Consider the following 248,171-nt stretch of genomic DNA (forward strand, 5'->3'; position numbering starts at 1 on the left):
ACTCGGTTATCTCATAAATGGATGTTTTGTGACATATACTATACGTATATATGCTGTAATAAACATGTATGACTGCATTATTATGGTTATTGTGCACCTCCACCTCACGTGTTATTAAGATAGCTGGTTGAACTTTATTTTGGACATTCTAAACATAGCATGACTTCATAACATATTATAATAGTCTCAGAAATGTTTTGTCGATTAAAAAAATGTAGACAGTTAAATATTTCAAGAATGAAAAATTAACATCATCAATACAACGCATTCAACGTAAAAAAATAAAATAATAAACACACTAGTATAAAAAGCAGCACATGGACACCCCAGCCCTTTGACAAAGATTTGATGTCCCAAATACCAAATTCTACTGTGAGCTTATTCTGGGACCTCCCGGTGCAGGAGTCTGAGACAGTTGACACAGAACAGAACAGATGTCTAAGGGGCAGCTCCCTCTGCTGTGTGCATCTTAATCACCTGTAAGTGAGAGACGGTTCTTGCTCTGTGTCTGGTGGACCAACAGCTGGATCAGGGAGGGCCGAAGCTGTGTGGTCCAGTCTGTGGGGCCAGGACTGTAGATGCCCCGGGGTGACTCAGAGGTACTGCTAGGGTTAGGAAAAGTGCAGAGTTTTCTCTCTTCACTTACAACTGACTTCTTTAAGGGGCCACACAAAAGACAATCATGCAAAACAGAATTTTGTGGCTAAAACGCAGCATGGATTCCGGCAAATGAATCCCAGTAGGACACCTGAAGGAAACTCCCCGGGATTCCTTTCAATGTTTTTTTTTTAAGACCTGCTGGATAGGGGAGTTGTAACTACATGATTTGTGTCCGTCTATTGCAGGATGTTTGAGACTCCTTTTATATTAAAGAAGATTCTTCATTCTTAAACTTCACTATGCATACAGTAGAGTCCTGATTATCTGACCTAAAAGGCAACAATAAGTGGTCGAATTACAGAAAATGTTGGATAATGCAGAAACGAGGGGGGATCGTGAACAAAACGTAAATTAACTGGAAGTGCAGTAGAAGTATGATCTCAGGTTTATTAGTAATTATTCTACCCTACAACTAACAGAATAGAGTACAGAACTATTATGGAAGAAATACATATCAATCAACTTAACCGAACAACAGATTCATTTTCCTCTCCTAGTCGCCAACTGCAACTCGCCCCAAACTGAATTCAGATGCATTTTTTTACATGGACTCACCATGGTCTAGTCTCTTTAAGGCCTAACTGTCCTTAAACAATAAAATTATATTAAAGGGGTGATAGCAATTGGAAAAATAAAACACAATCACAGTACTGTATGTACAGTACAAACGTAAATCACTAGTGCAGACGAACAATGAAGCCACATCCATGTATGCATGCACAGTCAGCACAACACTATAATAGCACGTCATATGCAATGCCAGATAAAGCAGAATGTCGGATAACCGAATGTCGGATAATCAGGACTCTTCTGTACAAATAATGAATTCCTCCTTCTCACCAGAAACAAACAAACAAACAAACAATAGACTGATGTATTATGATGCACATTGACCCTTTTGAGACATGGTAAGTCTCCATTCCAGACTGACATGTCTTTTGGCTTCACCATAGCACAGAGATGAGGTCACAAAGGAGAGAAATGTGAAAGCAGGGTGATGCAGAGGAGGTGGTCAGACTGGACTGCAGAGTGTGAATTCCCAGAGTCACATGTCATCCCCCCCAGGAGAGGGCTATGGCCCAGCTGTGCGGCTGGCAGAGTTTTAATCCGTGCACCAGCAGTGGGAATAGAGAGACCTTCATTGTAATGGCTCGGGGCTCAACTCACAGCTCTAGGAAATGAAGACGGCTTCTCAACAATGCAGACACTGCTTCCTTTGTCTGCTGCTTCCCCAGGCTGATCCTGAGTGGGCTCCTTATTCTAATCCTGGCACACAAAGTCCAGTGCTTGCTGTGCTCCCCCCGCCCCAAACCCCCCAAAATCCCCAACTCCCCCTCCTCCATGCCTTTTAAGTTTTCTAGAGATGATGCAATGTTCTCACACAGCTATCTCTATATTTCTCCGGCCTTTCATGTCTCCTTTCCTTCTGGCCTAATTTGGTCCTTGAGAGAGAGGTTTCCACAGCTGCAGAAATAGGAGCAACTTTAGGTTTTGGATAGCTCCCACAGTTTGTGTGTGTGTCGGAGTATGGGAGTTTGGGAGTGTAGGAGAGGTGTCTATATTGTAATACTCCTGCTATTACGTCTGCGGCTTTTTCAATGGGAATTGTATGTATCATGGCATAAAACACAGCAGTACTGGGTGTTTCAGCGGACAGAGCAGGCAAAGGCTGTGAGAGTAACAGCAAACTATAGGACAAATTGCCACCTTGGTGCATATGCAGCCTGATACATTTATTAATACATGTGAAAAGATAATATGCTCATTGTACCCACTTGAAGAAAAACAAATCTGCTCCATTCATCCTGCTATTGTAATGAATGAAAGACAAGGTTGAAACAAAAGCCCAGATACAATGAGCTGACGGAGTGCTATGGTTCCTCACCTTTATAAGTCTGCCTTTTTATAAGGCACTCTGTCTCTTGTCTGTTTACTAACAGTTTCCTTTTCTCTAAACACAGGTCTTAACGAAAATAAACCGCCAGAACTCTCAGTATACATTTGTGCAGTCTTTCTAAGAAGCGCGTGCACGCACACACATGCACACACACACACACACAGTACCATGTGTGAGAAACCTTGTAACACACATTTTAGACAATGAATTCATTCAATCAAAAAGCTTCAAATCATGAAAGGAATGCATGCAAGTGCAGACTGTACAGGGTTCTCTCACGAGGAAAGAAAGCCCTTTTCTCTAATGACTCCAACCACTTACAATTGTGGGCAAGTGATAATCCTGCCAGCTGAATTACAGAAATGAAATTATAACTGAAAGAGAGCAGTCATGTGATGACAGCAACACGCTTACAGGAGGGAAGCAGGCCGCCCTGGCAGGCCTGTTTTTTCATGGAGACGGTAAGCAGAGAAAAGCTTTTCAGATGGTAAAACTGTCTTTTTCCCCTCCAATGGATTAATGGGACTGGTGGGTAAATCCAGGCTGTCGAAAAAATGTTTTCCACGCACCGATTTATCTACCTTATAGAGGATATACCTGTGGCCCCTGCAGGACTGGCGTCATGGTTGGGGTTACGGTGGAGAGTTTTTAAACAAACTGAGAGCATGCACTCCACAAAACTACTTAAACACAATAAATGATAACACAGCAAATATCATATCATATCAACCCAGCAGGGAGCCTACAGTTAAATATGGGTCCACTTCATTTTCTGTGGCAGAATGACATACTATGGAGTGTAAATCACTGAACAACACACAGCCCATGGCTCTGCAGAGACTAGAAAAGACTAACTTTAGGCTTACAGTACATAACTAGAGTTGACCATTACTTCTCAGCTGTCCTCTGAGAATATATTCCATTTGCTCGTTAAATGAATTAGACAAGGCCAAATCAAATGACTGTTGCTGCTGCACCTTCTCATCGGCGCTCAGCGGAAAACCTGACTGCTCTGTTTTTTCTTGCCTTCCTTATTTTGCAAATAGTGTTCTATCAGCCTGTATGCACTACAGCTGTTGCTATTCCCCAGGTGTTGATCTGAGTTTGACAGGCAGCTGTTTGCTCCCTAGACATCATCAACAGGGAATGTCTGTCTAATTGACTTTAAAGGCCTCTAACACATGTGCTGACTGGACTCAATATTTGCACTGCACACACACACACAGGCACACACTTCTGGACAACAATAAGGATGTCCATATGCTAACAATTCAGTTTGTGGGTAAGTAATCTCAGTTTAAATCTCAAGTGTTTGTTTCTATCACTCTGAATTATCGGATTTCGGAAAACACACAGATGCCAACATTTTTAGGAAAAGCGTTTATATATACAGTTGTTTTATGTTTTGTTTTTTACTGGCTTCACTGTATGGTCAGCTATTTATTGTTTTCACAGTCCAGACACATAATATTTAATATTAGGAAGATAACCATTTAAATGGCACTGTTAAGGTCTGTTCTTCTTGTATAGAGGAATTGGGAGGGTAGTTCTAAAAATTCTGGAAATGTCCGAAGTATATCTTACCTGCAGTGCAGTGCTCTTTGTCTTGCTCTTCTTGCTTACTAAAGTAAGAAGACATATTGTGTTCATTGTCATTGGCCACATGAAGAAGCAAAAAATTATCAAACTCTGAGCTTGTTATTGACCACATAGTGCATCTCAATGTCGCTTTCTGTTTGCTTTTTCTCTTGGGCATAGGTCTCATTCGTGTAGCGCAAATCTGCGCAGATGTGCGCAGCTCCACCAATGGGATCTGCAGAAACTGCGAAATCTGCGCCACAAGAACGCAACCTTACTTTTCTTAAGAGTGTTTGGATGGTTCCTTAAGTCTACTGCCAGTCCTTAAGACAAGGTATTGGTTGGCTGGCATTATACGTCCTACTTTCTTTGTTTATATAAGTCGCAAATCAGATAAATAAGATTATTGATTGGTAGTTTTCTCAACAAATGCCATTAAGCCATTGGAGATCCGTCCCAGCCCCCCGCGTTCAACCCGTTCTGACTTAATAAATAATAATGTATGTCAATTTGAATATAAATAATTTTTGCTTATATGCCACAGTCTGAGTTTTAATACAGTCCAGACTGTGTACAATTCCAGTGTATTTCTTTCGATTTAGACGTAGCTTCGGGAAGTAATTATTTATTAAAATAAATAAATACATTAAATCAAGAGAGTCACTAGGGGCTTGTTCAATCATACCGTGGCACTTTACATTACCAACAAAGATTGCAAATCCTTGTGTTTTTAATGGAGTTTGCAGGGCACCTGTGTTGTTAATATGGCACTAAGCAATAGAACCCCCTTAGTCCTGTATTATTAATAGACCCCCTAAGCAATTCATAGAACCCAGTGAACCTTGTTTTATTGATAGGAACGCTGCAGCCCTGTGCTAGGCAGATGTATCAGGGCCTCATTGCAATTAAGTTAACTAGTCCATAGAGTGCATGGAGTATGGAGCTCACACCTAAGGACGCGGGTTAGGTCATGCTTTCATGCACAACTTTTTGATTAATGGAGATGCACTGAAAATCTGAAGCTTTCCAAATGAGCTGAGTGTGTTGTGTTTGGTGTGAGATACGAACATTTTAAAAGTTCTGCTTGTGTTTATGATTCGGTTTTGTTTTGACACAGCAAATGAAAATCCGTCTTCGCAGAGGTGTACTGATGTGGCATGGAGGGGGTGGGGGTTCAGGGCTGGGGAGGTGGAGCTTAATGAGTCCTCTGAGAGAGAGCTTGACCAAGCCTTCCTCTTCCTGTTAGGGAGCGTGGAAAACAACATTTTAGCTAAGGTTTTTAGCATCTGCATCTGCAAAACCAGAGCATGTGGGCTAACATGAAAGTAACAGATTCAGGGTATTAAGAACTAGGCTGTTTAAGCCACTATCATAATATATGCTGTATTTTCAAATCTGGGCATGATTGCCAGGAACTGGTATGACTGCTTATCGGATATGAAACTGCTGTCGGATGTTTTAGATGCATGGTCTGGGACAAGCCACTGTCACACGCTGCTGATGACGGGGCCCCTATACTCCAGGGCCTGCAGCCCTGTGTGTGAGATGCAGGAAAGGTTGTGGGAACCAAAGCAGGCTGCGCAGCCCACTGAGGCCTGTCGCGCTGTGGTGAGCTGGTTCTCTCAGGAAAATGCACGACTTGGGTCACTTCACCTCCTCCGACCTTCTCCAGGCAATGCTTTCACACTGGACAGCTGTTTACTGACTGGTTTCTCATGTTCTGGATGCACTTGAGCTGCTGACATCAGCCCTCTGAGCTTCCTCAGGGCAACAGGAAAGTCAACACTTGACTTTTAACTGCCCTGAGAGGGTTCAGCTTACTTATACTAACAGCTGCTTTTCTCTATGGTCTTTGCTAAAGTCATACGTATTGTTATTAAACGTGGACAATCATACCTCTCCAAAACACTATCATTCCACTAATTTAAACTGAATGCATTCTGGACTTTTTGCAGCCCCTAGCCCTACTCTTTGTAGTCGTTCAGGTATTCAAGGTGGGGGTCAAACTGAGTGGTGCTCTGAGCAGGTATACATGTACATATATATATATATATATATATATATATATATATATATATATATATATGGCTCGCACTTCTGTAGAAAGAAGCTGGTGCACTCGACAAGAGAGAGTGCAATACAAGAGCATTATCAATTGTCCTTCAGCTTATTGCTTTTCCAAACATGGGCAGTTCTCTCAAGAGTTGAAGTTATGGCAGAAATTGGGAGAACAAAATATGGCTGGAACAGCAAGTCATAAACAGGTGGGGTTTAATTGGGATTAGTAATGCAAACCAACTTCATGGTTCCTGGGGGAAAGGTAAGACACCTTGTTTATTTAACAGCACACAGATGCAAGAGCTCAGCAGTTGCAGTGCTGGAAAGTCAGGTTTGGAAGAAGCGTGCCAAATGTGACAAGGTTGAAGAAATACAGCCAAGAGAATGAAAAATGTACAAGTCCTAGACAACTTCTATTGGGTATTAAACTGCACAGCATAATTCTGTGCTGATTTCAATTCAAGGTATTTGTATTCTTGCAAGACTGTGAAGTTTCTTAGATCTTCCTTAAGAAGAATGTGGATGTGGATTTTCACATTGCACACACAATCTACAATCTGCACAACCTGTTGAAACAATCTGGAAAAAACAGGAGTACTTACTTGTCTTAATTGACATAATCTAAAAAAAAAGTTCTATGTAACATGACTCCCTCTGTCTTTGATGCGAATCTGTTATTAAGTTAACAGAGATGCAGAGATGTCTGCCTGGCTTCTCTATCATGTAAATTGGCAGCAATATATATCATATGTCAATAAACTTTTTCTCTACGTGTGGTGCAGGCGGACAGAGCGGAGTGATGGACGTCACACTGTCTGTTGTTCTGTTGTGTGAATGCAAAGAAAAGACCTTAAGCAAAATGAATACATTATTAAATGAAAGCCAATGGTAACGATATCAGATGGAAATATGGATGTTGTTGGAAATGGACCTGTTGTCTCTTGGTAAAATATTTGTTGCAGTTAAGATGAAAAAACATAACAGGAGGGGTTGAGCTGGCAGGTAGGCACCCGCTGTAATACCCAGTGCCCCCTCACTCAGCATTACGTTTCCAGGACTTTACACCTTTCACACATGCTAAATCCATCATCAAGACCGAGTAACCTAATTTGGAACCTCAGGTAATAAACAGGTGGGTTTTAATTGAAGATTTGTAATACACACCAATTTCATGGCCCTCAGGGGGGGAGAAACAACTGTTAAGTAAGTGAAGTAACCCAGTTTATTTAACAAAGTGCAGGTGCTGAGCTTTCAGTCAGAATCAGGAAGCAATTAGTTTTCTAGTGAGATCAGTTAATGTGACAGATCTAAAATAAAACAGGGTTTTCCATGTGGCAGGGCCCAAAAGGACCATGCAAGGGAAGCAAGAGACGCAAACTGGGCATGTTGATTTGCTAACCTAAAAAAGCTGGTACTCTACAGCCAAACAGATTTTCCTGGGCTGATGTGTAATACATACAGAAGATGGTGATACCTCCAGCTGTCCAGTTGTCTACTGCTCCCCTTTCACCTTTAGGCACACTGAACCTTATTTGTTAATATTTTGTAGTAACCTTACAGCAGACTTGCAGTGCTGATATCTCCCAGCAGTGTAGGTGAAATTTAAAATCAGATATCATAGAATATTAGAATGAACAAGTCCAGCTTTCCGAACTTAAGTTTCCTTTGTTCCTTTAAGCAGTTCTGTGCGAGACACCTGCAATGTTTAACAATGTGGTTTCCTCCTCTCTTTTTTTTTCTTTCTTATGGAGGCTGACTATAAATAAACTCCAGGCTCAATGTACACACATATCCCATTTCCTGTGGAAGGGGAGGTGCAGTCAAGGTCTCAAGGGCTCATGGCGGGGAGAGATGAGGGCCCACTGGAGGCTTGTTTGTTTACTGAAGGAAGTAATGTATGGTACTGTACACTTCTAAGATTAATTTAGGCCACATATAAGAGACCTGTGTTAGAACTAGTGTTTCAGCAGTCAATGGGCATCAGCTTAACTAGTGTCAGGTTTAAAAACAATGTGCTGGTCTATACCAACACAAAATCAAAATGGTATCTAATTAGTTATTGTGTAATTAAAAATGTTGTAAATGTTGTAAACCCAAGACCACCAGAAAGACCGTTTTATTTTTGTAGCATTTTTATTGTGTAAGAGCTACACATGTCCAGCATGGATCATTAAAAACTCAACAGGAAGTGAACACACAAAACAATGTATAAAATCTTCTGTGTCTGGAACTAAGGCAGAAACGGAATGTTATTCACAAAGAAAAATACAAATTAACAAGGCATACCTAATAACATTTTTTTCCTCCTTTAACAAAGTCCATATTTACATTTAAACATTAACAATAAAGTAAATCATATACAATTAAAAAATAAAAGGAAAATAAAAGGGGTGGGGGGAAATCAACCACAAACCTTCATTGTTAACGATCACATTGTGGTTATAATACTGACAAGGAAAATCTCCCAACCCGGGAATTGATCCAGTCCTGGTACTGAGAGACGTGCTATGAAATCTGCTGTTACTTGCATTTAAAAGCATTTGGTAATGATAAAGCAAGAGTTGCTACAAGATACCCTTTTATGCACTACAGACATTGTCAGAATTAATTGCTTGTCTTCTATGAGTTCAATAAATCACACAATATTGTCATCTGCTGGCTGGAGTAAGAGCTTGAGTTTATGTCTTAAGAGCATTTAAACTCTTCCTTGTCCCAAGGGCTAACCTGACCCCAACACTACATTGTTCTAGACAAGAACTGTCGACAAAAGGCAAATAAAAAGGATATGACTTGCAATGGCTGTGCGGGTTTCAAAGCACCTTTCAAATGTTACCCACAAGGTCAACTAATGGTCAGGTAGAAAATAGTTCAATAGTGGCTGATTAGAAGCAGGCCCTTCAAAGGGCAAAACTGGACTACAGTTGGTGTTTATGTAAACAATTTGAAAGCCACTGCTGACTATCAAAATAAAACTAGATTCCATTGCAGATAGCAGGCATGCAAAGCAAAGGCCAATGTGCAATGTGACACATGGAAACTGTGGGGTTTGGCAGAGTGACTTGGCACAGTTACACTCCCTTTAAAAAAAAAAAAAAGAAAAAAAACCTACAAGCAAAAGCAATCAACCTCAATTCCCACTGCAAAACAAACAATAACCGGCAGTGAATGACTGAAGAGAACAAGCAAAATCTTTTCAGAGCAGAACACAACGTGGGTTGATTTCAAAAACCTGTTATTTACCTAACTTGCCTCAATTCCTCTTTAACTTTTTCTCCTTCTTCTCTATTTTCCACTTTCATTTGTTTCACCGATTCAGAGGAAAATGGGAAAGCTCAGAGTGGAGGAAGTGTGATATTCTGTGGGTGGAATCCCCAATGTGACGAGCCTTTTCTTTGAGAGGTTTCTGCTGTAACAGGCTGGCCAACCTCCATGCTTCCCTTCCGGCTCTGCAGCAGGGAAAGGAACAATAGACATTGTGAATGGGGGCAGAGGCCGTGTTGTGACTATTGGAGCAGGGCAGGGACTGAGGAAGGAATGCCATGAAACCCACTCGCTGAGAGGAGGCTACACCTCATCTTCATCCCTAAACATATCCATCAAACACACGCACGCCCGCACACACATACATACAAACACACACATGCACGCACACAGATTTCCTAGCACACTTAAGTTGGGGTCAGTCATAAGCAGGATTTTCTTCTCTTTTTCTTTTAGCAATTTTCCATGACAGTATTAAAAAAAAAAAAGGTATTGGAATCATTCCCAGAGCAATAAAATAAGAAAGCCCATGTTTTATTTAAAGCAGACATTTCTTTTATGTAGTTGTTGTTGTTGTTATTGATGATGTTGCTGGGGGATTTGCCTCAACACACAGACAAGCACAACCATACTTATAAAAGGATACATTCTATTTTTACAGCCACTCAAACAACACAGCGCTGGGTTCCTAATATTTTTAAAGTATAAATATACTAGCTGAAGACCTAACAAAAGACTCTGCAGCCCCATCCTTAAGTGCTCCAGTCATTAAGCTCACCAGGCAGACCGTGGAAGAGCTTTTATCTCTAATTAGCTCTGCTCCAAACCTCTCTTGGAATGAGAGAGGGAGGATAGGGGAGGCCGTTGCCTGGCAACTGGATCGAACAAAATCCATCATTGGCAAAGTGAAGTACTGGCCTTTAATTCTTCTTCTGGGTCAATATTTATAAAGCCTTTGTTACTTTATACTGGAACCTTTACATTTTATCTTAAAAGTAAGTGGATCAGAGTATAAATCAAAAGGATGTATGAAAAAGCACATTTTAAAACCATTTCCATTGCATTCCTCTGGTCTTTCCTCCCATGTGCAGCTGTGGCTACTGTTGCTTTTCAGACAGTTAAAAGTGGCTTTTTGTTACTCAGTGACTTTTGATGCATCACAGATTTAAATGTCTGCACAACACTATACAATTTAATTCTCCAATGTGCATAAGTGTTTTTTCCATAGAAATATTTTAGGAGAGTGGCAGTTTCATTGGGATTGTTCTCATCTCTGAACATTATCTGGTACACTGTTTGAATAATTCATTCAGTTTCGTTACCCTTACGTCTACATGAATGTCCAGACAATTCAAGACATCACCACTGCCAACTCAGAACTGCTGCATGCAAGTTAATCTCATGCCACTGTTCCTTTGAGTGAGCGAGGCCTGGGTTGGGTCAATCGTTGAGAGCTGACATGAATTAAGAGTACACAGCTGATTTCAGATGACAATATGTGATTAAATACCCTTCAGACAGAGACCTCAGCCCAAAAGTACATGACACAAACAGAGACATTGCAGTGGAATAACATGCTTGTAAGCAGTATGCATCTCACAGGCAACCTTTCTAATCCCAGTCTCACAGAAACTGAGATCCTGCAGGCTCTGAATTCAAAAACAAATCCAGAGTTTAGCAAAGTTAGTTCACATGGCTCAAAACCAGGACCCCATTGAATAAAGGCATCTCAATCCCCAACCCCCACTAAGTTATGCTCTCCTCAGCAAATACACTTTAATTCAGCCTAAGGAATTGCTGGCGGTCTGAAGCAGCCTTGACTGCAGACAAATCATCCACATCTGTGTAATGCAACCCAGGCATGGTCTATAATAACAGACAGTAAGCCTTCCCAAATACTTATCAGATAAGGTTTCTTTTCTTCCTTTTGAACTCATACAGATGGCTTTTTTGTGTGTGCCCCCCTTCCAAATCAAATTAAAACTGAGCTTTCACAAGAAGCAGGCAGCAGGGAGATGATCCATGGGCTGAATGATGTTTTTACACACCTGCTGTTTTTAAATGGAGATTAACTCCCATTTCTTAAAAGGCAGGGGACTGAGGTTCCATAAAATAGTTCTGGACTAAGAATTAGTTCTACTTTGGAGGCATCTGAGGCAATATGTAGGACCAAGGCTTAAAGAGCAAAACTGGCTTGGATAAGTATTTTGTTTAGATTAGGGCTTTTCCCCAACACTGCAAAATACAGAACCAGCCTTACAAGGTACCTCATGTAGTCACCTTTCCCAATCAGCACCCTCTCCACAGTGAAATGTCTTTGTCCTCAAGCCAAAACAGTCATCTATAGAGGAAGCTTAACACCTCGTCAGCTGGCAGAAGTGTCCCTCTCAAAACACTCCAGACCTCCTACCATCTTTTATAGGTCTCTTAAAAGGCATTGGGTGAATCTTACAAACACGAACTGTCCCATACAAAGATATTATGATGATCCAAGTGCTCAACCTATGATGCTTAGCACTTGAACACAAAACAGTTCTTCAGTTTTCACAATTCAGGGGAAGGGCTCTATCGCTTCATTCTCTGCTCCAGTCTTTTCTTTCTTTCCTGTTTTGTTTATAACCCGTGATTGGCAGACCCTGATGGCACCCCCTGAATCTAAGAGAACACCTTGTATGAAGCAGAAAGAGAAACTGAAGACACTGAATGATAGGAGAAGTCCAAAAAACCTCCTTAAAAAAAAAAAAAAAAAAACAATCACAAAAAAAAAAAAAAATGTGCAAACTTTCTGATATAAATAGACTACAGTCAACTAATTGGTAGCACCATGGGAAGGGACATGTCGGGTAATGTGTGTGTTTGTGAGGTGAGAGGGGGAAGGGGTCAAAGGTGAAAAGTCAAACCCAGTCCTGCAGGGAACGTTTGCAGTGGACCAGCACCTTAGGCGCCCCTTTCCTCTGCATCTTGATGATGGCGTAAATCAGTCCCAGAATGCACAGCACCAGGATCAGAGGCACGGTTACCATGATGATGTTCATGGTACGAGTGTATTCGTCAATTTTAAGCACAACGTCCACGTCCTCATCCTTGTAATCCACGTCGTTGGTGCCGTCTCGCCCTGCATCAGGGTCGAACGGTGGACGGTCCACCTCTGGCCACTTGCGGCCCACGTCCTTGTCGGTGTCTTGGTCTGGGTCAAGGTTGACTTGGCAGCCCATGAAGTCCCGCAAGATAGATTTGGGATATCCAGGCTCAATCTTCATCCTCTGATTGTCAAATTTCCAGTACTTGGTTCCTTTGTAGAAATAGGTATAAGCTGCGAATGAGGAAAAAAACAAAAGCATTTTTAACAATATTATTCAAATTTCACATTTAAATTTCAGTTTAAGCATGAGTGTTGGTCATTAATCACTCACATGTCTTGCACCCGGAGAACAGAAAATAAGGTAAAGTAAACATCTAAGCAGCATGGTCGTTTTACATGTTATTTGATATTGCTGACACTGTGAGAGAGTTTACTGCTCTACATTAACACAAGTACCAAACCAACAGCAGATGGAGAAGGACTATACAATATCCAGTAATACACTCAGATAAATCTTTTGAATATTCAGGATACAAAAAGGAAAGTGAGGGAAAATAAATTAAAAGGGAGCCTGGGTAGTTTCAGCCAAGTGGGCTGAACATGAGGCATGGGAGTCCACTGTCAAGCCATACACACCTGCCTCAGGGAAAATGTATATAATCAAATTTGGCAAATGGAAGAAGCTATATGATTTCCTGCCAAAAAGGTACGACTTGATCATGCACACCAGTGGAAGCCAAATTAGTCCCTGCACGTTACGCAAAATATAACAATTGTAATGTTTGAGAGACCAGCTTGGAAAAATAGAGACGAAACTCCTATCCAAATCAAAAGCTGTTTCTCCATACTGTCAAAGATGAAGTCATTTTTTCCTTTCGGCTCAAATTCCCTGCCCTCTCACATTCTCTTTTCCCCCCCTTTGTTACGTTACGGGCATTTTCCTGGCCCTGCTCCCCTCATCTCACCTCCATCATCACTCAGGAAAGCCCCCTTGGGAGAGGGAGGGATCCCGCCCCACACGCTGTTTGGCTTGGGATAGTCCTTGTCCACAGCACGAGATTGCTCATTAAAACGCCAGTACCTGTGTAAAGCAGGGAAAGGAGAAGGTTGATGCAGCTGAGGTACTGATGATGCATGCTCCCTAATTGCCCTGTGTTTGACTGTGCTTGTTATTCTTAACATCTCAAATGGAAATAAATGATGTGATATATTTTTTTAATTCTTAAATACTCTGGGACATGCAAATCTTTTTTTTTTTTTAAAAGCAAGCACTTTGGTAAACAACCTATGTCTGATAGCCTTTGAAGAGCTGATGGAATCTAATTTATTCTGCTGAATTTGACCTTGCAGGGAAGTCTTGCTGAAAATAACACTGATGACAAAGCAGAAATACAGCAGGGCATCCAATAAGATAAAATAAGAAAAAATAAAAAACTGCAAAGAAACTCTAAAGTGGCTTCACTGTAAACACAAATGCAAATAGTCTCCATCTGGTGAATATTTTATTACTGGCTCCAAAAATAACAATATACACATTTTTACCTGTCTCCATTAAAGAAATACGTGTATCCTGTAGGTTCCCACCAAATAGCTGTCTCTATCTTGTCATATGGGATGCCCTGACCATACTCTGTCAGCTCCTGTGGGTAGCCTGGTTCCAGATTAGCCTCCCGATACAGCCAGAACTTGCTTCCTAAGAACAAAGCAAAATCAAATTCAATTAAACAGCCATCCATCATCCAATGCATGATTCAACTGCTTCCTGGTGCACACCACACCACTTTGATCTTTTCAGATATCAATCTTGTGCATTTTGGAAGTTGCAGAGATTGGAGCAAGATGCAAGAGGCGTGTGAAGAGTGCAGCTTCAAAGCAAGGTGTCTCCAACCTACATATGTAAAAGTCTCCCAGCTGATGGTTCGCTCCAGCTTGCTGCACTGAGACAGAATGGCACCGCTAAGAGACCCACATTATCCCCTATAATTCCTCTGACCCAGATTCTTGTTAAGAACTGAAACCTTTGCAGTCAGCATCTGCAAACCACTGGCTGATGCAATCCATAATTTTACATATGCCAGATGTTTCTTTCCAGGATTTTTCTTTTTTTTCCTTTTTGTCTCCCCCCCTTTTTTTTTTCCATGGCCGATATCCAAATTTCAGAATGTTTTGCAAGTGACATAATTTGTCCTAAAGAAGTTTTCTGCCAGGGGAGCCAGCTGTCTTAAAGAGATATGACCCTTTCACAAATGCTGTTCAGATCTTCTTAACCCAAGTCAACTTCACAGAAGACTGCGATGCCAGACAAACTCAACAATGAAGTACGATCACGCTGGTTCACCTCAAAAACTGTATTTCTAATTAAGGACTGGGGATGCTCAGGGAGAATGTAAATCTAACACAACTGAGTGGATACAAAAATGAACCAGTAGATAGGGCTTTTTTCATTCACTCATTTGATTAAAATACACAGATAATGTAAGCTAAGCACTACTTTAGGTATCAGTTCTTTTCAGGACTACAAAGGAAAAGAACAACAAATCCAGATCCAAGTGCATCTACACCCCATGAAAGATTACTCTTACACTGCATTTAACATCACTGCTATGTGACAAAAATATATCCATCTGACGCTACTGTTTGTTTGACTTTATATTAAAGCAAAGCTGCCCAGCCTCAATGCTGGAGGGTCTCGGGTCCCCTGGTGTTTCAACTTGAGCTCTTTATTTATCAGATCATATTCAATTATTTCCTCAGTTGGACTAATTGAAACCTTTTATCAAGTCTTAAGCTTGTTGATGAGACCTAGAAAGCTGCTGGGTATGGCCCCTTCAGGCCTGGAGTTGTGCAGCACTGCATTGAAGTAACGGAAGAAAAGCAAACACAGATTTATTTAATTTACCCAGACAAAGAAGAAACACCCAAGACAACCCCCCCCAAAACAAAACAAAAACATAAACAAATGCTACCCCAAAAGGCCCATTATTGAATTACCTTTGAAAAAGACAAATTTCCCATCATGCCTTTCATAGGCAGCATCAATGTCTCCAGGAAGCCCTCTCCAGAAGTGTCCAATAGGCATGGGGTAGTTGTCCAGAACTCGGTTACGACGGACCCTCCAAAACCAGCGCCCCTAAACAGGACACAGCAGACACACATTATCCTATAGCTGACCTCTCCTTCCTCTTCCTCCCAGCTTTAGCACTACCGATTTCTATTCAGGACAACATAGGAAATGAACAATTCAAAATAAGTGCATCTACATCTACACCCCATGAAAGATTACTCTTACACAGCACATGTACCACAGTGTTTTACAAACCACAACCTCCCACCCCTCATCCCCACTCCCAAGCACTGAATTACAACTGTTTTAGTTTTATTCTCAATAGTTATACATGAGAGGGAAAACAAAATCAATCAAATGTTCAGCTCAACACATTTAGTGTTTTCATGATTGTGCTCAATCTTCCTCACTGTTAAACAGTTCCCCTTGTGCAGGGCCCTAACTGTCAGTGCTCCGCATGTACACTTTCATTACCCTTTACTGTGCATTATATTCTTTTAATAGATGATGTGTGAGGCTGAACATTTACAAGGGCCAGTTTAAGCTTTCAAATATCAAATGGCTTAATTTTATTTTTATTGATCGATTTCACTAATTAAATCACGCATTTATTTTCTGTTTAACAAAGAGTCCGTATCTGTGTCAGGTGTCTTTCTTTTGCAGCTGAATACTGAAAACCATCATGAATCATGATACAGAAGTATATATTCCTCGAAAGCCGGAGTCGGAACGACCCTCCGGTCTGTAGAAGTGCTGACACAGTCCGCTAGGCAGCAGTACCGCTCAGCTTCCCACCACACACAGACGGCCTGGCCTCCATCCACACTGTGATATTACTTAAGCCCCATCCAATATTGAAACCAGAACCAGGAACTCAGCCAATACCTCTAAATTTAAATGGTCCACTTGTAGCCCCCCCACACCCTACCCCTTTATTTATCAACGTGGCACACTTCAAAAATGACTTTCAGAGAGACGTCCCCGGGATTGCATAGCACTGAAACACACTGCTTTTTCTTAGGATTGAGGAAAACAAAGAGAGGACAAAGACGCAGAACATCTTGGTGCTCTGATGGCTACCGACTCATTTGTAGTGGTAATTTTTGAACTGGGCCGAAACTAAAATGTACAGTTTATGACATTACCACAGGCTTGGGAGCTAAACAGTTTGCAACACACTGTAAATACATTTGGCACTGGGAAGCTATTTAGCTGACATGGATCTGAGTGGCAGCACGTACAGTGCACAAGACTGGAATGCAAACCACAAATTACTTAAACACATTGGAAAGCTATAAAATGACTGTTAGGGTGTCATTTTGAACACATATCTATTCCTTTTACTGCCTTGCTTGTATTGTCCTCTCTTTGCCTAGATACTCACCTGAGAGACTCAAATGAAACAGACAAATCAAAATACTCATTCGCATTTACAGAACTGCCTATTAACTGAGGTAAAAAGATTAAATCAGAAATGCAGACTGTAATGGATAAGACTAAACACCATAAATACTGAGATTCCATGAGCTTTAAATAATCTAAGGGACATTTGATGTGTATTTTCTTCATTGGGCTTGCAGCAACAGGAGAAGTGGAAGCATACAGTGCTCCAGCATAAACACAATTACATTTGTAACACGTCCATTCCTGTGACCCTGAGAGGAGAACTGTCCACATCCATACTTAGCAAAATAATCTTAACAGCTGTTTCTAAAACATCTAACTTAGAGGATTAGAAGCTTGAATTAATGAAAACCGTTCGGCAGGTCATTATATTTAGATAAACGGAAAACACTTGCTAAACATAATATGCAGGATATGTTTGTGCAACGACTTATGACATGTGCTAGCAAGCCTGCTGGAAATTAAGACCAGATGCTGATGATTGTATTATTGCATTAAAAAGAAGAAGACTTTTGAAGTGATCAGAAACCATCCTTGGCTCATCTCAGAAGGGGCCAACGAGGTGAGATTTTAAGAGGCAAAAAATATAAAAATGTCCGCTTGCAATGTAGCTGAAAAAAAGCAGACAATTTCCTATGACATCTGCCTGAAAGCTCAAAGCAGCTGCTCTTCCATTACTCCCTTGCAGAATGAAGCAGAACACATCTACAGGATGTGGAGGGATTGATTGCACCTCCCTACCTTTCTTACCATTTTCCATGGAAATTAAGATAAAAAAAAAAACAATCAAAGAGACTGTTTTAAAAATCCTTTTACCTTAAAGACAAACATCTCTCCTCTCAGAACGGTGACAGTGTCGAAATTGCCATCGCAGATGTTGGGGCCATAGTGGTCGGGGCGATCAGTGGTGCGGGGTTTGCCTGGATCTGGGTTACGTGGAGGAGTTTTGGGTGGGTTTGGCGGTTTGGGGTTGGGCTGCGCAGGACGGCGAGGCGTGACGGTCGGCAGAGATTTGGTGGGACGTGGACTGGTGTCTGGGGGACCTGTGAAAACCAATTACATCATAATTATTTCTACACACAGTGCCTGGGAAATGCTCACACCGTAAAAAGACATTATACCCTATGTGTAGCTGAGAAGACAGCTGTTGAAGCACTTTTTTGCAGATTTGTCTGCAATAATGAGGGCAATTAACCACAGGGCTATTATTTTTACCACCATTTCCTCTGTGACCACAATTGTCATTTGCAGTGAGTGGATATCAGTGTCCAAGTTCTCAGACAGTCCGTTTATTAATCCACTATGCAGAATCTGCAGTTCAGAGTGTTAATTAACACATTCATCAGATCTTTCTAACTTGGAGAGCTTAAAAAGAAAATGAGGTTTCAAGTATGGACCCACTCACTAAATGCTTCATGAGGTGACATGAAAGAAATGAACATAGGCAGTGCTTGTTCTAAACCACCCAATATGCACTCTGGCACTCTGTTGGAACATGAGCATACCATAGATCTGCTGGACCCCTCTGAGGTCATCCTCTGGCAGCTGGAAGTTCTCTGTGTCCATCCACTGGTAGAATGGGGCCATGATAGCCATGGGGTTGTTGGAGTGCTCCAGCCCCAGTGCGTGGCCCAGCTCATGAACAGCCACCAGAAACAGGTCATTTCCTGGAACAAACCAGCAAAGAGAACAAGAGAGAGAGAAATAGAGAGAGAAATACATTAGTATAAATCACAGACAGAGCAAGTAACACTTTCCACAACACAATGTAGGTACAACATCTCAGGGAGCCCACACACACGGTTTCAGTATCTCAACCTTAGGATACTCAAAAAGGGCAAAATCATTCCATGATCCTAAGCACAGTCATATAATTTTGACAGGCCCTTCTGTGCTATGTTATCATGGCAGGACACCCACAGGAAGCTCAAGCCAGAGGGGGCTTGGCTTGGCTGCAGTACCATGCTCCATGATCATAAACTCCTCCTATTGGGACTTGAGGTGGGGAACCTATTCATTGCCACTTACTATTCTTCTGTCTTGATTTAGTGTAGAAGAAAATCATAGATTATCCACCCCCAACCCCCTTTTTAAAAATAATGCAATACAATACATAACTTTTCTCCTAAGTCCTGTTGCCATACAGGTAGGTACACAATGAAAGCTCCTCTTTGTTTGGCTCTCTCTTAAATGAACAGCCCTAGGTCATTTCCTCCTCTGAGGTAGACAGGCAGGCCGGTACACAGGAAGAAACAGTACAGTAGGTTTTGTGTAAGTGCACTGGTCCCCTGTGATGCCTTTTCCTCCTCTGAGGCCTGTGTTTTTGCCTGCACTACAGAGACATGAATGAACCAGGATTACAGAAAAGGAAGAAAGCCATTCATTTTCCAAACTGGAACGCGGTACAGTAAAATGGTTCAGCACTGCTCACAGACACAGCAAGAGGAAACGAGCTATCAATCTATCTACATTACAGATTGAGACAGACAGCGGAAGATATGCTGACTGTCTTTTAGAGCATTTGTTTCAAGAATTGTCTAATGGGGCCCTGAAATGAGAAGCTCAAATGTTGCTAGTTCAATTCATCTGTTTCAGAAATGTATACCTGTACTTTGCAAATTCTAAAGCTATGCACATTCCTAAATGCTCTTTACCCATCTCATATTTCATTCTAAAACTCAAAGATTTTATGACTGTACAGCAGAAACTGCTTATTCCTTCCTGTTCTTTTTGTCCACTCAGGACATGAAATTGTGATAAAAAAAATCTAATCAGTCTTTAGCTAACTTGTCTTTTTCTCACAAATCAAAAAGCACAGTCAGTAGCTTTTAAGATGAAACAGCATCATTTGTAGTGCCTATTTGTTAAAAGGCATTAAAGGGGAAAAAACCTGTTTAATTCTAACAAAAAATTCAGTAATGATTTTTCCATATTCTGCAAAAGGCAAGAAATCCTTCAAAGCAACTTGTTTGGGCAGCTGCTCCCAAACCTTTGCAATAGTCCTCTGTGCTCTCTTTGTTGTGTACAGCAGAACATACTGAATATTAATATGTGTCAGGCACTTGCATTTTCAGCGACTCTAACACATGCTCTGTGCAGACTGCAGAAATACATTTAAACTTCAGGGGCAGTTACTGCTTTTCTGAATAAACAATTAACACACAGATTATCCAACAGGAACAACTGCACAGTTTAGTTTAGTAAGTCTGAGTCCAGTCTGTTGCACTGGAGTTTTGAATACTTGCTTCAAAATTGTCTCTTAAGACTTAGTTATTTTATCAGTTTTGTTAAAAAACTGTTTTGTAAAAAAATGAATTATCATACTTTTTTTGTTTTTGCTGTATTTATTTATTTAGCTTGAAAAACAGCTTTAAAAAAGGGAAATAATATGAAGTCACTAATGTCCTTGGGGCGAACGAAGGAAATGTAGATGCAGAAGATCTGAGCTCTTTGTTTTCACTGTATATGCTTAGAGTTCTGTCTCTAAAAATAAGCCTCAGGAAGAAGAAAGAAAGCATTGTGACGTAATCTGATAAACATATGGCTCGCAGACTTCAAACATCTTCGGTCGCAGGAAAATGTTCAGTTTCAAATCAGAGTTTTCATACACAAGAAAGCGGGGCGTGATTTGCTTATGTTCAGGCATTTGGGCAGTACTTGTTGGTTGCTCTCTGGGTTAAATGGTATTGTCCAGGACATATCAGAATTCAAAGTCAGTTTACTACGTTTTGTTTCTATTTCCAAGTCATTTTATGTTGTCAGTTAACTGGAGGGAGATTTATTACTGCAGAAGGGAAGCATTTACTGTGGCTTCTGATTTGCTTGGTTGGTTCATTTAGGTCACAGCTTGCATGAATACACAACCAACAACTGGGTGAGCTTAATGAGCCAAGAGAACTGGTTATGTTTGTAATTTCCTGGTGTACAAGCCTTTCATGTGTGTTTCCTTGTGAATGGGAATCTATGGCTTCCAAATGTCCAACTGACAATAATTCTGAAACTGTCTCCCTCCAATCCAAGAGGGATTGACTGTTTCACTTGGAGCCTTGCTTAACAAGCCTACCCCCATGCTGAGATATCCTTCGACTTTTCCAAAGTCTAGGCCTGCATTTAAACTCGTTCTGCAGTCCAGTAGCTCTGCAGCAACATGACTCTTTATACAAACCAACGAATCAGTAAAAAATAAGAAGGGAATGAAAATAAATAAATAACCCCAACCCCACCCCCAAATAACACATCCAGGTCAATAAAATTCAACTCTGTGTCATTACCTCAACACCTTCTTTATGCCATAAAACTGTACCAAGAAGTCCAGGATATCACCCCCACTCTCTGCACGCCCCCTACCCCCCCACCACACACACACACACAGCACCAAACCGTTCCATATTCAACAATGTGCAAAACTGGCTAACCATCTGTGTCTGCTTTAACTCAGGAAATGACAGGACTGGTTCCCAATTCCAGGAAAAGGTTCAGTCATTTATTTCCTTGGAGCTGCACAAGAGACTGTTAATGAGTGCATAAAAAAAAAAAAAAAAAAATCGAATAAAATAATTTAGTCTCCCAGCCAGGTATTTAAGAACAACTTGTTTTCACAACCAGAGTCCTCACCGCGATGAAAACCTTCCTATTTTGTCACCTATCCCTTGAAACTTTGAAGGTAAATGCTCAGTAAACACCCAAACAATTGATGTAAGTGGGACAGAATAACATTTTAAAATACGCAAAAACATAACTTGCTCCTGGAGAACTAGCGAGGACAGGAGCTTAGCAATTGCAGAATCTAGTGTGTTATTTCTTGGCTATACCAACATCATTCTATTCAGGTTGAAGGTAAGTCTGTCTGCAAATGTTCCAGCACTCAACTGGCCTTGAAAAAGATGCACGCCCAGCAATGTAACAGCAGAATAGGTTTCTACTGTACAAGGTAAACTACAACTTCAAACACAGGTAAGTACAATCTTCAGAAACCCCATGTAAACTAGTGATTATCTCACAAAAACTGACTGCCGTTGTGTTGCAGGATTATCACAATCCATTACCGATTCCTCAGTACAACTCGTACAAGAGCCTGAGATCTGTAAAGAGCTGAATGCTTTAAACTATCATGCAATGGTAAATGCAAGTATATTTTACTCCCGTGTAATAGATGATGGTGAATAGTCTTTCTGCTGGCCATTCTGTTGTATACTGGATGCCCTGCGGTACCCATGGCAAATGAAAATTAAGACCCATGCACATAACATTTTCTACTCGTCATCTCACCGCTAAGGTCACCATTGCCGATGGTCCAGGGCTCGTCTGAGTCGAAGTGCGTGTCCCCCCCCATGCCAGGTCCTGGGAAGTAGGCGTGGGCCAGGAATCCCCCCTCGCCATCAAAAGGGGAGCTGTCGCCATGGAAACCGGAGGCAAAAAAGATCATGATGTCGGGCTCCTTGCGACGGCCGTACTTGACCTCGTGGTACGGGATCTCCTCGAATTGCAGCGGTGTCACGCTCTGCCACACCTGGAAGGCTTTCCGGATTGCCTTGTATGAATCGTATTCGCCAATCTTCGGGGTGTAGTTCTGGATGCTGAGGGGCAAAGGGGCAAGTTAAATTAAATTAAATATGGTGGAATGGTCCGTCTTGTGGAACACCTCCTCCTTGTCCTGGCCCTTTTTTGTGGTGTTAATGTCAGCCTTCTGTATGACCTGTCTACTCCAGGACCTCATGATGCACAAGCTCCCAGAAAAGGGAACGTTTGTGTCTGGTCAGATTTTTGCTTGGGGTTCTATCCCAGTTGTGTTATTTCTGCATCAAGGATGCTTATTTTTAATCTGACTTTAATCATTTCTATAAAGATTAGGAAAGAAATAACATGTATGCAAATTACTAAACAAAACCAGTAAAACCAGTAAGAGAAAAACCCAAAAGACTACATCTATGTACACATGACAGACTTCAGAGCATGTCGTGTGTTCACCTAAGGGTACAGAAAGATGGGCTGTGTTATTGGTTTCTCAAGGTTCTTGTTGTTACCTGAAGGTCAGTTGACTTTTATTCCATCTGTGTCCTGTCAGGGCAAAGCGCTTTCTACGGACATTCGTTTTGATTTGGCCTCCGAATTTGTCAGGGACACCACACCGGGGCTTTTTCATCGCACTGGAGGGGAAGAGAAGAGATCTGGTGTTAGGGCTAGGGATTTCATGATGCAGAATTCAGACTTTACTAGACCTGGAGACAATGCCTACAGACAATGATCACATACCCAAGACAGCCACAACTGTACTGCTTGGCTCTGCTGTGTAAATACATGCAATATGTAGTCCTCCCACATCCCCTAAACAAATTTCTCAGTTGATCGAGCTTGTTTCAGTCCTTGTTTCAAAGCATCTCTTTGACTCACACAGAGCAATCCAAGAGTCAGTTATTTTTTGCCCCTTTTGAATTTAAATTGAAAAGCATATAAACACACACACACATATACACACACATATGTACTCACACAGACACACACTGCATTGACTGTATTAACAAAAACAATAGGTATACATAACCAACACCAAAAAAACGAGGAAACAACTGTCAAAGCTGAACGTACATTTGTGTATTATGGTCCAGCACTCCAGTGACAGTCAGGCCGTAGAATCGCTGCATGTCTGCAATTGCACCGGACAGGATCTGCGCTGACCTCATCGTGGACATCAATTTGCTGGCTGGAGGGAGGTAGCCATACATCCGTAGCCATGACTGCAAAGCCAGAGGGAAAGTGATTGAGAGATTAAGTAGTAATGCAGGACTGGGAATGAGAGTCACACAGCTATTAGGTCAAACCCAAAGGCGAGACTGAGGCTGAGAGCAACCAGGAAATTAATACAAATAACAGACTGGGAGAGACTGAGCGTTTAGTATGAATTAAAGAGCGTGAGACAGCGGAACAAGATTGGGTATTAGGCTTGGGGAAGGGAAATTACGGTTCTTCCGCCCCACCACTTAGAAGTAGATCATTCCCACAGTCATTAATGGCTTAATTGTTTTTATCAGCTCCCCAATTAAATTATTAAGCCCACACTAATAAATGAGTCCAGTGGTGGCATAGATTGGAAGAAATACATTGGACCACCCATCGGTTAGATCTGTTGAATTAAAAAATATATATTCAACAATGCCTTACAGTATACCTTAGGGAATACATAAGTGTTTTTTAAAGTTGTGTTTTTCTTTTACAGTTTTAGCACATGTGGTTTTAAAGACCCCCCCCCTTACAAATTAAAAGGCTGTAAAAAAAAAAAAAAAAAAACTTTAATAAAGCACTAAGAATCTAAAGCATTGAGAAAAACAACCTATTTATCAATTTTGTTCCAAGATAGATCTGTAGCCATTCTAATATTTAATACGCCTTCTTGGTTTTTAATAGCTCATGCTGTAACAAATCCTTCTGTGTCATTTCAATCTGGTTTTCTAAAGTAGCCTGCAGTAGATATTTAGCAGAGCTCCATTATGAGATGAATGTAAAAATGGGTGTGGATGACAGAGTAAAAAGGAAACTGCCCTTGTGACCCCTGAACCCTGACCTTCAATTAGCCCCTTGGCCATGCTCCCTTAAGGAAAGTTCAATTCCATTAGCAACAGTGCAATTCAGGAGGCTGTATGAAAATAACAGAGATCTCCCTCTCTTACACACACACACACACACACACACACACACACACACAATCTTGCTCCAACTGCTGTGCTGCCGGGGCAGCCTATTCATCAAACAGGGATTTCTTCCAATGTCCTGCATGCTTTTCATACACACAGTAGAAGCCCTTTATAATCCAGCTGCTCAAGAGACTTAATATAGTTTGTATTTCTGGGCATTCGAATGGAGGTCAGTTTATTCGGAAAATTCAGAAGCCTCCTGTAACTTATTTTTTCTAAAAACACTGAAAACAGTGAAACACTTAAGGCAATCTGTAGTTTCTCTCCACTGTTTCAGTCACCGTGTAAGGAGTGAAAGTGTGTGTTGTAATGGGGGGAGGGGGGGGTACATAAGAGACACACCTCTCCTGAAGATAAGACGCCATTTCTTTCAGTAAATGGCCCTAGGTGTGCTCACTTCAAGATGGAAATCTTGTTTAAGATCATACCCCTTAAAATGTAATTGGCAACTGCAATTGGTACTGGCTTTTAATCAAGCCAGACAACTGAAATTCAACAGGATTAAAATGCCGTTCAGGTCAGTCATTAAAAGGCATTATTTGAAAAAAGAGAATGGGGCTACAGTCCTTAGCTTGCAAGCTCTCAGTGTAAAAAACTATTTCTCATGGGAACACAGCAAGTTGTGTTTTCAAGTACAAATGTAGATGAGGGAGAATGGCCTGTCATTGTATTTTTTTGTTTTACTCAACTGGGAATGCCAGGAGATTCTGCAAAAGGTCTTATACCTCAGTGCCAACAGTAAGGCTGAACAACTGAAGCAACTGTAAAATGAGTCTCCAGCTCCTGTCTGAGTCCAGCACTGTGTCAGCCAAGACGGTAATAGCTGGGCAATGATTGTATTGCCTGAGTTTGAGAATCTGCTATTTATGAACAAGAGGGTTTACTAAACCCTCAGGGGGGAAACTAGAAGAAATAAACTTTAATTTTGACATTCCAATCAGCAACCCTGGGGCTGCAGGCACTTGTATCAGTTACAGGCCTCTGTTGCTTTGGTTTGGGACAAGATTAGTCCTGTTACTGTACTTCAACCAAGGCTGCTCTCTGCCAAATATCATCTCAAGATCCACAAAGTGCTTCACATTCACCATTGTGTCATATTGAGAGTGGAAAATAAGTACTGTACTTTCAATATTTGACAGGCCCTTTTCTGAATTTAAGAAATGTGGCAAAAGTAGTGAAACTTTTTCCAGTGGGAATGTGGCAACAGCAGAAAGAATGATTACAGAAAAAATATCTCAGGGCATCACGTCTATACTATCTTTTTCGGTCTGAGTTTTGGCAGATTCATGTATAGCTGCAAACAAAGCAATTATGCACACAAGACATGTAAACTTATGAAGAGATACAGAGTGAGAAAGATACTCTTGACATTTCCCTTAAGGATCACATGGCACTGCATAATCACAGTAGAGAGGTGTGGAATGGAATGCTTGCAGTGTTCTCTCAGACTGGAATTCTGAGGATGAACAATTAGACTTTGGAACAGAAGGGGTAACAACTTGCATAGATAATGCTTCAGGAAATGTTTTAGTATATAATGTGTTTTTCAGACTATTCGACACCCTCTCACCCTGCCCTACACCACCCCCTCTTTCCCTCTCTTTCTCAGTGATGCAGTAAATTCAAAACAAGAGTGTTCACTGTTGCTCCTCCCCTGCCTGGGAGCCCTGTAGCCCTCAATGTCTTCTCTCTTGTTTATCTCTTATTCAAAAAAAGAAAAAAAACAGGATACAAAACAGCTGTCACATTCACCAATCACATGCACACAGCTGAGCCAGCTTTTCTCCAGCTCTGTATGCCTTTGTTGCTGTGCCACCACAGTGAAGAGACAGCTAGCTCCTGTGGCCTTTGTGGCTCAGGGGAATGAGCAGGGCGCAGTAGAGGTGCAGTGATGGAACTATGGGAACATGTTATGTGTAAATCCAAAAATATCAGGGAAGATGAGTTGGATGTGCTGCTCTCAATATCTGAATCTGGTGTGACACCCACAACCCTGCCAACCTTTTGCATTGCCATTGCAAAGCTGTCCTGTGATTTTGAAATGTACAACCCCTCTCTCACATAGATTTGCGCTGTTGTCTTGCCTACATTTAACTTCCTTTTCGTTGCCCACTACCATGTAAAGTACTGCAGGCATCACCACACTTGTCTGTGCTTTGGCCCACTCACCATGCATTTATACACATATTTAATTCATGGAATCAGAAACCATGACCCTGTAGAGGGGTGATGGGACTTCCTGAAAATTACATCAGTACAGTGCCAGTGCATTTGTGGTACAGTTGAACAGGATGTAAACTAGTGTTCATTGTCAATTTATAGTAATTGGCGGTTTGGTCGGATATGAAGAAACTGTGCTACTGACTAATGAAGTGCCAAGGGGTTTGTAATGCGTGGACCTACTTGAAGAGGAAATCCGCATATGACCAAATATCCATTATTTTAGTTTCTCTGTCCCAGTCAGTGAACTGACATCCTCTGACACCATCTCTCACATCATGTCAGCAGGAAGCCAGAGTGAATCCATTTAGTCTAACCTCAAAACATGTAGGTTGTAGCAGCAAGGAAGGTGTATGTGGGGGATTTTATATTGTCCTATCAAGAAGGAAATGTGTCCATAATAGGACAATCTTCCATCATATATTAAGATCTAAATAAAATGGTCATTCGGGGTTTTGGTGCCTGCCCACACAAAAACAGAAGGTACTCTGATTTTATATATATACTTATGTACTGACCAAATGGACCAGGCAACTCAGTCCTGGAATTAAGAGCAGAGTGTGTCACAGGAAAAGTATTGCTCCAACTGCTGTTGAGAAATAAATATTTTAGAAAATATCTGTATCCGTTTGCTTGGCCCTCATAAAGAGTAAGTGCAGATCCAGCTGTGTCTGAAACTGGGATGGAAGAAAGGCAAAGGTGGAGAGACACAAGCTGCTTTCTGCTGAGAATTACATTTCAAAGGGCTCCTGTTTCCAACGGGGATTTAAGTCTCTGAAGGCCCCAGCGGCTCTTTCAAAGACAGTTATGTTTGAGCAGCCCTGTTTAAGAGCTGGTGTTCACAACTACAGACACTCTGTGGGCTGTGCTACCCTGACAGGAAAGAGCATTTCACTGCAGTCTGGGCCAATGTACTCCTCAGTGGGACTGTGTAGCTCCGGTGACACACTCTATTTATTCCCTCCGCCTCCTTCAGACTGACAATTTTGCTATTTCTCATTACACCCAAGGCACAGCCACAGACCTGTAATTTCTGTTTTATATTCTGCTAGCATAAGTAGGACTCACAACAAGTCAAATGAGGATAGTCTTAAAGAGAAAAAAAAAGCCGAAAAGAGGAATACACATGAAAAGAACATGTCTGATACCTATTATGAAATTAGTTTGCACTTCAGGATTACATTTGCATTATACTCTTGTTGAGTGCTTTGTGCTGCATGTGGGCTGGCATATTGTCCTCGGCACAGGTGAGCAGACCACAATGGTTTTTGTTCTTCCCCCTACCACACCAGACCGCAGGCCAGCCTCTTCAGTCTTCTGAAATATCACAGGGACGGAAAATAAAAATACCCACATGGAGGGATTGTTTCCTGTGTCTAACCTTGCTAATCCACTGTTTTTAGAAATCTGAAGAAGGGCAGAATTAATCTCTCCAAAAACATGTTGTCAGGAGATTTAAAAGTTTGCATTTATTCTGTTTTTGTCCATTACACAGCATTCACTTAAGTGACAATGAAACAAGGACACTTCTTGCCTGGCCACAATCTCAAATTTTCCATTAGGAATTTTGAATGATAAAACTTAAAACTATTAGTCTGTTTTACTAAAATTACACCAGAGCAGGGATTTATCACTATCATTTATACTGAAAAAATATTCAACCAAAAACTACACTAAACAAACAAGCAGTGAAGGAAATACATTCTGGTCTATCTATAACCTTAAAGTGGCCCTGGTAACTTAAGCATTACAAACCATAACACTTCTACAGCTAGGAGTAGCTGGCATAAAAATCTCAGTCTTGCTGCAACAGAGGTGGGGAGAGATAGACAGTTCTAGCCCCCTGCCCCAGCTCCCCCAGCTGGATCATCTATTTTCAGCCAATGCATGACCACCTGATTTGATGACATGCAGCCAGCACCCAGCAGCTAGGGTCAGGTTTCTCCTCCCAAAATCCCCCCTGTGCTCTGCATACGCTTCATCTCTGGGAGGTCTGAGTCCAGCCCAATAATATCTGATTAAAAACAAGTTGTGGAGGGTAGACTTGGCTTGAATTCTTACCCTAAGTTTACGAAATCTTTTTGGCCAGGCCATTAATTCCCACTTCAAGGTTGCAATAGGCAACCCACCACCTCCTTTACACTATCACATCAAAATAAGTAATTTGTAATTATGATGATGCAAACCAAGAGGCACAGGGGATTTGGTTAAGGGATGTTGCTTTTTCTTTCTTGGGTCCCCTTGGATAACCCCTGAATACCCCCAGGGGTCCCTGCAAGATCACCTACAAACTACAGTACGTGATGCTCAATGACTAAGCGGTGGGCTACAAAGCAGCTCTTTATTAAACGTGTGGAGCCTACTGTAGGATTAATTCAATAAAGAAACATACAAACAACCGAAAACGTTGTCTTGCAAATGCAGACAGAATGCAGGCATTTTCTTCCTGGAATTAGTTTAAACAACGAGGTTATACAAAGTATACAGATTTCGTCCATCTCTGTCTTACACAGCAAAAGAAAGAGCCCGCAGAGTCGTGTGCCTAGAGCAGTAGCAAGGAGCTCCTTGCAAAACATGCACAAGCAGACGGCTACACACAGCATATCCACATATGGTGCTGTGCGAGTGTGTCAGTGTGTCAGTGAATGAGCGGGGTCTGTGTATCTTGGCTGCGCCGTCTCACTGGGGAGGGCAGGTCAGCCCGGGAGGCCGCTGGCAGCGCGGCAGCCTATTGTTGCAATCCAGCGCCACAGCTGCCCTGAAGAACTGCAGCAGCGGGACGAGATCGCGGTCGAGTAGCGGGGATTTGCTCGGTTCTGCGCGGATCTGCGTTGCTCCACCAATGGGCTCGGTGGGATCGTGCAAATCTGTGCAGAACTGCGGACAACTGCGCTACTAGACCGCGACCAGAGAGCTGCACGGCATTCAGGTCAACTAAATCAAATAGCACCAGCAGCTCCCGATTGAAGTTGTACAACAAGGGAAGAGGGAACAATCAAAATGGTATAATAATAATGATGATAATAATAGTCATCATCATCATCATCATCATATGAAATAGATTTAAAAGCCCTTCAGTTGCCCCCTGCAGTCCAGTATGGCCGTATATTAGAAAGAAAAAACTTACTGCAACTTTCCTGTTGCAGCCCATGCATTTGCATGAAGTGAAGTCGCGCCGCTCCCAGTGCGGTCCAAGTCATGAAACAGTTCCCCCACAATCTACAAGAAACCCACTGCCTGCAGCGGTCCAGCAGCATGCACACCGACTTGCGTCTTCAATCACACATCTGCGCGAATGTGAACATAATCATAATCACCTCAGAGTTGAACGCGTGGTCCCCAGCCCCGCACGCCCCGCCGCTGCAGACCAGGACCACCAGCAACGGCACGAGATTCAGTTTCCAGGGCGACGCGGTCCCGCACGTCCTCGAGGGTCCCATCCCGTCGCGCGCTGGCTGTGCGGGTCTGCGGCGCTGTGCGGGTCCGGCTGCGTGCGTGCCTGCGTGCGTGCGTGCTCCGTGCGTGTCGCTAAGGATGGACTTGTTTTTGCATTCACGAAATCACGGTTTAAGTTCCCTTTCCCGAAATACACACTGGAGGAAAGCGCGCTGTACTGGGGCTGAATCAAAAGCGCCTACAACTGCAGGTCATTCCCCTAATCAGTCTTCATAGTATTTCTGGCGAGCGCAGAGACTGGGATTTCTTGTTTGTTTGTTTGTTTGTTTGTTTTGCTTTGTCAAATTGTAAACATGCACTTTTCCTTTTTGGGAGCTCCTGGTATAGGCATCTCTGTTTTTGTTCCCTTGCTTTTTTGTTCCTGACCTCCCTCTTGTTTCTGTATTCAGGTCCAGTCCTACATGAGTCCCAGGAGAGAGCTCCAAAATAGCCCAGTGAGCCGCTGTACCCTAGCCCAGCTTTTCTAGGAGAAGGGCTGAAAAGCCAGCGCGTTGTGCCAGATCTTTATTGGCAATTTCCCTGCCAGTGCTGATCTGAAAACCAATGAAGCACCAGGTTGATTGCACCCTTCCCAATGACCCACGTTACAATTATAGAAGCCCCCAACAAACAAAAGAAATATATAATAATCTAATTTAGCAACTGTTTTAGGCAATCAACACTCTTGCCCCGAGACAAATGAGTTGCTTCGTTTTATTATACTCATTTGCAGAAATGTCACGCCGCAAATAAAGAAATTAGCCTAGCAATTACTGTACCTACGGTATAATAAAGGTGGCCAACGGGAAACAACACAACACGACGGCTGAAATGACAGTAACTAGAGAACTGGTGGAAGCGTTGAGCAGATACGGTCGTGTGTCCATTCAAAGAAGAGTCCACAACATTAACAGAAAGCTCTCACAACGTCCCCGGTTGCCAGAATAATGACGCCTGCCTTTGTATTGCAGCCTCGCTTATAAAGATTTAATGTGATGGTGTGTGTTTTTTTTTTCTTGCCCGTTAAAATCCAGGTTTTCTTTCAATTTTCCAGGACTGTATTCACTTGTGTGCGCTGCTTTTTGGAGCTCCCCCGGGCTGATGTTAATACTCTTTCAGGCAGACAGACGCGCTGTTGGCTTGCCGACTCCAAGTGAGCTCTTGGGTTGTGCTAGTAAATGCATGCTTTCCACCGCCCCCTATCCAGATATATGTGAGGAGGAGGAAGGGGTGGGGGCAGTACAGTACAGTAGAGAGCATGCCTTGAACGAACCTCCTCGTTTAATACAGTGTAGTGGCTTATTGCTACTTCAATTTCTGACGACTTCCTGCCGCACCGAAAATGAAGCAATGTCATGTTTAATAAACAACCAACCATAAAAACTCTTGGATTTGAATACGTTTTCTGTTTATCTTTTGTGCAGCTTTACTGATCTTCGTCATTGAAAGCTTTGCTGTTTTTATTCAGTTCTGTATTAACATAATAAACTGTATTATGCATTATATGCAGTAATATATAATATATATGTACTAATCATATGTAGAGTAATAGTAGATAGTAGGAAAACAAAACATAAAAAACAAGCAAACAAACGGAATTCCCAACAATACTTTTGTTATTTTGTATTTGAGTGGGGTTACAGAAATAAATATCAATACTGGCGTGTCTGGTGTATTTGTAGAGTTTCTTTGGTAGAATTACCCAAAATTCACATTTCTCCCCCAACACAGAAATAATTAAAAGCAGTCAATTAGCATGACACACATAAACAAGATTTGATGCCAATGTTCTCAACATTTGTTTTGCTGATGAATAATCTCAAATAAACACTATATTGAAATGACCTGCTTCTTAAGCCCTTTCACACTCCCCTCCGGGCTGTATTGTGCTGTGTGTTTGTTTAAAGTGTCTGCCTCCAGGTTTCTGTTACCCTGTCATCAGCAGTGTCACCCTGGCATCCACCTGCCTGTTATTTTCGAGGTCCATTCCGGATGACCTCCAATCAAGTGAGGAAGCCTGGCCATCAACAGCCCACCAATCGCTGTGGCAGACAGTTTAACCCATTCATGCATGAGTTACATCTGATTCTTAACATTGCTGATGTTACTAATCCATCCCAAAATAAGATGAAATCACATGGAATGGTTATACACCACAGCAGGAGCAAAAACATCACAATCAAATACACACCCTTGAACACACACACACACACAAGTATATATATAGATGAATAGCGTACCTTATCATGCCAAGACATCTTCACAGTGTTTTCACAATCAACTTCAAAGAACTGGGCAAATGTTAAAAGCAGGAGGGAAGAGATATGCCCTAACGCGGGAGAAGGTGTGATTCGACTAACTCCAGGGGAGCAGTTCCTTCAGGAAGGAGTGCCACAGCTGAGTGGGCACCCTCCCGAGTATCATCCACTGAGACACACACCAGGCAAGGAAGCTTACTCGAGTACAGCCCTGCAGGCTTTCTGTGGATTAAGCCCATGAAACACATAACATGGTTGAGGGATTCCAGCCAATATCTTAAACCAGATTAAAACAAACACAACTTTCTATCACCCATCAGATCTCAATAGCCAATGGAGACTCCCATTGCTGACTAGAAAAAAAAGATCTCTAGCATATAGACAACTGCCATCTAGTCAAGTGCTTTGAAATTTGTATTTGACTAAAGTTTTGATTTAATCTTTTTATTGCTCTTATATTCTGTAAATTGCCCTGGGAGTCTGCTAATAAATAAATAAATAAATACATACATACATAAAAATAATAATAATAATAATCGGGTTCCTAATCTGAGTTTACCCTTTCACCTGAGTAAAATGTGTTATGGGTGGCTGTTTCCTTTGACAAATATTTAAGAAACGATTACCTTTTATTTTTACAGCATATGCTTGAAACCTTACACAAAGGACATAGGTAAAACCTTATAGAAGATCTTGTGGATTTTTAACTCTGCTTTCCACATTGTGCATTCTTTATTTTTCTGTCTAAATGATATCCCCAGCATTAGAAAAAAAAAAAGATTGGACACAGTGAGGTGGAATTTTTCTCCCTCAGCTGTAACGGAGTATCTATAAATCGTCTGCAGTCTCCCGTCGCACAGATTATTATCAGTGCCTCGGAGGATCAGCGAGTAACAGGTTTCAGCAGGGTGAGTGTTTTGTGGCCTCTGATCTCTGAATTTGATTGAGCACCCCCTAGAGTAGTGGCTGATGGACAAAGACTGTACAGGGGATTCAAATGTCTTCCTCCATAATCATCATGCAGCTATCCATTTTAAGTGCTCTGATGTGCAGAATACTGGGAGTGTCAGTTTCACTGGTATAAAAGACATCACAAAAGTGAAATCACATATGAGCCCAGATAGCCAGTCTTTGTTTGGACAGTTAATCGAAGAGCACATGTGCAGAGTCATCCGTTCTTCTGCTCCTGGAGAGTCACATATGTTTTCATTCCACTGGAGTTATTAATGGCTTGTGAACCATTGCCCAAATGAAACTAAATTGCCACCATTTCCAAACTTTGCCTATTGAGTATTTGAAGTTATTTATTATATCTGCAGGGACCATGAGAGGATGCCAGAGATCCAGTCACTCTACACTAAGAACAACACGAACAGAGCATGGTCAGTCCTGACTTTGTGTTCTGTTTGTGAATGGAAGTGGATGTTGTTGTTTCTTTTGCAAAATACAGTTTTTCATTACTAGAGCCAATGAGACCCCTTCACTTTCCACTGTTTGTTGGTCAAGCTTGCACCCCCCTCCACTCCCCTCGTGCGGGGAAAGGTTTTAATGGACATGTATGTAACAGTCGGCAGCACAGCAGCCAAATAACTCTGTCACTCCCAACACGTGCCAAAAAAAAAAAAAAAAGTCAAGTTACAAAAACATTTCATTGTCAGCAACATTTGCTGTTAAGTGTTTCATAAAAAGAAAGGAAGAAAACTTTGGGAATTTTCCAGGAAAATGCATTAATGTCTCCCTGAAGGTTTGCCTAAGTCTCTTTTAATTAAAACTCGATGTAGAGTCTGATTCTAATAATGCTCTTTCTCTTGGACTGGATGGAGGTTGTTATGACAGAATGAAGCGTTCCAACATCTGGTATTGCTTTCCTTTGTTAGGGATTGTTTGGCGAGTGTACCTGACCTGCAGCTTTGCGCTGTCTTTGTTTTAGATTTGACATTGCTACACTAGGTACACCTCATTTGCATGTTATCCCAGTTAAGGAGTCTGAAAAAATAACTTGAAACTGAAAAGAAACCAAACTAAAATAACAAACCAAAACAAGACAAGGTCTCAGATTATCTGATTCAATGCACTATGAAGTGATGAATTAAGGGCTGTCTGGAAGCTATTTACAAAAAGATCAACTCATAAAATGCCAAGAGAAAAATGTTGCAGAGCACCATAGTCTAGCCTTTGTCAGTATCAGAAGACAAAGCCACCATGCTGAACCCTCAAAACAGTTTGCCTGCAACTAGGAATTCTGAGGAGCCCTGTGTAGATCAATCACAATAAAAAAATCAATATAGAAGTTCACTAAACACCTTAGAAGTTATTATTATTTGTTACTCACAATGTTGACATAACCCCCCAAAAAAACTACAGATTCCAATTCTGAACACCACAGATATGGTAATCAATACGTAGATAAATAATATTTCCACCCTCAAACAAATATACAATAACATGTGGAAATGGCCATACAAGTTATATTAGAAACTATAGTGAGCACTTACATTTCCTACACCTTAAGGTTCTTGTAATACAGCCCAAGCTGAGTTGTAATAAAAGCAAGACCATCGGCACACACAGTAATGTAGATAAGCAGCGCCATCTTCTGTTTCCTTCTTAACACTAGCTTGATAATTTTCAGGTCAATAGCTTCCTGCTGGCTTCCCTCTAGAGGCAGCTGACACAGTGCATCACCTGAAAAAGACAACAATTAATTTAGTGCAAACAGAAAACTAGTCCTACTCTGGGAAAGTTGATAGATTAGGGCTTTCACAACCTTTTCTTCTGTGCAACCCTGGTTAAATACTGACATTTATTTTGATCAGTGTGATACAAAATACATGTTGTAGTATATGCAAAGGCCTATGTGAAAATTGTTTGTATTGATCAGAACTTTTATTGAACTTAACCACATAATTCAAATTGGCTTATACAGGTGCCCATCTCTTTCCTTTCCTCCATTTGAGAAGACGATAGCAGCCATAGACACTCATTTCTCAAAACCCCTCATGTTCCTTGTCTAGACATTTTCAAGGGGTGAGGTAAACACACAAATTTCAAATTATTATAACTTGATTTCTGATTTATATGTCCCCATATCAATGTTTTATTGCACATATACAGCTTGCAGCATTTAGCTACTCACCTACTTCTGAAGCTACTAGGGTGTAACTTTGAGAGAAACCACAACGCCCCCAAATAAATAAATAGCGCCAATGCAAATGAAGTAGATGTTTTTTGTATTCATTTGAATATGAATGTTTCAACTTCCGGAAAATGTAGCAGTAGAGTGCAGTGCAGTACTGGCCTGCATTTCCTTTCTGTGACTGACTGCTTCCTCCAGGCTGCTTTTGTCACAGTTTACACGAGGGCATTCAGTGACAGTGCTAGTGTCACAGAATTTTTTTCTTCAGATCCCATGCTGCTTTCTGCCTCCATTTGAAGGTAAGAGTTTTAGCTGTTCACTTTGTTTAGTTTCTGAAAGCAAATAGAATGGAAAATAAAGTTTACCACAATAAAAATCTAAAGTTTAGGCATCTTGTGGTCCACTTATTGTGGGAGTCTTATATAGACTGAAATGCTGCGGGTAGGTGTATGTGCACATGTTTGTTACTCTAATGACAGACATTTTGTTTTAATTTCATGACAACTATAAAAATGCTTATTTCAGCCATGTAATTGATGCATTATGTCTCTGTTGTTGTCCCCCACCCTGCCCCCCACATACCTGTTTGTGTGTTTCTGTTGTACAGAATTCTGGAATAAGCTTATGAAATGTGTTGTATAAAATTAAGATTATTCATATTATTTTATTTTAATTTAATTTATTTATGTAAGAACATAAGATTACATTTTTATAATTAATATTTACAGCTACACTTACTTATATAGCAATATTTTATAGAAAGGTAATTACAGGTACAATAGCAGGGGTATAAGATATACATATCTACATACTGTTCTCTTAAACAGTTTATTTTAAGTTGACATAAGGTTTACACCAATAGTTAATGCAAAACAAGCACAAAGCTATTACACACAGAAATATGTTGCCATTTTGTTTGTAAGCCGTAGCTAAATACATCAGTGATTGAAAGTCTGGAAATAGCAACTGATGTATAGAAAGACAGAGGGTGAGGAAGAAAAACAAAAGCATACTAAGGACACTCAGGAGAAAGTTGTTCCACATGGCTTTAGGGCAGTTTGCCATGAAAATTGTCAAGGAAAGTGGTAAGTCTGCTTGCAAATGTAATACAGTTTATTGGAAATGTACATGTTTTCTCTTCAGAATGGTTTATGTATCTGAATCAAAGTAGTCAATTATTATATATGATACATTGACTATGATTCAAAGCAGTTACGGCATTAACTATAGTCTTATCTTACATATATACTTGGGGCAATTTGCAGAGATGGTGGGGTTTTCCCATTACTGCTTTTTTAATTTAGTTCCTTAATCTTACCTAACACTAGTACAGTAAAATATTGTAGCACTTTCAATCATTAGTGAGTTCAGAGTAGGTGCAGACTGCAGTTTAAGGGCAAGACAGCTCTTTTATTTAAAGTGTCTGCTTGTGTGTTCTTAAAAGAACAGCAGTGAACTGACACTTAGAGAGAGACACAGATGGGGAGGAAAACCAGAGGGGCGGTATAAGACTCCTTCCTATATAACCCAGGTGGACGGACAAGGATGGATGGACAATTACAATGTAGTGGTCAAACTATTTACAGTCTCCCACTCTCCCCCCAGCCCTGTCCATCTCCTATGAGGGGGTTGCTCCAGCTTGCCTCAGTCCCTTTTGCAAATGCTGGAGCAGCCCTCCCCCTCCTCGACACAGCGCCCTCACCCGGCAGAAGCAGCAGTGCGAGCTTTAAGCAACACATTACTCAATGACTTAACCATGTCATCTGAGCAAGACATTACGGATTAAGAATTAATGTGTGTTTAGTCCCTGTGATATTTGTGTACTGCAGTAATACAACTATTTGTTGTTGGACCCGCAATGATTAATTGGGTCGACTGCTTGGAAGACCCCCTAAGCCTTTATTACTAATCCACACGTCATAGCTAAATTAAAACATTTGATGTGCATAATGCCCATTACTTAAATAATAGTTGTTGGATATAAACAAGTTCGAAACAGTTATAAAAAAAACTCTCAATTGCCACTGTTGTATCAGCAGGCGGACCGTTATGTATTTTGAAAATATACGATTACATTGATATTTGTTTTATCCTAAAAGAGCGCTATCCCCCTATTTGCCAATAAGCCTGTGGACCACTCAGTTATTTCTTTATCCACCTTCTTTACATCAAAGTGTTGTGCTATATAAATGAAACGTAAAACATGTTTCAAAAACATCTGTTTGGAAAAGTTTGCTAAATACACAGAAGACCCCCAGAAAGCTTACTTTAAGCTGTGCAACTGAAATTGGTATATCATGGAGGAACAAGCAATCTCCGCGATCATTTAATCAACTTATTATGATGCATTATTTATTAGGCTTAATGCGTCGATTGAATAGACCTGAAGCAGCGCACTGGAGATGATCCGTGTTGAGTATGCAGCTCCGTATTAACTCTGCTGATTAATTGCAATCGACCCATTGTGTTATTATAACGAAAAAACAGTAAGAAGAGACATGCAAGTACGGGGCGCCAAATGTAAAACAGCGCACACTTTTTTTCGAGTGTCTTTTTTCATACATTTAACTTAAACCTTGTGGGGTTTTTTTTTTCCACATTTAGTAAATACTTAAGCAATTTTTTCAACATTGATAATGATTTCGTTTTTTAAATAAATAAATAAATAAATGCTTAATCTTCGTTATTTGATTAAATATTTAGCTAAATCCTAAATAAAATAAATATATAGTTTTAAAATAAAAATTTAGTCTAAAAATAAATTTTAAATATAAATGTAAATTTTAAATATAAATATAAATGTTAAATACAAATATAAATGTTAAATGTAAAAGTTAAATATAAATGTTAAATCAATCAATCAAGCAATCATTTTTTATTTGTATAGCGCCCTTCGCAGGGTAGCCACAGAGCGCTTTACAGACTGGTAAACATACAACAAACGTACAGCAAAATAAAATAATACATAAATACAAATAAAGTAATATATATAAAATATAAATAAAGTAAAATAAATATAGACCTGTAAACATTTTACATGATCTAGAATAAAGTAAGGGAACATTTAAGTAAATTTCCATTTAGGAGAAAAACTAAAAACTACTATGGATGGCATGTAGGAGAAAATGAATCTCTCGGGGTCCACGGCTTAGGGTCTAGGCCTAATGGTTGCCTCCCCTCCAGGCAGTATAGTTATTACAGCAGCAAGGAGATCAGAAAGTTCTTTATCGGTGCTGCTGGCTGTGCTCTTCCCTCTGGAGGAGGCCTCTCGCTGGCCATCGGGGGTGGAGGGGTTGGACCATCAACAGCCTTTGTAAAATATTGTTTTTAATGGAGAATTGTAATACTTACTGTATGATTAAATTTTTTAAAAACAATTCTAAAATCACTTAAAACTTGTAAAATCTTAATGTGATTTAAATTAAACCAAAAATACAAGAACTCAAATAAACATGTGCAATAAATCAATCAAACAATGAACTTGTGATAAAAGGGCAATACTGACAAATGAAACACAATTAAACAAAATGGTCAAATGCATTGTAATTAACTGAAAATGCACCAGATAAATCAAAAAACAAATAAAACAATAAAATAAAGACAAAACCAAAACAATCTGATGCATTTAAAATAAAAATCCAAACGGTCAATGCATTTGACAAAAGAACAGAACAAAAACAACCAAAAAAACAAACCAAAACAAGTGCATTTAAAATCAAGACATCCTTTAAAAGCAATTAAATTCAATTCGCGATGACAACTGGGTCCAGCTCCTGTTTATTGAACAGACAGATGTTCCGTCCCTCCCACAGGGCCTGTTTCACTGCGCAGACGACACACCACCAGCACCTTAGGGTTGGAGATGTGATTCCCCTGGCTGGTCCATAAAGGATCTGCTGGGCAGTCGCCCACACAGGAACAGCAAACCTGTGGAGGAACGGGAAAAACAGGAGCCAGACCCTGCGAGCAGAGGGGCAATCCCTAAAGATATGAGCCTCTGTCTCGCTTCCCAGGCAACCCTTGTAGGGGCAGGTATCAAAAAGGGCTAGGCCCCTTCTGTGCATGAACACTTGGGTGGGGAGACACCGACTCACAGCCATCCAGGACACATCTTTTTGCGTGTTTGTGAGGCAAACATGCGTAGCGTTAGCCCAGATAAACCAGCAGGTTTCGGGAGGGTTTGGGTGGTGATGGCTTGTCAGACGTGGATACCCCGTTGGCCCGTGGTGGGGTGCCCTGGAGGAGGGTTGTGCCAAGTTAGACTTCCATGGTGGGGGGACGAGGTGACTCATCGCACCCTCAGAGGGGGGTGTTGCTGGAAGACAAGAAGGCAGTTCAGCTCAGATATTGGTCATGCAGTGCAGAATGTTAAATCTAAATGCTAAATCTAAATGTTAAATATTAATATAAATGTTAAATGTGGAGTTTGAAAAATAGATATATAGCTAACATGCAAATATAGCCCATCCCCTCTGGTCAGTCAGCCTCTCTTATAAGAAAAATAACTGCACAAATACGTTCTGAAAACAACCACTGATATTAAAGTGAAATAAATAAATAAATAAATCAGGAGAATATAAAAAAACAAGCCAGTCACTTCTCCACTGGCTACGTATCGTCCCTCCCCCTCCTGAGGACATACATCCACAATGAACAACAACAACAAAATTACATCAAAGAAAACACATTGACAACAGCAGCTGACACTCTCCATTGGAAAGTTTTTTTTTTATGTCACCGTAGTGACCAGAATGATACCTCTGGGAGTTCACCCTTACTGTAGCACTGTGTAACATTTAATCTGGGATGCGGCTTACCCTACCCTACCCCACACCCACATACTAATTATATACATACATACATTCATAATACATATATATACATATATATATATATATATATATATATATATATATATATATATATATATATATATATATATATGGTGAGATATTTTGCGGCATTCACTTAGATTGTGCTCAGATAAATTCAACTGCTGTTAATATATTTGGAAAACATATTCTGACAACAACTAAATGATCTTGGAACTACAGCTCATAATATATAATTACTGCACAACGTAATGTCTGTACTGTCCTCAAGATAAAAACATTTGATTTTATATAAAATTACTGATTTCTTAACTGACACACTTATCCAGGGTGACTTACAGTTGTTATTGTACACATTATTTTACCATTTTAAACAGCTGGGCATTTACTTCAATCAAGGTAAAGTACCTTGCTTAATGGTACAACAGCAATTCCCCCACCTGGGATTGAACCAACAACCCTCCATTTCAGCCTCCAGAGCCCTAACCACAACTCCACTGATTCCAATCCTAAAATCCACTTACAAAAGTTATTTTACACAAAATACATATGACTGCTTTAATTACTTTTTATTTTTGTTTGAACATTATTATTATCATTATTATTATTATTAATAATAATAATAATAATAATACATTATTACTATTATTTGTGTGTTGCTGACAGACTGATTTCACCTAAAGTGACTAATTTTGTTATCTTATGGCATGTGATATTTTTACAAAATGTACAGACTATGAAGCCAGATGCAAAAAGCTTAGTCTAACAAAATGATGTGTATTCTAGAACAATCTAACAAACACGAACACAACAGAAGCTTTAACAACTGAAACATTTCACAGCAGGTTAAAATAATGTTGACCTAAAAGTGTCACAACAAATCTTTCAGCTTGATTATTCTCACCACCGGATGGGAAAAGGGAAAAGGGCAGAGCAAAAAAACAAGATTGTGCAAGAAGAGACATGAAAGGGGTTGACAAATTAACTATATGTTTCATGAAAGTGAATGAAAATTTGTTTTGAAGATGTGAACCAGTAAAAACTGAAGATTTATTTGATTGAAGCATTTCATTAGGACTTGGAATTAACTTGAAGTTAGAAAATGTGGAATCTTGATTCTGTACTTTTAACATTTAATGCATAGAAGATGAGGTATCAGTAGAAGACACCTGGCAAACTTCTTGCATGGCTCTAGAGTGGGAACACCTGTAGTGAAGAGGTAACTGCAGCACAGGACCCCCAGACTTTTAAACATAATGAAAGTTATTTTACTCTTTGACTTGTTAGTCATGCTGACACTAGAAGATGAGTGCCTTCTTGTTTAAAACGTGTAGATCAAACTCCTTCGCTAAATAGAAAGTGATCTCTGTAGAAGCTTCCTGCTGAGATAGAGTAGAAAACTAGCAATTTAACCTAATTAAAGTTAAGAGAGCATCAGTACATTCAGCTCTGTATGTATCCACAGGGCTGCAATGTGGTGTACAGTATGTTACTACAGGAAATGTGCATTTAGCTTCGGTTTCTCTTCTGTTAGGAGACAACTTAATAATCGCAGTAAATTGAGAGGCATCTGTTGCTCAGACACACGTTGCATCCTCATGACGGCAGTTCTGATGAGATTGACTGCAGCGTGTGTAACTCCTGTCTTGTTCACGTTGTCTACCCAGGATGAATCCCTTCCTCCTCACTACCAGGCTCATTAGTACTTCACTCCTTCTGGTGGTCAAGATGAGTGACTGTGATCGATACGTTTGCCAAGGTAACCATATCCAAACAAGGTATTCTAACTGGTGTGCCCACTCGAGACACAGTCACAGGGGATGGGTGTATGGATACAGAGGACAAATCCAGACCCTGGCAGGCACCCTGTCAACTGCTCTTTGCAAGGGCATAGAGAACAAAACATCTTCCCTTCTCCCTTTCTATCAGTACAAATCAAACCCTAAACACAACCTAAATAACTCTATTTGTGCAAGTGTTTATGGATGTCAAGAAAGCAAGATGCCAGCTTTCCTTAAAAATGATTGATTTTTAAGGGTTTTTCTTTATGATTGTATATGTGACATGTGAGATCTGCAAACAGTAACTGTGCAGGAGCAGATTGTGTCCATTCTACTTTGATATAATTTGCCTAGAGCAATAAGTAACCCCTTCTTTCCAATTTAATTTGCAGATACAAATGAGACTTCTGCATGTCAAATAAATGGTAAGTGCATTGGTATTTAATCTGTACCTCTTTGCTTTGAATTTATATCAGTTTAATCAGCATATATGCCCGATAAGGTTTGTATAATGGTTTTAACAGGATGTGACCCTCACCCTGCTACTAGGTTTTGCTTTGCTAGGATTCAATAACAACTCTTCTTCAAAAGCGAAAATGTCACAGGCTGAAAGTTGAACGCTCCAGATTAGCCAGTTCACACAAGCACCTGCTATACAGTAGTTTTCCCCTTTAATTCAGGTTCTTTTAAATTGGAGGATCACAAGCCAGGAGCACACAAGACAATAGTACCATTAAGTAGTTTATTATAATAATCACAAATAAAATGTATTTCAGTCATTTTTGGTATTTAAAAGACAAAGTTAAAAGGTTAAAAAAAATTTAAATCTTGCGAGGACTGTTGGCCGCCTCGGACAGCATCAGGAACTACAATGGTCCACATTAGTAAACAAAGTCCAAGAGGATTTATAAAATGGCCAGAAAAATGCATGAGAACGTCAGAGTATAAAGGCAACAAAATCCACGGGTTCTCACAGTTCATATTTCATAAAACAGTGCTACTGTAGTTTGATGAGATAATTGGTGATGGTCAGCATTCTTCAGGCAGCAGATTTTAACCAAATACCTGTGCCCCAAAACACACTTTTTCTGTTTCTGCTAATTGAATATTCTAGAAGGCAGTGGCTGAATTAACTGAAAAGCAATAGCTGATTGAATAATTCTAAAGACAGTAGTTGATTGAAATAATGAAAAGACAATGCTTGACTGAAGTAACCTCTCAGACAGAAATGCATTAAAACTATAATTAAAGTAGCCACCAGAACAGAGTAAATGCAAACTAATGATTGGTTTATAGACAAAACTGATGTTTGTCATTAGGCTTGGGGGTGCATATGAGTGGTGAAAGGGGAACAAGATCATGGGGGGGTTCTCTTTCATTAAAGTCCGACGTTATTTGATGGGGGGGTCCCCCCAAATGCCAAACACCATTCACCTATAGAGGTACAGTGCTTTTTCTTCAAGAACTGTTGACCATACATTACATTGACTTTTATTAATTTACACTAGCATGGTCAATGAATGATGTGACCAAACACATAACAGCATTGGTGTACACATACAGTAGAGGCCCCTATTTGTAAAAGTTTAACATCCATGTTAAGTTTAACAGACCATTTTTAAAAGACAAAAATGAACCGCATAAACTATAGTGAACTGAGGCTTTTCATTAACTTTGTGTCGACTTTCCCTTCTGAATGTCTGAGTGACACTTTTATTTTTTTCTTTGAGTTTTTATTCCTGTTTAGGGAAACAACTGTGTTAAAATGTATTTTTGTACTTGCACAGCATGTCAGAAGAATGTAAAGAAAAGTCTTGATGTCGTCTGTAAGTGGATGAAAACATATGACATGATGATTGAGAACAGAATAATTAAATCCTGCCCTGTGTAAGTATGGGGATGATTTTTTACTTATTAGGAACTTACTGAGAATGATCATCAGAGACATACTATTTTACAATAAGATAACAAACATAATGAAAAATCAAACAACAAAATCAAAACATACTTTATATATATATTTTCGATTAAAATATAGTTTAGTCAAATCCCCTAGGGCAGCTTATCACCTACCCTTTGACCTCTCTGTAACCGTGAGGCTGTATTTACCTATACAAATAACTATTTATATTTTGTATTATAATTTAATATCCATGATATTTTAATTAATTGTTTCATAAATAAATATTAACAAAACATAAACATTATGTTTATGTTAAAGGAACAGTGCAAATTAAAACTGTAGATCTGCTGATAAATGAGCAATCCTCACCCTTCCAATCATCAGGGTAATTTTGACACTTCTGACAATACTGGCACAAAGAAATTAGACAAGAACTTATCATCTACTTAGATTTTTCTACTCACCTATGAAGATGTTTAATTTTGTCTTTGTTTTTACAGTTGGCTAAAGATGTTAGAAAAAACTCTGGAGTGCTCGGATTTCAACGGGTTGCACAAGACTTTGGTTGGAGCGAAACATTTTGTGGCACATCTTCACAAAGCTTATGGGGAAAATTTCACCGGCCTAAAATTATATGGCAATGTAACAGATGTAAGAAATATGTATATGTCACATGACAACATTAATACTTTTCAGACTCAGAGGCCAGACTCTAACACAGAGCACAGAAAGAGCAAGATTCAGTTAATTGCTTGATCTATTTGATAATAACAAGTAATCTGAGCAGATAATACACCCTTTGGCTAGGTACCACAACTCTGATATACCCTCATATTTTGGTGAGCAGTATATGCTGTTGAGCATCCATAGCACAACACCTTTTTGAGGATGGCAAAGGTGCAGCTCCACTGTGTCCCACAACTAAATTAGCCTTCTGAACCTTTGTTATCCTCAAGCAATTAATTCACTGACTCTGCACTGCAGGTTTCAACAGAACAAGTCCAGGGACAGATAAGCACAATCAAGGTGAACCTGCCGAAAGAAATTGTATCAAAGAATGATGAGAACAAGATGATTGCTTACTGCGCCTACAGGGACCCTGATTTTTTTAATGTAAGTCACTGAGATAAACAAGCTTAACTTCCTGAACTGAGAATTTGCAACAGAATGTAAACTTCAAATGCAACAACCAATCATCTGCCAGATTGTGCCTTCCTGAGGTTTTAACTGTTTTAAAAAGCAAAATACACAAATGTGAAACACAGCAGAAGCTTCATCTGTTTCGTCTTGAAGGATTGCATATGATGAGTAATTGTAATGAAATAGCGGGTACAGTTTTCATTGTGATTATTTTTCCAGCCTTTAGAAGCTCTTAACAACGAAACGGTTGGTTTGAGTGTCAGCAACACAACTGTCTCTGGGCTGAGAAATCCTGTCAATATCACATTCAGATTTGAGGAGGCCCTTAAGGTGAGAGCTGTTTTTCTGACAAATATAAATACGCATTGTTTGTAACAACCATTGTGAGGCATCAACAAGAGCTGGCTAATCTGTCCCTCGAGAACGTGATCAATGTATGTATACACTCACCTAAAGGATTATTAGGAACACCATACTAATACTGTGTTTGACCCCCTTTCGCCTTCAGAACTGCCTTAATTCTACGTGGCATTGATTCAACAAGGTGCTGAAAGCATTCTTTAGAAATGTTGGCCCATATTGATAGGATAGCATCTTGCAGTTGATGGAGATATGTGGGATGCACATCCAGGGCACGAAGCTCCCGTTCCACCACATCCCAAAGATGCTCTATTGGGTTGAGATCTGGTGACTGTGGGGGCCAGTTTAGTACAGTGAACTCATTGTCATGTTCAAGAAACCAATTTGAAATGATTCGACCTTTGTGACATGGTGCATTATCCTGCTGAAAGTAGCCATCAGAGGATGGGTACATGGTGGTCATAAAGGGATGGACATGGTCAGAAACAATGCTCAGGTAGGCCGTGGCATTTAAACGATGCCCAATTGGCACTAAGGGGCCTAAAGTGTGCCAAGAAAACATCCCCCACACCATTACACCACCACCACCAGCCTGCACAGTGGTAACAAGGCATGATGGATCCATGTTCTCATTCTGTTTACGCCAAATTCTGACTCTACCATCTGAATGTCTCAACAGAAATCGAGACTCATCAGACCAGGCAACATTTTTCCAGTCTTCAACTGTCCAATTTTGGTGAGCTTGTGCAATTGTAGCCTCTTTTTCCTATTTGTAGTGGAGATGAGTGGTACCCGGTGGGGTCTTCTGCTGTTGTAGCCCATCCGCCTCAAGGTTGTACGTGTTGTGGCTTCACAAATGCTTTGCTGCATACCTCGGTTGTAACGAGTGGTTATTTCAGTCAAAGTTGCTCTTCTATCAGCTTGAATCAGTCGGCCCATTCTCCTCTGACCTCTAGCATCAACAAGGCATTTTCGCCCACAGGACTGCCGCATACTGGATGTTTTTCCCTTTTCACACCATTCTTTGTAAACCCTAGAAATGGTTGTGCGTGAAAATCCCAGTAACTGAGCAGATTGTGAAATACTCAGACCGGCCCGTCTGGCACCAACAACCATGCCACGCTCAAAATTGCTTAAATCACCTTTCTTTCCCATTCAGACATTCAGTTTGGAGTTCAGGAGATTGTCTTGACCAGGACCACACCCCTAAATGCATTAAAGCAACTGCCATGTGATTGGTTGGTTAGATAATTGCATTAATGAGAAATTGAACAGGTGTTCCTAATAATCCTTTAGGTGAGTGTATATCCATGCATTCATATTTGTATTTATGTTTGTATGTATTTATATATTTATTAATTTATTTTCAGTTAATCATTTATTTTTTCATTTATTTTCCCTTAGGCAAATGTAACTCCCAAATGCAGTTTCTGGGATTTCACTGAGAAAAGTAAGTTCAGTTTACATACTGAGCCCAGACACTGACACTTAAATAAGGCATTAATGAGAGCCTTACAAGCACCATACATTCCTGTTGTGACCAGGTGAAGTAGTGTTGAGTTAATGCCTTACGTTTTCTTCCCAAACAAAGGCTGGAAAGACACTGGCTGTAGAACTGTGCAACAAGAAAATGAGATCATTTGCAGTTGTAATCATTTGACCTATTTTGCTGTGTTACTGGTATGTATTAATATAGTTACAGTTAACACCCCTCTCCCCTCCTCTGCCTCTCTCTCATTTGTCAAAGTCTGCCCTCTGTGCAGCATTCAATCTTAAATAAACAAAGGATTTTTCAGGTGTAAGGGCAGTAAATGATAGCTGCTGACCATTTTTATTTGTCCATTCCACACTTCTTGGAACAAACTTCTTCTTTACTGTCAATATATACTCTATATTTCTTTTTGCAGGTCCCTAAATCTAATATCCGTCTGCCAGATGTTGTGTCCTTGACTTACATCACACAGGTGGGCTGCTCCCTGTCCTTGGTGTTCCTGACCATTACCTTCATCCTGTACTTCATCAACAGGTTGGTATCCCTAAGCTGTATCCTTACCCACAGAGTCCTGCCGAATTGGATGGTTAGCCTTCTTATTTTATTTTGATTTTTTTTTTGTGCGTGATGAAATAACCTACTATCTTAAGAAAACTCTTCAGTACAAAGTGTGGTCACAAGAGTAGGAAGCTGGAATATACTCCAAAGACTCATGTTTGATTGTTTGTTTGGCCTCCTTCTCCCTGTTCCCTCCTCCCCAGGAGAAAAGCAAATGATGACTCCCTCAAGATTCACATGAACCTGACCCTGGCTCTCTTCTTCCTTAACGTGTTCTTCCTGTGCTCCGGGGCATCAGAAATGCTGAAAGTGGACACACTGTGCATCAGTTTTGCTGTCCTCCTCCACTACTTCCTGCTCTGCTCCTTCTTCTGGATGGCTGTGGAGGGCTTCCACCTGTACATGCTGCTGTGCAAAGTGTTTAACATGTACATAAGGAAGTACATCCTCAAGCTCTGCCTTGTGGCCTGGGGTAAGCTCTCCAATTCAATAAGTGCTCGATTGCGCAGGTCTGACTAGAGGAAAGACATTAGTACAAGAAAGCCAATATGAGGAAATAGCAGGCTGACCAATATGCTCACCACCCCATTGCACTTTCTGGACTAGCTGCAAGGTTCCCATGCCCTTGACTTGAGAGTGAGTTTCAGAGTCTAAACACATTCACACTCATGAAAAACCCCAAAAACAACAACTAAAATAGAAGACCTTAACATATCAATTAAACCACTTGTCAATACAATCGTCTTGTCTTTCTCTATTAATAAATATATTTTGTGTTAATCCCAGCAAATAGAAAAAAATCGACATAGAAAGTAAATAATCATAAAATTGATTATTTTATGTGTTACAATGCAGCAAAGGTCAAAGACTGCAGACAAGTTATCTAAAAAAGTAACATGCCTGAACAGAGCAGTGGAGATTGAATACAACGTCTGCCCTCTACTGTAGAGATGAGGAAATGCAGGCCAAATGTTCTTAAAATGTTTAGCAAGGTCAGCTTTCTACCCCGTTAATGAAGCTCCCAGTACTTTTATGACATATATTATTTGTTTAAAAAAAAAAAATCAGTAATGCCATATATATATATTAAATAATTAATTAAACGATTGGTCTGCATCTTTCTATGATTGTATGTACTTATTAATGTATTTATTTAGTCTTTGTAAGCCTAGCTTCATTTTAAACATTGATAAGCAAAGTTCTTACTAGATGGCATTTTTTCTTTCAAAGGCTCATTTCATGGCTTCATTTTCTAAATTTGCTTTAAACTACCTTGCTGTTTGCTGCACTTCAGTCCTAAAGCAGTCAGGGGGTCTTGTGTAGGATCTGAGAAAGATGCCTTGGGTTTCTCAGACAAATCACTTGTCATCCTAGGTGTCCCTGCTGTGGTGACAATCCTGACTGCCTGTATAAACATGGAGGTTTATGGGAGAGTATCTATCCACTACATACAATCAAATGCCAGCAACATTGCCTTGTGAGACCTCTGCTCAGATATTCTCTTTTCTTAACTCTGCAAGTTAATATTTATATAAATGTAACAGAGCTTCTTGTATAACTAAAACATCCCCCTAATAAATGGGTTCAGATGTATTGTTTCATTAAATTATTATTTTCTTTCTATGTACAGACAGGTGACAAATTAATGGAAAAACTAACATAAAGTGTCTCAGTAAGGTGTTGGGAACCACGAGCCGCCAGAACAGCTTCAATGCTCTTGGCACAGATTCTACGAGTCTCTGGACTCTACTGTAGGGATGAACACCATTCTTCCAAAAGATATTCCCTCATTTGGTGTTTTGATGATGGTGGTGGAGAGCGCTGTCTAACACGTCAGTCCAAAATCTCCCATAGGTGTTCAACTGGGTTGAGATCTGGTGACTGATGCCATAGCATCATATCAGGATAGAAATGTTTCACCATAGGATAAAGGTGATCACTCAGAATAACTTTGTAATGATTTGCAGTGACCCTTCCTTCTAAGGGGACAAATGGACCCAAACCATTCCAGGGAAATGCCTCCCACTGCATAACAGAGCCTCCGGACCCCCTCACTGTGCATTTGTCTTTGTAATGAGGGGTTTATGCACTGTAACCCTACTATAATATCCCTCTCTGTGTAGTTCTGCATTCGTTATGTTCCTCCACTTATTTATTCAGGTTTTTCCTTTAATTTGTCACCTGTCTGTATATAGAAGGCCGAACCCACAGGAAACCACTGTAAAACCATGGAAAAAGTTCAAAAAAGTTTAACTGCATCAGCGTGTCACTTCACTCCTCCTCCACTATGGGGCAGCACAGTATTGAAAGAGTCCAGGGAAACCATGAGACCACCTTGGTACTTTTTCTGCATTCTTCCAACTGGGTGCCTTTTGGACCTTGTGAACATTTTTAAAATCAGTATGTATTTTGGGAAATAAACCTTTTGTATCAGAAACACAACATTTTAAGTTACTGAAAATGATAGTTTGCGAATGCAACCCTGGTTATCTGAAAAACGAAGCCGAAGGGGGAGGGGTTTAAGTGCACTCCCGTTGGAACCCAATCGAAACATCTCTATATCAAAGCTACCATTGGCCCCTGTGCATGTCACACAAAACAGGTCCCTTCTTATTTCCTGTCTGTGACGTCTGCAGAGGAACTTCCTCTTTTGCCAGGGGACTTGGGCTGCGTCCCAAATCGCACACTGGTTCTCGAAACCTTTTGACAAGTGACGTCACAGAGTGTGCACTTGAGTGAGCGAGGGTGTAGGGTGAAGCTATAAGCGTTCAATGGGACACACTTCAGCGTCATTGTCCTTTGCCTTTGCCTTTGCAAAAAGTACCTACGCAATCTTTTAAAGTCATCTGTCTCTGTATTTAATTACAGTAATAATAATCATAATAATAATAATAATAATAATACTTAGGAGGTGATAATAACAAACAATGTATTTCCAAGTTTTATAGGCTACTGCTTCAGTAATTAATTAATTGATAGGTGCCAAAAAGTTTTTTGGCTGAACTCTCTAATCATATATTTAAATCACGATTATATAATCATTTTATTATTATCTATGTATTATAATTGCCTTGATACATAATTTAACAATTCCTACAACTGTCTAGCTAGCATTATATTACATTTCTATGCACCCACCGCTGCCATATTTTCCCAATTGACTTGTCTCCGCCTTTAATGCAAAAAGTCCTGGGACTTCAGCACTAAAACACTTCCGCATAAGTGTGCTCTTTTGTACACTCTGCCAAAGGGAGTACTGAAGGGCACAAAACAGCTCGATTAGGCTCCTTCACTCGTTCCCTAAGGGATTGGGACACCTTTTAAGATGGCCACCCTAGTACTTCCGCCTCGAAGGGGAAGGAAACAAGGGAGCAAGTGTGCGATTTGGGATGCAGTCTTGAACTGCTGCGTGACCTTGCAACCCTTGGGCAGTGCTTCCTTTTTTAGATAACCGGGGTTGCATTCGCAACCTATCGGAAGCAGGAGTCACTGCCCAAGGGGGAGGGGTTACTGTATAACAAAACCATCACAAGGGAGGAGACAGTGAGCTGATAAGGGAGCCTGCCCTGAGATGTACCTCTAGGGGGCCTCGGCAACACAACTCCAGACAGGAGCCACAGAGGCCCCTTGGGGCCGCACCTGGGCTGCCCAGGAGCAAGGACTGCAGTCACGCTCTACCTGGAACTGTCCACAATCAGCATATACAAAGTGGGGCTACGGAGGTCAATTCTTATGCCCTCCGCTTACAATAGCAAGGCCGGCTGCTCTACTAGTGCAGCTAGGAGCAAGGTTGTATATCTACTTGCACAATATATGGCGCGGGTAATCAAGTGACCTGTACACCCTTCGCGCATTAACGTGGCAGTGGACCCCTGCTCCTGCAGGAGTGGGGCCACAGACGCACTGTAATTCAACATAATATACAGCTGGCTAGTCAGACACTGAAGTAGCCACAGCTGAGCACAACAGTAAATACAATGCGGGCAGCAGGAACATTCATGTCGCCTCTGCGCAGCACAGGAGCAACTAAACAGTACAGAGCGGCCAGCTCCACTGTGCTGTCATAATACATATATCGCGGGGTGCAGGAAGCAAGATGCAGGACAGCAGCAGGCTTTTCCATTACAAAAATATATATACACGGTGGGTTGCAGGAGCCAGCTCAACATGGAGCCGCGCAACATGGGAGTGGTGGTCACTTGCTCCCCTAACACAGCTAGGAGCGAGGCCACATCAGCTCTACACTGTCGGCCAGTGGTAGGGATACTACTGACAGACCCCAGGCTATCAAGCGATCCCGCTCAGGGGCCAGGCCCAGAGCTGGAGCAGGCCTTGGTTGGGTTGGTCTATAGAGGAAATCTCGCCCAGGTAAAAATGGCCACGGGGGCTCCTTGGAACCATATTCTGATCACCCAGGAGTAAGGACATCAGTCACACTCTACTGGGAACAGTAATGCAGAAAGGGGAGGACAAATAGCATCTCTACCCTCACCTTCATACAATACTAAGACCAAATACGGAGCAGAGTTGACAGGAGTTGACAGGGTCTGCTCGTTTACCCTCCGCTGAACACAGGAGCACTCACCTTCTGTCAACTAGCAGTTAGGAATGGGGTGATAGCAGCTCTACTGTGCAATAGTATACAAAGTGAAGCAACAAGAGAAGCTCTTGCGACTCACACTTAAACAGGAGCAGTCACCTCATGCTCACCTAGCACAGCTAGGAGTGAGCGACAGCAAGCTTTACTGAGATATAACACACAAGCAGGGCAAGAAGAGACAGGGCAGATGACCTCTCCACTCCAGGGGGGAGAACAAGGTTCGGTGGCCGCAAGCAGCGCAACTGCAGGGTCGAGCGGGGGAGGAGCAGAGTCTCTCCATGCTCTGATTTGAGTGCCAGCAGTACAGTACAAATTAGCTTTAAAACAAATATATGAAAAACTCCTTAGACACTTAAGTGAAGTTGCTTCTGATGTCTTCCTCCTTTAATATTATGTCACATGTTATGATCATGTCACTTGTGGACAAATTAATAATTCTGCAGAGGGATTTAGGGCTGACAGTGTATTCAGGGACAGTACTAAATAGTTCAATTTATTTTAATAAATATAAATTTATTCTACAGATGTATCATTGAAAAATAATGCACTAAGTTGTATTTTGTAGTAATGTTGTGATTTTAAAAATGTATTAGGATTTAGTGAGTTATATTCTTACAGGACTTTGTAAAAAGATTAATAGGGACAATACAAAATGCTGATTTTTTCTTTAATTTGTTTCAGATGTTTTACTTTCAATGCTATTTAATTTGTTTTTACAAGTTATAGTGATTAGGTATTACTTAAACCTTTATGATGAATTAATTACTTAATACAATTAGTTATTTTATACAAAATATTTCACAGGGTCACAAAAGGCACTCTATTGGAAGAATACATGTTGTTTTCAAAGGGCAATTTAGTAGGTATCTATTAATCTGACACCTCACGACTCGTACACATCTATTTTAATTTTCAGAAGAAAAGAAAGCCCAGTCCATTGTTAATATTAATTACAGAAGGGTCTAATTCAGAGACACAGATTTCTAATCAGAGTCTTTTGGTGCCACATTATCAGAATAATATGCCTTCGACCTCAAACCGTAACTTTGAAGATATTCCCTCCATAGAACTTATTACTGTTTTTTGTTTTGTCTGTTTGTTTGTTTGTTTTGTATAAAGACCTAGTTTATTTAATGCCAAGAGCTTTGTCTCTAAATGTACTGAACGTACACTTTCATTAAAGGCTGTTTCATTATTGTGACTGACCAAATTGTGGATATTATCCATAGAGTTAAAACAATATAGTCATTACAAAATACAAACCACTCATACACAAAATTAAATGGTAATAAACCTAAGCCACGTGTTATTTTGCACCCAAACAACTATATTTAATACTGGTCCCAATGAAGTGTGCTAAAATCACTCTTCCCATATAGGGCTAGATCAGAGAATAAACATTATCCCCCACTTTAAGATCTTACTGGAGACCTTACTGGTTAAGTTGTAATTTGTCCACAATAACAAAAAATCATAATTTGAAGAGGACACGGTTATGCCAGCATTATTTCCACTGTATGTTTCTTGGTGCAGATAAGGTCAGATTATTACTGTGGCAAATTGAAACAAATCAGGTGTACTGTATCAGGGGCTGAAGTGTCTCTTCCATCCGAAGCACTGTAATTCAGCCTCATGCTGTTTACTGCCACTGCATGTATGTAGATTGCGTTGGTGCAGTATCACAATTCCACACACACAGGGCGTAGTCATGACACTTAACAGCCAGGCTGTTTACCACCCTTTTTAAAAGGTTAACAGAACAACAACAACAACAAAAAACCGATGTGGCCATGTTTCTGCCTGCACTGTACTGATGGTGTGAATAAGACATTTCAGGCTTTTTTTATCTGCCCCCTTGGGAGTGATGTGCCCAGATGCTGGTTATTTATAGTTTATAAGTTTTTGTTTGCTTTGTTTGTTTGTTTGTATTTTGCTTTTTAAAACCTCCACTAAGCCAATTTATTTTATGTCTTCCAGTTGCTTTGTAAATAATGTCGTTGTGAGGAATGTGACAATCCTGAGTTTGGTGTTCCTGGTGTGTCTGTTTAACCTGGTCATGCTGAGCATCACGGTGAAGAAGATAATGTCCATGAGGTCCAACAAGGTCTCCGGGGAGAATCGCAGTGCCTGTCAGGATGTAGGCACTGTGCTGGGCATCACCTTCCTACTGGGCACAACCTGGGGCCTGGCCTTCTTCTCATTTGGGCCCCTGGAGCTAACAGGCATCTATCTCTTCACCATCCTCAATTCACTACAAGGTATATTGGACAGAGGAAACACTTTTTTGTCCTCTGTTTGTTTGTGTTTTGTTGTAAATGCTCCCCCTTAATCAAGCCAAAAATGGCTGCTAGTTTGACACAGCACACGCAACATCCACCCATGTCAATGTCAATGCTGCAAACATCAAGTGTAGTACCAGTGTTTTTCCTTACCCAGTCTGCCCCACATTCAGAAAATGCTGAATCTTAATTTACAACCCCTTCCCCCTCTGCCTTCACAGGTTTTTTTATTTTTCTGAGGTACTTCCTTTCGAAGCAGAGAGCCAGTCGAGGTTCCGCCACCATGGCCACCCAAAGCTCGGGGACCTGACAGGATCTTATGGCTTGGCAACCTGGCTCAGCGATTCTTCCCCGGCTTCTTCTAGGCTGTGGGTCAGGCTTGTCCCCCTGCCCCATGACAATGTTTCTTACTGCAATTGAAAATGAAAATGAAAATTTGAATTGCAAGGGTTTGATGTACAGTTACAATTTAAGTTTAGTACTATTATTTTAGTAGTAGCAGTAGTAGTAGTAGCAATATTGTTTATACATTGAGCATTTCAGTATTATTGTATTAAAATAAGACATCTTATTGGTGGGCTGGGGCAGATACCTTCTATTTGTTGTTTTTAGATTTAATAAACTAAAATTTAACTATTTCTATTCACAACTATTGTGACAGATGTACTTTTGTGGTCTACACACCTGTAAACAAACAAACAAGCAAGCAGATACATAATTGCATTGTTCAATAAATAAACATTGTTCAGTACATGAGCTGTACAGAGTGCTCAATGTTTTTTTTAAATATAGTGTGATACAGAAGCCTGAGCATCTGCTGCAACACTGCTGTCAAACAGACATTTCTTAAAAAAACTTCCCTTTAAAACAGGAAAAGGAAGAGATTATTTTGATTATGTTCACAGGAAATACATTACATTTCCAAACAGATATTATGATATTGTGACTTTTCTAATTCAGCCAACTCAGCAGGCCAAATATATAAACACTATGTGCTCTTGCATATGTATTCTGAAATGCACTCTAACTATAAACCTGTCTAATCTTCAACTATCATGCACCACCCTTCCAGAAATGCTTGATGTACAGTGAGGGAAAAAAGTATTTGATGGTACATGGCCCCCTCCATCGTCCCTTTGATGCGGTGCAGTTGTCCTGTCCCCTTAGCAGAAAAACACCCCCAAAGCATAATGTTTCCACCTCCATGTTTGACGGTGGGGATGGTGTTCTTGGGGTCATTCCTCCTCCTCCAAACACGGCGAGTTGAGTTGATGCCAAAGAGCTCGATTTTGGTCTCATCTGACCACAACACTTTCACCCAGTTCTCCTCTGAATCATTCAGATGTTCAGTGGCAAACTTCAGACGGGCCTGTACATGTGCTTTCTTGAGCAGGGGGACCTTGCGGCACGCAGGATTTCAGTCCTTCACGGCGTAGTGTGTTACCAATTGTTTTCTTGGTGACGATGGTCCCAGCTGCCTTGAGATCATTAACAAGATCCTCCCGTGTAGTTTTGGGCTGATTCCTCACCGTTCTCATGATCATTGAAACTCCACGAGGTGAGATCTTGCATGGAACCCCAGACCGAGGGAGACTGACAGTTATTTTGTGTTTCTTCCATTTGCGAATAATCACACCAAATGTTGTCACCTTCTCACCAAGCTGCAAGGCGATGGTCTTGTAGCCATTTCCAGCCTTGTGTAGGTCTACAATCTTGTCCCTGACATCCTTGGACAGCTCTTTGGTCTTGGCCATGTTGGAGAGTTTGGAATCTGATTGATTGATTGCTTCTGTGGACAGGTGTCTTTTATACAGGTAACGAGCTGAGATTAGGAGCGCTTCCTTTAAGAGAGTGCTCCTAATCTCAGCTCTTTACCTGTATAAAAGACACCTGGGAGCCAGAAATCTTGCAGATTGATAGGGGATCAAATACTTATTTCCCTCATTAACATGCAAATCAATTTAAAACTTTTTTGAAATGCGTTTTTCTGGATTTTTTTGTTGTTATTCTGTCTCTCACTGTTAAAATACACCTACCATTAAATTTATAGACTGATCATTTCTTTGTCAGTGGGCAAATGTACAAAATCAGCAGGGGATCAAATACTTTTTTCCCTCACTGTAAGCTAGTGGGTCAGACCGTTAAACCATTATGTCATACAATACCTCATAGAATTCACAACACAATTGTCCACCCAGCCATGAACAGCATAAGAGAAGCTTATTGTAAATTAATTAATTTAAAAAAGTTATGTGCAAAACAAAGTGATTAAGTGGTTGCTTAGGATCTGTTGTTGTTTGGCTAAAGGGGATTATGGATTTTGACAGAGAATTCACAGGTTACCTGACTCAGAGAAGGCAACTTTACAATCTTTATGAGGATGACAGATAATAAGAATGATTAATGTTTGTAAAAAGAAGGTAACACTGACGGATGCATGAGGAAAATGGTTATCTAGAATCCTAAAAACTGACTATTCTGTCATAACCAAACGAGGATCATAAACATATTAGATGGAATAATTACACTAATTTCCTGAATTTCACAAATTTCCTGTCACTACAAATATTTAGCAAATAAAGCTTATTATTTTGTGTCATATACAGTATACTAAATGTATATATTTATATTACATATATAAATAATAATTATACAAACTGAATATAAATATAAATACAACTTGAATTCAATAAAAAATGAGAAGGGTGTCTGCAAATTCACAATGTTGGGAAAGCAGATTTGCAAATGAGAATGAGAGATGCAAAAGAGAATGCAAAAAATAGACTAAAATATATAACATTTCTTTGCAAATATTTTGTGTGTGTATGTGTGCAGAACAAGTTGTAACTGAACTATTGTTTTTGTTTGTTTGTGATTTGAATGAAAACTAAATACAATGTAAAACATATCCTGCATAAATACAGTCACTTACTGTTGCACCATATTAGAAATGATACAGCCAAGATAAAAAAGTTAATTAATTAAAGTTTTAAAACATGACTTAGGCAAATATACCCTAATCATGTTGAAATTACTACAGCACCAATCAACAAGATAGTAATTATTTCAGTACAGTATTTTGCTGTACCCACCAGCTACTGTACATATGCGTGGAAAAAAACATCTGAATTATTTTCCTACTAAATGTTGCTTCCTTACCCGACAATGAAGTATCCTAGAAATTGGGATAATTAACAGTAACATATTGTAACATCATGAAGCAATATTTACAGTAAAAACATAAGTAACATACAGGCATTTTACAACATGTGTTTACAGTGTAAGGTACAAATGTTCAAACACAAAAATGACAAACATTTAGATACAAAAGGTATTGTGTCTCTAAAATTCCACCACAGGAAAATATTAGTACTTGATCTCAAGTTTCTTAAATTTGGGTCCCACTAAGAAATTTAAACCATTCATAGTACTTATCTTGCTCATTGATGAATTACCAAATTACCAGATACTCATGAATTTAAGGTACTTGGAAATGAGGGTGAAAAAAATAAATATAGTCGTAAGACTGAAAGCCTCATTTAACATTTAGTAACAAGGGTTTATTTTGCCTCCATGTGAAAGCCAAGCGGCTATTCTTAAAGGTCAATATCCATTTTCACAATTTACAAGAACCCTATGAACCCTGCAAATTTGCATTAAACATACAGTTATGTCAAAAGTTATCTTATGTCATAGCTTATGTGAGATGTGCTATTGTCTCTTCCAGGCTTACGTTCATTAAAATTTCCTTTTACAGACAGGTCTCACATTTGCATAGAATTATTTGGGTATTTTATCAATAGAAAACCGTCCATAATACAGTGTGATCTAATAAACAATAGGCCACTGTGGATTGTGGCAGACCTTCTCCTATATATAAATTCATCAATGCAAATTGGCATGTATCGCTGTATCGAAACTACACTCCTACTTATTAATGAAAGCAAACAAGAACACTGGGAGTTAACATCCAGCTGGACTTTTAGTGATCCCTTTGCCTTTAAATTATAGCAGTGTAAAAAGGTAGGATTTGGGTTTCTTGGTTCAAGCTGATGGATATTTATGATAATTATTATGATTGTTATTACTTTCAGACCCTTTATACATTACAGGAATGAATACCAGCGCAATTAAGTCAATGTGACAGAGCCAGGCAGATGAATTTTTAAAACAGCAGATGCTTCCCTTGCCAGAGAGATTATAGTCTTAGATTTCTTAGTAAGGGTGGAAATTGCATAAGTTTATAATTACAGATAATCTCTAGCAAAGATAGTCAGTGCTAAGCTGCAAACTTTTATTTCCACCAAGTGTTTTTTTCCCTCTTTCTGATGCCTCTGTCCATTCTTTCCCATGTAAGTGTCAAGAGATAAAGGCTGGCAGTACAATTGAAAATCAGCAAATCCAATCTCTAAAAGCCTAGTGTTCCAAATGCTGATCACACTGAGGGTGGTTCTCTGCTTTGTTGTTTTTTTCATTTTGTATCAGGTGATCCTGTTCTAATAATTTGTTAAGGAACAATACATATATTTGCAGAGTTTTTCTAAGTTGAATTGCTGATTTGATAGTTTATGAGCGGGGGGGTGGGGGGGGGCAGGAGAGAAATGTGCTTTTTCACTATGATTCAGGGTGAATGGACATCTTAGGTATGAAAAGATAATGAATCTACCTTGCAGCTATCCAGTGGGAACTGATAAATGTACATTTAAACATGTCTGGATTCAACATAAAGCAAGTAAATCTTAACCAGTGTGGCTTCTCTCGCAACATGCCTGATTCTAAAACAAAAAAGTTAAGTAGCCTAGTAGTGTTCCAGTGGATTCATTTCTTGGGAAAGATTTATCTCAGGATGGGGGGGTGTTTTTTTCTTGCATTATAAAGAAATCTGCCAGAAGTGATGTTAATCTGAAATGCTGAGATAACCACACTGTAAAACACAGATTGAACAAATTAACTAAATTATATTAAAATAACAAGAGGCTGGGGTATAGACCTATAAGCTTAATCTGTATAGATATCTCATATTTATGTGCCTGAACAAATATATATTTTTAAAAGCAACTTGTTGTGTTTAAAATAATTAATTTACTAGTAAAGGAGTTTTCAATATTGTAGAACTACACATGTAAGATGTAAAAGCTGTGGTCAAGCGCATGCACACTCTTTATTTGCAATGTGGTTATTGGATGATTCAGTCAGCTTGAAATATATATATATATATATATATATATATATTGTGTATCCAACTCTTATTGAACACCAGACCTAGAAAGGTAATTCCCACAGACTGAACTGAGGTGTGTAAATCTCTTAGTGCCCCTCCAACAAATCAATTTTGGCCTATAACTTATTTGAAAGCCTGAGCTTGTGTATACAAATAATGGGACCGATTTGTGGACAGAGTATAAATCAAAACTGGACTAGCTCTTCTGTTGAAATGGCCAATTCAAGCAGTATGGTACCAAAGAACATGTTTCAGGTGGTAATCCTGGTGGTGTTCAATGACACAAGAATGCCCTAGAAACATTTGGCGAATTGAATGTGTTATTTTCCTTTTCATCTTCTACCTCTTTCTGTCCGCTTCAGAGCTCCACATTTACAAGCACTGCAGGCACAGAAACCATCTGCAAAATGCTGTTTCTCAATATGGTGGTCATTGCAGCTGTAGTGCTGGACATTCAGTTGATCAGAGGAGGTATGTAAGCAATCTGAAGCTGTCTATGTCGTAGACTCATAAGATCTCCTATAGTAATAGAGTCCGAGCAGCAGTGAAGACTGGGTCCTATTGTCAAACCTATTGTTTGGATTGGGTGAGTTGTAACCTGTTCAGAGTTTAGTTAGCTTGTCGAGAACACTATGAACAATTAATGATGCCTAAGGCTTACTGGCTGCCTAGTCCTCCTGGCACTGCTGTGGATGTAAAACTGTGAATGGGACATATTAAGTTGTGGGTTTACCATTCTTTGGAAATGTGGTCCAAATAAATAGTTACAGGTTTTTAGATGATAAATGATAATCTCAAAGCTAAAGATACTAAGCTTACCACTGCTAAAGGAGATTTACAATAACAGTGAGAATAACAGGGTAAGAGACAGAGAACGGCAGCTGTTTTGCTGTAGACCTATGCTTCCCTCCATAAACAAATATACAATTTTAATATACAAATTCAAACCCACACTTAACTTTATAAAATAATAACCTTATGCTTGTTGTCCATGTTCTCTTCAATGTCTTTTGTGACGATACTCTTACTGTGATTATTTATTCACACTGGTTAATATCAGCACAATCGCATAGGGAATCATATATAGCCAGGATTTGCAGCAAGGGAAGAAAACACATGATAAAGCAAAACATCTAATATTCTCACTTCCTTATAACTTTCCCAATGCTAGCAAGTATTTTAATAACATGAGAACATAAGAAAGTTTACAAACAACAGGAGGCCATTCGACCCATCATGCTCGTCTGGTGTCCATTTTCTTGTTGTTTATGTTCATATGAAACGTTTTATATTGTCTTCAGCGATTGAACTGCTTAACTATATTTATTTTTCTTTTTTCTTTCAGAGGCAGAAATTATAACGTTTTGTTACAACAAAGTAGGCAGAAATATCACCTTGAAGTACAAAACAACAACAGTCATAGACAATTTCAATTCCAGAAAACTAAATTGTAGCTCTGTAGGAAATGATTGTTTTATACAATGCACACCCATAAAAATATGCAACAACATTAGTTTGTCTGGATTTGAAACACCTAGTATATCCACAGATAAATCAAACAGTTTCTCCTTCGTTTTTCCAAATAGTAAGTATTCTTTAAAGGTTACATAATGTCATGGCTACATTTTGTTATGTAGAAGCCTGCTGGTATGCAATACATTTATACCCACGTCTATTTGTTATAACACATATTACCAAAAGTAATGGGACACACCTCCTGTGGGGGAGTACATCAATTCATCACCAACAATTTGTCCCCGTGATAATTGGTCCCCGTAATAATTGGTCCCTGTGACAATTTGTTCCCGTTGACAATTCGTCCCCATCATTATACTTTCTCCACTTCAACATTTGTAACTCTGAGTGTATACTGAGTGTAACTTATTGTAGAGCTATAGATCACAAATATATATATATATATATATATATATATATATATATATATATATATATATATATATATATATATACAGCTCTGTAAAAAATCAAGAGACCACTCCAAGTTCAGAAATCAATGTTAAGTGGTCTCTTAATTTTTTCCAGAGTTGTATATACAAATTTATACTTTATATAAATTTATACTTATATTTTTTTGTTGTTATTCTGTCTCTCACTGTTAAAATACACCTACCATTAAAATTATAGACTGATCATTTCTTTGTCAGTAGGCAAACGTACAAAATCAGCAGGGGATCAAATACTTTTTTCCCTCACTGTACACCTGTGTATTGCCTCTTTGGCAATCATCTCCTTTTATATAGATAAAATCGTTTCATGTTTGTGCAATCTGAAAAAAAGTGTATCTTTTGGCTCAACTTACTCTAGGTGCAGGGTAAGTTGAGCTGATGAGTATGGTAAGTTGATCCGCTTGTGGTAAAATGAACTAAATTGTCAAAACATTATCCAACAGTGTGCTTATTGAAAGCTGTGGCCCTTCCCAGTGATGTGGCCTGTGGTGTACGGCATGATAGGTGGGGACATCCCATGAAAGAGAGCAACTAATCACTTCCTGTCAATAGCAGTGGACAGTGGTTAGTATCAAGGCAATATCTATCTTTCCTCAATATAGAAATGTTACCTTTTTATCCAGACTTTTTTTTCTCTTTCAAACAGACCTGCTCTTTCCTCCCTGGACCAACTTTCTGGCATTGTAACATTATTTCACTTTGCTAATTCATATTAGTAGTTAGCTCATGGAATATGGCAGGCCAACACCAGCTCCATACTGCCACTAAACACCATGTGCAACTGTGATAATCTTGCATAACCTGTGACCAATGTCTGACTCCCTACTTCTTCCACTGCTCTTTCTAAATCTTCAAGAGAAGTTGATCCCCTGCCCATTTTCCTTTCATAAAATCACAGCATCATGAAATCTGCTCTGTAATATCAGAAATAAATCATGTCTGTACATTAATTTTGGAGTTGTATGTCATGTTGACAGTAAACATAATGCACTGCACATGACACAAGTATGGGGTAAGATGAGCCAACAGCCCAACTTGCTCCAGGCCTGGTGGCTCATTTTACCCCACCACCACCATTTTGAAAAAGCTGCTTCACACAACAGCTCAGGATAATTTTTATGACTTTCTTCAGCTCACAGATCATAGGTTATGGGAGCACCAACTACACTGTAATTTATCTGAAAATTCTCCTACTTCTGTTTTCTTGAAATCATCATAATACTGGATCCCAATGGAATTCACTTTAAAAGGCAAAAATCACATTTTTTGACATAAATCACTTCCCACATTCTCAATGATCTCTCTTCTACCATAGATTGAATGACATGGTTGCCTCTTCCTGAAAATGCTGTCACATGATTTATTTTGTTTATGGTTGCTTAGATACTTGGGGTGGCTCATCTTACCCTCTTCTCCCATACATACATACACACAGACACACAATTATATTTTTATTATTTATTATAATGTATGTTCTTAATTGATACATTCATTTGAGGCTATAAGTCCAATAATTCAGTTTTATACAATTAATTAAACCAGCTGGCAGTTGCAGCTGGAGGCTACTTAAAACAGGTTTCATGTATATCAGTGTATATAATTATGTAATCAGTTGGCGCAGTGGTGCAAACCTGGTGATCCGGGTTCATTCAATTCCCAATCAGTATTTGTTGTTTTCTTATGTGTAATAAGAATAAATAATAATTATTTTTTTAATATATTATTTCCTGGAGTTAAATGTTTTCAGAGTAGAACGAAAAATTAGAAGGCTTTTAAAAAGTGTTTCAATTACAGGGTCATTACAGGGTGAGTCCTTTAATTACAGGGACAAATCTAATTTATGTATTTGTTATTTTTTCACTTAATCATTAAATTCATTGCATATGTGGATGCCTTCATATTATTTATCTATTTATTTATTTATTTATTTATTTATTTATTTATTTATTAGATTGAGTTTGGCTGAATTTGAATAATGATCCACTCTAGCTGAATATCAATGACTGAATTTGCCTTGCTTTGTTTGATCTGCTACTAGTTCATGTTCCCTGAATCGTGTTATTGAAACGTAATTATAATTAGGAGAATATCAAATCCTTATTAATCACCTTCAAATTATTCATTCTACTCTGATACCATTTAACTACAGGAAATTATAAGAAAACAACAACTATTGACTGGGAATTGAACCCAAAACATCAAGTTCAGAGTGCTATTCCTTAACCACCACTCCAAGTGATATTCCAAATTAATCTGAAAGCTGTTTTAAGTAGCCTGCAGCCGCCAGTGCCAGCTGTCATAATTATTTGTATAAAATTGAATTATTGGCATTAACATTATTGTGTTCTATGGCTCTACAATAAATTAATGCACTCATGGTTACAAATGCTCAGGTGGAGACCGTATAATGATGGGGGCGAATTGTCACGGGGACAAATTATCTCAGAGATGAATTGTCGCAAAACTAATTGTTATGGACCCAAAGCAGGGTCACCAGGTTGTGGTACTGTCGTTTTCATTATTACTACACAACTTTCATCTTGTTATCAGGTTTTTCACTAATCAGTAACATCCCTCTTCTCAATATTGTTCATTTTTCCAGCCACGAATGGGACGAATTGTAGCATAATTTCTTCTTCACCTGAAGACATCACAAATGCACTAAAGGACATACTAAATAAACCACCAGACAAGGCAATGAAGACATTATCAGACATGAAAAATGCATTAAGTAACATGTTTGATAATAAAACCTTAAAGTCAGAATTTATCAAGTAAGTTCACTATATAAGAGAGCAAACAAAATGGCTACAACTTGCAGTTACCATTTTCTCAGTGAGAAAAACAGTGTTACTGATTGAGCTCTTTTAATTATTTTTTCTACAGAACTGAAGAAAAAGTAATAAATGCATTTATTAATATGAGCTTTACCGGATTATCAAATGTTCTCAATCTATCAGACTTGGTAATTGCTGTGTACAAGATCAACACATCAGAAGACATAATTGCATTATCTGTGCCACAGGTAAAAACAACCGAATCTGCAAAAATAAACCTTTTTGCATCCTCTATTTTCCATGCAATGCTGTGAGAAAATTTCTGTAATTTATCTGGATTCTATCTGGTTTATGAGTGAAGGAACATGTGTGTTATCCATATTGGAAAGTGGAAACATCTTGGGGAGGCAGCAGTGGATCAATAAAGGCTGCTGCTGCTGATGATGATGATGATGAGATATATATATATATATATATATGTATATATATATATATACACCGATCAGCCATAACATTATGACCACTGACAGGTGAAGTGAATAACACTGATAATCTTATTATCATGGCATCTGTCAGTGGGTGGGATATATTAGGCAGCAAGTGAAAATTTTGTCCTCAAAGTTGATGTGTTAGAAGCAGGAAAAATGGGATCTGAGCGACTTTGACAAGGGCCAAATTGTGATGGCTAGACGACTGGGTCAGAGCATCTCCAAAACTGCAGCTCTTGTGGGGTGTTCCCGGTCTGCAGTGGTCAGTACCTATCAAAAGTGGTCCAAGGAAGGAAAAGCGGTGAACCGGCGACAGGGTCATGGGCAGCCAAGGCTCATTGATGCACGTGGGGAGCGAAGGCTGGCCCGTGTGGTCTGATCCAACAGACGAGCTACTGCAGCTCAAATTGCTGAAAAAGTTAATGCTGGTTCTGATAGAAAGGTGTCAGAACACACAGTGTATCGCAGTTTGTTGCGTATGGGGCTGCGTAGCCGCAGACCAGTCAGGGTGCCCATGTTGACCCCTGTCCACTGCCGAAAGCGCCTACAATGGGCACGTGAGCATCAGAACTGGACCACAGAGCAATGGAAGAAGGTGGCCTGGTCTGATGAATCACGAGTTCAAGGTGTTGACTTGGCCTCCAAATTCCCCAGATCTCAATCCAATCGAGCATCTGTGGGATGTGCTGGACAAACAAGTCCGATCCATGGAGGTCCCACCTCGCAACTTACAGGACTTAAAGGATCTGCTGCTAACGTCTTGGTGCCAGATACCACAGCACACCTTCAGAGGTCTAGTGGAGTCCATGCCTCGACGGGTCAGGGCTGTTTTGGCAGCAAACGGGGACCTACACAATATTAGGCAGGTGGTCATTATGTTATGGCTGATTGGTGTATATATAAACTGATTATTGGAGAGACACCTATAATCATGTATGAAAAAATATGCAAAGTCAAAGTACATAGGGAAGCAAAATCCTTTGAGATAAAAAAAAAAATACTGTATATATATTTCTAAAGCAAAATTAGTTTATAGCTCTTGTGTTTTGTACAGTTGCTAATGTCTTAGGGGAATCCACAAATGGCACCTTTGGACAGAGCAGCTCCCCTAATTTGATGACTAGTCTGTGAGGAAATGACAATACTCTAACGTGATGGGCACTTTAGAGTGGCTGAAGGCATTTTAAATACAATGCTTTATTAAATAATTTAGTGCCTAACAGTACTGATTCGGGAATACATCTGCTGTTTGTCTCTATAGATATCCAGTAATGAGTCACTTTACACACCAGAGGTATGGCTACCAAGGGAAGCACTTAATGATCAAATTAAAGTGGGTATTACACTGTATAAACCATCAACACAGTTTGAGGTATAGTACTTTATTTGTTTCCCTGTTTGTATCTTGTTGTTTGTGTGTTCTGTGATGTCTTCTAGAATTCTCTAAATATTGTCAGTCAAATTAAAATATTTGTGTTTCTATACTTGCTGGCTGTAAATTATGTCGGACAGGGCTATCATTCTCAGTACTGAGGTAAACACATTTCTGTTGGGTTCTGACCCAACTCAGTTATTCATTTAATGGACTGAAATCTTATCCAGACTCATCCATTGTATACTTTTCCCTTTTCATCTCCTAAACTTTTGCACCTATGCATCAACTTTAATTTGGCACATTCCTCATGTACATCAAAATCTTCAACTGCTCAGGCAACAGGGTCTAATTTAAAAAATCTGACACTCAATTTGGGATTTTGTTAAGTAAGTGAGGTATAATGGCATGACAAAACCTAGTAGAAGCAGGGCTTATAAGACCGACAGGGCAAGTCCTCTCTTTTCCCCTAATTCACATTTCCATGCTGTCATGTTGCCCTGTGCTGCTCTTTAAATGTGATACCAAATTAAATATAGTCCCTCTGCTGCAATGCAAGTGATGGCTATACAAGTCCTCTACTGATTTGCTACTCTGGCTGTAGTACTGGTTGCATAGTATAATTAGTGTACTTTTTAGCCAATAAACTCTGTATTGGATTTGCAAAAAACAAGAATAATTATTTCACACCACCCTCCACCCGCTTCCTCTCCCACAACATACAGGATGGCGTACATGATATAAACAGTTTGGTGATACGAGTCATGGTGCCGGATAAGAACGTTACCCATTTGACAGTGCCTCTGAAATTAAGCTTCAAGCTCCTCAGTCCTAATAATGTAAGCATTTCCATAAGCAGATACATTTGTCCTCAGTTACAAGACTTAATCAATCTTTTGGATGATTGTAATTGTTATAAATGTATCCCCTCTCCCCCTTTTCTTTTCTTTGACAGAGCTCTTTGGAACCCATTTGTCAATTTTTCGATTCAGGTACAATGTTTTTTTATGTAATTTGAAGCATTTTATAAAAAAAAGCTGCAGGAGAGGGAAGGGAGTGTTGTTCTCTGGCCAATTGAACTCCTGCTGTAAAACCTCTGTTAAAAACCATGACCGAATGTATGAAATGTTACGGCTAGAATTGGGGTTATCACATTTGACATAAAATGATGATGGTCCCTGTGGGCAAAACATTGATTCAATAACCTGCTTCCACAAGCTTGCAGTAAGTTCAAGTAACGCGGCTTGTGAGATTTTTCTTCAGTTCTGCCCAAACGTTCAACCAATCTCTCCAAAGTCACAGTGTAGTAGTTTAAAGTTCAGCTCCAAAATATGTGTTTGCTGGGCTAGAATATAACAGTGGGATGAGTCCGTAGCCACAGAGTGCAGTTTACTCTGGGAACAGCACTGTATTTAAATTGTAAAACATACAGGGATTTTGTCAGTAAGCTCAAATCACAGAGTTCTTCAGGTTTTTCCAGTTAAACCCTTTCTTGTTGCAGATCAGCAATGGAGCACCGAGGGGTGCCAGACTGAGAAAAGCGTAAACAACACTTTGATTTGTAAATGTGACCACATGACACCCTTCGCCATCCTCATGGTACACCCACTAACTTGCACTGTCTCTGTTATTACTATATACTGGATGTAGTTTAAATACATCATATAGCAATAATAGTACTGGCTAATTAATCTGAGCCTTTACTTTTAGATGTATACAGTCAGGGCCTGATACCATGAGTTGGTAAGGGATTTATTAGTGAGTTAAGAAGCATATGACATACTTACAACTGACTCAGTCACTTAAACTAATAGCAAAAAGACCCTAAAATCAGGCCCTATGTGTACAGACTGTGTGTATGTTTGAGTCTGTGGGTGGGTGGGTCTATGGGTGGGTGTGTCTGTGAGTGGACGGATGGGTGTGTCTCTGGGAGGGTGGGTGGGTGTCTGTATGGGTGGGTGTGTCTGTGATAGGTAGGCATGTCTCTGGGTTGGTGGGTGTGTGTGTATGGAGGAAAACAACCTTGAAGCTCCACCAGAGCCTTATAAGAATACATGACCATTTAAGTATAATTTTAAAATTATGCAATTTCAAATAGATAGATACTTCTCTCCACAGCATCCAACACACATTGATGAGAAGGACTGGCAGATCCTGTCGGTTCTCACCTACATTGGCTGTGGGCTCTCTGCAGCATTCACTGCTATCTCAGTATTGACATACTTCATATTAGGGTAGGCATTCTTTTTTTCTTCTTTGTTTTTATATAGATAAGTAATCGCCAGCCTATATTGATCCACTGCTGGAGGAAGGCCTCCCCAAGATGTTTTCACTTCTAATCTGTAGCTTCCCTTTTCTGTGACAGAGTTTATTATTTCCTCTTCCCATCTTTTATTTGGCCATCTTCTATGTCTTTTTTCATCTCTTTGAATGCATTCAATAGCCTCCTTTGTCCATCTTTGCTCTGTTCTTCTTGCAATGTGTCCAGCCCACTGCCATTTTAACTTTTTCACTCTCTCAATGATGTCACATAGTTTTGTTTATTCTTGGATCCATTCATCTATTTTTCTAGCTCTTTTTGTTATTCCAAGTGTACATCTTTCCATGCTGCTTTGTGTTGTCTGTGGTTTCTGTAACATTTTTGTATTGAGTGATTAGGCTTCAGAGCCATAGGTGAGTACTGATAGCATGCATCGATCAAATACTTTTCTCTTCAGACAAATGGGTAGATCTACTTTCAAAAGCATACTGTTTCTTCTAAATGTATACATACAAGGCAAGAGCTTACATGTCACAGTAACCCTACAAAGGCTGATGTTTCCTCTCCAGGAGTGCAAAACACGATCACTCCAACACCATCCATGTGTGTCTGAGCACCGCTCTGTATCTGCTCAACATGGCCTTCCTGTTGAATGAGTGGTTGGCCAGTAAGGAGGATGATGCCCTGTGTCTGTTCATCGCTACCTTCATGCACTACTGCCTTCTGAGTTGCTTCACCTGGATGGCCATTGAGGCAATCCACCTGTACCTCCTCATGGTCAAGGTCTTCAACACCTACATCCGACATTACATCGCCAAGCTCTCCTTAGTTGGCTGGGGTGAGTGAATGGGAGGGGCCGCAGTGCAGTGGCCGGTTACTGTAGCTCTGCCCCAGCTGCTATGTTCTCAGAGGACAGAGTACGGTCTCGGAAACCATGTGTTTTATCTCACAGGCTGCTCTGTACAGAGTAGCTGTGCCACAGTGTATCCGCACCCAGCCATCGCTGCAAATCATCAAAGTGTTCCACAAATTCAGACAAATAAGTGTGGCTGAATGAACGATATTGATTAAGTTTAATAAATCACTGAATAATACATACAAATTGTTTTGGCACATTATCAAGACTTTCCTGTTCTACGACCATCTTTAATATTTCCAAATTTGTTGCTGTATATTTTAACAGGGCTTCCTGCAGCAGTGGTTGGCTTATCTCTGGCAGTGGGTGGGAATATAAGCCATGGAACTAGCAGTAACACAAGCATATATGGATACCTTAGGACAAATGTACAGAATAAAACAGATTCAAGTACTGTGTAAGTAACCATGTGTTTACACATGTGACTTCTGCACAATCTCTCTTTGATCATATTCACTGAAACTCTGATGTTTTCACTGACACTAGTAAAGGTAATGGGACAGCTAAATCAACAGACTTTAAAAAGCAGTATTAAGTGTGGTTTCACTTCCTTTTAGATATTTCCTGTAAAATGCTGATCTTTACTTTATCTTACACCAAAACATTTGCTTTTCCTGGGCAACATCGTCAAAAAAAGAAAAAAAGCTTCTGAGCATTGCAGTAGGCCAGGTCACTGACAGGTTGGGAATGGAAGAATAATTTTTTATTATTTTTCTATTTTCACACAGTTGCTGGATCACAAATGAAACATACTTTTATGCATTAAATGTCACCTACTTTGGAATTATATTTACCTTCAACACTGGGATCCTGATCACTGTGGCTACTAAGATTGGCCAGCTGCGTAGGTTTGGTAAAATGCCCAACAGACGTTCTGTGTGGAAAGACATGTGCACTGTGGCAGGACTGACATGTCTGCTGGGCACTACCTGGGCACTGGTTTTCATGGGCCACGGTGTTTTCACCATTCCCATATTGTATATATTCACCATCTTAAACTCCTTGCAAGGTAAGTCCTTTAAGACAGGAAAAAGCACAGTAACTTTATACTGATCTGCCGTGAATTGAGTTTCCAATCATTGCCTTGCCCCATGTATTGTTTCCCAATCTTTCACTCTCCCAGCACACCGATTTTCCCTCTCCCTTCTCATTGCCCTGCAATCTATTCAAGAGCAAAAGGGACAGCAAATGAGTCATTATTCAATTCCACAAATGAGTCGAATCACCTTTCTTTCATGGGAGCAGATTCAGTAGGTGGAAATTACAAACCCAGGGGCCTACAACTTTATTGAGTGACATTCAATTGGTTGCATCATTATGGTGCTCACTGTAGCTCGTTAAGGAAGTTAACATTCTTTCTTTCCATCAAACACTTTCAATCTTCCCACACAAGGCTACCCTGCAGATGTAATTTTATTTCACACCTGCTTGTATTCTGGGAAATGCCCCTAAATTAGGGGTGTCAGAGTCCAGTCCTGGGGGACCGCAGTATCTGCTAGTTTTTGTTACAACAGGGGCACTCAATATTTCATTTCCTGTTGGCTGGTGTAAGTCATTTCCACTTTGTTGCTGCAATCTGTTAGACACATCCCATTAAGATGAAAATGGAGAGAATGGGGTGCAGTGGTGGTTTTAGGGTTATATGTAATAGCAGGGGTTAAATTGGGCAAGGGCCGTCCAGGGCCCCGGCACATAGGTTTACGATTTTCCTCGTACATTTTAAACAATATAGGCTATATTATATATAATTACACCTTTCTCATTCTTACTAATTCAAGCAATGATTCAAAAGCGTTGCCTCTGTAGCACATAATCAATGAGGTCCGCCCCTAAAGTTTACAAGATTACGTCAGAGCTTCAAACAGTCTCCGACAGCGTCATTCGCTGGCAATCGGAGTGATGGTTTATGCTCCCGCCACTTTGGCGTGAAGTCTACGTAAGGTTTCGTTTATGTTTTTGTTTTTTTGCACTCGTATTATACAAGACTGTAAGTCGCAAGTTCGTTTCCTAAGATTGATCCGATCTCAAAGTTTCAGAGGTAAAAGATGTGTGAGGCAAAGAGGAGGAAGCTTACGGACTACTGTAGGCTCGGTCTGCGTCAGTCACTGCTGAGTCACTACTTTACATGTACAGTCGGCTCCCTGTTTGTTGCCACAGGGTGGGATTTGTGAAGCAAAAGCTTATGTTTTTGAAAAGCTTTTATTCGTGAAAATAAATCACGAAATTTGGAACTTGACCCCTAGGTCTTCTGGGGCCGTTTGTACTAACAGGATCAGAAAACAGGATCGGATCCGGATCATAAAAATGTGTTGTACGAAGCAGATCAAGATCCGGCTCCGCTGATCCAATTATTTGATCCGATTATTAAGCAGCGCTGCGGTGACTCAGCAGTTTCCAACCGCGCAGTAGCAACTCAAGAGTATTTAAAAAACTTGCAACTAAGAATAAGAGAGATCCTTCATTAAAAAGGTGAGTTTTAAGAAATGTCTTAAACAGTGGAGTGTAGGTGCTTCTCAAAGCGTTGTATGGAGCGCCGTTTGTGCCAAAAGTGTTCGTCCGTCAATTTGGTAGTTCGTTCAGAAATTCATCAATTTGGCCATACAGTAGTAATAGACAAACAGACCAACTTCCATGCAAACTTCCAGACGAACAGACCAGCTGTCAATCATGCTCTGTGCCAAACCCACTTCAGTCCTTCTAGCCAATCGGAGCAGACGCGCCTATTTTAACCAATAAAACTGCAGGCTCAGATAAAACGGCTTCAGCCAATAAAATTTCAGTTTATTAGAAAGGGCGTTAATGGCGTCTCTGTGTAACCGTGTGGAAATTAAAATCACAATTAACATAGGCTCGTTTATGAGAAGATAAGTTGTTAGAATATTTTTTATATATGTTTTTTTATTAATTGTTCATTCGTTTGGTTAAGAGACGATGCTTTTGGCATTTTAACAGACTGTCAGATTGTATGTATTTTAATTATGTTTAATTGTATTTAAATGGATATGGATCGAGTGGCTAGGGCAAGGTGTTTATTGTTAGTGTGTTTATTTGGCTTTAGTATGTATTGTTTAATGTATTTTCGTGTGCACATATTTTAAAAAATACAGTACATTACCCGACTTAAAGTAATTAGCTCATATTGCAATGATTTGCAATGGGTAAAGTTTAAAACCAAAATCTTTCTGTATGAACACGTGTAAAATACTGTTTTATTGGTGTGAGTATTTTACATGTCAATAATAAAAACATTCTAACAAATTTTAATACTTGTGTTAAATTTTTTTTAATCAATTCTTAAAATCACCTAAATTTTTTAAAATCTTAGTGATTCACATGTAGTGCGTAGTTAAATAAACAAATACATATGTGTGCCAAAAAGGTGTAAAGAGAAGCCCCCCAATATAATGTCAAGCCCACCTCAGCCCCCACTGAGAAGAGGCTGCACAGCCCTGCGATCAAGGATCCTCTATTTTGAAATAAATATAATCCATTGATGCTCGTCACGGAGTAAAGACTAAGTGCGATTTTACAGCCGGGCGGGTTTGTGATGGACGATTTGGATTCATAGCGCAGATTTTATAATCAAGTATAAAAAACAAAAAACAATGCGAGAGATAGGGCGTTTCTATCTAATAAACTGCAATATTATTGGCTGAAGCCGTTTTATCTGAGCCTGAGCCTAGAAGGACTGAAGTGGGTTTGGCACAGAGCATGATTGACAGCTGGTCTGTTCGTCTGGAAGTTTGCATGGAAGTTGGTCTGTTTGTCTATTACTACTGTATGGCCAAATTGATGAATTTCTGAACGAACTACCAAATTGACGGACGAACACTTTTGGCACAAACGGCGCTCCATGGCGTTGCGCAGCCGTGGAACTGCTACAGTAGTTTACAACGGGGGTGATGGAGAAATAAGAGCTTTTCATATTTTATTACAATAATGCAAATAAATACAACCCTAATCGCGCACACACTTCACCTCACCATAAAAGACACAAAAGCAGAATGCACGGTTCAAATCAAATCCGTTCAATTGAAAGTGCAAATCTTTGTAAATAATTTAAGTCAAATTTTTGTTGTTTATCTGTGTTTATTCAGACTTGTCTACATCAATAATATTACTCATGTGCTGAAACCTGCCGGTTGCAAAACATTATATATATATATATATATATATATATATATATATATATATATATATATATATATATATATATATACACTCACCTAAAGGGTTATTAGGAACACCTGTTCAATTTCTCATTAATGCAATTATCTAACCAACCAATCACATGGCAGTTGCTTCAATGCATTTAGGGGTGTGGTCCTGGTCAAGACAATCTCCTGAACTCCAAACTGAATGGCTGAATGGGAAAGAAAGGTGATTTAAGCAATTTTGAGAGTGGCATGGTTGTTGGTGCCAGACGGGCCGGTCTGAGTATTTCACAATCTGCTCAGTTACTGGGATTTTCACGCACAACCATTTCTAGGGTTTACAAAGAATGGTGTGAAAAGGGAAAAACATCCAGTATGCGGCAGTCCTGTGGGCGAAAATGCCTTGTTGATGCTAGAGGTCAGAGGAGAATGGGCCGACTGATTCACGCTGATAGAAGAGCAACTTTGACTGAAATAACCACTCGTTACAACCGAGGTATGCAGCAAAGCATTTGTGAAGCCACAACACGTACAACCTTGAGGCGGATGGGCTACAACAGCAGAAGACCCCACCGGGTACCACTCATCTCCACTACAAATAGGAAAAAGAGGCTACAATTTGCACAAGCTCACCAAAATTGGACAGTTGAAGACTGGAAAAATGTTGCCTGGTCTGATGAGTCTCGATTTCTGTTGAGACATTCAGATGGTAGAGTCAGAATTTGGCGTAAACAGAATGAGAACATGGATCCATCATGCCTTGTTACCACTGTGCAGGCTGGTGGTGGTGGTGTAATGGTGTGGGGGATGTTTTCTTGGCACACTTTAGGCCCCTTAGTGCCAATTGGGCATCGTTTAAATGCCACAGCCTACCTGAGCATTGTTTCTGACCATGTCCATCCCTTTATGACCACCATGTACCCATCCTCTGATGGCTACTTCCAGCAGGATAATGCACCATGTCACAAAGGTCGAATCATTTCAAATTGGTTTCTTGAACATGACAATGAGTTCACTGTACTAAACTGGCCCCCACAGTCACCAGATCTCAACCCAATAGAGCATCTTTGGGATGTGGTGGAACGGGAGCTTCGTGCCCTGGATGTGCATCCCACAAATCTCCATCAACTGCAAGATGCTATCCTATCAATATGGGCCAACATTTCTAAAGAATGCTTTCAGCACCTTGTTGAATCAATGCCACGTAGAATTAAGGCAGTTCTGAAGGCGAAAGGGGGTCAAACACAGTATTAGTATGGTGTTCCTAATAATCCTTTAGGTGAGTGTATAATGTTTTGCAACCGGCAGGTTTCAGCACATGAGTAATATATATATATATATATATATATATATATATCACGTAATTACGTGATAACTATCACGTTTTTATGTGATAGTGAATTATCACGTTTTTACGTGTTAGGGAATTATCTCGTTATTACGTGATAGGGAATTGTCAAATAATAACAGACTGAACTAGGATACCGGAGACAAAACAATGATGTCAGACGTTAGGGATTTTGTACGAACTTACTTTAGGTTGGGATTTAGCCTCAGGGAAATGTTACAGTATTTGGCTCATGTACACCATGTCATAATAAACATTAGGACACTCAGGTGTATCCGAAACAACGATTCTTTTGCAACATGTTTATCTTAAATTAAGCAACACGTACATTTATTGTGCAAAGGTTGACATTTTAATTTAAGTTTTTCAACAAAGCTGTTTTATAAACTAAATCCCATAATACTGCAATTTCACTATAGTAAAATACTGATTATACTAGACATTTCAAGGAATGGAGGTCATATATTCAAAAAATACACATATTAAATCCAGCATGTGCATAGGCATGTTTTGTGCGTGTGTCTATGTATGTTTGTTTTACTCAAGATAATAATAATGTGTGAATGTTACAAATTAGCTTGGGGAGTCATATATACTGCGTGTATGTGTGTTTCCACCCAGGCTAAAACGATAGTCTGACGATATAAATACTGTGCATTTGTTCAGGATAATTCATATCGAGTAGTTTCTATTTTTAAGTTATTAATTACTGTTGTCTCGATAGAATGTGAGATGTCCCAGATTCAATTTGATCGACGTGCTCTGTTTGTCCATGATCACATACATATTCCTGATCTTCAAATAGTAATGTTTGTAGGAGCCAATGTATGTATTAATAAACATTTATAATAATATGTTTTGTTTAACTTGTATTTCTGTATGTTGCATTGAGTATACATAATTCAATTATTTTTCATTTGATAACTTGATCATTAATGTAATTGATAATTGGGTGAGAAAGGGGAAGGAGTGAAATAAGATGATGTAAATAATCATGGATTTTGATTAAGATCGGATCCCGTTAGTGCAACACTTTTCATTGTTTCTCAGGTCCGCTCGCTTACCACCATGTCCTACATCGCCTGCTGTCCAATCCGTTTCATGTCAGGTGGTGTCGGGCGGACTGTGCTAGAAAGTCCAGGACCACTTTTTAGTCCCAGTCCGACCCAGTATGGTGTATGCAAACGATTTAATGCCAACCTTTCTTATCCGATAACATTGTATTTATTGATATAAAAGTGCCAAGCTGAATAGACGAGCTAATTCTGGTTTGTTGTTTCGATACGATTTTGATAAGATTTTGTAGGCTTTGCATACACATGTGCCCCCATCGAAAGCCTGAAACCACAGAGCCCCCCAACATAAGAAATCCCAATTTAAACCCTGCATAATAGGATAGGCTCTAAATGCATCACTGTGTTTATTTTCCCCCACAGGATTTTTTATTTTCCTCTGGATCTGCGCTTCATCATCAAAGGGGGCAAAAGAAAGGAGACGTAGTTCAAGGAACACCTATGCAGGCTTTGAACACAGCTCCATGAGTAAAGCCAGAGAGGACATGTTCCCTGGGCTGAATGTCAACCCTTACAAATAGCCCATGACTCATGCGGGGTTTTCTGTAGATGAGACATGTTGGAATCCGAGCAATTGATGTGTCATGATAATTGATGTATCTTAGTTCCTTTAATTATTTATAAACTGTTGTTTTTTCTCTTAAATATTAAGGTATGTGTTTACTGTATATACAATACCTAATGGGAGTTGAAAATATTCATACCTACCATGTGACAACTATCACAAACATGTTTAATCTGTGATAGTATGTCAGCTAAATATTTCAAGCTAAAAAAAAACATTAATGCCTCTTACATTGAATATGTAATCTTTTTCTGTACATAATTGCTATTATTATGTGGTCAAATGTTCAAATGTGTTTAAAGATAAGTAGATAGATAGATACATATATTATTGTCTGGAACCTCTTGTTTTGGCAGCAATCAACAAAATAGAAGCAAAAACATGTTAAAAACAATTCTGTGATTGATTAACCACCACAATATTGTTTTTTGATCATTATTTTTGGGGTGCAATATTTCTGTTTATATAAACAATATATTATACGCCTAGTCCTGCCTTCCCTTGTGAAAAGGTACTGTTAGAGTGGTAAAAACACAGGGACACAAGATTGTCCTGTAGAAACATGACTGAGAAAATTCAATGCAACGTTAAAGCAGCTTAAAACCATGAGATAAATAAAAAAGTCACTATGCACAATAACTGGGGATACTTTTCATTAGTGTTAGGCTTGTTATCAGATAATAGTTTTTAATGTTTTAATAGATGATGATTAAAAAATGTGTATTGTATTTTCATAATTTATGTTATAGCTTCATTTTAAAATAAAGCTTTTATGTTACTACAAGTGTAGACTTTTAAAATGAAACATTAAAAAAGCCAAAGCCCATCGCCACGCACATTATTACTGAACGGGAAAAAGCTGAAAAAAGTTTAGTGGTAAATGCTTAAGAATGTATCAACGTCAGGTGAACAAGTTCGCCAATACTAAAATTGCCTGCAAGTGTCTTGCATGAAACCGCACCAGAATAGGTAACTATTCTGCTAAACCACAACCACCCCCACAAACAGAGATGTCTCGGTGCTCTGATATACAATCTGATAACATAACCCCCCAACTGGAAAAATGCTTCCCCCCATACAACCCCCCATGAAACCTTTCCCCATGGCTTTCATTTTCCTCCCAGTCTGGCGACCCTGGTTGTGGTGCATGTTTGTTGGGACAGATGGATGACAATGCAGCCTCAAAAACACAGCGTCAGACTAAATGTTAAACACGGATACAATAGCATCAATGCGGTTAAATGTAAATTAGTGAGAACTCCTGTCGGAGATTTGAACTCAGCCCAGTTCGTTTGAAATGGTTGTCTGTGGCGTGTCCAGTATGAGTTTTAAGAACAGAAAAATACGCGTTTACACATCTATTTTAAACTGTCAAATCACCCCCACACTGGATGAAGCAATATCCTGCTACACCAGTATATAAAAAGGGGAACTTTTTTATTATGCTATCTCAATCTCCGGTTGTCTGTCTTCCTAGCATGCACACATTTTTCTTTTAAAATTGGACGTGTTTCTGTAGGTTGTCTACAAATAGCATTGTGGACTAGCCTGTAATAAGACTTGGACATACACACACAGATGCACATACAACTTTGGAGGCAGACATGCAGAACTTTAAAACCATTATTTGTATGATTACACTGGCTTCTGTCATTCCGACAAACAATTCTGAAGGTAAGAGTATTTTTATTTGACAAAGGGCATTTCCTGGCCATATAGGCCGAGATAGATTAATTTAAAACGGTTGTACGAGAAAGTCTTGAGTATTCATGGGAAATGAACAACTGATGAAATTGTGTATTGTTTTTCTTGTTCAGGGAATTGCTTTTCCTAGACAGAATACCATTTTGTAGACCAAATCAAAACTTGGACCCACGAATTACAAAAGTGTGCCTATTTCGCCTTGTTTTATCAATAATATAGTGATAGAAGGGTCTCAAGGGTCTCATCACTACAGTATAAACCGATAGAGTTTACATGTGTCCTGTGTGTCCTAGAATGTATTAATTTATTTGTTTGTTTGTTTGTTTATCTAAATTTAATGTATTTTAGATCAGTTGCACGGGGATACTCCGGATAAGGAAAAAATGTATTTATAATTATTGATGGTTTAAATTCCTGATCTATAGGCTAATTAAACAATACACATTTTTTATGTCTAGATTTGCTTTTTCAGCATCTAATTACTGAATAGATTTCGAAACGAGACAGTATTCAGTTATTTCAATTACTTAGGGTAGCTAGCCTAATGCTTTTTCTACAACTGAAATAGTACGGAAGATGAGCGCCGACACAAATCTCGTTGATATGAACTAAAATGCAATTAATATGCTTTTTATTAAATGGCTATCATTATTTCAGTTTAATAAACTATAATATGTTTGAACATATAGTCTCTAAAGGACAGCGATTGATTCAAGGTCAGATTTATGTGCATTATCTGGCAGATCATATTGCACATAAGTGTCTATAGGCATGTGTAACAAACCAAACTGTTTAGATTAGTTAATTGGAAAAGGGTAATTAAGTCTGGTCATCTATTGACACAACCCTAATGCATGGGGCGCCAAATGTAAAACAGCACAGTGTTTTTTTTTACATATTTAACTTAAACCTTGTGTTTTTTTCCACATTTATAAAGATTTCGTTTTTATTTTTCAATACATAAATCCGTAATCTCCGTTTTTGAATAATAAATAATTATCGTTTGATTAAATATTTAAATCCTAAATCTCTGAGTCACAAAATAAATATATAGTTTTATAATAATTATTTAGTGTAAACTTAAATGTTAAATATTGTAGCGATCTGGGACTGGGGGGTCATGTGCGCTATGTGTATGTGTTTATGTAACTGTGTTTAGTTACTTCCGGGATCAGGGGTTGGCCCCGGGCGGGAACACGGGGCGCGCCGTGATTGGTGGAGCCAGTCACGGGGTCCGAACTAATAAATAGGGGTGCCCGGTGCCTGCGTGGCAGTTGAGAGAGTAGTTGTTTTCCGAGGATTTTACTTGCTGTTCAGAGAAGAGTTGTTAGAGCTGTAGTCAGCAGCGAAGTCGCTTCAGCATGAAAAGCCAGTTCAAATGAAGCTCTTGAAATAACCTCCGTTATTTCTGCACCGCGTGGTGGAACCGCAACGAGAGCCGTGAACAGCGGTGCTCGTTGCCATATAAATGTAAAAGTTAAATCTAAATGTTAAATGTGGAGTTTGCATAATGGTCAGTTGGCCTCTCACAGCAGTGGGACGGGTCTTCAGTAACCCGCGTAATGAGAGCTGTGTTTCGGGGCATCAAATTTTATGGAGCGCCGTTTGTGCCAAAAGTGTTCGTCCGTCAATTTGGTAGTTCATTGGGAAATTCATTCGGAAATTCATCAATTTTGCCATTCAGTAGTACATTCATCCACTTGATCAACTTTGTAATTAAATGTGGCGTTTCATTAATATAAATAGACAAACTTCCAGACCAACAGACTAACTGTCAATCATGCTCTGTGCCAAACGCACTTCAGTCCATTTAGCCAATCGGAGCAGACGCGCCTATTTTAACCAATAAAACTGCAGGCTCAGATAAAACAGCTTAAGCCAATAATATTGCAGTTTATTAGAAAGGGCGTTACTATACCATCGTTTTTTGTTTTTTATACTTGATTATAAAATCTGCGCTATGAATCCAAATCGTCCATCACAAACCCGGCTGTAAAATCGCACTTAGTCTTTACTCCGTGACGAGCATCAATGGATTATATTTATTTCAAAATAGAGGATCCTTGATCGCAGGGCTGTGCAGCCTCTTCTCCGTGGGGGCTGAGGTGGGCTTGACATTATATTGGGGGGCTTCTCTTTACACCTTTTTGGCACACATATGTATTTATTTATTTAACTACGCACTACATGTTAATCACTAAGATTTTAAAAAATTTAGGTGATTTTAAGAATTGATTAAAAAAAATTTAACACAAGTATTAAAATTTGTTAGAATGTTTTTATTATTGACATGTAAAATATATATACATATATATGTATATATATATGAGTGGACACTGGCTCCCAGTAAAAACTGATCCACTGAGTGGACACTGGCTCCCAGTAAAAACTGAATTCAAAAAAATCACCGAACTGCAGATGTGGCGGGAGGGTCAGGGCAGGACTTTACATCGAGTGAGCGGCCAGCGGAGCAGCAGCCCAGGGTTTGAGTATAAACTCGCAGGGAATCGTTTCCCCCTTTGAGACACTGGCCCACAATCACACCAGCATATTGGATTCATAACTTACACACAGTCCTGGTCATCAGTGGTCACTGATATTGGTTTTATAATGAATAGTACACAGTCCGGGTCATCAGTGGTCACTCATATTGGATTGATAATAAATAACACACAGTCCTGCTCATCAGTGGTCACTCATATTGGATTTATAATGAATAACCCACAGTCCTGCTCATCAGTAGTCCAGTAACTGAACCAGTGCACTGTGAGAGAGGCCGGTCAGGCCTGTAACCAGAAGCATTGTGGGATACTCATGTATAAAACACTCAATATAGGAGAGATCGTGAGATTTAGAATGGCTAGTAAGATATGCATTTATGAAGTTTCAACATGTTTTTAATTTCCCCAAAGTTAATTTCATAACAGAAACACTGAGCTTTGTGAGCTGCGCTTTCTAAGCACTGATGAAGCTGAAACGTTTGCTGTATATAATAAAATTACAATACTAATAATACTACTACTACTACTAATAATAATAATAATAATTATTATTATTATTATTATTATTGTTTTCTCTTTTTTTTTTTGTTAGACGAAGTACTGGAAGGGAATAAGAAAAAATCCATTAACCAGCATGAACAATGTAAAATTGGAACTTCAGGAACTTCTACAGTCAAGGAGCCGGACTGTGTGTATGCTGTGTTTAATGTGACAAGAGAGAAAGAAATGTCCTTCTCATATAGCTCATCTCAGCGTAATGTAAGAAACTACACCTGACCTCTAAAATGCAACAGAGAAAACTAATGTAGGATCTAAAATCACCTTAGTGTTTATGACAGCATACCATACACAATACATATGTAATATCTGACTGGAGCATTTAGTAAATAAGAGTCTCTTCTTCACCCTTTCAGTGACTTACTTTTCTTTACTTTTTTGATTTCTACATTTGTTTTGCAGTTCAAAAATATTTCACAACATGAGCTTGATATTCATATACCAAAGGAAGTTTTCCAAAAAGCCAAGCCTACGGAGCCGATTGTGACTCGAGTAATCCTCACTGCTTTCAGAAATACAACGTTGTTCACGGTATGTTTTCAGAGCTGCGTCTCCACACACTGTGAGGGAAGCTTCGTGCTTTGGGGACACGCACTGAAAGTCAGGGGAAAGTATGCAGTGAAGGGAGGAGAGACAGATGTATGATATGCACAACCAGACGATGTACAGTTACAATACATAGGGTTTGGGATTTAAGTTATTTTGTATTGACGCGTAAATATCACACAAGTTTCTTGAATCTGAGGAAATGAGGAACGGACCTTATTAAAGGTCACAGGCTTCTTAGTGCAGTGTTTCACCAGTGACTATCAGAGAACTGGACTAGACAAGACCAAATTAAAACATTTTGTGTAGAAATATTTAGTCCTGAAACAGTTATACTTTCCAATCCAAACTGCAAATAACATTAGATTTACACATCATGGAAAAACAAGAAAATGCATTTCTTAACTGTATGGAACTTTACCAATTCTTATAGAATAACTTATGTGTGATATTAAAAATAGATTGATTATTTTCTGCATGGGTTTCCTTTAATTAACAATGTACATGGTTAATAGCAATGTGGTGGCTGACAGACTTGAAGCAGTCTTGAATTTTTCTTGACTTTTGGTTTAGACGAGTATGAAATACCACTTGCTCAACAACATGGTGATAGGAGTGAATGTCGGGAATGGGAACATCTTAAACCTCACAGACCCAGTGAAGATAATATTCAAGCACAACAATGAGGTGACTATCTGCTGTGGTTCAATCTTGGCAGTCAGTGTCTTTAGAGAGTGAGAGTATTAATTCTGTGTCTGTGTCCTTAAGCTAATACTGAAATTTGTAAGACTTGTACTATTTAACTTAAAATATATATTTTAAATACACATTATATGTACTTTTGTATTTCAGAGCAATAATGGAAACTGTTCATACTGGAGTAGTTCAAAGATTGTTACAAAGAATGGTATATTTATTTCTCTCTTCTTTTTGAATGGGATTTTTTTTTGCACAATTGTATGCACTATTGAACAGGATAATCAAAATTAAATTGATTCTGTTACAGGGTCCTGGCTGCAAAATGGATGTAATACCAACAAAACAAGAGAATATTTTATCTGCAGCTGCAATCATTTAAGTTTCTTTGCCATATTAATGGTTTGTACATACACGTGTAAGATTGGAATAGTACCCACACAATATTTGCAATTCAACTCAGTTTGCTTTATTAGCATGACAACAGTGTATTGGTATTTCCAAAATTTATATTCACATACATACAGCTCTGTTTTTAAGAGACCGTTTAACATTGATTTCTGAACTTGGAGTGGTCTCAATTGTTTCCAGAGCTGTATATGCTCCCTGCAAGTTGTATTTAATTCAGACAGATCAATGTTTCAGTCTATTAAAGATCTTCATCAGAATCCTGATAAAAGATTGAAATTAAATAAATAAAACTTGTTTGGTGCATATATGTGTTGTGTTATGGTACTGCTCTACCTTGATATTTTAAAGATTCTGGATGTTTTTATGTAATATAGACATGCACACAAACAGACAGGATTTCATAAATATGTGCAACATAATCTTTCCTATTTTTAATCAAAAATAAATAAAGGAGTTGAGCAGATGAGTATATAAGCATTACCCTTCATACAATAACAAAACAATGCAACTACAAAAAACTAAAAACTTTGCAATAAACTAAATTTGACTCCCTAATAATTTACAAACCTAGTGCTATGTGGTGGGTTTAAACTCTGTAAAATGAAACCCTATCCAGTAGTTGATCAAAGAGTACTTACTGGAAAAGCTAAAAAAGATCTCCTTTTCTTCCCTACATGAACAAGTGTGTAACTGATCTTCTGTTCTCATAAAACACAAAGGTTGATGTTGTTGGTACACCCCCCAAGTCTCTTGTTTACATCACCTACGCTGGCAGTGGGATATCTGTACTGTTCACAGCTGTCACCATGATCTTGTTTTTATGTTTTCGGTAAGTGGAAAAATACATGAACATAAACCTTTTCTTTCTCTTTTCATAACACAATAATACTGTACCAACATGTCACTCTACTGTGTGAACTAAAATTGGATTCTGTTTACAATATGTGATAATTTATTGTAACTGACTTTGTTTGGCTAAACTCCAAGATGCAATTTTAGCAGGAACTATTTACGTTGAAACCTCAACAAATGAAGAAGCTATTTAAGCTTAATTAGTGATTGGTCACAACTCATGAGCAAAAATCACACAAAGTCACAATCAACTTGAATTATAATATAATCATATATTGAATGCATCCAGTACTACATGTACCAAATCCAGATAAGCTCCACCTCCTCTTTAAAAACAATGTTAAAGAAATAAAAAAGTACTTTCATAACTTTGTATTTTGCTGCATTTAGTTTCAGGTGATATAAAATGCAGAGCACACTGTGCTCTGGAGCAAATAACCATATAGACAGACTGACCTGCTTGGATGACTGACCAATTGCTTTGTTCCTCATCCTGCAGAAAAAGGAGGTCTGAGCACAGTCTGTTGATTCACATCCACCTGAACTGCAGCCTCTTCCTCCTTCACCTCTTCTTCCTCCTCAACGTGGGGCTGGCAAACAGTAGTGGCCAGATGCTGTGCTGGTTGCTGGGTGTGCTGCTGCACTGGGCCCTGCTGTGCTGTTTCACCTGGAAAGCCATCGAGGGCTTCCACCTCTACATGCTGCTGGTCAAGGTTTACAACATCTACGTCCACAGATACATGCTGAAGCTGTGCTGTGTGGGCTGGGGTGAGGACAGCACTATACACAGCCAACTTTCCTCAGTTATTGTTTCTAAGGTTTGGTACAACACATGGCCAGCTACCTACCCCACACACACACAAACACACATACGGCAGTAAACAAAATGATTTGAATGTTTTTAACAGCTGGTTTGTACCAAGATTCCATGTGTGAGTGACTTCTCAGTGCCTGCCTTCTGTTTATTAGTTCAATAGTCCCTTCTTGTCTCTAACTCCCATCACTTCGACCACATTTAAAAAATCCCTCTCACAGGAGGAAAGATTGTGTTCTCCAGTGACCTGTCCTGTTTTCTAGGTGTCCCTACTGTGATCGTGGTTACCTGTGCCAGTGTGAACAAGTATGGACAATACAACCTAGGGAGCGATCAGAACCACACCTCAGCGGACATGTAGGCCCTGCTTTTATGTTCCACACTAGAACAGCGGACTGTGAAAATATGCATGTGTATCCACTTTTATCAGTATTCAACAATTAACCTTGTATTGGCAGAAGAGCTTACATTGAAAACATTAAAAATAAATGCAGTACAGAATGGTGGGTGGCAAGGCAAGGCAAGTTATGGTTGTGATCATAAGGCAACTTAGTTGAGGTGACAGTGTCTGGCTTTAGTGGAGGCATTGCCAACAAAAATCTTTAACCATCTATCTGTGCAGAGTGTAGTTTACAATGCAACATTTATTTTTATCACTGGGCAGGTGCTGGATTAGTGACAAAACCGTGCACTACATCACAATCATTGGCTACTTCAGCGTGATCGCACTCTTTAACACTGTGATGCTGAGCATTGTTGCAGCAAAGCTGTGCAGGCGGCGACAGAGCAGCCTGCCGCACGAGAGGCGGCAGCAGCTGTGGAAGGACTGTCCGACGGTGCTGGGGCTGAGCTGTGTGCTGGGGTTGCCCTGGGCTTTGGGCTTCTTTGGGTATGGGCCCATGCAGCTCATTATTTTGTACCTCTTCACCATCTTCAATTCCTTTCAGGGTGAGTAAGCTCTTGGTCTCTCGGCAAGAATATTATTCTGAATAGAGCATGGTACCATAGGAAAATTCAAATAGGTAATGGCCACAGGCCTTGATACTGCAGTTTGTCAAGTTATGAGTAGTTGGAGAGGAGAACAGAGGACCCTCTGGTTTCACAGAACTGTATGCAAATCCTTTGCAGAGGCCTTAACAGGAGATTGAGTGCTGCTTATACCAACACACAGCCAAAGCCAATTAAGAGTCAGAGATCAACTGCTTGTTTTGCCCATCTATCACCAGGTCTGTTTCTCTTCCTGTGGGTCCTTGCACTCCTACATCACCTTCCGACGAAGGAAGACTCCTCAAAAAAAAGTAAGACTGAGGGGAGCACCACAACTTAACACCCATCACTCCCATTACAAAATCAGCTTTGAAAATAAGGCTGACAGATTTTCATATTGCTGGTATGGCTTGCATTTGTGATCTTCTCACTGCACAAGAATGTTCTGTAAATAAAGTCCTGTACATGCTGACCCTCCCATTGTCTTTGCATTATTTGTAGGGAGAATAAGATTTGTAGTCAAAAGGAGGCATGCCTTGCTACAAGGCATATTAAAAGTAGTCAAGTTGGCAAAATGGATGTTGCAAACAAGCATGAAATTCAAGCATAAGACTTCCCCAGCCCTAGCAAGAACAAGCAGACATCATCTTAATGAGCTTTATTTCTGCAAAATCCCCAGGAAGAGGGATGCTGCTCACATGCATTTAGAAAATCATTGCAAAAGTGACAAATGTGGATCTTTCAAACAAGGCGTGTTGGGGCACACAAGAAATTTCAGACAAAGGTGGTGCATTTAAATGTATGGTGCTGCAGTGGAAATTGCATTAAACTTCCCCATTTAGAATGAAAAATTATGAGCACTTACAACATTAAAAAAAAAAAAAAAAAAAAAAAACACAAGCCATAGTATCTACATGAATTACATTTAATTGCCTTTAACTGAAAACAGATTACCATTTATATGTTCAGTGTGAATTTCAGGTTTGGGTTTAGATCTTCTTCATGATCAGGTCTAGGTTGCAAACTAGCCGACCAAATCCCTTTAAAAGGCACATTTAGATTTTGCAAATCCATGTGAAACTAGAAATTCAAATTACGGTCAGAAATTTACTTCACTACATTTCTTAAACAAGACCAGTCTTCAAAGAGACCCTGACAGATTTAACCTGGGAAATGATCAGGTCCATGGAAGAATACCACAAGTTTTAAATTGATCCAGAAAACCAGTTTCTGATTTAAAACTAGAGGCAGTGTAATCCAAATTAGTGCCCCCCTGCCCCCAAAGAACCCAATTAGATTTCCTTCTACACACTTGATCCACAACCACCTCCCTTACTGGTTTGCATGACATGTAAAGTCAATTACGGTGCAATTTCCTTAACAGGTTACAGACAATGTGCAAAGTATTTTAAATGGGAGTTTAAAATACATAAGTCATACCCACTACAACAGGTTTCGGACCAAGTACAATTAGGCAGCGTCTTCAAGTCCACTGCAGCATTCTGCATTTTATAAAAAAAAAAAAAAAAAAAAAAAAAAAAAAAAAAAAAAAAAGCTCGAGGATAAAACGTTGGCATTCACCCTCAGAGAGTCCTGTTCCTAAGCGAATTGTGTGCCGTCCGAGGTGCAGATGTCCGCTTGTTGGCCGCCTTAGCAATGGCTATGAGAATGAAGAGGAATGCCATCAACATCAAGGTGGCACAGACTGGGAGGGCAACCAGCAGGAGCAGATCTGAAGGAGGTTAACAGCAGCATGTGACTAGAGCAACATCTCCAGCTAGCTGCACACCTGACTGAGCAGAGACCTTAAACCCCACAACACACACTCAATAAGAGACCCTGATGCTCACACATGGTAGAAACCTCCATCAAGCTGTGGTGGAACAACCATACAAGTAGACTTGACAGGAGGACTCTCCCCTGGAGCTTTATGGACTGCATGGTGAACAGGGGCAGCACTTACTGGATCTCTGCTCCACCGGCCCCTCAACTCGGATTGGTCCGTATGACAGCAGCCCTTGCTGGATGTCCTCCTTCACCAGATCCCTCTTGGTTTTTCTTTTGCAATCCTGCAGGACGGGAGGCAGGCAACAAGGGTACAGTCATTGCACAGTCCATTTAGAATATACCAGACGTTAACCCCCCCCACTCGACATAGCCCTTTATAGCCTTATAGCCTTATAGGAGCAGGTTTAAGGGCAAACAAATGTACCAAGCCACTGAATTGAATGTCAAGTTTAAGCCACCCCAACAACCTCCCTACAACAGACAATTCCACATGGTTTAAAAAACAAAAATGACATTCATGCAAGATGTATACTGTACAATCAATTGCAAGTATTTGCATGCATCATAGTACCATTGAACTAGGGCTGGGCGATATTGCCTAATAAAACTGAAAAGTTTGTGCGCAATTCACTAAAAAACTAAAAATGACTAAGACATATTCAAACCTTTATTATATATAAACTTGTTCTGTAGCAACTTACATGTGCAATAACATTCATGCAAGAAGAACAAAACCACACCACTTCCATAGCCGTCATTGCATGGTGCATCAATTTAAAAACACATTTTTAAGCTGCACACGTGTTTTTTTCCCCCCCAGTTTATTTTCTGCCTGTCCTGGAGAATGATAGTGGAGATTGCAGATTTGCCCTTTGAACACATGGCACAAACAAGATGCTTGAGCACGTTATAACAAATCTCAATTTTGCAATTCAGGCATTTTACACATTGTGCAAATAAAATTGGAATTAAATCTAATTAATTCGATTAAGCGCCCAGCCCTACCTTGAACCTATAACAAGGACACCCCCTCACCCCCCTATGTAGTTACAAACAGGACTCACAGGGATGCAGGTTTCCTCATAGTCTGGTGTGCACAGCCGCACCTTGCAGTGCAGGTACAGGTTAAAGGGCTCGACCACAAACCGGAACATGTCAAACGCATAGTACACTGCAGAGCCTACTCCATTTGCGCCATTTTCACCATTCGGCCCATTCACAAACACCACAGTACCATCCTCTATACACCTGCATCAAATCAGACCGCAGAGTAAGGGTGAGGCAAGTTACAGCATCCCCCCCCCCGCCATTGTCCCATCCACAGTTCAATCACCGGGCAACACAGACGTACCCGTTGAGGATGAGCAGGTGAGAGACATTGTTGGGAGGCTGGGGATCCGGGCTCTGTGTGGCCCAGCACTCCAGCAGCTTCAAGGCGAACAATTCCTCTGGGCTGGCGATCTTTACTTCCACAAACACTTTATCTCGGAGGCGCAGGACCGGGCTGCTGCCATAGGCCTCAGTGAAGTTGCCGTTCTTGTACAGCCGCATTACAACGGTGACTTCCAGCTGACTCACCCGCAACACGGTTTCGCTGAGGAAGCAGCCATTGCATTTGTTTACAATGGGAAAGACTCCTACCAATTTATGACTAATCATTCAGTTCTATAATATGCAAGTGTGAAAATGCATTGAAGTCCGTACCCAATAGTTTCTGACGCTATGGCCTAACCACCCACCCTCAATGGCAGTTCTGAGGGAGGGCCAGGAAGCTTGCCCCACCTAACTAGCACCGCGGACAAAACACCGTCAGCACCCAACACCCCCAGAGAGAAATTGATGCCCACCTTCACCCTTAATATTACACCTGGCCCCAGCCATGCCGCCCTGGTTGAGAGGGTCTAGAACCACCACTGCCCACCCTGACTTCATTCAATGTCACCCGACTCACCGCTTTAAAAAAATGCACGAGAAAATGCCCTCACCTTGAAAAAGGAGAGACCGGGAATGGAAGGCTGACCCTCCGGATGTAAGGGTAGACACACTTGAAGGTAATTTCTACTTTGGGGTCTCTTGCAATTAATCCTTGTGCCTTTTTGCCCGAAATCAGTGCATTACTAAATGTGATGTGGGTGATGTTTTTCTAAAACAAAATAAAACAAAAAGCAATAAAGATGTCCATCAAACCCTGATCAATACATATAGAATAATTAAATGAATAACATTGGAGATGGAGGTCTGATGGAGGGAATCCAAAAGTCTCCATTCCAAACTGGATGAGGGCAGTTTTATAGAAAACCTTAAAGTGATGGTTAAAGTTTCAAAACCAAAACGCTCAAGACTTAAAGCTCTTTCCGTTCCAGATAGCACTGCAGTGCACAAGGGTACCTCTGGGGGTAGCCCACCACACAGGGTGTAGTTATCACTTCTCATGGCTGCAGAGAAGTAAGTGATCCCAGACACCACCTCTTGGAAGGCATGGCAGGCCTGGTTACGAAGATGCACAGTTTCCAACTTCACATGATGATAGTCAAAGAAGTCCTTGATCACCATTACTTTAGTGTAATTGTTCTGACAGATGACATTCATCTCCACTTCTGGAAAGGGAGAGGAGATGGGAAAAGGGTCCCAGATGACCAAGTAATATGCAATTCATGTTTAAATCAAAATTGAACTTTTAGAGGTATACTTATCCAGAAGTATGCAAGCTGTATTCACACGGATGAGATTGTTCTATGCGTTAAAAGATTTAAAAACTAGAGGAGGCAGAATGGGGGGAAAAAAATGCAAAGAGAGCAAAAATCTGAAATACTTGAAAACCTAAAAAAGGCTTAATGACGGACTCGTTTTTATTTATAAATGATTAACAGCAAATTTAAACCATCTCACCTTTACAAGTCTGCCCATAGTGTCCAGATGCACACCTGCACGATACACCGTCACTGGCCAACACGCAATGGTTGGGGTCTGTGCAAAGGACAGGATTACAACCTGCAGGATTGAGGAGCAGAGTTCAACGCCTGGCTGCCATTCATGGACGTGATGTATAACAGAGCAAGGCTGAAAAACAACTTTAAAGACCATTCACATCAACTGGATTTTTTTTTTACCGCATCGAAACTATACATTGAGAAAAATGCAGCAGTAACATTAACCTCAAACACATTCAAAAACTTAAACCGTTAAGAGTGCTCACCACGTCCGTTTTGAAAATTGCCACTAGAAATTAGAGCTACGAAAAAAAGTACCTGAAGAAAAGAAAGTATAGGATTAGTTTTGTATTCATATACCAGGCGGTTAAGTCAAGAAATAAAGCAAATTTGCGGAATAAATCCTGATTATACAGCCTTTGTTGCCTTCTACACATAGTGGCGTGTTTGTTAATATCAACCTTGGTGTTTGATACCGCATTCATCTTCAACTTTTCTTCTCTCCTCCTACAGTTTCTTTAAGAATTGATTATATACAAATGTATATTTTCCTTTGTTCCCTTTTCTTTCTGCTTGAAAACACAAAATTTACCAAGACTGAAAAAAGAACAAGTAGAGGAAAGTGTGTCAATGGGATTTAAAGCTTCTTTTTTCCAGTATCAGTTGACGCAGACAAGGTGCTAATTGCGCTAATTATTGCCAACACTAATTGGCCGCGCAGCTGGAGACTCGGAGGACATTGTGAATAAAATGTTATTAAATAATTACATAATTGAACTGCATTGTAAAATATCAAAACCACGCCTCGCACTTGTGATCATAGAATTGGCGTTTTATAAATGTATAATAAGTTGTAGGTGATTAATATAGCGAAGGGGGATGTGCGGTGTTTATAGTAATCTTATATGATTAAGAGTAATCTTACTATTAATCGTAACCATATGTTTCAACAAATTCATTATTCTTAAGGAAAGGAGTACTTCGTATATTGTTTTACAGTAAAAGTAAAGTAGGGCTGGGCGATTAATCGAATTCAGTTTTTGTTTCAGGATCCCCACAATCTTTTAAAATGTTTCGATATTGGAAATATAGTCTATATTTTCTAACCGCTACTGTTCTCTCATTCTTGACATTGATTGTTTTTTGTTCATTAGATTTGTATTCAGATTCTTACATAATAAATAAATAAAGTAACCCGCACCATGGATTTAAATCGCCTCACTCCGCCGCTTCCTGTGGAGCTGCCTGAACCCAATCGAAAAGGATTTGTTCATTTTTGCACCTGAGGGCCACCGTACAAGCGTCTGCATGATGGATCCGAGCTCCACGGTGTTGCGGGTGAAGCGGAAGCGCGGTACAGATCCTGCAGATGCCCTTTTGCTGGCTTGTAAACGGCTGAGACCTGAATCCACGTCCACCCAGGTCGCGCAGGATTGCGTCTCCGAGTCCGCTGATGGCGAGATTCACAACTCCGTCTTCAAACTCGCAGCTACTGTCCCATCTAAGGTAAGGGCCGCGGTGAAGCCTCGGTGTTGCGTGAGCAGAGATGCAGGACGTTGGGTGCTGAAATTCCGTAGAGGCAAGGGGGCGGCGGGGGGAGAGAAACTGCAGTGTTGTGGCATGGACTCCTGTCATGAATTACATTTTCGAAGTTTTCAGTTAAATATAGCAAGCAAGTAATGCCAAAAACGATATTGAAGGGACCAGATTAAAGACCAATGTAAATGTATAATAACTCCAGATCTGTAGTATTATTTGACAGGCTTTCTGCGTGGTATATGCACAGATGCTTAGAATAATATAACTGCACAATAATATGTATTTTGTAGTCGCCAATGCCAAAATAAGGGTAAAACCAACCATTATTTAAATCCATTAAGTTATAGAATGAAAAGGTGGTGATTTATAAGCATGCTAAGTGATCCTAAAGACCAGAGGGGGACAGCACTTTATCGGCCTGTGTTTCTGTACATAATCTAAAGATCATTTTGATGTGGATTTGCTTCACCTTATGAAGTTCAGAATGGATTCAATTGTATTGTTACACTGAGAGCAAGTGGTGAATAAAGGAGGTATGGTATTGGGAGTTTGTCCTCTTGCTGAAGCCCTGTGAGAGAGCCAGTGACACAGAAAGACTCGTACTGCTTCATCAGCAGCTTTAGATGAATGGGCTCACTCTCCTCTTCCACCTCTCTCCCTGTCTGTGTTCAGGATGCTCCAGTGCAGACGCACCTCCGGGAGGCGTTGTCCCGCCAGCGTGCCGTGCAGGCCCTGCGGCCAACTGCCGGCAGTGCCCAGAGGATTGTGGGAGACCTGCGCAGCGCCAAATGGAGGAGCAGGCGGGAGGAGCGGTACCGTGTGCTGTCCAGCCACCGGCCCAGCATTGCCAGGGACACTGTGGCCTCCACGGGCACAGTGGCTACAGATGCCGACCCTACAGACCCTGCTGCTCTGACGGTGCTCCCTGACATCCAGGTGTTTGATATCGTGCAGGAAGAAGGGGAGATGGAACCGATCACTGTGAGTTGGCTAAATGGAAAGCAGCCCTAACCAGTCCTTACATTCACTTGAAATCTAATCCTAGCCTGGACCCAAACGTAACCCTAATTTCATCACTATACTTAATTGTAGTGAAAAATATAACTACAAATGTATGTTTTTTTCATAAGCATCCAGTACTTCACTTTATACAAGTTTAACTATTAATTAGCCTAACATCTCAATATTCAATATTCCTAATCCTAATTGTGAACTGTATTATAGAGTAGCATTGAGCCCATGGAAGATCCCTTTTTGACTAATGGCTGCTCTCCCGATTTCTCAGTCTGTGGCCTCTGATCCGGAGACGATCCTCTGTAACTCGGTGAAGCTGATCCGGGAGAAGCTGAGTGTGTCAGAGGGGGGTGTGGGCTCGGGGCACCGCGAGAGAGAGGAAGAATACGTCTACGATCTTTACTTCCAAGAGACGGCCGCGCCTGGCTGGATCCAGGACATTCTGTCTGTAAAACCTTACATGCAGGAGAGCGAGCTGGTAGGCACAACATTTCTTTATTTTAGCCTTTTGATTTGGTCATGGAAGGTCAGGAACTTTCTAGGATGGGCATAGTTGGTTGGATGTGCTGAGAAGAGGGTGGGAGAGGGAGCTGCGGGTCAGTCTGTCTGTCTGTCTGTGGAGCCGAACAGTACTGTGTTACAGGTGGCAGAAGAGAATCCCAGGGAGGAAGAGGTGTACGAGGATGAAGATGATGAAAACGAGGAAGGCAACTGGAGGAATGATTATCCTGATGAAGAGGACAGCGAGGAGGACTATGAGAGGGAGCAGCGATGCACAGGTGATGCTCTGGTTTCAGAAGTTCTTCTCTTTTCACCATGAGCTAGAAGGCACGATTTCTGTAGTCTTAGCCAACATGCAAGAATTGCTAGAATGTGGATTAAAAAAAAAAAAACATTGGATGACATTGTAGAGCGAGCAGACCAAGCCTTTAAAGATTAATGCTCTAATGATCCCGGCAGAGGTGGCCTGCAGGGTTTAGAGGCCTGTGTCTGAGAGTGACTAGAATGGCAAGCAGTGCAAGCTGATGGTATGAAGTTTATTTACTAATGCCTCTTTGCCATGCAGGGTTTGGTAATGGCAGTGAGGAGGAAGATGAGGAGGACACTGGCATGGGGAGGAGATCCTGGGAGCGATACCGACGGGACCTGCTGAAGGAGATAGAGAACAAGGATGAGATGAAGGAATTGGATTCTGACTAAAAGATCGACTGGACGTGGAGATTACCTAGGATGTTACTGTATTGTGAGTTGGGGGGGGAACCAGGCTCTGATTTCCCCCAAAGTATAAAGAGCAATGACCTGTACTTCTCGAGGGATGCAAGTTTAGTGACGATATTTCACCTGCCAAGTCTATGGGATTAAAGATTGTGCAGGCCTCAACAGACCACAATTGCAACACCATCCTTGTGTAAAAACATGAGTGGTGCAGTTGAGTAGCGCGGACAAGAAAGCATTTTGTGGTGAGGCTAGAACGGACTAATTAAGTGTATATATGTAGATTTGTATTTATGAATAAAGCTATTCTTTGGTAATAAACCCAGTGATAAGATGTGGTTTCTGACTTCAAAGACCTGTTCTAATCCACAACAAAAATAAATGCGTGACCGGAGTAACCAAGAAACGAAGAGGAAGTCATGCTTGGTTTTTAAGTATAACGAATCTTTTAATCCAGTGTTTTTAAAACCGTAGAATAAATACAGTAGATCTGACCCATACATTGAATCGCAAGAAGTCTGTTGCATCACCCTGACTAAACTATCCCTCTGCTCTCTGCTGGAGTCTTGCTCGGGGATGCCCTGATATCACAGGCTGGAGTCAAGTACGGTGAATGAACCGTGTCCTTGGCAGCGGAGGCCAGGATGTCCACACACTGAACACTTGCCGTTAGAAAGAATAGGGCCACTATTTATTTCATAATTTCTTTGCGTAGCCCATCACCACATGTATTGCAAACTTTTGTCCCAATGTAAAACAAATGTTTAACTGGGGTTTAAAATGTGTTGATAAATTAGTAAGTGTTGGGAAGATAAAAACGGCACCTGAGAGTACAAATCCAGCTGCAGAGGGGCGTTGGAGGGTTAAGTTTGTAGGAGTGTAATATGCAACAGATGTGTAAAAGTACCCCAAATTAATAATAATAATCTAATGTTCACCTCAAGGAAGCCATTACCTGTCAAACACAGGTACTCTAATGTGTAGAGGACATGGTGCAGGGGTGACCGTGTGTCAGAGAGGAATACAATTTCTAAATAAGGCAATACAATGTGAACATAGAACCTGTAATACAGTGTCTTTACTTAAGAAGGCACTTCCAGCCTCCTTTTAAACCCATGATATATGGTAATGCACTGGCCCAAATTCATTATAATAAGCTTTCAACAGCCATACAAAACAAGTGATGTTCATTGTTTCAGCTAGGAAGACAAAAGGAAATGAGCCATCTTCCTGGGGGATCGCTGCCCCCCCACATACTCGCAAAGTTCCAGTTGTTTTCCACACCACTTTTCTAAGGATCCTTTGAATAGAAGAGAAAAACAAGGTGCAACTAAGCCACTCCCTTATGCAGAGTGTCTTGTTTAGGCAATCCTGATTAAATGGAAAAGGGAGGGGGAAAAATTAAATTCCTTAAGTATGGAAAAAGTGCATAGAAAATATTCCCTTTATATACATTCCCTTGATTTTACAAGGGGAAAAAAAATGTCAGCTAATTCTTACAAATCAGTTGTAAAAACTCAGTGAAAATCACTAAGTGGTGGCTGATTAATAATATATATGAAAATAAAATTAAAAAGTTGAATTGTCTTATAGTTCAGCATTTTAAAAGGCACTAGTTACATGCAGGACACAATCTCCTTTTTGCTGTGTACAGTTTAAGCCAACCTGGTGAAACAGTGCGTTGAGATGGGCAGGGCAGTCTGCAGGATTGGTATGGGCTGAGTCCACAGGTTTTGTGTATGTGCCAAGATTATACCACATGTATGACAATACATGTGAAAAATGCTTTAACGAATGACCGTTGGTAAGGAGGAGTGTCACTGACATGTCTTCTGTAGAATAGAAACCGGAAGAAACACTTTTCTGTTGGAAAGAGCTGCAGTGGTGTTTGCCTTCCCAGCACCCAGTATTGCTTGTCATTATTTTCCCAAATTACATTTCTTAACAGATGCCTAGATGTAGGGTGCCTTGCACAATCACATTATTTTTACATATATTTTACTCTTTGTACGGCTTGCTTTTTACTGGAGCAATCTCGGTAAAGTCCAGAGCCCTGACCACTACTGACACAATTGGTCATTTAGAATGCAGAGCTGCTGAGCTCCAGGGCAAACAGTTCCCAACACTGAACTGTTTCCACAGCTCTCTGGGTGAGCAATACTGGGAAATTGCTTGCAAAGTCCAAACTTAGACTGAAATAAATTTTTCAACAGTTGGCACTGCATTGTGGACCACGGGCGGGGGATCCTTTGTGCATGTAGTGTATCCTAGAAATGAAGATATCAAGATAAACCCTCTCAGTAGTTCAAGTCGACAGCTCTCTTCAATAGCAGTGCAGTCCATGGATGGACAACAGGTTATAAGCCTGTGTGGGAGCTGTAGGAGTCCGAGGTGCTGCTCAGTGCGGTGTTTGTCCAGGAGGGTGGGTGGGCGGTTGTGCTGTCCTACACGTCTGCTGACAGGCTTGGGGGGTTACTCACTGAGGTCCATCTCTGTTAGCACACAGAAACAGGTGCGCTGAGTGATGTGGGTCAGGGCTCCTGTGCACAGAGGACAAACAGGAAGGACAAAATGTGGTCAAGTCACACTGTCACTGATAAAGATGAACACATCTACATTGCTGAAGCAGAAGTTGAAGCTACATTGCATCAATGCACCCAGACATTCAGCATTGTAGTTTTCCCCATATATGGTTATTTTTTTTAACAAAATCTGGTGTTTCAAAACAGTTCTCATCATTATGGTATATGTGCAGAGAGAGTATACAGAGCTGACATTATGCAGTCATGGTTTCACTGCTGGGTTGCCATGTTGGGGATTTGTTCGGTGTTACACTCACGCAGCAGTTTGGTGATGCAGGGCGGCCGCTTGGACTCGGGCAGGTGGATGCCCAGGAAGTAGACGGGAACCCCGGAGAGGGCGATGGCAATGCCGATGAGGGAGTTGATGGTGTCGCTGTACAGGGGCACTACCACCAGGAACACAGTGCACAGGCAGAACACAATCGGGAACAGCAGGCTCAGCTGCACAGACGGGGGGAGAGTTTTTATGATTATTAAAGCAGAAGCATTTGTTCTCCCCTGTTTCCCCACATCGTAAAGACAGGCTGCTTAGGTTGAATGGCTACTCTGAATCTGTGTGTGTGCTGTGATGAACTGGCAGGCTGTACCCTGTCTTGCACCCTGTGTTTGCCAGGTTAGGCTCCGGCTCAGCCTGACCCTGCACTGGATGAATTCGCGTTATTGGAATCGGATGGATGGACTTTACTGCAGCGAAGTGTGCGCTTTATTCCCACATTCACCTTGAGCGGCCTGGGCCTGTCAGGCTCCTTCCAGCGCAGGTAGATCTGCCCAACAATTGACAACCCCATGAAGAACCAGTAGCTGAAGCTGTAGTAGTTGATGAGCTGGAAGACGTCCTCTACGGCCAGGTATATCAGCGCCATGGCACACTGTGAAACCAGCACATTGTCAGAGAGAGGCACTGTCTCCTCTGCGCCACAAGGGGGAGACATGCTGCCAGCAAGGGAGGAAGATCTTTGTGTGGCTTTGAGATTTGTTTTAATTCACAGCAAGTGAGAGGTAACTCATTCACTTGTTGACAAATTCCATGACAACACTGCTGGCCTTTTTATCATTCTCTTCCCTGTCCAGAGCTTAATTTATGTTATAGACAATTTTAAATATCAACAAGATCTGCAACCCAGTATTAAAATCCTTAAATAAATCCTTATTGGGCGACAGTGCCTTACATTGAAGAGCAGTGCAGGGACAGGTGTAAATCGCTCAACGTGAATCATAGACAGCGCGTCAGGCAGGTGTCCCTCTCGAGAGCCCACGAAGAACAGTCTGCCAACACAGAGAAGAGAGAGCAGATTTTAATCAAGTTAGGAAATCAGGAAATACAGAAACCCCAGGACAGAGATTAAATCTGCAGCCTGAAACCCTCTCTGTGTTACTTTTGTGGAACGTCATTGTGCAATTAAGGAGATATCTGGGAGGGATGGGGGGGGGACAAAAACACTTTAGGATATAAAAGTGACCTCTTCCTTAACCTAAAAACGAGACTCTTGAGAGCAGGCAAAGGTACAAACGTGAAAACCTTGAACTACAGTAGTATAGTTGGAGCAGATACAGTGATGGTGTTCATACATCAAATCTAAGGGGTTGTAAAGTACAATGCTGGAGAGCAGTCAGTCACCACACGTTTGACGGGGGTTGGAAAGGTGACAGGAAGGACAGCAAGCCAGCGTCAGAGCCGCTCACCTGGAGGCTGCGATGATGGAGGCATTGAGGCCGCCGTAGCAGGACAGAGCCACCGCAATAGGGATGGTCCAGCTCATCACCCCCAGAGTGTGATCAGCGAAAGTCTGCATGGAAAAGACAACATTCAGGCTAGCTCTCCTTACCCAGGGCTGCCACTTCGCCCACCCACTGTCAGAAAGCATTCCTTAAGAAATTGGGATGAGTCATCAGATGTGTAAGTCATCCGCTGCGCAACACAGGCACTGTATACTGTTAACAATGACGACAACAAGAACAGCAACAAAAGAGAAAAAGAAAACCCCCCAGCAGGCCCCCCCCCGCCAACTCACCACAGCAACAGCATCACTGGCCAAGATGGCGCCCATGTCCAGCACAGCGTAGTAAGCCACATTGGTCAGGATGTAGATGACGGTCACAATTGGCATGGAGATAGCGATGGACAGTGGGAGATTCCTGCAGAGAGATAGAGCGAGACACAAGCTCAGCCTCATTCTGTGTCCAGCAAAAGGGGTGGTGGGGGCTGTGTAACACTGTTGCCCTCTTTTCTGTCTTTTCAGACAGTACTTGTAATATTAGTCCTTTTAATCCCCGTTAGATAGCACTTCACAGCATTTTATCATGCTTCTTGTGTTGATTGATTTCCCCTTTGCTCCCTTTCCCGTAGCCCTTGACCCCGTAGCCCTGGATAAGGGCGTCTGCCAAGAAATAAAAAATAATAATAATAATAATAATAAAAATAATATTCGCTCTGTCCTTGTCTCCTACACCACAACACATTCAGAACTAGCTGAGAATGAGATCCCATTATGAATGCACTGGGATTTAAAGTCTAAAATACTTACTGAGTAAACAACTCTGAAAACCCTCTCAATAAGTTCAGCTACAAATCAAGAAAGTACCTTACGTGCCAGAGAGCATGAGTGAACCATTTCCTCTCAATGCTGAGCATGGGAAATGTAAGCACTGACGCAGTACTGCGAGCAGCAGAGGTTAATGTGGCAGCCTGAGCGCCTTCCCACATTCAGTCTACAAGCAAGTGCAAACATCAAAGCATCAACTGCCTCTGCGTCACGAGTGCAACCCCTCGGGCATCTGATCCGCCAAAATAAGACAGAGGTGTAAAGCTTTTATTTTGTCAGCCTAGTTTTGCAGACCTTATAAATGAAAAGCATTAATTCCAGACCCACTTTGGGAGCAAGACAGCTAGTGCAGATAGACACCTATGTGTGTGTTTAGTGAGTGTGTGTCTGTGTATGAGTGTGTATTGATTGTGTGTGTGCGTGTGTGTGTGAGAGTGAGTTTTGTAAGTCGCCCTGGATAAGGGCGTCTGCTAATAAATAAATATTATTATTATTATTATTATTATTAATGTTCAACAGTAACAAAAGTGAACACTGACTCCGGCCCTGACCTGCCTGACATCTATTTGAATATCGGAGTTGTTACAAAGATGCTAATAATCCACCAAGGCAAGGCTGTAGATAAACAAAAACCAAATAACACCAAAATGTCACAATGTATAAAGTTTATCTCCTTTGAAAAACACCATATTTTGCAATTAATGTTATAGTTTTCATGAGCTTTGGATGTGTCAGGGGTTTCAGCATTGTTAACTGAACAACATTTGTTCAACTGAATAAAAAAAAAAAAATCAGAGCCCAAAGAAGAACCAAATGCTGGTCATGTGCAAATTAAGTTTGCAATGAGACTCTGTAGAAAAATTAAATAAATACATAAATAAAAACAACCACAGACTAAAAAAAGAAAGTTAGCCAGTAAAAAAGGTCCAATTGGACCTCCTGGAAGGCATTGCAACACAGTTAAAACCCAGGAGCAGCTCTTAAAAAAGATCAAGATACAGAAAACATTTGGTTTAAAAATATAATAAGAGTTCAGAAACCTGGAGAGAGAAGTCTAGTGAGCCCCTGATAACCTCCTTCTGTCAGGCCTGCTCACTGCACTTCCCCTGTTCACCACTTGAGGTCACCCTCATCACCTGAATACTAGCCAGTCTCCCTCTCCAAATTACCAATAATGCAATTAACATTCCTCATCACCATGTGCACTTGTCCCAACATCCCTCTGCACTCATTGTTTCTAACTCTCCCCACCAGCTCCACTGACTTCCCTCTGCCCTGCACTTAAACCCCTGTTTGCCCTTCAGTCACTGCTAAGTCTTGTCTTCTTCCCAGAGTCATTACTAAGCATTCCTACATTGCCTGTCTTTTAGTGTTTCTGACCTCTTGCTTGCTCCTTACGACCTCCCTTTTGGATCTCCATGTTTTTGCCTGTCTGCCCAATCGATTTACCTCTGGACTGTCTTTTATTACGATTATTGGATCTCCCCTTTGTACCTTTGCCAGCCTTCTGGTTGAGTTTGCACCTGAATCCACCCCTATTAGTCTCTGATACATTACACCTTCCTCTGGTACCTGGCACAGACAAGACCAAGCCTGGGAAGTCTAAACACACCGTCAGCTGAGTAGGTCTCTGAAATGACAAATCACTAAGGATGGAAACAACCTTAATAAAACTAGTGCCAAAAAGCACAAACACCTGCTTCATGTTTTGTACTACAGAGCAAAAATAAAACAAAAATAGTATATGAATGATGTCTCACCAGACCGACTTACACTGTACTAAGTGTTGACGTTCAGATGGGATGTGGACTCTGCTACAGGCTAATTCACCTGTTTACTCCCCTAGCTTTAGGGATTAATTAACCGGGCGTTAATTGCTGCGAACGCCAGCACGGCACCTTTCCTGCACGGCCCAGCCTACCTCTGGGGATTCTTGATCTCCTCGGTGAGGTAGTTCAGCGTATCCCAGCCGGAATAGGAGAAGAGGGCCGAGTACAGCGCCAGAGCGATGTCTCCAGGGTTCCAAGATGAGCCCTGGAAAGACGCCTCGAAGTGCGCCGTGTGACCTGAGCAGATGGATACATTTCAATTCAATTCTAACATACATTCTTAGCAGTGAAGAGATGCTGAAACAGGAGTGATATGAGCAGAAAGTGGGGTTCTGGTTAATGAGCAGTGCAGGGGACACCTACCCTGACACAGCTTGACAATCCCAGTGATGATGATGACGATCAGAGCCAGCACCTTGGCGTAGGTGAAAATGTCCTGCACTTTGGTACCCCACTTCACATAGGCTGAATTAATGAAGGTCAGGAGACCTGTGCAAAGACAAGGAGGTCGGTCATTAGCACAGTCAGACAGTCAACACACATGGTTACTATGCAATGTATACAAACTATTTAAAGTGGAAAAAGTCACAGAAAATGTTAGGACTGGATAGGAGTATTACATTTCCCTTTAACAGAATTTCAAAACAGTAGTTCACTGGCAAAATAGATACATAGGAACATAAATAAATAAGCAAATATCCTAGTGATTGTAATTCCTTCTAACATATGCGTCTCACTGTGAAGGTGTAACAATACCACTATCCTCTGCCCCCCAAGTGAAACAGTTTGTCTGGCACAAAGATGAAAGACTCTAATTGCAATGCCAGTGATTGTGTTATGACTACTGCACTAAGTGATTACTGTTAACAGGTTATCTAGAGGGACACTGAAATGATGCTCCATGTGTCCCAGGCAGTCAGAAAGTGAGAGAAAATGACTTCTATTTCCCAGGATATGGACAGCAAAACCAAAATCTGAGCAGAGTTAAAAACAGCATGAGCAATTTCAAAATAGCTGCTGGGAGAATAGGAGTGTGGGAGTGTTTGGGCTCTGTAGAGGAATGCGAGGCTGCAGTGCAGAAGCTGTCTCTGGGCAGCGCAGGACACGCAGTCAGTCCTAGGTCAAGGTAAGCCAGAAAAACAAGTCCTGTAAAGACTGCTCTGTGTGTATCCAGTGACATTGAGGAATGACAACCAGAAGCATAGAAGATCAATCCTAATTGCTAATGCCTCAGAACTATAGAAAATGGCTATTATTCCCCACAAACTTTGCTTTTGTGACCAGGACTGTGATATTTTGAAATTTAACTATTTCCACTGAGAAAACTGGTGAATTTTCTATACTTTTGAGGCATAAGCAATTAAGAAATAATGCTTGACACAGGACAGACTCACAGATGCATGCAGCGGCAATGAGGCGTAAGGCAGAGTAGGGCGGCTCGCAGGAGGGGAAGAGCGGCTGCACCAGGTAGTTGGCGAAGGTGATGGCGATGACAGCTTGGCTGGTGGGCTCAATGATGAGCAGGGAGGTCCACAGGCGGATGAAGGCGCTGAAGCCCCCAAAGGACTCCAGGATATAGGCGTAGCTGGCGCCCGACTTAGGGATGGTGGTGCCCAGCTCGGCGTAGCACAGCGCACCCACAACGGAGATCATGCCCCCGATGACCCAGATCACGAGAGACAGGCCATAGGAGGCACTGTAGAACAGCACGCCCTTGGGGGATATGAAGATCCCTGAGCCGATCATGTTGCCCACGATCAGGCACACCCCGTTCAGCAGGGAGATTTCCTTCTTCAGCTGCATTGTCTCCTGGCCCCCCTGGCTGCCCTGTTTGTCCTCCCCAGATGCTGCCATGCTGCCATTCGCCAGCCTGTTCTCTCCTGGACCCCTCTTCATACCTGTCCCTCCTGCTGTCCCCTCCAGGAAGCTGGGTCTGTGACCAGGAAGGAGAGCAGAGAAAGAACAAAAGCAGGTCAACCTCAGACCAAGGCCCAAATCTTTAATTTGCTATTATTACTTATTTGGCCGACGTCTCCTTTCGAAGGCAACTCGCCTAGAAAGCAAAAAGCATCTAGGATATCAACTGAAATGGAGGAGTAAAGCATTCCACACTGCATGATACATAATCAGGTCTGTCACTTTGCCCCTTCCAGCCTCTGCTTTCAAACCTTGTGTACTGACCCCCCAGTGCTGTTTTGCCTAATACTTCAGGCAATTCCCATTCCCTTTACTCCCAAATAATTAGTTACCTTCCTGCTAATGGGTAACTCATCTATTGAATTGGTAAATTATTTTAAGTTATTCAAATTGGACCTTAATGGGCTATAGTCTACAGATGAAACACAGATTGTGCATTTTCCATCCATCCATCCATTATCCATGTGGGTCACGGGGGACACTGGAGCTGATCCTAGCAAGCATAGGGCACAAGGCAAGAATACACCCAGGATGGGACACCAGTCCATCGCTGGGCATACACAGACACAGGACAATTTAGTGTGGCCAATCAACCTAACCAGCATGTCTTTGGATGGTGGGAGGAAACCAGAGTACCCAGAGGAAACCCACACAGACACCGAGAGAACATGCAAACTCCACACAGACAGACACCCTGAGCCGAGACTCAAACCCAGGACCCCTGAAGCTGTGAGGCAGCAGTGCTAACCACTGCGCCATGCCACCCACGATTGTGTGTTTTAATCTCTAAAATTACTTTATTTGTGCATTCTTGTTGATTTGTTGGCTTGCAGTGAACTGTAGTAAAAAAAACTGATTATGTTAATTCTTTCACCAATTATCCACAAAACAGCCTGAATGAAGTGAATTGACACCAGGGCACTTTAACTCTGAGTGGTTGAATAGCAGATTGTAAACTGATTTTTTTGTTTAGATCTGTAATCCTGGCTGACGCGTACATAACATTTGCTACCTGCTATGCATTTTGTCATATTTTTTTTACCAAGATGATGTTCCCACGCAGTCAGTGAATTTAATCCTTAAATTATATTTCCATATTTCCCTGGTGGCCTTCTGGAGCTGCAGATGTTTTCCATGTTGTCTCATGTACTTTTGAACCACTCCTCTACTTGGCCCTGTCGAAAAGTAATGCTTGTTGTTCTGATTTTCATCATTGACTCAATGATTTCTAATACTGAATCTTATTGTGTTTGGTGTGAAAGTAACAGATAACAGCTTCCGAAACATCTGTGTATATAATTATAATTATAATTATTATTATTATTTATTTCTTTGCAGACACCCTTCTCCATGACAAAAGTACAGTAGTATAATCAATACAAAATTCAATAAGCATACATCCTAGTTCAATGAAGTAACGAATGCAGACATAATACTGTTAAGTCCTAGGTATGTGCTAAAGGGAGGCAGGGCATGGGAGAAGTCATAGTAAAACAATAGAGGTTCCAACAATACATAAGTAAGCAGGAGTATAAGGAAGCATAGTTACATAAAGTGCAGGACCCTTCCCCTCAGTGGGAAGGTTGTTCCACCACTTGGGGTAAGGGTAGAGAAGGAGCTGGCTCTGGAGGAAGGTGAGCAGAGAGGAGGTAAGTAGTCATAGTTGGTCATCATTTAAAAGTGACAGGTGTCCTGAAGTCCCTCCTTACCCTCCATTTGCCCTTTGAACCGTAACTCCCACCTTCCCTCCCTCCTCCGGTTGCCCTTTGACCCTCCCCAGTCTGCCATGTTGGTTGTCAGGATGTTTGGCCATTCTGGTAGAGAACACATCTTGACAACAGGCCCTCTAACCACCATGTTGGTGTTGGTTGTAATGTTTTGACTAACTAACTGTGTTAGTGTTTGTAGTTTAGTAAGGGGTACTGTTTAGTTTAGTAAAGTCATGTTTCATTTTTTGTCATGATTGGGATTATTATCATTATCATTATTATTATTAGGGGAGTGGGCATGTTTGTAGTTTTATGTATGTATTTATGGGGCTTGTTATTAATTACATTGTTACACTTGCTTGTTACATTTGTGAATGTTCAAATGTTGACTTAAAATATATCATATTTAAGAATAGGGACTACATTGCATTGATATGAAAACCAAAAATTGTACTTTACTGCAAATTTGAAGTTTCTTAAAATTATTTATATGACTTCTTGTTTAGATCTAGGAGTTATCTGCACACTACATAGACAAATACACACATCAGACATACATACAACATGCCTATTTCTATGACCAAAAACTGCATTTTACTAAACCCTTAAACTGTAATTCACAGTTTTGTAAAATGGTTTACTTAAAATATGATGTAAACTTTAAGGGTTACCAGTAGCACAAGTGTATTTTTAATCTATTCATGCAACTTTTAGACACTTGTTTAATACAGAGCCAGCAACTGCATTGACAGCTGGTAGGAGGGCTTAGACAATGTTGTGCACTGGGATTTAAAATGACTGTAGGCCAGGGCTTCTAAACTTCACCCCATTTAAACATTGTCAAATTTGCCTCCAACCTCAAAAATGTCATGTTTTTGTATCATAACTATTGTATTACTATGTATGTTAATGTGGTTAATACTAAAATAGTTTTAGTTGTATATTTACAAAAACAGCAATAATCATAAATAATATATAAAAATAATATATAATAATAATTCAAAAACATATTAAACAATACACACCCTGACTTTGTCACGACCCCAGGGTGGGGAACCTCTGTGGTAGACCCTCATCCACTCTTTCAACTTTCAGTTTTGTAGGTTACTTGTAACGCAAGAGCAGAAACATGAAAACTCAGTCTGGGTGGGTGTTTCTGTCCAATGCTCTGATCTTACACAACTGTCCATTACTTTTTTTTATTTTATTAAAAAAGATAAAAGGAGTAGTTCATGAAGTGTTAAATCTGTTACTCTTACGTCTTTCAATCTACCTGTCCTTCCAGTTGAGTGTCTCTACAGCCCCTCATTCCCTTGAATAACAGTGCGTGACACGGGCTCTTCACATTGACATTCACATTGATTTTGATGTAGAACTCATCAACACAAAATTGTACAAAAATACATTAAGTAAACCAGACAAACATTAAGAACAGCAACACTTTCAGTTTGACATTTCACATAAAATAAGTTTTAATTAACCTCATGGTTTTCTTCAGGCTCTGAGTCATGCCCTGTTTTACCAACAGTGTCAGAAGCCGAGCGCTCTTCATGGGATGCAGAATATAGGTCAGCTGTGCGCAGTGAAGAGGGGAAATGGAGATGCAGATAGGCAGAATGTCTGTGAGACTGGTCTGTCCTAGAATATGTCCTGTTTGCCCTACAGACCCTCTCTTATCTGAAATGGCACTGGACACACCCAAAGCAGCAACGCCCCCCAAGGCGTTGTTTATTTGTTTAGCACACTCACAGAAAACCATTTATTAGGCCTTCTTCTTAGTTATTTGTAATAGCAAGAATGGTTAAAATTATTCATTCAGTTATATATCTTTTCTTTACTGCTCTCATAAAATAACACTTTGTTAATGCAATAACAGGGTAGCGTAAACATACACCATATCTTACAGTTGTGTACAGTTTCAATGCACTTAATGCTGAGGATTAATACAACTGAAATTTGACTTTTTATTGAATGTTAAATTTGACAGTGTCCTCTCTTAAGGAACTGTTGCCTGGGGGGGCGTTGCTGCTTTGGGTGTGTCCAGTGCCATTTCAGATAAGAGAGGGTCTGTAGGGCAAACAGGACAGATTCTAGGACAGACCAGTCTCACAGACACTCTGCCTGCTCTGCATCTCCATTTCCCCTCCACCACGCACAGCTGACCTACAGCTCTGGAAAAAATTAAGAGACCACTCCAAGTTCAGAAATCAATGTTAAGTGGTCTCTTAATTTTTTTCCAGAGCTGTATATCCTAAATCCCACAAAGAGCGCTCGGCTTCTGACACTGTTGGTAAAACAGGGCATGGCTCAGAGCCTGAAGAAAACCATGAGGTTAATTAAAACTTAGTTCATTTCTATAATGTGAAATGTCAAACTGAAAGTGTTGCTGTTCTTAATGTTTGTCTGGTTTACTTAATGTATTTTTGTACAATTTTGTGTTGACGAGTTCTACATCAAAATCAATGTGAATGTCAATGTGAAGAGCCCGTGTCACGCACTGTTATTCAAGGGAATGAGGGGCTGTAGAGACACTCAACTGGAAGGACAGGTAGATTGAAAGACGTAAGAGTAACAGATTTAACACTTCATGAACTACTCCTTTTATCTTTTTTAATAGATAAAAATTTTTAATAGACAGTTGTGTAAGATCAGAGCACTAGCCAGAAACACCCACCAAAACTGAGTTTTCATGTTTCTGCTCTTGCGTTACAAGTAACCTACAAAACTGAAAGTTGAAAGAGTGGATGAGGGTCTACCACAGAGGTTCCCCACCCTGGGGTCATGACAAAGTCAGGGTGAGTATTGTTCAATATGTTTTTGAATTATTATTATATATTATTTGTATATATTATTTATTATTATTATTTTTGTAAATATACAATTAAAACTATTTTAGAAGGGGAGTGGATCAGGAGCAATCTCCTGTTGGAGGCAAGTGAGGAGGGGGTCAAGGATGCACGTGAAGCAGAGAGGAGAGCTCAGAGAGAGGTGAGAAAGAAGAGAAAGTAGGTAGATCAGCAGGAGGATTTTAGAGAAGAGGGGGGGTGTTGAAGAGTCTGCAGATATCAGTGATGTTAGGGCAGAAGAAGGTGGCACAATCATCCACAGATTGAGGATTTGGTTCTTTTGTTTTGTGACTGACCTAATGAGGAATGTATAGACTATGAAGATTGTCATTCATGGCTTATCTCTCCCATGTGAAAGGGCCACTAGAGCAGGTCCCCCAGGAAGTCTCAGAGTTTGTGCTCTGATCAAGTAAATAAACATGTTTGTGTGTGAAAATGTTTGCTCCATGCAGTAGATTTCCAATCTGATGGTGTAAACTTCTTTCACAGGGTCTGTGTCAGTGTTTGTGGAGGGCATGTCTGCTCTGCACACCTGCCTCTTAGCTGCATTCAATCAGTAGTGAGCCTGGTGTTCAATAATCATTGCTGACCAGAGAATCATGTTTACTTTAAAAAATAAATAAGTAGGAGTATTATTTAATTATGCTATTGTGTGATATTATAATTAAATGTGTGCATCTATGGACACATTACATGAATGGTACCCTGGTAGTCTCTAGTTGTAAATGCAAACTGTTTGCTTCATGAAAGGATGCTTAAAAACAAATAATATTTTCATGGTCCTGTCTATCCTTCGTCAGCCACTGTATCTGACTCACACATTCCTGCAGGACTGTACTCGTTAATCCTGTTGTCTCTCAACTGTCAGTAAAGTCCAGTCCCGCTTGGTAACACCTCCAACTACTACAATATGAAACCACGGTTCTCATAGTAACTTGTCTTTTCCTTGCAACAGTACTCATACTCTGGAGAGGTGATTGACACACAGCTAACACAATTATATCATTATTTATCTCACAAAGGTGAGAAGCAGTGGTTGGAAAGGAGAGAAAAAATGCTGCCTCTTTGTAATCTAAAACCTGTATCCCCCACTCCCACCCCCACCACCACCCATGGGGTCTTCTAATCAGGTGACGTATTACAGAGTATTCGTGGTAAATGAACAGCTGTCCCCCACACACACTACATATGCATACACACACACTTCAACAGACATTCTACATCCTGGATGAAACTGGCAAACATGTTTAAAGGGCCTAAGGAAGAGTCATGCTGCCTGGAAGTGCACTCATGACTGGCCAATTAAAGCTGCCATACAGCTGCTTGTACCTGGCTGTGTCGTCAAGATCACCTCAATATCTGTTCACAGAGGACTCAGCTGTCACAATAAAACATCTTCACAAAGCCTTCAATCAAGTAGTCAACACATGTCGTAAACCTCCCTAAGGGCCCCCATGATTGTGGTGTGAGTTTGTTTTGAGGCGAACACATGTAGCTGCAATGAAGAGGACGCATCTCTCTGGCAGCCAAAAAGAAAGATAAAAACAGGACGAAAAGGAAATAAAACATGACAGTGTACACCGTACAAAAAGTAAATTAGCAGTGGGTGTATTTTTTTTTTTTTATGGATGTAGCTAGCTAATGTAGACCAATGTCAGCTGCTAGCTAAGTAATGTGACACAATCATTGGCACTGTACTAGCAGCGTTAAAGTTAATAGTATAGTTTGCTAACTTAGCTTAACTAGATTGCATCACTATTTTTCTACAAGCAGTTACCCAAATTGACATTGTTTTTGGTTGTTCGAGCAAAAGTTATTGTGCTTGAAATGGTGTCTATTGTAAAGTCTCATTTGCATTTAAAAATCTAAAAATGTTATATAGGCCTATGTGAAATGTAGGTCTAAATTGAGATTAATACAAATATAGGCCTAATGGAGACTATACTGGTTTGTGAAACCAGCATGTGAAAACTATTTTGTAAATGAAATTGTATGATGATAGATATCTCTCTATCCCTCATCCAGATTTATTTAAAAACAAATGTTTTCAACTGCTTCAATTTCTGTTAATATTCTGGTAATATAATATAAAAAAATCTGTTCATATTCTGCAACAATCATTAGCTATACTCAATTGTTTGATTCATAAGTGGTAAATTGACTATACAAACATGCTATTTTACAGTCAACGCTTTCTCATCTTTCCACAGGAGCATTATTAAATTTCCTTTCGGGAGGAGAACAAAAAGCAGTCCATCCTCCTGTTCATGATGAAGAATGCAAACTTTTTGAAAAAAGACCAAGAGCACTAAAGGTGTATATAGATTGTATAGTTATTCTCCTATTTGTATAATCTCAGGTCATCTTAGTGTTATTACATTTGCTTTAATTTTTTTCAGATAGTTATTTACAATTATTTTATTGTCCTGTTTTTGTCTGCTATGTTAATATGTTTTTTTTTTTTTAATTTGTTACTGTTAACCAATGTGGAAATAAAACTCTGATTCTGTAAATGATTCTGTAATTTGATTATTTAATGGGGATTTTGGGTATATAATGGTAATGAACATTAGTTAAAAGGGTTATGGAAAAAAAATGGAATTTTCTGCCTAGGACTCTAGAATCACCTCTGTGTGCCATACTCACACACACATATAATATACATATTATTTATGTGTGTGTGTGTAGTACATACACATATAATATACATATTATTTATGTGTGTGTGTGTATTACATAATTTGCAATGCCACAGTTTCTCTTTTTTCAGGTGGATGTGTATAATAGTATATAAAGTTGATCGATTGAATCTTATAGCCAAGGTAGGATTAAACATTGCATGACAAATACTCATGTTTCGGAATAAGCAAGTTTGGACGGTTGACACCAACAGCCAGCAAAATCCGTCCTCCCTTCCCCCCACTCGTATGGCCAAGCCAACTACAAAAACATCACCCTTGTTTTGTGAGCAGTGCTATTGTCTCTGAGATGGTTCACTTTGTATTTACTCCAGGTCTGGCTCAACTATACATTCATATTACACAACTCTCCTAATATTAGTTTAGGATATTATTTTTCACACACACCTGACAGCAAATGTTGAACCATGCAATGGAATGCATAGTAGCCTATTGAAAAGTCATGACATAAAAAAAAAAAAAAAAAATCAATAGGAAATCTGCAACAAACAAAATTAAAAAGGCTTATTTTAAAGTCACCATATGCATATTCAAGACAGCCTGTACCTTTTCTGTGTCTGTCCTGTGAATATATCAAAATAGTCCCTAAAGGTAAGATGTGAAAGTTACATTATTCAAGACTGATGCAGTATTTCACAGTTCATATATTTTGATATTTTTAAGATCTTTAAGTATGTCCCAGTAGCTGCTTTACCAACACACACACAATCCCAAAAGGAAAACTACCCCCAGAAAATAGTCAATGTCTGACAAAGCAAAATACATTTTTTCTGGCTCTCAAAAGCATTCTTACATCCTGTTTCTAGGACGATGCCAGTTTTGGGACATAGTGACTGACAGAAACGGGGAAAAACACAATACCGTAAAACATCGACAATACAAGCCAGCCTAATCCTATCTGCATTGTACCTCTCAAAGTACCAGTACAATAGTTTCCGCTCTTCCAGTCGCCAGAACGAAATGGTTATTTTGGTCACTACTTTGGTATGTAATCTGTCATTGTCACTTGGCGAAATCTCTTACCTGTCTGTGTCTGTTCTTGTGCAGAAAGCCGAAGCTACAGCCCGTCGGTGCTGCTCATCACCCTGTGTCTCGGTGAGCCGGGATGCGCGCTGAGGTTAGAGAGGCGAGCTGCCAGACAGACCACGTGATGCCGGCAACACAGCGGCTTCAAAATCGGTCACGTGTTCTGGGCAGAAAATCAAACCTCGTCGTGTCGTCACTCGGGCGCTCAGGAACCTCACATTCCAAATCAGCTGTTTAGGAATTTAAAGAGCTATGTCACGTCATGTTAAGCTGGGGTGGTGGATAAATGCTCCGCACATTTTAGACATGTTTCAGAGGCATTAGGGTTGGGCAGTAATGTAGGCACTGCATTATCAGAACTCTTGACAGTGCAGTGTGCACAAAAAATAAGGAGTACAAACAAAATACAGGGATATACATATAAAATCCCTAGTTTATTGGATCCAACGTTGTCTCAGATGTTACTAGATAAAAGGACAACAGTTTTGGAAAACAATACACCGATCAGCCATAACATTATGACCACTGACAGGTGAAGTGAATAACACTGATAATCTCATTATCATGGCACCTGTCAGTGGGTGGGATATATTAGGCAGCAAGTGAACATTTTGTCCTCAAAGGTGATGTATTAGAAGCAGGAAAAATGGGCAAGCGTAAGGATCTGAGTGACTTTGACAAGGGCCAAATTATGATGGCTAGATGACTGGGTCAGAGCATCTCCAAAACTGCAGCTCTTGTGGGGTGTTCCCGGTCTGCAGTGGTCAGTACTTATCAAAAGTGGTCCAAGGAAGGAAAAGCGGTGAACCGGCGACAGGGTCATGGGCGGCCAAGGCTCATTGATGCACGTGGGGAGCGAAGGCTGGCCCGTGTGGTCCGATCCAACAGACGAGCTACTGTAGCTCAAAATGCTGAACAAGTTAATGCTGGTGCTGATAGAAAGGTGTCAGAACACACAGTGCATCGCAGTTTGTTGCGTATGGGGCTGCGTAGCCGCAGACCAGTCAGGGTGCCCATGCTGAGCCCTGTCCACTGCCGAAAGCGCCTACAATGGGCACGTGAGCATCAGAACTTGACCACGGAGCAATGGAAGAAGGTGGCCTGGTCTGATGAATCACAAGTTCAAGGTGTTGACTTGGCCTCCAAATTCCCCAGATCTCAATCCAATAGAGCATCTGTGGGATGTGCTGGACAAACAAGTCCAATCCATGGAGGCCCCACCTCACAACTTACAGGATTTAAAGGATCTGCTGCTAACGTCTTGGTGCCAGATACCACAGCACACCTTCAGAGGTCTAGTGGAGTCCATGCCTCGACGGGTCAGGGCTGTTTTGGTGGCAAAAGGGGGACCTACACAATATTAGGCAGGTGGTCATAATGTTATGGCTGATCGGTGTATATATTGATGGATTGCATTGAGCATTTCTCTTGATTTCCAAAATACCAACATACCCCCCCAAGGCCATATTTGTGATTCTGAAAAACATCCACATTCTTTTGATTTTGAACTTCTTATGCTCCATTGCGGTTGTTCAACTAGGATGTCCAGGTGGATGTGTGACATGCATGACAACACCTCCCACACTAAAGAGAAATGTTAAAAATCAAACACTCACTTCATGGTTTGTCTCACTGCCAGGAATAACCCTGGAATACTAAAGTATTTTTCCAGCAAGCTGACAGCTGAAAAAAAACAAAAAAACAATCACACTTTCTTAGCAATATTTCATGTGGTGGGCACTGCCCAGTAAAAGGTGGTTATTGTAGGGAAAATTGAGTTACATTTTCTACACATATTTAAGGTATTATGTTATATAAAAAGGTATATGAAAATAAGCTAAAATATTGTTAATTTAAGTTGGCAATGTTCTGGTACTAACAGAAATAGAATATGAATGATCTTCATTCTAAGGAGATGAGTATGAACCTCATTTGTCTGAGGCAGTCACTTAGGTGCGTGGAGCAGACAGTAAGATCGATGGTAAACCCAGTGCCAAGTAAATGTAAGTACTGTAATTTGCATATTCTTCTGAGAATGTGGCCCTTGTTGCAAAATTTCACAGGGTACCTTCATATGCTGCCTGCCACTGCACAGGGCAATGTTCTCCTTGAGAGGCACAGAATTCAGGGATGAATGTGCTGATCACGGGTTATTCACACTGGCATTAGACCTCTGTCTTATTAAAACAGGGTGTCCACAATACTTTGGAGTCAACCAACTCATACTGCATAAGGACTATACATCAGCTGATCCATAGTGTACAAGTGCATCAAATACAGAGGTGCAGAACTTGCCCTCTCCCTCCATGTCACCAATTTAGAAAACATAACAACATCTTATATTTTGCAACTAATACTATCACTTTATATCCCACATCCCTAACTGCAAGATGAACGCATCTGAATAATTAAATACTTTAAAAGATGCAATAAAGGGGCAAGCCAAATTATCAAAAAAAAATGTCAGGAATGTCTGTACAGCGCATAACAATCTTATATCATCGGATCTGAACTTTTCTGAGTTTTATAGAACAAAAAACATTATACATAATATATACTGGATTTAAGGATGTTCTGAACAAAACAAGCCTATTTGGAAAGAAATCCGACCAAATGTGAGGGATCTGTGTGTGTCTGAGTGCCACCCCCTGTCTACTATATAGGCTACTATATATAGAGGTGCCTTTTTTAGGTGATGTGAAACATCAATCAATTTTTATTTGTATAGCGCCCTTCACAGGGTAGCCACAGAGCGCTTTACAGACTGGTAAACATACAACAAACGTACAGCAAAATTAAATAATACATAACTACAATAAAATAAAAAAATACATAAATACAATAAAATAAACTATAGACCTGTAAACATTTACAGGTAAACATGATTTTGCATATTAAAACAATAATAAAAAAAAGGTTTTTCTGCACGTTGTATTGTTGTATCTGTTGTATCTGTTGTATTATGTTTATTTTGTTATTCCAAGCTATGTTCTAAGCATATATAAAAATTAAACAAGTGATTTACTTTCAGATGATACCATTCTAATGCATGTGATGCAAATATTTACAGAGTTATGGGCTTTTGAAATAGGGCCGGTCCTATTTAGTTTAAGAGGTTAACAGGAAGTGATAATCTTGGGCTGCATACAGGAAGTCATTTGAAGATATCTCAAAATGATTTGCATATATCTAGAAATGATTAAAATATATCTTTAAATCATTTAAATATATCTGCAAATCATGTAGAGATATCTCTAAATGTACTTTTAAATTAGGTATTTTAAATTATTTGCAGAAATCTCAAATTGATTTGCAGATATCTTTAAATTATTTTGAGATATCTTCAAATATCTGAAGATATCTGGAATTATTTGAAGATATCTTGAAATATTTGCAGATATCTTTAAATGATTTAGAGACATCTCTAAATGATAATTTGGCTTGCCATAGGATACAAGATTTCAACCTTTAGATGTTTATCTGTCTTAAACTTTTAGAGGGAACCCTGTCAGTGGTGAGGGAGGATTTGATCCTGGCTATTTGTTACATTGAAAACACTAGACAACACATATTTTTCAGTATATACTTTTATAATAGATTTTCTTACAACAAAGTTTTTTAAATGTAAAACACTATGTTATCACACTAATAAAGAAAGATTTCTATATTAATTTCAATATAAAAAATAGCAGCAGTACTTTAGTTCTTGATGCAAGATACCAACATTCAGCACTAAAAAAAAGATTTTCAAAACTCATGCAAAGCTAATATACTTACTGATCTGCTATGTTGATCCCATTGAACTGCCTCTGTACAAAGGGTGCAGAATATAAAAACCACATGCCTTATGTATTACAACTTGAATAATGAAATATCAATCCTGCTACACTGCAGTTTTAGAGATTACATACGATTTCAATTTTGTGAAAATGCAAATCAAAATGAATAACTTACATTCCTTCAAAAAACAGATGATAATAGGTCATAACCATTTCCTCTAACAAGGAAAACACCACGCTCTTTAACTACAGCAAAAAAGCAAATCAGAGCACTGCTACAGTATACATACATCACTCTGTGCCCTGCTGCATTGAATCTGAGAACTTCCATATCATTGTGATGGAGACAAACACATGCACACCTGTCAGGAGTATAATAAACAATACAGTGCAAATAGTTTTATGAAAACTACAAAATCTGAGTTGATAATACAGTATTTAATTTATAACCATAAAATACTCATTTGAAAGGCAGGGGTCCACATGACCCATACATATGGTAGCTAAATGGCTGCATCCACACCCACTGGATACAACAACTCCCACATCTGCTATAACGGTCCAACTGGCATCCACCTTAACACAGCTATTCCTCTCAATCACTCTTCTTCAGATTGGGTGATCCGTTTGAAAAGCTGCCCTGTGACGAAAACGTTGAAGACCAATATGAATTTACTGGCGGTCGGCAGCCACCGTCTTCATGTTTTCAGCTCCACCAGCCACCGTGCACAGAAAGTAGCAAGCTCTGCCGTCTCGGTGACGTGACTCTCCACTGGTAGTTCCCCTCGGAGGCTCACTGGGAATGGTACCCTCAATAGGAGAGCTGGGAGGGGCTGCGGCGGGCGCTCGTGGACACCAGACCGAGGGCCATGGCAACTAACCCGGCCGCCCCCTCCCCCAGACACACGCAGGTGTCCAGCAGGCAGCGTGTGCGAGCCACCAGCGTCTGGGCGGCGGTGATGAGCTCGTAGGCCTCCCGTGTCAGGGCCTGTCGGGAGCGCAGCACATCCAGGATGTAGTTCAGCCGGCCCTCTGTCATCCCTCGCAAGATGGACTCCCGGTAGTCCTGCAGGATCTGGCAGCAGCTCTTCCCTGGGAGGGAGTCTGAGGGAGGCAGAGGGAGAGCCAAGAAGGGGTTAAAAGTGGTCACAGCAGTCAGATCTCTCTTCCTTGTTGTTGATTGTGCAGAGCCAAGGAGATCAATTTATTAATTCCTGGAGATGGTGATCGATTTTCATTATGCGTTCGTCTGGTTAATCATTTTGTATAATACATAAACAATTATTCACCTCAGAGGACTCCCATCTAACTACCAGGGATATCAGACAACGCAGAGCCAGTTTAGTAAGTGTTTATAATCCTAACTTCCTGGCTATTTATTATGGACAGTATATGTCTTCCAGGAAGAGCCTGATCATAAAACAGTAACAAACAGCAAAACGAAGGGTGCCCCACCTTTCACTGAGATCATATTTATGTTTGGGACACAACCTTTTTCTCTTTCTTGACTGTATCCAAATATTTAAATTATATATAATTGCATTTAGTATTCCAATAATAAAATGTTATTATTGGTTTGAGAATAAATTTTGATGACTCAATTTCCTAAAAAAAGATATACAAACAAAACCACAAAACATTTAAAAAAAATTCTCTGCAAGGGAGGAAATGTTTCTTGAAAGCAAAGATAAACAGAGGCTGTAGACATGAGAGATGCGGGAGACAGAGAGACAGGGACCGTCTTACAGGAAACCACACAGATGGAAACCAGAGACATGCTTACTTTGCGTAACACTTAAAAAAATGGACAAATGTAAATATAGTTAGTATACCTTTTTGTGGCTTAAATAAACCAGTTTTATTAATATTACTATTGTTGTTTAAAACTTAATTGATATATTAACTACCAGTTGTAATTATACTGAACACTATTATGCTGAATGTAAAAAAATTATATATGAGTGCACGTTTTATATCTACTGCACATAATTATTATATCTGTGATTAACTTTAAAAACATGTGAAACAAAGCATATTGTATTGGGATTACAACTTGTTTATATTCAAAATTCATGTCCATGACTCAATACATATGAAGAAACACAGTTTAAAATAGTTTAAATGGGAGAATAGGTTCTCTGAATGTAGACTAAATTATATTTCCAAAACAAATCCAGACAGACACTTTTCTTACAGGAAGAGGGACGACACGCAAAAAAACGCTGAAATTATGCCTAAAGCAAAATGAAGCAGAACTGACAGAGCATCTTACCCAAGGAGCAGTGCTGGGGTTGGTCACAGGAGACACTTCGGTGCAGTCGGGCAGTGCCAGTGGGTGGAGAGGGTGGAGGAGGAGGTGGGCTATACCGCAAATTACCCCTGTTCAAACTACTTGGCCTGCTTGGTGATACCCGAGCGACTCGACATGCTGGCTGCAGGGGAGAAGCGCAGGGTGGGCTCCAGGAGTCTAAAAAGACAAAGGATTACGGGGGGCGGATTAGATCAGACCAATCAAAAAAACCTGCCACAATATGGTTACAAAGACAAGGCCATGCTGGCCTAAATCTCAGTCTTTATTAAATGTGGATATTAGAAAACAGATGCTAGAATTGTAGTGGACACTTAAAGCACTGTAGATCCATTTAAATGTTTGCAAATTAATAAAAAAACACTATATCTATCAAACTATCTATGGATCTTTCTATATACACCTATACATACATACATACATACATACATACAAACATTACCTATTCTACAAGCAGTCTGGAGGGCACCGGGAACTGGCAGGGGGGGTGAAGGGCCGTTGGGTTTTCGGGAAGAGGTCCGGGCAGGATTGGGTCTTTCTGGTACGGAGGTCAACATCTGCACCGTCTCCAAGCGAACAGACTTGGTGCCAGCACTTTTGGACTCACAGCAGCAGCCAGACAGCTGGGAAAGAAAACACCATTCTGTTCACATCCAGGAGAGGGAAAAGGTAATAACACAGGATCTGACAGCAACCTCCTGAATGGGCAAGAGGAAGTCAGCTGGCTGTACTGTTTGACGTAGGATCACTGCAGTTCAGTTTAACATGCCACGTCTTCACCACAAATCATAAAATGTGTGTCTCTTTCTGAGAAGGTAGTTTCAGGGTTGGGTTCACTCTCACAGACAACACGCACAGAGGTCAGAATCCTTTGTGCACACAGTTCCTCTGGGATTACCCAGTCTTGTGTTAATAACTGCATTCAAACAGTACACCAAGGTCAAGCTGCAGCCATAGTTACAGATACTTTAACATGGCTGTTCTGTAATCCAATTCCAGCACAATGGCTGCTGTGATTCTAACCGCAGACGGGAACAATTTCCTGGTACAGCGATGATGTGTGAACTTAAGCAACACAAATAGGATTGTGTGGGTGAGTTTTGTGCACTCCCAGCTCTTTCCTATAAGAGAAGCCCCCCCCTTTGTTCACATTATAATGCACATATTCTGTGTTTTGTTGCTCTGCTGTTGTTAGAGAACCTATTTTCTGAAACCTTATCCTTAATCTGTAAAAGAGGCGTACAATGACTCCCTCACCTCCAGGTTGTTCACCTCCACATGCAGGTCCTGAATCAACTGCTCTTTACTGTACAAGAGCACCCTCTCCTGGAGGAGAGACAGAACACAGATTCATTAGCACACAGTTTACGCACCACTGCTCAGGTTACTTAAACTGGAACAATAGCCTGAACCCTAAACTAGCCACCACCAAAATGTCATGTTAGGCCCACACAAATCTACAATCAATTAAGGTAAATCAGTGCAAAATCTACCCTAAATTTAACAAAAGCCTAAATCTACTTGGGACTCTAACCCTAACCCAGAACACAAGTTTATCCTAAAATGATCACAATAGATGTACAACATGTAGAACAAGATTAAGATCAAGATTCTTTATTGCCACTAACCATGGTTGGAGGTATTTGGGTTTGGTACAGCTATGAATACAAAGACATTAAACAAAAAACTTCCCTTCATACATACCCATCATAAATCACCATCATTAACCCTGTAGGCCTAGTACCAAGCTAGAATGTACTGGGTTAATTACTGTCTTGGAATCCATCCCCAGGGCAGTGTGGGTAACTAAATTAATCTTAACTTGACCAAACATAAAATGTATTCAGAAAGGTGTGCTGGGCTACCTTATTCTCCTTCAGCTGGACAGCAGCCCTGGCCACTGCGTCTGGGTCAACTGTCTCCAAGACTCTCCGTAACGCCAGCACACAGTCTGGGGGGAGAGAAGTGAGGCTTAATTTAATTCATTTGACCCTTGATCAAGTCACCATCACACTTGGATTCTTCTTTACCATTGTGTTTGGCTACTGCAGTGGATTTACAGCCTAGCTCTCTCATCCGTATTGGTTTAATGTAGCTCAGAGTCTGTAACAATGATATATAATGGTCTGTAGGAAGGCCGTAGGCTGACAGTATAAAGTACAGTATGATTTTCAGAGATAACCTTATCTGAGTAACCACAATACAAACATGTATATCATCGTCTGTGTTGATATCAGAAAGAATGCCGTACTGTGATAAATCCTCAGGGGCCGGTTGCATAAACATAGACTAAGTCTTTGTCTTAGTATGATAATAAGTCCTACTAACGATAGACACTCTGTTGCATAAAAGTCTTTCACTGGTCTTAGACTGGTCTTAGACTGGTCTTAGACTGGTTTTACTTAGTCAATTACGCATTGCATCCTGGGAATTTTAAGACACCTGAAGAAAAAAAAAACATTTATCTATGCACATTTATCTAAAACAGCGATCACAGTTAACTGATAATCTATGCTAGTTATTGAAATATAATGTAGAGAAATGTATCAATTGTTCGCTATTTTCGGAAACTTTCATTAACGCATTCAAACACAAGGCATGGGATAAAATGAAGAAAAAGTTAACACCGTCAAACTGTTGTGTGGGTGCTATGAGGTCTGTAAAGATGGGAGAAAGGATTAAATAATATGCTAATTTAAGAGGAAACATCCGCGTACTAAACGCAAAGCAGCGCAGTTTATTATTATTATTATTATTATTATTATTATTATTATTATTATTATGTATTCCTTTGCCATGCGCCCTTATCCAGGGCGAATTAGGATAGCAAATAGCAAAACAAAAGTGCTAAATACAGCACACAATTACTAATCGGTCATAATACAAATTAAAGTTTAGAAATTACAGAAGTGCAGGTAAAATATACAGTTGGTTATTGAAGTATATCGGGAGGGGTCTCGATGTTTGTGGGGATTGCAGGGGGCGGGACAGGGGGTGTGAGAGCTGGCGGGAGGCTCCGACCGGTCAGCGTCAGTGTCGCAATAGACTCAGGCAGCACTTTCAATGGAAAGATAGACTTAAGTTCCAAGTTAACCTGGGGGTGAGGAGGCTGACTTTTCAGTCTAAGTCTTAGTCAGTCTTAATTTTTATACAACTGACTAACTTGCATAGACTAGTCTAACTGTCAAATTAAGACCAGTCTAATGGTTTAGACCAGTCTTATATAGTTTTATGCAACCGGCCAAAGAATAGAAAAGAATTGGGAGAATTGAAGGAACTGAACTCGGTCTAAAGCAGACAGAGATCGGGTTGCTTTGGCGCAGGGAAACATAGCTCTGGCAATTTCACTTCCACTGAAATAGCTTTTGGCTTAATGAATCTTAGAAGTCCTGGGTATGCAATGCCCAGCCCTGGTGTAGAGAACAGCTGACTTTTGCAGTGTGCGAATCCCAGGGAGACAGTTTACCTGATGCCTGAGGGCGCGTGTGAGGCTCATAGCTCCAGCAGTGGACGATGAGCTGGGAGAGGACGGGAGCCTGGGTTACGGCACGTGGCACCAGCTCCTCCCCGATGCCCGGTCCCACACCACTCTGCACCGACAGCAGCAGAACCTGAGGCTGAGAGATATCTGCACCAAAAAATCACAGAAACACAGGGTTCACATTGTTTCTCCCCGACCACTGCATTCAGGCTCGTAAAAAAATTAAAAATAGAAATGTCCCTGGCTCACCTCAACACTGTGCTGAGTGCACTAAAAAATCTGCTTCTCGTTTCAATTCTCGCTCTTACACTGCACAGAGGCTGTCCCGTAAACTGAAGCAATGCACTGGCATGTAACTCAAACCCAAAGCCTTATGAACACATTAGGATGTGACACTGTGTAGGATGTGAAACTGGTCCTCTCTGGACCATAGTCATAAAACTCATGACGGTGATCTACCACTCCTTTTTTAAATGCTGTGGAACAAACACCCAACGGTATTTTTACATATACATTTATATTTGTTATGCAACAAAAGGATATTAATGACCTTTCTAAAATTAAATAAGCACCCTGAAAGTTTTATGGGACTCTTCCACACTTCTTTGTGCTTTATTTCCTCATAAAAAAGCTGGAGTCAAGTTGAGGATGGTAAAGGTTTAATGAATATGGCCCTCTAGGACTCACTGCATATTTTAAAGCTTGAGACAGCCTTTTACAGGTTAAATGGAGTCCCAGAACTGAATCAAGCAATGAAATGCACTGCCACTGAGAAGAGACCTTGCCACCTCGGAAAGACAGGTGTCTTAGCGAGGGAAGAGAGCTCTAACAAGGAGGGGAGATGCAGAGCGCTGATCTCTGTGCGCACTGGCTTCTTCCCCTTCCCACAAGGCTGCTCAGCAGAGCAAGGTTAAGCAATCTGATGTCCTTAGCATCATGCACTGTGCTAAAGGGTAAAGGTGCTCCGATACTGACTCATAGTTCACAATAAGGTCACTCATAGTCATCGTGTTATAACAAGACATTATAACAAAGTTGGGCAATAATTCACAATGACTCCTTCAACTGTGCTAAAGGTTACTTGTTCATAAAAGCAAAAATATATATATATTATCCTGATGCACAGAAAAAAAAAAAAAGCAAAATGTCCTACCTTCATATGGTGGTCTTCTGTTGAGGGTCTCCCACAAGAGCATGGCAAAACTGCAGGAGAAAGAGACAGTATTTTCTCTCAACATGTTAGTTGTTTTTTTGTTCCTATTGAACATTCAGGGTCTGTGGCTTTGCGAATTCCCCGCAGTGTGCATCTGCTTGGGTATCCCTGTTGCTGCAACTCGACATCCTTGCGGGCCTTACGAGGGGCACCACAGAACCTACACCTTCTGCTTTCACAGTGAAGCAAGCTCCTTAAAAGTCAGCTCCATTTGAGGAACTGTGAATCTTGGGAAATCTTACACCATTGCGCTTGACAAGATAAGAGTAGTCTGATATTATCTGTGAAGTGTTAAAATGCTTCTTCAGGCACGTAACTGTTGCATTTTCCCTTCTTTTTTCTGCAAAAAAGCAGAACTCCTTCAAATCTACCCTTATACCGCTTTTGAAATTACACTAGATGTACTGAAATAACCCTCAACATTATTTCTTGGTCTTATTTGTTTCAATTTTAAATGACAATGAAACAGATTTTAATTTACTTTGGACAAACATCCCCATTGCATTACCATGTAATGCATGCTTGCACAGAAACACTCACCTGTATATATCTCCCTCTGTCGAAGGTTTCTCCCCACAAAGGGTCTCTGGGGACAAATACACTAGGTCCCTAATGCAAAGCCCATTACAATCAGCAGGGACAGACTTTAGGTTCCATTTCTTCCACTGAGACAGGCCAAAGTCACACACCTGAAAGCCACACACAAGAAATGTGTGAAATTCTAGTTATTTTCACAGACTCACTTAAATTAGAGTTTCTTATCTTTAAAAATGTCTCACTGAACAGGCAAGTCAGACTACCTGGATGCACGCTGTCTTGTCATCTCACTAGCAGGAAATCAATAAATCATTAATTAAATAAATACAATGAATAATCATGTTTTCATTATTGCTGTATATAACATCACATCCCATGGCTTTCAATAAACATTGCAATTACACTAAAATAAACCCAAATTGCCTCAGGGGTGTTGAATGAAACGGAGGAAACGATCTCCTCCAGCCGAGTATCTGCAACAATCCTCTCCCTTACAAAAAAGGCCTCAGCACAGGGAGGCAAAGGGAGCCCTCGTGTTTCCCCTCCAGGCACGGTTACCTTGGCACGGTACTGGGCATCGAGCAGCACATTGGCAGGCTTTAGGGCCTGATGGGCAAGGAGCAGGCTGTGCAGGTGGGACAGTCCTTCCGCCACATCTTGCATGATACGGAGGAGCAGGGTACAGGGCACCTCTTGGTGCTGTTGCCGCTGAAAACACAATGGGAAAGGCACCTTGAGCTGTCTTCAGCACACAATATAATTTAAGTTTTAAAGGTTCAAGTAAAAGAAAGAAAAGCACACACACCCCAAAACTCCCATGCTTTTAGCCAGACGAGGATGTCCTAGACTCCACAGAGAAAACTGAGCCTTTTCTTACCTTTATAAGAACACATACAAGGTGTGCATTGTGATATGATGTACATTGTTTGTCCATTGGAAAATAGGCCTACATATGTTAAAATAAAGATCCATTGACTTTCAGAGGTGATTTTAACCCCCCAACAAAAATGCAACAAAATGATTTACTTCTGTACAATAAAGGGGTTTACTTTAAATTTTAAATGTCACCTGGGAGTATTTCCCTATTGTGAGGAGAGATTTCGTGATTTTACCCCCTTTCCTGTGGCTTTCCTTTGTTACAGCATCTTCTCCATCAAAACATAGAAAAGGGATCAGCTTTTCCAATACGTGTAGAGGATGTTGGGATTTCCAAAACCTTTATATCTATACATTTAATTCTAATGTCAGGTACACTACCAGAATATTTTTCTTTATATTCCCAGTAAATGTCCCTGTTTATTTTAAACTTAAACATGACTAATAATAATAATAACTATTATTATAAATCATTATTATTATTATTATTATTATAATACGTTTTAGAACACCCCCCTTTTTCTAGTTTTTATTGAAATCTTCGCAGTTTAAAGTCTCAATGTACTATGAACAAATAGAACTATTGGAGAAAAAAAGAAATGATCGAATCATTTTGTTTAACAAAATTGAACCCCTTAAGCTGACAAACCCCTTTGGTACCCTTAAAAGGGCACCAAATCCGTGTGCTTCTCTTTAATCCCATGTGTACTCTTCACTGTTGTCTTGTTTGCCAAGTGTTTGGTATCCCATGAAAGCTGAGACTCTCAAATGATTTCACAACTTTGGTATATAGATAAAGATGGCACTGTCCCTCTGATAATACCCTACCTCATACAGAAGAGAGTGAAGAGAGCCCTCGTCCATCCAGTCTGACACCAGGCCTAGGAGCAGATGAGACCTGTACACACCCAGGGGAACCAGGACCCTCTCTGACTGAATCCGTCTGACCTTCGCAATCTCCTTCAGGCTCTCACTCCACTGGCTGAGGACAGAGAGGAACCCAACACAAATTAAGCATTCTGCCAAGCGAGCTCCAACGCATTGTCTTATCACCCCCAAAGTGAAAGCAAGACACAGGATTTCCCGCTGTCTGACTTGCCACTTTCCCCATAGAAGAGGTTACACCATGTGGGAGACTGTTGCCACTACACACAGGTAATTATTAATCAGTGAAAGTGTAAACACAGCTCATACTGGCGAGCTGAATGATAACAATTCACAGCTGAATGGGGGGGGTGGTTATGAGGTGTTCTATTTTGTATGCATTTATTCATCCATTAATAGATTAATCTAAAGTGAATCAATATTGAACTTGGGTAGATTCCATATCTGATTTCTGGCATCAGTCCTGGGTTGGGGACACTGCTGTTGTACCCTTGGGCATGCTACTATATCTAGGGTGGTCCAGTAAAACCCCAAATAAATTTGTAATTGTATGTACAAAAATTATGTGTTATATTGTAAGTTGCCAAGGATAGGAATGTTGGGTAAGAAATATTATAACAAAACCTGACCTCTTTGAATGTAATAGGGCAAAGCAACTGTAAATGATTACAGGTTGAAATCTAGCATAATTATGGAAATACAAATAATCTATTGTTGTTTTTCTTTTTAAAATGTTGGAATTCTGGAGCAAAAAAATACAATAAAAATGGATACCCCAGGACAAGACTTGACTTGGCTTACACACTTCACAACATAGCAAACAGCAGCTCTGATCACTATGCTAACTCTTGGCAGCGGGGCCAAGCCAGTTTAGAGATCAAGAGCAGGTTGTTTCAAAATAAAGAATGTAAGAAACAGGTAACTCTCTGTTGTGGGTGCAACATACCCACACAGTTTGCTACATGTGTGCCAAGGTAACGCCCTTGAGCTACAAAATGAGACAGAAAAGAGTAACAAAGCTTGTCATGGTTCACGCAGTGGATGGAAATGACAGCTTCCTTTCTTCCGCAGGCATACCAAAGCAGAAAGACTGAAAGGCAACGCAGAAGGTCCCTCCTTAGGCCTATCTCACCTCTCCGCAGTTCTTTGGATGGACAGCACTTTCACAGCCACCTGGCACCCCCCTGCTCTGCTATAGCTGCCTCTGAGACAGGAGCCTGCACTGGTGCGAGTCAGAACCATCTTCATTACATCATGCTCAGGGATTGTAGGCAGGGGGCTAGGCTGGGCCATTCTCATATCTAGGGCACTTGACGGGTGGAGAAAAGCAGGTTTCCCTCGATTACAAAAACAGATAGATGGTTTTAATTTGTGCTAATCACTTAACATCTTACACTGCAGAAAGCACAAAAGTTAATCTTGCCTGGTCTTACCAGCCTGGACTCTGAGCTGCTAAGGAGCCAAATTAGCAGATTTTAGACATGGTTCTATTAAAAGTGTGATTCAGTGTTTATCAACAAAACAAAATAGATACAATAAAATCGTAAAAGATGCAAAAGTATTGGAAGAATAGTATTGGAAAAGTTTAGTTAGGTAGTTTATGTGCATTATTTCCTCAAAAGAAAAGCTCCACTAATTCTAATGGTACCCAGCACACTCCCTCAGATCTGCAAATGCCCCCTGAATGTCTTATACTGAACATTTAGCTCTTCTACTACCACATAATTTATTTCACACCCTACCAATCCTGAAAAAATATTTTTTTAAACCATAAAAGTTGACTATTCCTTCATAAACACTCACACATTCTTTATCAACTATATATAAAATTAGATATTGGTAAATTCTTCATAAATGCACCAACATCTGAAATAGTCTGGTGTTTCTGCATTCAAAAGGGTAAAACTGCAAGACGAAAAACACCCCAAATAAATAAATAATCGCCTACAAATGACTAAAGCCATGTGTCTTAGGCTGGCATTTCCCGGCTGTGTGCTGCAGCGCTGCGATGGGTGGACGCGGAAAGTCCCTGCTACTAGAAACGATCACGAGTATGTGGCACACACCACCATCCACAGCACAGCCGCAAAACATGATCTTCTTCTTATTATTATTACTACTACTTCCGACAAAGCTTTAAACACCACAGAAATAGATCGCATATTGTAATGCAACTGCCTAAAGACTTCTATCAAGACATTAAACCCTCTTCAATATGTTCAAGTTAAGGAGTGTGCACGATAAACGATGTTACGTAATAAATCATTTTATATATCGCATTAAATAAAATAACATCAATGCAAACCTTCCTTTCCCTATTCAAATACGGCTATTTATTGCATTAACTGAAGGCCACCGAGCTCCTGTCTTACCGAGGTCAGCCTGCCAGTCTCCGCGCTGCTGGGCTCTGCGGCTCTGCGCGGCTCCGCGGCTAGGACGTGCGTGCGTGACGCGCTGTGTTTACCTGCTCTCTGATTGGCTGCTGCCGCCACAGAATTCCCCTGCTCAACCCCGGGGCAGGCGCAGGCGCAGTGAAGTCATGCTGTCATGTTGATAGATTGCATGGGGTTGCGTCCTGGTTTCGTTTGTCAATTCTAGTTCTAATTCTGTTGTTTTATTATATTATATTATATTATATTATATTATATTATTGTTAATGTTTTTCGGTTACGTTATTGTGCATTCATAAAGACAACTGCAGTATCACTGAAAGGTGGTTATGAGTTCAGTTACCTTGGCATAACTGTACAAGACCTTTTTATACACAATTACATGTAACAGACCATTCCTACCTGAAAAGCTGAGTTCAACTTGGTCACATTCTCTGATTTCACATTTTATATTTGATTTGGTTGTGACTTTTTTCTTTAACATCCAAAGCTTTCATCTCATACCAGTGTGAGGGTAGTCTAGCGCCTAGATAATATTTACAATCTTTATGCTAGCCTTTGATATTACATTGCTGTGCAGAAAAGAGAGAGTAACTCATTGTATTACATCAGAAGATGAACTGCCACTATTTTAAGGCCAAAAAACAGCCTGAACCCCAACCCAAGCCAACAGCATCATTTCAAGATTGGCCCATGCAAATAAACACATGATTCAGTTATGTGAGTAGAAACACAACCCTTGTCATAACGAAACCCGGAGTTTACTGGGGACTCGAAGGCAATCCCTAGACCACAACAAAATGGAAGTAATTTAATCATTTAACTTAATTGTAGTGCAAAAAATGTATAGCATTTCTCATTCTAAACAACCTAAATATAACCATTTAGCAATTTCTGCCTTCATCTGTATCCCCAAATTAAACATATCTTAGTCAGGTTTTCTAATTTCATATTTTCCATGTAATTGTATTTAGATATTTTTTTCTTTATTTAATACAAATATGACAATTAAATATCATAAGAAAATACTTTATTCTGAACTGTGAATCTGCATGGCAATGTTGAAATGAGAAACCTTTGATTGTATCTGATTTCAAAAAGACACACATGAGACAATAATACATAAAATAAATAAGCCATTTCTACCACACCTCTATACACCAGGACAAGCTCAGGTTTCTCACCGAAAGTATTATTTTCAAAATGGTGTTGCAGGTGGTAGGCATCGGTGTGCTGCAAATAATGTTGTGTGAAGTAGGTGTGACTTGATTTTCTTCTAAAGCTTTCTCTCAAAGATAATGTGGGTAAAAAGATTTTGTATTGATCCAACATAGCATAGGTCCCTGCAGATGTTGAGTGTTTGATTATTTATTTACTTATTTTACCTTTAACATATCTTAACATGGGGTATGAGTTGTACTGATTATCATTCACATAGGATGATATTCTATATGCATTTTAGGATTTCCTAGAGTAAGCCCTGTCTTTCAATTATTTTCGGTCAATGTGTGTTTGCTCATCTCTTTCACTATGATGTCTTCTTCTCCCACTTCCCTCCATTATTTTATGATGTGAGCCCATAACTTCTTCATGTGTCACTATAGCCTAACAAATTGTACAGGTTTCATACTGTCAGCTGTCTTCATTATACTGTTCCCAAAACCTTTTCTGGTAACTGGTATTATTCTATATTATGTAGTAGTCCATGGGGGACAAAGTCTAAATGTTGTGCCATAAGCAAAGCTGGAACTTTATGTGGAGGTGCATGACTGTCCATTTATAGTGAAAGCCCAATAGGTATGTATAAGTTTTACAGGTTCTCACACAGTAAGAATAAGAAAGTTGTGATTAACAGTCCACACTTCCTTGCAACCTCTTCAATGACATTTTCGCCATGCCTACACAGAGAAAAAACATTGCCTAATTACGTGCACTTTCTACCTGCATAGCTTAAATGCTTAGAAGAAGTTAAAAAGATACTGGTTTAAATATTTCCACCTGATTGTATAGGTTGTAACGAACAGTTTCAATTTCTCCTGCCAACTCTGACGCAAGCGGCACGTGCACTCCCTTGCTTACCTCCCACTCTCCCACACCTGCCCATCACACCCTTTTGTGCTTCTAGTGCAGACTGCCTCTCTCTGCCATTGTGGTTGTGACAGCATGTTTACCTATTCTCCCCTACACTAATTGTTCCAGTTTCATTCTCACATGCAAGGGAAACCATTTTTTTGTTTTTATTTTATCTTTTCAAAACATGTATTTTTAGATGTTCTTGAGGGATTGGTATCAGGAAATTCCACAGAAGTTAAAAAAAGAATGTCTCTATATAGTACCCATGTAGTACTCTTTATTAAATCTATTATGTTTTAAATAAATTAATTGCAGATGGGGGTGGTATTCAAAGCAACACACTGATCAGATGCACAGCTTCCTTCGTAGGGCTGGGGGTTTCCCCACCGTGATTACCCCTATGGACTGAACTTTAACATAACACTTTTTTTAATCTGTGATTACACAACAATGGTAACTGCACTAGCCTTGAAATACAATGGTTATATCGCTATCTCACAGTGAGCATGTGGTCTGCTTTGGTTTGTGACCCTTTATCATGGCAGGCATCACCCTAAAAGGCTGACACAACAGCCTCCAAACTTCCCCTTTCAGCTTGAAATCTTTTTTCCCACAGGATGTGGATGCAATGATGTAACCACAACAGCCTCTGGCACTCTTTTCAGGTCTGCAGCTCAAAGTCCCAGCTTCCCTGTTGACTGGCACACTGCACTGACCATGAACTCAAACAGCTCTATATTCCTCCTCCAGAGCTGTACACTGAAAGCAGAATACCAAATCCATTTGTTCCTAACAGCCCAGCGATATAATTTTGTATTGTTAACCTTCTTCCAGTGAGGTGAACAAGGGCAGCATTTTTGAAGTGAAGTGAAACGTGAAGTGAAATGCTCTGGAATGTGATTGGATGGTGGGTATAATGATGATAGCATCTGAATGCCATTCTAAGAGATCCTTAGTGTGTTTTGCCCTCAGGTGAAGCGTTTGTGTTTTTTGTTTTATTACTGTTTTACTATATTATTATTATTGTTATTGTTCTAGTTGAATTGGATAGTCACCCATCCAGTGTTCTATATATTACTACAAATAATAATACTAGTAATCATAATAACAATAATAATCATCATCATCATAATCATCATAATAATCCTATTTTCAAGACTAGCTTCAGAACATTTGCTGTCTTGTGTATAAATACATAAAAGCAGTTTAACAGAAGTCAAATATGGTAATTTATCCCTGTATCCTCTATGACTTTTTTTTCCTTTTGGAAAACTTTTTTTGGAAATGCCTAGAGCTACAGTGCGAGTTCCTCTCATTGTTTCTTCAGCTCTTTCAACTCTGTGCTGAACAGTGGATTTAAAGCAACACAGCTGAATGTGGGGCCAACACATGGGGCTGGAATTTCCCTTTCTCTTTTGGCAGGGAGGGTGAGAAGGTCACTGAATCAGGCCTGCCGTATTGCGGGGGTGGCAGCACACACTGCAAAACACACTGCAATTCTTTATGCATCTCATCATCTGTCAAGCAGAGGTAGTGAAATTTCACGAGGGTGGGGATATATTTCAGGGAATCCTTAAGAGGGGACCAAAAGAAAGTTACAGATAGTTTCAGCATCTGTCACTGCAGCCCAGTCAGAACAGGTGTAAGAGGTCTATTTGATTTTACAACTGTACTGCCATATTGTATGTTGGACCGTACGCACATTGTGTGTTGGGTTTGCACCACTGTCTGCCATGCAAATCCCGACAGCCTCAGGATTGTACTAATGAGAGACTGCTTCAGCTCCAGTGCCATCAGCACTGCAGAGTATTTATCCCCTACCACTCTCAATACCACTAGGATGAACACAACACTGTGTGAAACAAACAGTAAAACCACACAGCTGTAGCACCACCTACAGATGAACACTACCATTCCCTCCTGACCAAGTGACCCCCCCCCAAGTAATCACTTCATCAGCACCACCCCTGCCCTAATTGTCCTCTGCACGCTACTGCTGTTTTCAAAGAAATGTGTTTTGAAGATGTCCTGCATACAATATTTGAAAGACAACATTTTATTTAAAACATACTTATAGCACCATCACTAGCAGCAATGGCAGTAGTAGTAAATGTCTTCTGCTTCTCCAGGTGAAGTTTGTACAGTGAGGGAAAAAAGTATTTGATCCCCTGCTGATTTTGTACGTTTGCCCACTGACAAAGAAATGATCAGTCTATAATTTTAATGGTAGGTGTATTTTAACAGTGAGAGACAGAATAACAACAAAAAAATCCAGAAAAACGCATTTCAATAAAGTTAAAAATTGATTTGCATGTTAATGAGGGAAATAAGTATTTGACCCCTTCGACTTAGTACTTGGTGGCAAAACCCTTGTTGGCAATCACAGAGGTCAGACGTTTCTTGTAGTTGGCCACCAGGTTTGCACACATCTCAGGAGGGATTTTGTCCCACTCCTCTTTGCAGATCCTCTCCAAGTCATTTAGGTTTCGAGGCTGACGTTTGGCAACTTGAACCTTCAGCTCCCTCCACAGATTTTCTATGGGATTAAGGTGTGGAGACTGGCAAGGCCACTCCAGGACCTTAATGTGCTTCTTCTTGAGCCACTCCTTTGTTGCCTTGGCTGTGTGTTTTGGGTCATTGTCATGCTGGAATACCCATCCACGACCCATTTTCAATGCCCTGGCTGAGGGAAGAAGGTTCTCACCCAAGATTTGACGGCACATGACCCCGTCCATCGTCCCTTTGATGCGGTGCAGTTGTCCTGTCCCCCCAAAAGCATAATGTTTCCACCTCCATGTTTGACGGTGGGGATGGTGTTCTTGGGGTCATTCCTCCTCCTCCAAACATGGCGAGTTGAATTGATGCCAAAGAGCTCGATTTTGGTCTCATCTGACCACAACACTTTCACTCAGTTCTCCTCTGAATCATTCAGATGTTGGCAAACTTCAGACGGGCCTGTACATGTGCTTTCTTGAGCAGGGGAGCCTTGCGGGCGCTGCAGGATTTCAGTCCTTCACGGCGTAGTGTGTTACCAATTGTTTTCTTGGTGACTATGGTCCCAGCTGCCTTGAGATCATTAACAAGATCCTCCCGTGTAGTTCTGGGCTGATTCCTCACCTACCATTAAAATGATAGACTGATCATTTCTTTGTCAGTGGGCAAACGTACAAAATCAGCAGGGGATCAAATACTTTTTTCCCTCACTGTAAGTCTTCTGTGACATGTGGGTTACCAGAAGCAAGGTCTGTCTCCCTCTTACTGATGGGGATATGTGTCCTATGGGAATTGCTTCCAACTTCAGACTGGGCTTGGTGTTGAACAAACAGGTCTCTGTGTGCTCCTGACAACATGCGCCTGAGTCACACTCCAGAGAATGACTCCTTTTCCCGAAAATGAAATTAAGAACGTCTGGAATTGATTCCTGTCTAAAAAGTGAATCAGATACCTAAATCAAAATCTTAGGAGCCATATATATAAGAACAAATATAAGAGCAAGTCTGAAACCAAAAACAGCCTTCCTTTTCTCCTGAAAAATGATTTGTCAATGATCTGAGCCACCCCCTCTCCCCACTTACACATCATAAAGGGGCTTTTAATTTACTCAGATTGCTTCTTCCACAGGAAGAAGGTGAAATTAGCTTGGTTTGGGTTCCGTTTTCAATTTAGTTTGACATTAACATCCTACAGTGGCTCAGCATTTCCTGATTTAGTTTTTTGCTCCAAGTCTAGCCTTTACAGCGCTGTAGATGCTGAGAAGAGAGCCAAAATGACTGAAAAGAGGGTAAAGTCATCTGATAGGTGACATCACAGGGGCCAACCAATACAGCTTAGGCAAGGTGAGGTAATGTTTAATTCATTTTAATTCCATTGAGATTGAAATGAGGAAACGATTACTGCCGTTAGAAATTATTTGAATTAGTCTAAAGCCCTTTATCTCTCCCCTCTGGTATCTTGTGCCAGATTACATATATATTTTTAAACAAACACAATGGCATCTACATGCCTATACAGTTCATACACAAATACTCACCTACAGTGGGGGGGGGGTGGGGGGGGTAGCATGCTAATAATAGCAATGTTACAGCTGCAGGATACTTCATAAGTAATACAAATTGGCAACAGACTTGGGTAAACTGGGACAGATTTGCTTTTTTATATATACATATTATTTTCCACTTGCTATGGGTATTTGATGAAATTGAGTGATCCCCCTCCTTGTGGAAAGTAGAACTTGTTAGGAAGTTGTGCAATTTCCCTCTTAGTCCCTGTAACAGCCTCATGACTAGGCTGTGGAAATACATCCCTATCACATCACATCATCTGCACTGCTGCACACACCCTCACTGCCTTTCAATAAAGAACACACAGAAAAGACAGCGGTGCGAGCAATGACAAAGGCTTTATTAAAAAATAAACTATCTAGATTAAATAAATACATTTAGAGACAACAATAGAGAAGTTAAATTTTACAACATAGCTTCCCAAAAAAAGGGGAAAGCCATAGAGGGTAATGCTTGATGATTATACACATTAGTATAACAAACTATACATTTTTTAACAGAGAAACAATTTTGAATCTCAAATCTATAGAAAACAGCATGGGCTTTTAAAAGTATTTATATACATTATTTTCAGTGTTTGGCTTTAACAGTTGTGCTCTGTATGTACAGGATTAACGAGAATAATGGCCAAATTGTGCCAGTGGTGTGACATTGCCCAAGTCCATGTCCTCTTTAGTTTGGAACAAGAGGGAGTTTTCCTCACTGCTGAAGAGATTCCTGCCACCTACTGGTGACACTTGTACTTTTTATGTTTTTTTTGATTTTTTTTAATGGGCTGTCTGGCAAAATACAGAGACTATTCAAACAGATAAATAAATAAAATTCACAGATTTAAACTCTCATGTGCAGGGATATTCTTATTTACCATACAAATTCTGAAAGATCGATGGAATGCTTAATGCATAACTTATTGTGGCAGTGTTGCCACAAATTTTCAAATAAAGTCCAATTTCCAAACACAGGCAGGTAAAAGCACAATACAGCGCAGTTTGATTTGCGGCAGCACATCACTTTCATGTCTTTCTTTGCACATGTGAGGGGATCCATAATTCACTGCAACAGACTTCTTGCGCTTGCTTCTAGTTCAGATTAGATCCACAAAACAGGGTCACAAATACCATGTCTCTAAATAGCAATTCGGTTATTGATAACCCTTGTTTTTTTCGGATGCACAGCATGTGAGTGGCCTGTGTTTTATAGTTTGCTGCCTTTCCCTGAGATTCAGTCGTGAGACAGGACAGGAGTGTCCGCCCCTGCCACAGACAAAGAGCGACATGACCCAGTCTCTGAAGTCCTTCCCTCCGGTGTCCCTCTATTGTGTCTGCGACACTAAGTGTGCGTTGGCCCCAGTCTGATTCCCACGCAAAGAGTATCGCTCTGATCCAGACCCGGAGAACCCACTCTGGTTGGAGGAGGAGCGGCGCTGGAAAAGGTAGAACCGCAGGCAAAGGAAAAACCCTGCAAGAAAAAGAGGAGTTTGACCTTCTCCAAAAACTGCACATCTTTTCATTCTTCATTAAAGTCAAAGGCACATACATAGTCTTTCAAGTTTTTCAGACTTTCTCAAAAGCTACATTTGCTCCAAACGTTTTGTGTTAAGCTACAATATTAATTACGTTAAGCTGAATGGCACACTGGGACACTTTTCTATTCATTCCTCAGTAATGTGAATTTTGTTTAGTCATGTAGAAATGTACAGTACATTACAAGATTGACATGCTTGTCTTCAGCAGGAGAGTCCTGCTCTACAGTGTACAGGGTGTGATGTAATGTATGCTGACAGTCCAGAGCTGCACGTACCCTGGAGGGAGTTAACGATGCAGAACAAGAACTGAACAGGCACGGTCAAGGGTCCGAAGTTAAAGAAGGCCAGGCCCCATGTGATCCCGAACAAGCAGTTCATTCCCCAGATGCTGATGAGCATAATGTGCTTATCCTTCCAGGGCCCTCTGTCCTGAATATTGATGACCAAGCACACCAGCATGGCCAAATTGAAAAAGAAGATTACTGAGAAGACGCCGATGTTTGTAATGTAGTGCACCAGGTCTTCTGTAATCCAGCACCTGATCAACAGCGAGAACAAACCATGAGTGCATTACACTGACAGACAGACAGCCTGCACCAACACATTCCAGAGACCACTGACAGGGAAACTGCCTCCCCCAGTGCAGACTGAGAAACCTTTCTATTCCTTTCTACTGGGTTTCCACATCCTGCAGAGAGCAAAGCTCAGTTGCACTCCCATGGCGAGATTGTCACAAGCCAATTTTCATCGGGCAGGACACACCCTGTTCTTTGGTCACATGAACTTCACCACAAGCCTGTAATAGCTCCCCACTGTTACTACACAAACCAGAGTGAACTCCAGCACACAAATGAAGACTTGCTCTAACAGATGCTTTTTTCTGTGCAGTGCAGATACAGTCTTTCAAGATAGTTTTCATTCACGTGCTGCTTTACTTACATTGAGGCCTCCGTGTTTTCCTCCGATATGATGCGGAGCTCTCCGTAGAAATTACCACTCAATAAAACCACGGCCACCACAATTAGCGGTAAGCCTAGGAAACACAATCCAAATGTATTTATGTGCAACACACCACCACAATGCATACTACCAACAAATTAGAAATTATGCTTTTTTGGACCCAAAAAACCTAAACAGATATCCCTGACCACTTCTAGAATTACTAGAATATATGGGAAGGCCCATTCAATATTTATTGTCAACACACACCCCCTTTCAAAACCACCACTGCTACACTTACCATAGCCCAAAAGGCAGAGTTTTGCAATGTAGTGTGGTATATAGGATGCCATCGGTTTGTACACCAGCCTGAAGGCATTGAAGGCCTCATTCCCCATCCACATGAAGGAGCAGAGCAATGAGTAATGCAGTAGGACAGCCAAAAACCTGCACAGGTGTGGCTCCTTCAGAGAGGCCAGAATCCCATTGAAGAAGAAGGAGAGGCTGAGCAGAAGCAGGGCCACGGTGAGGTTACAATGCACAGGGGTGCACTCCGAGCTGGAATTTCTTCTGCTGTAAGGAAAGCACTTTGGATTAGACTGATGGAAACTGCTCCACCCACGACTCTGAGGGAGATGGGCGTTTGAGTTCTGCAGTCTCAATCAATAAGCACCTTCACTAGATAGAACTACTTAGTAATATTATTATTAACACTGACAAAGGCAGAACTGGAAATATACAGTATATACTAGAAGCAACCAAACAAAAGGCCTAGGCCAAACCTTAGCTAGGTTGCGAAGGGGCTGCATTTGCCATTTTCTGGGAACAGTAGAAAATGAAAAGGTACCGTTGTCGTGTGAAGAGCACCAGGAGGCAGATGCAGCTGATGGCAGAGAGCATACAGCCCAGAGACGTGATGAAAGTCAAGGCTGTCAGGTATCGAACAGGTTTCTGCTCCAGTTGCTGTAAATAAGCAAATGAAACGTAATGAAACTAAATGTCCGTCCGGCTTTCTGACGCTTTTTAAAGAAGAATAAACAAATCAGTTACTTTCAAACAAGGTTTTCGATATGTAATGTTTAGTGTAATGTTTATTAACATTAAGGTTTCGATGTTGGTTAGTTAATGAGTTATTGTTCCACAAAATTATCTAAGACCATACAGACCAGCAGAACTGCGAAGTAGGTGAGGTGATTGCAAAGACATTCAGTTTCCTCTTCTGATACATCATTCGTTTTACATCCAGAATTATTCCAAGACATTCCTGTTATCACAGCAATACATATTTGTGTCACATTACTATTTTTATTATTAATATGAATTACATCTTTATCAAATACAGTGAGGGAAAAAAGTATTTGATCCCCTGTTGATTTTGTACGTTTGCCCACTGACAAAGAAATGATCAGTCTATAAATTTAATGGTAGGTGTATTTTAACAGTGAGGGACAGAATAACAACAAAAAAATCCAGAAAAACACATTTCAAAAAAAGTTATAAATTGATTTGCATGTTAATGAGGAAAATAAGTATTTGACCCCTTCGACTTAGTACTTGGTGGCAAAACCCTTGTTGGCAATCACAGAGGTCAGACGTTTCTTGTAGTTGGCCACCAGGTTTGCACACATCTCAGGAGGGATTTTGTCCCACTCCTCTTTGGAGATCCTCTCCAAGTCATTAAGGTTTCGAGGTTGACGTTTGGCAACTCGAACCTTCAGCTCCCTCCACAGATTTTCTATGGGATTAAGGTCTGGAGACTGGCTAGGCCACTCCAGGACCTTAATGTGCTTCTTCTTGAGCCACTCCTTTGTTGCCTTGGCTGTGCGTTTTGGGTCATTGTCATGCTGGAATACCCATCCACGACCCATTTTCAATGCCCTGGCTGAGGGAAGGAGGTTCTCACCCAAGATTTGACGGTACATGGCCCCATCCATCATCCCTTTGATGCGGTGCAGTTGTCCTGTCCCCTTAGCAGAAAAACACCCCCAAAGCATAATGTTTCCACCTCCATGTTTGACGGTGGGGATGGTGTTCTTGGGGTCATTCCTCCTCCTCCAAACACGGCGAGTTGAGTTGATGCCAAAGAGCTCCATTTTGGTCTCATCTGACCACAACATTTTCACCCAGTTCTCCTCTGAATCATTCAGATGTTCATTGGCAAACCTTGCGGGCGCTGCAGGATTTCAGTCCTTCACGGCGTAGTGTGTTACCAATTGTTTTCTTGGTGACTATGGTCCCAGCTGCCTTGAGATCATTGACAAGATCCTCCCGTGTAGTTCAGGGCTGATTCCTCACCGTTCTCATGATCATTGAAACTCCACGAGGTGAGATCTTGCATGGAGCCCCAGACCGAGGGAGACTGACAGTTATTTTGTGTTTCTTCCATTTGCGAATAATCGCACCAACTGTTGTCACCTTCTCACCAAGCTGCTGGCGATGGTCTTGTAGCCCATTCCAGCCTTCTATAGGTCTACAATCTTGTCCCTGACATCCTTGGACAGCTCTTGGGTCTTGGCCAAGGTGGAGGGATTGGAATCTGATTGATGGATTGCTTCTGTGGACAGGTGTCTTTTATACAGGTAACGAGCTGAGATTAGGAGCTCTCCCTTTAAGAGAGTGCTCCTAATCTCAGCTTGTTACCTGTATAAAAGACACCTGGGAGCCAGAAATCTTGCTGATTGATAGGGGATCAAATACTTATTTCCCTCATTAACATGCAAATCAATGTATAACTTTTTTGAAATGCGTTTTTCTGGATTTTTTGTTGTTATTCTGTCTCTCACTGTTAAAATACACCTACCATTAAAATTATAGACTGATCATTTCTTTGTCAGTGGGCAAACATACAAAATCAGCAGGGGATCACATACTTTTTTCTCTCACTGTATGTTAATGTATAATACATTCCATTACATTACTTTACATTCTAAAATACATTTGATCAAATGGTATCTTCAATTACACAAAATTAAAACTTTTATTTTAAATACCTTTTGTTGTATCCCAGAAAACGCACTGTCTTGTCATGGTTTTCTAAAAACATACAAAAAATACAATTTAAATAAACCAGTAGAGGGCTCTGTGGTGCCATGTGCAGCTGTGAATATTGAAAAGTGGCTTCTGATGAGAACACAAGATCACACAGAAACCTTTATTGCTCATAAAGGCCTTTGATATATAGAGCATTACAAGATCAAAACATGTAACCACTTTATGACCACATTGAGAAGCAGAGCATCCTGCAATCAAAACTGTTTTTAAATGGCTTTGCAAGGATACGCACAGTAGCCCGTGAGCGGCACAGTCAATCCAAGAATGTCACCTATGGGAGCTGTAAATGACAGGATTAATGTCTATAGTAAAATTAGGAGAGAGGTGGAAAACACTCTACTGTGTGTATTGTTGTTATTCATTTTGTTCAGTAGTATTAGTTGTAACAGCAGTAGCAACAATATTACTACTACTACTTGTAATAATAATTTAAATGTAATTTGATTGTGGAGGGTGAGACAGTGACAAGTCCTAAGATCACAGTTCCTCCGTGCAATCTGACTCCATGCCTTCAATGACTCCAGCGTTTGTCTTCGGAGGAGACCTCATCACATCGTGGCTGCGGCATGTTGGTGGCGGCGGTCTGAACACTCACGAGCAAGGGCTCCTGGTGGTGAAAGGTGATGGCAACAGGGTCTGGCAGCTCAGTGATGACCTCATTCTGCACAGTGATACCCATGACCTCACGGTTGAGAATCACACTATGGTCCATGGCCTGTATACAATACACAACGCATGCAAATATATTGAATGTGCAGGATCCTTATGCAAACGTATTTAAAACCAACTGGAACTGTTGCTTTCTCTTTCATACTTTACTGACTTACATCCTTACTTACTATGTGTCACCCTTCAATATGTGAATCAACAACGTTAAGAAAACTACTACAAGAAAAGGGCGTAATGGATGTTTTGTTTCTTAATTCGGTTTATAAATACAGAATCTGCAACAATTCTATTCCCTGAATTCAGGTGTTGCTACACTACAGGGAACAGAGTTGTGCCCAGCTGCTGTTCCCTCACCCTCCCTCCATCCCTCAGAAGGAAACTGTATGCCAGCCTTTGGGAACTCTAAGCCAAAGCTAGCAATAGCAGATCTAGCAATCTAGCAATCAAGATCAGATGGCTCTCACCCTTGCTAGGCACCTGCACTCAGAGGTACCATTCATTTATTAGGAAAAAATACAAAATATAACAGACTGTTTTACCTGGAACAGACTGAAGTTTCTGTAGTAGGTGATGATCACTTTGGCAGAGCTTCTAGCTTTTGAAGCTAGCAGAGTGGGGGGGATTCGGACTGAAGGGGACTTTGCGGAGGGCACATCTCGCGGAGCCTTGATCATGGAACAGGTCAGACAGAGAGAGAGAGGGAAGGGAGAGAGACAAGGAAGGGAGAGAACCCAGATAGGAAAGACAATTAAATTACTTAAATATAAGTGCTGTGTGCTCAAACATTTACTGATGCAATCTAAACTCATTGTTACCTCATAGTTTCATCACAATAAGTAGAAATTACTTTTAAGCCCAAAAGTTTTTTCCACTGATGTAACACCGGGGTGTCTTTTATGCACTAAAGGGCATTGCAATACTTTCATATTATGGAAATTATTTGCATGCTAACGCAAAAGATCAACAACTCCCTCAGGTTCTAAAAGGTGTTGACCACAAGCTCAAACAGCAAATGAGCATGCAATACATTCAAAAACAGCAAAGGGATCTTGTGCAAAAGTTATGTACAGTTGCATTACCCAGGTTTGGTGGAGCTGATATTTATCAGCATCGATACCTACAGCATTCAAGCATTTCCTGCTTTAAGCTCCCACCCCAGTGATGAATACGGTTATCCCTCCTTGCTGATTATTAAAATAATAATATTCACAAATCATGCTAAGCTGATCATACTCAGAGTGTGGGATTACACTAACTAAACAGAGTAGTAGTCAGTTATTAAAAATGAGATGTTTATTATTCACTCTTTTGTCAGCAGTGTGACAGAAAAGAGAATGAAAAGACCTGTTCTTACAAACATGGAGGTGCTGTAGCCTTTAAATCCTGCCTCTATGTTCAGGACTGTAGCTTTTGCACACTGCAAGTCCACGCTGCCATTGACATTTGCCCTCATCAGCGTCTCCTCTATTCTGCAGTGCGGACACACACACAAACATGAGAGATTCAGTTCCGTTTAGCAGCTGCACTCATCCCCAATGCACAGTTACTGGAGTTTTAAATGCGTTTAGATCTACAAGACATGGAGAAGGACGTGGTCTTCATCCCTATTGAGCTGTCAATAACTTTTCCAGCTCAATTAGCAATGCAATCGGTGTGGATGTGTCTTAACTGCCCTGCAGATATCAGCTGTACATCCTGATCACTTCCTTACTGTTTTAATCTGCTATGCACTGCTTACAAGGACATTAAAATAAGTGGTTCGAACATAAAAAAAGCAATCAGAAACTGACAATAATCTCACGCTGGTATACAGTTTTGAAAATATTATTAGAATTTCTAAAAACTGCCCCTACTTCAGCTTCCTCTTTCCACAAACCTCAGCATCTCACTTGGGCTGCCTCATATCAAAACTTTGCATATAGCCACACCTTCCTATGTATCTATTCACACCCCAAACATTTACTTCCTTTGATAAATGTGCAAAATATGATACCACTTAGTTATCTGTAGGAGCTTATGTTAGACTGCACTGAACCGACACCAACAGGGCTAGAGCAGCAGGAGAAATATTGGTGTTTTCCATGCTGTTTGTGTGGGTATCTAAATATCTATGAAGAAGTTTGCAAAGTAAAAACATATATAAAAGTCTAAATACGAAAGCAGAATCAATAATTAATTAATACATTGAAAATGTCATCACTTACACATCAACACGGTTTGATCTCTCCGCGGTTACTTTACGTGCCTCTTCACATAAGTCCTTCACTACAGTAAACCAAAAAAACACACATTCAGTCCAAACTCATGCAAATGCAGTCGATGGGGTGGGTGTATTTTACTCAATGTAAAGGTAAAAATAAAAAATCCCTTACCACAACTAGAAGATTCTCCAAGAAACGTATAAGAATCCACAAGTTTCTCTGTTATAAGGTCTCCACGAATTCTTCCATTAAAAATGCCAAAACCTGTACTAGGATTTGGGCCTCCTTTATCCGTCAGGCCAGTGTAGCAGGTGGGTTGTAAACCAGGGGATGCACACAGTGTATATGTCCAATTGTCGTACTTAACCTGTAACAAGTCCAGAAACCCATCCCAGGTGACACTGAAAGACGTCTGTGTAGACTGGTTTGGGTGAAGTTCAATGTTTGACTCATTTTTGCAGACCATCGAGATTGTGGCAATGACAGTCAGAGTTGTCTCGTTGGTGCTGATGTAGAGAGTGTCGCCGCCGGTGCTCACATTGAACTGAAGAGTCAGAGGGTTGCTGCCGTGCTTCCAGTTTCCGGTAAAGTTGAAGTCCCTCTCGCTGAAACCTGTTAGAACAAACCATGGGAGAGCGTGTGTGTAGGTGTGTGTTGCTTATGGAGAGCATGTGTGAAGATGTATGTTGCTCGTATGGAAAGCATGTGTGTTGCTTGTATGGCAACATTCGTGAAGGTATGTGCTATTTTTTGGGAGAAGTGTTTAGGTGTGTTTGCTTGGTTGAATAGTCATAGGTCCCCTCTATGTTGAGAGAATGTTAAATTGTCCCCCCTAATAATGTATGCCAGAGGTGTACCCCCTTGCTCGATAAGAATATTGATGCTCCCCCTCACCCACCCACCCAAAACCAAACGTATGCCACTGCTTGTATATGAGTAAAGTATGTTACTGGTTAACAATTATAGATTATTATTATAGATGTACACTGTTGTATGTTTTTGGTGTTTAATTGTGTCACAATGTAAGCTGAAAACTAATTTCCATTATTTAATGGACAATAACGTATTATTATTGTTATTATTTACTTACCGTGCACAATGCATGCTGAGAGTACTATGATAAGACTTTGCAGGTCTGCCGTCTTCACACCACGCATAATTGGTTCTCTAACTGCTGTGGAGGAAAAACATCAGGAGATGAAGAGCTGTATGATGCCCTTCCTCGGATTTCGTTCGTGTTACGCAGATGACTGCAATTCTGCGCGGATCTGCGCTGCTCCACCAATGACATCGCTCGGATTCTGCAAATCTGCGCAGAACTGCGGGAAATGTGCGCTACAAAGAATGCGACATCAGTTCTAAGAGCGAACAAGCGTCATGCGTTCTTATCTTCAACAATACACCATTCTCCCAGCTCAGAGATGTAAGGAGTGCTTCAGTCTACACACGAAACCTCTCGGTTTTATTTCAATTATTCACTTTTTTATGGGACTGACTTGTGACAGTAACCTGTTAATTACTGACACCTGATCCCCCCCCCTCCCGTTTTTTTCTTCTAAAATCAACAAATCAAGTGAGACTGGGTCGATTGGACATGTAGTAACTGCAAATATCTACACAAAAATATATTTCATACTCGTTTTCATAATGATTTAAAAAAGAAAACACTCACCTGCTTTGTCTAGAGTGCAATCAATGGACGTCGTGTCGGTTTACCTGGGGAAGGACAGTGGCCTTTGTTATGCTTTGTAGGTGCATTTGAGCGCAATTAATAGGTATTCTCACACAAAGTCAACACACCGCAGCACAATGTGCGCCTGCGTCAATGTGCGCGGCTGTGCGGGTGTGACTGCGCTCAGCTGCTGCTCGGCTGGAGTCCCGGGCGGAGCTGTGTCCGTGTGAGTACTCTTACAGTCCAGCTCGTAACATGTCCGTCTGTGTGTGCGACCCGACCGCACCGAGCCTGCTTCGTGTACAGTGTGTGTGTGTCAATGTAACGTGTAGCTATCACCTCCACTTCGTATAGTGTGCCTGCGGATAAAGGCAAAACTCTGACCAGCTCCTAAAAGATGATCTGTTCAGATAGTTCTTATTTTTCTAAGATTACATTTGTTCCCAATCCTGAATGTATCGGCTACATTGCGCAAATGTGCCTTTAAAGGATTATGTGTTTTATTGATTTAATCCACCCAATGTGCAGTGCACACAGCTCATGCACCGTGCTGGCTTTGCAAGCTACGCAACCATATATGCCTGTACACATGCCATAAATATCATCCAGACGTCTCCATGCTTTACCTATTCGTGTAAATATGAATAACTGCAATTATACTGTATGTTTAGGCTACAGCCGCTTTGACAGCAGCGTCACTCGATGCAGAGATGCATCAGTTATTGAAAACCTGATATGTCCGCATGTCGATTACAAATTGCAATCATTAGATACAGGTTAGATACACATTAAATACACATTCAATCTGCAGTGAGTGCGTTACTGGACGGGCTTCTAGGGTACAGATGCACTAAGAAAGGAGACTTACGGGTTTCTAGGCTGTATCTGGATGTGAGTGACAGTGAAGCTCAACTCGTGAACTGCTGTAATGCTGATATATTTGAACAACAATGTCTGCTAACCTAATATACACGGATACTGGCCGGCATTACCTTTGCCCTTATGTTGGATATACCCGTCTGCAATAAGCCACTGGTGAGGGCATTTTCTCATTTTAAAATGGAAAGGAACACAGCCCACCTTTCTGTTACGTGTAAAACTGTACACCTTTTACGAATAAATACGTAAAAAAGCAAAACCCAAAGGAACACTGACACAGTACTGAACAAAACATAGTGTAAAACAGGGGCGGTTGGAGACTTCAGGGTTTAGGGGGCTAGGAAACACTGTCTAGGATCGATGGAGCTGACGGTGTTTTGCGGAGCTGCTTCTTCATTCTTGGATTATTTTGTCGTGGGTCCAGCGCCGCCACTGATATAAAATGACATTCAATAACAACATATTTTCTAACTGTGCACGAACAATAGGCAACATGTGTTTCGTTCCCGCCCTGCACACAGAGCCGCGACCTGCCAACCCGAGCTGCGCCTGTGCGAGAGCGAGCCGCGAGACGGCGGTTCTGCGGCGCAAATGCTCAGATTGAATACCGCGATATTCAGCGGCGCGATTTCCATTCTCAGACATGCGCAGATGCGTCTGCTTCTAGTTCTTAGTTTTAAATTAATTTAATCCCGACCCTAGATGAAACATCATGATACGGAACACCGGTTGCACTCTTCCGTTTTCAAAACGTCAAACGTCAAAACGCTCAGTTTTGAGCAGCAAGGCGTGAGACCCGTGCAGCCCCAGTGCGCCGGACCAGAGAGCCGAGCGGTTAGGACGTGCGACCTACCTGTGCCCTGCTTGTCAGCGCCTCATCGAGGAAATCATATGATGGTTTTGAACTGGTATCAAGGATATTCCATACACAATTGCAAAAATAATTGTATTGTAATAAACAAAAGTGGAAATGCATGAAAAAAACATCATAGGACATTTATTTATTAATGTATTTGTTTTTTCAACGTGCATAATGTAGCGATCTGGGACTTTATGGACTATTGTTATTAATAAAGTACGTAGTCTAAAGAGAAGCACAGATTAGTAGAATTAGCAGGATTATAGCAGGGCAACAACCTGAAGGTATTCTATGTGTATATGAGTTTATATGGCTGAAAATCTGAAAAAAGTGCATACACTATTCCAATTAAAAAGTATCTAGTTTGGTGATTTGGTTCATTTTTACATTATTCCATCATCTTCAAGTTTTTCCTAAAATGTCTGCAAGGTTTCCCCTTGAAGTGAAATTAGATGTGAATTTATAATTTGTCAAATGAAATGGATACATTTTCAGTTTGTATTGTGCAATATTTTGTGTCTGGTGTTTTTAAAAAAAAGTATATTGCATTCGCACTTTGTCAATCACTATTATCGTAAGAACTGATGATGTCATTAGGTTATTAGTTCCTGAAAATGTAAACCTCGTCGCAGACACTGGTTTCCACTGAATACATATAGCCAGTATTATAGTGGTTTGACATTGGTTTGCATATTTCTAATGCTATGAGTTATAGGTTGAATTCTTAGTTTCGCCATTTAAGTGAAACGTGAATGCCTGTGTCTGCAGCCCACACACCAACAAATGATTCAGCAAAACAGTACATGGTTAGGGTAAAAGGTTACCCCAATACTCCGTCAAATCCCATGTAGTACAATTTTTTTGGTTCCTCAGTCTCTCTCTTGCGTATTGTAATATGCTTTATTCATGCTGATGCTGAAGCAGACACACCACAGCAGGAAGAAGGAACCACATACATACATGAGGCCCGTCTACATTCAGAGCCCTACATCTCACGACATTTCAGTGTTGAAAGAGAGAAGGGATGCATATGATAGTGTTGATGTTGGTGGTTACTATTAACAATATAAATATCTGTGGGGTTTACAATTAATAGCATTTTAAATGTCTTACATATTTGATATATAGTTACCACTAATGCAATACATGTCCATTCTGTATTTTTACTACATTATAGCCCTTTTTCCCATAAGGATGACATTATTTTGCAGTCATTTTCTTTTTGAATGAAGGAATATCTGAGTATACAGAAGCAAAATAATTTATCTGAAATAGAATTCTCTCAACACAAATTATGATCTGTATTTTACAATTCCATTTCATGTGTTCTGTTAACCCATACCACTATTCAGGAAGATATTAACAACCTTCCTCTTTATTTCTTAAGCAACATTTAAATGCGTAATTGTAGTGTAATAGTATCCACAATTAATCTTAACATTAATGTATATGTGTCTGACATTACATTAATCTAAGGATAAAGCTAAACGAATAAAAGATAATGCTTTCATAGATACAATTGGCCTACCATAACCAAATGATCAAAATGGTCATCCTCATCCCTTTATGCTGGACATAATATCCCCTTCGGATCAGATGTTGTTATTGCAGATCAATGTAAGCCAGGTACCAGAACTCAGAGACACAAAATGTCACTCCTACTGTAATTTCCTCAGGTTGCGACACTGACTCCCTTGGTGAATTCCTCTAACAAAAAAAAAAACCTCACATATTCAGACCTTCCCCATTATACTGGCAAGTCTAGACAGGCATTCAAATAGGCAGCTAGGGGGTTTGGTATCATAGAGACTGACAGAGAAAGACAAAACTATACAATGGTGCAAAACTGTTCAAGAGCGAAAGAAAATAAAATCAGGTTTGTATTTCTTTCTACCATTTTTTTTAAAGAGCAATGGCAAATTTGTACCGCCTTTTCTCATACGATAGACAAAAGGGTCATCTAAATTGAACAGATGTCTAGTTCACTGTATGGTAGATTTTGTGTTTGGGGTGAATAATAATATTCAATGAGAATAAAAATGAGTCAATATTTTCTTTGTTTACTTCCAGTAGCTGTAAATTGGGTGCGGTTCATTGTTGACTGTGAATGATGTACAACCATATAACTCAGTCTTGCTTCAGTCATTTTTTTACAACCCTATAAACTTGTCTGGAGCTTCAGTCACAGACCATTAGTACGTTCCAGATCAGCAACAGTACAGTACTTCCATTAACACGATGCTTTTCCAGTTTTTACTCTATTAAAATGTTCTAGAATTAGCCATTTATATCCAATGAATGTGGTACAGTAATGATTAGTTCCCAATTACCAGTCACAAATTGGCAATTTACACTTCCATATCAGCAAGTCTGATATATTTAATAGTTTATGTAGCTGAAAATCTGCACAACAGCACAAATACTAGTTAACTGCTAACTATTTTAAAAAGACATTTCAGCAAAGGCTCTTAATACCAAAATATTTTGAATTTGCATATCTAGAACCTTAAAAAGGAAAGACAGTTATCTCTTGCTGTAACTTTGCCTGCATCACCACTGCTTTGTGAAAGTCTATGTTTGCAGCCTGTGGCCAAGCCAACAGACACTAGCCCTAACGCATCGTGACCTGCCACATCTCTTCAGATCAAGGTTTACTCTGCTAAAACTTATGGGCAATGAGAAATAACTCTGCGTAAACCCCTGAGTATGTGCTGGACTATTATATGAGTCTTAAGGAATGCTTTAACCTTGGGCCGGATTAAATCAAGCCATTGACCCACCCGCTAATAGAAAACTACAGAACTATATTCAGTTGCGGCTGCATTTTTAGTAAGATGTCACTTTCTTCTAATCATAAATGTAACCATTATGATGTACAGGTTTGTAGTTTGCTATTAGCGGGTGGGTCAAAGTTTTGATTTAATCTGACCCCTTGTCTCTTTCATTCCTGGTTCTGTCAGATACTCTAGCACAATGTTTTTGTGGAAGAAGACTGAATGAGAGGCTTCATTTAAAACCAGTAAGAGGATCAGTGAAGATAATGGGATGTTATCTCCAGTCCCCAATGTGAATCTGACTGAATTTTGTTTACTTTTAATCCTTGTCTCTATCAAGGGGGCAAAAACATTGGGGTTGATTGGACAAGTAATGAAGTTCAGTATCCCTAAGTGGTATTAATTATTGTTGAGTACCAGGACTAGTCATATATGAGTCAGGACACACATGAGAATGCAAATCTACCCCCTGGAGCCTTCATGAACACATGCAAAATTACTTTATCACCCCCACACACATGTTCTAGCTGTCTAAACATCAAGGTCAGACGGGGCACACCTAAAATAGACATTATTGTGGACTCATTCAAATCTAAATGTATAAGAAAAAACAACAATTAATCACTGAACTGAAGTATTCAGTGAATTGGTCAATAGCCTACATTAAAGGGTAAAAACGATAAAAACAATATTTCCAGTCATCTACTTCCACTGTACATGATTGTTATTCTGCTCCAATTTTTGTTTTTTTACATGTCACAGTCCACATAAAAAAAGAAAACAGTAATATCAGTTTTTATAATAGACTTTTGTAGCATTACAAAAATAAACACTGAAACAAGCTCTACCTCTTTTCTAGCAAGCACAGAGGCATGTTAATTATGCAATGAGGCTGCCTAACACAAACGAATTTTACACTGCATTCCCTGTGTATGTGCTCATTTATTTCAACACCGCCTCTTAAATAAGAGCAGACTCTATGTGCAGAGCAAAGGACAAAATTAATTTCACTCATATATATTGATGTCTTGTACAGGGTAATGCTGCGATGTCATGAAAGCAATTGTGCTGATATTTCCAAAGGTTGAAATGTGTAGGGCTCAGCACTAGCCTCAGGTACTGACTGTAGGAGTTTATGTTTTATAAACTGGACCATGGTGCCATGAACGTCGTAGAAAAACAACTTTAAAAGGACATAACTTTCCACGAAGTTCCCAGATTCTCGACTTGTACTTGTGTAGTTCATGCCTTTTTAATCTTAAAATGCACACAGCCATACTATAGCCAAAACAAAGCCCAATTTTTCGTTCTGTATTTTCCATGCATGGTACTAATAGCAGCAGACTTTTGCATGTGTGTCTGTGCCAAGCCCTGCACACTGCCAAGGCCAAGCTACCTGATAACAGATGGTGTTTGTATCTGCAGTGTTCTTGTGTTGCATGGAACATTATCTCTGTCGATCAAGTTTGCTAATTTTGCTACAGCAGGACTTCCCCCATTATTTAATGAAGTATAACTGCATTGGATTGATTAGCATGTTGGTTAAACTGGGGGAGCAGATGTATACAAGGACTGAGAAATAAGTGACAAAGTGACTAATATTGAGATGTCCGTGCTTACACATCAATTTCCAGTTCTCCTTCAGCTGAGGTTAACCTGCTGTAGCAGTGTTGACACTCAGGCTGCTTCTCATTCCTGAGCTCCCTATGTTAGCCAGAAATTAAAGTTCATGCCCTCTGGTTTTTATAATACGGAGGTTGACTCATTTACCTTTCTCTCAGTGTTGACAATACAGTGTTAGTAAAGATGTAGAATCATGGATTTGGTTACTTATTTATTTTTAATTACACAATCTCAAAGTATCACTTTCAGTTATATCTACTGCTTTTAGACCTATGAGTCACAAAATAGCCCCAAATGAGGTATACATGTTGGAGACACAAATTGATAAAGATAACCTGCAGCCCTTGTTATAAACCATGTGGGTTGTCTTATTGTTAATATCTGAAATGTTAGAGCATTGCCATTGCATGGTGTATAAAACAGAGCTACCAGCTATAGACTGATGCAGACACAGATGTGGACATTTGTCAGACTTTGAAGAGGCCGCTTTATTTTGGCAGGCATGTACAGATCTGTCTGCCTTCTTAGCACCTGTCAGTGTGCAGGGACAGCAGCCAGATGTGGCCACTTCTCTTATTTTGCCTATATGCAGTGGGGGAAAAAGTATTTGATCCCCTGCTGATTTTGTACGTTTTCCCACTGACAAAGAAATGATCAGTCTTTAATTTTAATGGTAGTTGTATTTTAGCAGTGAGAGACAGAATAACAACAACAACAACAACAACAACAACAACAACAACAATCAAGAAAAATGCATTTAAAAATAAGTTATAAATTGATTTGCATGTTAATGAGAGAAATAAGTATTTGACCCCTTCGACTTAGTACTTGGTGGCAAAACCCTTGTTGGCAATCACAGAGGTCAGACGTTTCTTGTAGTTGGCCACCAGGTTTGCATTCATCTCAGGAGGGATTTTGTCCCACTCCTCTTTGCAGATCCTCTCCAAGTCATTAAGGTTTCGAGGCTGATGTTTGGGAACTCGAACCTTCAGCTCCCTCCACAGATGTTCTATGGGATTAAGGTGTGGAGACTGGCTAGGCCACTCCAGGACCTTAATGTGCTTCTTATTGAGCCACTCCTTTGTTGCCTTGGCTGTGGGTTTTGGGTCATTGTCATGCTGGAATACCCATCCACGACCCATTTTCAATGCCCTGGCTGAGGGAAGGAGGTTCTCACCCAAGATTTGACGGTACATGGCCCCGTTCATCAACCCTTTGATGCAATGCAGTTGTCCTGTCCCCTTAGCAGACAAACACCCCCAAAGCATAACGTTCCACCTCCATGTTTGACGGTGGGGATGGTCTTCTTGGGGTCATTCCTCCTCCTCCAAACACGGCGAGTTGAGTTGATGCCAAAGAGCTTGATTTTGGTCTCATCTGAGACCACTTTCACCCAGTTCTCCTCTGAATCATTCAGATGTTAATTGGCGAACTTCAGACGGGCATGTACATGTGCTTTCTTGAGCAGGGGGACCTTGCGGGCGCTGCAGGATTTCAGTCCTTCACGGCATAGTGTGTTACCAGTTGTTTTCTTGGTGACTATGGTCCCAGCTGCCTTGAGATCATTAACAAGATCCTCCCATGTAGTTCTGGGCTGATTCCTCACCGTTCTCATGATCATTGAAACTCCACAAGGTGAGATCTTGCATGGAGCCCCAGACCGAGGGAGACTGACAGTTATTTTGTGTTTCTTCCATTTGCGAATAATCGCACCAACTGTTGTCACCTTCTCACCAAGCTGATTGACAATGGTCTTGTAGCCCATTCCAGCCTTGTGTAGGTCTACAATCTTGTCCCTGACATCCTTGGACAGCTCTTTGGTCTTGGTCATGGTGGAGAGTTTGGAATCTGATTGATTGATTGCTTCTGTGGACAGGTGTCTTTTATACAGGTAACGAGCTGAGATTAGGAGCATTCCCTTTAAGAGAGTGCTCCTAATCTCAGCTCGTTACCTGTATAAAAGACACCTGGGAGCCAGAAATCTTGCTGATTGATAGGGGATCAAATACTTATTCCCCTCATTAACATGCAAATCAATTTATAACTTTTTTGAAATGCGTTTTTCTGGATTTTTTTGCTGTTATTCTGTCTCTCACTGTTAAAATAAACCTACCATTAAAATTATAGACTGATAATTTCTTTGTCAGTGGGCAAACGTACAAAATCAGCAGGGGATCAAATACTTTTTTCCCTCACTGTGTGTATATATATATATATATATATATATATATATATATGTGTATCTTCCTCAGAAGCCCATCCTTGACATACTGAACACTTTTAACCTGGAACATTTTTATAGAGCATATTAGCAACTGAGCGAAGGATCTATTACAATTTAGCTCATGCAATTCATGTTTGTGTTTGTGTTCCTTCTTTAAGGCATATAAGTGAGTAAGGGTGAGAGACTTAACCAAATCATTCTTGAAACAGGAAAACCATGAAAAGCAGAAAATGTCTCAGATCCTGAAAGTGTTTGCTCTGCAAGTAGAAGGCACTGAGACCTTGCACAGAAAAGTATTTATCTCCTAGTTAAAGATCCATTGACATGTCCTTGAGTATGTTTCTATTACTATAACCAATCAGTACCGCAATAGTGACATAATCAGGATCAAGGAAACAAAACCATTTTTAACATTTATGTTGAACTTCAGTTATCAGAATAATGTTACAAGAAACACACGCAGCTACACGTTGTTTTAAAACTGCGTTAATATTGGTTCAATTATTGTGCAGGGTCTTGGTTGATTGCAATCTGAAATAATTTGTATCTGCTAAGTTCTGTATACTGTATATTCCAATAACTTGCTTACATTAATAAATTCCTCTTTGAAAAGTGTAACATGGTGACAGCATAGTTCAAGTCAGTTGACATGACTTAAAGCAGTCTCAAGAACTACCAAAAAAGCTGCTGTATCAAAGTATTTAGCCGGTCTTTGATAACCACATACCACATACTGTGCATATGTTCCCAGGCCTATGGATAACAGTAATTTTCTAATTTGCATGCATTTCAAAACCACTGGCACACCACAAAGTAAATATGAAATAAAATAAAACAGAAACAAAAACTCACCATCTTATATATATTTTTCTCATTGCAGTTAATTAATTAATTAATTAATTAATTCTCTTTATATTAAAACACGGGAACACAAGATAAATCATCACTAAAGGCAGAAATAGCTGTGTTGAAATGATTAAATGTATCTGCCTCTTCTTCTGTCTTCTGGTATTTTAATACAAGACATATTATAATAAAGCTTATTGTTTAATATCAAACTTGGTGCTAACTGGTAGATTTTTTTTTTTGAGTAACTGTTATACTTTATATAAAAAAACTTTATATAAAAAGTATTTATATTGTTGATATAGCACACATAAATAAATTAACCACTTATAATTTGTAATTTACAGCATGATTAATTCTTAAGGGACCATTAAACTAATTATTACCAATATGTGGAACTGTATACATCTTCTACTAAGCTGACGGATCTTCAGACACTTAAGAAAAGTACTTGAAACAAAACAAAACGGCAGAGACAGAAGAAATCCTGTACGGGACTACAGTTAAAATATGTGACAGGATTACATTGTCACCCCTCTGTGTTATACATTTTTTTCTTAGGAAATAATTAACCAAATGAAAGACAAAGTGAAGCTTGTCCTACCTTTAGTTAAGTTCCTTATCACTACTTTGTGTGCTGCTCAGTGCTCAGAGCTGATTGCCACTCAGGAAGTGGCAGGGAACCTTAAAAGACTTGATCGACGCTGGCAGCTGCTTTGCTTAGAGGCTGACATTCAGATAGTCAGGTTTACTGGCTGTCTGAAACATATTCAGAGAAAGAGAGAGAGAGTTTGTGTATGTCAGCGTGTGTGTGTGTGTGTGTGTGTGAGAGAGAGAGAGAGAGACAAAGAGAGAGAAATAGAGAGGAGAGTCGTTTTATGTGAAAGAAACATTATTTTGTGATTCCCACTAACCCCAGCAAGTTTAAGAGTTACTCACATGAAAAGTCCTGTCCAAAACCACCTCTTTTCAAGCATTTCTAAAAAATCTTCCTAGACAAAAAAAATCTATCCTGTGGCTGGTGTGGCACAATCACATGACAGCATTTTCTTTTCCTCTAGAATGACTACTCCAATACCAGGGTATTCATGCGTTTGAATATTTGCATGAGAGAGAATGAGTCTGTGTGTGTGTGTGTGTGTGCCCCCGCGCGCACGCATAAATGAAAAGAGGAGAAATGAACAAGGAACAAAGCAAGGGTGTGAGAGAATAATAGGTAACCATAGCGCTGCTCTCAGATAGCTCAGTGTTTGCATTTCAGAGCTTTCATTGCTGGGTCAGCACTGGCAATAGCTGAGTGTATGTTCAGAAACTTGAAGTGCTGAGCTGCAGGGTGTTCAACAACTTCATGTTGGAATTCTGGGCTACAGTTTGTCCAGTATCTCCAATTTTAGAGTTCTGGGCTGCAGCATGTCCACTAACTCTAACTCTAACACTAACTAGTGTGGCCGTGCTCTGCAGGAAGTGTCTTCAGTAGCTAAGTGGTTCACAGGCTGGGCAGTGCTGTGTTTCAGTAACTTAATGGTTCCCCTGGGTCAAGTAATTTCCAGCAGTTAATGTTCAGTGGTATGTTGTATATTGGTGTTAATAAAATCAAATAAAAAATTCTACTCTGATGTATAGGAACCCTTTTCTTTGGCAATATGTAATATAAACTCCCTTTCTTGATAATAAAAAATTAAAAAATTGGCTACACGCGTTATCTTCCTTGTCAAGCTTTCAACAGAACAATAGCTGTACTTGTTCTATTCAAAGTTATCACTGTTTCCGCATTTCCACTATCGTGTTGGACTGTATAGTTGTTTACAGTCTGAAATATATCTCCTCCCAATGTTCTTGCTAAAGCCCCCCCACCCTTTTCCATTGAGGAACTTAACAATGTGTAATATTAAAAAAAATATGTAATTTATTTCACTTACACTATACAACATTGTTAGTTATGGAAAGGAATGTTTGCATTTCAGTAAGGCTGCTTATAAATGCACAGTGCACAAATATGTAAAACACTTGACTGTGGTTTTTGGTGACATTGCATAGTATGTGGGTCTGGTAGACCTTGTTTGCTGAATCTCCCCACACTTCAGTATGTGCTTGTTATCTGAGTGAGTCTGCACATTTATTGTAAAATAGAGAAAATAATTTTGATTGTGGGTTACTGGATCGACAATCTTGTTAATGTTTAGCTGTGTCTGTCACAGAAGTGTGTATGTCCCTCTACTCTGACTATTACTGAAGATCAAATGTATGTAAGTGCAGGTCCTTATATTTTACTACCCAGTAATTTAACAGAAGTGCTGCTCTTTATTATGGCAAAGAAGCAAAGGCCAGTCATGTCCCTCATATACAACGATGTGGGCGTTGGGGGAGGACCCAGTTTAATATTATGACTTATTTTATTTCAAAGGCTTGGAAAGGTGTCTGAAGCATAGCTACACCACATTAGGACGTTTTTTTTTTAATCTTGTCTGTGAAAAGGAAGCCAGACTGCTTAGGCAATTATAGTGAGACAGAGAAGCACAGAACATGCCAGGGGTTGAAAAGTAGTCTAATGTCCACACACACACACACACACACACACACATACACAACAACAACAACAACAACAACAAGGAGGGCAGGGACTCTGCTGTTTCTGAAGTCAAAACAGCAGAGTCCCTGACCTCCTTCCGGTGCTTACTCAAGACACATCTTCTCAGACAGTGCTTGTAATTTAATCATTTACTCTCCAGTACGATTGCACTTTTACAACGTTTTTCCATACTACTTGCCTTGCATTACTAGTACTCGTATTGTTTATTTTTATATCCTCTACGCTCCCTTTCCCCTGGCCCTTGACTGTGACCTAACATCTTGTCTGCACTTATCAGCTTTTACAATCTAGGATTTATTATGCCATGAATTGCACTGTATTATTGCACTTTGTATTGCTCTTATATTTTGTCACTTATTTTTATATATGTCGCCCTGTACTAGGGCATCTGCTAAGAAATACAAAATAATAATAATAACAACTGGAACAGCAAGCAAACAAAGAAAACCTTACCAGAATAAAAAGAAAAGATGATTAATGCTGTTTGGGATGATGACCTCCCCACCCCCAAGGTATGTGATGACTGTAAGATAGTCTTTTCAAAGCTCTTATCACATGGTGACGAGATTTACCTGATAGCAGATGTGCCTTGATAAAGCTTTGTTGAATTTGCTTCTAGAGCAGTGTTTTGTTCCACCGAAAAGAAGCATTCTTTATTTACGTAAAGACTTTTTATCTTCCACCACTCTGCTAATGCTGTGTGAACCCAGAGACACAGATCCTGGCAATGCACTGTCATTGCCCAGTAGGATGCTGCATGTAAAACCACCATACTTGGAGTACACTGTTTTTTGTTTGTTTTTTGGCCTGCCAGTGCTGTCTGCCTCCTGGCTGCAGTTTCAACCTGCTCATCCCCTGTCCCTCATGGTCAACGGAGCATGACAGAGCAAAGGAGATTGATATCAGGTACTTAACAGCCAGCCAAAAAAGGAAGTCTGGAGCTACAACATTGTGCTTAACCTCTGGAAATACTTCGTATCCCTGTATTTGAGTTTTTTGTGTAATGGGGGCAAAAAGGAGTATGTTTTATTCATGGTTGCAAAACTCAGTGGGTACTAACCAGCACTGTCAAATATAAATAGGGTTTTTATCACTTGTCACACTGTGCTGCTGACACTATGAGTCTCCACATTCAGAAATGGTGTAAAATTAAAGTATAGCACTCAAAGCCCAAATTCTGTTTGGTTTCCTGTTTCTTTTCCAATTAATTTAAAAAATGTTACAACTGACTATGTCTAAATACCTCTCTGTCTCACACACACAGACGCACACACACACACACACACACACACACACACATTCCTTTTGTTTCTTCCCTACATATCTTTGGCTCTACATGCCCTCTTCTCTCTGTCTTTCTCTTTCATAAAGTCTGTAATTTGCTACCAATGGTGCCCCAGGTGCAACTGAAAGGAAATGAATAAAAGTATAGACAAAGAAAAGAGAACAGAGGGATAGCTGGCACTGTTTCATTGAAAAGCCTGGCAGCTGTGTTTTTCAGAAGCTAGATGAGAGAGTTTGGTTTACACACTCTTGTTATAAGCAAGCTAAACTATTCTGCTTGGCCATTCAGCTACATTTCATGTCAAACACAATAATGGATCACTTACAAAGTTCCTACTATATAGGTGACAATTCACAGACTTCAGAAGAAAGACAGAACTGGTTAGACTGATAGTGCCTAGGAGAGATCATTTGCTCAGATAGACAGATCAACATACTTACAAGAGCAAGACAAGAGCACAATGATCAGGAGGGAAGGACCGCAGCAGCAGCTCAAATAGATGCTATATGTGGGGACTAGTGTTTTGAATGGTCAGAGTCTTGGGAAACAGAACAGGCAGAGATGATCATACTTGTCATTGTCTGAGCTTCCGTGCAGGAAACTCATCTGCTCCATTTTATATGCCTGTATTATCAGTTATCATTATCAAGAAATTCTGCCTCTAACAAATTTGTAAACATTCATCTCCAGATTCAGATTTTACTGTAAATTGACTGCATAGTGAAAATCCACCAATTGTGAGTCTAAGATCTAGATGGAAAAAATAATGTTATAGTAATTAAAACAAAGGCTGAGCTCTAAAGCAGAGAGCACCAGTGGAGGAGATGTGGGCAGTGAAGGAGGGCCCAGTTGAATATTATGACTTATTTTGTATATCATACAGTACTGTAATACAGTGAAGCAATATATGGTCACTTACCTATTCTCATTTCGGAATACTCTAATTAGTGATGCCACAGTTGATTACATTGCTACAACGTTGTGGCAACATTGTGTGTTAGCAGGGCTGTTGGGTTTAATTTTGTTCCTCAACACTTGCAATTTGACTGAATCGGGTACCATAACAGTGACCAAGCCAATGTCTGTGACGGCTAGTATTTGCTGTGCTCATTATGTTGTACTTGTTGTACCCTCTCCTGGCTCTTCATCCTCCTCTAGTCTAATGCATCACTCTGTCTGCCTTTACACGGGGTGCATTCACGACGTGCAGACTCTTCCTCATTCTGCACAGAATATGACCATATATTTATCACAATGGTTCCTGCTCAGTTATTACTAAGCACATTATTTATGGATTGAGCACTTTAATACATTATATACTTTATTTTGCTACTGAAGCCCTAGCCAGTAGTGGGTGTTTTGTTTTTACAGTTTTTCCTCGATTGCTTGAGCACATTTCTCTGAACAGAATTAACTTCAAAACAATTATCACACGCTCCAAACTGAAAGACGTTTGGCCAAAAAGACACAAATCCTTTGCAAAATGCACTCAGACTCTCAAAAAAAATCTAATCAATCCAACAAAACAGTATAATTTGTCATCTAATGAAAAGTTATTTCCATCAGTCATTTCACAATGGCACAATAAACACTAATTATGAGAATTGATATGACATGGTCAACCCTGTACATGGTCTATTTGTCTTCTTCTGCTTGTTTGTAAGTGTAAATGGTCAGTAAACATTTCACCCCAGAGTGAGCTGTACTCATGTTCTCTGACTCATATCAAGAAGACCAGAGTAGAAACAATTTACTCAACAGCAAAAGATTTTACAGTTTTTTACAATTGGTTACACGCATGTCTCAATACTGAGTTCACTTTTTCAAAACTCTTTACACAGTTCTCTTTACCAACATTCAGTTTGAAACAACAGCTAATCTCACATCCAAACTGCACTAAAACTACCAAAACACTTTGTACATCTCTCAAAATCATCTAATTCTATCATAACACTAGAGCAAAAGTTCTAGCCCAACAAGAACACTTTGTCACTCATAACACAATGGCTTAAAAAACACTAACAAGTAGCATTACAAGATGTATCATTTTGTCTTTGAAGTATATTTGATATTTTACATAAACCCACATTCCTTTACTACAGTTTTCTTTAATCGCTTTGGTACTATTATCGGTAGTATGTGGTGATTTTTCAAAACTTTCATTACATCTAGGAGAGACATCTGCTCATGTGGACAGAAATCATGAACGTTCCACCTCCAAGCAGAGAATTCCTCGACTGCATTGAGAAAAGGAGAGTATGGTGGGAGACATTGCATCACCATTCAATACCCAGATGGGAGTGGTGGAGAGCAACATTGTCCCATATGATGAAGAAGCAGAACATGTCAGGTCTCACCAGCCCTCTCTCGTCTGGTGGAACCACTCTCTGGTGCATCAAGAACTGTAAGGAGACGTTCTGTATTGTATGTGCTAGTTGTAGGGATGTGGTAAAGAACCCCACCACTGGAGAGAGCGGCACACATTGCACAGTCACTTCTGCCCTCTTACCAGTGGGGTTCCTCCCTCAACTCCTTACATTTGAAAGGTTGAAGGCAGCTCCACTCACATACATTGCAGTAATGTATGGGGAGTTACTTTGCCCAGCCTCTCATGGAAAGGCCATGATTGACAAAATGGTTGAAATTTGTGGCAAAATGTAATCTGAAACAGTAGCTCTTTGTATTCCCCTTTGAGCTACTCCACCACCACACATCTGGTCCCCTCTTCCTTTATGTGCAGCTCTACCTCTCCTTTGTCCTTGCCCTTGTGTATGTACTTGTCCTTGCCCTCAGCCTCTTACTTGGTCCATCTTTGCAATCAGCTCAAAGGTGTCCTTGTTTATGAATGAATAAGGACTGCTTGCTGAATGAACAATTGTGCAAAGAAGTTTTGCACATGTGCTAAAGATGTTCACATTCTTGGGAGTAATTTGTTGTTGATGTGACCAAATGTTTTAATTTTGTTTCACATGATTTACTCAACTGAGTTTTGCATTTTCTGTAGAGAGTTGTGTTTACTGTTCTGCAAAATTGTGCTAGCATTTGCATTGTGAGTGAAAGCAATGAGAAATTACTTTGTGTTTTGCAAAAGAAGAATGCTGTTGTGATCATTAGGTTTTAATGGATATCAAGTGGACCCCAGTTTCATTAAAAGTTTCTTAGCAATCAAGAAAAACTGTAATCAAATGTAACAGATACTGTAAGAAAAATGTAATAAATGTCATGAAATCAATGTTGAGCCCACACTACACTACTGTAGTGTGTCAATTCTGTCTTCTGCATTTGTCCTCATCATCAGTTCTTATCCACATCACAATAAATATCTTCATTACTCATACAGTGCGTGAAGAATCTTCTGGAATGGCAAATCCAAGCCTGATATTGGTCAGCAGTGATGTCATCACATGCCTCTTCCATGACCTGAAGGAGGGTGACATAGACCTTCCACCACTATGCTGAAAATAATTCCTCAATAGGGTTGAGGAAAGGAGAGTATGGGGGCAGGTATAGGGTCAGGAATTGGGGATTTGGCACAAAACCATTCCTGAACCACCTCTGCATGGTGGAACCTAACATTGTCCCACACAATGACATAGGTGACCTCTTCACCTTGCCACACCGGCTCAATGTTATTGAGGAACTCAATGAGGTGTGCAGCATTGTAGGACCCAAGAAAGGTCCCATGTCCTACCACCCCATCTTCCGATATAGCTGCACACATCGAGATGTTTCCCCAATGTCGTCCAGGCACTTGGACTGTTGCCTGTGTGCCGATGATATTGCGCTCACAGCTCAAGATTACAGCCTGCTTCATCAACAAAGGCTCCATCATCCTCTAAAAAAGATTGTTGTTACAGTACATATTTTCAATTACAAGAGGCTACTGTCATAGCAAATAGCATGTGCATCAAACAGTAATGGTAGTCTTACAGTATATAGTACCTCAACATACTCAGCCCGTAGCTGTTTCACCAGGTCGTTGTTTCTCTCAAAAGGTACCAGGTAAATATGTTTCATAGCTACCTGGTGCCTCTTCAAAATGTGGGCAATAGTTAGTAGACTGATGGAGGCCACATTAGCAAAGGTATCATTGTTATCCACAATGTCTTGCCATATTTCTGTCAGCTGAATGTCATTAAGGGCCCTCACCATTTCTACCACTGCCAACTCCTGCTGTCGGTTAGCAAACGCCCACTACCACCAGCAGCATTGTGTGAGTTTACATGACTTACTATGTCAGTTCAGGTTAAAGCATATTGCATATCTTGCAAACCTGTTCTCATGATTGAATTGACAGTAGATCTTTTCAGATTAGGGTTAACTAATCTGGCAGCCTCATGATAAGGCCTCTATTGACCACATGGTCAACCACAATTGCCCAGACTTCATGAGACACGACAGTTCTCTGCCCTCTGCCTCCCCCTCTTGCCCTCCTCTCTGACAGGGGCCCTGTCCGCCTCTCGGACTGTGTCTGTCATGGTCCCCTATCACTCCCCCTCTATCCCCACTAGGGGCCGCCATTTCCCTGCCTTCTCCCTGCTCTCGTCACTCTGTCTATTAACATTCCTGTCACTCATGTGCACTCCTGTTCTATCCCTCGGTTTCGATTCGCCCTGCACCTCCCAAGCCTGGTTCCTGCTCCCCTTCTTAAACCCCTCACTGCCCTCAGTCGTGGCAAAGTTTTGCCAGTACTAACTGCAATTCAGAGCCCTGTTCCTCCGAGCCCTGTTCCCTCGACAATCGCCCCTGCTTAGCCTCCATTGTCCTGATCCGCCGGTACCCGACCCACGCCTGTCTGACCATCCTGCGATCCAGCACTGCACTTGGGTCCCCTGTACCCGAGCTCCCCGAGGGAAACGTGACAGTGTCCATGCCCACCTCTTTGATGAGGTCCATGCTCACCTCTCTGACACTGTCCATCAGCTCCTACCCCTACCCCTACATTCCTACCTCTACCGTGCTGTCGATCCTGCTCCATGTTGACAAAAATTGCTAGTGTTCACACTCCATTCTGTACTTTCAATCTGAATATAGTAGACAAACCAATGTAAGATCTATACACTAACCAAATGGTTGAGTGATGATCAATTAAGAGCAATCGGATTAGTGATAGTAGTAGGTATTTTAACAATAGAGAAGACAATCCTATCAAAAGTTATGCAAGTACTTTATACGAACATCATGTGTTTCAATGTAAAAGTTGTCTTTCTAGATGGACCACTGATTATTGAACCTCTATACTATATAGAATGTACTGTAGTATATGTTACAGCAATGCTTCAACATGCTTAATTTTTGCCAGAGTAATATGAGTCTAGAGCCCTAACCACTACTCCACAGTGCTGCCTAAATCCTACATCTAGAGGATATTGCTGCATACATTGTGATGTTGGCACCCCTGTGACGTCTTCTAGGACCAAAGGAAAGGATCCAAGTGTAGGCTTTTAGAGTTGTCCAGTCCAGTCCAGGTCAAACGATCAAGCGAACAGGCTAGTAGGGAGATCTGAAAGGGGTAAACGAGAGAAGGAAGCAAGAGGTCAAAAATACACAGGAAGGCAATCAAGAAACAAGGCTTAGAAATGATCCAGGAGAGAATGCAAGACTAGGAAACAGAGGGGTTTAAGTACTGTGAAGGAGAGAGGGATTGAACAAGGTGAATGAAGGATTGACCAATGATAGGAGAGGAGGACAGAACAGGTGCACCTGGTAGAGAAGAATGTGGAAAGACTGGTTTAACTGGATAAAGGAAAGGAGAAGCACTAAACTAGTATTCGGGAGAGGGAGACCTCTGGTGGTGAACTAAGGTAGAAACAGGGGAGACCGTGACAGTACCCCCCTCCCCAGAATCGGCCTCGGCCGGACCAGGGTGGTGAAGACAGCGGCGAGGACGGCCACGAGGCCGAGGAGCAGGAGCAGTGGGATGAGCCCTGTGAAAGTTCGCAATGAGAGACGGATCCAGGATATCTGAGGCAAAAACCCAAGAGCGTTCTTCAGGACCATACCCCTCCCAGTCGACCAAGTACTGCAGGCATCCTCTGTGGCGATGAGACCGTAACAGGGTCCTGACTGCATATGCCGGACCGTCGTCGAGATCCAAGGGAGGAGGAGGCGGAATAGAAGAAGAGACCTGAGGAGAATCAGAAGGAGAGGAGGGATCGGGGCGAGCAGGTTTTAACAGAGAAACATGAAATGATGATGCTATTTTGTAGTGAGGAGGTAACTGGAGACAATAGGTGACTGGATTAATTTGTCGGAGGATAGGAAAGGGACCGATGAAGCGAGGACTCAATTTCTTGGATGGGAGTTTAAGTTTAATATCTCTAGTTGATAACCAAACCAACTGTCCTGGATGATATTGCGGAGCAGGTTGTCGATGACGGTCTGCCAAGGTCTTTTGACGGCGGATAGCTCTATGGAGACGGACATGTGTTGCATTCCAGACATCTGCACTGCGATGGAACCAATCATCAACTGCTGGGATTTCGGTGGATTCCTCATTCCAAGCAAACAGAGGCGGTTGGTATCCTAAGACACACTGAAAGGGGGTGAGGCCTGTAGAAGCACTGGGGAGTAGTTTCTTGGGAAGTATTGCTGTAGGATCGAAGAGAGCGTATGATCTCCTGGTTTAGACGTTCTGTTTGTCCATTAGATTGTGGATGATAACCGGAGGTGAGATTGACCTTAATATTTAGAGCCTTGAAGAATGCAGACCAGATGCGGGATGTGAATTGGGGACCTCGGTCAGACACAATGTCTTCGGGAATCCCATAAATGCGAAACACATGATGGAACAGGACCTCCGCAGTTTCAAGAGCAGTGGGAAGCTTCTGTAAGGGTACAAGCCGACATGATTTAGAAAAACGATCCATTGCCACTAAAATGGTAGTATACCCCTGAGAGCTAGGAAGGTAGATAAGAAATGTGTGACATGGGGCGCCGCGGAATTGGAAGAGGTTCCAAGAGACCAGAGAGGGGATGTCGTGAAGACTTAGACTGGGCACAGATGGAGCAAGCATTGACAAACTGGGTAGCATCTCGTACCAGAGTGGGCCACCAGAATTTCTGTCTTATCAAGGTAATGGTACGATGAATCCCTGGATGTCCAGAAGTAGGGTTAGAATGAATCCATTGAAGGAGTGTATGACGCTTGGATGAAGGTACATAGATCTTATTAGAATGACATGTGGAAGGGGCAGGATTAGAGGAAAGTTCCCTTTGAAGTTGATCCAAGAAATTCCATTTGATAGGAGCGACAATACAGGTAGAAGGTAGAATGGGATCATCAGACATGAGTCAAACTGACGGGAGAGAGCATCTACTTTGATGTTCTTGGATCCTGGGCGATAAGTCAGGGTGAATTGAAAATGAGTGAAAAACAAAGCCCAGCGCGCTTGACGGGGGTTAAGGCGTTTTGCTGCTTGAATATATTCCAAGTTTCGATGATCTGCGAGTACCAGAAAAGGGTGTTTTGATCCCTCCAGCCAATGCCTCCACTCCTCAAAGGCCAATTTCACTACCAAGAGTTCCCGGTTGCTGATGTCATAATTCCTCTCTGCAGGTGATAATTTCCTAGAAAAGAATGCACAGGGATGAAGCTTAGGTGGTTGACCATGTCGTTGAGAAAGCACTGCCCCAACGCCATTTTCAGAAGCATCTACTTCCACAACGAAAGGGAGATTAGGGTTTGGGTGCTTGAGGACTGGAGCAGTGGTGAACAGGGACTTGAGTTTGTCGAAGGCGACTTCAGCAGAATCCGTCCATAATAAACGACGAGCAGAGCCCTTTAATAGAGAGGTTAAAGGAGAGGTGACCGAACTGAAGTTTCGGATGAAGTGACGGTAAAAGTTAGCAAAACCCAGAAAACGTTGCAACTCTTTAGTAGTTTGAGGTTGAGGCCACTCAGTAACTGCTTTCACCTTCTCAGGATCCATATGAACTCCACTGGCATCAATGATGTATCCAAGAAAAGCCACGCGCTGTTGGTGAAATTCACATTTCTCTGCCTTGACGTAGAATCCATTTTGTAGTAGACATTGAAGCACCTGACGAACCTGGGAGATGTGTTCAGAGAGAGTAGAGGAGTAGACCAGAATATCATCAATGTAGCCTATCACAAAGCGATGAAGATAAGGTCATAATACCTAATTTACAAAAGCTTGAAAGACTGAAGGATGCGTTGGCCAGACCAAAAGACATGACTAAATATTCATAGTGTCCCGAGTTAGTAATAAATGCCGTCTTCCACTCATCTCCTTTTCGTATCCGGATTGGATTGTATGCACTACATAGATCAAGTTTTGTAAAGTACCGAGCTCCTCTTACCTGTTCCAGGGCAGCCGGAACTAAAGGTAAAGGATATCTATACTTGACCGTAAGCGAATTAATACCCCTATAGTCAATACAGGGTCTTAAACCACCGTCTTTCTTTGCCACGAAGAAGAAGCTTGCCGCAGCAGGTGAAGTGGATGGCCGAATTATGCCTTGTGCTAAAGCCTCCTTGATGTATTCCTCCATGGCCTGCGACTCTGGAAGAGAGAGAGGAAAGATTCTGCCCCGAGGTGGAGTAGAGCCAGGGAGAAGATCAATTGCGCAATCCCAAGGACAATGTGGAGGCAGAGAGGAGGCTCGGGATTTGCTAAACACAGCAGCCAGATCCTTGTATTCTGATGGAAACTCGGGCGGCATTGATAGAAACGGTCTCTCGATGTGGGTGGCTCTGCAAGGTGAAGAAAAACAATTAGAAAGGCAATGTTCTCCCCAAGAAATAATAGTCCCCTTGATCCAAGAAATGATGGGATTATGATGTACGAGCCAGGGATGTCCAAGGATTATGTCAGCTCCAGGGGAATCAATCACTAAAAAAGGCAGTTTTTCAGAATGTCGTTTTCCGATGGACATGGTGATTGGCTTGGTTTTCAGTGAAACTGAACTGGAACCGATGGGTTGATTGTTGATAGCTCTGACATTAAGTGGTGGCAAGAACGGTGAGAGAGGAAGGTTCAAACGCTCCGCGGTTCTTCCGTCTATGAAGTTCCCCGCGGACCCCGAATCTATTAAAGCAGACAAAAAGACGTGTTGGGTGTGGAGCTGGATGTGTACTGAGAGCATACACTGAGCAGGTGTTATCAGGGGACAAGTACTCACCGATTTCTGTGGAATGGTCGAAGAAGATCCAGGAAGATTAGGACAGGCGTCTCGGAAATGACCGGATTGACCACAATACAGACAGAGGCGCTGTTGTATCCTCCTCTGTCTTTCCTCAGCAGGTAGTCGAGTCCTTCCTATCTGCATGGCTTCTGGTTCTGTAACGGGGCTAGGCTTGAAAGAAGATCTGGTGGATAACTGGGATGTAGCAGACAATGACCGTTTGCCTCGGGATCTCAGAAGGTTGTCGAGTCGAATTGACTGTTCCAGATCAAGTGTGTCTCCCTTGCAAGCTAATTTTGCTTGTAAATCATCACATAAGCCACGACGAAAAAGAGCGATTAAAGAAGGCTCACCCCACCAGCGTCCTTTCCAGCTGTCGGATGATGGAAAACCTGCTTGAAATGTTCAAGGAAAGCTGAGAGAGATCTTGTTACTTCACCCTTACGAGCCCATACAGCTGATGCCCAGCGAAGTGCCTTTCCGGTAAGTAGAGTAATAATAAAGCCGATTTTAGCATCATCAGAAGGGAAGGAAGTTGGTAAATGGGTGAAATAAAGGGAGCACTGTAATATAAAACCCTCGCAGCGGTCTGGTGAGCCGTCATATTTGTCTGGGATGGCCAAATGTACAGGTCTATCTGGAACTGGAGAAGCTGACGAGCCTGGGGTTGCTTCATGCGTTGTCGGTCTTGTGGGCTCAAGAGATAAAGCAGGTAATCTCATTAGCTGTTCCAAAGTGGAGTTGATCTGACGTAGCATCGCGTCGTGTTTTCCCAATAATGCCCCCTGAGCCGCCAAAGCTGCAGCAATGTCAGGTAAAGCCGCTGGATCCATGTTAATGGCGAAGTCTTCTGTGACGTCCTCTACGACCAAAGGAAAGGATCCAAGTGCAGGCTTTTAGAGTTGAAGCAGATAATCCAATAAGGGCAAAACGAGAGAGCATAAACAGGGACAGTCCAGGTCAAATGATCAAGCGAACAGGCTAGTAGGGAGATCCGAAAGGGGTAAATGAGAGAAGGAAGCAAGAGGTCAAAAATACACAGGAAGGCAATCAAGAAACAAGGCTTAGAAATGATCCAGGAGAGAATGCAAGACTTCACAATGAATCTAGGAAACAGAGGGGTTTAAGTACTGTGAAGGAGAGAGGGATTGAACAAGGTGAATGAAGGATTGACCAATGATAGGAGAGGAGGACAGAACAGGTGCACCTGGTAGGGAAGAATGTGGAAAGACTGGTTTAACTGGATAAAGGAAAGGAGAAGCACTAAACTAGTATTCGGGAGAGGGAGACCTCTGGTGGTGAACTAAGGTAGAAACAGGGGAGACCGTGACAACCCCTCTGGCCCAGGACATCCACTGTTGCTCTTTTCCCAATCACATTCCTTCCTCGCTGGCGTGTTTTGGCCAAGTTGAAACCAGCCTCATAAAAGATTAATATATGGGGTATTTGCCTGGCTTCAAGCTCCACGACTCTCTAAAATAAATCCACAAGACAACATAGGAGTTGCACAATTACAGTAGCTCACATTATACCTAAAAACATGGCTGTGTGTGCAGTGTCTGGTTTGGTTTTGTTCAAAACCAGTCCTGTATAGTATAGACATCTTACCTGGACATATTGGTACCCCAGTTCCTTGATGAGATCAGAGTTCCTCTCAAAGGGTACAGTGTACAACTGCTTCATCCTGACTTGATGCTTGTTCAGGACTCGAGCAATAGTTGTCATGCTTACACTTTGAACATTTCCAAATGTAGTGTTTTCTGCCAACACTCTGTCCCGAATCTCTGAGTTTTATGGCGGTGTGGGCGATGACCATATCAACGATTGCAGTTTCCTGCTCAGCAGTGAAAATCCTACCTCTCCCCCATGTGGGAGGTAACTGTTGAGTCCTAAAGCAGAAATACAAAAACAATTAGACACAAGTGGTTCTGGAGGCTTTTCTCAATGTACTGTAACACTCAGTTCAGTCAGATACCCTTGCAGAATGCATATCTTACCTGTTGATTTCCTGGAAAATTCTCACAATAGATGCCACTATTGAGCATTGCAGATTTTGCTGCACTCTCAGACCAGCCTCTCTCAATGATAGACCATGATTTATGACTTGATCAATTATAGTAGCCCTAATCTCATCTGAGACTACAGCTTGGTCTTCCTACCAGCCGTCTTCCTCTATGCATACCCACTCCTCTCCCTCTCCCGGCCACTCCTCTTCCTCTGTCAGCCACTTCTCTATCTCTGGGTGGGTCCATGTTTACGTAAACATTCCAAAGATGTCCCCTTTTGTATAGATGGTAATGAAATTGAAAATAAAAACACCGGTGTAGGTCTTTAGCTAAAATGGGAATCAGCTGTGGTTGGTCTAATGTATTTTTAATTTTTTTAGATTTTTAATATATTTAAATTCGGTATTACTGTAGAAATGTAGGAAATTGCAATCACATTTGTTGTGTTATCTTACTTACATTTAACAGTTTTGAAAGGAGTATGTAAACATGCAAAATGGGATGTAGATATATAGCATTTTGCTCGTGGTTGAATTTGAGTGGGAAGAGAATTCATGAATTTTGAAAGATTGAATTGTAATTATAAACCAATTGTTAAAAACTGACTGGCATTATTGATGGCACAACTGATTTGCTTAGTTTGGGCTACACCCTCTGCCCAGCCTCTAGCATTGAAAAGCCATATTTTAACACATGGTCAATGACAGTGTCACATATGTCATTGGAAACATCTGTTCTGTTCTTCCCCTTTGAGCTGCTGTGCCACTGTGTAGATGTACCCCTCTTAATCTATGGACTCCTGGTTGTGGTCCACCTCTTTCTCTCTTTTGTCTTTGTCTTCTGACTTGCTCCATTTCATACCAACACCAACATGTATATGTGATTCTGGACTGATTGCTGATTGAACACTTGGACAATGAGGATTTGCACACATGCAGTAGAGATTCACACTTGTGGGAGTGTTATTGACTGAACAAATGTTCTAATTTTGTTTGACAAGACTCATTCAACGTGTTTGTGTCTTGTGTAATGAGTTTTCTTGCACAAATGTGCTTGACATTTGCATTTTGTGTGAAAGCAACCACAATTGACCTGATATTTGCAGAAATGTGTACTGTTCTGCTTTATCTAGGTTATGGTATTAGTCATGTGGACCACAGTTTCATTCACATTGAGCAAATGAGAACAACTGTAATAGTGTGGACTTTTATGGAAATTGTAACTCTTTAAATAAAATCTATGTATTGATCTGGTCTGCCTGGCTGCTGCTGTTCTGAGGTCACCTTTTACAAATGAATTACATTTTACAATTGTGTAACTTTGGGCATTGCATGATGACCTAAAACAAACAAATATGCAGGTAGAGGAACAGAAAGTGTTAGAAAGAAAGACGGGGGTCTATTGACGTTATATTTTACAATTTAAAACAGTTTAAACATTATTTTATCAAACTCGAAATCTGAAATGCATGTTTTACTTTTGAAAGAAGACAAGTGCTATCCCTCTGTGGTCTGGAGAGCAGGTGCAGCTCCAGTCTGCTAATGGGAGTCTGCAGCAGAGTATGAAGCTGAATGAAGCACATGAGGCACATCATCTTCCCAAAAAAGATTATAAATATGCAGGTTCCAATTTTGCTCACAGGTCATTGTGAATTTACAAATAAGCAATAGTAATAGCACTTCACAATATGTGCCTTTTTATTGTGGATGGTGAGAATCTTTAATCCTCATTCAAATGACATCATTCTTCATTTTATATAGTGGAACACCTTGCCAGAGCATGTCACACCATTAAAGAATAAAGAATAAAGAATAAGTGCATCATACAATGAATACGTCATGTCAATGTGGCAGTATTGCTACAGCGCAGTAAAATGCATGAATCACATTGAGGATTATAATGCTAAAGTACATTTAAAACCCCCATTAAAATCACAATCTACCCCCAAAACAAAATCCCACAGATCCCCCCGTTGCCCTGCCGTTACAGACAAGAAGTAGCCGTGTGTTCATGTGGCTGCATTAGTAACCCTTCATATTGTTTTGTGATTTGTTTGCACTCAATCATTACCAGTGTGCCTTATATTTACTTAATATCTACTGCTTTTACATTTTGTAAAACAACTCAAACTGGTAGACTACTATACATTTTGTGGCACTTAATAATACAATAGTATCAATCTACCGTGAGTATGAGTGTTCACAAATGTATTTTTGAGAATTTACAGCTTTCTTTTGCCAACTTTATTCGGTTTTTAAATTGTCGGGAGCGTTAAATATGAACGCTTATGGCAATTTCTCCATTTGATACAGGAGATACCGCTAAACAAAGTGCTATCGCTGACCGCAGTGAATCGACGGCCCAGTCCCCGTCGTCCCGCTGCTGTTGCACTAGAGCAGCGCCGCAGCGTAAACAGGCAACATACTCTTAACGTCTCGTCCGTGAAGTGCAGCTCCACCAATGGGAGAGTAGAATTCTGCAGTTCTGCGCATATCTGCGAAAATCTGCGCACAAGAACTAAAATGAATAGAAAACAACGTGAGCGCTGCTAGCTCAATAACGGTGCCGTCATTGCCAAACATACTGACTGGTTTTCTAAACTGCCAATCAGTTTAGACAATTGAGGGGCGGGTTGGTAATAAACCTAAAAATCAAACAAACGCATAGTCGCTACTTGGCGTGCCGACCTACACGGCTCTGCGTCCACAGTTCGCCAGCCCTGCTCTGTGGGCTCTTGGTGTCTCTGTCTTGCTGCATTTCACACCAAATGGTACATTTTAATTTAGAAATATCAATATAATGCAGTAAGTACATATGGGATTAATAAATTGATACAAAATAATAAGCAGTTGTCTTAAGTGGATACACTGTTCTAGTAGTAGGCCTACTTATTTTAAAATGTATCAGTCTTTGTGTCATGTATTTCATTACATGTGTTGTGTGGAAGGGGTCTAGTTTGTTCATTCAAAGGGAAGGCCAAAAGCTTGAAGCTACTGAGGCATGATAGGTTTTGTAATTATGGGGTGTCAAAAGTAAAACAATGCTGTTTTGTTTGGTGTGTGTGTTTCAGATTTAAGAACAAATCAAGCCTTTTATTTAAAAAGGTTCCTTTATTTTTTTAGCTGAAATTTAAAATGAAGCTGGACATTACTGCATTTTGGAATAATTTCGATCTGTGAGACATTCTCAGACACAGAAACAGTGCTGTGGTAAAAACAGGAACTGCTCTTTTATTTTAGGTACCACTCTTACAGTTAACAAAGACCGCAGGCTGTGACCCATAATGCAGACAATAGGGGAGGCAGAAAGGCTGTCTCCTACTGTGCTCCAGGTCGGGACAGACAAAGGTTAACACAAGAGAGAACAGACATGTATGACACATTCTTCATTTTTAATTTTTAAGTCTTTACATTTTTTTTTTTTTTGCATAAACGGGTACATAATCTTTAGATTTTGAATAATTGACCGCAATTTACACGCTGTGATCTCTATCATGACTGGCATACTGAGACTGAGAGACCTTGAAATGTGGCGTCGAGACCACAACACCTGGTGATGACGTCACCAACGTAAGCACATCTTTCAACTGCGTTTTTCTAAAATTCATTTGAAGAAGCATGGCTTCCCACCTCCCTCTGTGTGCCATTGTTATGTGAACTTCATGACACTTTAACCCTCAGGTGACAGAAAGGAAATAAGTGTAGAGTTTGACAACAAAGACCTTGTGGTTTTATGCACCAAACCACCACCCTGTGCTGCAGGACTGAGTCTTTGGACCTGCACTGTTTGTATTTATTTATTTTAACCTTAAGATAGGAAAATGGCCAACAAGATGGCTTCTTCTTGACCGTTTAAGTGTATTTGTTCTGAATATATTCATCACAATATGATATAACAAGAATAGAAGCTGGTACAGAAATAACAGCAGGAAGGCGCTTCCACCTAGTGGCCAAAGAGTGGTACTCACAGCATCATATGTGATACATCACAGCAAATTTGGACCACAAAAAAGACATAGTTACTGGCAGGGTGTGTGGGTTTGTAGTTTTTACATTAATCCATAAATTTCATAACTGTCATTTCGTGTTGGCAATGGTAAAAGTAAGGCTTTCATCCTCTGTATGATGATGATGCATGTCAGGACGGAGAGACTAATGAAGGAAATTGAAAGCCCAGAGTCTCCACTTTCTAACAGCTATGAACCTGCGGAAAGAAATGGGACCAACAGAGATAATAACAGGTAGGTTAGTGCCATGCTACTATGTAACTTTTATGTATTTCAGAAGTGGTGACATTAATGTATTAGGTTAGTAGTGTATGTAGATGACAATCTATCAGTCATAAGTGTATACCAGTCAGTCATTCAGCAGTGTATGGTAGAGGGCAATGGCAAGTGCAGTCTTTGGCCCAAATACTATACCTGCTTATTATGTTACAACACCACTGATCTGTGTGTATGTGTATATTATATTTTACCATATTTTTACAATGCAAACACAACACTACACTACACACAGTAATACCAGTGTAATGTATGTAGGTTACAGCCTGAATGTGGTTATACAACCGTGTGGAGATTGGAAACAACACAAGCAAGGTACGGAGGTGGTGAAGGGTCACAAATGTGCAATGTGGGAGGTAAGACGACGACTGACTAAGAGTGTGACAATATGCAAAGTACATCACTCTTACATCACCTCACACAGCTTTTGCTTTAGAGTTTTGAAACGTCCTATAGTGATTCTGACTCAGACACATACGTGATTTCCAACAACACTGATACAGAACAAAAAGGATTGGACTGTATAAGCATTCAGCAAGAGAAACCTGTATCTAAATGCATGGATTGGTTGAGCTGCTGTCTATTGAACTGAAGTGCCATAGGGAGGAAAATGGGAAGATGGGGACAGACATGGGACATAACAGGCATACTCATAACCTGGGTTTGGTTGGTTGAGTTTCTGAAGCTGGTTAATATTTGGGGTGATCACAATTTATATAATGTTTTATAATTTAAGTATAAAAGTAACACATTGGAAAATGACACTGTAAATGTGTACATACACATAAAAGAAGGTTTCACAGACAGATATGCAGAGAAACAATGAAGCTATTGAGAAAAGATAGATCAGCTTAACTGGAGAAGATCATAAGATTTTTATATTTTTTAAATATATTTAGTTTGCCATATTTCCATGTACAAAGTGTTGTACTGTAGCTTGGGTCTGTGAAGATAAAGGCCTTACAGGCTTTCTTCCTCCTACAAGATTCGTTCTCAGAAACATTGAGGACACAAAATGCTTCAGTCAGAATAACTATGAAGGGGAATCCATGTAGACAGTGCTACAAATGCACCATGGACTAAGAGCATTGACATGTAAAAAAGTGGCACTGCAGGAGAACAACAGGTCAAATCCTGTGTCTGTACAAAGACAATAGAAGCTGCAAAACATTGTTTAAAGAGTCTGCAAGCTTAAAATGTGACACATTGGATGAGATGCTGATTTTTTTTTTACAGGAGAATGTAATACAGCACTCTGAAGTTTCTAATAACACATTAAGTCTATTTTTTATTATTATTATTATCCTACACCAATGCACAATGACTAGGAGGCAAGACAACACTGAGGTATGCTTCATAATGGGCATGAAGGCAGTGAGGGCTGCTGTGCCAGTCAGAGATTTCACACTCCTCATGGTGTCTCTGTTACCCTGGCAACGCTTTCTGCTTTTGTATTTGCTTCCTGTGTGGATCTTTTAACAAGAACCCCAGTGGACGGAGAAACAGACCACAACACGTCTATGCATGCTTGTTGGGCTCATGGAGACAGACCAGTGAACCTGTGTTTGCTATTTGCATTTCTACCCTTCCCCCTTCTCAAGTAATCCCCAGTTTCCCCCCCTCTTGTTTTTATTTTATTCATTGAGCAATTCTTCAGATTAAGAGCCACAACCATTTATTTTTATTATTGCATTAAAATGCAAGGCATGTGTGATTCAGTTCAGATGTGCCCACCATGCTGTACTGAGAGTCACTGTTTCCATGTCTCATATATACATAGATATTGTGGTGATCTGGGACTGTGATGTCAAGTGGAGGCTGCAGTGTGTCTGTGTGCGTGTCAGTTCTGTGTGTCTGTAGGGTAGAGCAGAAGGTTTGGGGCCGAGTTGGGAAATTATGGGTTCCGGGGACAGTGGTTGGACCCGTACGGGAAAGTGGGGAGAGCAGTGATTGGGGAGGCAGCCCATGGGGATGAGGGGATAAATTGGGGTGCCCCAGTCTCCGCGGGCACATTCAGACTCTGAGCAGGGTTGTGTGTGAGGGAGATTTGTGCTCCAGAGGCTGTGCTTCCCTGCCAATAAACGGATTCTGCTCTGATATATATATATATATAGAGTTGATCAAGTCTGCAGTACAAATCTCTAAGTACAAATAAATAAATAAATTAAGATTTTCAAAAACAATCACAAGCATAGTACAGTAAACAATCTTCAGCCCAGACCTCCAGACACAAAGCTTAGTACAGCTTCATAAATTATTATAATAATAACCAAAACATAATATCTGGTTGGGAAGTGTTAAAAATCCATGCTTTGGTGAATCTTTCACAAGAGGTCTAGACAATAGATTAAATTTACAACCCTCAAGTTGCACTCCCTTTCCATAATAACTCGAGAGAGCTATGGTCATTGTGTATAACTTCAATTAAAAGTTTAAACCCAGAGGAATGTTCTGCATTCAAGCGTGATGAAGTTTTAATGTGTTGGTTTTTTTTTGGAAGAAGCCTGGGTGTTCAGATTGGGAGTGTGAGAGCTGTGTTGTGTGCAATGGCATTGCACTGACAGGGATATTTTCCTTCTGTTTCACAGCTTTAGAAAAACCCCAGCAGTGAAATTCAGCTCTAAATTTAACACCAGGATCAGCTAGAAGGAGCTTTGAAATATTTGAGGCTGCCTGCTTGTGCCTATGGAAACGTTAACGATTTCATAAAAAGGTTGTTCTGTATGCTTTCCAAAAAAAAAAAAAAGATTTTTTTGGAACGGTCCATCTAAATTATTACATATTGTTCGTTTGAATGAAAGAGGCATCATTTTGTACGATGAACAGAAACTGCACCTGGTGGTTCTTGTGTTTTGATGCTCTTATCACATTGAATCTCTCAAAATCATTTACCCACAATTTCCATGCTTGCTCTGCAGAAACCTAAACCTCTGTGAGCTCTCTCATTATCAGCTGTAATCAATCATCTTTAATGCAATTTCCCCCACCTTCGGCAGACACTGAAAAGGAAAAAGCAGAAAATGAAGAATTCAGTCTCTCCCTGCTGTTTTAATTGTCGGCCTTCTCTCTGTGTGGTTCTCTGCACTCACAGCACTTTCATACCCAGGGTCTGGATAGGGGCCAGTGCTTCTGTAATAGTGGCCCCACTTTGAGAATTTCTCTGTCCTCCCTTCTCTGCTTGGGATCTGATATCACAGCAAGAGTGCATCTCCTGTTACAGTGAGCAATTTAGGTCATTGTGCTTCATTAAAGAAAAAAGAAAAAACATAAAATGCTTACTGTAAGGGATTCTGGTGCTAACCATCAGCACCCACCCTATAGCAGACTTCAAAGACACGCCTTTCATGAAAGGGGCTTTGCGGAGAGCATACGTAACGCAGGGATATAAACTCCCCTAATTAAACCAGTATCCCAGTGCTGGCAGGGACAGCAGCCTCACTGTTTCCAATTACACCCTCTTTTCAGCTACTCCGAGATCCCTTGATTTACAGCTGGCAAGACTGACAGGCAGATTTTCGGAGACACCATTAAGAGCCTTAGACCTTTGGCAGAAATTTGCTCTAAACTTTTTTCGCACATTGAAACAAGCCTGGCAGTTTGAATCAGCACCATCACCGCCTTTTATTGGACTCTAAATTAATAGAAAAATGTGGTCTTGAACGTTTTTCCACCAGTCGGGGTTGCAAGTTATTTGTTTGTATGCTCTGCGATGGCTCCCAACACTGCTGAATGGGGACAACAGTAAAGGAGGGCCAAGAGCCCCATTGAGCCAACTGAAATCAATAACAGATCAACAAGCACGACGGGTCGAATGGTCTCCTCTCATGTGTAAACTTTCTTATGTTCTAATAAAAACTCTAATAAATAACTCTAATAAAAAATAACTCAATAAAAATAGCCCAATTATCCCTTTGACCTAATTACTGCAGGTAATAGGATTCAAACCCTGGTTCCCTTTAAAAAAACAGAATGGATCACATGTGGGGCAAATAATCATGCTCTTAACTTTCCTGAATTTAGTCTTCACCGGATCACAGAACTGTCAAAGCCCTGAATATATAAACAACACCAAGCAGGACCCTAAACAATCTTGCTTGCATTATATATGTTCCTCTAGGTGAGCCTAGATAACCTTGGGATTAAATTGATATAACATTTTAGAAAATATATGTGCTCCTGTCCACAACCTGAGCATTCCTGTGCAGCACAAAGACAAAAGGAGGTGGAATATTCCAATAAAAAAAGAAAAACATGGGCTAAGGTTGTTTGAAAAACGTAAGGAATGAAACCCCGCCCCTTCCAGACGTCACCCTCCCACCGCCCCGCTGGATTGGCTGAGGCGGAAACCTCTCGACCTCTCTCTCGTCTTCGTGTCCGCTTAGGCCCCGCCCTCATCCGGGACTCCACCCCCTCCAGGCTCCTGCTCGCTGTCTTTCCCAAGGAAATTCCTGTTGGAAGAAAAAAAAAAGAAAGAAAAAAAAATAGGGGGTCGGGGAGAAAGAAACCCAGAACAGAATAGAAAACATACTTGAGAACCGCTACTGGATACCCATACGGTAGGTGTTTATGCATATTTCTATTGTGGCATGGAGAACGGTTGGTTTATATCATTTAAAAATTCGTTGCAAACAGTATAGCTGGGCAGTACACAACTCCATGCACAGACAGTGTGTTTGCTTGAACCCAGGCTAGTTGCAATAACAGTGTGTACAATTGTGGTGTATTTTGTCGCTTTACGGACCCATATGTTTCTCATCTGATCTGTCCCCGTTCGTACCTCGCGTAGGAATGTGTTTCGCTCCGTCTGTTCTAGCTATGGCTGTGCTGTTCAGTGTTCATGCATTGGTATTCCAGGCTGCTGGAGGCGTTTTTAATAAATGTTATATTCTTCCCTCTGTCACACACGCACAGTCCTCCAGTACAACTATCATCAGCTACAAAGGGTTGTTTGAGTGGTAGAGGGCTTAAGCACATATGGATGAATGAATATAATAATGCACACAGTATTATTCAGCTCTGCTTCGTTAAGGTCTCTTTGGTTGCTCACGTGTATTCACAAACTCGCTCCGCAGCTGCACAGTCCGAAGTTCTGGTCGCGGTCTTGTAGCGCAGATGTCCGCAGTTCTGCGCAGATCTGCGGAATTCCACCGATCCCATTGGTGGAGCGGCGCAGAACTGCGGGAATCTGCGCGACTCGAACACGACCTCTCATGATCGGTCTGTCCCTCCTGGAGCCAGGTGACGGCGGTACCAAACGTGAAGACTGGGATGTTTGGATGGGTGGCACTGGTGTCCAATGGGAAACTAAACATAACACTGGTTTTGGAGAGTATCATATCCAATCAGTTTTCATTTTGTACTTTCCTGGAGGCGGGATTTGAAATGGTCAGAAACTTTTTCAAACGAGCACTATTGTACTTGGTATATATTCTGCATGCTTTAAATACAAGATAGCATAGATAGGACTGAATTGTCCCAAGAGCAGCTAAGTACATGATTTTGAAAGATTCATGAACTTAACCGCATACTAACCGATGATCGTTTAACATTTGAAGATAACATCCCAAGTTGCCAGTGCAACGTTAGACCCAAAGCACGATCCTCCAGATACTCGCTGCTGATATGTGTATTACGTCACTTGTTCATGCGATGCCTTAACCAGCTCTAGCGTTTCATCTTTTTAACTTTGACAGCGTGAGTCATGAATATTTCAGTAAGTTGGAAATTGAGCCTTTTGAAAAAGAACCTCACATCGTGTGGAGATATGTTTTGCTGTCACTGCGCCATTATTAACAAGCTGCAATCTTGTGCAGTGGTTGATAAAGTTGGAAATAATTGCAATGATTAGTCTAAAGGTGAAGCTAGAGTCAGGCAAACATATATACAGTTCACGTATTCAAAACATAAAAATAACTCCCCAAGAAATGCCTGAACGATGATGTGTGTTTGGAGTCCATGTGAATATCTCTATTTGAAGTGGTGGTGTCTTCACAAGTTTAAAAATATGTCAGTGCTGACAGCTCCTTACTACAGAGAAGGTTTAATGCATTTATATTCATTGCATCCTAAGCTCCATGTTGTCACTTCAATCCAGATCGTAACCACTGAGAATCATAAACTGAGAAGTGTGGGTTTGGCCTCTGGATGGGGAAGCACACTTTCTTGTACAGTGGCTGTTGATAGTCACGCTCTCCCCAAACAGCACATCTGTTTGCTTCAAAACCATCACCTTGACACCCAATAATAAAACCAGAGCCTTGCGCTCAGACTTGTGTTTATAGGAGTTCAGAGGATTTCATTTAGATACAGTAAGCCTTAGACTTTCCATTCTTGGTACTGAAAACCCTTGCTGGGTAATTATTTCAAATCTTAAAATCATTAAGGAAGGTTCCTGGGCTGATTTAATATAATCAAAGGAGATTAGTGTTAAGCCGAAACCAAAACAAGTTAAAATTCTAACTGGAAACTAAGATTCACTGTTCACCCTAGTTTCCCTGTTATCCGTCCATCTTTTGTCCCTCGTGTTTTAAAAATGGTCTGACTTCAACATCTGGAATCTCTTGCAGTTATACATCAGCTCTCTTATTCTTCTCATGTTCTTTTCTATGCATGGTTTAAACTCTGGAGTTTTGCTTATAGTAGGCTACATCCTGTTACAATAGATGTTATGGTAAAACTGTTTTGTAATGTGATGGAGTTACTATGAAGTGAACACATGATCGTTTTTTCTTTTTCATATGCAAATGTAGGTTATTCATGATTATGAATGTATACTAAACATATCATAGTTGATGATTGTATAATAGTGTGAATGTGGCTGGGATAGTTTACACAAATACTAATTATTACAGCATTTTTGAATTATTTGTTTTACTATCTTTATGAATCTGTGCATGTAAACACCACAAAGATCACAATAATCTGGTTTCTACTGAAAATAAATACCCCCTCCCTCTCCAACTCTCATTTTCATGATTCATGAAGATTCATAAGTGGTTACTATGGTGACGCAATTTTTTGGAGGGAGTGTGCCTGAGAATTATGATCCATCTGGTATCTGTTGACTCTCAGTTGACTTGGACTGTAAAGGCAATTGTGTGTTCCATTTATCATTTGATTATTTATTATTTTTTCCCTCTGCAATACATGAACATCCCTAGCAAAACAAAAACATGGGACTTGGCTCATATATTTACCCAGGCTCTGGAGTAATACATGGATTGTGTTTGTTTTCAACACAGATGGACATAGGTCTTCACAATGAGACTATTAGTGATTTTCATGTATACTGTAATAAATCATACAAATACAAAATGTCATTCTAGCACATTAGTGTGCGCTTTACACAACAATAATTTAGCACACGTTTTAAATTAAAATGTTGGCTTCGGGCATTGACACATTTGGTAACTGGAATGTTTGAAATTGTAAATGATGTGCCAGTCAAAACACTTACAGAGTAAACCCAGCATTTGCACTTAAGTTGTACTGCATTTTATTCTCCAGTATCCCTGCCTGCTCAATCTGCAATGTGGCTGCCACCATTCCTGCTTAGTTTCTGATTACTCAATTAACCATGTGCTTTCTTTAAAGATTTTTATCTGATTTTAATTGTTAGATCTAGTGCTTTATGTCGGGTTTCCACTGCATTTCACAATTGCACTCATTCTAACTTGAATCAAGTCCACTGTTAAGACCACATCTATCATGTTTAGTTAAAGACATTTGTGAATTATTTTGTAACACAGGGCACAGCTCAGGCTCCTGCTGGAAAATGCTTGTATACTAGGCCTATTCTATGAGTAACTTGAACTTTGATCCCAGACAGTCTTAAATCATTGTGTAAAACCTCTTCTCATCCGGGAGGAATATGGTTAGTTTCAGTTCAGTTTAATAGTTTGAATGGATAGTGTGTTTTGCCACAACAGCAAATGTTTTTCATATTTACTTTTTCTTTGCATGGCATTTCATTGCCTGTACACACTTTAGACTGAAGTAATAATAAAATAGAATAAAATGAACTGCATTAGATTCCATTAGAACTCTGGACTAGTGCAGTATTGCAATCTTCATGACTAGGTGCTTGTCTATGGCTTCTGTACAGTGAATCATGGTGGGTTAATTTCTTAGTTCCAGTCATACAATCGTTTTTAAGGTCTAGGGCAGTTTTTCGCTGGTTGAATAATGCACAAGCATGAACGGTGTCTTAGACAAGCTCAGCCTAGAGCCTCCATAGCTGCAGATGGCATTTTGTTTTCTTTATCGCCAGCATTAAGCGCAGTTCATCTCTTTACTTTACTAATTACTAATGTGTTAGATCCCTGATACATGGTATACATTGTAGGTGCTCACTAACACAACACAGTGATTTAGCTCTACAGGATCTTACAGCTCACAGATGGACAGGCACACTCTGGGTTGCAAAATCTGAGGCCAGATTCTGATGACTCTCTGAGGAGGAAAGCTCTGTAACTAGGTCTAAGTCTTCATGTTTATCTGCTGTGATTGACCTTTTAATATCTGTGTTTAATGTCATACTCTTTCTACAGCTTCTTTGATTAACTTGACAGTGGATTTATATAAAAGTGTAGAAAGAAAAGCTCTCAGATCAATGATGGCGATTCTCTTGTTCTGTATAGCTCAGTTGTAGTTTTAAAGGCAGAAACACAGAGTACTTGGGGGGGAAGAGCACTAAGCTGCACATATGGCTGTGATTTTAATCTGTGATAAATCTGAGATCTTGATTGTATCATTGTAAGGCTTCTTTGGAAAGCCTAGATGCTGGGAGGTAACCTCCTGTTCCCCCAGTATGTGTTAGTGGTCTTAGTAAACTGTCAGCCTAATTGGCTGTTTTGAAAACATTTAAAGCAGCTTGTCACAGCAGTGCTTTTCCCTTGTCATAGCTGTAGACGAGGGGGTGGTGGTAATTGGAATGCATAACTGTAATTCTTTAACCAGCAAGTTGAGTTGTAAAGTAAGGAATTAGGCTCTCTGTGCTTGGTAGTCAGCAGACATTGTTGCACATTCCTGTCAAAACCAACTCGGGGTACAAAGCAGCGCAAATTAAACATTGTGTGACCTTGGAGTGTTAATATTGAGAGGTCACGGGCCTCCCGCATACTTTGCTGAAATTGTTTAAGTTTATACGAGCTGTCACTTTGTTTTTTTCTTTCCTTTTTCAAACAAAGTCCTGAAAAATGTAAAACAAGACTTAACATTCATTTGTCTAGTCTAGGATGCTGCTTGAGTCTTTGCAAAAAGTGTAATGAATGAATGAAGTCACAACAGCATGGATAAACTTTGTTACCGCTTTCTTCCTTAAATAAATATTTTACAACCAATGCAGCGAACATTTTGTCAGGGTTCGCATCGCAAAAAGCGAGTCAATTCACCTCCGTTTGCGATGCATTTTCTTGTTAGATTCGCTGATTGTGCGAGGCATTAAAATACGTTTTTCCGACTCAAAACAAGCATCGTAAATGCGTATAAGCAGTGCTGAGGTACCTCCCCTTTAAGAATCGCGTATGTTTCTTTTTTTGTTTTTGTTTTGGTGACACCCGAGAGGCGGGCCGCATTCCGTGCCCTGTTACCCGAATCCCGCCCCTGATTGGCCAGCGGGTCTGTCACTCATACAGGACTGGGCTGTGATAAGGCTGGTTTACGGTCTGCGTCTGCGTCTGCGTCTGCGTCTGCGTCTGCGTCTGCGTCTGTGCGTACATGCGCAGACGGTCACAGCTGTCTGCCAACACACTCGCACGTAAGAGAGACGCGTCCAGAGGGGGCAGTGTCGCGTTAACAATCGCCATCTGCAGAAACGAAACCCGATTTCTATTGTGCACCTACGATTGTATGGATGTAAATGAACACATACTGTTAATAACATGCTATTGTATTATTATTACAGAAACTACACGCACACACACATACAAATTGCATCCTGTATGTGCAGATATCTATTGTCTTGCTATTGTTGGCTAGAGACTTAACACTAGAACATACATACACACGTCTCTGCTCATGTGAATTTCTCCTGCATATCCGTTCTTATATGTTACTATATATTTGAATTAGATACATATATGGCGTTTCAGCTGTTAAACTCCTCACAATGAATGAGATATAAATACGTTCTTCTCCAACAGCCAGACCCGCAGTTCGTGTGATAGGCTATAGCCCACTGAATACTTTAATACATATAGCCGACAATATGGGCTTTGTAATTAAATTAATAATTGTGAAAGATTTATAATCATGCCGATTGCCATTATTAGCATGATTTATTGTATTAAATTTGCACCTGATATAGCGCTCGTCTGATCGGCTCAGCAAGTTTCTAACTTTCCTTTGGAATTCAGTCCTGATCACGTTGTAAACCCGGCTCTCTGGATCAATGCCTCGATCAGGTTCTGTACGATCATGGATGCTAATTGTTCATTTTGTCCACGGAAAGTACATTTTACCTTTCGTCCAAAATTTCCAAGCACGAAATACGTGGGCATTTCGTGGGGACAAATGTGAATTATATTAACGAAATGTGCAGTTCGAGGGACAAAATACTAATTATGTGGACAATTGCGTTTTGTGGCTGCATTTTAAATACTTTCGTCTGTCACCACATGGTTTCTCTGCGGCGGCGCTACACACAGACCCACAGCGCGCCTGGCCGCGGCTCTCACAATGTCCTGCTCAGCCAATCAGCGCTGCCTGCCTCTGCGGCTGCGCTTACCCACAACCCCCTGCTCTGCGTCGCTACGCAGAGACGCCCCACCGCGGACCTACGCAGAAGTATAAATCGGCCTTCAGTGTGAGAGGCACAGCGCACAGAGGAGACGCGGTTGAGCAAGAAAAACAAATACAGCGTAGAAAAATGGAAGCGGACACAAAAAATAAAACACATTACCCTTCAAAACCAAATAATAGATGCCGAGTGTGTTGACAGCACTATGAAAGCCGCTGACCGTGCGCTCTGTGCAAGAATAACACGCCATGGCAGCGGGGTGGCTGAGATGAGTTACTGCATGAACACACACAGGCGCTCTTGTAAAGAATAGCCTGTGTCTCTGTAAGGCCTAAAGGGACAAGATTCAAAAGCCAGATGTTTGGAATTCTTTTTCCCTGTTTAGTATTCTTATTTACTTGTATATACTTATTCCGGTTGTTGTAATTTCTCTTCTGGAGGTCAGATTTGAGTAGTTCTTTTTACACAAGTTCATAAGACTTAGAAGTTTCACTGTCCAGTGTGAAAAGTCTACCTGGAGCACTAAAAAAGTGTTATATTTACAAAAAAAAACATTTTTTTCTTATAAGCGCTTTTGTTTTTCTTCACTTTTTTGATTTCAGTATTAACTGGTGGGGCAAACAGTTATTTATGTTATTTTCTGAATTTCCAATTTGTGCTGAGATACTTGCCTCTAGCCCTTGTAGTTACAGAGTTATGAGTTAAAATATGACAACAGTAAAATCAGGCAAAAATGGGGCGGCCTCAGAGGGTTAAAATAAAGAAGTTGTATTGAAAGTCACTTCAAGTGCATAACTGTATTAGTCAAGACAGATATCATGATCTGCATTGAGTCTGATGCTGAATGTTATGCATCTATAGAGTTTAAAACTTGTATTACCACAGCAGTTCCAGTGCTCATATCATATGTCATGAGAACAAATCATAAAAAACACCACTTTTGATCATTGGTAGATCAATTTAAATTGCTAATCAAGCAACTCGTGTTGCTAAGCAAAATTATATTTGATTAGCATAACTGCTATGCAAATTTGAGACAACAAAATGTACGCTGCAATGCTCTCTCTTTTTGTCAAAGGATATAATTTGACTTAGACAGTTGTACAATCAATACAGAGAGAGGATGCATGCCTGTGAAAGTTTCCTGTGAAATATTTGGAATACAAACACCTGGTGATGGAATTATAAGTTGGGAATGGAAAAGAGCTGAAGAGAAACATCCAAGAACTGGCCTCTGCTTTCCATGTGAAAGGAAACTAGCTTGCAAATAGCAACACACTGTGAAAATGTAGGTCTCTATCCAAAACATAAATCCATAGATGCTAATGCTATTATGAAAATAAGGATAGAAATGATAAAATAATCAAAAGTATTAGGGCTACGTTATGTACCAGACATTGCCATTTCTCTCTTTAAGTGGACCATGGCGTTCAAGGCACTGCTGCAGTTAACAGGGAAGCTGTAGTATGTTTAAGTTTATACACAGTCACTTCAACCTGAACCTGCAAGCATGTTTCTTTTTTTATATATGGGGCAAATGAGAGGGTCTGATAAATCTTGCCAGTTAGTGTGCTGTTGAGGAACAGGATTCTGGTTTGGCCCCAGGGAGAGCAGGGCAGTAATAAAACACTCTGTGTGCTGTAGTAACCAGAGCCTCCGCAGGAGCAGTGGAATTACAGCGTGGGACTACTGGAAGTCTGGGAAAGGGAGGGGGTGGCGATCTAGGAACCCCAGACCCCCCAAGGCTAGAAAATAAATTGGTGGTTGGAAATCGCAAGAATGTATCAAATGAGCAACACAGCCAGATAGATGGCCCATCAGAGTCCCAGTTGTGCATGGCCACTTCCACTCTGTAAGCAATAGACCACATGTCCAATCTATCTGTTAGGTTTTATAATAAAGCGGAGCCTATCTACTATGACTGGTTATTAAAGAGCTTCTTTTGTTGGGTCTTTTGAGTACTGTACTACAGCAGAGGAGCAGAGAGGTTAACTGTCCCTTGGGTGTTACCAGGGCTTTGCTATACTAAATGCATTTGCTCTCTGTGCTTTTAATGTACTCCAGATTGTACAGTGTTTTATATCACTTGGGTAATTTACTATAATGTGGCCCCAATGATAACAGAGCACAGGGCAGACCAGAGGGGGGAAAAAGCAGACTGTGCAAATCAAATTCAAATGTCTAAAGCTTAAATGCACATTTGTGTTTTTTATTCTTTCTTCTTTTTAATCATTTAGTGTAACTACTGTACACGGAGAGACTGGTCTAGACCAGCAAAAGAATAATGAAAGTAACAAATTGCATTTATTGAGCCTTGTAAACCTTGCTATGTTATTATCCCTACAAAAATAAATGTAGAATGTAAACTATAGGTTTACATCTCTTCTTGGCATTACAAACTATTTTGTATAATATAGGGATTAAGTTTGATGACATGTAATTGCTAGGGGAATTATAATATCTATGGCTGTATGGGTGAGTTGTAGGGGATAGGCTATCCTATTGTTATTGTATGGATGCCTACAGTCAATTGTACAGTATTGAATACGGATATCAGCCAACAGACTGGTCTTAGCAAGAGGCCACTGAAATCTCTTAAATGGCGACAGAGGGGGCTATATGGCCAGGGGGTGCACTAAACAAACACTCCACATGTGAATTATCCATTTAGCATCCAATAATGGTTTACCAGACAGAATGATGCTGGGCAGCCCGTGAGACAGTACAGTGGGCTCATTGAGGTTTCTCTTGGCAGTGGCGAAACCATAAATTCTTCCTCAGGGAGTATTTCACATCTAATGCTATGGTTTCTCCCTCTCCCTTGACCTGACCATGTTAGGAAGAATTAGGGGCTTTCATGCTCAATTGCCCTTGCCTGATAGTAACTGTTGACTACCCTAATGCCTAGGTAGTGAATCCAAGTTACTGTCAAGCTAGATCTCATCCAGAGCCCCCATTGAAACTGATGCAGAGCTCCTGAAATCAAATGCAGAGGTGCTTCCTGCACAGGAAGCGTGGGGAGAGAGTTTGAGTCATAAATGCAAAATGTATTGCTCAAGCCAGTGTGGTTTGCCCCGGAGGCAACTCTTTCTCTCTCGTTGAAACAGGAAATACTGTAAGTGTTACAGGAACATGATTTCTGAATGGAGCATCTCCTTAATCACTCTGGCAGACCGGGACACACAGGGATTTAATCACAATCAGCTGGGCCCCTTTGTGCAGGAGGCTCAGTAAATCATCTCGGGGCTTTTGGGTCCTGACCTCTGTTCGGTCTCCTACAGGGACTCTGGCATCTTCAGAATCAGACCTCACCTTGAACGGAGTCTTAAACCTCGTTCACACTTATTAGGCCGGCCCTGGGCGCCTCAAATTTAGTCCAGCTTTTTATAGACACCCCGTTCACACTTGCGCTTTTAGGAGCATCAGTGCGTCGCATATGCGGGCGAAAAGCGGCCTAAACGAAATGCATGCCGGGAATAAACAAATCTGCTCAAACAAACCAGTGACGCAGGACATTAGGTCTGATTACAGGTGTATGCAATGTATTCATAATCACAAGTTATTAATATTGATGTAAATATATAGGCTATTGATCGGTTATATATTTTCTTTGAAAGTAATCTTAACCCTTTGCAGCCAAAGCTTTCGAATATAATTAAAAATGTGCTGGTTCAATGGGGAATCTAATTAATATATTTCCCTTTTCAAATGTATATCTTCGGTTCTGCAAGTCTAAAAGTGCTGTTATTCAATTCACCCGAAAGCGAAGCACCTTTATTAGGACATCTGCATTAAATCACAAGAAATCGTATGCATTAGTATGCAATCGTCTGCATGGAAAGCAGCCTCTGTGACGCGTCTATATTATATCAGACAGCAGCGCTGCGCACTTCCTGCGGGTTCTGTCTTAACTTCATCTTCATCCACATTGTAAACCATCGCAGTTGTTTCCTCCAAAGCCGGCATTTGTGATTGTACTGCTCAGCTCAATATAATCGCATTTCGGATTGCATAGTAAACAGCTGGTCTCGTTTTAAAATGCATTGATTTGAATGGAAACCTGCTTCGGTAAAAATTATATCGTTTTAATGCAAAATTCGGATAATTAATAAAGTTATGTTACCGTTCATAATTTCACAATGCAATTTCCACGTGTAAAATGCATACTGTTACATTTCAGACTTCAATCATCTCGGGGGGCGGGGCTTGAGTTGCGTCACACGCTGACGCCCAGGGCCGGCGCGTCACAGTCACATTTAGGCCGGTATTAGGCCGGGTCGAAAAGTGGGACTAGGGCCCCGTTCACACTTGGGCTGGCCTAACTCATATCTGAACGGGGTCATAGATTTAGGCTGGCCCTAGGCCGGGTCAAAACTAGTTCTGCTTTTCGACCCAGCCTAAATCTTTCGACCCGCATATGTGACGAACTGAGGCTCCTAAAACAGCAAGTGTGAACGGGGTGTCTGAAAAAAGCTGGACTAAATTTGAGGCGCCCAGGGCCAGCCTAATAAGTGTGAACTGGATCTAGTTTTGACCCGGCCCAGGGCCGGCCTAACTCATATGTGAAAGGAGTCACAGATTTCAAATCTCAAGTGTGAACGGGGTCTATGTTAAGGGAATTAGAACAACAGCTTTGTGAGCCATTAACAGTTTGCAAATGATAATATTAGACACAAGACAAACTGCACAAGGCAGCTGATGTGCAAGAAATTCTGTGTGAAGTGTGGATATTCTTTAAATTTTAATTCAAATTAAAAATAAGTGTGCTGCCACACCCTTTACACCTCTTTTCACACTAATTCATTTTGGTCTTATTTGTATAAATGCTTGTGTATTTATTTTACTTCATATTTAATACACGGGGAGAAGAGATGACAGCGGCACCTTGTGAAAAATATTTATTAAATTGTTTGTCTGTGAAGATGTAAGACGAAGGCCTGGCGATTCCACTGAAGCTGTACATGGCATGACTTGAAAAACAGATAAAACCAGCAGGCATCTTCAGTGAGCAGCCAGACAGAACTGCTGCGTGTGATGCTCAGGGTTTGTGGAATGTTTTCTGTCAGCCTTAATTTTTGCCTTCCCAAAATAACTTGTGAGAAAGAGATGCAGTGTACATTGTGGATCTGATGTTTGCACCCGCAGTCCAGAGAGCGGATGCTGTGAAGTTTCTGGAGTAAGTGGGTTTTGTTTTTGTCTTTGTAGAAGTGTACAGTGACAATGTCAGTGTTGACTAGAGTGCTGGCAGTGGATTGTTTAATTTAGTAATTTATACTTGTGTGATTAGGCTTGCTACCTTTTTAAAGTCTTTAAAAAGCAAATGAGAAAAGGGGTGTGTCCTCTTTTAAAAGCAGGACACACCATATCTTTTTGACAGTTTCTCTCATTGGGTAGGTCAGTGAGGGTCTGTTCAACCAAAGGCATATCTCCATTCACAGTCCAGTGTAAGGGGGGCTGGGCTGCAGTGTGTTTGTGCATTCTTGCAGGTTGATCAATGCATGTACAGCGCCCAAATCCTCATTAACAGGGAATACAAGTTTTGTATTTACACAATTGCCAGCTGAACTCCCATTGGGGGAGGCAGAAACCTTCTGTTCAGCTGGTAAAAGACTTGACTTGAGACCAGATGGCCCCTTACTCACTAAACTCCCTATAACTGACCCCTTATTTCCTTGTTAAAACCATTTAAGAGACAGATAATGGCTTGGCTGCAACCTGTCCACATTGCCCCCTCCAGTTCAATCAATCGAAACAGGGCGACCTCCCAATTTCGGGTCAGGGCAGTTACTTGTAGAGAGAGCCTGTCTGCGGTGGGGATAAGCTGTTTCAGCAAAGATGTTTCAGTGGCCTTGCAAAATATCATACGTGCTGAAATGGCAGAAGCTATATTGGTGTCCGGTCATGAATGAATTATAGCTATAAATACTGTAGCAGTGCACCACAGCTTTTCAACCACTCAGTCTGTGTGTGAGTTATATTTTCACCCTTTGGTTTCTTTATTTGTGTTAGTAATAGGTTTCTTATTGATTGGCAGTGATAGATTTCTTATTGTGTCCTACACAGTGAAATATGGAAGTTCAACATGCATGTTTTTGCATGTCTCTTCAGTTCTGGATTGAGAAGGAAGGTGGGGTTTGGGGTGGCCTGGAGATGTTTTTGCAGTGGAAAGATGATGTGCATCTCCTGTAAAGACTCCTCACTGCTCTCTTGGGACTCAGGTCAGGTTGCCCGTTTACTCTCAGCTAGGGCTGGGCGTTATGGCCAAAATGCAGTATCATGGTATTTTTCACATTTTTTATGGTATGACGGTATTTTTTAATGGCAATTTTATACTGTTTGTAAAGCAAAAATAACATGACACTTCTGACATTACATTTCCCTGTTCTGTGTCATTTGTCTTGAAACCAAATCATGTCCACACTATCAACGACGCACCTTTCTTCGGGACAGATTCACTGGGGTCACGCTGTGAAGTTTCACCCATACTACTCTCCTCCATCTGGTCTTCATTCATTGTGCATTTATCACATTTGTTTGTTTATGTTATCATGCAATACATGAATGCTATGACTGAACAACACAGTAATTAGTAAATTATTCAATTTAGCATAGAAAACTTTAAAATACCGATATGAAGGTATAGTAAAAGTCCAAACCGGTCAGCAAATTAATACTGGTATATCGTTTTTTTATGGTATACCACCCAGCCCTACTCTCAGCCTGCCTTGTGTGTCCTCCTACTTCAGTCTTAAAAACAAAGTAGAAAAAAAATACAGTTAAAAGGGTATATACGTGATGTGTGGTCAGGAATGAAATGTGGAACATCTCTGAGTCATTAGGGCTGGGATTTGCTGAGCCACCCAGGTGTGCGAGACTTGGGGCTAAACTGACTGTAGGTTCCAATTATCATATGTTGAGGAAAAATAAATAAATCTGCATTGTTTTTCCATTCCACACTGTCTACGATTTCAGCTGTTGCAGTATTGTACACCAAATATTTAACTCAGGGCTCAGATTTACGAGCCAAATGTTTCTTGAGCTCCCACACAGCAGGTTTGACTCTGTAATTTTTCTCACTGAATAACTTTGAGTGTGCGTGTGGAAAGAACACCACCACAAATTTCCACTACTGTTGTTGGGTCTGTAGCATTTCCTTAAGCATGCCTGCTTGCAATCCTATACTAGCTCCACTCCCAGGTGCATACGATACACTGATCAGACTTGCAGCAAATTCAGTTACTGTCAATACTCATAGCTGTCACTGAGCTGCTTGGAGATGACAAGGGCAGACCTCTATATTCATGGACACAGAAAGCACAGGGAACCCGCAGGGTTACTATGCTGATTAATGCAGAAGAATTACATTTTTTTTCACCTAGCCATACTGCCTTGAAAACTGCCAGCTGAGCCAGAAAGAAATGGTTAAATATACTCAAACGGTGGCAGACTAATTCTCCTATTTGCATTTACTATTCCTCAGAAGTGAATTAAATGAAGAGTTTAGAGAATAGTACTATTGCATGATTTTTTTTCTTATTCATTTTTTTTCTTACTACAGTAAATTCAGAAGCCTTGCAGTAGTTAGAAATACAGGGAGAGAGTGAGAGAGAGAGAATGACAGAGAGGGATCTGCAGATGCTGCTTCATGATCACGCTGGGAAAGAAGCCCCCTGAGCAGATGTTCTTGTCAAAGAGTTTATTGCCCCAGTGTGGAGCTAGTTTTTGGGTCAGGGGTGGGAGGCCCTGAGTGTGGAAAGGAGGGGGAGAGAGGGAGGGTAGAAGGGGGTCTGTCATTTTGCAGAAGGGACAAATGTGTCCCGAACAGAGCTTGGACACTGAGCACCTGCTAGTGGAGAGGTAGCTGGGAAAGGCTGCCGGTGCTGGGATTCAAGAGCCACTGCACACTGGGGGATTATTTCAGGTAAGCAAAAACTGGACTTTAGACTTTTGATTATCTGAGAGTTGGTGGTACTAGTTTTTGGCAGATGTCCTAATCGATGTCTATATTTGATGTGAGATGGGTTTCGCCTACTACTCATAGTGGCTTGAAGAAAAGGTAAACATGTACTTTGTTGTTGGAACTGCAGTAAAAGTTTGCCCACACTGAAGCGGTGCAGTTTATCTCCCAATACAAAGTAGCTAGTCATAGTATCGTTTTGATAGATATGCCTTGTGTCTCCATTTATACAGGTTTTGAACAGAATTAATTATACTTAAAACTGAATGACAGCCGGGAACAACAACAATCTCTAAAGCACGTCTTGTAATAACCCTCTATCACACTTACTTTTGGATATGTAGGCTATTTATTTTCTTTGAAGTCATTAACTGTCTTGATTCCTAATTTGATGTTATTTCACGAGGGTAAAGGCTTTTGTTGCAGGTTTACAATCTGAAATACTAAACAGTCTTTTCAGGAAGTTAATTCAGAGTTTTCTGAGTATCCCAGAAAGCATGCAGCGAGAGCATTATTTGCTAGATTGTCTTCATGCCACCACATGACTACCTGGGGCACAGCCTTAACTTGGTCTTTTGTTTTTTTCGAATTGTAAAATTCCTTTTATTTGCAGACAATACCGTATATAATTGAAAACATTCATACAACACTATATTTGCATTTGCCAATTCAAATGGAGACACATCCTGCACATTGATTTATTTTATGTTCAGCCCTCTGAATTACCAGGAGGTCTCCTGCCTGTCATTTTGAAAAAAGTAGTGAGCTACGTCTTCTTGTTGTTGCATTTTCCTACTTGTCTGCTTTTTCTTTATACGCCGTGAATCTTACTGAGGTGTACGTTCTGTAGGTCATGACTGGGAGCCGATATATATATTCGATTTCTCATTCAAAAGCGCATGCAAGAATCAATTGAAATGTGTGCCTTTTGCACAAACGGACATATTCTCTGCAGCAGGCAAGCCATCAAACCTCACAGGAAAGCTGTTTTCGTTTCGGCAGAGTGTGACACACAAATTGTAAAGACAAAAAAGCAGAAAGCCAAGGCTGTTGAGTGAGTGGAGGATGGATGGTGTTCCTGTGGGAGGTTTCGGTCCATCCTGCAGGGCTGACGGGGTGGGGGGGCTCTGTGTTTGCGGTGCCCAGGCTGCAACCCGAGAGGGAGTCTGTCTGGGTTAGGCTGTGAGGGGGTGTGTGTGTGGGGGATGATTGGCTGACCCTCCAGCTGTAAATAACTCTCTGTGTTTTATTTACTGAGGCAGCCCATTATCAATAGAGACATTGCCTTTGCCATCTGCTGAGCCCTCAATGAGCTCTTCCCCCTCTCCACTGCTCCACCTCCCCCTGCTTTCTTCTAGTCTCTCTTTTTTTAAGGCTTTACACCTTCCACATCTTTCTTTACCTCCTGTTATGCTTTAAAACCATAAATCTTATTTTTTCTTTTAGCTTGGTCACTTCTCATTCTTCCTTGCACCTGCCTAAATCATGGCATGTCTTGCCAGCAGGTTGATAGAAGCTCCCCACTCCAGATGGTGTTCAGATCTTGGCTTCTGTGTAGTTGGTACCATGGCATGGCTTGTGGCCCATAAAGATGTCACCACAGTCCCCCGATGGTTTATCTGGGTTGTGTGTTCTGCATTGTAATGTACAGTTTCATAACTCTTCAGATCAGTGTTTTAAAAACCTGAAAAAGGTTTGCTTAGCATCTGGGTTTTCACATTTTATCTTTTGTTTTGCATATTTACAATTACAATTTTCAGTTCATACAGGAATAAGAATTTATTTGGCAAGCGTCTACATAATATGCAGATTCTTTACTCTGAACTGTGATAAGTATGTCACAAGCAGATTTCAGTAGAATTTGTTGGTCTGTTATATATCCTGTAGTCACTGAATTGACTGTGTTGATAATGAAAGCTTGTGGTTTTGCTCTGTAAAGTATAATATATATTAAATATTTTAAAGCACTCTTTCAAGGGTTAAAAGAAATGTTAGTGGAAGAAAAATGTGGTCCTCCTATATGTTTCCACCTGCTTTAGTTTTGTTCTTTTGTTGGTTTTGTGAAGGGGGGATTGACCTGTCTAAGGGTGTTTGCAACATAGCTGGTAGGATAGAGGCTTTAGTAACTTAAAAGCACAGTCAAGAAAACTCCCATCTTCCTCTGACCTGGCACTCATGCTCCTCCTGCCCTAGCCTGCTTTTTAACAAATTGGTGGCTTAACATAGCAGCCTATTAGGGCTTGCACCTGCTATTTTACAACCCCGTGTTAAAGTTCGCTCTTTTTATGATGTATTGTAATGGTTTCAGCATGCAAATGAACACTTGAAATCTGAAATCTGTCGTAGTCCTGGCTGTTCTGCAGAAGTCAGTTTTAAAATCTGAAAACAATGGCAAGATCTTCTGTTCATCCTCAGATCTGAAATCCATCTGTCCATTTGGAACCACAGTAAATATAACCGGCTTTTCTGGACCAGGGCGCCTTCTTCGTGTCTGTCCCAGTTTTCAGTCACTGAATCAGAGCAGTTACCTTTATCATGGAGGCCCTGTAGACCAAGATGGGGTGAGGCTGTTTATCATGCATCTGAAGAATCAAATGGAGCTTAATTGGAGTAAACTCGCCCATTAGACACTAATTTTCACCCCTCCCATGTGAAAGTGGTTTTTTTTTTAGGCTTCCTGGTTGTTTTCTCAGCCCCTGCCTCCTTTGCACCCCTGGCTTCATTACTCTCCTCTTCTCTTCTCCAGTGAATTGCAGTGTTCATTTAGCCCTCTCCCGTTGACTGCTGCCCCAGATTAAATGCACTCTTTGATCAGATCAGATATGCCCTGGGTACCCAGTCGCAGTGAAGTCAGTTTAGCCATGAGGCCAGTTTAACCCTCAGCATTGGCTGTTGACCCCCAGCTGACCTCCCTGCACTGCCTGTCACCTGACTGATCCCCTCTACATTTTTCAGCCTCCATTGTCCTTCCTCTGATGGGGAAGGATGCCTGTGAGCACCTCACACAGTCATTATTAGCTGCTGGTCGGGTGTGTACAGCACTTATTATTGTCCCCCTGGAGGGATTTCCTTCAAGAAGCTCACTTATGAATATTGAAGCTGGTAATCTAGCCTGTGGTTTCTGATCTAGAAAATTTGATTTATGGGGAAATAAAGTACTTTCAGCAGTTAATGTTAATGTAAAACTAAGAGAGCTGAGATCAACTAATTTAGTTTTATATAGTCTGGGACTCCAATCCAAGTTGATTAAGGCTCTCTTTCGACTTATAAGAACATAAGAAAGTTTACAAACGAGAGGAGGCCATTCGACCCATCATGCTCGTTTGGTGTCCATTAATAACTAAGTGATCCAAGGATCCTATCCAGTCTATTTTTAAATGTTCCCAAATTTTCAGCTTCAACCACATTGCCGGGTAGTTTGTTCCAGATTGTGACGACTCTCTGTGTGAAGAAGTGTCTCCTGTTTTCCATCTTGAATGCCTTGAAGTCCAATTTCCATTTGTGTCCCCGGGTCCGTGTGTCCTTGCTGATTTGGAAAAGCTCCTCTGGTTTGATGTGGTGCCTTTTATGATTTTGACTTGTGAAACATGAGAGATGTGCGGATTTGCTTTTGTGTTAAGGAAGATAAAGAAACACATCCTCTGTCTTAAACGATTGAGATTAAAACCACAGAGTACAAGGCGCACAGGACAGACAAAAACATTCAATCTGAATTTAAATCTTGAGGTTCACACTTCACATTAATTTAATTTTGTATCACTCTGTAAGGGATTAGCTTGCATCGCATTTAATCCCATCCCATTTGAAAACATACATAGGTTACATTTCAGCTGACAGTTCTTGGAGATATTTGCTGTCCTCTCCATGTTCAGTGGCAGAACATGGTGTAATATTGCTTTGAAATATATTTGAAAAAAATACTTCTTTGCTCTGTCTGAGAATTTTACGGTGGTCTAAGATGTCTGAAAATGTTTACCGATTTCGGGAACATTATGCTAATTTGCCTGTCATCACTTGGGAGAGCAGCTTCTGGTGTCTACAGAGCAGGACTGAAGCATGATTACATTATAAGAGATTCTTTTGAAAACCTACATCCTTCTCATTAGCAGATGAAGTCAGGATTGGCTGAAGGAGTGATGTCACTGGCGAGTGATGATGGCATGAAAATCTCCTTGCCATCCTTTTCCCCCCTCAGTGATTCAATGTGAAGGGTTCAACCCAGGTGATGGCACCAATCATTTTTGAATATTATTAAGGATAAACATATTTGATTTTTAATGTACTTAAACCAAACTCTTCCTGGTTAAATTGCTATGAGTTTTATCATCTGCTTGTTCTGCTTGCGCATGTGGCATTTACCTGTAATTCCATGAAGACTTTATACAGAATGTGTGAAAGATGTGAATTGTGAAGGGGGTAGGCTGTTCACACTACAAATGCTCTGCCAGGATCTACTGCTGATCATTACACAGACATTTCAGCATACCAGCGAGCCAGAGTCACTGAAAAGTGCTGTAATGATTCTCAGACCTGTTACAATTGCTACTGCTAATCCAGGGCTTTAAGTATATTTAATTTCCTTAGTGTTACTGTATTACAGTTAATACAGGAGTAACTTTTTGTAGCAACATAACAGATTTAGGTTTACATTTTTATATAATAGATATAGTCTGAACTAAAAAAGGCAGGGGTGCAATTAAAGCCCTATTGCATTTGTATTTGCCTTGCCACGTTGCCAGTTGCGTGGGCTGCACACGGGGGCTGAAACAATCCCCTTGTCTAGGGGCTGGTATTTCTGTGGTGGCTCAGACAATGCTCTGGGTTAGGGAGGGCATCATTTCCCATGTCGCTCCTTGTTTGGCATCACAAACAGCCCATGTTCCACCAGATGGATTGAATATCAGAAGGAAATTCCCTCGTGAAAAGCAGCTATTTTTAATCTTTTAATTCGGAGTTCTCTCAAGCATGATACCGCTGTCTTGGAACGGAAATCCATCAGGAGATTCAGAACACATTTCTTTCTTTCCCCCCTCTTTCTTGGCTACTCCACATATTAATTTCTATCCCCACCTCCTCTTATAGTTAATTTGATGCTTGTGGTGCAGAGCCTGATCAGTACCTGATTTTATTTTTTTAATTAAATGTATGAGTTTTTTTTTTTGGTCACTCCCCACTGTTACAGGGGCCTAGCTAAGGCTTGGATTTTTAAATTCTGTTGCGGTTGCTGACTGTCGTTGTAACCACCTTGTGTCTAGCAGTCAGCCTTCCTGCATAGCGGTTGTCTGGAAACTGAATGTGCAGCTTCGTGTGTTGACCTAAATTATTCAAGGTTAAAAGTTGAAGTATAAAGTACCTCATAAACTGCTTCCTGGGGGGTTAATTTCTCTCTCTCTCTCTGGTTGTAATTCTTACTTTGCAACAACACTTTATGGCTAACTAAACTGTCACATTATTATTATTATTATTATTATTATTATTATTTGTATTATTTGTTTCTTAGAAGATGCCTTTATCCAGGGCGACTTATAAAATATTAGCAAAGTGCAAAATTACAGTGCAGGCATAAAACATATTCCAAATTCCAAATTACATAATACAGTGCAATTCAAAGCATAATACATTTTACAAATTCCAATTTACACAAGGGTATACAATATATGTGGTCTTACATCCTGTATTGTAAGAGCTGATGAGTGCAGACAAGATGTTAGGTCACAGTCAGGGCCAAGGGAAAGGCAGCATAGGACTTATCTGTAGATTTTGTGAATTAAAAAAAAAACTGTGAGGACTTACATTTGTTGAAACAACAGAGTTGTTTCTTTGCTACCAGGGTGATGCAGACAAAAAAGGTTTCCATTTCATGAGGTTGTTGTGGTCAGCAAGCAGTGCATTCAACTTGCAGTTGTGTGGGTCTGGCTGCCTGAGAGCTGCATTTCTGCCTAAGCTGTGAAAGTCAAAAGCACACTATAGTTCATATAAGCCTGCTTCATTTGTTTTTTGGATATGACAAATTAGTTAATTGTTTCCTGTTGAAAAGAAAAATGTTTCTTGGCAATTACACTACCATTCAAAAGTTTGTAAGTTCACTTAGAAATGTCCTTGTTTTCAATGAAACCATACACTCACCTAAAGGATTATTAGGAACACATGTTCAATTTCTCATTAATGCAATTATCTAACCAACCAATCACATGGCAGTTGCTTCAATGCATTTAGGGGTGTGGTCCTGGTCAAGACAATCTCCTGAACTCCAAACTGAATGTCTGAATGGGAAGGAAAGGTGATTTAAGCAATTTTAAGGTTGGCATGGTCGTTGGTGCCAGACGGGCCGGTCTGAGTATTTCACAATCTGCTCAGTTACTGGGATTTTCACGCACAACCATTTCTAGGGTTTACAAAGAATGGTGTGAAAAGGGAAAAACATCCAGTATGCGGCAGTCCTGTGGGCGAAAATGCCTTGTTGATGCTAGAAGTCAGAGGAGAATGGGCCGACTGATTCAAGCTGATAGAAGAGCAACTTTGACTGAAATAACCACTCGTTACAACCGAGGTATGCAGCAAAGCATTTGTGAAGCCACAACACGTACAACCTTGAGGCAGATGGGCTACAACAGCAGAAGACCCCACCGGGTACCACTCATCTGCACTACAAATAGGAAAAAGAGGCTACAATTTGCACAAGCTCACCAAAATTGGACAGTTGAAGACTGGAAAAATGTTGCCTGGTCTGATGAGTCTCGATTTCTGTTGAGACATTCAGATGGTAGAGTCAGAATTTGGCGTAAACAGAATGAGAACATGGATCCATCATGCTTTGTTACCACTGTGCAGGCTGGTGGTGGTGGTGTAATGGTGTGGGGGATGTTTTCTTGGCACACTTTAGGCCCCATAGTGCCAATTGGGCATCGTTTAAATGCCACGGCCTACCTGAGCATTGTTTCTGACCATGTCCATCCCTTTATGACCACCATGTACCCATCCTCTGATGGCTACTTCCAGCAGGATAATGCATCATGTCACAAAGGTCGAATCATTTCAAATTGGTTTCTCGAACATGACAATGAGTTCACTGTACTAAACTGGCCCCCACAGTCACCAGATCTCAACCCAATAGAGCATCTTTGGGATGTGGTGGAACGGGAGCTTCGTGCCCTGGATGTGCATCCCACAAATCTCCATCAACTGCAAGATGCTATCCTATCAATATGGGCCAACATTTCTAAAGAATGCTTTCAGCACCTTGTTGAATCAATGCCATGTAGAATTAAGGCAGTTCTGAAGGCGAAAGGGGGTCAAACACAGTATTAGTATGGTGTTCCTAATAATCCTTTAGGTGAGTGTACATAAAATTATTTTGAATAGTAAATATAGCACAATGAATAGGTAATATAGTCATTGACAAGGTTAGAAATAATGATTTTTAATTTAAATAATAATTGTGTCCTTCAAACTTTGCTGCCGTCAAAGAATCCTCCATTTGCAGCAATTACAGCCTTGCAGACCTTTGGCATTCTAGTTGTCAATTTGTTGAGGTAATCTGAAGAGATTTCACCCCATGCTTCCTGAAGCACCTCCCACAAGTTGGATTGGCTTGATGGGTTTCTTACGTACCATACGGTCAAGCTGCTCCCACAACAGCTCAATAGGGTTGAAATCCAGTGACTGTGCTGGCCTCTCCATTGTAGATAGAATACCAGCTGACTGCTTCTTCTCTAAATAGTTCTTGCATAGTTTGGAGCTGTGCTTTGGGTCATTGCCCTCAATCAAGCGCCATCCACAGGGTATGGCATGGCATTGCAAAATTGATTGATAGCCTTCCTTCTTCAGGATCCCTTTTACCCTGTACAAATCTCCCAATTTACCACCACCAAAGCACCCCCAGACCATCACATTGCCTCCACCATGCTTGACAGATGGCGTCAAGCACTCCTCCAGCATTCTTTCATTTTGTCTGCATCTCATGAATGTTCGTCTTTGTGATCCGAACACCTCAAACTTGCTGATTCATCTGTCCATAACACTTTTTTCCAATCTTGCTCTGTCCAGTGTCTGTGTTCTTTTGCCCATCTTAATCTTTCTTTTTATTGGCCAGGCTGAGATATGGCTTTTTCTTTGCAACTCTGCCTAGAAGGCCAGCATCCTGGTGTCGCCTCTTCACTGTTGACGTTGAGACTGGTGTTCTACTGGTACTATTTAATGAAGTTGAGGACCTGTAAGGCGGCTGGGAGTAGTACACAGCGCTGTACGAGATCTTCAGTTTCTTGGCAATTTCTCACATGCAATAGCCTTCGTTTCTCAGAACAAGAATAGACATGAGTTTCAGAAGAAAGTTCTTTGTTTCTGGCCATTTTGAGCATGTAATCAAACCCACAATTGCTGATGCTCCAGATACTCAACTAGTCTAAAGAAGGCCAGGTTTATTGCTTCTTTAATCAGAACAACAGTTTTCAGCTGTGCTAACATAATTGCAAAAGGGTTTTCTAATGATCAGTTAGCCTAAAATTATAAATTTGGATTAGCGTGTCATTGGAACACAGGACTGATGGTTGCTGATAATGGGCCTCTGTACGCCTATGTAGATATTCCATTACAAATCAGCCGTTTCCAGCTACAATAGTTGTTTACAACATTAACAATGTCTACACTGCATTTCTGATCAATTCGATGTTATTTTAATGGACAAAAAATTGGCTTTTCTTTCGAAAACAAGGACATTTCTAATGCCTAGGTTCCACTGGCTTAAGCGTCCGTGTCGTGCCGTGCCATGCCGTGCCGGAGTCCCAGAGCTTTTTCTGCAAAACCAGGCCGCTGTGAATCCGTCCCTCTGATGGAGGAGCAGCGGCTGTGGGTTTGGTTTGTGTTTGTGTTAAAAACAGACAGAGATCAACACTGCGAGCGACACAGCCTGACGAGGAGAGGACTTTGTGTCTGTTTTATTATTTGTGCTTTACATGATTGTAAACAGCGTAATAAATACACGTTTCTGTTCAGAGATATCAGGAAGAGCTAAACGTGTAAAGACAACATTATATTCAGACAAGCATGTTCACATAAGAATACGTTTCCATGTGCAACAATAATACAAAATAGCGAATATGTATTGTTATTATTATCATCATCATTTGTGCTAGTATAAATGTATTTTAAACGGCACAGTGTGGCTCCCTTAATTTATTACTCTTACTACAGATTTGTAACTGCAAACGATACTTTTTGCCGTATTATTTATAATTTACTTATCAGACGTCCTTAACCAGGGCAAGTTACAGTTGGAACAAAATACACACTTTTCACGATTAATCATCCAGCTACAATATAGCAGGTTATAATTGAACTAAAGTGTGTGCGTCTCAGTCATGACGTTTATGTACGCATTTATTAAACCAGTCCTTAATGTTTTAGAGGGAAACCCAGATCTGTATGTATGTATTCATTAATGTAACTTGTAAATGGACACACGTTAACTTAATCGTGTTCGCCTTCACGCTGATTGTCCTGCACACCATTCACTAAACACAGCCTGAAACACCGGCCAGTTGTTAATAAAATATGAATTATATCGGCTGCTATCGATCCGATTATTATCCTTCAGTTTATTTTAACTAGTCAGGCGCTGCACCGGTCCTGTGAAATCCAAGTTTTTAATACACTGGGATATTAACTGTAAGCAGCCATTGTTTCTGTACGTGGTTTCCACTCCATGCTGCTAATAAAACTAATTTCTTCGTGATCGCACTCGGCACTTGAGATTATATCTTCCAACATAATGTATCTTATCTCTTCCCTGTGTCTCAAGTCAAGCGCACACCTCCAATTCTGAAAGTGAATCATGTCCTCAGTGGGGACGGATGCTTACGGACATGTCTAGCACCAGCAAGTTAACTGGCCACAAAACACGGCCGCGTCCGGACGCTTAGCCAGTGGAAACACCCGTTTAAGTGTCCGGGGCCGGACGCGCCAGTGGAAACGGGGCATAAGTGACCCCAAACTTTTGAACAGTAGTGTACATGCCAAGCAACTGAATAAATTTTCTAGCTGTGAGCTGGGGAACCTCTATATCATCGTCTGCAGCTTTAATATTTAAGGTCAAGTTAGCTGAAGTGCATGGGGTGCATGTCTGTCTGACCTTCCTTGTTGCTCTCTCCCTGTGATTTAATGTCCTGGGGCCATACTTTCTGCCAGCTTGTCCCTCTGCCCCAACTAGAGCAGAAAGTTCTCCTGCAGTTAAACTGGTGACCCTCCCTCGTTTCTGTTTCTGCTTCTATTGCTGGGGAAATATCACAAATTAAAATACCCTCTTCCTCCGTGGCATGCGGCTCTTTCATCCCCTCCCCCCATTCCCTCCTTTTCCTTATCTTACACCACCTCTGTCTCAGCGACAGTATTTTGTTTTATTTTATTTCTCTTCACAGCAGTAGAGAATGGAAAATCTGAAGAAAACAAATCTGCATAACAGATGGGGAATTTTGATGATTATGCATGTTTGTGTGCGTGTATGTTTGTTTGTTTAGACTGAAGCTAACTGGACTAATGCATGTCTGAAAACTGCATGTCTACGATCTCAATTACTTATATGGTGAGGAACTCACTGTCACTCTTCACTGCAAACATCACAGTGAACATCACCAGGGTATAGAAATATTTAAAATCTATTTTAAATGTAGTGTAGGTTGTGATGCTTAGTGTTGCACCATGATAAAACCTGAAAAGAATTTAATCTGTGCCTAATAATATTACACTCCAACTCCATTCTAGAATGACCTGGGTCATCCTCTTTTTACCAGAGAGAGCGAGGATGCAGATAAAGGAAAAAACTTGCTATGTGATATCCTTCACTATGTGTATGTATTTATAAAAAAGAAAATCACAAGGAAGGTATTGTGTTTCCTTGTGTAGTTCACAGAGCCCTGTGTCTGCCTAACAGGAACTTGTTCACTTTGTCTGGAGATATTTGCTTCCTCTACAGAGGGGCGGAAGCATGTTGTGTTCATACAGCACAGAGAATGGGTCAGCTCCTCCAGCACCGGCAAAGCCTCAGTTCTTTGGGGCCTGGAGTAGTCATACTGGATCTCTAATTACGTTCAAGAAAGACTGGGCGCACTGGCTTTCATACTGGAATTCAAGAATCACTCATGCCTCATTTCTTATACCTTAAACTTGGGGGGTGCGATAATGTTATTTTTGGTTGTGGTTTTGTTAATGTAATTTCCTTTTTATAACATTCAGATTTTGATGAATAGATTTCATGGAGGTGAAAAGTCTATTTATGAAGTCTCCATTTAAGGTGACAGGGAGGTCAAGTGAACCTCCATCGGACCTGAGCTCCATCAATAGCAGCATTATCTTAATTGGGAATCCATAGCCGAGGTGCTGCTGCATTTGCAAAGGTGTCCAAATTGGTTTTGACTTTTGGCACAGCAGGTTGAATGGCATTGTTTTGTGGATTTGCTATTTGTTTTGCGAGGTGTACTAATCAAAAGCCCCCTGAAGTTCTTTGTCTTTGAAGAGTTTGCAACATTTGATTAGATAACCAAAATACATCTGATCAAAGCTTTTGAAGATTATTTAATCCGCCACTGGCTTGGACTGATTATGCTGTGGATCTCCTAAGGGGTGTTGGAGGGTGGGGGTGTGTGGTTAATGTAAAAACCTCCCCCTAATCCTTTACACCAAAGTGATTTCTCTGTTGTGAGGATAAGCCACTTCTAGCTGTCACCCACTCTCTGTGGATTGGTGATTAATGGGGAAAAATTCTGCCCTTGAAAGAAGCCTCCTCCACTCTGCCTTTCAGGCTCGCTGTCAGTGGAGTTAAAAAATATTTGCTCATTATCTGCTCAGTGTCAAAACCTGCATGACCTTGCCATGTTCTCTAGGAAAGCAGTGCCCCCTTTACCTCTTAGTAAACAGCTCTGAATCAGCTTAGTTCTGTGGCTTGAGGGTTTACCATAACATTGGCCACTGGTGATCGGTTTCTCCCTCCAAAAGAGCATTGCGGTTGTTTTTGTTGTCTGTGTCTATTTAATGCCTTGTTTCTCTCTCCCACTGGTTCGGAATTGGGACCGTTGCTGTGCAGTCCTTTCAGCAGGCCAGGGCGACACCTCGCCAAAGTCACCTCAACATCATAACACCGTCGATGGAATTGTCCTTCTCATTTTATGTCGCTTTTTATTTGTGTTTGTATTGGACGGCTTCTTCTGCCCTTGTCTGTGAACAGCTTGAACACAAAAGCAATATTGAAGTGCAATCAATCAGTCACTCTCTCTGTAAATTCACACATAAATAAATGTTCATTGGAGGTTATTGCAGTGTGGTTCTTTCAGCATCCATGTTAGTGTACGCAAATGAAACCCAGCAAGGCAATTTTGTCCCCCTTTTCATATTTTGCCATTGCAACCTTTGGGTTCTCAATCAGTTTGGGTCTCTTATTCACAGTCTCCTTGTTCCCTGTGCTGTGTACTCCCTCTGAAGTCCAATAGAACAGCTGTCAACAGCAACAGTGATCTCACTTCTTTCTGTCCAGAAATTTGATAAGCTGACAATCCCCTGTTGAGATTGGTACAATACCAGTAGTGTAGATCTGTAGAAAGTGAAATGCAGCAGTACAGATTTGATATATCAAAGCATCTTCCTGGTACTCCACCATTCCCTTAAATAACTCCTTGTGATGTGGGCATGTAGCTTTGGAGAACTCAACAGGAGACTGCACTGGAAAAAGTACACAATTACAGTATTGCTTCATACTGCTCTAGAGTTATTATTTATATAGTTTTCATAGTATAAACTGAGATTTTTAGTTTGAAATAAAGCAGGCAGGATGTGTGCAGGGGGCACTGGTTTGAGCATCGTTGGGGGGGATCTATTCTAACTCACGAAAAATGTGAATACACTCTGAAATATTATTTTCACTGCAAGCTCAAAGGAGTGAAAGGGATTCATTAAAACTCTTGACTGAAAATTTAATATGCCTGAGCAAAATAATGTATTTGACCATCATGAATCAACAAGAAACGGATAAGGGTTTTGGTTCTGTAAATGGAATCATGCTTTTTTGTGCAATTGCTAGATATTTGCATTGTGTTTTATTGAATCTGGATCATATCTTTTGTTTTCCTATACTTGTATTATTTGTACCAGGAAGAATGTCAGTACAAGGATAATTTGATGCTAAGTGTTTAAGATGCACACTTATTTATTTTAGTAAAACAGAGGGAAAGGACTAGACTAAAAAAGTTTCCATTACCAAGTCACAATGACATTAGTGAAGACTGTAGGTGCAAAAAAACAAAACACGCCAATGTTGCATTCACACATTTAAGAAGTTGTTTACCTAATTAGAGACTTAAGACTTTTCACCTGCCAAAAGCTCAAATTATCAGAATATATTCACTTGTACTCCTCTGCATCACTGCACAAATATTTGTACTTTGGGAGAATGACTTAACAACTGCTCACTTGTGCAGTTGGATTCAAATATATGTAACAATTGTATCACTAGAATGACCTCATCCAAACACCCCCTCCATGTGTTCATTTACAGATACCCACACACGTATAGATGAGCAATGGACTGCTAACTTCACCCCCTGCACAGCAACCCAGCAGCCATGAACCACACCCCCAGCCCCCAGATGACTGAAGCTGCCAAATCAGGAGGCAGCCTTCTCTCGGGCTTGGGCTCCTCCCCGGACAGAATGCGCTCCCCAGACAGCATGACCACACCCAGCCCCAAGGGGGGCACGCCCAACTCCAGCCCACCCCTGCTGCTGTCCCCCGTGGGCTGCGTTGGTGAGGGGGGGGACTGGGAGAGCCGGGAGGAGCTGCGCCTGCGGGAGCTGGAGGAAGCCAGGGCCCGTGCCGCCCAGATGGAGAAGACGATGCGCTGGTGGTCAGACTGCACCGCCAACTGGAGGGAGAAGTGGAGCAAAGTGCGGGCCGAGCGCAACAAGGCACGGGACGAGGTGCGTCAGCTGCGGCAGCGTCTGGACGCCCTGACCAAGGAGCTGACGGGTGTGCGTCGCGAGCGACAGGAGCTCTCCAATGAGAATGAACAACTGCGTCAGGAGGCCAGCCGGCTGCGTGCCGACAGAGCTACCCCCGCCTCGCCTGCGCCGCCGCCCTCCCCCTCACCCTCCCCCTCACCCTCCCCCTCGGCACAGCCCCTTGATAACAAGCTGGCCTCCGAAAGGGAGAGGGAGACCGAGGGGCCTGGCTCTCCAGAGCAGGAGCCTGTGCGAGACGTGGGCACGGATAAACCTGAGAAGAACAAGGTAGGGATTCAGTCATGAATGTGCTGTGGCCCTCTCAGAAAGTCAAAGGGTGTGCTGTGTAAAACTGCTGTCTACCCTAAAACTGCTCTGCAATTATGTTTTCAGCATTGCTCTTCAAGAGTGGTCCTCAGGGGCTACGGGGTCATCTGATTTTCATTTTACACAGTCTCTTAATTAGTTAATTTAACTACTTATGAACATAACTGAACCGTTTTAACATGGATGGGTGTCTGGACTCCACTTCACAGACACGGATGAGCACTAGTAGGGTTATCTAAGATAAGAAGTCTGTGAAAGCAGCTCTCATAATTGTGTGGCATAATATGTTCACACAGTAGACATCATTCAGATCAGATCTCTGTTTGCCACCTTTGATGCGCGATCCTTAATGTTGAAGCCAAAGAGTGAGGGATGTAGGGATGGGAGTCTCCTGGCACACATCTTGCTCCTGTTCCTCCTCCAGGCAGCTGTCACATCTGGCTGCTGTCATTCACATCAGCAGCCGTGACCTTCAACTCCAGAGGGGTTCTGGCAGGGATGCTGACTCCAGAGACTGGGCTTGTGCACTGCACGAGATTCCCTGCCATTTCCTGCATAATATCAATGTTGTAATTTTTATGTTTTGAAAATTGGTACTTTTGCTGTAACTGATCTTTCATTTTAGAAAGTAATTGTTTATTATATTGAGAAATGTAAAAACCATGAAAAACAGAAAAGGTTTGTACCGATGGTGAATGAAAGCATTCCCGTCTGAGAAGGAAACTTGGATGTGTATTTAGCTCTAAAGTGGCAACTGGGCACCAATACAACTTAATCAGAAAATAAGTTAAAATGTTTTGAGCAGCGTATTCATTTTCTCCATCTCATCCGCATTCTACAAATTATGTCTTGGATCTCTCAAATTAGAATAAAGCTGAAGCTGTGCAAAATAAGCAGTGTTCAGGAGTGCAATTCAGCGATAAGGCCTTAGTCCAGTTTTATCCCATTTCCTCTCTCATCATTGTTTTACCCCACCAACACAGACAAGCTGAATGTTTCCACATGTGCTTGTTTTAGCCAGAAGGATTTGTTTACATGCAGAGGCCCCTTGTGGTTGCATGCTGTAACTACAGGTGGTTTCAATCAAATATAATTGATCAAATTCCAGTTTCGTTTTGTTTTTTTCGATAGACATTTGGCACTGAAACCTTAACATTTGTTTTTTGTAGGCCAGAGCTTTGAAATTGAATCCTAGCAGAACATCCTGAATTTGCTTTGGGAATGCAGTTTCTCATTTCTCCTCCACAGGCTTAGTAATTTCATTTGGAGTAAAGAAAAAGCATATTGTTTGGGCTATATTATGAGTAACATTAAGTGATGTAAAGACAAAGGTAGATAAGAGGCATACTAATAGCTGCATGGATTGCATAGCTGTCAAGAAGCCACTGTTGCTGGAGTTTAAATGCGAAGTAAAGAGTAATTATTGTGTGTACAATCCAGGCATAACAACTGGGGTGCTTCAGACAATCCTCACCATTGAAAGTGTTTCAAATGGATTTCGATGTATATGTCAAATGCTTTTGTGTTTAGAAATTTACCATTGGGACTGAGTACTGATATACTAGGCCAGTGCCCACTATAGAGACCCCATCTATAGCAGCTCTAAACAAGGCCTTTCTTCTGATCAAACTTGCACTGAATATAATATGTATCATCATCATCAGCTCATATTGATCCCCTGCTGGATGAAGGCCTCCTCAGGATGTTTCCACTTGCATCAATCTATAGCACCAGCACAGATTATTTCCTCTTCCCATCTTTTATGTGGTCATCTGCTAGGTATTTTATCATCTCTTGGGATCCATTCGATAACTTCCTTTGTCCATCTTCGATCTGTTGTTCTTGCCCATTGACATTTCAACTCTTTCAATGATGTCACATATTTTTGTTTGTTCTTGGATCCATCCATGCAGTTATCCATGCTTCTTTGTGTCATACACAGTCTCTAATAATGTATATAATATATACTGTAAGAAAAGTAAGGCCAGGTGACCAGGGAAAACAAACAGAATAATAACATCCTCAGTGTGCAGCCACCGTCACAGTATTTTGTTTACCGTAGCCTGTCTGTGCTTGTGGTCCTCAGGAGATGGAGCTGCTGGAGTCTCTGCTGCGGGCGAAGGCCGAAGGGCCGGACAGCTGGGACGGGCGCAGCGCTAGTAGCCTCCGCTCCGCACTCAGCCGTCAGGACCGCAACCGCCTGCTCTGGGACGACATCACCATCCTGGAAGAGGACACCAGCAAAGTCAATGCCCTCCAGCTGCGCCTCGATGAGTCCCAGAAGGTCCTGCTCAAGGAGAGAGAGTAAGGAGGGGCGGAGGGCACTGAGAAGGGTCAGTGCTCCTCCAGAGGGATCGGGTAGGAAGGAGACGTGGAAGGGGCTGAGGATTGTGTCTGGATGATATTGAGTGGGATGCAGGCTGGGGAGGGATGTATGATTTTATTCGTATGGGTTTAGGTAAGATGAAGACGGGGCTTTGAGACTTTTATTTTTTTAATTGTATTTCATTTTATTGTTCAGTGAGTTTTGGAAAAGACCACTATGACCATGTATGTATTCTCCCAATTCAGATGTAGTTTACAAATTCAGAATGGTAGCACTATCAAATAAATCATTACATAATGCTTTTCTGTTATATGTGCTTGATTTCAGATATGTTTTATTTTATTATGATTATTATTTTTTCTGTTGTGAAATTACAGTAACAGTAATTAAAATACATAATGTTTTGTAGTCTATATTTTCCATTAAGAAAATTTATTTTCTTTCCATGGGAGATTTGATGAGTACATTAGCACTAGAGTGGTTTCACAATAATCATTTGGATTCTAACGTGCCGTACGCCAGACGTGTAACTGCAATTTAAACCACGCTGGAAATGATGCGTAAACCAAAGGCTGTCTGCTCTGAGCATTTTTTAAATGGGGAACTTAAAACAAAGCAGACGGAGAGGCATTTAAATGTCCTCCAGAAGATTGCCTTTATTGATTGTAGAAAATGTAAAATACACAGTAGATCTTAGCAGCTTTGCTTCAGTCCCCTGCACACTTCTTTAATACCATGCTTCAGTGAGCGTGCTCTTGAGCTAGGAGCTAAAGCAGCTACTTGAATGATATCGTGGTCAGATTTTACAAAGGCAGTCTAGGTTCAGCTGTCACTAAGGTAGTGGTGATCGAGAGCGGGATGAAGAGTAGGAGTGGGGGGAAGTGGGTTGCTGTTGTCTGACATTCAGGTAAAGTCATCTTAGTTGTGGCTCAAAGGCTGCTTCAACACAGCGTCTGGCTGTCTGAAGGAAAAACAATCCATACGGAGAATGAGAAACAATCTCCCGTTCACACACTTAAAGTCCTTTCCAAGAATTGTTCTTAGTAAAATGCCAAAATGCCCACCCAGGGCACAAAGGTGGAGGTCTGTACTTTTGCCGCGAATGGGGAGCTGACTGGGAAACGAATGAGCTTTGTTACCTCAAGCTGTGCACATGCCAGCGGGAGCATGTTCCTAACATGCATGTTAGCAACGTCAGTGGGCAGAGGTGGTCCTGTCAGCTCAGATGTTAACTTAAAAACAGATACAGAGAGAGAGAGACTGACAATGGTTGGCTTGTGTTCCTGTCTGCACTGGGCCGTCCCATTAGAGATTTTGGCGTCAGGGCTTTACACCATTGTGGTAGAGTGAGAGACAGGCTAACCACAAAGAACAAGAAAGGAAAGAGGAAGGCAAAGTCAAGGTTACAATCTATAAATCAGAACAAGGCAACAGGGAGAGCTTGTCTTAGTTAAAACAGCCTTAAATGTAGAACTGAGGAAAGTAGTCTCTAGCTGGGGGATATATACAGAAAATCATTAACGGTTAGACATCTTTATTGCTTTAGTAGTTAAAGCTGATTAGGTCCCATGTATTGAAATGACCAGTCTAATACAGCTCTTATTAGTTATTAGTCTGAGTCATCTGAATAATACTTGTTTTGATTAAACATGTCATAAGGAATTGAATAGTAATTAGGAATAATTTATCGTTTGAAATCTACCCCTTCTCTTCAGCATTCTTTGATTGTGAACAATAAACACAAGATGTGGTTGGGATCCTTCTGAATGATATCTGGTGTTCTCTGGACCTTGACCCGCATTCTTCATGGAAACAAAAGTTCTATATTTAGTGAGGATTCCACATATTTTCTTTGAGCAAGGAAAATAAATATAATGAATTGATGTTAATGTTTTCAACCTGGACTTAAATTAGAGCAGTATTTCAGCTTTCCCATTGTTTATTGTCATGTCTTCCATATTAACTTTGTATATGTGTGTGTGTTTTGTTTTTGTTGAGAGTGTTGTGAATTGCAGACTCCATGCAATACAAACTGGGTGATAAATGTGTAGACTTTCTTTCCAAAGGATTTGTTTGTGCTTAGACTGGTTTCATGGCTGCAACCACTTTGTGTATTAAATACAATAAACAGCTCTGCAAAAGCCAATTACTTTTGCCAGTGTTCCTGGAGCCAGTGAGTATGTTGTTTCTGCCCAAAAAGAGGGAATTAACACATACAGCTATGAAAATACAGAAGCTTTGACAAGTGCAGTTCACACTTTGAAGTTGCAGACCAGATGCAGAGGTAGCAGCTTGATGTTGCCTGAGCTCTGGTTATACAACTGCAAAATAATCAGAGGTTGCAATGTAATTGTGTAAGCAAATGGCATGACACCATTACATTCACAAACAGATTTAAAACTTTATTTTTGGTAAATTAGTTTATCCTGCACTTCAAGTGTTTCTTTCTGTCTTTTTGACCCCTCCCCTGCCCCCTTGTATCTGTGTGTTTGATGAATGCAGACAAATGCTCTGCTAATTGCCCAAGGTACAACAGTGATTTATGAAAATCAGCAAGAGCAGAACCCCAGTGGCCTGTAATATGAGACCTCCGGTTAGACGATGAACCCAAAGCGTCCCGATGGAAGCACTGACTAAATGAATATGCATGCTTACAAAGCTGGAAACAAAATGTTTCCATTGGATTGTTGTTGCCAGGCATGAAAAAGAAAAATGCGGCAGCTGACACCTCAGTTATTCTCATTAATGGAAAAGTGTTTTAAGTGACATTGATGCATCTGCAGCTTCTCTGGATTCCTGGTAGATGGAGGGCTGTATTCAGATCAGCCACTGTCTCTTCCTTAATGTCCTTAATTTTACTTTGTCATGTAGAAATTAATATTGGAGTTAGTCCTGCTGATGTTAATCAAGATGCTTGTCAGATCGAAGCTTCAACCATACCATGCTATATTGATGATTGACAGCCATGGCAGGTATAGACAAAGCTGTGGTGTTTGCCGTCAGTTTTTCTGCAGTCATTTGTTCTCCTGTGTGTTTCGGTGTGTTAAGACAGACGTTGCCTGCCTCGTACTAAGAGTTGTGCTCTCTGCTCTTGGCAGGGATAAGCTGTGCCTCAGTAAGAATATCGAGAAGCTGGAGACAGAGCTGAGCCAGTGGAAGCTCAAATATGAAGAGCTCAACAAGACCAAGCAGGAGACCCTGAAACAGGTGAGACCAGGAGACATCAGATTGGTGGTGGGTGGGGGGGGCGTCCCGTCTCACACCTCTGCACACTGTACACACCTGAAGATATAAGAGACCTTGACCTCTCTTCCAGAATAGTTGGCAGTATCCTCGCCCCGCTCTGGTGATCACATGTGATCCGTAAAAAGGCTCCTGTCCTTGCAGCTTACTACTAGGCAGAAGAATGAAGAAGGGAATGCAGTAATGTTGTAGCTTCCAAAGGTGTTGCTTTTTCAGGTTATTTTAAATCCTGCTTAACAAATTTGAAGGATTGTCCGATTTGCATATCAAAACCATGATTTAATCAGTCGTTGCTACAGTTTGGTTGAAAAGTGGGTCGTTCTCCACAGTAGTGACCAGTAGAGGGCACCCAAGATTCAGGAAAACATTGACAATCAGCCCTTCAATAGGCTCACAGACCATTACCAACACTCACCCTGCCTCACAACTCAATCACACAACACACAAAGAAATGCTATTTCAAGGGTGAGAGGACACCACCTTTTCAGATGGAGCTAATGTATGCTTCTCTTAACTATTAAACCTTAAGTTTCATTTAAATTTGTGTGAAAAGGTTTGAACTGAAAACAATTGAACAATCTTCAGGCAAATCACATTCAAGCTTACATGACCAAACCTTCATCTAAAAGGTCATCTTCTATATATATTTCATATATAGATGCATATATGTCTATAAAAGAAGCCTGCAAATTCATCATACAGCATTATATATCATTTTACGTGGACAAATTAAAACGGTAAACTGTAGAATGTATTTAAGTGTTGCACTGCTGAGAAGAATTGATCTCCCCTGTGTGTGTTAATACTAACCTGAGGTGCCCTGTGTAGCCAGCCCCAGCAGAGCCCAGCGCACCTTCCTAGGTTCCCATAGCCCAGGTAGAGAATGGGACTGATAATGCTGAAATGTCTGCAGGGCTCATAATTCACAGGGATCTTCTAGCCTGGGTCTTGTCCCAGGACCTGTTTTAGGCAGGGAGGGCTGGCTCTGTAATGCAGGGTGGACAACAGGTAAGCAGCCCAGCAGGCCGCAGGATAAAGCAGACATTCCTAGTCAACTGTGCGAGAGCCTCATGTGTTTTGCTCTCTACTGTCTGTGACAAGTCTGAATGTCACCTCATTTTAATTGTACTTTAGGTGTTTTCACACACCAAAAACTTTAACTTAAATTCAACCCAATTTCATGTTTGGATAGGAATCATTTTATGTTTGTAACCAATAGTGAAAAGCAGTTTAATTTTGATATGCACAATAAAAGAAGAAACCATTTGAATCATGTGCATTTTTCAGCCTCACACACAATGTGTAAATCAACATAAAGGAGCAGCCTTTAATTTAAACAGAAACACGTATATAAATGCTGCATTACTGTGATAAACACTGTATTATATTGTGTTAGATCCATGACCTGTCTATCCCCATATCCCTCTCCCAGCTGAACTTGCTGAAGGAGATGCACCAGGATGAGCTGGGCCGCATGTCAGAAGACCTGGAGGATGAACTGGGCGCCCGTTCCAGCATGGACAAGAAACTGGCGGAGCTGCGTGGGGAGGTGAGGCCTGGGCAGGGGATGGGACACGCACCTTAGCCGTGCCAGAGCAACACCGTGACACAAACTACACGCATAAGCCAATCCACATTGTAGTGTGTGTGTGTGTGTGTGTGTGTGTATATATATATATATATATATATATATATATATATATATATGTACAGCACTGTGCTGTTTTAGTTTTAGGCAAAATGCTGTAAAGTAAAAATGCTTTCAAAAATAGACATGTTAATAGATGATATTTCTCAATTAACAAAATGCAAAGTGAGTGAACAGAAGAAAAATCTACATCAAATCAATATTTGTGTGACCACCCTTTGCCTTCAAAACAGCATCAATTCTTCTAGGTACACTTGAACACAGTTTTTGAAGGAACTCGGCAGGTAGGTTGGCACAAACATCTCGGAGAACAAACCACAGTTCTCCTGTGGATTTTGGCAGCCTCAGTTGCTTCTCTCTCTACGTGTAATCCCAGACAGACTGGATGATGTTGAGATCAGGGCTCTGTGGGGGCCATACCATCACTTCCAGGACTGCTTTACATCATTTTTTCACACCTGCCTAAAACTTTTGCACAGCACTATACAGACCACTGCATTTTTTTCTTAAATCAGCATATCTACATGTATGGCAGCCATTCCATTCCATTCATATTTTTATTTGGAATTTGGGAGAAATGCTGTCAGTAGTTTATATAATTAAAACAAAAAAAAAATCATTTTACCCAAACACATACCTATAAATAGTAAAACCAGAGAAACTGATATTTTTGCAGTGGTCTCTTAATTTTTTCCAGAGTTGTGTGTTTATGTATATATATATACACTCACCTAAAGGATTATTAGGAACACCTGTTCAATTTCTCATTAATGCAATTATCTAACCAACCAATCACATGGCAGTTGCTTCAATGCATTTAGGGGTGTGGTCCTGGTCAAGACAATCTCCTGAACTCCAAACTGAATGTCTGAATGGGAAAGAAAGGTGATTTAAGCAATTTTGAGCGTGGCATGGTTGTTGGTGCCAGACGGGCCGGTCTGAGTATTTCACAATCTGCTCAGTTACTGGGATTTTCACGCACAACCATTTCTAGGGTTTACAAAGAATGGTGTGAAAAGGGAAAAACATCCAGTATGCGGCAGTCCTGTGGGCGAAAATGCCTTGTTGATGCTAGAGGTCAGAGGAGAATGGGCCGACTGATTCAAGCTGATAGAAGAGCAACTTTGACTGAAATAACCACTGGTTACAACCGAGGTATGCAGCAAAGCATTTGTGAAGCCACAACACGTACAACCTTGAGGCGGATGGGCTACAACAGCAGAAGACCCCACCGGGTACCACTCATCTCCACTACAAATAGGAAAAAGAGGCTACAATTTGCACAAGCTCACCAAAATTGCACAGTTGAAGACTGGAAAAATGTTGCCTGGTCTGATGAGTCTCGATTTCTGTTGAGACATTCAGATGGTAGAGTCAGAATTTGGCGTAAACAGAATGAGAACATGGATCCATCATGCCTTGTTACCACTGTGCAGGCTGGTGGTGGTGGTGTAATGGTGTGGGGGATGTTTTCTTGGCACACTTTAGGCCCCATAGTGCCAATTTGGCATCGTTTAAATGCCACGGCCTACCTGAGCATTGTTTCTGACCATGTCCATCCCTTTATGACCACCATGTACCCATCCTCTGATGGCTACTTCCAGCAGGATAATGCACCATGTCACAATGGTCGAATCATTTCAAATTGGTTTCTTGAACATGACAATGAGTTCACTGTACTAAACTGGCCCCCACAGTCACCAGATCTCAACCCAATAGAGCATCTTTGGGATGTGGTGGAACGGGAGCTTCGTGCCCTGGATGTGCATCCCACAAATCTCCATCAACTGCAAGATGCTATCCTATCAATATGGGCCAACATTTCTAAAGAATGCTTTCAGCACCTTGTTGAATCAATGCCACGTAGAATTAAGGCAGTTCTGAAGGCGAAAGGGGGTCAAACACAGTATTAGTATGGTGTTCCTAATAATCCTTTAGGTGAGTGTATATATATATATGTGTGTGTGTGTGTGTGTGTGTAGACCCCACTATGCACAGATTTGTTAAATTAACTTTTTTGCTTTTATGAAGCCTATTCCCCTTCGTTTAATATTTTGATGACAACGTTTAGCACGAAACTCTCATGTAGAGCGAGGTATACCTGTTTACATAGGTGTGTGTGTGTGTAAATATATATTTATATGTATTAATATGTATATATATTTTAAATACCACAGCCCAGAATAGCTATTCCCACTCACTATCCTCTGTTTGCTCTCTCTCTCGCACTGTTCCTGTGCTCTCCCATCTCTGTATCTCTTTCCACACTGTAATTTGCAGAAGCGGAAAAAAAAAAAAAAAAAAAAAAAAAAAAAAAAACCCTGGCACTTGAAGCACTCAGTGCACTGAAATAGATGCACTCTGAGGTCTAACAGCCTAGCAACAACTTATTTTGCACCCTGAGTGCGTTATTCATGTCAGTGTGGATCACAACAAGAATTAAACCTATAATACTGTTATTTACGGAAAACATTGTTTTTCTGCCCCCAGAGGCATCGTTTATTTTAAGATTTGACATGTGTCTGTGAGGTACAATAACAGATCCGGAGCCCTGTAACAATAACAGCGGGCTTTTTAATAAGCTGATAACACAATATCTGTAAAATGAAGGTTTTCCAGTAATGAAATTGCTTTAATAGCCGCTCTCTATTCCACTATTGCAGGGACAAAAAAAGAATGCCTCCAGACAAGGAGATTGAATAGCTAATGAAATATTGTCCAAGGCTGGGACTGCAGGCAGCGTTGAGAGGAGCAATGAAGGCATTCAGAGGTGCTGTTGCATCAGTGAGCTGGTGGCGTCGGTGCCAGGCGAGACAGTGGCATTTAACCTCACGCCCCCTGCCCTGCACCGGCACGCTCCACTGCCTCCCCCATCGTTTGTGGCACAATAAGTCTCTGCTGGCTCAGGGAGGATTACAAATCTCCAGTACTTTTTACGCAAACTGCCTGGAAAAAAGAATGGTGTCTGTGAGAAGCTTCTCTGTCACGGGACATATCAGGCTGTCCTGTCAGGGTTCAGGCTGCTGCTGCTTTTAGTTTTAGGTAGCCCTTGCAGCTCATAGGGCTTTGGCAGTTGACCCCAGGCAAGGGGCCAGGCCGGCCAGACTGGGAGCAGTCATCTACGCCGCTGCTGTTCCCTCAGATGGTCTTCATCAAGGTTGTATTGCCTAGAGTTCCTGCAGCTGGGTTTGATCAGGCGTATTCCACCTAAGGGCCAGAGTCAATTAACTTTTCAGCAGGGGAAAAAGGCAGCGGAGGAAGAGCATTTGTTCACATCCATGTGCTGCCCCTTAGCCAGAGAGGAGCCCGTCTGATTTGGACGAAGCCACGATCGATGCATGGATCAAATCAAAAACGAAAAAGCATGTTTTCCACAGTTACTACATATGGCAGGAATATGCATTTACTTTCTGATCCTGCTGTTTTTGTGTGTGTGTATGTGTGCATGTTTGTGACCGTTTTGATTGTTCCCAAGCCCAGCTGAAAGGTTAATTGAATTGAGCGCCTTACCGGGAGTTCATCTACAGCAGGGCAGTTACACTGTATGTCTGTCCATCCATCTGGACCTAATCAAGGACACTCCCCGTATTGTCTCTAATGGTATGCACATTAACCTTGCCTGGGGTCAGAGACACTGCCACATGAACCCATTGAAAAAAACACCCAAAGTATCAGATGATAGTAAAAAAATCTGGTTCCAGACTACAATTTTTTAAACTGAATTCATTGAGTGTTTTTACATCCTGGTGAGACATTCTTTACTTTTTTTTTAGAAATTATTGCACAAAATTATTCCTTCCAATTACTCTGAGAGGTCTGGATATTGACCATTCAGGCTGGTATTTTGTAATGTCTGAAGAAAATGCTGGTTGTTTTGGCAAAATTACTCAAATAGAAATGCTCTTGGCTTCACATGTGTGGTATAGTTCTGTTTTATCTGGGTTTAAAGCATTTCACATTTTCAAAGACGTATTTCATAAGTTCCAAAGCCTGAAGTAGGCAAAGCTGCCGAACGTTTGCCTTCAGTTTCTGCAAATTTTATCTTAGATTTTACTGTTTTAAGGGCAGCTTTGCTGGACTGAGACTTTGGAAATTATCTTGGAGAAACAGGATATACGTTTGATGTCACTGACTGTTTGCCAGACTAAACAGGAGCTTTCAAAAATATGCCATCTTCTCTCTGGAACATCTAAAAGATATGTTTTGTCTTCCCACATGTTTTTACACTTTTTCCAGCATTTAGAGCTTGTCAAAAAAACATCTAGAAATGGCAATTGATGTTTTATGTTTTTTTATAAATCTGTTTTACAACATTCAGACCTGGCTTTCATGTCATCTCTTATGCAGACTATGACTTTGTGCTATTTAAACACTACGAAGAAGCCACTCTCCTCTTCCTCACTCTTCCCTTTCCTCTGTTCTTCAGTGTACAGAGCCCGTGTCACTGTTGGTTCCCCTTCTTGGTCCCTGTCTCTCTTGGACCTCTCTTTGTCTTCCCCACTGCCTCTGTGCGTCTTTCTCTCTGACCGCGTGCCTCGCCTGTCTTCCGGTCCACAGATGGAGCGTCTACAGGCGGAGAATGCGGCCGAGTGGGGGCGGCGGGAGCGGCTAGAGACGGAGAAGCTGACACTGGAGCGCGACAACAAGAAGCTGCGGGGGCAGATCGAGGACCTGGAGGAGCAGCTGGCTCGCAAGCGTAGGCAGGCTGCCAGCGCCCTGGACACAGACCTCAAGAGCATCCAGACTGAGCTGTTCGAGAGGAATAAGGTGAGGGGATCAGAGCAGGCCGAGTGGGGGGATTTCCAGGTATGAATGAACAATGCAGCTGAAGAAGTGAGAGGTCTGATTTAAAATAGATTTTATAATTGGCTGATTCAGCTCTTGGCGTGATAAAGACCCAGGCCTTGGCCTAGGGTCAGTACCTTGAAGGCTCTGCAGGACCAGTAGAGCTCAGAGCTTCAGACACCTTGTCCAACAATCAATAGCACCGAAGCGCTCGGAGGTGATGGGAAGGGAGTCAAGAAACTCCTGGGTTTGATTCCTTGAATTAAAATGATCCCCACGTCCGTTATTTTCCTGGAAAATAATGTTTAAATGTTTAAAACACCAAGCAATTTTTATGTACTGGTTTAACAATGATTGCTTGTATATTACACAGCAAAGATTCATCCTGTGTGAGAGCATATTTCAGTTTAGTTGCTCAAGGTTACAATTACTAATTGTAGAATTGTTGAATAGCATCCTGTTTCTACTTGTGGTTAGTGTTTGGAAACTGCATACACAAAGACCCTCCTTTCTCTGTTCTTAGAGGCAGAGAAAGCACCTCCTTCGGGTCCAGATCTCTCCTGCAGGCAGTGTGTGGTTGCTTTTATCCACAACGGAGAGATCTTTCATTTTCTTCGTGTCCGGTCTGTCTATTCTTCTCTGTCCATGTGTACTCTGCAAGACCAGGTGCGCCTTTATAAGAAACTATTAAAGAAATCTATTAGGAAATAAAAAACACTTACTGGCTGGGTTTACGAGGGCCATTAGGAGTTGAGCTGTTTCAGGCGTGGACGATTTATGGAGTTGGCTTAAAGCATTTTACAGGACAGGCTGTAAATCTCTGGGCCCCCTTCTTCCCAGAGCTCAGGGTGGGGCCGGCCAACAGAGTGAAGGCCAGGATCAGGGAGTGTTGTTAGTGTGAGGAGTTGAAGGAGAGAAGGGAGCGAGCTGTAGGTTTCCTCTTTTGGCCCTGCTCTACCTCTGTAGTGCGCGACTTCTGCCGTCTGTGAGAAGGAGACGGGGAAACAGGGTCAGAGAGCTACAGAAGTTACAGAATGCTGGCCAGTATAAAAGACACTTGAAAGTGAGAGAGATAATTGAGACTGAGAGGGAGAACAGATTAATGTGACCCCGCAGTAGCTGCTGAGATTGATATATTGAGCGAGTTATGGAGGCTGAAACAGATGTAGAGATTAGGAGACAATACAGAGGCTGAGACAAAACAAAGTGAGATTAATAAAAGAGATCAATAAAACAAAAACGATAAAAGTCTGAAAGCCTTCCGCAAATGTTCGCGAGATTTATTTCTTGTTTGGTTTTGATGTTTATTTATTTATTTGTTGGTAAATACGCTGTTTCTGTCCATCTTTGATGAAAGCCTTTCTTAAAGGACTCCATCATGTAATCTTTCTTATCAAACAGGTCGTGCTCCCTCTTTCCATTGATTATCTATGCTTGGAAAAAAAGGGCGAAGAAAACGCAGTGCCATTCACATGGAAAACAAAAACAAGTAAGCAAGTGTTACACAGAAGGTGGCCTAAGATTGAGGGGTAAAAGAGATTAATGCGAGTCTCAGTTGCTATTGAGATAGATATATCGATCGAGTTATGGGGACTGAAACAGATGTAGAGATTAAGACACAATGCAGACAGTGAGGCAATACAAAGTGAGATTGATATAAAATATATAAAGGTGTGGAGTAAAGAAAACAGCCTGTGCAGGATATATAGATTGATGTCTTCTGTAGGGATGCAATTTGGAGAAAGGGTGGAGGAATCTGGAAGTGGACATAGTGGTGGATTAAGATGGATGTGGGTGTAGACACAGCCAGACTAGAGCGCACGGAGAAACAGAAGAGTTTCAAGGAAAACACAACTTGTTCATAGAGAGGGAGATGGATGGAGAGAGGGAAGAAGGGTATAATCACAACATTTTAAGCAAAGATCCTATTAAACCAATAAAACAGCGCAATCAATCAGAGATGAGCCAAGCGGGTTTGTTGTAATTGAGGTTAATGTACCTCCCTTGTGTTAGATTTGAATAAGTTAAAGTGCATATACACTCACCTAAAGGATTATTAGGAACACCATACTAATACTGTGTTTGACCCCCTTTCGCCTTCAGAACTGCCTTAATTCTATGTGGCATTGATTCAACAAGGTGCTGAAAGCATTCTTTAGAAATGTTGGCCCATATTGATAGAATAGCATCTTGCAGTTGATGGAGATTTGTGGGATGCACATCCAGGGCACGAAGCTCCCGTTCCACCACATCCCAAAGATGCTCTATTGGGTTGAGATCTGGTGACTGTGGGGGCCAGTTTAGTACAGTGAACTCATTGTCATGTTCAAGAAACCAATTTGAAATGATTCGAACTTTGTGACATGGTGCATTATCCTGCTGGAAGTAGCCATCAGAGGATGGGTACATGGTGGTCATAAAGGGATGGACATGGTCCGAAACAATGCTCAGGTAGGCCGTGGCATTTAAACGATGCCCAATTGGAACTAAGGGGCCTAAAGTGTGCCAAGAAAACATCCCCCACACCATTACACCACCACCACCAGCCTGCACAGTGGTAACAAGGCATGATGGATCCATGTTCTCATTCTGTTTACGCCAAATTCTGACTCTACCATCTGAATGTCTCAACAGAAATCGAGACTCATCAGACCAGGCAACATTTTTCCAGTCTTCAACTGTCCAATTTTGGTGAGCTTGTGCAAATTGTAGCCTCTTTTTCCTATTTGTAGTGGACATGAGTGGTACCCGGTGGGGTCTTCTGCTGTTGTAACCCATCCGCCTCAAGGTTGTACGTGTTGTGGCTTCACAAATGCTTTGCTGCATACCTCGGTTGTAACGAGTGGTTATTTCAGTCAAAGTTGCTCTTCTATCAGCTTGAATCAGTCGGCCCATTCTCCTCTGACCTCTAGCATCAACAAGGCATTTTCGCCCACAGGACTGCCGCATACTGGATGTTTTTCCCTTTTCACACCATTCTTTGTAAACCCTAGAAATGGTTGTGCGTGAAAATCCCAGTAACTGAGCAGATTGTGAAATACTCAGACCGGCCCGTCTGGCACCAACAACCATGCCACACTCAAAATTGCTTAAATCACCTTTCTTTCCCATTCAGACATTCAGTTTGGAGTTCAGGAGATTGTCTTGACCAGGACCACACCCCTAAATGCATTGAAGCAACTGCCATGTGATTGGTTGGTTAGATAATTGCATTAATGAGAAATTGAACAGGTGTTCCTAATAATCCTTCAGGTGAGTGTATATATACTTGTCGCAGTATTTGGGTATAAATAAAGTATTTTGTATGGTGGTAAGGTAAAGGGGATCTAAAAGCAAGCTGCTGCAAAGGTCTTGGCTGTTCATTAAGTGGATATTACCACCTGAGTTGGAGACATTTTCTTTATATACAGCTCTGGAAAAAAATAAGAGACCACTTAACATTGATTTCTGAACTTGGAGTGGTCTCTTAATTTTTTCCAGAGCTGTATATAATGTTAGTTTTTTTTCCACGTTACAGAAATCCATCTTTCACATGTATATCACACGTATATATATATATAAAATTTGTTTACATTTAAAGTCTGCCTTTATGGTTTTCCCCTCACCAATTGTTTTTGCATAAATTATATAATTGGCACATTGATGCTGGTGAACAGATATGATCATTTCAGCTCCGCTATCCAGAACTGAACTAATTCATTATTCAAATGTATATTCGCTTTCCCATTAGAAAAGCTGCAGCTTTATTCTTTTTGACATCTGTATATTTGTAGTTGCCAATAAGACCGCTGTTTTGAGGAGCATGGCGGCAGGTGGGTGGTGGGGGGTGGTCTTAAGTACATTGAACAGATCATCTCCAACTGCTGACGGAATGAAATGTGCATTTGCAGTGTGTCCTTGAGAGCAATGTGGACAATTCAATAGACATGCATTCCTATAGTGTGCTGTGACATACTGATTTGATGTTCTGTTCCTTGCTATTCATTTTCTTAATCAGTAGAAGACTGCACAGACAACATGCCTCAACTGTGCACACACTAAGTACAGTTTTGATGCAGAATTGTGCGTATTGTGTTCTTCAAGGCATGGGGGATTTGATAAGCAGGATCCTAGTGCAGGTGTGTTGTGTAGTCTCAGTCTCAGAATGTGCTCATGGAGATACTAACTGGCTACGGAAGTACAGCACAGGCTATGGAAGCTACTTGTTGGAATTAAATGAATAATTTGAGTGCCAGCAAATGCAATACAAGACTATTGATGACTTAATCTGCTTTTTACGAATTCATGGCAAGCCCGGAGTATATGGGGGGGGGGGGTGGAGAATAAAAAACAAAAGATATCTAGATAAAAGTTTTACAGCCTTCCCCAGGACATAATTACGGTTATGTTGATATAAAAAATCTGCCAAATTCCCCAGGCTATTTCCATTCCATTAAACCAAGCTTTAAAATTTGGATCATTCCATTTTCATTTGTGTTACTTCCACAAGGATATATCTGTGCTTTAAATAAAATGATACCTTATGAAGAGCACTAGGACAGAATGTTCCTCTCTCTATTTAAAATATATATTTTCGCCTTGTATGGTGAGACCTGTATTCTATGGCAAGAAAATAAAATGTCCCCCCTATTTTGGGAAAATCAATTCATATGGTTTCTACTTTGAAATCTCTCAGTGCTTAATCACTTTTGTGTTCTTGAAGAGTACCAAAAAATGCTTTATCTTTCACCAACAAAATTTAAAACAAGTAAGCATTGGCCAACTGAAGATAACCTACAGAGTCTGTGCCAAGGGAGCACCTTATGTTAATTATTTACAGCTAATTATACAATGGCTCCTGCAGTCCAAGATTACAGCATGCTCTTTTGTTTTGTTTACACAAAGTACAGTAAGGTAGTTGTTATACAGAGCTGACACTGTTACATGTGGTTCCACTCCAGAGGAAACTGAATACAGCTGTCATGTCCAGGACCAGCCAGCACAAGGATGGTACCTGATGCGTTAGGGAGTCATAAGGGCTCTTTTAGATAGTGAAAATACTTTTTTGTATTTCTTATTGTGAATAATATCATTTTATTTATTAATTATTAAACAGAATTAATTGTTTCCACAAAGTGTGAAAATACCATTCCTGTAATTAATGGCATGAAGGAATGTTAGATTTATCTAATTTTATCTACAAATGACTTTTTCTATAGAGATTTTCAAGGCCTTCCTGTGATTCATTGACTTCAGTATACAGGCTACACAAAGGCCTTTTGACCTCACTATAATAGTTCTATGCTTTTTGTGTTCAGACCTCAGCCAAATCTGTGAACATTTATTACTACCTTAGATTAATTATAATTATTAATATGTACAGTTTTGTTTTCAGGAAATTAAATGTGTGGGGAGGTGTGAGGGGATGACATATGATAAATGCATGTACCATGTATATTACAGTTTCTTTCATAGAAAGTTTAAGGGATGCCTTTTTAGTATTCTTGGATGATATTTTCCTTAGTATTGCCCAGGGACTCTGACTCTTCCAGCCCTACCATACTGCAAAGAACAGGATTCCACGGCATATTTTGAAAAGAGGGAATTGTGAGTGCCAAACCTTCCCCATAGACTGTAGTGCTTCTTACACAGATGGCATGCATCACACTACAATAGTCGGTGCCAGAGAGCCTGATGATATTGCAAGGTGTGCATTTTTCAGACTGAATGCCATGGACAAAGAAGCCTACCTTGCAAATGGACGTTCACGGACACGGAAACAGTAAAGCCTCATTAGTGAACGATTTATTTCAAGGACAGAATGCTTAGTTACCTATAAAAATCTAAAGAAATAAGGCCTCTTACTCACACACATACATAAACAGATTTTGTTAACACACAGATCTCCGTCCAGGAAGGAATAAAATATGCTAATAAAACTTTTTGCAATAAGCAATTATAGGTTAATGGTTTTGATACATTAAGTGATTTTGTTGTTTGCAACACCATCTGCTTGTTTCAGGCAATTGCACTGTTTTGTTCGGATGCACTGTGCTGTTGCTCTTTTTTTTCTGTTCTTTTGGTTTGTGTAATTGCAAAAATACAAGCCATTCTGTCTTTCAGAAGTACAACGTTTACACTGCAAGGTCAAACTGGCTTTGGCCTGACTGTCAGGATGATTCTGATCAACATTCTCTTTCATGTTTACACTGAGGACGGATCTAAGCAGTTTCAGATAAGATCTGTGCACATTCCTCCTAATTACAATACGTGCTGTGTGACGCCATAATGACCACCCATGAACGAGTTTTCTCCTCCCCCAAACGGAAGTATTCCAGATTTATTTAGTTGCACTCTGGTAGAGGATTACAGACAAAACAAATACATAAAATACACATCAAATGACCATCTCATTAATGCAAATTATATATAGAAGCGAGATAAAAGTTATTATTTATCGCCAAATACAACATTTGTGTGCTCCTTCCTAAGGCCCGGCTGCGTTTATGCTGCAGTTAGGATGGATCTAAGCTGTTGTAGGGCCACTTCCTGACCAGGCTGTGTTTAGGTCAACTGTAGTGTTTAAACGGCGTTAGGTTGCACAGAGCCGTCCTAAAAACAGCCACAGAAAATGCAGTATAAGTTTATTTGAAATGCTATTCTGTGACCAGAGACCCGATGATATCCTGTAATAACTGGTGAATAAGTGCACTATATGATAACACTCGCACCTGAAGAATGCATTCACTGCGTACAATAATATGTAGCTATTTGGTCCCCACCCTCCTCAGTTTTGTTTGGCTCCTAGCAGGTCCTCCTTTCCTCAAGAGTCCAATTGTATAAGAACATCTGCAGGGAGGATTTATTTCTAGAAAGCAGCCCTGAGGACAAACAATAATACTGACATGTTGTAACACTGGCACATCCCAAAGGAAGCACAGATATAGGGTGCACTGGTTTTAAGTTTTGGGAAAGGACTAGACTGACAGCAATAGATAAACTAGCCTCGGCACCTGAAGGTATACAAGTGTTATAAATGATTGCATTAAATAAAAATCCCCTTGGACGTGTCCACAGTCCATTTAAATAAGGCGATGATATCATGTGTGAATGGACTCCAAAAAGAAGTAGCTGTTTTTTTTTATTGTTATTATTTTATTTTTAGAGTGTTTGGGAGCAGGTTTTATCTTTGCCTTAATATTAATCACCAGCTACTTTGTTTGTGGAGTCATGGAAATAATGTGGTTATGGGAACAAAAGACTGATGTCAAAGATGTGCTTTAAGTGTACATAATAGACCAATTACAATAAATATGCATAGAAGTTACTTTCCATCTGCCTGGGTTCGCAGCTGAAGGTAAATTACAGTAATGAGGAGAACGGGAGAGGGCAGGGAGCGGGCGAAGGAATTACAAGCTTGGGGGTCATTCTACAATGTTCTGGAACTAAAGATCAGCATTCTGTGTGTTATTATCCTTGGAGTCTCCCTAATCAGTTTTTCATTTGCTGTCTAAACCCCAGTCAATTTTATTGAAAAGACTAAGGATTTAAAAGTGGAAGCTGTCATTTAATTAAAATAAAAAAAGAAGAAGTGTAACCTACAGGACTCTCCAGGCCTACATTGGAGAAACGAGAAATTAATTTGCACAAACAGGAACATCATAAATGTACAGTCACAAAGATCAGTGAATAGCTGTGAAAGAAGCCTAAGTTGTTTATTATGAGTATGCTTAAATCCACCTTTGGTGAACTGGCGACGAAGCAGTGGGCCCTGCCTGATGGGCAGACTGCCAGAACACAGTGTGAATGCTAGTGGTTCACCTGCCTGCCACAAATGTTTGTCTCAAATTCCAAATATATTACATTATTAGAAGAAAATCTAAGGTAAAACAAAATCAGTACATAAAAAAGAGGTTTACAAAATGAAGCATGATGGGACTGCAGGGAACCTGTAAGTTCACCTTGGTCAGAGCCAACTGTGTCTCCTTATTAAGAGAGGAGGGTGGGGGGGCTGCAGGTTGGTTGCTTTTCCTCTTATCGTGATGCACAGTGTGAAGAGCAAGAAGGCGCATCAATTGGTTATGGGAGGGGGGCAATAATGTAACCACCAGTATGTTTGTAATACATATTAGGCACAATAATGAGGACATGTGTGCTGTGTGGCTTGTTTAAACTGATGTTGCGTTTCAAATGTATAGTTTTTTCATTGCTGGGAATGCATATCTGGCTGTTTCTTTGTGCCCAAGGTTCTCGCCTGTAGTGACTTATCAATGTGGCTGCAGTTGGTGGCGTCTTGTAATTCCTTGGGGCCTGATGTTAGTGCTGATTGGCCTGTGGTTTTCTTTCAGTACCTTGGCGTTACTGGCTCGCGTCCTGTTGTATGTCAGCCTTGAATTTATGAACGAGAAAGACGCAAAAGTCTGTTCTTGACAGGCAGAAATTCATCCCTCAACAATGTGCTGCTGAATGGAGAGTGGGTGGAGAGGAGGGCCCAACCTGTCATCCAGAATTTAAATGCAGGTCTGCAGTGAAGACAAGAAAGGGTTGCTTCGTTGTTATCATCAGCGAAAAGGTTCTGAAAAACACATAAAGACGGAAATGCCCGTTCCTCGAGAATGACACTAGAAGTCCATGGGATGACTGTTGTCTGTTCAGAGAAACTGAGTGGGAGATGGATAAGAAGCCTCTTCAAAATGGCAAAATAAACAAGAAAACTCAAATTCTACAGCAGAGGTGACAGGATGGCAGTGGCAGTGCAGGTAGAGAGAGTATGCTAGGGAGAAGGAGCAGATTACTGATGCCTGCTGATCGCGATGCCTGGTGCTTTTAAGAACCCGTATGCTAATGAAGCCTGTCCCAGGGCAGGCTAGGGAAGGGATTAACTGCAGTGATAGCCCTGGGCACCCCTGGAGCCTCGCTCCCTCACTTTTAATCACTGCAAGTAAGCGCTGCCCCTGTGCGTTTAGCTTCCTCAGGTCACGGCTGCAGGTCACTCTAACACATACATGCATTATGTACTGAGGAACAAAGGCTAGAGGCTGTGTATGTGTGTGTGTATGTATATATATATATATATATATATATATATATATATATATATATATATATGTGCGTTTGCATGCTGTTTCTCTCCATGCTCTGCTAGGTTTTTGATTTCCTCACTTATATATATTCAGAACACTTTAACCTTTTTTCTACCACCCCCCCCCCCCCGTTTCTTGTCGCGGCAGATTTTTTTTTCTTTTCCCCGTTGACAGCTGCTTGCTTGAAGGGATGCTTAAAATTAAGTTTGTGGCCATCAGTGGAAGGCAGCACGTAGAGGTGTGAAATGGAGGGCAATCTGATAGTGCTGGAAAATTATGTGCCAGATCGGTGTGGCAGGGCTACGAATTATGTGGCTCCATGGCCAGGCTGTCAGAACTCAGAGACTGAAGGCAAATGTCAGTTGGTTAACAGTAAATATTGTTGCTGGGGAGGTCTGACTGATATTGTGACTGCACAGTTACCTTTAGCTTGTCTTTTGGCCAGTATTATGTCTTTTCTTTTTTTTGGCTCATTATGCTGTCTAGGGACAGTTTATCTGTTGCCGCCTGATTAGATAAGTCAAAATGTAATAGCTCTTTCCTTTGAGAAAAAACTTGGTTCCATATTACTGCTAACCATTATAAATCCTTACATTACATATTGTAATAATGGGACCACGATAGCTTCTTAATGACTTTGGGTGCAAGAAAAAAACACTTATTATGTATCTCAATTGTTGAATTATTTCTGTGTACTGGACCAGACAGATAAGAGTGATTAAATCTGGGAGGCAGGCCAGTGGTGGGATTTAGTAGCAGGCAGAAGATAGGGGTGTTCTGTCTTTCAGTTGTAGAAGTGGCCTTGTTCTGTCAGTTATGCCTTTATTTTTCAATAATAAAAGAAAGAGAAAAAAAAGACCAAAGTTTGAGAACACCCTTGGCATTTAACCCAGTTATGTTCGCGTGCGCAAGGCTTCCCAGTGGCGGTGTCTCGGGGTGGATGTGTTTGAATACTGTTTGTCCCAGCAGTGGGGGATGGCAGTGTGCCCTCTGGGATTGCCTCGCTTTGTTTCAATGCAGTGTAATAAATTCACTGGGAATGGTTAGGGCTTGGGACCCAGTCAAGGAGAAACATTTAACAGCCAGCCTAGCGTGACAGGGAGGGCAAATAATTTTTCATGTTACAGAGATCTATCTTTCACATATATATCACATATATATTAAAAAATACATTATATGTAGTGTTTTTATCTTGGACATTTCTGGTCACTTGCAATAGTGTGACCCTTTTTCAATTAACTGATACATCTAGCCACCTTGTCCACCAGTAAATCTGCACTGTACCAAACAGACATATTCGGTAGTCACAAGAAAATCACATTTTCTATCAAATTTAAGGCCCATATTATTTATTAGTCCCATGTTTTTTTGTTTTGTTTTGCTTCAACCAAAAAACCTATTTCAACATTGTCTTGTTTGAAGACCACGTTTGTTTACTCTTTGGAAAGCAAGCTATTAAATCAGACCTCATTCTATATAGCATTTAATCAGAAACTGTTTATTGTTTTTATTTGTCCTTCCACAATATCAGCAGCCAATTCCCTGGTGATGAAAATTTAAATGTCAACAGTGAGGATTACATTTCAAACGGCAAAGGAGAGCGTTTGTTAATATGACTGAAATTTCAAACCTGACGTGCAGCGTTTTGGGAAGCGACGTTCTGTCAATAAATCATACTCCTGTGACTTACATTAGGTAATAAAAAAACAATAGCAATAAATCAGCTGTGTGTTTTCAAGAGGCCAACATACACTACCTGCTTTGTTTTCTTAAAATAAAATGAAATAAATTATCAGTCAGTCTTTCCGGCTTTGAAAGAGATGCTATGAATTCTTGTGTTTTACTGAAGAGAGCCCAGAGGTGTCCAGTCACTGGCAGTGCAGAAGCAAGGCTTTGTGCTTCAGTGCGCTGAAGGCTTTAGCTGTCACTGTTGGGTCTCTCTGGCAGTTTGGCATCCTGCCCGAGTGGCGTCTGCTCCTCCTAGACTTCCTCCCTGACCCACATTTCCTCCTGAGTGTGCCAGCGGTGCCAAGGTAAGACTGCAGTATCTGGTACGCGGGACAGGAAGCTTCTGTATAGACCCCAGACTGGGCCCTGATCCCCCAACCCATTCTATATATTTCAGCTGGGCACTTACAGGCTGATGTGAATGTGTTTGTTTGTTTTTTAATTTGTTTTCTTGTCCTTAGTCTGCCTGAAAAATTCCTCCCATTTATTATATCTTCTTCCTTCCTGTTGTGTTTGCTATCGCTCAACCCGGAGTCAGGAGCATATTCAGTTACACTATTCAGGGGATTTCTTTCTCTTCATTTCTCCATGTCTCGCCTTGTTCTATCTTACCAATCTGCCAAGCTGCATGTGGTGGAAAATATCTTGCAAGGAATGTCAGAATGCCTTAGACCAGCCAGTAGTCTAATATATAACTTCACTTCATTTTATTTCTTCCTTTATTATATGTGACAGTCTCGCTCTGTGTCTTTGTTTCTCTCTTTGAGGTCGAAGATTCCCTTCAGTGTGTTTTTTTTTTTTTTGCTACGTCTGTTCTTTCCTTTGTTCTTCACCTCTGCACTGTTCTATTATCCCCCCCTTCCCCTGGTCTCCTTTCCTGTGTCTGTTTGTTTCATATTGGAGCAGCAGTGGAAGTAAGGTACAGATGTGCCATTCTGAGAACAAAGAGCGTATGTCAGTGAGCCGCCCCTCTCGGTCAGGCTCCGGCCTTCAGGCTTCCTGTCCGTGGCCCCCGTCTCCACCGCTCTGCTATCAGGTGACCACTGGAGATGTCTCGCATTCTTATCACTGAACCCTCCTGTGGTTTCAATGCGATTCTGGGAAACGCATTAAAGTGTAATTGTGAAAGTGATAGGGGGAAGCAAGTCAGTGTAACCCTTCTGGATGTGTGAATATCCGGGGGCCGTGCTGATCGATAAATCACGTGTTTATTTCATTATCGCTTTCAAAGTTCAGACAGCGAGGAATGAAGCAGGTGATAGACAGACAGGAAGCTGGGTCTTTGCTTCACCCTTTCCCACTCAAGAGTGATTAATATACTTGGGGCCACTAAACCAAATATTTCTAGTAGTTTCTGGTATTATTCTACCTGTCAAAGGTAAAAATCAAAATGCTTTTCACTACACAGCAACTGTGTTTGTAAATAAGTAGAAAAGGGGGAAAACAAATAAACTAGAGAATGAGACACCAGATCTCATTATTTTTATTTTTTTATTTCTGGCCTTTCCTGCCCCTCCCCTGTGATCTCAGTGAGAGGCTCTCTTTATTAATGTATGTGCCTAGGGCTGGGTGTGATCTGCATTTCGGTTCAGCTCAGTCTTATACTAATTATTAATGACCTGTGTTCCCTCTGCATTCCTTCACAGTCGCCAGTGACAATCTGTGCCGGCCCCTCCTGACTCCTTTAGTTTGAAATGACGAACATGCTCCTCTTTATAATATGCTTTCAAATCTGAAGTAATGCAAGCCTCCCCGCCAACCAGCAAATTGGAGGCAGACGGAGGTGCGTTTTGTGGGGTCAGTTCTCACTTTTCATTCATAATGCATTATGCTGCCTCCTTTCCAGAGTAAATGACTGAGCAAGTTAACCAGCATATTAATTATTAACTCTAATAAAATGCACAGTTAAGTGTCTATCATTGCCTTGGTGAATGTGTGCTTGAAGTATATTGGCTGCTATGGAGTTGTTGTCCCAGGACAGAGAAGAATCATTTTGAGGTTCATGTTCAATCCACCAAAATGCTCAACTCCATAAGAATACTGTGGGGCTGTTTTCTCCCCCCGATTAATTTATCTGTAAGCAGCATACTCACATATTTATGTATTTCCCCTGTTTTATCTTTTCCTTAAAAATAATGGTTGGCTTGCTGATGTTTAAGGAGGGTTTAGACATCAAAGGGGTGATGTTTTCCTCACGTGGTGACCTGTCTGTTCCTAATATTAAAGACGTGTTCACTTTAATCCCACTTAAGCTTTCTTCCTCCTGCATTTTCTTCTGTACAGCTCCAGACAAAACCTACGTCTTTCTTTTCTGATGTTGCACATTTAACGCTTCCTTTTAAAGCTGTAGTGATTAATGCCGATCATCATTAGTCTGTACAGAGCATGGGGTGTCAGATTCGAGAGGCTGTGGAGATTGATCATCAGTGTCTGAAATGTGATGTTCAGCAGGGCCCTCGCTGCTAGCCTGTGGATCCCCATGCTGTCTGCCTGCTGGCGTTGTCACGAGGCACTTTGGGCATTTTTGAAGCTGGCATGTCTTTTGATGGCTTTTCTTTATTTTTCGATTAGCTGCGAAAACTGGACTGGTTGGCTGCTAATTTGGTACGTCTGTCAGTAGTGACAGTGAAAGTAGGTGTCGTTTTCAATCGCCAAAGTCTCGAACAATGCCTTGAGAAGTGGTTTGTTTTTTCCAAGAAGTAACTCTTCTTTGAGCCCTGCTCATAGATGACACCTCTGCAGAATATCAAGGAGTACAGCTCATCTCACAAGAGTTAGAGCACAATGCGTTCACATGCTTGATTTATTCTCTGCTGGTACAGGGAGACAACAGCAAGGGCAGTCTGGCAGTTCAGTTAACTGAATCAAAATCTTGAAGTGCCAAAGCAGACAAACCAATTTGACTCTGGTCTTGGAATGTGTAGAACACACTGTGGATTTCAAAATACTGGAATTTGTGTGCCTTTTGCCTTTAATTAATAACGAGATTTTATCCAGCACTGGTCCTGAATGGACAATGAAGGCTCTCAATCTACAAATAGCCATGATAATTGCATATTACAATGTGTGCGTGGTGCTGACACAATGCAGAACAAGGTTCCAGTGTAGTATTGTGTTGCATTGCGTTGTGTTGTGTGGGGATGCTTGCGTGTCTGTGTTTGCTTGTATGGATCTAAACCGAAAAGATCGTGTTCAATTGTGTGAAATTCTCTTGCTGCAGGAGCTGGGTGACATGCGGCATGTGCACTCCAAGCTGAAGAAGCAGTACCAAGAGAAGATGGCGGAGCTCGCCCATGCAAACAGGAGAGTGGAGCAGCACGAGGGCGAGGTGAAAAAACTGCGGTTACGAGTGGAGGAGCTGAAGAAAGAGCTGGCCCAGGCAGAGGATGATGTAAGCCAGTCCGCACTACAGATCTTACCCTTTGTCCTGGACAACAAGATGGGGCCGGGGATGAAAAGGGCGATTGGCCTAATGCAGTGGCAGTGCAGAATGATGCACAGGGCAATGCAGATAGCTCTGTAAGAATAGATAGTGAAATATAGTGTGGAACATTTGTTTTGCTTTGTATTTCAGGCGTGAGCTCCCATGATTGTCTGGATTGTTTTTTGAAAGGAAATATTGTAGATTGTGTTTGATAAACCAGAGTGTTCTCTGAAGAAATGGCCCCTCTGTGTTCATCCCCACACGTGGTTATATGCATTTCAGCTCGACGAAGCTCACAATCAAACGAGAAAGCTGCAGAGATCTCTGGATGAGCAGGTGGAGCAGTCGGAGAACCTGCAGGTCCAACTAGAGCACCTGCAATCCAGGTAAATACAGGCATTTCTTTCAGAGGAGTGTGGGACAGGTTCAAATACACATGCTGGCTTCACTCTAATTTCTACCACTATTACGTTTAATGCTTACTTTTCCTTAAATAATTTAATCCTGCTTTTACTGTGCACTAGTTTTCAATCATATTTCAGCACAAGCCTTGCATACATTTGTACAGGGCAGCCTGTTTTGCACATGGTGGTTGCTCCGATTGTCAGTTGCTCTGCTGCTCCCCACCTCTGCTTCTGACAGTCCTTCACCTGAAGTCCTGCTGTAGCCCTTGTCATGTGACATGAGTTGACTCCTTCAGCCTCTCTCCTGAGATTTCTTTAATGCAACCCCATCTTTATTATCATTCTGTTAGCATTCCAACACATTCTGTCAGCCAATAGTGAGAACCCTCTCCCTGTTGCTGGCCACTGAACTGTTAGTTACCGTAGTAACAGAGAGACTTCGTCCCACCTTCAAGCTCCAAAGAATATTTCACCATGTTCAGTGCATAGCTCTAGAGAACAATATGACATGTGTCAATGCGTATGATTCTCTAGAAACCAGGAGGTTTTGATTAAGATTTTTTTTTATCATTAAGTGCTTCAGTTCTCATGTACCTCAAGTTTGTTTATTCCTGGCAGAGATTAATGATTGCAGTAAGGGCTGCTGATTTCCAAGCAAAGATCCATTAAAGTATGAGCACCCTGTCAATGCTACAGCATAGTTTAACCCCACACATCCCTAAGTGACCTACCGTTTGTGAGTGACATTGAATTGTCGCACAAGGTTATTTTGTCATCATGAGTACATTGTATGGAAGATGCCTTTGAACAGAAACTGGTTGCCTGAAACCACTTTCTCATTTTAAAAGATAATTCACATTCTTAAAATACGTAGAACTGAAAAAAATTAATTATTTACTTTTCAGAGAAGAGTTTTCATTTGGGTGCATTGAATCATTTGGAGCATATTTCAAACTATATCTCAAAATTGCTTTTCTGTCTTTTTTTATGCAGTAGCATATGCTCATTTGGGATCTTTTTAAGTGTGCATTTCAGTCTCGGACTTCTGCAGGCTTGTAGACCAGCTCTCATTCCCATGGCAAGGGTCCATTTCAAATGTTAGCCACTGTGAATTATTAACCCAGTGGCACAGTTATGTTGCATCAGGGTAGATTAGCAGAATTTGCCATTGGGTGCTTTTAGCCATCCATTATCACTGAGCCCAGCTCTCATGGGACACGCACTGCTAATGATTTAAAAAAGCCAGTTGCAGATGTTTTCAGTGTAGCTGTCCAAAAGTGAAGTTCAGACCCTTGTGCCCCTGAGTGTACAAAACAATGTCATCTTCAACTGTGACAGCCTTCGACTGTATATAGAGACTCTTTCTGAAAGGCGTTGTTATGCAAGTCGAACCCTCAGTGCATAATCACTATGTTCTGTGTTCATTTATTAAAATATTCAGAGGAGATCGTGCCTATTGAGATGAAACTCTCCATTTCTAAGTGCTGCACTATAGCCATTAATCACCGACATCTACAGTAGGAATGCTGCAAACAAATTACTGGCCCACAAACTGAAAACGTCTCACAGGAACATTAGCAAGCACTGGATTGACTGGATTGAGTGGAGGGAGGAAAATGAAACGCAACTGCTTGTATTATACACCTAATCGAGAGTTAAGTGACTCCATTGAAACATTAAAAGCCCAGTGGACTGTTTTGGAAGAAACAGAAATTAGTTTATTAGACATTTTGTGTGTTTTCCCCTTTTTTCGGAATTTAAAGTCTGTCTCAATGCCCACTTTTGGAATATTGAAGGAAAATAGTATACATCCTGGTTAAACAAACGTCTTGGAAGGAGAAAAACCAAACAAAATGGGAATGGTTTAAGTAGAAGGTCGTAGACTCTGACAGGCATGCAGGCTCCCCTCCTGTGCCCTGGAGCTACCTCCCCCACTCAGTATATCAGGGCTGTCACTCTTAGCCTGTACTCCCACGTTTATCTCCAGTGTCCTTTACTCTCGCCATCGTCTTATCTTGTATTTAGAACAATGCTGAGTGAACTTTCAAGGACAAAGACAGGTGTCTTCACGGAGCATTAATGTCAAAGGACTCATTTAAATGCAATAATGCTTGCTCGGTATAACGTAAGTAACCCAACCATGTCGCGCTGTAATGTTCCAAACTGTTCTGTTTTTCCTCAAGAAGTCTAACCACAAATTGGAGGAGGAAAAAAAAAAATCAATGCCTAAATAAAAATAAACACACAAGCTGATCAGGTTCTGAATCCCTTTGTAGTTCTTCTATGCGTAGCTTATATCAGTTTTTCACACATCTGTCAGTACATTTTGCAGAAAAACGTTTTTTTATTTTTTGCCGGTGTAAGCTTGTAAAGTTACCAGCTTTGGCATTAACCCTGTAACTTTATGTAGTCGTATGTAAAGTTGTTTTCTTGTTTAATTATTTTCCCACCTCTCCTGTTGTTGCTAGAAGACCATCCACGTGAAGAGTCAGGGTGGGGATTTGCCTCTTTACTTCTTCCTATGCTGTGCATTATTGAACCAGTTTTATTTTTTTAAGCTGCAGAAGAATTGCATCGTGTTTTATGACCCTCCAGTCCACAATCATGAAGTTAATGACTAAATCAATATGAGAAACACAGCCTGGGACTTCTGGGAATGGACTAACCCCTCCAAGTCAGCGCCGCCACCGCAGGAGGGGAAAGCACGAGTGCACGGGAGCACAGTTATCTCTCCTTGGCTTCAGAGCCCCTCGCCCAGGTTCGGTGCACCGATTGATCAGTTCAGGGTCATCAGTTTTACCACCCAGCTCATTCCCATGCAGATAGGGGTTGTTTCACGCAGATTCAAAATTAAGATGTATTGGATTCATTTTTCTTGCGGGGGGTTGGGAAAAAAACTTGCAAAGACTTTTTCCACTTTTGACGGTAAATATTTTTTTGTCTGGTTACATGTAACCTCAGTTGTCTAAGCAATGCATTTAGCAGGGAACTCTAGTTACACTGTGGGAGACGGAGGCCTATTCAGAAGCTTTTATTGATCTTTTCTTGTCAGCTATTGAGAGCAATTCACCTGACAAAGGCTGCACACAAGACAGAATGGAGGTCTGTTCCAAAGCTAGTGCATTTAGCTTTCTTCTGGTGGATATTAGCGACGGAAAACCCTCAATAAATTATTGCCTTTGCTGGAGTGCAAGACTCTGAAAGATATGACGCCTCTCCAACATTTGTTTAATATATACACTGATGTTTATCCAGGGTGTAACTTGGGGACATAAAACCATGACAGTTATACAGCACTTTTGGAGGGGCCCATGCAAATAAAGCCAGACCAGTTAATAGCTTGTAAAGACAGAATTGAGTGTGTGTGTGTGTGCAGATTTGTTGGAATATTTAATGGCTCAAAAGGCCCATGTGAGTATCTTTGCAGGAAGAAAGGAAACCAGATAATTAATTATTTATTGATTTAATGTAGGTAAACAGTCCTAGTATGTGTTGCACAAGATGACTGGAATGCATGGAAAGGGCTCCTCATTACTCTCTTAGCCAAAGTATTTTTAAGTCATCTGTTTTATTTATTCTACAATTCCTTTTGAACGATCAAATTTTAAGTGAAGAAAAGTCTATTCTTTGCCCTTTTTTCTTTTATTTTTTAACTGCATAATATTCTATAACTAAGAGGCATTTTGTTTTATTTAGAAAAATAAATTGCAGATACTTTTACTGTAAAAGCCTGTTAAAAATGTTCTTTGCTCTTCAGAAGCAATTTAAATCCACTTAAACAAAATAATAATCGAAACCATGCATTCCTAACATTACTACCATCTTAAAATTGTCTTCAAAATGTACTCACAGATGACAAAGACCATTAATATGCTGGGACTTACTGTAGTTGGATCTCCATTGCAAAAGCAAGGCTGACTGTGGAGCACAGTGAGGCCTAGAAGTTCAGAAATGAATTTGGGATGTGCAGTAGATCTGAGTGTTGGAGAAGAAGGGAACCAGGCTTTGCACAGAACTGGTCAGAAGCAGTAGTTAATCGGCCACAATCAATTTGTCAGGGGCATCACTTGATTGACAGGGAAATTTTAGGGAGCCTAGGAAAATATAGTTAGTTTTAGTTAGTTATAAGTTATTAGTTATAATTTAGTTTTTCTCCTCTTCTGTTTATTTTCACCAACAGCATGGTATCGGAATTGCACTGGCTGATGCGTGAATTCCTGAAAAACTTTTTGCTGTTGTCTGGCCTGCGGAGGAGATTTATGGCCACTCACCTTAATATGACCCAGCTAAGTGTCTGGGCTCAATCTAAAAGCTTTTAGCGAGCGGGCGAATATGGTCAAAACACCATTATGTGTAATTTAGCACCATTAAAAGCTCAGAATTCTCGTCAGTGTATCCCAGTGCTCGTTGAGAGGGAGTTCTTCATCTTTGCCTTGCTCCGGTACTGGGGGTCTGAGGTTTGGATACCGTTTCTGTCTACAGGAGATGAAAGCTTTGACTGCTTTCTGACAACAAAAGGGCTCAAATGTAAGCCTGCCTTTAACCCCTTAGTGCCCTTACTACGATGCTTGTGTTCAGCTACACAAGATTTGTTTGTTTGTTTGTTTGTTTATTTTTTGGGGAAGGGCATAAAATGTCATCCCCTGTGGGTCTGTATGTGCATGTGTTGCTGATGCCATGTGGCACCCTCACCGTCTCAGTGTTTTGGTGCACCTCAGTTGGAAAAGGCATGTGTAAGGAGTCAGCAGGAGGCGGGGAGAGGTCATCTCTGAGATGGCAACAGCAAGGATTGTTGACAGCCGCCCACCTGACATCCTAACCAAGCCTGGTGCAGGTTGTCTTAATTCTCTTCATTGGATTTCATTTCAAGTCTTTTACATCAGTCATTCGCAGTTACGCCAGGCCAGGCTGACAAGCTAGCTGCGGCTGGACATCTTGTTCGATCGGATTTCACGCTTTGTTCTCAGGTGTCCGCGGAGGATGCATCGTGCTTCTCTGCTAAATAAATTAGACCGGACCTAATCCAATAAAAGAGAGAGTGTGGATGTGAGAGTGGGGGGGGGGTAACAGAACTGCAGACTGTTTCAGGAGCCCACACTGGGGGCTAGCTTTGTTTTGGATTCAGCTTTCCATTAACTTTTATTTTATCGTTATTATGCAGGCAAATAGGTGAATTAATCGGTTAGGGGAATATTTAATTCAGTAGATAAAAGGATGAGTTGCCAACAGATCTTTTGTTTGTTCTCCTCCCACTTTTATAAAGACCTAAGGGGTTAACACAGAAATAAACATGTTGTAATCACTTGCTTTCCCATCACTAATGTGTTGTTAGGATGTGCACTCGCACATCTGTGCAGTGCTCTCTCTCTTGGTATGGCGACAGGGAGAGGCTGAGGAGGAACAGACACTTACCAAAAGCTGCCCAGTGCATAGCATCTGTCGATCTCCGTTTATAAATAAATAACTTGACGAGTACTCTACTAATGCGGCCCTGCTCTGGGCTGGGCTCTGAACTGTGTGTGTGACATTCAGTAGCACTGAACACTTAAGTATCCACTGAAGAGAATATTTTCTGGATGTAAATTTGCATCATTTTAGCGTAAGATATTGTTTGAATATAGGTTTTCTCTACATTATGTTATTATCTTCTTATAAGCTGTGACTAAAGATAGACAGGGCTCCTAATGAGGAATTACTGTTATTGGGCATTAATGGCTTGTTCCCCCATTTTCTTTTTGTTGTTTGCTTGTATTTGTCATTGTTAATCCAGCTGGTATGCTGATACAGTTAGTTCCATAAATATTTGGACAGTGACACAATTGTCATCCTTTTGGCTCTGTACTCCACCACAATGGATTTGAAAGGAAACAATCAAGATTTGCTTTAAGTGTAGACCTTCATCTTCATTTTGAGGGTAGTTAAATCCAAATTGGGTGAACGGTGTAGGAATTACACCCATTTTTGTTACACCCATGTGGTCCTCCCATTTTTAGGGGCTCAAAAGTAGTTGGACAATTGGCTGCTCAGCTGTCTCAGCTGTTCCATGGCCAGGTGTGTGTTACTCTCTCATTAGTTCAGTTACAGGTAAGCAGATAAAAGGTCTACATTTGATTTCAAGTGTGGCATTTGCATTTGGAACATAATCATTAATTAAATTGTGAGTTTCAATACTTGGTTGCAAATCCTTTGCAGTCAATGACTGCCTGAAGTCTGGAACCCATAGACATCACCAGATGCTGGGTTTCTTCCCTGGTGATGCTCTGCCAGGCCTGTTCTGCAGCTGTCTTCAGTTCCTGCTTGTTCTTGGGGCCTTCAGCAAGTGATTGGATTCAGGTCAGATGATTGACTTGGCCATTGCAGAACATTTTCAGTAAGCTTCGGGTCATTGTCCATGTGCACTGTGAAGTACCGTCCAATGAGTTTTTAATCATTTGGCTGAATCTGAGCAGATACTATAGCCCTAAACACTTCAGAATTCATCCTGCTGCTTTTGTCAGCAGTCAATAAATACAAGGGAACCAGATCCCTTGGCAGTCATAAATGCCCATGTCATAACATGCTTCACAGATGAGGTGGTATGCTTCGGATCATGAGCAGTTCCTTCCCTTCTCCATACTCTTCTCTTCCCATCATTCTGGAACAAGTTGATCTTTGTCTCATCTGTCCATAGGATGTTGTTCCAGAACTGTACAGGGATGTTTTTTGGCAAACTCTAATCTGGTCTTCCTGTTTTTTGGGCTTACCAATGGTTTACATCTTGTGGTAAACCCTCTGTATTTACTCTGGTGAAGTCTTCTCTTGATTGTTGACTTTGACACAGATGCGTCTACCTCCTGGAGGGTGTTCTTGATCTGGCCAACTGTTGTGAAGGGGTTTTTCTTCACCAGGGAAATAATTCTTCTGTCATCCACCACAGTTGTTTTCCGTGGTCTTCCGGGCCTTTTGGTGTTCCTGAGCTCACCAGTGAGTTCTTTCTTTTTAACAATGTACCAAATAGTTGATTTGGCCACACCTAATGTTTTTGCTATCTCTCTGATTGGTTTGTTTTGATTTCTCAGCCTAATGATGGCTTGCTTCAGTCGCAGTGGCAGCTCTTTGGACTTCATATTGAGGGTTAACAGCAACAGATTCCAAATGCAAATGCCACACTTGAAATCAAATCTAGACCCTTTATCTGCTTACCTGTAACTGAACTAATGAGGGAAAACACACACCTGGCCATGGAACAGCTGAGACAGCTGAGCAGCCAATTGTCCGATTACTTTTGAGCCCCTAAAATTGGGGGGACCACACCAATTTGTATGTAACTATCCTCACATTAAAGATGAAAGTCTACACTTAAAGCAAATCTTGATTGTTTCCTTTCAAATCCATTATGGTGGCTTACAGATCAAATATGATGATGACAATTGTCACTGTCCAAATATTTATGGACCTAACTGTATATGTATATGTGTGTGTGTATGTATGTGTGTACATATATCATATTACCATAATTATTAGGACAACAGGCAAAATATTTCACCATATTCAATTAAATTGTGTAGGTCTGTCTTTGGACTTAATAAGTATTCACAGATTTTGTACATGGGAGATATAGGCTCTTATAATAAAATTACTTTTTTTGTTTTAGTTTTTGTGCAGTTTTAATTATATATATGATTATTTTTGTAAATTATATTTTCAGAATGTAATACTAAACATGCACGATTTTATATCCAGCTGGATGATTTGTGGTTACCTGGAAACTGAAGGAATATTACATTGTTGTTGTTGTGGTTCGTTTTGTCAAATTAATTCATGTTTTGTTGCAATGGTGGTATCAGACTGCAGGCCACCTTGACTATAGGTTTCCATTCGGAAATGCAAAAGTAGCTGGTGTGTAGCTTCGGTGCTGTGTGTCTCACTGTCTTGGTTGTTGTTTCCCCCAGGCTGCGGCGACAGCAGAACCCCAGCCTTTTTGGGAAGATGAGGACGTCCCTGTTCACCTCAGAGCAGCCTGATGAGCCGCCCAGCGACCTGGACGAGGAAGAGGAGGAGGAGCTGCAGATCCAGATTCCCTAGGATAGAAACTGACTAATAGAAAGACAGAGAGACGTAAAGAATGAGACCCTCTGCTGGGTCCCTACAAATCCAGGCTCAGGTCTCTCTCAATCAAGCACACTCACTCAGATGCACACACTCACACTCAAATACATACACACTCAGATACACACTCACTCACTCACTCACTCACACAAACGTACACCTACCAACACACTCACACACTGACACACACACAATCACCAGCATGCACGTGGGAGGAGTGCTAATAGACTAGTGATAAAGTCCCATCCCAGACCAATTCTGGTCTCCAGCTCCCCGGTCCCAGAAGGGCCTTGGCAGGTGGTGGCTGTTTCTGTTGCTCATCTGATGCAAAGTAAGAGGACTTGCCACAGGGATCTGCCTCCTCCACACAGCTGCCCACTCCGTTCCCAAGACCCCTTGGGCTCTGCATGCTTTCTGCCCACATAGCTCCCTGGATCATCGGTCTCTGTCTCTGTGGCAGTGTTAGGGAACAGCACTTTTTTTTTCTTCCACCCTCTTACGGGATGCAGCAGATATTACAGTGCTGGGGAGGTCATTTTAATGGGCTTTCGGTCATGTGTTGTGAATCTGGGACAGTGGAGTCATGCCTCGGTCTCTTTCTAAGTGGAATTCCTCTCCACGGCCCATATACATTTCCATCCACGCTGGATTCTCTCAGGGGAACATCATTAACACATGTCTGAAGCCAGGATTACACCAGCCCCTCTCTGCAAACATGATTATCCGTGCTTAAAACTAAAATGGAGGACAGTTTGAGATGCTGACCTCGTTAAACACCTAAAAGCAATAAGACAATTTGTAGAAGCTGTATTTAAAACCTTTTATGGGGGACCAAGCCATTTGTAATGGTTATAATAGAAATTATTTATCTTTGTTTGTTTTCTTAAGAATTGTACTGCCTTTTCTATTTAGCTCTGTCAATGTCGTATGTGACCTGGTTTGTGTGGTGCTGTAAAGTACAGTTGTTAATTATGCTGAATACACCACTGATAGTGTGCTGCAATGTAACTAAGATCCTGTGCTGGGGTTATTTGAATAACATCCCTTTCTCCACCATGTAAATGCCCATTATCACTTCAGGATCATTTGTTTTTGTGAAACAATGCAAACAAGCACAGTGTCATTTCACATGTCCATGTTTATTTATTATTTTTCTTTTCTATAGGGGGAATAACATTACAATGTTTTTCTCACAATACAGTTTTGTTCAGAAGTTCTTTAATGGGACAAGATGAAGGTCTGTAAAGTGAGGGACTGAGTCTTCATGATCAGGCTCAAGTGGGTTATCGCATCCTGTCAGTCATGCATGTGAAAAATGTAATCCGGTCCAAGACCACTCTTCTCAAATAACAGATGTTGCTAAGAAACAAACAAACAAAAAACCATCAGCGGGGCATTGATGGGAACACCAATCTTGAGGAGTGTCAAGAGTAGATAAGTACAGGTTTTAAGTGGTATTTATAGTCGTATTATTTTAATGTTCTAAATATATGCAAGTGTTATTTATAAAGACGATTAGCAGAATCGCTTTTTTTGTTTTATTTCAGGAGAGATTGTTTATTATCTTTGTTTGGTTTAGGTTGAGTTTTCTAGTTTCATTTCCTTCCCCCCCCTCTGTCTGTTGCTGCTGTAATCAGTCAGTGTTAAACGTCTCCCAGCAGAACAGCTGCTCCTCGCTCCTTTCTGACACAAGGGGAGGAGAGGCTGGAAGTCTTTAAAAGAAAATACTCTCTGGATTTATTCTGAAATTGTCTATAAAAAATACAGCAGCATTCTTTTGTTTTTGTTTTGTTTGTTTTTCCTGCCCAATGGAATTTCAGCCCGTGTTTCCCACAGCATTGCCGAGCCCTTCTGTGGGGTCACGTCGATCCTAACCACTGCATTATAAGTGTTTGAAGCGTTTCATGCCTACTCAGTGTTTATGATCACGCTATCATGCCACCACGCAGCCCAAGCCCTCACATCTCACAGGGAATAGTGACATTCAAGAGCCAGAAGCCTTGTGACTCCCAGCTTGCTGCTGATCGTGTATTCATATTGTTCTTGCCCAGTCAGCACTAGTACCAATATAATGGCCTAATTTATACCTTCTACACAAGCAGTCAAGAAAAAAATGTTGGTGTTTTTTTCTTTACACCTCTGCGGTGTAAAGCAATACTTATCCTTTTTCATAAGCATCATCAGCAAAAAATTGATTATAGAATAAGGACTGTGAAGCCGATCTCAAACCTGAGTGTAAAGAAGAATGTGCTCTCCAGAAAACTTTGAAGGAATGCAGAGTTAGTATAACTGAATGTAACGGAAATACAGGTTCCAAAGTATGACTGTGAACATCTGTGAAGTCTTGTGGCAGCTCCAGGTGTCCACTTAGTTCAAGATATCTACAACTGCATAATCTCTCTCTCTCTCTCTCTCTCTCTCCTGGCCACCACACACACATTTTCATCTAATGGGTTTTTGTCCCATTGGCTGTTGCTGACAACACTAAAGATGGCCTTACTCCTGACATTGGCCTGACCTCCTGCAGCTCTCTTTGTTGCCTGGGGAAGGAGAGCGACAGCACTCGATTCATTAAAATATAAAGCTCTTTGTGAACAGAGCCCATTATGTCCGACTCGTAAGATCTATAACAATACAGTACAGTAACACGATCTTTCGGAAGGCATTGTCAGACCCCGAGAGCAGTTGAATGTGATTGCTTACAGGGTGTGCCAATCACTTACCATGTAACTTTCCTCTGTGAACGTCAGTGGAGCTCAGACTGCCTTTTAAGTTTGTTGCAATGGTGGATACCAACATGAATTGACATTGTGAAAGGCAGTGTTGGTCAACAAGAGTTGCACATGTGGTCAATGACACATGGTGTCCAGAGAAAATACCAAAGGAACTAAGTGAAGGATTACTGCAGCCTAACAAACAAGACTGTAATCGAACCACCCGGGGAAAGAAAATAAACATCTACATTTGTGGATTGGAAGTATGGTGATTAAAGTAGGTTTTAAATGGTGCTATGAGTCATGGCGGTTGTGCTGCAAGAAATCCTATAAATCATAATGGATAACTGCACAACAGAGGGCTCAATTAGAACCAAAGCACTGTTGACCTTTTACACAACACTCTCCTTCCATCCTTGAGGTTCATGGCATTGCGATTTGCTTTCTCATCCAACCATCCATCGCACCATGTTTAATACATTGCAAAGAAGCTATTACTTTTGGGATTGTTATTGAGTCATGAGGGAAAACAGCAGCTGCAAATTCTAATATTGAGTGTTGTAATTGTAATTAAGTGATGTTTTAAAAGAAAAGAAAACAACAGTATGTTTTATTTAAATAAATTCTTTACAAGGTTTGTACTTCATGCCATTTTTCAGCAAAGTCCAGTTTATTTATAATTGTCTTTTGTCTTTTGTTGGGTTTTGATTTCCCAGTGGGGGAAAAAAAGTGATTTTGTTTACCCAAGTTTGTGTTTTTAGATCTGTTCCTAAAAAGGAATTGGGCTGTCATCCAAACAGGTCCTGCACAGTGCAGAAGGTGGTGATATATAAACACTGGTGGGGGTTTTAGCCACTCACCATGACTCAGTTTATCGGGAGCCCAATATTTAGTATGTTCATATCTCTCTATCTAACTCTCGAAGTTAAAACGGTAAACCATTTGGTCTAATTCACTAGATATTACTAATTATTTATAATAATGCACAGCAAGGCAAATTCTTCATAACCGGCCGCAGTCTTAAACCAGTTCCCTTTTTATTATTATTTTATTAGTATTTTATGCCCAGTCTTAAAGCTCCCGTCTGTGGTTTTATTCCAGTGTTGGGAAATCGATCATCTGATTTTAATGGCCATTGAAAACTAAGGCCTAATTGGATAACCTTTAACAGAGAGTAAGATTTTTTAACAAATTGGGGGGGAAAAGATATAAAAAGAATGTAATGGAATTGGACGCACTCTTGCAAAGTCTCGAACGGTTTATTAAATTATTTTGGTTAAAAAGAAGAAAGTAAGACTCCACTACAAAAAGGAAGATAAACTGTACTTTTCATTAGTTTGTAGGTTCTGTTTATACTGCTACGAACAGCCAGTGTGTTTAGTTCCTTCCTACCTACAATTATATATTCCTCCTGCATTGGAAATTGCAGTGGTTTTCCGGTGGTACACACAGAATAATAACAGATTCCTACAAACTCCTTTTTTTTTTCTCCTCCCTCTCTCTCCGAGTGCTTAGAATTATTTGACCTTTACCTGTGAGAAATAGTTTCTGGTCCTTAAAGGTCTCCATAATCGCTTTACTTACTGTATTCCATTTTGATTTCTAGCGCTCAGTCTTACGTGTTCAATTATTGTCACTGTCGGGGGAAACCAGTTTCTATGGCCACAATTACAGCTGTTTCACTTAAACACTCGTGTCCTTAGCTCACCTAGTTTCTCTCCAACTTCCATGCCATTATGGGAATCCTTACTTAACCTTACTAAAAAGAGAGAGACAATATTTATACTTCAGGGACAGAATCACCTGTTTAAGTAATACATAACCATGAAATGTGTAGTCATTACCTCTTCGCTGTTAAAGTATTATATTTTTATATGAAAGTAGATGTTGTTTTGCCATGCTCGGCCACTAATTACTACACATATTGAAATAAAAAGGAGTCATTAAATCCTCCCACAGTGTTTCTCAGAAGAAGGACCCTGTTTGCGGTGACGTGCTCTTTCTCCTTTTGCAGAACCCACTACAAGATACTAAACTTTACTAATCTGGAATACTATTATATCTTATGTATCTTTGAAAAAATATATATATTTTTTACAGTTTTTACATGGTTGATGAATTTTGTATCATTCTCTCAATAAAAACATCGTTACCTGAACTGAGCCAGGCTGTCTCTGGCCTCTGTTGCCATTGGTGTTTTGTTTCTTTCATGGCATACCTTCAGTAACAGGGCCATATGCCACAATGAGAGTCAACAAGGAGTCTGTTTCATACATTATAAATGGGGTAAATGTTCCAGATATGCCATTAGCACGGCTTTTTTGCCATTGAGTTCGGCTCAAATTTATGCCTCAGCGAATCCTTCTAGTTCATTTATTTAAGGAGCTGAGGTGGTTATCTTGTTCCAGAGAAACGTCTGCAGCAACTACAAGACTATGTAGGCACAGATTATTATATATATGTTATAGAATATATACTATATAGAATTATATATATATATATATATAAATGTGTGTGTGAATATACTATATATATATGAATATGACTAAAATGCCTTTCTCAATGTTACAGGGATTTGAACAGTTTTATTTACATTTTTTATTAGAATCATTTATTTTATTAGAATTTTATAATCCATTTCCTCATCAGCGAATTATACTGTTTGAACAGTAAATGACAAAGACCGCTTTTCTCTTTGTTTAATGTTGGTGCCGTCCTTGGTGCACCTATAATTAAATGTTTTCTGTAGATGCAGCAGTGCTCTGTGTTTGTATTCCTGGAGACATTTAGGTAAAGGGTAAATACTGTACAAGGTCCACTAAATATGCAAAGCAATAACCAGCTCCCCAGCACTGGGTCTCAGAACCTGGAGGCAGAAGTAATTATCTCTTCAGGAGTCGAGTTATTGCAGTTTATTCTTTGAACCCTTAGGGGTAACCTTATTGCAAAACTGCACACAATGGAGCTGATCTGCAAACACAGAAAAGACGGTGCTGCTGTTGTCTAAAATGTATTTTGTTACAAGACATGTTAAGACCTAGTTAAAAGCCAGGCCATTGCAGCTGTTAAGATAAGAGCTATGAGTATACTGGTTCATCGTTCATTTATTTATTTATTTATTTCCTTTCCTAATAATTTCTGTTTCCAGATATCAGGCTTAGACATTCCCTTGGTATTGTAGTACTTTCAGAAATAATTGGTGTGCTTGTTTAATTGAGGAAATCACTGCATTGTCTTTTCATATAGATTAATTCACAATAAACTCAAATTAATTCCTAGTGTTACAAAAAATGATTTGACCATGCTTTTACCATGCAACACCACACTATACCTTATATTACCATGTTGTTACCATGGTAAACTATGCTTTACCACATGTTTACCCTGCAACACCACACTACTATCTTGTAGGGGACAAAAGTGTCACATATTTGGCCCATGGTCCCACGTGACATTTCTAGTTCCCTTTTGACACTTTCAAACTGCCTTCTACCTCAATTTGTATTTTCCTTATTGAGCTCATATTTGCATATTATAAAAGGCTTATGATGTAAAACAGCTTAATTACTTTTGGGGCTATTCCCATTGCATGATCAGTCATTATTATACTTAAATATATATCCCTGACACATTCTACTTCATATCATAAATTCTACTACTGCTATTATTTCAATTAATTAAATCTAACAATTGTTTTGACAGATTATCATTGATATTAACTGCATACTACCATAACAATAATACCTATTCAAACATATATCATGCAAAATGTACTCTCACATGCAGACAAACTATATTCAGATGCTTTCATTTCTAGTTCATGTGTTAGAGCTGCAGAGCTCCTCAGGTGAGCTCCAGATGTTCTGCACACAGCTCTGCTGCAGGATTCAACCTGATATCTGAGTTCTGGGTTATCTGATCATTAACGTGTGCTGATGATGCTTCCTTTGTAACCCGAAGCTGAAAAGAATAGAGCAGCTTTGTTGTAGAGGTTCTGATCCTCACAAGAAAAGGCCACAAACTGGACTCTTTCAGATCGCTTGCTTCTTTCTTTATTCTTCATCTCAGGTGGTTAAGTTGTCTATGAGCAAGGCTATGTGACCTTGTTCATTGAATCGTGGCAGTCTGTTAAAGTATTACAGCACATTCAGGGGTTTATAAGCAGGCACATAAGTCAACATGGCATACAAAACTTACAAAAATGTTTCTGCCTGGCTGCTCTAATTGATTTTATTTATCATAAAACAACAGCATGCTGGAAAACATCTTTATAATGCCATTATGACACGTTGAAAGGAAACTGCTATCTAACTGTTTGTAAACCGGCCTCTGATGCTAAAGGACAATTCCCCCGTACACCCACACACACATGCGCACACAGCAGGGGTGACATGCATTATAATCAGTACACATACATGCAGGCATGGGAATGACATAGTGTGAAGGGAATCATAGAATCCATAAACCGTGAGCATAGCATTTCATCATAAAAAGCAATAAATAAATAAATAGATGATATGGGAGTCTGAATATAAAAGTGTCACATCTAGGATTCATTATATATTGTTTCCCTTAATTACAGCCCTGTCTCCCGCTCTCCCTTCCCCCTTCCCTCCCTCTAATTTCCTTGCCTCTGCCCTTCCTTTTCTCTCCCATGCTCGCTCTTTCGCTGATTTATTTCATCATTGCTAATCTTCGCCTGCCTTCTGCCATGCATATATTCATGTTTCCACTAGGATTGGCCTGTTTCTGACGCTGTTTACCAGTTCCTATGAAATTGCTACAGCTAATGTGTACAGTCATTTCAATGTACCAGACCAGGTGTGGGCCTCGTTCCCTCCTCCAAGGAAATTAGGTGATCGTTCGGTATCCTACAATTCTCTGGGAGTTGATTGCTGCCTGCATTTGTGATGGAAAATTATGACTTAATTGCTATTTTCTCTTCACCCACCTTCCTATGCTCTCTCTCAACTTTATTCCCTCCCCCAGGACAGCCACCTCCCCACACTCTTCCAATTCCACTCGGTTGTGTTTCCATTCATTCTTCGCTTCTCCCTGTCTGTCTCTCTCCCTCTCTTTCTCTGTTACTAAAACGGCGCCCTGATGTCTGGGGTGTAACGTTCACAACTTTCCTCTTTTATTATTTAATAAAAACAAGGGAGGGGGTGTGTGTTGTATGTGTGTGGCAAGGGGTGGTGGAGCAGGGGGTGGGGGGCCTGCAGAATTAAAGCACAGAGATACGACGCCACCGTAATGAAATGTGCAGGCTGGCTGTGTAATTGGAATCAGCCCAGCTCCTGTGCCAGGGGCTGCTGTATAACCAGACACTGTGTTCGCACTGGAGCCCCCGTCTGCTGACGCTGAGAAAATCATTCATCTGACCCTCTTTCTCTGCTCTTTTTTGTTTAGAGAGCGGCGAGGGGGGCGGTTAGCACTGACGCCGTGGGACTGCGAGGTCACGGGTTCGATCCTGCAGCCACAGATGACTCAGCTCTGCGCTTTCATGGAAGACAAATGTTGGATTCGGGAGCTGCGTGTGCTGGATTGCAGGCAGAGTATTTTGAGTGCTGTCCAATTCAAATTAAAATATGTATTAAATATAGACAGTGTTTTCAAATGTTTTTTTATATATGTAGAAAAAATATCAATGCATCTGTTTGTGTTTATGTACAAGTGTATCCCTTTCTCTCTCTCTATACGCCAAATAGGGAAATTTCTCATAAATCAGAGACCTTACTGTTTACAAACAACAGCTTTGTTTTGTCTGCACACTGACTGGCTCATTGCTGTGATTTTTTTTAATCCACATGCAGTATTGTTTTATTTATAGTGTGTGTATCTGTCTATCTTCCTAACATATGCACATAATTTTGAGTGTGGGAGTTATTCATCCACAAAAAGAGGGTAAAAGGACTACACTTCCTGTCCATCTACCACAGGCTTGGCCAACTCTGCAGCACATACTGTTGCGAAGCCAGCTAGCATAGGTATCGCATGATCATCAAAGGGAAAAAGCCAGACACAAGTGTAGGACGTTTGC

General features: G+C 40.7%; 10 protein-coding genes and 2 long non-coding RNA genes across 21 annotated transcripts; 7 read left to right on the forward strand and 5 right to left on the reverse strand.

The window, feature by feature from the left end:
• Window positions 1-8,307: 8,307 nt before the first annotated feature.
• On the reverse strand, window positions 8,308-31,526 carry mmp15a (matrix metallopeptidase 15a). The gene is made up of 10 exons (XM_066713642.1): window positions 30,230-31,526; window positions 23,590-23,738; window positions 23,028-23,150; window positions 22,273-22,580; window positions 18,510-18,671; window positions 17,821-18,047; window positions 15,528-15,666; window positions 14,079-14,229; window positions 13,502-13,617; window positions 8,308-12,767 (listed from the first exon to the last, which is right to left on the reverse strand). The coding sequence occupies exons 1-10, from the start codon at window positions 30,350-30,352 to the stop codon at window positions 12,349-12,351; spliced, it is 1,917 nt and encodes a 638-aa protein (XP_066569739.1). The 5' UTR covers window positions 30,353-31,526; the 3' UTR covers window positions 8,308-12,348.
• A 4,363-nt stretch (window positions 31,527-35,889) lies between these two features.
• Window positions 35,890-55,442, forward strand: LOC136758899 (adhesion G-protein coupled receptor G2). The gene is made up of 14 exons (XM_066713643.1): window positions 35,890-36,040; window positions 42,241-42,332; window positions 42,747-42,779; window positions 44,142-44,241; window positions 44,758-44,908; window positions 45,242-45,370; window positions 45,617-45,727; window positions 47,162-47,207; window positions 47,349-47,437; window positions 47,665-47,783; window positions 48,011-48,279; window positions 49,182-49,284; window positions 54,385-54,665; window positions 54,908-55,442. Exons 2-14 carry the CDS (start codon window positions 42,242-42,244, stop codon window positions 54,994-54,996), a joined length of 1,611 nt encoding a protein of 536 aa, XP_066569740.1. The 5' UTR covers window positions 35,890-36,040; window position 42,241; the 3' UTR covers window positions 54,997-55,442.
• Window positions 55,443-61,274: 5,832 nt separating this feature from the next.
• LOC136758253 (uncharacterized) lies at window positions 61,275-66,505 on the forward strand. The gene is made up of 4 exons (XR_010819934.1): window positions 61,275-61,492; window positions 64,477-64,648; window positions 64,761-64,899; window positions 66,401-66,505. It is a non-coding gene; the product is annotated as an uncharacterized LOC136758253 (long non-coding RNA).
• Window positions 66,506-67,246: 741 nt separating this feature from the next.
• LOC136758254 (adhesion G-protein coupled receptor G6) lies at window positions 67,247-77,555 on the forward strand. The gene is made up of 8 exons (XM_066712512.1): window positions 67,247-67,350; window positions 67,467-67,503; window positions 68,013-68,110; window positions 68,630-68,745; window positions 69,341-69,609; window positions 69,955-70,084; window positions 70,416-70,696; window positions 76,626-77,555. The coding sequence occupies exons 1-8, from the start codon at window positions 67,276-67,278 to the stop codon at window positions 76,781-76,783; spliced, it is 1,164 nt and encodes a 387-aa protein (XP_066568609.1). The 5' UTR covers window positions 67,247-67,275; the 3' UTR covers window positions 76,784-77,555.
• Window positions 77,556-78,151: 596 nt separating this feature from the next.
• LOC136758900 (adhesion G protein-coupled receptor G3) lies at window positions 78,152-86,368 on the forward strand. 2 transcript variants are annotated; one of them, XM_066713644.1, is made up of 11 exons: window positions 78,152-78,501; window positions 81,625-81,791; window positions 81,993-82,121; window positions 82,710-82,823; window positions 82,989-83,043; window positions 83,143-83,234; window positions 83,963-84,072; window positions 84,595-84,863; window positions 85,173-85,266; window positions 85,574-85,857; window positions 86,136-86,368. In XM_066713644.1, the coding sequence occupies exons 1-11, from the start codon at window positions 78,432-78,434 to the stop codon at window positions 86,234-86,236; spliced, it is 1,485 nt and encodes a 494-aa protein (XP_066569741.1). In that variant the 5' UTR covers window positions 78,152-78,431; the 3' UTR covers window positions 86,237-86,368. The 2 variants fall into 2 exon arrangements, with proteins under 2 accessions (XP_066569741.1, XP_066569743.1); XM_066713646.1 differs by lacking the exon at window positions 81,625-81,791 and having other exon boundaries at window positions 78,154-78,501.
• Window positions 86,369-86,539: 171 nt separating this feature from the next.
• Window positions 86,540-91,326, reverse strand: zpd (zona pellucida glycoprotein d). Of its 2 annotated transcripts, none has more exons than XM_066713649.1 (9): window positions 91,076-91,326; window positions 90,881-90,932; window positions 90,574-90,675; window positions 90,073-90,281; window positions 89,670-89,827; window positions 89,036-89,278; window positions 88,749-88,932; window positions 87,860-87,965; window positions 86,540-87,556 (listed from the first exon to the last, which is right to left on the reverse strand). In XM_066713649.1, the coding sequence occupies exons 1-9, from the start codon at window positions 91,097-91,099 to the stop codon at window positions 87,480-87,482; spliced, it is 1,155 nt and encodes a 384-aa protein (XP_066569746.1). In that variant the 5' UTR covers window positions 91,100-91,326; the 3' UTR covers window positions 86,540-87,479. The 2 variants fall into 2 exon arrangements, with proteins under 2 accessions (XP_066569746.1, XP_066569745.1); XM_066713648.1 differs by having other exon boundaries at window positions 86,540-87,628; window positions 91,076-91,324.
• Window positions 91,327-91,849: 523 nt separating this feature from the next.
• On the forward strand, window positions 91,850-94,703 carry slc7a6os (solute carrier family 7 member 6 opposite strand). Its single transcript, XM_066713650.1, has 5 exons — window positions 91,850-92,120; window positions 92,826-93,134; window positions 93,439-93,645; window positions 93,811-93,946; window positions 94,234-94,703. Exons 1-5 carry the CDS (start codon window positions 91,923-91,925, stop codon window positions 94,365-94,367), a joined length of 984 nt encoding a protein of 327 aa, XP_066569747.1. The 5' UTR covers window positions 91,850-91,922; the 3' UTR covers window positions 94,368-94,703.
• Window positions 94,704-94,805: 102 nt separating this feature from the next.
• On the reverse strand, window positions 94,806-111,684 carry slc7a6 (solute carrier family 7 member 6). The gene is made up of 10 exons (XM_066713647.1): window positions 111,531-111,684; window positions 102,731-103,269; window positions 101,700-101,825; window positions 101,429-101,573; window positions 98,977-99,100; window positions 98,648-98,751; window positions 98,134-98,230; window positions 97,684-97,833; window positions 97,222-97,405; window positions 94,806-96,922 (listed from the first exon to the last, which is right to left on the reverse strand). Exons 2-10 carry the CDS (start codon window positions 103,230-103,232, stop codon window positions 96,855-96,857), a joined length of 1,500 nt encoding a protein of 499 aa, XP_066569744.1. The 5' UTR covers window positions 103,233-103,269; window positions 111,531-111,684; the 3' UTR covers window positions 94,806-96,854.
• Window positions 111,685-114,229: 2,545 nt separating this feature from the next.
• On the reverse strand, window positions 114,230-127,028 carry LOC136758904 (receptor-interacting serine/threonine-protein kinase 2). 2 transcript variants are annotated; one of them, XM_066713651.1, is made up of 12 exons: window positions 126,985-127,028; window positions 125,745-125,949; window positions 124,556-124,709; window positions 123,410-123,559; window positions 122,855-123,003; window positions 122,255-122,304; window positions 121,087-121,248; window positions 119,486-119,571; window positions 118,878-118,946; window positions 118,063-118,243; window positions 117,585-117,779; window positions 114,230-116,416 (listed from the first exon to the last, which is right to left on the reverse strand). In XM_066713651.1, the coding sequence occupies exons 2-12, from the start codon at window positions 125,909-125,911 to the stop codon at window positions 116,124-116,126; spliced, it is 1,656 nt and encodes a 551-aa protein (XP_066569748.1). In that variant the 5' UTR covers window positions 125,912-125,949; window positions 126,985-127,028; the 3' UTR covers window positions 114,230-116,123. The 2 variants fall into 2 exon arrangements, with proteins under 2 accessions (XP_066569748.1, XP_066569749.1); XM_066713652.1 differs by having other exon boundaries at window positions 125,745-125,921; window positions 126,985-127,022.
• A 6,427-nt stretch (window positions 127,029-133,455) lies between these two features.
• On the reverse strand, window positions 133,456-153,541 carry LOC136758905 (adhesion G-protein coupled receptor G5). Of its 7 annotated transcripts, none has more exons than XM_066713660.1 (16): window positions 153,338-153,541; window positions 153,003-153,157; window positions 143,194-143,237; window positions 142,612-142,695; window positions 141,693-142,133; window positions 141,525-141,585; window positions 140,675-140,789; window positions 139,860-139,985; window positions 139,247-139,366; window positions 138,591-138,633; window positions 136,767-136,864; window positions 136,448-136,563; window positions 135,902-136,170; window positions 135,601-135,694; window positions 134,937-135,199; window positions 133,456-134,594 (listed from the first exon to the last, which is right to left on the reverse strand). In XM_066713660.1, the coding sequence occupies exons 4-16, from the start codon at window positions 142,676-142,678 to the stop codon at window positions 134,449-134,451; spliced, it is 1,959 nt and encodes a 652-aa protein (XP_066569757.1). In that variant the 5' UTR covers window positions 142,679-142,695; window positions 143,194-143,237; window positions 153,003-153,157; window positions 153,338-153,541; the 3' UTR covers window positions 133,456-134,448. The 7 variants fall into 7 exon arrangements, with proteins under 7 accessions (XP_066569757.1, XP_066569751.1, XP_066569754.1 ...); XM_066713654.1 differs by having other exon boundaries at window positions 135,902-136,173; window positions 153,003-153,153; window positions 153,338-153,540; XM_066713657.1 differs by having other exon boundaries at window positions 135,902-136,173; window positions 142,612-142,692; window positions 153,338-153,540.
• Window positions 143,338-159,579, forward strand: LOC136758907 (uncharacterized). Its single transcript, XR_010819997.1, has 4 exons — window positions 143,338-143,419; window positions 155,372-155,500; window positions 155,803-155,894; window positions 158,446-159,579. It is a non-coding gene; the product is annotated as an uncharacterized LOC136758907 (long non-coding RNA).
• Window positions 159,580-176,071: 16,492 nt separating this feature from the next.
• ccdc102a (coiled-coil domain containing 102A) lies at window positions 176,072-242,777 on the forward strand. Its single transcript, XM_066713661.1, has 9 exons — window positions 176,072-176,264; window positions 203,941-204,670; window positions 206,796-207,013; window positions 210,134-210,242; window positions 211,711-211,827; window positions 216,484-216,693; window positions 230,722-230,892; window positions 231,208-231,311; window positions 239,261-242,777. The coding sequence occupies exons 2-9, from the start codon at window positions 204,008-204,010 to the stop codon at window positions 239,391-239,393; spliced, it is 1,725 nt and encodes a 574-aa protein (XP_066569758.1). The 5' UTR covers window positions 176,072-176,264; window positions 203,941-204,007; the 3' UTR covers window positions 239,394-242,777.
• The last annotated feature ends 5,394 nt before the right edge of the window (window positions 242,778-248,171 follow it).

Source organism: Amia ocellicauda, chromosome 9, assembly GCF_036373705.1.
Source record: "Amia ocellicauda isolate fAmiCal2 chromosome 9, fAmiCal2.hap1, whole genome shotgun sequence".
Classification (NCBI taxonomy): domain Eukaryota; kingdom Metazoa; phylum Chordata; class Actinopteri; order Amiiformes; family Amiidae; genus Amia; species Amia ocellicauda.

Bases quoted from the DNA above. Each gene is read 5' to 3' on its own strand.
- mmp15a (XM_066713642.1), bottom strand. From the start codon at position 30,352: ATGGGACCCTCGAGGACGTGCGGGACCGCGTCGCCCTGGAAACTGAAT. The intron at 22,581-23,027 runs GTAACAACAAGA...TTTGCCCCTCAG, and splicing joins AAAAGTCAACTGACCTTCAG to CATCCAGAACTACACCCCGA. The intron at 18,048-18,509 runs GTATGCTCATGT...TGGTTTTCACAG, and splicing joins AGGGGTCCAGCAGATCTATG to GTCCCCCAGACACCAGTCCA.
- LOC136758899 (XM_066713643.1), top strand. From the start codon at position 42,242: ATGAATCCCTTCCTCCTCACTACCAGGCTCATTAGTACTTCACTCCTT. The intron at 42,780-44,141 runs GTAAGTGCATTG...GTACTTGCACAG, and splicing joins TTCTGCATGTCAAATAAATG to CATGTCAGAAGAATGTAAAG. The intron at 48,280-49,181 runs GTAAGCTCTCCA...TTGTCATCCTAG, and splicing joins GCTCTGCCTTGTGGCCTGGG to GTGTCCCTGCTGTGGTGACA.
- LOC136758254 (XM_066712512.1), top strand. From the start codon at position 67,276: ATGGTGCCGGATAAGAACGTTACCCATTTGACAGTGCCTCTGAAATTA. The intron at 68,111-68,629 runs GTACACCCACTA...TTCTCTCCACAG, and splicing joins CACCCTTCGCCATCCTCATG to CATCCAACACACATTGATGA. The intron at 70,085-70,415 runs GTAAGTAACCAT...ATTTTCACACAG, and splicing joins AAAACAGATTCAAGTACTGT to TTGCTGGATCACAAATGAAA.
- LOC136758900 (XM_066713644.1), top strand. From the start codon at position 78,432: ATGCAGAACTTTAAAACCATTATTTGTATGATTACACTGGCTTCTGTC. The intron at 81,792-81,992 runs GTAAGAAACTAC...TTTGTTTTGCAG, and splicing joins ATAGCTCATCTCAGCGTAAT to TTCAAAAATATTTCACAACA. The intron at 83,044-83,142 runs GTATATTTATTT...ATTCTGTTACAG, and splicing joins AAAGATTGTTACAAAGAATG to GGTCCTGGCTGCAAAATGGA.
- zpd (XM_066713648.1), bottom strand. From the start codon at position 91,099: ATGAATGCGGTATCAAACACCAAG. The intron at 89,279-89,669 runs GTGAGGGCATTT...CTGCTTCCTCAG, and splicing joins CCGGTCTCTCCTTTTTCAAG to CGAAACCGTGTTGCGGGTGA. The intron at 87,629-87,859 runs GTAAGTGCTGCC...AACCTCCTTCAG, and splicing joins GCCGGTGGAGCAGAGATCCA to ATCTGCTCCTGCTGGTTGCC.
- slc7a6os (XM_066713650.1), top strand. From the start codon at position 91,923: ATGATGGATCCGAGCTCCACGGTGTTGCGGGTGAAGCGGAAGCGCGGT. The intron at 93,135-93,438 runs GTGAGTTGGCTA...CCGATTTCTCAG, and splicing joins GGGAGATGGAACCGATCACT to TCTGTGGCCTCTGATCCGGA. The intron at 93,947-94,233 runs GTGATGCTCTGG...TTTGCCATGCAG, and splicing joins GAGGGAGCAGCGATGCACAG to GGTTTGGTAATGGCAGTGAG.
- slc7a6 (XM_066713647.1), bottom strand. From the start codon at position 103,232: ATGAAGAGGGGTCCAGGAGAGAACAGGCTGGCGAATGGCAGCATGGCA. The intron at 101,574-101,699 runs GTAGGTGTCCCC...CCATCTGCTCAG, and splicing joins GATTGTCAAGCTGTGTCAGG to GTCACACGGCGCACTTCGAG. The intron at 97,834-98,133 runs GTAAGGCACTGT...CTGGTTTCACAG, and splicing joins TCCCTGCACTGCTCTTCAAT to TGTGCCATGGCGCTGATATA.
- LOC136758904 (XM_066713651.1), bottom strand. From the start codon at position 125,911: ATGAGAATGGCCCAGCCTAGCCCCCTGCCTACAATCCCTGAGCATGAT. The intron at 123,560-124,555 runs GTAGGGTATTAT...TTGTGTTTTCAG, and splicing joins TTCACTCTCTTCTGTATGAG to CGGCAACAGCACCAAGAGGT. The intron at 123,004-123,409 runs GTAACCGTGCCT...TGTGGCTTTCAG, and splicing joins ATGCCCAGTACCGTGCCAAG to GTGTGTGACTTTGGCCTGTC.
- LOC136758905 (XM_066713654.1), bottom strand. From the start codon at position 142,678: ATGCGTGGTGTGAAGACGGCAGACCTGCAAAGTCTTATCATAGTACTC. The intron at 139,986-140,674 runs GTAAGAACAGGT...TCCATGATCAAG, and splicing joins GCTACAGCACCTCCATGTTT to GCTCCGCGAGATGTGCCCTC. The intron at 139,367-139,859 runs GTAAAACAGTCT...TATTGTATACAG, and splicing joins GAAACTTCAGTCTGTTCCAG to GCCATGGACCATAGTGTGAT.
- ccdc102a (XM_066713661.1), top strand. From the start codon at position 204,008: ATGAACCACACCCCCAGCCCCCAGATGACTGAAGCTGCCAAATCAGGA. The intron at 204,671-206,795 runs GTAGGGATTCAG...TGTGGTCCTCAG, and splicing joins ATAAACCTGAGAAGAACAAG to GAGATGGAGCTGCTGGAGTC. The intron at 231,312-239,260 runs GTAAATACAGGC...TGTTTCCCCCAG, and splicing joins CTAGAGCACCTGCAATCCAG to GCTGCGGCGACAGCAGAACC.